At 40.6% G+C, this 288358-nt stretch overlaps 1 protein-coding gene and 2 long non-coding RNA genes across 5 annotated transcripts; 1 reads left to right on the top strand and 2 right to left on the bottom strand.

The window, feature by feature from the left end:
- Nucleotides 1–87742: 87742 nt before the first annotated feature.
- On the bottom strand, nt 87743–262341 carry MSRB3 (methionine sulfoxide reductase B3). Of its 3 annotated transcripts, none has more exons than XM_043562958.1 (7): nt 262161–262341; nt 231631–231757; nt 213746–213854; nt 212037–212114; nt 179483–179511; nt 99104–99201; nt 87743–90973 (listed from the first exon to the last, which is right to left on the bottom strand). In XM_043562958.1, the coding sequence occupies exons 2-7, from the start codon at nt 231704–231706 to the stop codon at nt 90806–90808; spliced, it is 558 nt and encodes a 185-aa protein (XP_043418893.1). In that variant the 5' UTR covers nt 231707–231757; nt 262161–262341; the 3' UTR covers nt 87743–90805. The 3 variants fall into 3 exon arrangements, with proteins under 3 accessions (XP_043418893.1, XP_043418895.1, XP_043418894.1); XM_043562960.1 differs by lacking the exon at nt 262161–262341 and adding an exon at nt 261430–261529; XM_043562959.1 differs by lacking the exon at nt 231631–231757 and having other exon boundaries at nt 262161–262340.
- On the bottom strand, nt 201283–205691 carry LOC122472944. The gene is made up of 2 exons (XR_006294562.1): nt 203412–205691; nt 201283–203179 (listed from the first exon to the last, which is right to left on the bottom strand). It is a non-coding gene; the product is annotated as an uncharacterized LOC122472944 (long non-coding RNA).
- Nucleotides 262342–262393: 52 nt separating the features above from the next.
- Nucleotides 262394–287805, top strand: LOC122472943. Its single transcript, XR_006294561.1, has 7 exons — nt 262394–262897; nt 264911–266456; nt 271134–271398; nt 280990–281134; nt 284514–284976; nt 286785–286905; nt 287751–287805. It is a non-coding gene; the product is annotated as an uncharacterized LOC122472943 (long non-coding RNA).
- The last annotated feature ends 553 nt before the right edge of the window (nt 287806–288358 follow it).

Genomic DNA, 288358 nt, shown 5'->3' with positions numbered 1-288358 from the left:
AACTGACTGAGCCATCCAGGCACGCTGAGAATTTTTGCTTTTTTTTTTTTTCATGAACAATCTTTTCACAAGACCCCCAGAAAGATTCAGGCTTCAGAGCCACTACGTACCGCAGAGAGTGAAGATGAAGCATGAGGCTAAAACACAGTTTGGTTGAAGGTCTATAGAAGGTAGATCTCTGGGTTCCCTCATCCACCTCTGTGCAGCCAGGCATTTATATTTCCACCCTTCCGGTCGTCTTCTCTCTCTTCTTAGAAGACTAGACATTTGTTCTCTGCTGAAGTCCCATGCTCGGGGATGCCAGGCCGAGAGGAGGACCAGGCCAAGGTGCTAAACTGACAACAAGGAGTTAAATGAAGTTAAATCTTGCTTGGTAAGTGTGGAAATGATCTATTTTCAACCCCTGAACTGATACTTTCGGCTATCTCCAGCTATATTCCTGACGCAGGCATATTAGGAAACTCCGCTCTAACTCCAGGCATCTTTGCTGTGGGCTGGGGGAAGGGGGATGGAGTGGGTTGTCTTGATCATTTGCTTCTTCTCTCACAACACACAGGGATGGAGTTCGCATTCTCTTCTTCCAGGAATCTGTCCTCTGCCTGTCCTGCTATTCCATTCCACGCCACCCGGTGAGGCTCCCAAGAGTGTTCCGCACGAGCCTGTGTCCAGTTTAAGACGCAAGCAAAATGGTGTCCGGGTTATATTTAGCTTTGTTTCCACCACAGGTAACCTAGACATCGTAGAGAGACAGCCAAATTATCAAGCACTATAGCTAATAGCTGAAAGAAGCACACTTTTCTTCCTAAAGTTCAGAATTTTATGGGCGAGAAAAGATGGCTTTCTCAGGTTCCAAGTGTCCAGGATCCTGACGCCGCATGCCATCTGCTGGTCTTAATCTGTATAGCTCCCGAGTCACTCCAGAGAGGGAACAAAGGGAACCCTCACCTCCTTCAGAGGCGGAGACTCCAACAGGCCTTCTGCTACACGTTTTAGACATGAACACGTCCAGACCACCACCTTAAGACGAATGAGGAAAATGAGGGCTATCCTATTTGGGCACGTATCTCAAAATTGTCATCATCCGCTTAAAGTTCATTACCACAATGACATTCCTACTTATTTTCCCAGGTGTTGTAGAGTTTGGGGATGGGAATAAAATTTCACTTCTAGAAACACAAGTTAGAGCACCCTGTATTTTACACCAACCCTCCTCTTTGAAACACAGGGCGTCTTTGAAGGAATTGTGTCTCTAGAGTCTATCCCAGGCTGATGTTGTAAGACTGCATCCTACCGAATGATCTTCCTCGGGTTTCAATCTTTGTTTCCTGCCGTGGCTTTTTTCAGTGGCTGCCAGATAGCAGATACATGCAACCCACACCTTCTTAACTAGAAAATATCACTAAAGAATCTTAAATAATGGAGGCCAATTCTACTCTTCTCCCTGCTCCTTGTATTAAATTGCCTTTCTGAGAACAAACTGAGGGTTGATGGGGGGGGGGGGTGGGAGGGAGGGATGAGCATGGGTGTTGTGTGGAAACCAATTTGACAGTAAATTTCATATTTACAAAAATAATGGAAATAAATTGCCTTTGATCAAAATTAAATTATTTGAGCAAAGCAGTGCTGGCCGTCTCAATGGGGTACCTAGAAAGACATGGTAAGGCAGCAACAGGTTTACTTTCAAAGTTTACTGCCAACCTTTTATAAACCCAAACACAAACAAACAAAAGTTTCTTTCACGGGGCACACATTTCTATTTGATCCAATAATCCATCAAAATGAGTGGCAGAAAAATCACAGCTATTCCTGCATATGAAAAAATGTACTTAAGTCTGACCATTGTTGGCAAAATTGTAGCCCCAAAATACACTATCAACGCTGAAAAGAAAAGAAAAGAAAAGAAAATGGTAAAAACAGTGTTTTCATAGAGCCTATGGCCAACCTACATGCAAAAACTTAGAATTCCAGAAACTAAGCCATTAGCCCAGAAGTGGAGAAAATTCCTGAGTCTTGTTCAATCAAGTCACTTTGATGACACGCACTCACTAGCTTGTATAAGTCTAAAATATCCAAGGGATTCTTTCCCTCACATCTTGTACAGTGAATACAAGGAGCCATTAATTGATAAAGTAATTGGCTTGGCATCTGCCCTGGCTGTTCCCTGCAAGAACATGCAGGTCTAGAAAACACCACAAGAAGGCTTGGTAGTTGGGGAAGAGGCGCAGTGGAGGGCAGGCGGTGGCACATGGATGTTTTCCAATCCTGCACAGACCACTGATAGAGCCTTCGATAGGCCATCCTTATTCCACACTCAATGTATGGCGACCATAATGGCCAAAATGCAGATTCTGAATTCTTGGGTCAGTTCTGCTGTTTAGGTCTCCAGGTACAGAGAGACAATAGCAGGTGGGAATAAAGAGGTATTGAGGTCTAGGTTGGATATCCTGAAAGCTGAGTTCCAGACCCAGCGTTGCCAGAAGTTAGCGAAGAGCCTTTCAGAAGCTGATTTACCTTTCCGAGTTGCAATTTTCTCGTCTTCCAACTCCTACTTGTACCCCTCTCTCACTTTCCCCTGCCCGCCCCCTGCACCTTTCCAGGCTGGGGAGAGGATGGGGAGCAGCAGAAAGTTCCGTGAGCTCCCTTCTCAAGGTGCTAGAGTAGTGGGCCCAAGTCCAATGGAGTAATTTTTAAAAACACATGACTGGCCCGTCCCCCTCCCTGAATTTGGGCCAACCCATTACTTGACCCTTCCTTTCTCAGTTTTCCTTCTCCCTCCCTTGGGTTCTTTCCTGTCCTTCTGTGTCTATATCCACAACCTCCTTTCCTGGTACCCAACAAATGCTCCCGATTCTGTTTCACTTTGTTGGCCTAAGATGCAATATTCCCATGGCTATATGTTATGCCTTTTTAAAAATGTTGTGTGGATGGGTAGTTGAACTTACAGCAGAAAGTAGGGAAAAATATAGAAAGGCCCATAATAATGACAATGATAATGATGATGATGATAGCCATGGTTTTTTTTTTTTTATAAATTTTTTTTTTTCAACGTTTATTTATTTTTGGGACAGAAAGAGACAGAGCATGAACGGGGGAGGGGCAGAGAGAGAGGGAGACACAGAATCGGAAGCAGGCTCCAGGCTCTGAGCCATCAGCCCAGAGCCTGACGCGGGGCTCGAACTCCCGGACCGCGAGATCGTGACCTGGCTGAAGTCGGACGCTTAACCGACTGCGCCACCCAGGCGCCCCGATAGCCATGGTTTTATTGAGCACTTGCTCTTTGCCAGGCAATGTGGAAGGCATTTCACATGTATTCATTCATTTAATTCTCCACTAGATAAGTGCTGCTATTATCTCCACATTGCAGGTAAGGAAACTGAGGCACCGAGATGTTAAATGACATAAAAGAGAAAGTTAAAAGTCACCCACAAAATCATGCTGAGAATAACAATAACCACCCTGAAATCCTTATTTCTGCATGAATGGAAGGCCCCTTGCCTCATGCATACATTTATTCTCTAAAAGCAATTTTGAAGCGATTCTGTGCTGCCCTGGGGCCAGCTGTGGATTTAAGGACCTTTCCTGATAACACATTTGAGGCATGACCTTTTTTCATTAAATGCAGAGGGGACTTCTGGCCAGTGGAAGGAAGAAGTAGACTGAAATTCACCGCCATCCTACATCCCTACATCCTTCCTCCCAGATCTGGTCATCCCAAAGACAAAAATCCAAAGAAGAACACAAGATCTTGCCAATAGCCAGCCTTGGAAATGAAGGTATTATAAATAGCAATCAAAAAGCGCCTACTACGTCTGCCCTGAGAGCAGTCACTTCAGCAACTGATAAGCGTCCCAGGAGAACAAGTGTTGTCTTACTCCCATTAGTGATGGCAGAAACTATAACACACACACACACACACACACACACACACACACACACACACTCTGCGTGTCTGAGAACAGGGAAGTGCTCATGATGGAGGAGAATGAGAACCACTGAACAGAATGTGTGTGTGTGGTGTGATGGCAAACATTGTTTAAAAAAGGGGGGGGCGGGGGAGACCCATACGCACTGCAAAAGTACTGGAATTAAAAAAAAATAGAAACATTAGTGATTCTGCCTAAGGAAAGGTTATAGGGGATTTTTCTTTTATCTTCTTTTTGTTTTTTTTTTTCTTTTCTCTTCTCTTTTTTTTTGAGATCCCCAAATTTCTACAAAGAACGGATATTATTTTTAAGCTCAAAATGGAGGTCAATGAGGTCATCTTAAAAAAAAGGCTCTACAAGTCGATTAACAGTTGACTCAGTAGATTATATTCAAGCGAAATTCAGAGTTCGTATTTTGTAAAAGGGAAGAAAACTAGTATTTAGGAGCTAAGCATTTTCTCTTACATTACCTTAGGCAAGCTTTGTAAGGCTTTGTTTTTTTGAAGGTTTGTTCGTTTGTTTTTTAAATTTTTTTCATGTGTATTTATATTTGAGAGAGAGAAACAGAGACAGAGCATGAGAGGGGGAAGGGCAGAGAGAGAGGAAGACACAGAATCTGAAGCAGGCTCCAGGCTCTGAGCTGTCAGCACAGAGTCCGATGTGGGGCTCAAATGAACTCACGACCGTGTGAGATCGTGACCTGAGCCGAAGTTGGACGTTTAACTGACTGAGCCACCCAGGCGCCCCTGGCTTTGTAAGGCTTTGTAAAGTCAGTATTCTGTAGCTGTGGGGACATTAAGTAATGTGCCCAAGGTCACTCCCTGAGAAGGGGCAGAATGTCCAATTCCTACTGACTCCCAAACTCAGATTCTCTTCTCCAGACCAATGGGGTTCCACTATTTTATCTTCGAACACAAGTATAGTAACTATTTTCCTCTATGGTTCTTGGAAGCAGCAATGGAGAGAGAGTAAGGATGGGGAGTGAGGCAGGCGGTACCTCTCAGAACTAGCTGAAGGCTCCCACGTGATCTGGATTTGCTCTGACTCTATCCTCTGTCCCCCCGAAGATGTGGAAGTCTCAGGGGACCCATTGAGTCACGAACATGATTTCCAGGACAAGTGAGAAGGACCATCAGCAAAACACGTCTCCAGAGACATCCTCTGGCTTAAGAATCTCTGTGCCTTTGGCTAAAATGCACTCGGCTGGTGTAAAACTGAATTATCCAATAGATTTCTTTCTCTGAGCGTAAAGATGCCTTAAACTCTATCACTCTTAGCAACAAATAAGTTCGCCAACTTCTCTCCCAAGTGGACAAGAGGGTGACTATGAACTCCAAGGAAGACACATACATGGAAGGCAAGAAGGGCACCGAAAAGCCACGAGGTCTACATGCCCTTCTTCACAGCCCTGCCAATGGCTGGCCTTGATTAGAATATTTAGGTTTCTGTGTTTATATCTTGTCAAAGGAAAGCAGAATATCACATTCTATCAAGTCGCTCGAAAAGAACCACTGATTTACAACTCCGAGGCACTAACAGAGCGTTTGATTTAAAGAAGTGTATCTATGTAACTGAAATAAACACACCACACTCCAGAAAGTCTGTAGAGAGCTTCTCTGGGAGTAAATGGCAAAGAAGAACCACGACTTGTTTATATTCCTTCCCTTGCCTACGGGTTATCAGGGCCTTTTTCATCACCTTGGAGGGAAAACAAATGATCAAAAGATGGGTGACCCCTGTCCCTTCCATATCTCCTTCCTGGTATGTCAAAAGGCTTTCCAGCAAGGCAGGGCAAGCTAATTATTTTCTTCTAATCAATCAGCTATTTTAATGATGTGTGACACTCCTGATCTATCAGTGCCATTAAGATAATGTCTGCTCTGTTGGGTGGCAGCGAGTATACACACAGTTGACTAGCCAGCCTGGACCCTCTACAAATTCAAACTCATATTCATCTGGGTATGTATTCCAGGGTCTCAAGAGGGAAAATCAGACCCGGATTCCCCTGTCTAGGGGGAAAGGACTTGAGGAATTACTGAAATGTAAATCTGCCTCCAAAGGCCTACCACAGAATCTGAAATTTCCACTTATTCCTTTGAGGATTTTTACAAAATTGTTACATGCATGTGTGCACGTACATCGGTACGTAAGTATGTACGTATGTACTTATGTATGTATTTTTGGGTCTTCGAGAGAAGTCACTGTTAAAAAAAAAAAAAATCCCCGAACGTACTGAGGTGTTACCATTTCTTTCCAAAGTACCTCAGAAATCTTTGTCAGAACAGCCGCCTTTCAGAATGCAAAGACACAAAAAGAAAGATCCGGAATACAGTCTTGGTGTCCCAGCTCTACTACTCCGGGGAAGGCGGAAATCAGTGGGAGAGCAGGAGGATCCTCGGGGAAGGAGTGGGAGACACAGTGTGAAGAGAAGGTGGGAAATTCTGACAAGAACAGGGACCTAAGTTAGCACGAACACAAACTCAGTTCTGCTCACCAGGTTGCTAGAAGTCTGCCCTTCAGATCGTCCATATACTAAGCAGAGAGCGAGTCCTCATTCTCACGGGCCTGAGTTCACAAGCACAGGCCAAGCAGAAGTCTACTGGTGGCCACCGGGGAGAGAAAGAGTGGAGAGAGTGAGCGTGGCTGTGCCGCAGGCCTCGGCCTTCCTGACAGCCTCACCCCAGGGCAGGCTGCTCCTCCTCCTCCTCACTTTCTCTTTGGCTTCGGCACTCTAGCAGTCTCAGGAAATCAGATGGGGAACTCGCTGGTCTCCGTCTCGCCAGCTGACAGTGGCCCCGACCAGATGTTTCGCCGGAAGTTTTCACACCCCTCTCCCATTAGGCGGTAATGGCACTGGGGCTGCAGGGGGAGGGGGGGGGTTGCTGGGCTGCTGGGCCACAGCTGGCAAGCAGCTTTTGTTCTGGATGACTTCAGCTTGAAAATCTGCCTTGAGAATGTTCTCCTCTCAAAGGAAGGGAAAACCCTATCAAGGCATGGTCACAGGCTGCTTTCACCTCTGAATGGGGCCGGTGCGGGGGAAGGGTGCCATCCTCCCTGTTCATAGGCAGCTCTTTGTTCGACGGTGGGGGGTGGGGGGAAGGATTTGGGACACCACCATCAACCCTGCCGCTTGGCAGAATTCACCAGGAGTGGCCAGCTTGCCCTGCATCCTGTCTCTCTCTGCGGTGTGTGTAAAAATCTGTAGGCTCCTTGTAAAGGTATACTCCATGTCTCCTGTCCTCGGAGAGCTCCCCATTACAGCATAGGGGTACAGAAATATGAACACAGAATTACAATAAGGTGTCAAAAATGCTAATAGGGATCTATGCGTGTAGTGTGGAGACACAAAAGAGAGATAAGAGAAAGCCTCACAGAAGAAGAAAGAGTGGTATGGGTCTTAAGGCAGAATGAGTAGGAGTTTGGAAATCGGGTGAGGGGGGCAGGCAGTCCAGACAGAAGGAGCTGTGTGTGCAAAGACACGGAGGAAGGGGGAAATTGTGGCCTATACAACTGCCTGTACTTTTCTGTGAGAATGAAGGGGAAAGAAGTTCAAAATTTATTTACTGCTTTCCTCAGGAGGCCTGGAAATGCCTAGCCGGAGGCCCAGGACTCCCACCTGGAGAACCTGTGGCTGCCAGGGCCTGAACAGATCTTACCTCCTCCCTCAGGCAGCCCTCCAGCCCAGGCCCCTTCCTCTTCACAGAGCTAGCGAAAGAAGCATATCGGTTCTAAGACACTACGACTGCCATTGCTTGGGCTGGAGCATTTGGCTACGTTCCCGGCCTCTCGTCCCCTTCACTCCCAACTCCCTGATAAACCACAGCCAGCCAGCCCGGGGTTTTTTGCAGGGTTGGGGAGCGGTGGAGTTGATTCCCCCACAGTCAGGGAGAGTCGGGGGCTACCATGTCCCCTTCGCAGACTGCACGACCCCCATCTTGGGTTGGGGGGCTCCGTCAGCAAATGACTAGGAAACAAATGGAAAAAGATACTCACCTTTATGAGAGCTCAAAGAAATGGTTATTTCACTGCAGAACGTCCTCAGAGCCAAAGGTGGCTGGGTTGGCGGAGACCCTGGGAGACTGAAGCGGTGTGTCTGGAGAGCAATTCCAGAATCTGTAGCTTGAAAAATGCTCATTTGCTTTTGCTCAGTAATTTCCCTCCTGGGAATGGGTCCTAAGGTAACGAGCAGACATGGCGGAAGAAAAGATTTGTGTACGAAGCTGTATCTCATAGCCTGTTACAGCTGGGGAAATGGAAACAGTGTAACAATAGGGCAGTGGTTATGGAATTCAGCGTCCCCTGTAGGAAGATTATGAGGCCTTAAAAAAAGATGCTTAAGGGGCGCCTGGGTGGCGCAGTCGGTTAAGCGTCCGACTTCAGCCAGGTCACGATCTCGCGGTCCGGGAGTTCGAGCCCCGCGTGGGGCTCTGGGCTGACGGCTCGGAGCCTGGAGCCTGTTTCCGATTCTGTGTCTCCCTCTCTCTCTCTGCCCCTCCCCCGTTCATGCTCTGTCTCTCTCTGTCCCAAAAATAAATAAACGTTGAAAAAAAAAAAAATTAAAAAAAAAAAAAAGATGCTTGAAAAAAAAAGCCTTAATGATGTGGGAAAATATGCATAACGTTATATCATGCCCAATTGTCTTAGTGGTAGAAACAACTCCACCGAGGAAAATCGCCAAGAAAGAAATTTAAAAGCCATGTGCCAAAGTGACACCTTGATGGGCTATAAATCTGGTACTTTGGGCTTTTTGTTTTGTTTTTGTTATTTTGTTCTCTCTTTTCTTGCTTCTCTGTGACTTTCTGAATTTTCTCCGTTTTTCTTTCACAGAAAGAAAAAATAATAATAAACCAAAAAAAAATCTATTGGAAAAAAAAATTTATTTACTGCTTTGGCAAATATTTCCTGGACACCATCTTATGTTTCAAGCACTAAGGTATGGTGGGGAAACACAAACGAATGTGAACTTCCTGGAGCTTATGGGTGGACAAAAGAAAATAAATAAGCACACAAATTATAAACCAGGGCAGCTGCTTTGAAGAAGTACAGTAGTCCCCCCTTACCCACGGTTGCACTTTCTGTGCTTTCGGTTACCCGAGGTCAGCTGTGATCTAGAAGCAGACGACCCTCCTTCCGACAGACCGTCATGCCAATAGCAGCCTAATGCTATGTCACAACGCCTACACCATTCACCTCACTTTGTCTCATCACGTAGCCATTTAATCATCTCACATCATCCCAAGAAGAAGCACGAGTACAGAACATTAAGGTATTTTGAAAGAAACCACATTCCCATAACTTTTAGTACAGTGTATTATTATAATTGTTTCATTATTATTGTTGGTCTCTTACTGTGCCTAATTTATAAATTAAATTTTATCATAATTTAATCATTGTCATGTCTGTATAAATATATGTATAAAACATATAAATGTCATGTCTGTATAACATATGTATAAAACATAATTTATCATGTCTGTATAAAGTTCAGTCCTATCCACAGTTTTAGGCATCCAGTGGAGAGCGTGGGAACATATCCCCTACAGATTAGGGGCGACTACTGTAATCAGAGCGTATAATAGAGAAAAAGAAAGCAAGGGAGGGTTTGCCTTGGACAGGATGCTAGGGAGGCCTCTTGGAGGTGAGGGGGGATAATCAGCCAGAGAAGAGCCTTCCCAGCTGCAGAAACAGCCCATGCAAAGGTCCTGAGGCAGACAGAGGTTTGGAAATTTGGGGAATCAGAAAAAGTCACTATGGATGGTGGGTAAGGAGAGAAGAAAAAGGTAGGAGATACCTTTGATGAGTTGTTAAAGGGCTAGATCATGCAGCGTTTTGTAGATGAAAGCAAAGGGTTTGGAGTCTTTTTAAAGCACAAGGAGAAGATACAGCATTGTTCTAAACAGAAGAGAGACATAATCTGAATTTAGCTGAGAAAAAAACTGCTGACTTTTGTGTGACGAATATATTGAAGGAAGTCAAGAATAAAAAGAATAAGAAAAAGAAAAAGAATAAGAATAAGAATAAAAATTCCCCCTAGCCCGCTAAGAGCTTATGGTGACTCAGCCAACAGTGGTAACAATAGATATGGGAGAGGTGCATGGATTTGTGGTATTAGTTTGTCATCTTGGTTCTCTTTCCTGTCTCACAGGACTTTCTCTCTTTTGGGTGTCATAATTTAAGCTCCTCCAAGAACACTACACCATTTACCTTTATCCTTTCACTGTAACAAGCACGTGATAAGTGTCCTTGGTCTAGAAAAGAAGGAGGAGCCACAGAGAGCTGAGGTGGAGACTCCAGCCCAATGACCCCTCATCACAAGAGACTCTTGGAGCTTCCCCGGCCTTCTTTGCCCATCCATCTCCCTGCCCAGCCCTGTCTAGGGTGCCCACCTCAGGCTGAAATTAGAGAACTGTTCCTGGAGAAGAGCAGCTGAAGCCAATCTCCCGCCTCCCAGACACAAAGTACTCATTAAAAGCCATTCCTCCCATAGTCTTTCTTGCTTCCTGGGGTCTGGGTAGAAAACACTCACAGGCATTTCTGCGCATGAGCAGCGTTGGCACATTTCCGGGATGTGTTACATTGTCTCGTCTCCATCCTTGACCTGAGGTCTGGCAGATTACCCATTTACTGCCGCTCCAGATGTCCAGGGACATGTCTGCAGAAGGAGATTCAGATTGCTTTATAATTTATAAGGTGCCTCCCTCTAAAAATCTTTGAGGGAAGCCTCAGTCATTGTCAGGATCCTAATTCAGTCTTCAGAAAGTCTCCACACAACCTCCCCTTTTGAGAAATAGGAAGATTTGTGTCACATTCTCTTGTACGAGGCGTCATCGATTCTTTAAATATGCTTTGCCGTGACTAGAAAATGATTATGTGCGTGTGTGTAATCGCCAATACATAACACATTAGCGTTTATAAATCACGTTCGCATACATCTTCTTTTACTACAACCCCATTTTACAGATGAGATGAGTCTCAGAGAGGTAAGGTTATGTAGGTATTGGCATATAACTTGTAAGTTCCAACAATGGAGACTTGTAAGTTCCAACAATGGAGACTTGTAAGTTCCAACAATGCAGACTGTGTCTGCATTGTTCTCCATTATATCTCTGAAGCCTAACAGAGTGCCTGGCACATAGTAAGTGTTTGATTAGTATTTGAGGAATTAATTAATAAATGAATTAGCGATACCTTCACACAGCTGGAATTAAAATTCTGAATTCTAGGGGCACCTGGGTGGCTCAGTCGGTTAAGCATCTGACCTCGGCTGAGGTCATGGTCTCACAGTTCATGGGTTCGAGCCCCACGTCGGGCTCCGTGCCGACAGCACAGAGCCTGCTTGGGACCCTCTGTCTCCCTCTCTCTCTGCGCCCCCCCTCCCCTTTCAGGCACATGCACTCTTTCTCTCTCTCAAAAATAAACTTTTTTTTTTTTTAATTCTAAATTCTAAGTAACACATGTCAAAGCTGTATCACGTTTTAGTGACTCTACCCATTTGGCTTATCGTGGACTGAATGCGGCCATGCAGAGAGGAATTCCCAGACTAAGGGTTTCCCACCCTGCTTTAGCTCCATGTCCCTTTGCGGTGCTTCCCCCCCCCCCCCCACACACACATCCCAGCCCTGTAAAACGTGCATGTGTTGCCACAGGCCGTTTGCACACCCTTTTGTGGAGCTCACAGTCAAAATCCCTACCCAAGTTCAAGACTGTCTTTGGAGAACCTTTTGCCAAAACGGATGTGTCACGGATAGTAAGTGCCTCTGATAAACTACATGTCCCTGCCTCCTGCTGGGCTTCCAGGAGGAAGCCAGGAAGGAAGGTGACACAGAAGTTCCCCCAAAGTGGTGTTCTTTGTTGCATCCACAGGGAGACAACAAGTCCCCCCACGAGGATTTCCAATTGGCTCGGAAAGCCACGGGATAGCCAAGTTTGGTGAAACGATTCTTTCAGACCCTCCGACTCAAGAAACCCCAGAGCAGCCTGCTGTTTAGCTGACTAGCTTTTCATTGATTTCTGAGGAACGAGAGAAGGTTGATTGTACACTTAAATCCTTGCTGACCCATGGCGAGGAGCTGAAGAGCCCGGCATGCTAGGCTGTTCGTGTAAATACGATCTACGTCGTGACTGATTTATCCTCAGAGAGGTTTGAAACCCAGGCCATCTTTTTGCCCCTTCCCCCCACTACTCTTCTTGGTAAACACAAATAGAGTGGTTTTATAAACACTCTTTTAATAAACCCCAGAAACCGCGCCAAAACTAGCATCCACAATCCCGCTTTCGGGAACCGGCCCCCTTCCCTCAGATCATTATTCCTTGTGAAAATACCACATTCGGTTAAACAGACTTGCTGGTGTGGTCACATAAAATGGTAAGACGCAAAATAAAAAACCTTTTGTGTGCGGGAATGAATGAAGTGAAATAATTCTCCTGCCAGCTCAAGTGCATCTGAATATCTCCGGAGTTCCCTGACCTTCAAAATAAAGATGAATTTGTGAAGATTAGCAGTGACAGCCATGGGAAGCAGAGACAGATAGCAGAGTCCAGCCGAGCTTTTAATGAGGAAAAAAGAATTCAACCATTGAGAAGTCGGGGGGCCCCAAATCCTGTATATAGCAACTGAACATAATGTAAGCTTCCCATATCCTGCCTGTTACCACTGTGCCCTCACTTTAGAGAGGCCAACTTTTTCCAACAGAATGAAAATCGTGGGCTAGCCTTATACAGTATATATACTTTTAAGCTATCGGAGAAAATGTACAAATACGTGTGTAATGTAACAAAAATAGGTACTTGGCAAAATAACGCGTAATGACAACATGCGTTCGTAAGTCCCTGTATGTATAACGTGTTACAGAAACTTTCAATACTGGCGCAAGCTTGAAAGCAAGAAATAATGACAGTCCTTAAGGCTCGTCGTGTGCCAGGCACCGTTCTCAGCATTTCACATGTGTCATCTCGCTTGATTTCCACAACGTCCCCACGAGGATCCAGTTATTATCGCCATTTCGCAGTTGAGGAAACAGAGGCACAGAGAGGGTGGGCAACTTGCCCAAAGTTATACAGTTAGTAAGTGGCAGAGCCGCTTTAATTCCAAGCTGTCGGAATCTAGACTCTGTGCTTTTGATCGTTACTCTAAAACAGAGCTCGAGGTCAAGGTGAAGACGGAATTCTCCATGGGCATGTTGGAGCTGGAGGAGCATCATTTGTGTAGGATGGGTATTAAAAGCACATACCCTATATGTACTGTAAAGCGGAACCCCAAATTCTGCCCCAAACGGGACACTGGGATATTCTGTTTTGATGTAGCCCTGGGAAAATTCTGTCCACAGGTTAGGGCCACAGGATATGGCACCAGAGAGAAGAAAGTCATTTGTGTGCAACAGAAACCCTGAAACCACTCTATTCAGGAGCGGGTTCTGAATTCCCACTGCATAACACAGGGATGAGGCATTAACGTGAAAACCATTCCACAAGTGCACTTTTGACCTTCCCCAAAGAGATGCCTCCAGTGGCAAGGAAGGCTTCCCGAGGATGAGCTCAAAAGCACAAAAGGAAACAAACTCTCATGACAGACAGTGAGCAAATAAATACACAACAATAGCGATACCTGTGCAATCTGAAAGAGATTTTAATTAGTGTTTTCTAAATATTCAAGGCAAAAAGAGAGAAATGGGCAAAAAAGAAATGCTTTGGAGAAATCATGGGAATTTTTTTAAAGAGCAAATATAAATTCTAGCTAGGAAAAATACTGCCATTAAAAAATGTGTACAGGGGTGTCCGGGTGGCTCAGTTGGTTAAGTGCCCGACTTTGGCTCAGGTCATGATCTCACGGTCCGTGAGTTCGAGCCCCGCGTCGGGCTCTGTGCTGACAGCTCAGAGCCTGGAGCCTGTTTCAGATTCTGTGTCTCCCTCTCTCTCTGCCCCTTCCCTGTTCATGCTCTGTCTCTCTCTGTCTCAAAAGTAAATAAATGTTAAAAAAAAAAAAAGTGTACAGCCTTAGCATATGCATCAAACAGCAAAATAGAGCTGAGGAGAAAATTAGTAAATTAGAGATTGTGAGGAGACCATCCAGAGCGCAGTTCAAAGGGAAAAAGAGCTGGGGCACGCAAGAGGGAAGAGGAAAGATACGGAGGTACAGTGAGAGGTCTGACATGGGGTAAAAATGTTTTCAGACATAAAGGCATAAAGAAAATTCTGAATCCTCACATTGAAAAAGAACATGGAATCCAGGGGCACCTGGGTGGCTCAGTTGGTTGAGCGTCTGACTCTTGGTTTCGGCTCAGGTCACGATCTCACAGTCGTGAGATGGAGCCCCACGTTGGGCTCTGCGCTGACAGTGAGGAACCCGCTTGGAATCCTCTCTGCCCCTCCCCCCACTGGCGTGCACTCAACCTCTTTCTCTTTCTCTTAAAATAAATAAATAAGTTTAAAAAAAAAGAACATGGAATCCAAATATCATAATCAAGTACAAATGCATACCTAAATGCATATTGCTGAAACTGCTTTTATATAAAAAAATAAAGAGAGAGGCCACCAGACAGAAAAGACATATTACCTTAAAAGGAACGATAGTCGGGGCGCCTGGGTGGCGCAGTCGGTTAAGCGTCCGATTTCAGCCAGGTCACGATCTCGCAGTCCGGGAGTTCGAGCCCCGCGTCGGGCTCTGGGCTGATGGCTCAGAGCCTGGAGCCTGTTTCCGATTCTGTGTCTCCCTCTCTCTCTGTCCCTCCCCCGTTCATGCTCTGTCTCTCTCTGTCCCAAAAATAAATAAACGTTGAAAAAAAAAATTTAAAAAAAAAAAAAGGAATGATAGTCAAATTAAAATGATGACTGACTTCTCATCATCAGTAATGGATTCCAGAAGACAATTGCATAATCTCTAAGGGCCAATGGTACATAGTTGTCAATTTAGGTTTTCAAGGGACCGCTCTTAAATGATAGCAAAAAAAAAACCTTTTCAGACTTCCAAAAACTAAAGCAGTTTTCTACTCAGATCTTCATGGAAAGAATTACCAAAGGATATACTTCAGTGGGAACAAAATGTAAAGCAGAGGAAAGAGATGCAGGAGAAAGCATGAACAGAGAAATAAGCAAAATACATAAGGAAATGTAAATGAGTATTGACCTGGGACATTCAGTGCTCTGGCCAGCAGTAATAACCAGAAGAGACAGTGACACTGTGGAATTAGGGAGTTCTCGTGTACTTGCCTAATTCAGGAGAAACACAGACACGGATAAAATTCGCACTTTGAAAACTACGTCATAAATATAACAGTATAAAATACACTAATCAAATGGGTGCTATTTACTATTTTCTAGTCTGTTAACCAGTCACTCCTAAATCCCTTGAGGTGCTTTTTAAAAACAGATTTGCAGCCCCCGCCCCCTGCCTTTGATAATTCTGGTTCAATGTATCTAGAGGGAGCCTTTGCTTCTGTATTTTTTAGCTTACACTTCTATTTTTTTTACACTATTTACACTTCTCTTTTTTTTAATTTTTTTTTTTAACGTTTATTTATTTTTGAGACAGAGAGAGACAGAGCATGAATGGGGGAGGGGCAGAGAGAGAGGGAGACACAGAATCGGAAGCAGGCTCCAGGCTCTGAGCCATCAGCCCAGAGCCCGACGCGGGGCTCGAACTCACGGACCGCAAGATCGTGACCTGGCTGAAGTCAGACGCTTAACCGACTGCGCCACCCAGGCGCCCCTTTAATTTTTTTTTTTAACGTTTATTTATTTTTGAGACAGAGCATGAATGGGGGAGGGTCAGAGAGAGAGAGGGAGACACAGAATCTGAAACAGGCTCCAGGCTCCACACTGTCAGCACAGAGCCCGAAGCGGGGCTCGAACTCACGGACGTGAGATCATGACCTGGGCCGAAGTCGGACACTCAACCGACTGAGCCACTCAGGCGCCCCCTTTGTTTTTTTTTGTTTTGTTTTGTTTTGTTTTGTTTTTTTGAGAGAGAGAGAGAGAGAGAGAGTGAGCACATTCGCGCATACGGGGGCGGGTCAGAGAGAGAATGAGACACAGTATTGGAAGCAGGCTCCAGGCTGTGAACTGTCAGTGCACAACCGGACGCGGGGCTCCAACTCACGAACCCGTGAGATCATGACCTGAACCGAAGTCGAAGCCTAAATGACTGAGCCACCCAGGCACCCCTGCTTCTGTATTTTGTAAAAGCTACCCAGATAATCTTGCTGGGCATTAATAGCTATTACTGACTAGCCCAGTAGGCCTTACTCTACAGGTTTTTTCTCCTTGGGTCTCCAAGATGGAGAGACAAAGGGGGGTGGGGGGGGCACAGGTTTTACCCTTTCCAAAGGGTGGAACCCTTTGGAAACTCAATGCACCACAAAAGAAGCCTCTGCACCATAAAAGAATCCCTGTCCTGGGATTATAATGGGAAAAGCCTCTTTAGTCTCTCTGGCATGTAATGTTTTTTCCAGGTGATTGATTTGAGGAGGGAATTTAGTAGATCCTGATAACTGAAAACAAACTATTTTGAAGTGATGATTTAAATTGTGTATTGGCAAGAATTAAATATTTAGGCACAACGACTGTGCGAGTCAGAAAGTGATTTTTGCGATGACATAACAACTGCCAGCATTCTGCATGCAATAGCCCAGAGGTTTAAATGCTTGAAGGGATGAGCAGTGCTGCTTGCGAGAAAGCGCTTTTTAAAACTAGGTAAGAGCTCTCAGCTCCTTCTTTAGCCTGGGTGAAAAGTATAGGTCAATATCTGAGAGTCCCGTGAAAATACAGTGTGACTGTAATAAAAATGGGCTATCACTTACCAGATCCTTGTGTTGAGGTCCCATGATCTATTTTTGAAGAATATTTATCAGTGGAGCCCAGTTCCCCAAACTCAGCAATAGATGCTCTACGTATAAAGAGCCAAAGTCTAGGGAAATGCAAATTTGCCTCTTTTTCTAACACCTGTTCTACTGAATTTACAGGATTAAAAAAAAAAAAAAAAAAAAGATGTGTAGTGTGTTATGTTAAAGCCCTCCGCCTTTTGTTTGAAAACCTTGGGGTATGGGAATAGTTAGAATTTAGGAATCATTGGGGTGCCTGGGTGGCTCAGTTGGTTGAGTATCCAACTCTTGAATTTGGCTCAGGACGTGGTCCCAGGGTCCTGGGATCGAGCCCTGCGTAGGACATGGAGCCTGATTGAGATTCTCTCTATCTCTCCCTCTGCCCCTGTCTGCTGCTCATGCTCTCTTTCTAAATTAAAAAAAAAAAAAAAAAAGAATTTAGGAATTTAAGAATCAGGAGCTCTGCCTATAAAGTTTAGCATACCCAGCATTGAGTAAGAAGAGAATTATCCCTCAGTTCTTCCTATTGACAGCAACCCTTTTAAGAGCAAGATCTGGTCACCCAAGTCACAGTGCAGTGTCTTAGTCCTTTGAGCCAGTTCCCTCTGTTACACCGTAAATTCCTCAAGAGTGCTGGCTCGGTCTTATTCATCAGGGAATCTCCCGGTCTAGCCTTGTGTCTAGCATATAGTGGGTGCACAATGTAATTTTGGTTTTCAGTGAGTGAGAAAATGAATAAATGAAGTCCCTGAGGTCAATGTGCTTAACATCACCTCAGAAGAACACTTCCTCCCCTATCCAATGACACCCTGCCCCATGTAACCTGGGCTAGTTCAACACTTGGCTCACAACTTTCCAATATGGTAGCCACACGTAGCTATTTACATTTAAGTTCATTAAAATTAAATACCATTTCGGTTCCTCAGGCACACCAGCCACAGTTCAAGTCCTCGATAGCCATATACGGCTACTGGCTACTATCTTAGTATAGCCAGAGTATATCCGAGATAATAGAAAGTTCTATTGGACAGGGCTAGTATAGACTCATGCTGGGACTCCTGGAGCTCTATGCTCATCTCTGACTTTACCAGTTATTAACCCCGTGCATGCTATTCCCTCTGCCTAAAGAGCGCTTTCCTCATGGAGTCGTCTAATTAACTCCTTTCCTTTCAGGTTTCAGCTTACATAATATCCCAAGCTAGGTCAAGACATCTCACAGTACCTTGTACAATTCCTTGTCAAGGCTGACGTTTTATACAGTTTTAGGTGATCGCTTGATTAATACCTGTCTCTCATAACAAATTATCAGCTTCTGGAGGACAGGAACACGTCTGATTTTGTTTAGCATCGTACCCTCCGTGACCAGCAAATGAGTGACACTATGTGAGCTTGCAGTATTTGTTGAACAAACCAATGAATGAATGAACTGTCAGTTTCAATGTCTGTACCATAGCCATTGTAAGTGGTTGGTCCTCCAGTAGACTGATGCTCAGCTGAGACACACAGTTAAGGCTGCATCTGTTGTTCGTGGCCATCATTCCTTTGATTGCTAATTGCTGCCGGTGCTGAGCATTTTCAAAACCGCCCCAGTGATTTGCCGGCATAATTAAAACTCTCAAGGTGAATATAGTGAGCGTACCAATGACACATTCACAAAGTAAAAGAAGAACACGACATTTCATGTAGGCATTAAGACAGGCACTGTTAATCTTCATATCTACAGGCCACTCATCAAACTCTCCATCAATCAAATCAAAAACGTGGCACTGAAACCCTGGATAGTTTTCTGAACAGTAATTGTCCTCCAGAAACCTCCCACCTCCAGAGGTTGGCATCCAGCTCAACTATTAGGAGTATATATGGAAAGTTCGAAAATACACATGTCACAGCTTCAAAATTCTAGCTACGTTTCTCCCAATGGCCTCAGGTTTGCAAATGCTGGGCTACCCTGTGCATCATCCCAGTCCTCTTGTTTCCGTGGAAACTTCAGGGAGTGGGGGCAGGGACCGTCCCCTGAAGGGGTTCGGGTCTGCACATACCACAACCATTGAGTCCAGGCGAACCAAAACAGCAACAAAAAAGTCCGCCCACTCGGGCTCCTGTGAGCCTTCATGTCTGAGTTCATGTGGCTCTCACTTAGAAACGGAAGTGGAAAACCAAATAAAGTCAACTCCATGGAGGTCCTGGGGACTTAACACTGAGCAGCCACACAAATACCAGAGCGATGCATCATGACTCATGTTCTTACAATAAATGCCTAAGAAAGTAATAAGGATTTGGCACGTAGTATAAAGCATTGGCAAGACAACCCAAAGTTTTCTGCCTGTCGTAAAGTAGCCTGGGACATTTTCTCTCATTGAGCTATAGGCATTAGCAACGTTATCTGCAGCGGCAAAGGAGTTACTCATAAAGCTTTATTAAGTGATATCAAGACTTCTTTTTTTTAACGTTTGTTTCTGTTGTGGGAAAGGCTTTAGAGAAGGCACTAAGTTGTTTTTCCCCAATGTGTCTATTCCAGCCCAATATTGGAAGATGAAACACATACCTGGAAGATTAGCAATCTCGAAATCACCTTTCCCAAAGTGATTCATTTTGGGAAAGACGTGCTGAAAAGTTAAACAAGTACCCTCTTGACTTAATCCTGTTCACATTTACAGAATAGATTCTGCAAAGGACAGAAACAAGTTGAGGCAAAGATCATTCCTATAGAGCAAGCATTTGGGGAATAACCAAAAGGCAAAAAGAAAAGAAAAAGACCAGATGGTTCTCCAGACCCTCACAGTGTGACGCACAAAGGAGAGGGGCTTTTTCATTTAGAAAAATAAAATAAATAAAACTTGCATCTCTACGGCGGCTCGTCCAGCACGTCCATCCTGGTCCACTTCAGAGTGGACAAGGCTTTTGCTGGCAAGTCAGTTGTGTGATAACCTGTATTGCTCATGAAGGCAGCTGAAATAGATAGGAAAGGTGCAGGGCATTTCTCTGGTACAATCGCCGTTTCTTCCTGGTGGATGGGCTGATGGTGTGGATTCTTGGTTTAAGAAAGAAAAGCTTGGGGCACCTGGGTGGCTTGGTTGGTTGAGCGTCCGACTTCAGCTCGGGTCATGATCTCGCGGTTCATGAGTTCGAGCCCTATGTCGGGCTCTGTGCTGACAGCTCAGAGCCTGGAGCCTGCTTCGGATTCTGTCTTCCTCTCTCTCCGCCCTTCCCCTGCTCACACTCTGCCTCTCTCTCTCTCTCTCTCTCAAGAATAAACAAAGAAAGAAAGAAAGAAAGAAAGAAAGAAAGAAAGAAAAGGTGGAAGAGGCCTTGGGAAGAGCTAGTCTTCTCTGCTCTCCTGCTTCATGTGAGAGGTGCCTAGATAGCATCTCTACTGGTGTTCCAGATCTACGTTGTCAAGCACCGTGAATCTGAGGGGAGATCAAAGGGCAGGGGGACACATTTGCAGGACAACATGGGCCCATGACAGGAGAAGGCCCTCCACCATCTGTCCCCCAGTCTCCCAACTTCCTCATGATCTCTCCTGCCTCTGGGTCTTTGCACACATGGTTCCTTTGGCTTGGGACCCTCTTCACTCCCCACCCTTCACCAACCATGCCTGGCTCACTCCAACTTCTCCTTGTTCGGAGTCATCCCTTCTGCCAAGAAGCCCTCCTCTGGACTTGGCAAGACTAGGTGAGACGCCGTTCCTCGAAGTCCTTCCACCCATCACGGTGACCAACCACTCCAGTCTGCCTGGGCCTGAGGCGCTTCCTGGGATGTGGGACTTTTAGTGCTAAAATCAAGATGGTCCTAGGCAAAGCAGAGCAGTCACCTGACCTCCCGTGCTCCCCGCACTCACTTTCCCCAGATGTAGGGTCTTCCATTGTATCTGCCCATTTACTTGTAGTGCTGGAGACTCTCAGTTCCCTGAGGTCAAGGACGGCGTCATTCGTCTCTGTGATCTCGCTGCACACCTAGCACAGGTCTGGCACATGGCAAACACTCAAGAACCGTAATTGGAATAGGTACTTAGTACTGAATGAATCCATATAAAATCGACATTCTGTTACAGATGGTTCACTCATCCCTGCTTCCTGCAGCCTCCTTAGTCTTTCCTTGAATCCGGTCATAGATCCTGCTATTTGCTATGGTACCTTTCCCACCAGCATCCGAGCGGCTAATATATGCCTAGCAGAGACTCCTGCATACAGATTAGACACCTTGCCTTCCGCTCCCGGCCACCATTTACCTTCAGCTACTGCTATAAAGAGACCAAAGCCCAGGAAACATACTTTCGTTACTGTTGATTTCTTTGGCTGTCATTAACTGAGAGCTTACACGTCAAGCACCACGTGGGGCCCCTACATTCATTTTCGGACTTACAACTCAAAATATCCCTATGAGATACTTCTCCCACCACTTCCCAGATAAAGATCCTGAGCTCCAGAGAAGTTAAAGAACTTGCCCAAAGTCCCACAGTTGGTTATGGGGGACCCAGGTCTAGAAACCACACTGAAGGCGTGGCTCCAAAGCCTATGTTTTCAATCACTACCCTGTACTGCCAGAGGCTTTCCATGGAAGGCTTTACTGTCCAGTTGACAGCACAGTAAACTGAAGCAAGACACACACCGGACTGTTGTGTCCATTGCCCAGTGTGCACCCTGAGCCTGGCCCCCATCTGAGCGAAAGGAAGCAGCATTCAGGCGGGTGTGCTCCTGAATTTCAGGGAAGACTGGCCCAGTGGTTTTATGAGAGAGCCGAATGAATAGCTGGTAAACTGTAAAGACTCTCAAGCTCTTTATGTGATCAGTGAGACACCAGGATCAAGAGAGGGTTGTCCTCTTGTCCAAGGTAACACAGCCAGACAGTGGCAACACCAGCCTGAGACCCTAATCCCCCGACTTCCTGTCCACGTTGGGTCCCCACTTCCTTCCCCCATTCTGTGTCTATTAAAAACACACAAGGCTCTCTCTACCACATTCCTTGGGTTTTAAAACAGCTGCCCCTACTATCGTCCCTCCTCACTCAATCCTACCAGGTTTTTCTTTCTAACATCTGAGGAAGAAGGTGTTATGGTTAACAGCATTTGAATTCCAGTGTCCCTGTAACATGTAATACTTTTGATTCTTTATTATCAAAATGCTTAAGAGCTGCGGAAGACGGAAGGCTTTTCTCTTCCTTCTGATGCAGAGCTAACAGGTTTCCTCCCGTCATTGGCTGGGGGGAGAAGGGACTCACCTAACCCTCTCAGTGCCCACAGGAGGGGCCTCCACGATTATGCTGGAATTGCGCGTGAATGCCAGATTTGTTTTCACGCAGCCTTTGCCGTCCTGAGAAAGGCATGCTCTCCGAAACACCTATGCAGCGACCCAGGACCAGCTGAGTGAGCTAAGGGGGGAAGTGGACCAAGAGTCTGGTTACCCCAGAATCCACAGTAATCGGAAAATTCTGTCCCAACATAAGCACTGCAGACAGCATGGCGCTTTTGAAACCGGTTTGGCAAACTAACCTTGGGGATGCTTCTAGTACTTTTTAAGACTGTGGCTAAAAGAACCAGACACTCTAAACCTTCCCCAGTCACCTCCATTGTGCTCCATACCTGCAACCCAGGAATTTCGCTTGCACTAAAAAGACACCTTCCAGAAGGACCTATGAACTTAAAAACAAACGCTGTTTCATTTGCCATTCATTAGGGGTATATCTGGCTTGATTTACTGCGGCCTTCTGACCCCGAGTCTTTGCAACAGCATTCCTTCACGATTAAGCGGAAATAGGATTCACGCGTGACTTTCAGGCATAAGCGTAGAAGGTACAATACTTCACATTTCTCTGTATCGGGTAACCCAGAGGAAACGCTCGACCCAATTCAGCAATGAAAGCTCGTGAGCCGGACAGGAGTTTGCAAGCTCTCTGACCCAGGTTTCCCGAGCCTTTTCCTAAAGGGATGTGGCCGATGCCGAGCCACATACAATTGCTCGAAGAAATTGCAATCCCTTTTGATGCCGAGGAAGTCAGCTCTTCCTGGTCACTACCCAGGAGTGGGGGGGGGGGGGGGGGGTGGGGGGAGGAGAAAAGAGAGAGAGAAAGAGAAAGAAAAAGAAAGGGGGGGGCGAGACCAGTGCACCAGGGAGAATAAACTGCTACTGTTAGCTCAGTAGGTCAGTGGTCATCAGAAAATGAGAAAAACCCTCAAAAACACTCAGGGCGGAGGGCCAGCAATTGCCCTTTAAAATGACATGGGCAGCCTCTGGGGTGGGGGTGGGGGGGGAAGTGCAGGGGGGGGCACAAGCGTAATTACAGCAATTAAGAGGAAAGACTGCCGGGGCGCCTGGGTGGCTCAGTCGGTTGAGCGTCCAACTTCAGCTCAGGTCACGATCTCGCAGTCCGTGAGTTCGAACCCCGCGTCGGGCTCTGGGCTGATGGCTCAGAGCCTGGAGCCTGCTTCCATTCTGTGTCTCTCCCTCTCTCTGCCCCTCCCCCATTCATGCTCTGTCTCTCTCTGTCTCAAAAATAAATAAAACGTTAAAAAAAATCTTTTTTTAAAAAGAGGAAAGACTGCAGTCCCTTTTTGCTCTTACTGTGTAAACAAACCATTCAGGGACTTGTAAGCCAAAGAGAATTGGTACATCGTTTAATTTTTATCTACTACTGTGGCTCCCCTGGCTTTAACTGGCTTCCAGGAAAATTCCAAGGGCTGGGGCCCTTGTGGTTGTGGTTGTAGTTAATACACAGATTTAGGGGCGCCTGGGTGGCGCAGTCGGTTAAGCGTCTGACTTCAGCCAGGTCACGATCTCGCGGTCCGTGAGTTCGAGCCCCGCGTCAGGCTCTGGGCTGATGGCTTGGAGCCTGGAGCCTGTTTCCGATTCTGTGTCTCCCTCTCTCTCTGCCCCTCCCCCGTTCATGCTCTGTCTCTCTCTGTCCAAAAATAAATAAACGTTGAAAAAATATTAAAAAAAAAAAAAAATACACAGATTTACCTGGAGCCCGGGTGGGGGAGGGAGAGCGGAGCGCTTTCACTGGCTACTCAGTTCCCTACAGACCAGTGAGCCCCCAGGCTACCCCTCCGGACCTCCCGGAGGGAAGTGAGGCCACCTGAGGAAAAGGGATTCAGGATGAGGGCACCCTGGGCTCCAGCTCTTCCTGTGAGGCCCTGAATACCGTGTCCCCCTGGAGCAGCTATGAGTGGATCCGACCTCCACTTCCTGCGGTCCTCTCCCCTTTACTGTCCTCCCACCCCAAAGTGGCACAAGTCCGGGTGGCTAGCCAGCATCCGAACTCTGTTTTGTTTTCCCGTTGAAGCCCAGTGGACATGCAAGAAATACGAAGAGTCGGGGGAGGTAGATTGGGCTGGGAAGTTGCTCAATTCCTGTGGTTCGGGAGGTTACTAGAAAGTCCTCGGATCCAGCCTTCTCGCCCAGGGCTGACATCCCACCATCTGCGAGTGTCTGGCTTCCCTAAGGATTGCTTAGCATTTATTAACGCAACTACATACAGGAATCCCTGGCTACTAACCGTGGAGCTCAGCTACACGGAATTACTGCTGTGAAAAGCAGCTTGATTGGGGCGCCTGGGTGGCGCAGTCGGTTAAGCGTCCGACTTCAGCCAGGTCACGATCTCGCGGTCCGTGAGTTCGAGCCCCGCGTCGGGCTCTGGGCTGACGGCTCGGAGCCTGGAGCCTGTTTCCGATTCTGTGTCTCCCTCTCTCTCTGCCCCTCCCCCGTTCATGCTCTGTCTCTCTGTCCCCCAAAAAATAAATAAACTTTGAAAAAAAAAAATTAAAAAAAAAAAAAAAAAAAAAAAGAAAAGCAGCTTGATTGCAAATCAAGGCCTGAAAATTCTCCAGAGGGTGACTTTCTACCTCTCCCCAAAGAATTTGGTCTAGTCTAGCTGTAAGTCAGACCATCCTAAACATAGCCTCTGACCATAGCGACGAGCCACGCAGCTATTTTCTCACGATGCAATCACAGGCCAACAGACAGAAACTGAATTTTGCTGATAGGGATTCATTTCTTCGCTTTAAGAGTTCCCTTAACATTGCTCTTTGGAACGCAAGTGGGTTTGCTCCCCTATGTTGGTATGCATGCAAAAGGAAGGGATCTTATCTTCAGATGAGGCTCACGGGGGCACTGTTCGTGGGTAGGAGCTGGGAGACCGGAGCCCTCCCACCAGCTCTGGGGCTATTTGTCTGGAGAATCAAGAAGCTTTCTGGTTAGGCTCTCTCACTGTCTTGTAGACCTGAGCTCTCTTGCTGCTCATGCCTTCCAAACTCAGTCTCTGCAGGAAGCCCTCACCCTACCTCACGACCTCACAAGGCCTGCCTGGTCTGAAAGGGGCTAGAGCTACCCACGAAACCTGGAGGAGGCTGCCGACAGCTTCCCGAATTGAGATGGGAGCTAAGTCAGCGCAGCCCCTCCAGAAGGTTCTAGATGCTTCCGAAAGCCTGGGCCCAGGGTGAGGGCCTGGGGCTGAGCCAGCAGCTCAGAGGAAGGAGAAAAACCAGAGGCCCGGCAGAAACTAGGAGTCGCTTGTAGGAAAATTATGTTTCTTCGGTGGTTTTTCCCTCCACACCATTCATGAATGTCCTGGTGGCAATATGGCGGTCAGCTCACTCTGGCCCACCTCCCAGTTATCACCATTCTCCAGTGATGACCCAATGTGGTGGTCGGGGAGAGGGGAAGCCGCAAGGTACAGTTCTGCATGTTCCTGACTGCCCCAGCTAAGCCCCTCCCCATGAGTACCTCATTCTTTCCTCCCTGGCTTTACCTTCAAACTCTTCTGCCACTCAGCCACTCAAGCCCTCTTGGCTCATAACCTTTGTCTCCTTTGCTCTGCATCATTCAAATGAAATATCTTCACATCCTCGGACACTTACTGTCCTTTCTCCGTCCAAGCTGCCCAGAGCCCTGACCTTGGAGAGGTCCTCAGTTTCACCGGGTCTTTGTAAATGGTGCCCATTTACACCACAAGGGGGCCAACAACCGTCACTGGGTTATTGAGAGTTGACAAAATCTAGTGAAGTGTGTGAAATAATGTCTAGAAAAGGGTTAACACAAGTAAACCCTCCATTAGAATCAGCATTAACACATACGCTATGCTGCCTTTCGTTTTGTTTCCTCTGAAGAGAACCCATTTGTGACAGGATGCTGAAACAACGCTGGCTTCAAAAGACCATCCTTTTCCTTAAAAGTTATTTAGCAGATCTGCCTGGATTTCTGTCAGACACTGCTTCCAGGAATTACAGTCTGAGACATTCCCTAAAGCTTCTAGCTGACTGATGGCAGTCGCTTGGCATAAAGGGAAACAAAGAAGGCACAGAGCAGGCAGAGGGGAGCATATTTCTGAAAGTTCCCCACCTAGTGCTAGGAAGAAAAAGAGGTGGAAATAATAGAAGAAAAGCAGTAAAAAAAAAAAAAATGCAGACGAGGCTTGGAAATACATGGGAGGCGGGGGGGGGGGGTGGGCAATGGGACATTGAGTGGACAGCATATTTAAAGGGTTAGCGATCTTAGAAACCACCTACACAGCTGTTCTGTAAGATTGACCCCGAGGGTCCCAGGTGAGTGCTCCTTGCCCCGGCGTGGAAGAGGTGTCGAAGGATTCCGCTTTCCAAACTGCTCTGAGGTCTGGTGCGGAGTTCAGTTGGGTGACCTCTGGAGCACCTGATAAGCTTTTCGCTTTAAGGAGACCTGCACTTCATCAAGCAGAGGAATACTTAATACAAGGCGAAGGGACAAAGCTATTTAGTGTCAGGCTGTTGCCAGATCTTTTCATTTGGAAGCACAGGGTTGAGCCAGGGCCAGAAAGAAAGAATGGTTGTTGGGTTGGGGAGAGTGCCGGGGAGGCGGGGAAGCAGGAGCATAGGTGTGATTCTTAGTCCCACTGCAGGACAGAGGGTCTCTCAGAGTCTCCGTTTCTGACGGCAAAGCTAGAGACAAAAGTCTTCCGCGCTCAGGAAATGCATGACCATTCCAAACGGTTTATGATGATTTTTCTGGGAAAATAGTGTACAGTCAAAATGCCACGAGAGAATCAATGGGAAAATGCATAAGTACACAAGACGCTCCACCTCCCCACCGCCGTATAATGTCGTATCCCATCACGGAGGAGAAAACAGAAAGAATAATGTGTCCCTAGAGGGTTTAACAACATCTCAAGCCTATCTGTCCCATGAACGCAAATGTTTACATTATAGAGCCAGAGTGCCATATTAGGAAATCGCTTTTCTGCAAGGTTCTCTCAACTGGGTAATGGGCAAATGGATCCAAACTGATAAGAGAAGCATTACTTCTGTGGTTCTCCAAAGCGTCCTTATGACCGTCAGACCCCACCTCCTTAATGTGTAAGCAGGACGGGGGTGTCTGAATAATGCTTGCCCTTTATGGGAACATGGCAGGAATGGCCCCTGGGACGCTAACATCTATGGCAGGTCTGGGCATCACAGGCTCCACTGACAAAGTCCCGCGTCCCTGTTCATGGAAGCTCTACTCAGCGTGCAACTCTTCCCAGTGAACATCTCCATGACCAGCAATTACAGAGATAACTCCCTGTCAATTCAGGGACGGTCCCTGCGGCTCCTCCTTTGGGTTTGACTCGGCCTCCACCAAAGAGCAGCTGCATTATCTCTGGCAAGTTACTAGGCTTTGGGTGAGGACAGTGACACCTACCTCGTGGAGCGACTTTAAAGGTTAAATGGGCTAATAAATATCAGGCAGTGGAAACTGACTAATGCTTGTAACAGTGACTCTCTCATCTGTAACAAACACTCCATGAAAGCTCACAATGGTTACTATTGTTTCTCCTGTGAAGGTTAGTATTGTTCTTGCAAGAGTATACCAGCTGGCTTTCCAAAATGTCCAAAAGTGTATGTTAAAAACCTTGGTTTGGGTGAGTCCAGTATCACTGTCAAGTTAGGTGAACGTGGTCTCCGGGTCCCCTTCCTTGGGGCCAAGATCTGTTTTCTATTAACCGTCAGAAACCCTTGACCGGACTCAAACATCTCTCCAAGCCCCGAAAGGCCCAGCACCCTCCTCCCCACCCCTGACAACACGCACGTCACCAACGACGACCGCACACAAACACCACCGTGCTTAATGATGCGGCCCTGGAGGCCGCTGGTTTGTGGCTACGCCGGACCCGCCCAACTTCGGGATACAAGGAATTAGGAAACCGGTCTCTATGAGGCAGCCCACATTACCGTGACCGAAGGCTTCTGCATGTAAGACCATCTCCCACCTTTCTGATCTTGCAAAGACAGAGGGGAGGGACTGGCTTTCAGTCAATCGTGAGCTTACAACCCGGGCTCCTTGCTAGGCGCTCACAGCGGCTTTCTCTGCGGCCTGCCATGTTCTCCTCTGCTAACAGAGAATGCACTACGAGGGTCAGGGCCAATCCTTAGTATTACAAGATCCTTTGCAGTGAGAGCCCTGCTTAATCATTCCAGCCAACTCCCCAGCAATCCTCCCCACAGACGGGCCTTGCTCTTGAGGCTCTGCCCGTGGTGCGTCTTATACCGCTTCCTGGCAAACACTATTCAAAAGCCGCATTCCCTGGTGTACTTTCCTAAACTCCTGGGGGTACAATTAGATACCTGCTTTGCTCCCATAACACTTCTTATTCATCTGTATGTCTGTCCTCCCAATCAGACCCCGTCTTGACACTATTTTGAAAACCCACCATTCCTACTAAGAACATAATAGATGTTGGCCAGGGGTTAATAACTTGTCATTGTTTTGGCTTGTTTTGAAACAGTTGTTTGTAATTCAGAATTCAGATCCTCCTTTATGGGCAGGATTATTATATGTCTAACCCGTCTCTCAGCTTCCGGTCTGTTCTTGCCACCCAGTTGTGTTACTTCCGTGTACAGAAACTATCAGCGGCCACGCATTGTCTGTAGATTAAAGCCTGAACTCCACAGTTTGGTGTTCAGGGCTGCTCATGTCTTGCTTCACGCTTTGTTTCTATCCCCCCCACACGTCATTCGCCACTGGTCACTCTGGTCACTCATGCATCTGTAGCACTCTGGAGTTTTTAACCCGACTGCCCATAATCCCCTTGTCCCCTTCCCAGCCTTCAGAGCAGAGCTGAAACGTCACTTCCTGGGGCGCCTGGGTGGCACAGTCGGTTAAGCGTCCGACTTCAGCCAGGTCACGATCTCGCGGTCCGTGAGTTCGAGCCCCGCGTCAGGCTCTGGGCTGATGGCTCAGAGCCTGGAGCCTGCTTCCGATTCTGTGTCTCCCTCTCTCTCTGCCCCTCCCCCGTTCATGCTCTGTCTCTCTCTGTCCCAAAAATAAATAAACGTTGAAAAAAAAAAATTAAAAAAAAAAAAAAGTCACTTCCTGAAGTCTTCTCTGATCTCCCTCAGCAGCACCAACTGCTTCCTTCTCTGGGCTTTCACACACCTGTTATATGTGGTTTTGTCCGTTGAGAAGCTCCTGGTCTCCGTGAACAGCGCTCACGGGAGCTGTGTGGTGCCCAGCTTATGGGATCATTTGCGCAAGCTCCTGGGAACAGGGAACTTCCTGGGACCTCCAAATGCACCGCACAGGAGGCATCTCTGCTTTCTGTAAGAGAGAGCTTCTCTGCAAACAACATGCAGCCTGTACAGAACGATGCCCTCTCACTTTCAAAGGAGATTATATTTTAGGGACCAGAAGCTAGAAATTGACTCCGCCAAATTAAACTTCTCTTCTCCTGATAATTGTTGCGTTTAAAAGTCTTCAACTCACCCCCGACCACAAATGACATTGTTCTCTTGCACTCCCCACTTTTCCAGGGGATGGGGAGAATTTTTCTGTTACAAAAGAACATGTAATTGATGGTTCATTCACAAGCCAGTGAATGCCATCAGCTCTGGCAAATTTATTGCTACTTTAAGTTCATTCATTCATGCATTCATTCGACCCAGGTTCATCTGGGCAGGGACTGTGCTGGGGGCAGGAGGCAGACAGGCAGACATCTCCTTGCCCTGAAGATGCTCACTGTCCGTGGCTTTCCTTTGGCTGCCGTTAGTCCTTCCACCCCTTCAAGGCAGCTGGCTCACCAGATTCCAGACCTGGGAGAAAAAAGCTTTCACGCTAGTGGAGGGAGACACCTCATCAGGAGAAACTCTGTAGAGCATGGTATCTTTACCCAAGACTGAGCCAATGGTGTGCCTGCAAAAGCAGTACTGAGCTGAGGTCAAAAGCCCAGTATTTTCTTTAAAAAAAAAATTTATGTTTATTTATTTTTGAGAGAGAGAGAGAGAACAGGACAGGGCACAGAGAGAGGAAGACACAGAACTCGAAGCAGGCTCCAGGCTCCAGCACAGATTCCTGACCTGGGGCTCAAACCCACAAACCATGAGATCATGACCTGAGCCAAAGTCGGATGCCCAGCTGACTGAGCCACCCAGGCGCCCCAAAAGCCCAGTATTTTCTAATGGAAAAGAGAATGTATGAGTCAGAGGACCAGGAATGGTAGGGGCAGTCAGGCCAAAATCGTGCACAGTTTCTGGTCCCGGGGAGTCGACCTGGACCAAGAGGACAGCACAGAGCTGACTCCTCTCCAAGAAACACACACACTAGCATCCCACTAGCATCCCAGCCGCTATGGCTGCTGAACAAATCACCCTGAAACTTAGTGGCTTAGAAGTCGTTTTATTATCATCTCCCAAGGCTCTGGCTCAGCTGAAGGGTTCTCCTGTACACTCTCTCATGTGGCTGCAGTTTGATAGCCGCAGGGCTGGAGATGCCTCAAGGCTTGCTCAGGGAAGTCTGAGATCGCTGGACACCGTGGGTGGCAGCTTGGATGGGGTGTGGGTATCAGCTGAGCACCCACACGTGGCTTTCCTGTGTGACCGGGCCCATGCACAGACTGGTGGCTGGGTTCCAAAAAGGAGTACCCCCGGAGAACCAGGTGGAAGCTGTATTAACTTTTATGACTCAGCCTCAGAATCATGTAGACTCACTTGTGCTACATGCTACGGGTTGACCAGATTCAAGAGGAGGGCACATAGCCCAGCTTGATGGAGCATTCGAAGAATTTGTAGATGTTTTTAGACCACCGCAGCTAAGCGGAGGAGCTCAGTAAGCTGTCACGGGGTGACCATGACCTCATTTTTTGTATCAGTGGTAAAATGAGACCAAACACGTTGCTTAGAGCAGGGGCTTCAGACTGTAGTGGATGATGCGCGTCACCGTAAGTCCTCGCGGGCTGGGACAACGGCATGAGCACTGGACTGGGGATCCGAATATGTTTGTTCCAACTCTGCTATCTGCACTTCCTGTTCACTGAACTTGGGCAAGTAATGTAACAGCTAAAAACCTCGATTTCTTCATCTCTGAGGAAAGGATAATAATACTGAATCATTCATGGTTGATGGAGATTTACAAGAAAGCAATGGATGAAGAATACAAAAAGACAGGGGCGCCCGCGTGGCTCAGTCGGTTAAGCGGCCGACTTCGGCTCAGGTCATGATCTCGCGGTCCGTGAGTTCGAGCCCCGTGTCGGGCTCTGGGCTGATGGCTCAGAGCCTGGAGCCTACTTTGGATTCTGTGTCTCCCTCTCTCCCTGCTCCTCCCCCGTTCATGCTCTGTCTCAAAAATAAATAAACGTTAAAAAAAAATTTAAAAAAAAAAAGAAACTAACTCCATGATATATCCTAAATTTTAAATTTTAAATCATTAGTGTGAACAAGAGGACCTTATTTTTTTTTTAACCGGTAAAATTTATTTTAGATTGTAATCAAAATGAAAACGACAAAATTAGAAGACAACCACCGTGCGAGCTCTCCCGAGCCTGGATCGGATGGTCCTTAAGACGCTGTCCACTTCTCTGCCTGATTCTGTGGTCTGTGGGGTGACTCACAAAGCCAGCTCCTGTTCTGAGTTATACGCTATGAGAGAAAAGGGACGTGTCGGCCGTCTCTTTGAATCCTTCAAGGCATTTTGCATATAGGATGTACTCGGTAATTTTTGATCGAGCAGCAGTAAAAATGGACATTGGTAGTGAAAACTATAAACAGGACAATAAATTCACATTTGAATCCCATCTTTCTGCCGAACTAGTGCTTTGCTATTGACGATCTTACTGCTCCCCAGTGAGGATGCCAGTGGCCTTGTGTGTTTTAGGATCGAATTAGCTCAATAGGTTCTCGCTTCTAATTAAACTGACAGTGATAGAAAGTGGTTGAAACAAAACTGATTGGAAGGAGGATTGAACACATAAGATTCTTCTCTTGGCATTCAGGTCCTGCCTTATCTGGGCTGTCTCTTTCTCTTGAACCCCCTCTGAGCCACTTGACCTCACCTTTGCTGTTCCCTCTGTTTGGAACACTGTTCTCTCCACTCTGCCTAGATCTCTCCTTTCTCTCCTGCAGGTCTCTGTTCGAGTGTCTCTTCCTTGGCACCTGTCTGAGCCCTTCCATCTAAGTCAAGCCCACTCTCAAACGGCCTCCTGGCACCTGTATCTTTCCTTTACAGCAACTATTTATATTAGTTTTTGAGTTTGTTCAATTGCTGTATTTTCCAACTTGACCATAATCTTCATGAGGGCATCTAGTTTGTACATGATTGTCTCCCGAATACTAAATATAATACCTGGCACAAAGCAGACAACTTTATAAATAAGCGAACATTTACCGAATACATAAATGGAACAAGCAAACAGATTTTTTTTTTAAGTATTTTGTGGCCGTTCAGCACTGTGTTAGCCACAAGCAACTGGTAAGTTTCTCAGCCTATCGAAAGAAAAAAAAAAAATCTTCCCCTAAAACTAAGATTTCTCTTTTAAAACCACACAGCGCAGCCCCTGCTGCCTGTCAAACATGGCCACATAAGCCAGAGTGACTAAAACCAGATCTACTCCAGGACCCTGTTTCACACCGTTTCCAATAGGATATGAATCAGACAAGATACCATCAACCAAGCATTCAGTCAGGAAACAGGACCTTGGTAAACCTTTCGGGGTGACCCGTCTTCCACTGCCAGGATCCAGCCCGACTGACAGCATCTATTAGAATGCTGGGGAACGAAACCCCCTTAAACCTCACAAAATGGGCTTTGGAGCCAGGCGGCGGCCAGCCACGGGAAGTGTGCTAAGTGTGGAAATTCCCTGCAAGCTTTTCAAGCAGCTCGAAGCCGTGAGCTCAGGAGGGACTTCAAAACTCCGAAGAGAAATTCCACTTTCCTTTTCCTCGGCCCCGGGTCTTTCCATTCCAAACACAGCCTCGCCGGTTGGAGCCACTTCATGAATGTGGGATTGTTAGGGGTGGTGCGGAGAGGAGCCATTATTTTTCTTAGGTTAACACACACACACACACACACACACACAATTTGGCATCCACTTCTCTTTCATTTGCCCTGAAGAAATCAATATCCCAGTCTGGGGTTACCAGCTGTGGTTCATATATATCCTGAGGCATAATTGCTTTATTTTATAGCTGCCGGCATTCTTTTCTGGAGCCCCAAGGCTTCTCTCTGCTCCATGCTCAAAAATGGACTTAACTGTGTAGTCGGTGCCTTCACGAGGCCCTTGTTTGGCACCGTGGTGAGGACTTCCCCTAGGACCCAACCTTCCTTGTCTCCACTCACTTTGCCCTGTGTGCCCGGAAGCCATTTCTAAGGAGGCAGCATGTTATCTGCTTGTTTTACAAACTTAAGGAAATTGAATTTTAATTTGTTACCGACTCCACCACTAAGCTCTGTGTTCGGGGGAAGTTAATTTTCCTCAAAACTTTAGTTTCTTGATCTGTGAAATGGAAACAAATAATTGCATCTGTTCATAGGGTTGTCAGAGGATTAAAAAAACATCCTGCAAATACAGCACTTATCACACAGCCTACTTATAGTGGGGTAGATTAAAGATGGCCACAATTTTTTTTTTTTTTTTGCTATCCCTTCTACTGAGAGGTAGAGTCTAATTCCTCTCTCTTGGGATATGGGTATTAGTGACTTGCTTGATGAATGGAATTCAGTTCAATTGATTTTCTGAGACTCCCAAGTGTAGGTCATAAGAAAACTTCTGGCTTCTGTCTAGTCTCTTGAAAGGCTGATTCTGGGAGATACGGCTGGCATGTAAGAAGTCCAACGGCTCTGAGACCACCATGCTGTGAGGAAGCTCAAGCTAGTCACAAGAAGCATCTGTGTGGACAAAAAAAAAGATACCAAGCCGGCCCTAGCCCTTCCAGCTGTGTCCAGGCACCAGTCGTGTGAGTGAAGAATGTTCATTTCAGATCCAGAAGGATATAACTTGGAGAAGAACCAAGGAACCAGACACTTTCAAAACCAAGTCCCCAGCAGATGGCCCTAGGGAAGGCAAATATTCTCTAGCCATTTGAGCCACCCAGCTGAAGCCCCATCAAATGTGAAGGCGACACAAGGGCCGTGGAAGTTCCCAATTTCCAACTGCCCAAATTCCTGACTTGCCAAATTGTGCTATTTCACACCACTAAGTTTTGGGGTGGTTTCGTATGCAACAACAGAAAATCAGAACACGTAGTGAAACTCTAAAAAATGATGATTATTACTTAATAAAAACACTATCGTCAGCATTTGGAGAAGAATGTCACAATTGCTCCTTAAACTCTGAGTTTTGTAGTCTACAGGACACATTCTTCTTGGGGGCAGGTGGTCCTAGAAGGATCACAAAGCGACAGAAGAGAGGGTGTAGCATGGGGAGGTAAAGGCAGAAGAGAGGGTATACCCTTCCATCTCCCGGTGCCCTGCACCTCACAGGCACTCAACAAATGCTTTCTTCCTGAATGAATGACATCATACATCTTTTTAGAATATCAGTTTTACTCCAGGATTATCTTTCCTATCTCACAGATTTTATAAGGGAATAGAGCACAGCAGTCTTTAAAATTTTAAAGATAAAATATGAGACTTCCCCCCAAAATTATAGCTCAGGTTAGCCATTCAGGTTCTGACGCCACTCCTCTGGCTTTGAATTCCCCCTTCTCTGCCATTAGGTGTAACTAACTGATTTGTTCATTGAATAAATACGTGAGTGTCAGGCACTGTTCTAGGTACAAGAGATAAATAGTGAACAACAACAAAAAAATTACTTGTCTCTTGGAGCTAACATTCTAGTTGGGGGAGACAGTGAACAAAAAGATTACGTGTGTGTTGTTGAATGCTATGGGAGAAAGAGCAAAGTGAGGGGGATCAGAAGTGCTAAGAAGGGGTAAGAGTCACCCTTGTTAAAAGGATGGAGAACAAGGAATGCCTGGGTGGTTCTGTCAGTTAAGCATCGGACTCTTGGTTTTGGCTCAGGTCATGATTCGTGAGATCGAGCCCCACACCAGGCTCGGCACTGGGCATGGAACCTGCTTGGGATTGTCTTTCTCTCCCTTTCTCTCTGCCCCTCCTGCACTCACACTTACTCTCTCTCAAAAAAAGAAACTAAAAACAAACAAAAAAAAAGGATGGAGAAAAAAACGTCACAGAGAAGATGACATTGGAACAGAGACTAGAGATAGTGGAGGAGTAAATCACATGCGTATTTAAGAGGAGACAGTGCCAGGCAGAGGGAACAGCGTGTGTACAGGCTTATTCAAGGAGGGTCAGGGGCGTAATATGCCCAAAGTGAGAAGCATCTCCATGAGAATGCTAAGAGATAAGGTCAGAGAATTGGCTGGCGACCAGGGGCAGACCCTGAGGCACCTCGTGGACAGGATTGCAAAGACTTGGGCTTTTTATTCTGAGAGAAGTGGGGACCCACTAGAGAGATGTGATTTGATATTTCATTTTAAAGAAAAATGGGGTGCCTGGGTGGCTCAGTTGAGTGTTCAACTCTTGATTCTGGCTCAGGTTATGATCCCAGGGTGATGGGATTGAGCCCCAAATCAGGCTCTGCTCTGAGTGTGAGCCCTTTGCCCCTCCACCCTGCTCATGTTCTCTCTATAAAATAAAATAAAATAAAATAAAATAAAATAAAATATAAAATAAAATAAAATATAAAATAAAATAAAATAAAATAAAATAAAATAAAATAAAGGAACTCTTCCGACTGCTGGCTGCAGAATCAACTGGTGGAAAGTGGACAAGAACAGAAGCAAAGAGACCACCTAGGATGGCGACTTGGTACAAAAATTGAAGAATGGAGTTCTGCGCAATAAGAACCCCAACTCTGACTCTGGTGTGGTGAAACCAAAAGGGGATACTCTTTTTGGCCTTTCGACATGGCCTACACCTATCTTGGCCTAGTGTCTAGGTTTCTAGGAGAAGCATCCCAAGAGTGAGTAATCCAAGACGCAAGAAGTAGAAGCTTCCAGTTCTCTCAAATCTGTGCTAGGCGCAGAATTGGTACAATGTCACTTCTGCTATATTCTATTGATCAAACCAATTACAAGTCAGCCCATATTTTAGCAGATGGAAGGCAGAGAAAGGGAAGAAATGACAGCCATCTTTAAAGGCAATCTACTATATGGAGTATCTCTAGCAAGTATCTTCTAGATTCAGTGGAAGCAAAGGGCCTTCCACTATTTAGTGGAAATCAACTGGAATTGATTGCAAGACAATTGAACAGTTATGGAGGGGGGAAAAGTACATAAATAAATAGATTTAAATAAACCTATTTGTAAAAACAACAACTACAACAAAAAACCCGCAACCAACCCATCTCCACACCTCCTCTGTCCACACTAATGTTGCTCCCTTCTCCCCACACATACACCTGGAGGCAGAATGAGGCAGTTCAGAATTCTAGCAAACCAGCTGGTAGGGCTGAGCTGTGGAGTAATGGGCTTATGTCACTGTCTTCTCATTAAACTATTCCCCCAGCTTGGTATGGCCTGGAAAATTACCTGTTACACATAAGTAAAAATTCAGACCCCAAGGACTAAGATTTACCCATCATCAAGGCAATTCAAAAGAATATGCTGTAGGTTTGAAGACAATTTCCAGAGAGACATGCATTCCCAGAATATTTTTAGTAATGGCAAAATCATTGGAATAAGCAGTTGACCTCCTCCCTGGGGGACCATGCTCATTAAGATGTATGCGTTCGGGACTGTTAAAATTCCAACTCATTACCTAATAGTTGCACCTTATGCACTTGGATACCTCTGAAAATGCTTCCAGCCCTTCCATGTCAGTTGTAACAACCAACTGACAGTCTCCTATACCTTCGAGGGGCTTCAATAGAACGTTGCTGTAGCAACGTTTAAAAGGAAAAGGAAAAAAACACAAGGAGGTACTATTGATAATCCTCTCTATCCATTTTCTTTGACTTAATCTAAGATGCATGAGGAATGAATGTTTCCCAGTTTGGGGGTCAGCGCTCAAATCTTCATTCACTCCTTTCTCTCATTAGTTCCTACACGCCACCAGGGAAAAAGGTAATCCAACCTCAAGAACAATTCCAAAGCCCAAGCCAACCGAATCTTGGAGGCAACGTCAACCAACATTCACTGATTACTAACACTTGTCCTTCAGGATCTACCTCAACTATCCCTTGTGGAAGTTTCCTCTAATCCTTTCCTTGGGATAGTCATGTCATTCCAGCCATGTTCCCTTCACCCTTCTGTTAAAGTATTTGAATCTCTCTTCCCCCTATATTTAATTCTTTGTTTTTCCTCTTTCTCTCTTACTAAATTGGAGCAGCTTGATATCAGGGACCACATCGCATCCATCTATAGGTACTCAGTACCTAGCACAGTGCCTGACACTGTGGGGACCACTCAGTCAATGTTTGCTGAATGAATAAATGTGGTGGGTAGTTCTATGATCAATTTGCCAATCAGGTACACGGAGAAACCAACAAGGTCGGTTTAATTACAACCGCAATAAAAGAGGCCTGACCTTAAGGAGGTTGCCCTCAAGAACAAAAAAATAAATAAAATTTGTGGGTGAATAATTATCAATTTACTCAGGTCGGAATAAGGTATATAGAAAACATACTGGCTTATGAAATTTGGGTTCTAGGCCAAGCTCAGGGAATAAGGAGCTTTGATTTGTCCACTTGACTATTTATTGACTGCCTTCTATAAACCATGTATATCCTTCTTCCCTTCACTTAAAGCCTTAATTTATTCCTGAAAATCCTTCCATGAAATGGAAAACTGTTGAATGCAAAAGTATTCATAATAATATTAAATTAAAGGGAAAAAGTATGATGTGCTCCACTTCTGAGATAACTAACAATTTTTCACAGGTATAAAAACACACAATTGGACAACAAAAAGAGGTATTGATAATAAACTTGGAAAGGAAAGAAATGCAATGTAATGTAAGGATTACATTATAGTAGGTGGTGGGAAGGACTCATTCTTTGGATGCTACATTCTGCATCATCATAGTTGCCATTTTTAATTCGGGGGAGCTTATAATTTCCTTATGCTCCAACTGTACTTATAAATAAAGTTTTACATGAAAAAACATTTGAGGGGCACAATTTTAACATGTCTAAACCCAAAAGTGCTTCAAAGTGCCTGGAAATAAGGCATGCTCACAACAGCCTGAAGAGCTGTAGGTGACACCCATCTGTCTCGCTTAAGTATAGCAAATAAAACGCCTTGGTTTATCCAAACACAGCGTACAATTCAAATTAGTTCACATAATATTCCTTAACTAGGAACTGTTGGGTTGAATAAGTTGTGTTTTTCTCTGCCTGAAATTGGAACACTGAAAAGCACTTCTTATGGTGTATTTATTGTATTCTTGGACAAGGAAAAAAGCATTATAATGACAACAACAATAAGCCAGCAGTTGTTGCATAATATTTAGTGCCTCATAACAAATTATCTCAAAATGTAGTGGCTTAAAACTACATATAAACTTTTTAAAATTGGGGTGCCTGGGTGGCTCAGTCAGTTAAGTGTCTGACTTTGGCTCAGGCCATGACCTCACAGTTCGTGGTTTGAGCCCCACGTCGGGCTCTGTGGTGACAGCTCAGAGCCTGGAGCCTGCTTCAGATTCTTTCTCTCTCTCTCTCTCTCTCTCTCTCTCTCTTTCTGCTCCTCCCTTGCTCATGCTCCATCTCTCTCTGTCTCTCAAAAATAAATAAACATTAAAAATATTTTTTTAATATTTTAAAATATATTTGTTATCTCACACAGTTCCTATAGGTCAGGAATTCAGGCGCATTTTAGCTGGATAGTTCTAGCTTGGGGTCCCTTGAGAGGCTGCAGTCAAGATGTTGCTTGGGGCTCCAGTCATCTGAAGGCTTGACTGGGGCTGGAGGATCCATGTACCAGATGTACTCACAAGGCTGCCAACTTAGTGCTGGCTATCAGCAGCTGAGAAACAGGTCTCAGTTTCTTGCCACATGGTCTTCATAGGGTTGCTGAGTGTCCTTACATGACAGCTGGCTTTCCCCAGAATGAGTCATCCATGAAAACAAGGCAGAAGTCGTATCTTTTATGATCGAGTCTCAGAAGTTTATGCTTCACCATTCTTGAAATATCCTATTGTTTAAAGTTTATTTATTTTCACACAGAAAGAGAGAGAGAGCACGAGCAGGGGAGGAGCCAGAGATAGAGGAGAGAGAAAATTCCAGCAGGCTCTATGTGCTGTCAGCACAGAGCCCAACACGGGGCTTCAAGTCACAAACCATGAGATCATGACCTGAGCCAAAACCAAGAGGCGGAAGCTTAACCAAGTGAGCCACCCAGATGCCCCAGAAATATCCCTATTGGTTACATAGGTCATTCCTATTTGTTGCAGGAATGGACTGTGCTTGAGTGTGAATACTAGAAGAAGAGAATCATCATGGACTATTTTGGAGGTTGAAACAACCAACAGGTGGTATGATTTTTCAAGAGCCATGAGATGGAAAGTTTGTTAGCTACACAGGTAGGTTTCTCCGTTTATGGAGCTCATACTCAAGAGGAAAGGAGACAAAAAACAAAGGAACAAATAAGTTGGGGACTTCATTCAGCATTCATTGTTGTGAGGAATATAAAGCCAAGTGAGATGAAGTGAGGCGAGAAAGGGTCTTTTTTTTCTAGTAGACAGTCAGGTAAGGCCTCTCTGAGAAGCTGACGTGTGACTTGAGAGATGGATGAAGAGAAGGGGCTGGATCTGGGAAAGAGTGTCTCAGATAAGAGGAAGAAGAGGAAAGATCCTGAGGCAGAAGCATGTTTGATATATTCGAGGAAAGGATAAAAAGAGCAAGGAAAACAAAGAGGACGTAGTAGAATATGAAGTCAGAGATCCACTTAGGGGCCAGACCATACATAGAGTTCGGAGGACAGAGTAAAGAATTCGAGTTTTATTCAAAGCGTGATGAAAAGCCTTTGGAGGGTATTCAGCAGGTCAATGACATGATCTCATTTACATTTTCTATGAAACACTTTATCAAGGAGATTCTGTAAGAGTCTATTGCAATAATCCTGACAAGACGTTAGTTTACGCTAAGATAATAACGGGGTAACGGGAAGTTGGTAAGTCAGGATATACTCTGGAAGTAAAAGCATTCACTGGATTGGATAAGAACGAAGGGGAGGAATCCATGATAAACCCATGGTTAGCTTGACACATAAAGAGAATCATGCAACCATTTACAAAATGGGGAAGGCAGGTGGATTAACAGGTTTTAAGTGGAAAAAGCAAGAATTCTCTTTGGGCACGTTAACTTGAGGTGTGGATATGTTACCCAAGTGGATAGGGAAGTTGACATTGGACAGATTTGTACGGAGCACGGAGGACATAATATAAATATCTGGGATGTATCTTCTTCGTGTACACAAGTTAAGATAAATTTTGGTTGTGTGATGTCAGAAGAGGAAGAGCCCATGTCTCACTGGGCATATTTTGGATGATTCATGGAGGAAATGGTGGCATTTGGGCTGCCCTTTCAAAGAAAATTTCACCAGTGGGGATAATGGAGGAAAGTTTAAAGAATAGAGGAACAGTCTGAAGGAGGGCAAGAAGACCAGTTAGGGGCGGCTGCAGTGAAGCATCTGAGGGGTGGAAGGGGCAGCGCCGGCCGTGACTGGACAGGGGGAGAAAGGGCATCTTCCACACACTTGGTACAGGTAGTCGAAAACTACCATGCTGGACTAGGAGGAAGAGAGAGGAGTCAAAGGAGAGGGAATCTTTGACCCCCACAAGTGAAGAATAATGCTGAGTCAAGGAGCTGCTTTGGGGTTTTGTCTGTTCATGGGGAAGAAGGGAGAAGAGATGGCTGTAGGAAGATGATGATTCTAAAACGCCAGTGAGATACCCAAATGGAGATGTCCATTTCTGTGCTCTAGAAAGAGGAATGGAAATACAAATTAGGGTTTTTGCTATCTAATGGTATTCCTAAGGATGAGAGGGAAAGACATGGTTAGGACAAGAGAGAGAAGAAAAAGAATGGGGTTGCCCCTGGCTAGTACTCATGGGCAGGGCAGTCCTTCAAATACTCAGATGACAAGTAACATTTAAAGGCTGATGCTTCGGCTCTTCTTCCCAGAGCCTCATCCTCTTAGTGTGGATTAGGTGCCCAATAAATCCGTGAATTCCCCTGAGTGGTGACTATCCCTTATGCGGCTGCAACTGTCCCTCACTGTCCTCTCTTCTTAGCTGTAGCTTCTCCCATTGCCCCTCCTATAGACCCCAGGGTGCCCTTTGCCCTCCTCTGAGGCGCAACTCATGTGGATCGGCTCTGAGTTGTTTCCCTAAGCGTGGGGCAAGGCGACTTGTTGTGGGTGAGGGTGGAAATACTTATTGTATAATCTAAACCCTAGTTCTCTCTTATCTTTCATTGTTTGCTACTTGTCCTACCCTTGTAAAGTGCTGGGCATATGATGGGGGTGAGCTAGGGGTGGGGGGCGGGGGTGGGGAGAGGGTGGGTGGAGCTCCACAAGTCAAGTTGAAAGAGGGAGGCCTAAAGTCATGTTAGGTACACTGTTAATGTCTCACCTCGGAGACATTAAAAAGAGGTACATCCATGAAGGGTATATGTTTGGGTGGGGAGATTTATCCTTAGAAATCCCACACATTTCTGTTGTTTACATAAAAATGAAAAAAAAAAGTGCTTTAGCAGGAAACTGCCCCTCAGTATGTCAAAAAACACCAGGGTAAATAATGCAATTTCATGAAATGTTTTACATTAGGGAGATGATTTGGGCATTAAGCTATTGCAGCCCCTGCCTAGGGTATTGGTGAGCTCCCCAACGGACACAATTTGCTGTAATGTAGTATCTGTCACAGACTGACTTCATTTGTCCCCAGGAAAGTGACTGGATCATCACATCACACCCTCCAAGTTAAAACTGCTCACGTTTCTTGGTTCTGACCCAGGGCCAATGAAGCCTTCCTTTCCAACAATGTCAGCTGTGAGTTTGAGGTATCACTCGGCCTTTTCTCAGGAATTCTCATTTCATGTCTCTCAGGGGCCAAAGCAAGGCTTCATATGAGTTGCTATTTAGGTTCTAGTCCCCAGGCATGTCCTTCTTCTCGCCTCATTTTTCTTCCTTTTGGACTGCAGTGCGATCGATCTACCCTGACTCTGATCGGAAGGGCCTGCTCTATTTTTAGTCCGGCGAAATAATTTATCTTGCTTCCCAATAACATCGGTGCCTTCAAATCCCAAGGCCAAGAGTGTGTCTTTCCCATTTTCTGCCTTTGAAGCTTCTGAGAGCTGTGTTCTTTGGTCAATTCTTCCTCATTCTGCATGACCGAGTGCTCATTGTGGTAAGCCTGGCTTTCTGCTTTTCCTCAGGCCTCACTTTCCCTGCTCTCTCTCCCATGGTCAAAGGTTAATCCCCAGCTCTCTGGGAAAGAAAAATGCCATCTTTCCCCGCTCACCACACCGTTAAGGTTGAGAGCAGAATGGGGCCAGGTCCTATCTCCAAGGAAGGGGAGAAAAAGAGGTCTTATAGTAGTCTGCTTGGGCTACAATACAAAGTACCACAGACTGGGAGGCTTCAGCAACAAAGATTTTATTGTCTCATAATTTGGGGGGCCGGACATCCAAGACCAGGGTGTTGCCAAGGTTAGTTCCTTCTGAGGGCCATGAGGGAAGGATCCGCTCCAGGCCTCTCGCTCTCTGGCTTGTAGCTGAACATCTTCCCTCGGTGCCTGTTCACATGATCTTCTCTCTCTGTGCATCTCTACCTCCGAATTTCCTCTTCTTATAAGGGGACCAGTCATACTGGATGAGGGCCTACCTTAATGGCTTCACTCTAACTTGATTACCCCCACTAAGACCAAATACAGTCACATTCTGAGGTACTTGAGGGTTAGGAATTCAACCTATGAATTTTGGGAGGAGACACAATTCAGCCTAGAGTAGATCCCACTTGATTATGAAAGCTGGACCTAGGGTCAGGCTGAGCCCAGTCGAGTACCAGGAACGCCTCCATAGTACGCATCTCGCGTCCTTGCTGCTGCACCACGGTGGCCTCTCGAACTCACTTGCTCCTACGACAGTTGTCTTCCGACAGGGACGAGTTCATGACATTTGTGCTTCTTTCAGTTTGGCGACACGGAATATGTCTCAAATCTGTGGCGGATAATTACTGCTACTTTACAGCTGTTGTAAAAGGCAGTGAAAGAGAAGGGAGGGGGAAGCCCATCAAATTATGTGATGTTAAATCTCTTGCGGGCTCCTGTTCTTCCTTTTTATTTATCGCTTGGGTCATACTGAAGATAGGACGTGAGAGGGTGGGATATCTTCTGCCAGAATTCCAGTATCCTCCTTTCATGAAGTCTTTCTTGTCCATCTCCACCCCCCACCCCCAACCCTGGTAAAGTGAAACACTTCCTCCTGTGACTGCTTACATTCCTTAATTTGAATATTAACCATATTATTCTGATTGTTTGTGTACATATCTATCAATGCACCCCAACTCGCCAGCCCATCAATGAGAGTATCTAGTCCATTCAGGCTGCTATAACAAAAGTCCACACACCGGATGGCTTATAAACGACAGAAATTTATTTCTTGCAGTTCTAGAGGTTGAGAAGTCCAAGATCACGATGTCAGCAGATTCAGGGTCTGGTAAGGACCCACTTCCTGGTTCACAGGCGGCCATCTTGTGACTGTGTCCTCACATGGCAGAAGGAGCAAGGCCGCTTTCTAAGGTCTCTTTTATAAGCGCATTAATTCCTGTCATGAGGGCTCCACCCTCCACATACCATTGTTACGGAAAACCCGGTCTGGATCACCCCGCAGAAGAACCAAGCGTCACTCAGAGATCTTGGAAGGAAGCAGGTTTATTTTACACCGGTGGGCCCAGAGGAGATCATTCTCCAGAGATCTGAGCCCAGAGCGTCAACAGAGGGGACAATTTATAGTCTGTTACTTCCGCCTCCCTCATTAATAGTAATTTGGCACCTGCGGCAGGGGGGTAGGAAGGAAATCCCGGAAGGGGAGCCTTCTGGCAAGGACTGGAATTCCCTCATCAGTCCTGTCGGTCATCTAATAACAGATTTTTCCCTAACACCATCACATCAGGGGTTAGATTTCAACATAGAAACCGGGGAGGGCGAATGGGGCATAAACAAACATTCAATCTATAACATCTCTGTCTCTTCAGCATCACTCACGGCATACCTAGTCAATGTTTTTATTCAAGGTCGAGTGACTAAGTAAAAGAGCCAGCACGCGTCTGTACATCAGAAAAGTTGCTGATACTATACAACATAGAATAATAGCCTACTTAGTATATGTGTCAGGTCAGGTCCCCCAAAGCTGACACCAAAGCAGGGATTTAGACACATAGCGAATGACTGCTGTTATTTGAGGGGAATTGTCTGTAGGAGAAAATGGGCTGTGGGGTAGGGGATGGTAAGCAGAAAAGGCAGGGAGAGAGCCTTCAGACCCAGTGTGGTTCTGACCCCCGTCGAGGAGATGGGGTAGGAGAGTCTCGGGCACCAGTTCAGTTCCCAGAAACGGATCCACGCTAAACTCCTGGGGGTGTCCTTGAGCGGAAGTTGCCAACAGAGAAGTCCCAGGTCTTCTCGAGAATGAGCACACGTGGGCATCCCTGCCTCTTCTGCATCAACGACTTAGAGCGGCCAGCAGGAAGTGTGGCCTTGGGGCGAGCACGGTGCAAACCTGGATTTAGAGCACAGCGGCTGGGGCCATGTATTGTGCACACACGCTATTTACTTATTTACTTACTTCATTACTTATTTATTTTAGGACCACCTTCCTCCAATTCCTCTGCCCTCCAACTCCTGCCTCTGGTAGCCACAAATCCAATCCCTGTACATAGTTTTTTTTCTTTTGAGTATTTTATAACGTTTTGACATTTAAAAAAAAAACCTTTTCTGGCTGGAGAGGGACTGCTCCTGCAGGGGCTGGCCAGTTCTGGGATAACAAAGACCTCAGCCAGGAGCACGCCTCCGATGTGCAAGCTAACCAATCCAGAGCACGAAGCTCTTTCTCTGGCCTGAACGGCCCAGGAGGCAATAATCCCCTGCCTTAATTATGCCAGGACCAGGTCGGAGGCAATTAGAGCCCACGCTACGGCCCAGAATCCACCGAAATTATTCTTACTAGTCAAAATCCTAAACTGTTTCCTCTGCCCTGCCTTGCTTGCAGAAACCCCAACGAAGGTCATGGTGTAGGCTTTCCTGTCTTCTGTCACTTGACCAGAACCGGGGTCTTCCCCCACCCCCCACCCCCCACCCCCCACCGTGGCCTTGCATGCCCTACGGTAACCCCCTGTCTAGGTCCCGTGAGTACAACACACTGTTTTCTTGTGTCTCCCCTGGGGTCTCTTTTGTGGCGCACCTGACCGATCGTGACCTGCAAGAACATAGACCAGTCCCTCGGTCAAGTACTGTCACTGCAGCAGGAGGTCTGAGCGGCCCCATTGGTGGCAGCCGCAATACAGATCGATAATAATCATCAGCAGGTGTCAGCGTTGCGTTCCACGTGTCCTATGCTTCGTCTCCTTACTGCTATCAACACTCTGCGGTGGCCTCAGCTAACATGAGGAAAGGGAGGCATTAGAATGTATCTCTTCTGCCTTTGGCGAGCTGGCCAGAACCCAGGTGGCACCCATGGGCTGCTCAGCGGTCCCACACCAAGAACAAAGAGGGGCGCTAACCATCTTGCGGCCAGGCCCTGGGGGCGACCATGGCAGCGGCCTTTGCCTCTGCCCACCTCTTGATGCTCAGAGCCCTTCGGTGGCTCAGCTGAGGCCTGAGGTCAGTGTAGACCCTTTTGTGTCCGACCCGAGTTTGTGCTTCCCTGGGCATGTGCCTGTTGGGGTCCGCCGACAGGGAGCGTGCGCGGCTGTCTGAGCGCTGTGTGACAGGAAGACTGCCGGCCCTGGGCCATGTGCTGCTGGCCGCGGAGTGTGGATGCTCTTTGTTAAGCTCCCAGGGTCTGGAAGGAAGCAGCTATGCTCTTGTTTAATTCCATATGAGCAGCTTTTTTATTTTTACAAATAGTCCTCTTGCTGTTAGGGAGTGAGTGAGCGACATAAATCATCATCATGTCTTTGGCAGCCGGGATTTCTCGGGCATGGTCCTCATTAAAGTCTTTAGTTGCAGGGTTCCTGGAGACCTTCCTTTGATACCTAAAAACATCAAACTGAAAAAGCCGTGGTGAGGAGGAGGAGGAGGAGGAGGAGGGGAGGGGGTGGGCGGGGAGGAGAGGAAGGGGCGGAAGCTCGCAAGGATCCCAGAATCACGGTCGGGAAAGGCAAGGCAAAGCTAGACTGGTTATTATTCACAGCTTAAAAAAACAAAAGAAGAAGCAGAAGAAAGAACCGCAGGAGCCGAGCGGCAGAAGCAGTGAGCCTTCCCTGCTGAACGGAATCCAACAAGCCCGTACAAAGAAGTCGGAGCGACGCGGGCGGGAGGGGAAGCTTCTCGGAGGCGATTCACGGAAAGGGAAAGGCTCCCCGAGCCCCTTCCTCCGCAGACCTCAGCCCAGCAGGCTGTGGCAATCAAGGAACTCACCTTTTCCTAGGGCCCCGGTCTCCCTGCTGGGCGGGAATCCAATCCCCGGGCAAAGGTCACTGGGAATACCAAAGTGCTGCTGGCGGCGGCTGTTCATTCACAAAATGAGCTCCTTTGTGATAAAAGGAGCGAGCGCAGCCCCGGGGTTTGTGTGCATTCCAGGCTGGTGGAGGGAGCTGCCAACACGCTCGGTCAGTGGGAACCCAGCAGCACATGCATCTCAGTTTACACGATTGATGTGGCCTCGCAGGGCCTTGTATGTTGAATTCCTATAAATCAAGTCACATTTTAAATGCACTAGGGGAGCTGGCCATTTAAAGGAACCCTGCAGCGAATCTTTTGGAGAAGTGAAAAATCACGGCTGAATTGATCTCTTTTGGCAGGCAGTAACAAATATTTAGGAGCCCTTATCATGTGCCAGGCAAAATGCTAGGTGCCATGGGCGGTGTTTAACATGAGGTGTCGTCCCCCAGCTCGAGGACAAGCCTTTGGGAGGGAGGTTTTTGGCCTTGGCGAAACCAGGACGAGCTGAGTACAGCAGTGGGAAGAGAGACTCCAGCTGGAGCCGCGTCCTGTCATTGCCATAGGACATGTACCAGTTGGTCTCCCTCAGAGTAACCACAGGCAATATTTCTCATTCAGGAAGACAAGCGACGCTCAGTGTCTTTTTCAGGCCCGAAGCAGGAGGCTAAGGGCAGGGGCTCTGGGAAAACACCAGGGCCTTCTGCAACCTGAGTCAGGCTTTCAAATCAATACCCACGGTAGTGGCCATAATCTCTATCTCTGGTTCTCTCCGGAAATCTCAAATGTCCAATTTATTCATTCTAGGCTCTGGCATGTACAGTTTGGTGTTACACAGATTTGCATATCCCTAGAGTCAAATCCTATCCTGAAGACGTCTAAGTGCTAGCCTCTAGCACTTGAGAAACGCATTGTGCTTGAAAACAGATCCTAAAATAATCGAGGCTGTGGGGAAAACAAAACAAAATCAAACATTTGCGTGAATCCAGATTTAGCTGGCGGGCAAGAGCACAGACTCAAGTGTTAGCCCCAGTGGAATCCGGTTCTACCGTGTTGTTACATGACCTTGGGCAAAGTATTTAATCAGCTTTGTGGGTTGGTTTGCTCACCTGTAGAACGGGCATAAATAATAGAATGTACCGCCTAGGCTATTTGTAAGGATTAAATCAAAAGTGATTTTACATCTGAAGGCTTAGAAGAATAACTAGAATATAGTACATACTCAGTAACATTAGTTATTATGATGTTGGAGTTCATTTAAAAAACAAAACCCTACGGGGCGCGCCTGGGTGGCTCAGTCAGTTAAGCGTCCGACTTCGGCTCAGGTCATGATCTCACGGTTCGTGGATTCGAGCCCCGCATCGGGCTCTGTGCTGACAGCTCAGAGCCTGGAGCCTGTTTCGGATTCTGTGTCTCCCTCTCTCTCTGCCCCTCCCCCACTCGTGCTCTGTCTCCCTCTGTCTCAAAAATAAATAAACATTAAAAAAAATTTAAAAAAAGCAAAACCCTAGACATACATTACGTGGTTTAAGAAGTCGGCCGGTCTGGTATTAGCTGGTTGTCACCTGGATTGAAGCATCATAAAGAAGGGACTGTGCATACACTAAAGTCTTACCACCGTTGGAAGCATATTCAGTATCTCCAAGGGGAAACGAACTCTAAGTAAGCCAGGGAATATCTTTGCAGATACTATTCAGAGAAGCAGCTTTGGCATTCAGGATGGAAAACAGATCTTGTAAAGGAATCATTGGGTCCATCCCAGTGATTTGTAGTGAGGACAAATAAAAAACTCAGATGAAGTCAGAGAATCAGCCAGGATATACATCTTCTCGGTTAAAAAAAAAAAAAAAGACAAAAATTTAAGTCTCTGACCTTTCAAACCACCATGCAGGCTTCCCAGTAAGAAAGGGACTTTCTCTGCAGCTAGAATAACACATGATGTGCTTCATCAAACAAAGCAGATGGTTATCACCTTTCTTTTGGGAAGGAGCTGGGCCGGGGGAGGGGAACAATAATATATCTTGTCCAAATAGAGACGCAGATAGGTAACAGGTTTAGTAATAAAGTTCTTGTTTTTAGGGCTTGAAGTGTGTCCCAAAGTTCCAAGGAGATCTTTGAAGGCAATCATGTCCTCATGTGACAAAAACTGTAGAGTACAAGATGTGTGGGGGCCTCGGACGCAGCATGGCCATTTCCGACGCCCGGAGGACATTCGTCCTTGGACCAACCGGGATGACGCCCCCGGACCACCGCACCCAGTGGGAGATCAGAGCACGGGTAAGAATTCCTCTATGAGGTGGACCCTTCCAATAGCGTACCGGCCCTGCTCCTGTCAACCAGCATAGGGGCGGGATCCTTACCTCTCCCTTTGAGGCTCTTCCCTTTGAGGCTCTTCCCTTTGAGGCTCTTGCCCCGAAGATTTAGTGGCAAGAAATCCATGTTGACCAAGCAGTTGCGGATTTACCACAGGCAAAAAGAATTCTTTTTACCTATATCAGTTCTGTAGGCCGCACATGCTTCCCAGATGCCGTCTTCTTCCATGTTCTTTATTAAAATGGAATGTACTGAGATAATGTCTCTTGGAAGCCTCTCAAGCTGAGCACAGATCCTAGGGAATTCCCAGAGACTTTCCCTGGCATCTGGGATAGAGTCCACACTGACGGGAGGAATCTCCTTCCCTAAGTCTTCTCAAACCTGTCTTCCCCAGCTCCGAAGCACAGACTTGCACTTGCTCATAACCAATGACAAGGCCGTCTTTGTCCTGGGGCTCTTCTTCCAGATCCCAGCCCCCACTCCACTAGTCTATGAGACCCACGGTAAAAGCACCCCGGCTGCACGTGACCATGTTTCAAAGTTAAAGCCGCAGCATCCCAGATACCCACTGATGTGAAGAGTAAACGAAAAGCTGTCTCAAGTCAAAATAGGAAAAAAAAAATAATAATAATAAGGCTTGGACAACCTGGTCTCGAGGTGAGATGAAATCAGAATACAGATGACGGCATCCAGAATGGGACAACAAAATGACGGTGCTATTCAAAAGTGTCAATGATAAAACCTCAAAGGCACTTGGAAATGCCGCGGAAAGCAAGCGAGACAGCCACGATCCTCCCCCCCCCCCCCCCCCCCCCCCCCGTGAGGGCTGCCAGGAGGTGACCAGCAGAACAGCTGAGACAGAGAAATGGTAAACTGCGTCGACCTCCCTCCGTCTGCAAGATGATCCAGGTGCAGAAGCTTGAGAAGGGAAAACAGGTGGAGAAAGATGCGCTGTGTCCGGGAGAGAGTTAGGCAGTGCAGTGAGGCTGTGAAATTCTTTGGGTTGATATCCAAAGAATAGAAATCGTAGGCCAAGCCTGATGTCGCTCCTGCCCTTGGTACTAACAGGAAGCAGGAGGGCAAAACTCACCGAGTTTTGATCGAATTTTACATTGAATTCAAAGCTCTACATTCGCAGAGAACCAGACGGAGACTTGCACTTCAGTGCACATGGCAGGTCCCTGGGTTCTTGCCTGCGTTTTCGTCCTGCCCTCAGGGAAGGAGATAAGGCCACTGGCCGGGTGATAGGACTCAGTGCCTCCTTCGAGAAGACAGTGGCCCAGCTGGGAAAAACAAATGACAAGTCTCTCCAATCCTCAGAAGGGGCTTTGGTGCCAAATGGTATGGGCTTCATGCAACGAAGAAATAGACGTGAGGACTCCTGGAAGCGTCTCTGGACTATAAGCTTATGAAAAGTAACGGTGGTGGCATTCTCGTTTTTGTACGCCCCTGCTGAAGCCGGCTTACCGTTGGTGCATCGTGAGGGGGTGTTGAATGAGGTGGCAGGACACTGCGTGCGTCTTCGAGACAGTCTGGGGGAGGTGGGGTCTGTCCTTGCACTGACCAGCCCATGGCCTTAGGCTAGCTCGTTTGGATCCCTGAGCCTCAACTGTCTCATCCGGAAAGTAACAACAACAACGTCCACCACCCAGAGCGGCGAAGAGGCTGGCAGGGGAAGCCTCTCGTGGATCCAGCTGGCTGGCTGCCTGGCGCTCAGAAAACTCAAGGAGAGGCAGCCATCCTCGTCCTTATTTTCATCGTCGTCCTCCCCTTCTAGTTCTCACCCAAGTCTGTGAGCAGTGCATGTCCAGGCTGTGACTGATATTTCTAGTCACCGAGGCAGCCAGGCCAGTCTTCCACCTATCCCTTATGCAATAACTGCAATGATCATCAAGTTCCTCTGTCTCCCCTGCTGAGTTCTAGAAGGAACTCTCTCTCTCCTCCCAGATTGCTAGCGTCTGAAATTTCCATCGCTTCTCCTGTCCTTGTGTGGCCCTCTCCCAAGGCACGCTGTGCCTTGTCTGGGAGCCCTGCCCCTTCAGCCTACACCCACTAGGGGGCAGGACTAGCAGCAAAGGGGAAGGGAAAGAGAGACAGCGCTAGAAAGGGTCATCCCTAACACCAGCCCATGAACATATCCCTGCCTCAGCTTCTCTCCCTCCTCACCCCTTCACTCCCGTCCGCTCCGGTGAGCAAAGGCCCGGGAGACAATCAAGTCTGGGTTTTCCACTTCTGTGAGGAAAGGCCGCCTAAACGGCCCTGCATGCAACCTCAAGCCTTCACGTCTCCAAAACCCCACTATTATTCCTCAGCTAGCTTTTCTCCTTCCTGAGGGGGTCTAAGCGGAAAAGACGAGTCAGTGGGGTTGAGGACGAAGGCTTCTTATGGCTTGTCTGTTTCCTGTCTTTGTTAGAGGTACAAACCCTTATACAACCTCAACAATGAGTACAGTCTGTCTCCTCAGGGAGGGGAGAGTAAAGCGTAAGGCTGGCTTCCGTTTCTCCTCATCTCAGAGTGGAGTGAGGATCCGTGTGAATCAACAGGTAGGGGCAGCATGAAGAGGAGCAGGCCATTCATTCCTTGTGGTCCAGAGGAGAAAGGGGAGCAGAAGACAAGGGCTGAGCAGGGCACTCACGTCCACAGAATTCTCCTCATTCCGTCCTCACCTCCCACTGCCTCTGCTGCCATTGGAGTTCCCACCGTCAGCCCTTAGATTCACCACCCATGACCTCTGAGCTAATAGAGTCCCCATTCTCACCGTCCAGTTTGATGCATCAGGACGGGGAAGGGGGGAGGCTGCCAAGGTTGGGAGGCCTTGGGGGCAAAAAAACATTTGTTCCTGTTGCCTGGGTTGAACTCAAGAACTTATGCACCAGGGAGATGTTGGGAGTCATGGTAATCGAGCTCGATTACCAGGATCCCAAGATACAGGAAACCCAAGCATGCTTGAAACAGCATGTCCTCTTGAAAATAAAGAAAATCCAGAAATCCACGAGAAGCCGTGTTTTCTATTCTATTAAGCATGCGGAAAAGAGGGCCAATCCACAGAGTTTTCGGAAAACAAAAAGGCCAGAGGGAGTAATGCCGCTTTATGAAAGAATCTGGCATGGCCGCCATCATATGTCTAGGGATGCCTCCTTAGTAATAATCAGAAAAGCACAGACTGATATAAAAGAAGAAGAAAGCAAGCTTTATTTGTTAGAGAGAAAACCCGGGAGCAACGTAAGAGTTTATCGATGGGGGCATGATCCAGTGAGCCTTGACATACCCAAACAGCAGGGTATTGTTCAGTCACTACCGTGGAAAAACATCCGATGGCATGGAGAAATGCCCAGAAGGTGTTAATAAAGTATATAAAGCTATATAATTAGTATGATCCCAATTATGTAAATATATGCACACAAAGACAAGACTGGAAAAGAGAAAAATGTTAATAGCGGTTATCTGTAGGGCATGGGTTTGTACTAGCTCTTTTTCACCTTTCTAATTCTTTTGCATTTAAATTTTTTCCTATAAATAGCACATTTATTTTTTGCAGCTACGAATGCATTTTAATTGTAATTAAATGAATAACTTGAAAATAAAAGTTTTTAAAAAGAGAGAGAAAAGCCCTCCCTCTTATGACCAAACAGGGCTTGATTGCTTTCCTCCGTCAACCGCTAACCTGCCAAAAAAACATAGGGGCAAATCATTTAACCCCCTCGATAAAAATAAACAGCATTGTCTTTATGGAACTATTTTGTATCTTAATCACTTTTGAGGTCTGTGTTTGAATTCTGCTGCCATAAGGAAAAGCCAAGATTTTCTACTTAGAGGGAGAGTTAGCACCCAGGTCATTTCTAAATCTTCTTCATCTCAATTCTTTGATGCAAAACCCGAGTGCCAGGCCACTGAGCTAAGCACCGTGGCATCTCTGTCCTCTGTGCGTTACCCCCAGAGAAGACTGAAGAAAGGCAGGCCCTCAGCATAGGAGCTGTGGAGAGGTCCCTGGAGATGTCTACACGGGGTCCCCTGAGGTGCTTAAACTTTTTTTTTGATCAAGGTCCAATGTCAGAATTGCACCTTTGTGAGTCTCAGAAACTCGGAATGGGCCCATCTCCAGAGAGGGCAGGTGAAGACGGAGACAGGCAGAGGTGGGGCAAGGGAGTGAAGTAGACAGGGCGTGGAAGGTTGTGACCATTTTCACATGGCTTTTAATTATCCCTTCTTCCACCTTGCCTTTCATTCGCTCCCCACACCCCCACCACACAACCGCAACCCCACCGTCGTATACGCCACAATTGAAGTGGCTGCAATTTTCACTGTCTTTTCATAAATTACTTAAAAGCCTTTCTGTTGCTACTGGGAAATGCCAGCTTTGGGAGCCTTTCTCTGCAAAAGGGACCCTCCAAATCAAAACGATACTTGGAAACTGAGATAATACAAATGTCACTGTTTACCTGAAGTTCTGTGATTTCCAGGGAAGATGCTAAGAGCACATCTGCAAACCTGGGACATCCCCTTGGGCATCGGGACAGCTTGAGCCAGTGAGCGGCAGGCTCTTCAGGAAGCAGACAATTCCAGAACCCTGAGGGATCACAGCAATGAACAGCAATAGCAGGCACTGCTCATGTTTCTTTTTCCAACCTGAAAGGAACAAAAAAAAATTTTTGTTGAAGTCCTTTCCTCCTGGTTCTGCCCTGGACTTTCTTAGCCTTCCTCACCTATCTCCCCCAGTGTAATTCTAGTAAAATATAAAATCCCAGTTAAATGTGAGTTTCAGCTAAACAACTAGTAATTTTTAGTATCAGCGTACCCGAAATATTGCATGGGACTAAAAAATTATGCATTGTTCATCTGAAATTTAACTGGGTATCCTGTATTTTTACTTGCTAAATCTGGAAACCTGCCCCCCCCCCCCCCCCCCCCCGCAGTCATACCTATTTTGAGAAATCACAAGAAAAAAAGATTAAAGAAGCCAACCATTTGCCTGAGACACAAAAGAAGGAGAAGAAAAAATTATCCCTTTACTGGTCAGGAACGCTTATGACTTGGGATTTTAAACTTGGGACTTCAGGAAGAGGGAAGAATAAGTTCTAAAATGGACACTTCCTGATCATGTTTAAGCTAGCATTAACATTAGTTTGAATTTAAGGAGAAAGAGCTAGAATCATTGTTTGCATTGTTAACCTTAAAGTAGTATTGTGGTCCAGCTGGCACATTTTGGGGCTGCTTTGAATTAACTCCTCCTTTATTAGGAGCAGTTCTTAGGTCTGCTTCCCAGTTCAGAGTTTAGAAAACACCGACTCTTGCTTACCTGCGCTCCTGAAGTCTAACACCTGGGCATATGGATTCTGTCTCAGGCCAACAGCAGCCACCTCAGACCACAGATAGGTTTTCTTGAGAAAGAGAGAAACTTGTTTTGGAGAAATACTTCTGTTGTTTTTAATAACGATGCTTTATCCCCTCCCATATGTAAAGTTATAAGAAATATTTCAGTTACCCGCACCACATACCCTGAGTTTTTGGTAAGACTTCGTCTTGCTAAAAGGACTGAACAACCTCAGCAGGGCCTTCTGCTTCTGGGTAAGACTGCACTTAGGTCATGCCAGCAGAAATAGGTTTTCTTTGAACCTTGCTTAACTCAAAAATTCCAATTGTATTCCAAGTTATTGAAGCCACAGCAAAGTATTTTAGGGGAGCAGGGTAGGTGAATGGATTCAGATCCAGGATTCGCCTAGTGTCTGTGGCATGGTTTTGGTCAATTTAGTTACCCACCGTGTGCTTTGGTTTCCTCAGCAATAAAAGAAGGGTCTGGGGAGGATGAAATGAGCTAATGTACGTCAAGTTCTTAGAACTGTGCCTGGCGCAGAAACGAAATCCACAAGGAATGGTGACAATTAATATTATTATGTTGTACTACTGAGGGGGGTGCAAATAAGAAATAATTACCAGGAAACAACACGGCAATAGTATCAAGAACTTTATTTTATTTTATTTTATTTTATTTTATTTTAACGTTTATTTATTTTTGAGACAGAAAGAGACAGAGCATGAACGGGGGAGGGGCAGAGAGAGAGGGAGACACAGAATCGGAAGCAGGCTCCAGGCTCTGAGCTGTCAGCACGGAGCCTGATGCGGGGCTCGAACTCACGGACCGCGAGATCGTGACCTGAGCTGAAGTGGGACGCTTAACCGACTGAGCCACCCAGGCGCCCCGACAAGAACTTTAAAGTTGTTCTTCCGTTGGACACAATGATTCTGATTTCTAGAAATCCCGTCCTAGGAAGCTAACTGGAGATGTAAACACACACGTAGATACAAAGAGACGCATCACAGGGTGATTTATCATAGTCAGATACCAATAGCTGCTGAGCATCAGGTCCAACACCAGGGAACCTGTTAAATAAACAGAAGTGTATCGATTTGACAGACTATATGCGCTGTCACTAAATATCTCATTTTTAAGGAATTCTTATTAAATGTCACAGGAAATTATTATGATTAACTAGAAAAAGGAAAAGCATAGTAAAACATAGTTTTGTTTTATTGCATAACCTACAGTGACAGCCCCTAGTTATAGCTGAAAGGCAAGGGCTACCGGCCATGTGTTTATCCTTTTAGATGGAGTTAGGCTAATGGCCAGTAGGAGAACCCTCAAAAGTAACATATGTATATTCAGTCTAATGGAGTAGACAGGAGAAGCACAGATGACTACAAACAAGGATCATACTAACATGCTCATGAGTCCAAGAGAGGGAACACATAAAATGTGTAGAGAGATGGCCTGACGTCCGCCAAGTGACTGAGACTCTGGCCCAGCTCACGGAAAACATGGTGGGATCCATTAGTGATATCTGGGGACGTCTAGGCAGTATGCGCAATATACATGTGTCATCCCTGACACGAGGGATGAGCGTGCCCAAGGAATCAAAGAATGGTGAATTTGTCCAAGAAAATTTCAAGGAAGAATCTTAATGAAATGGGCCTAGACTCTTTACCTTGTAAATAGGTAACATGTCACACTTAACCAGGGGTAGCCACAAGTCAAGGATGGACCGGATAAGAAAGAAAAGCCGGGGAGCCAAACACGTTGGACTGGAGATCCAAGTGATCTCCAGTGACTAGATCCGTGTGACTAGAGCAAGATCGCATAATTCACTCCACTTGTTGGAAGGTCATGAAAAGCCAGGGCCCGGGGACATCTTGGTCGGGACCAAGGAGCATGCTGGTACCAGAAGTCAAAACAAGGATTGTCAAGCGTTTATCAAGCATTGGAGGCATTTAATCATCCCAACTCCCTCATATGGTAGGAAGTGTGGTCTTTATTTTGCCAACAAGGAAACTGGGGCTCAAAGATTTTGGGGTCCCACAGCTAGAAAGGGCAGAGCTCTCTTCAACCACAGGTTTGCCAGATGCTAAAGACTGGAGGTGTATCTAAGTCCCCAGCCCTCTTGTCTCTGACCGTGAGGCAGAACCTGCTGCCCCGTGAGTCATGGTGTCTCCTAAGGTTAAAAACCAAGGAAGAAACGAGAGGCCCAAAGATTCCCAGCTTGACTGTTTCTCGAATTTGCTCTCACACCGCGTTCCTCCTCGGGGTTATCTGATTTGTCCGGATCCACTGATAACCAATAATTTTCAAAAGGCCAAACGCTGAGCTAAATAGTTATCTCACTTAATCTTTACCACCTTCCTAGGTGGTAGGTACTATCACTGTGTCCATTTCACAGATGAGGAAAATGAAGCTTACGATAGTCTTCTGTCAAACGCCTAGGGACACAATGATGGTAAAGAACATCCTGTGAGGGTTTTTGTCCTCCAGGGTGTACTGAGAATGTCAGAGAGAGAGAGAGAGAGAGCCCGACATGCCCACAGGTGCTAAACAAGCCCAGGATAGACCTGAGACCTGGCCCAGCTCCGAGCTTTCCTCACTGCGGACTCAGCAGCGGGGTCGACAGAGGCTAAATCCAATTCCGTAAACACAGACTTCTGGTAAGCAAGTGCTCTCACTTTTGCTCAGTGTCGGCTGGAGGCTGCATATGGCTTGAGTACTAAACACTTCTGCAGGGAGGCCAAGTGCAGAAATCCGTGCCTGAGATTTTCTACATTTACAAGAAGACTGACCATGTGGGGCTCTCAGCCAAGGTCAACCTGGAACTGGAAGGCTGAGCCCAGGCTCGGAGGAGCCAGAGCCAAGGTGGAAAGCTCCAGGCGCTGGGAGGGCAGGGACGGAGCGGCTGGAGTAAAAGGCCAAGTGTGGGAATGTTTCTTGAAAAGAACGTGCCGGGGAGGACCCAGCCCTCACACCTCAGGGATTTGGGAGCTGGCCGTCTACAGAGGACAGTCCTGCCAGATGAGTTCAGCCATTCCCACTTCATAAAGTTCTTGGTACAAAACTGAATGGCAAACCCAGCCGTGAATGTAATTTCTGAAAGGAGATGATCGGGAAGGTGGTTCTGCTTTTTCAAAGTTCTATTCTGGCGGTCAGGAGAAGGGCAACGGGGAGAAAAGTTCCTGGACATTTGCCAACACCCCCATCGCGGCCCAGAGCCTCACTATACCCTGGCAGCAGGACGAGGGGGAGCCCTGTCTTCAAAGATCTCTCAAGAGGAGGAGGGGGCTGCAGTCTGGGCCAAAATGAACCCGAGAGTCTGGATCTGGTTGCCAGAAGAGGGTGGAAGAGTGGCAGGGTCAGTAAAGAGGACAGGTCACGCACCGGTGTCCTCACACACTGACCCTGAAATAACACGGCCCCGGATTGCCCTCTGGGTGACGGAACTTCAAGGCGTACATTAGGCAGCTCGAGGAAGAGACACACTGATTACATATCTAATTTGCTGTCACTGTCCCCACGACATCACATATGTCACTGTGGTTTTCCGGATTACTCTCGACTCTGAACACCCGAATCTATTTTCCCTGATGAGTCAGTTTGAATTTTTTTTCTCGGCCCTGGTTTTATTTTCTTCCTTCCCGTCGGCATCCCTTCTCAGATCTTTGCCGGTGTTTTTGGTGTCTCCCAAACTCCCGAACGTACAGGAGCTTTTTCCAGACTGCAGACTCTTCTGGCCTTTCTCTCGCCTTATCGCTCAAAATGATATCAAACCTCACCAAACTGTCTGTCATTGCTGCCTCCGGGTAGATGTGGCCCAGCTTTTCCCCCTTGATGTTTTGCACTGTGTTCAGGGCGAGGGTAAAGTGAAGTCATCACAAGTGCTCTTTTAAGCTTAAGGAATTTGATAAATGAAGTTGTGTGGGGTCCTGGCAGGCAACATGTTTCAGCAGAGTACAGTGACCATCTGGGGACCAGTCTCCTGGTTTATTATAGGCACATATTCCAGTTCAAATTGCTTTGTGAAACTTTTTTTGTGGGTCTCTCTCTTTTTATATTTCAGCTTTATACAATTATTCCCAAATCCTCAAAACTGACAGTGAGGGAGAGTAATTTGAAAGGACTGCTCAACGTAAGTCTTTTGAAGATTTGCATCATAGCTACATTTTTCTAATTTCCTGGCATCTCCTCTGTTCTCCTGGGCTTTTCGAAAACAATTACAAGTGGGCGAATACGTTTAGCAACCGATTCCATCGAGACTTCTGGACCATCTTTTGGACTTTCTGTCTCTGGACATTTTAGATTTTAAAATTCATTTGGCACCCATCCGCGTTTCCAGAACAAGGAAAACAAGTGCATATTCTCAAGGATCTCATGATCTAATGAAGGGCAAGGAAGAGGTCCAGATTCATATGTCGTGTCTGAATATAGAGAATAACGCCTGGAGGAAAGAAGAAAGTTAGTAAATTAAGTACCCTCGTGTTCAGAATCACAGAATTTCTTTCATCCACTTTATCGGCTTGGGAAACAAAGTCATTCATTTGTAAGTTTTCCAGATAGAATGTCCTGTCTTGATCTCTAGAGAGCAACTTTCCTTTCTCCCATCCCTGAGATTCTTTCCCTTCTTGTGACAAATGAAAAAGATGTGAGGGCCCGTTCTGATCCTAACTGCTCCAGTGAAATTTGGTTCCGTCATCAGAGGCGATCTGGGCTCGTGAACTACTGAGGACGTCCACCAGAGTGCTGCCGGGAGCGCTGAGGACGCAAATTGTCACCTCCGGTACGAGAACTGGGGTGTGCTCCTTTGAAATGGAAGTTCTGCCACTACCCCCCAAAAGCTTGGGAGAGGGGACTCGTGTGCTGCTTTTATACACGGAAACCCTTTCCCCTCTGCCGGGGAAAGCCAGACCTGCTCCTTGCTTTGACTAGAATTTCCCTGAATTAACAGGTTAATTTGGGAAGAATTGGCATCTTTCCAGCGTTGAAGAACATCGGACTCTTGGCTTATTCAAGGTTTCTAGTAACATATTATCCTTCTCTTCATGCAGGTCTTGCCCATTTATTGCTACATCTGTTCCTATGTACTTGAGAGTTTTTGTTGCTACTATGAATAGGGTCTTTCTTCCCTTTAAATTTTCTAATTGAGCATCACTACTGATCAGATCTCTTTTTTTTTAATTATTTTTTATTTTTTTTTAAATTTTTTTTAACGTTTATTTATTTTTGAGACAGAGACAGAGCATGAACTGGGGAGGGTCAGAGAGAGAGGGAGACACAGAATCGGAAGCAGGCTCCAGGCTCTGGGCCATCATCAGCCCAGAGCCCGACGCGGGGCTCGAACTCAAGGACCGTGAGATCGTGACCTGAGCTGAAGTCGGATGCTTAACCGACTGAGCCACCCAGGTGCCCAGATCTCTTTTTTTTTAAGTATTTTTTTAAAGTTTTTATTTATTTACTTTGAGATACAGAGAGAACACAAGCGGGGGTAGGGGCAGAGAGGAAGAATCCCAAGCAGGCTCCACACTGTCAGCACAGAGCCTGAAGCAGGGCTTGACCTCATGAACTGTGAGATCATGACCTGAGCCAAAATCAAGTGTTCACGCTTAACCAGCTGAGTCCCCCAGGCACCCCATTGACCAGATCTCTTATATCTGACTACCTTGCTGGACTATGTTAGTTCTAATGGTTTTTCACTCCAATGTCTTGGATTTTCTACATAGATAGTCCTCTCTTTATTTCCAATCTTTGTACATTTTTTTTTTCTTGTTGCATTGGCCAAGGCCTTCAATGCTATGAGCAGTGTTGGCTGGCATCATTGTCTTATTTCTACATTCAGGGGTCTGCTTTAGTATTTCATCAGTAAATACAGTGTCTGTTGCAATTTTAGGGTAGACAGATACTCTTCAGGTAGAGTTAAGAAAAGAGAAAAATTTTTATCCCAAGTTTGCTAAGGTTTCTTACCAGGAAAATGTTGAATTTCATCAGATGCAAAATCTCATGAAGCATAAGATTTCCATAATAATTTTTGATGATTCAGAATAAGCTTATCTTACCACAACTCTTATGCTTTTACAGCCTTTCCAAATTGGTCAATATCATAGCCAAATATCTATAAGCAAATGTCCTTCTCAGGATTTTTAAAAAATCACGGTGGGATCCCATTTTTAGAGCTGTTAGCAGAACACAATGTATAATGTAAGTCATTGTTCTGAAACAAAGTCCGCATTACAGAATACTATTTTAAAGTTTTTTTGTTTTTGTTTTTTTTTTTTTTTTGAGAAAGACAGAGATAGCACAAATAAGGGAGGGGCAGAGAGAAACAGGGGGAGAGAATCCCAAGTAGGCTCCGCGTTGCCAGCTCAGAGCCCAATGCGGGGCTTGAACCCACGGAAGTGTGAGATCGTGATCTGAGCCGAAACCAAGAGTCGGATGCTTAACCGACTGAGCCACCCACGCGCCCACAGAATACTATTTTAAAAATGATCAAAATTGTGAGTACCAAACTCCAAGCTACAGGTGTCATTTCATGCTCTGATGAAGAGAAGAAAACCTCAAATCTAACCCTTATAGATCTAATCAATTTCCTCACTCTAGGTCTTAACAGACTTCCTTCTTTCACGATCTATCTTGTCTCTCAGTCCCAGTCTCAACAAAGGAACAGCAGGAATAAAGATCGTAGTTCTCTACACCTCAGAATCATACTTCACTTAAAACACACAACTGGTAAGAATCCAGACCCAACAGGGATGGAACGCTCCACAGCCTTGCCTTTCGTGTGGAGGAGAGGGAACTAGGCTGTGTTCTAGAATGGGGACCGATATTAGCTGATGTCTGGAAATGTCAACACAATTAACATGAAGTACCAAACTCATGTGACACCAGGGGCCTGGGGGTGGGGCCCCTGAATGTTGCCTCTACCGTGCTGCACACCAGGACCTTGTGGCTGACCTTGTGTGCTTCCCTAAGTCCTTGACTCTGCCCCTTGCAGCATCCCTGTCTCTGTGGATTTATGATGTGTTGCCAGTGTTATTACTTTCCCTGCTCCCACCCCTTCCACCCCAAACATTTTCAGCACTGTAAGTAACACATTTCCACATAAAGGCGCTGAAAAGTCAAGAAGCAGAATTTCTCCGCCAGAGGAGCTGTAGGTAAAGGGCCTCCCCCACCTCATCACCTTCGAAGCTGGCACCCAGGAGGCTCTGTCCACTAGTGAGAAAGACGGAGTAGAGAGAACGGGAGGAGAAGGATGCTCAAGGGAGATTGACCCATCTGGGGTCATTTCCCATCATGGTCAGTGCCAGGCCAGCCCTGGGAGCAGAGAGCTCCTCCCAATTTGTAGGGGCAGCCTGGATTCCCTTAACAAGAACCGAATGCCTCTTCTTCTGGTCCTGTGGGATAGTTGGTACAGTGAAAAGTTTTATTCATATATGCTGTCACCATAGGAACCTGTACGTTGGGGAACCAACCAGTGCTTCTAGTCTGCTATCGCTGTTGTAAGAAGTAAAGCATTGATGGTGACGTGGCTTTTCATGACAAATTTCTCCTGTCTCTTCTGGAACAGAACTGCTATTGTCACTCTTATGTCTCTCTAATTATTTAAATATGGGATCCTTTTGTCCCCTCCCCATGTTAAATACATGCGTGCTGACTGACTGATTATTCCTCCCTGGTCGACAATACAAAGCAAAAGTAGGCCAATAATGACTGCTGAGGACATACTCTTTCTCACCCGTTACGTAATTCCAGCCAGAATCCATCCCAATCCTTGGATACTATGCTGCCCCACCCAGACTACCATGCATTCCCTTCAGGATCAAGACTCTCAACTTCCCAGCTGCCAGGGGTTTGGGCTCCTAGCTGAGTCTCTTCAGCAATTCCCTTCAGCTAACGGGAGCTGCCTCACCCGCGGTTAAATGATGCCTCTTTGAGGCCAGGCTACATCCAATGCCTAGTCTGGCTTCCTTACGTCCATGGGACAAGTCAGAGGGGCCATCCCAGCTTCAGGGGATCCCCTGAGTTCTCTCATGCAAGACACATTGCGGTTCAACTTGTCCCTTGGTCCCATTCTGATTGTCTTCCTCTCTCGGGTATTGCTCCTACCTGAGTATTCACTCCTCAGTATTCTGCCCATAAATATCCACCTCAGAATCTATGTCACAGGGAATTAAGCATAAGCCCCTTCCTCCCCCTGTTGGTTACTTTCTAATTGTTTCTTCATATAAAAAGACATTTCTATCTATATATGGGATGTGTATATGTTGGATGTGTTTGTCGTACAGGGACATATAGTCTGTATTCACGTTTAGTCTGTATTCCGTTCCATCAGGGCCTGCGTCCAAGGACAAAACCCTGCTCTGGAGATGCCTTGGGATCTACTGGCTCACAGAATGGAAAAGTTCAAGAAGTAGTCTGGCTCCAAGAACAGCTTGATCAGGGGTTGAAATGATGTCACCATGACCTATGTTATTCCCTCCCTCAGTCTCTTAGCCCTGTGACTGCCATGTTGGCCTCATGCTGAAAGAGGCTGTATCAGTTAGCTGTTATCGTAATGTGTGGCTGAACCAACAACCACAAAGTATCAGATGGTGTTCAACAAGGAGCATTTCTTTCTCAGACACCTGCTGGTCAGCTGACGTCAACTGGGCTTATTCACCCCCTTGAGGGTCAATGGAGTTAGATTCTGGGTGGCTCTTCTTCACATGGGGGTCCATTTGAACTTGGCTTCTCAACGCAGGCTGGGGATTCATCCTGGGGTTGGGCTGTGGGGGGGTAGCCACTACTCTGGGGGGTTCTTCTTATGGCTGTGGTAAAACCACAAAGCAAGCCCACTGCACAAGCACACTCCATGCCTCTGTTTTTGTTCCATCTGCTAACATCTCATCGGCCAAAGCAAGTCACATGGCCAAGTCCAAACTGAAGGGCTGCCCACCGGCAGGCCAGTCACATGGTCAAACCCGTGTCTTCACAGTGAAGAAGCATATTCCTCTTAGGGAGGTAAGGGGGCTGGGAGGGGGGCGGGGAGGGTAAATGTTTGAATGGATAATCAAACCTAAAACAGAATCCTTCCCCCGTCACAGTCCCAACACAGATACAGTCTCTTCAGTGTCCACTTTTTCTCAACCTCACGTCTCAGGAGAAGCGTGCCTGCCTCAAATCCCAGCAGAAGTCATGGTGTTTCTCACTGGCCCTGGTGCATTCCCACCTGTCCCTGCACCAGTTACTGTGCCAAACGTGGACTAGAGCTAGGAGGTGGGTCACCTGACTCAAGTTGCACGGGTTAAATTCTACACACAGAAACCAGGGCACAGTTCTAAGAATGAGAGTCAAACGATCCTGGGCTGCAGGAAACCTCATCTGTCCGCTGTGGGGACCTCTCCCCCCACCCCCCGCTGTCTCTCCTCCTGTTCTTGCTTTTAGCACTGGGGCTGTTCCTCATTGTCTTGTGCCCATTACACACCCTGCCCCTCTCTCGGGTTCTACACTCGAGAGTCTTGCTTTGGCCTCTGGAGCGCTGCCCTTGGCCTCCCTCGGGCTTGCTTCTCCGAGTGCTCTCCAAATTGCCTTTTCCCGGATCATCAGCCTCAAGACAGCCATTTCTCCATAGGTGCCCATCTTGTTTGCAGGCTCAGAAATCAAAGACCTCCCTGGCATCACCCTCCTCTTCCCTGGGCCGTGTGGACACTCCCCACCCTCCGACCCCAGCCAGGGGCTGCAACCTGCCAGGCCACATACTGGCCACCATGACGGCCAAATTGCTAGACCTTGTGGGGCCTCATTCTGGGGCCTCTCTCGGGTCTGTTCTGAGGAGAGAGATTTATTTCCCTGAAGTTTTAGGGCAGGAAAAGACTGGCTTCCTGGAGGCATGCCAAGAAGGAGGCAATCCACCCAGGAAACAAACAAGACCCTTTTCTCTATAGTCTTTCCTGTTTCCCCATGGCAGACCTTCCCTGCTCCTCCTGAGTGAAAGGAAAGCTGTCAGGATCAAAGCCACGTATTTGTGATGAACGGCTGCTGGCTGGACCCGCCCAGGAAGGACTGTCAGCACTTTAACTCCTTCTTACCCAAGATGTGCTTGCTGGCTGCCTGCATATGGCTTCCGGAGTCGCGTTTCAGTAAATGAAACGTCTTTTTATGAGCAGAGAGCCATGCCAAGTGGAGGGTTCGAAAGAACGTCTAGGGACTCAAAAGACAACAAAATCTGCCTTGGAGGATTTCTTGATCTTTTTGCAATTGCTTCATAATACATGATCTAACATATTTGCCCCAGGAGAATGAAAAGACTAAGAACGTGGGCCCTGGAGGCAGACTGGTTGTATTATTTTCTTTTCTACCTCTCTCTACCTGGGAGAGCTCAAATAAGCTCCTTAGCCTTTCTGCACCTCAGTATCCTCATCTGTATAATGGAGCGAAGAATTATTAAGGACCTCACGGTGTTATTGGAGGGAATAAATAAGATAGTGCATAAGCTGCATTTAACCTAGTGACTGGCACACAGCACGAGCATCATTAACTTTCACTGTGGTCATCATTGTTACCATTTTTATTCTTCCAAAGGAGAGGAGACAGCACCCAGGCTCGCTGAAAGCCAAGTGTCAAAATTTCAAGATGTGCTCCGCATAATCAAAACTCAGCCTCAGAGTCTGTTAAATAAGCACGTGACAGAATCTTTGCCACACCTCCCAAGACAATGAAATGTGATCATTTACAGAGAAAAATGAGTTAGAACCTAAGATTACTGAGCAATCAACTGTATAGGCAGAACTGGGTAGATTATTCCCCAAACAGCTTCTAAGGACCCCGGCTTCAAGATGCAACAGTGAACAACAGGGGTTTGCAAACAAATGAGAGGAACAAAGCTATACATTGCTAGTATCCCTCTGTGCTAAGTGCCCCAAAGTATAAATAAAACATTCTGGAAGGATTTTGCAACTCTGCATTTCTTGACTCCACACTTCCTTATGGACACTTTAAAGTCTGTTGTGGAGCCCATCTTAGGTTACTTCTGACTCATGGCAAAGTTAAGACATTGAGAAAGCACCTGGTGCTTTTGAGATTCTAGAGTGTTCCACTGAATATATAAATAAGAACATGCTAGGGCTTTGGTATTTGGCCCTGACAATTTCTAAGACGTACAAGCTGTTAAATAAATTTTATGAATTTACGTAAATGGGGTTACAGCCATGAGACTTTCTGATACCTGCCACTATCACCCAACCTGGATCTGGAACCGTTGTAAACCATAATATCCCAAGTAGGATGGTCACGATGCCCGAGGAAACCACGGTGAAAAAAAGTGTCACTTGTGGTTTATTTTTGTAAAGCCATATTAAGGAGAAACAGGGCCGTTTCAAGAAAGAAACTATTAAATTTATAGAGTCAAGAGAAATCTTAGTCTTAATTAAAGTCTAGACTGCCTCTCTTGGCAACCATCTCACCCAACACAGAGTAATTTGTAGAAATGTGGGGTCAAGAAGACAGCAAAAAATGAGGAGTAGCTTATCTGGGCATGATGTAGGAAACCCACTTCCTCTCCACTTGCCCAACAAGCCAAGCGGATAGAAAATTAATGAAGGACAAAATACTGAGATAAGACTCTTATCTAAAAATCCAGTAGACATAGCAATGGTAGTGCTTCCAGATTCTTTATTTATCCCTATGGTATTTATATGAGAGGGAGAACTTCCGTCATTACTGGCCTTAAAATGCTGTTAACTGAAATAACATTCTTTGTTGACCGTAAGGAAACCATGGGTCCAACCACGCTTTAAAGCCTCCCAATCCTCTTTTGCACAAATAAGTTTTAAAGTGTTGGAGGATAAAAGGGGTTGATCTATTTAAAGAATTCCAATAGAAAAATCAGATTTGAAAAATGTTCGACACCGTAGGTTTGGGCAAAATAGATATCGATGAAGAGGGAAGGGGTTGTAGAGAAAAGGGAATGACATGGTAATAGGTTACCAAGGGAAGTTTTCTCTTACAAAAATGGAGGAAGAGGGGCAGAAGAGGGGCATTTTTTTTTTCACATTGCCGATTTAAAAGAAGAAAGATGTGATGAAAGGCATTGTGAAGTCTTCCTCATTGCTACGAAAGAAGTCTCTTACAGATAAGAGACCTGTGATTTAGAGAGAGAGAGAGAAACACGAGCATGGGCTTACAACACAAGGAAAATGGAACCATCCTTGGTTTAATGCAGCTGGACAGCCAGTCAAAGCCACAGTGGCAAGAAAGGAGGCCCCTGAGATCAGCCAAAGCTCCTCACAGACTTACATGGTGTGTAAGTGAGAGAAAACTGTGCTCAGAACTGCCTTTAACTTGTGCAGGGCCCAAAGCAAGAGTGTAAATACAGGCACTTCTATGTTATGTATAAAGATTTTAAACTCTTAAGTCAAGCTCACAGACTCCTAAAGAGACATTTTTTCCCTATCTAACAAATGCATTCTATTGGACAAATATTTTTTCATAACAATAAAATTAAATAATAGATGTAAGTATGTGGTTTTTATATGAGTGAAAATCAGTAAAATAGCAAAAGACTAAATTGCTTTATTATTGCTCTGGTCGGGGCATTCTGTTGGTGGTCAGTGATGTCCAGTGACGTCCAGATGAGTAATAAAATAAAAACTACATGATTCATGACTTATATATTCATTCTATAAAATAGTCTTTTCCTTCATTTAAGTTAAATTTATGTTCAACTGACAATTATGATATGAAGGATTAAAATACAAAGAAAATTATATTCAATGTGCATAACATTTGCACATATCTTATTAAAATGTAAACTAGGCTAAAAGTGAAAAATAAAATAATTAAAATTATTTTCATTTAGGAATTCAGAAGTTATTTCCCACCTAAAATATCAAAAATTAGCTCTTAAAATTCAAATTTTATAATTATATACATTTATATAATTATATAATTCACAAATTATAATTAATAAATACAAAGATATTAAATCATACTTACTTAAATAAAGCTAAATATTTATTTAACTTTTTGAAAACCTTCATTAAGTCTTATTCCACATTTTTCTATAAAATCAAACTGTTTCCAGTTCTAGATAATCCAATGTGCATTACCTGTCATTGTAAAGAATCGGTACTTTGTTAAATGCATTTCAAGTCTAGATGTGTGTGTGTGCACAAATTCAATAGTAATATGAGTTGTTTAATGTCACAAAATATTTCTTAGCCACCATGTACAACTCTTGTGAATACACAATAATTCATGAGTACCTCTGGAACATTTTTAGAATACAAAATGAAGCAATTAAATGTACTCTTGGGACTATAACAATGACTTTTTGCTTTTTTTTCTAATTTTTAAAAGTTTATTTTGAGAGAGGAAGGGAGGGAGAGGCGCAGAGAGCGGGGAGAGAGAGAATCCCAAGCAGGCTCTATGCCATTAGCACAGAGCCTGACTTGGGGCCTGAAGTCACGAACCATGAGATCACGACCTAAGCCGAAACCAAGAGTCCATCCCTTAACCGACTGAGCCACCCAGGCGCCCCTACAACAGTGATTTAACAAAAAAAAAAATTTTTTTTTTAACGTTTATTTATTTTTGAGACAGAGAGAGACAGAGCATGAACAGGGGAGGGTCAGAGAGAGAGGGAGACACAGAATGTGAAACAGGCTCCAGGCTCTGAGCAGTCAGCACAGAGCCCGACGTGGGGCTTGAACTCACGGACCGCGAGATCGTGACCTGAGCCGAAGTCGGACGCTTAACCGACTGAGCCACCCAGGCGCCCCTGATTTTTTTTTTTTAATGCAAAATCTGTTGCATGTGCACAGTGAAAGAACAGAAGGATTTGACACGTCCATAAAAAAATGTGCTTTTCTCTAACTGGGGGCTTCTGCTGCCCCAATTCTTCCTGCACTCACAGTGCCTGCCTCAATCTCAGAAGTACAAGGAACCGCAGACTTCATGGCATTTGGGCTATCACCCTTTGTCCACAGCTAAGGGCAAACTAATATGGAGAATCGGTTCTCCAGGTCCTCAACATTGCAAGGCGTGAGAAAGAGCTCAGTTTGGGGTGTTGGGTTGTATAAGCACTCAGGGCCAGATTCCAAGAGGTCAGTGTGCTATTTGTGATATGTGGGGAACGTCTAAAGACCCAAAGCAGGACCATTTCACCTGGGGGTGAGAAAGATGCCGGTTGTGTTTCATCCTCAAGGCAAAACAAAGGAAATTTATGTTAGGTTGTAAAACTGTAATTAATAGTACAAACACACCATGCCCAATTTATTCTTTTGCAGTTATTGAAACTTTGTTCTTGCTTGTCTATTTTTACTTACATATTTATTACAGTGAATAGTTAATAGGCGAAATGTTGGCCACCATCATGGGGCCTTGGGCCCGTCATTGTCTGTCTGTTTTCTCATCTGTAAACAGAAGTGGATGGACTGTATAATATCTGCATTTAACATGCTATAGTTCTCGAGTTCTATTCTTGCTTAAGGAGAAGGAAGCTTTAGTAATGGGGAAAGAACAAAGGCTCTGGAGTCAATAAAACCTGGTTGGCTCTGTGATTTGGGACAAGTTACTTAATCTCTCTGGACCTCAGTCTCTTCACCGGTAACAATTATGCATATAGATAGTTATGTCTATATATGTCTTATGTCTTCATATGGAGATAATTATAGCTGCCTTACAGGAGGACATTCAGGATTAAATGAATTAATGCATATTAAGTTCCCAACAGAGTACCTTCCATACAGAAATGGATATTAGCTAAAGTTAAACTCACATTTGGAAGAGAATGCAAGAGGGAACATGCGTGTGTATACACACATGCATATGTGTGTGCTTGTATGTGTGCATTTATTGAAAAAATTCAAGATGTATAGCGTAGATTCTGGGGTGGGGATGATGGGGGAATGGGTTGGAATTCATGGAACCAGAAAAGAAATTGCTGATTTCTGAACTGGATTTGGTAATTGGAGAAAATGAATTTCTCTGGAATTCATAGGGGGAAACATCTATGTCTGAGAGTAAGCTCTTTATTGAAGTGTAACATACACAGAGAAAAGTTAACAATTCAAAGAATGTTCAGAGCATGCACACTCATGCATCCAGCATGTAATGAGGAAATAGAACACTAGGAGAACCTACACAAGCTCCCCCATGACACCTCCCACCCACCGACTAATCACCGCCACACCCCCTGGCAAAGGGAAACTCTTGTCTGATTTCTAGCTCAAAGAGTCCTTGGCCCATGTTTGAACTTTATATAAGTGGAATATGTAATTTGAACTCTTTGGTGTCTGGCTTCTTTCTCTGATTATTGTGTTTGCGAGGTCCATCCGTGTTTTTGGGTACAGATGTAGTTTGTTCATCCTCAGCGCTGTCTAGTATTTCAGTGGGTGAACATGCCTCGGTTTACTTACTCATTGCACTCTTGCTGCTTGGAACATTCTAGTGTATGTCTTTTGGTGAACATTTATGCTGAAGGTGTACATAAGAGGGCAACGGGTGGGCCATAGGGTATGTACATGTTCAGCTGTTATAGATACTGCCAAGCAGGTTCCCCAAAGGACTATAGTAATTTACACTTCCAACAGCAGCACCCCCACCGGAAAGTCCCAACATCTATTGTAAGATACTTCCCAAAGAAAGGACCGTATAGCTTGGCTTCTTTTGTGGTGTCGGGTTTTGGCGAGAAATTATAAACAACTTCTCTTCTTCCAGAGTTCTACTTTGGTTCACTTTGCAATGTGATGCCACCTTCACTACAAACCTTCCCACACCCTCTGGTGCACGGTCCACTGCTGGGTGTATTCGATGGGGCCCTCTCCAACTTTCCACAAATTGAAGGTCTTTTTCGGTGGCCAGTGCAAGCTGATGGTCCAAATTGACCATGATGATTAAGACATACATATATGCACACAGAGTAGAAATGACCTTGCGCAAAGCGAATAGAAAGATTTGTTGAGCAAAGGCATTTGAAGGACAAATTCACACCAGGTACAATCTACTTCACCAAGGGAGAGTGAATTTTTGGCCCAAAGTCTCCCCATCTCCCCTCGGCTAAAATTTCTGTGTTAATATACAATGCCAGGGGCTTTCCCATTACTGGCACCCCCATTGAGCTCAGGCATGACCCCAAATCTGCTCCCTGTTGCCATGTGGAGAAAGTTGAAACAAACTAGCCATCCCTCCCCCATCTGAGCCATTCTGGCTCCTGGAGCACTGGTGACGCCAAAGCGCAAAGCTGACACTGTCTAATTGTCTTTGAGCAAGAAAGTCTGAATGACCCCATTTGAATCTCTCACTTTCATGTGGCAATGGGAAAAGCAGGCCGTTTGCACATGACGGATAGAGTGCAAGACTTGCTGTAAATGTTGTTTATATTGCCTGGGGCAGATCAAATGACTCGAAGGATTAACATATCAGAATAAAAAAACTCAGATGCATGAGGAAAAGCCAGAAAACCCCACTCTCCTCAACACTGAGTCATTTTTTGACAGATTCAACTTGGCAAAAAAACCCCACAAAACTATGTTGGGCTATAGTCCCTGCTCTGTTATAGGAGACTTTGTATGGAAGCAAAATGTAAAAAAGGCAACTGTTGCATGAAACCATTAGACCCTAGATCCAATGCTCTTTTTCTGTCCACTCTTTCAGGGATCTCCAAGCGAGGGAGGTCTGCAGACAGAGCCTGTGCTGGCCCATAGGTATGGCCTTCTCCTGGCCCATTGCTTTTCTTCTTACAGTCTCAAGGAGGTAGATACCCAGAGCTTGTACTAAGTTGGGATCATAATCAGCAGCACATGCAGTGATGAGCCCAGTACTGAGCCATTTACACATTCTGGCCATTCACACATCTGCAGATTACTGGGAGAATGTGGGGATGGCCCGGGTGGGTCATTTCTGGAAAGCCATCCTTCACACACCATGCTTGTCTGCCATACCCCAGCAGTCAGTCCCAGGCCTGGTATTTATGTTCGCTTTCAAATCCCTGTGTCATATTACAAACAGCACTAAATTCCTACTGCTGCCTTTTTGGGGTGGGGGTTATAGTATTTTTCCAGCACTGTTTATTTTAAATTTCGAGTTATTATTGTTATTTCTTCTTGGTGGTTAAAAGTCCAGTTGGAAAAGTTTTCCACAAGACTGAAAATTCCTGAGAAACCCTGACAATATTCAGCATTCATGATTACCTAGACGGACATATTTTATGAAAATTGCATTGCCTTTGAATGACTTCCTATGAATGAGCTTGAATGTTGGGATTCTGTTGGATTGGATTTCAGAACATATTTAACATATTTCCATCTGGCAACCTTGGGATGTCTCTCAATAACAGTGATTATGAAAGGATTGTTATTTGGTATAAAAACATTTGCTCAGGTTGGACAAGGCTTCCTGAAAAATGTTGTACATCTTTATGGCTGACGTTTTTGTTGTTTTGAAATCGGTGGGTTTTTTCTACCACCAGTTTGAAATATTTCACCATAAAACCCTCCCTATCCCACCTTGAACAAAGCTGGCAATTTTCCCTCAGAATTGTAAGAACTCAAATTAAATCAAATCCATGAAAATACTTTTATTAGTGGGGAGCTCAAGTTTCCCATGTTTGTATAAAAATACTGATGCTTGTATAGTTTCTCATTTCTTAGGCTGGAGACGCAAGGAGCTGAAAGCAGGAGTACTCCTAAAATTTAATTTTTTAATGATGGACTTCATGTTCAAAGGAAGTTAAGATTTTTTTTTCTTTTAAGTCTTCAAAATATCTCTTAAATAATTTGTGATATTCACCGCACTTAGAAATATCCAAATAAAACAACACTAAAGGTCCAATCTTTTGTGCCTAAGGGAGAGAACTGACATGAAAAGGCACAGTCAAGTACAAGGATGATGTAAGAATAACTGGCACACAATCCTGGTGAAAAAGGTGGGAACTTATGGAAGGCATCAATATTTATATGAAATATGAAAATATGAAAGTCTTTACTCATAGGTATGTTTAGAGATAAGAAAACCAAAGACCCAGAAGACCATAATGACAGAAAAGCTCCATGAAGAAAAGATGTTTGCTCTCACTTCTCTCTTGATGGCCCTGTCTCAATGCATCACTTAGACGTGTCCAGTGTTGATCACCATTCAGAAGTTCAAAAATCTCATCAATGAAATCCAAAACATGTCCTCTTACTTGACCAGCTATCCACCTCTCACTGAAAAGGACCTCAAAGTTGAAGAAGGTACTCTTTGGGAATATGAGCTATATGGAGGCTACAATAATTCTTTTAAGCTATGTGAGCAATCAATTTTGAGGGACTTTTAAGTTAAAGCACTATTTTGAACATGGCACTATTTCCTTCTCTTTCTCCTCTCAAAAATTACCCTAGGAGAAAAAGAAGAACAAGAAATGGAAAAACAGATTCCATCTTTGATAAAACTAGAAAACATATGCAAACACAAACTACATTATATAAAAACTGAAAGTAGATGGAGAAAGGTTAAATGACATAGCAGAGTGGAGGAAAGTCAAATCTAAGGATTCTCAGAGGAGACATTGACAAACGTTGTCCTGAAAGAAAAGACACAAGAACTGGAAGCTCTAGGTACTCCAAATGATGGTATTCTTATTCAGAGATGGGAATGGGGCAACAGGGGAATTGGTTAAGAAGCCCAATAGGAGGAGACTTTTGCTTCTAGCAGTGTGGCAGATTTGATACAATAAAAAGTTCCCTCCTGACAAAATGCAATTAGAGCCTGGATAAACTACAACAAGTATGTTAATACATTTTGGGATTACTAAAAAGTAAGAGAAATCTTCAGTTTCCTTCCCTCACCTTCTTCTGAGGAGGAAAAAGAAGAGGTAGCTGAAACTTGAGTACAGAACCACAGTACCAAATAAACTCCGGTAAGTAAATTCCTGAGTTGCTTACCCTGGGGTAGGAAAAGCAAAAGTGTCAATACTTGAGTTGGGGTTGATAGACTAATCAACCCCATGGCCTCATGTGAAGATAAGAGAGATGAACATGAATGGATGGAGACAAATCCACACATGTAAGAAAAATCGTGTATACTAAGCAGGATTTGAAAAAAACGATGCAGTGCAATTGAAGAATTATAAGGAAAAAGGCAATTTAAAAGCACTCATAGAGAGGAGAGAGGCCACCTACAAGAGAATAAGAATTAGGACAGCTAAAAAAGAGAAAACAACATGTTCAAGTACTCTAATATATGAGCTCACCAGTTAAAAGAGATTGTGAGGTTGGATTAAAAAGATTCCACTCTATAATGTTTAAAAGAGACCCACTAAAATATAAGGTTATGGCAAGGCTGAATGTAAAAGGTACATTCAAAAATATATATGCTGAGCCATAAAATCTGGAATTGTTATCTTCTTTTTACGAATCAAAATAGATACTAACCAAAACCATTATTTGGGATAAAGGGGATCATTACATATTGATAATATTTAATTTACCTGGAAGAAATAATTATACTAAACTTGTATCACCAAAAACTAGCCTCAAAATATACAAAATTCAAGAAGATAGAACTACAGACAGATCCTGAAAATCTGCAATTATACTGGGAGATTTCAAACTATTTCTGCCAGTTATTGCAGGTCAGGCAGAAAAAAAAAATTAGTGAAGATAGAGAAGAATTGAATGATGCAATTAATAACTGTCACATAACAGAATTAGTAATTAGAATAGACATCTTTTTCTTAAGTACACAGGATATTTATAAAGATTGGTCACATCATAGGCTATAAAATACACCCCAGCAAATCTTAAAGAATAATTATCATGCAGGCTTTGTTTTCTGACCACAGTGAAATTAAAATAAAAATCAGTAATAAAAATATATATGAGAAATCACACTCCTAAATAATTCATAACTCAAAGAGGCAATCATAAAGGAATTTTTTTTAAATTGAAGTGAATGATAATGAACATGTAGAAACAAAATTTCGTAGGATGCAAAAAAATACTATTTTAATATTAAATTCTTAGAGTAGAAAAGGAGTAAGAAATTAGTAAGTTAAGCATCCAATTTAAGAAGTTAGAAAAAAGAACCCAAATAAAGTAGATGAAAGGGAAAATACAAAATAAGGGCAGGAATGTACTAAATAGGAAGCAAAGATACAATACAGAGGCTCGCCAAAACCAAAACTGGTTGTTCCAAAAACTAAAATAAAATAGACAAATCTTTGGTTATCTTAGTCAAGAAAAAAACATGTCACAATTAAAATGTAATAAAAATGAAAAGGGGCCCATAAATGTAGGCGTGGCAAATATTAAAAACAGTTAGTGACTAGTGTGAACTTGATGTCTATAAATCTTAAAACAAAGTCACAGTAAACACATTCCTAGAAAAATTAAGCCTAATAAAAATGAAATCAAGAAGTAGAAAGTCTGAAGAGTGTTATAACCACTGAAGAAATAAAATCAGTAGTTAAAATAATCCCACAAAGAAAGCATTAGGCCCAAATGTTATTACAGGTGAACTCTACCAACTACCAAAGAACAAATCATTCCAATCTAATGCAAACTCTTCTGGAGAATTGTAAAGAAGGTAACATACCCTAGCTAACTGTATAAAATCTATATACTGTAAGGGGAGAACGAGGTAAGGACAGAATGAATGAAAAGGAAAAACTATGAGGGACTCTAACTCATGAGCCCAGATGGCAAAATCTCACCCAAAAGACTAAGGAACTGATTCTAGAGGTTGAATTTATCTTAGAAACAAAACACTGGTTTAACAGTAGAAAACCTATACACGTAAGTTGCCAAAATAACATTTTAAAACCTTCAAATGGTACTATAATTTTACCAGATGCAGAAAAAGCATTGAATAAAAGCCAACACCAATTCATGATAAAAAAATTGTCACCAAACAGAGGGGAATATCTGTAAGTTGATCATCTCCCAAACCAACAATAGTATTTTCAGAGGTGAAAGTAAGAATCATTTCCCTTAAAATCAGGACCAACACAAAGATTTTTGCTAACACTGTAATGTTCAACTTTGCATTGGGCATTCTTGCCAATATAGTAAAAAAGGGGGGGGGGGAAGTGGTAACCATGGAAGAAAAGATTGATAAATTTACTACCTTAAAATTAAGAATAACTGTTCACCAGAGACAAAGTATAAAAGTCACCATAAAGAAAGTGAAAAGATAAGCAACAAACTAGGAAAATGATTGCCACACATATAAAAGAAAGGATTTTAATATCCCAAATGGCGAAAGAATGCCTGTAAATAATTTTTTGTAAAGATAGCCATAAACAATTGGGGAGAAAATGGCCAAACATCATGGATAAGCATTTTTCACAGCAGAAGGAACACATATGGCAATCACATAGGAAATACTCGCCTAGTGCCCATCACAGTAAGTGGCAAAAGGCCCTCCCGGTGGCATAGCAACTTTTCCAAACTCTAGTGGCAGAGAAAGAGCTCATAATCAAAGGATTAGAATCTCCACTGGATAACATAACAGCAACTCTAGAAAATAGAAGTCAATAGTACAGTGCTTCCAAATTTGAAGGGAAAATGACTTTCACCTTGGAGTTCTAGACTGCCAAAATATTAATAAGGTGTGAGCAGAATAGAGTTATTTTCAAACACACCAAGTCTCAAAAGTTTAACACTGGGCACGCCTTTTCATAGGAAACCAAAGATCTGCCTGAATGAAATGAGGATGTAAATGAAGGGATCCAGTACCAAAGGAACCAGCACAGGAAAAATGTGAGGGGGACCCTCAGAATGATGACCCAGTTAGGATCTAGGGCATCAGGAGTGCAGAAGGTCTAGAGAGCAAGTGATCCAAACTGGAACAGGGAATTTCAGAGGTGTGAGTAGGCACACGTAAGCGCACTAGACTTCATTATGGATATTTCTAAGAAAAAGGTGTAACTAATATACTATCTGATGTGTTTGAGAAAGTGGAGAATTGTTTTAAAGTTATTTTATGAAGCTGTTGGAAGATGTAGAAAGGCTTCAGTAGAGAATCAATGAGATAAATGAATAAATGAACAAGTGAGAACATAAGACAGTGATTAAATCCAAGGAAAATCAGAAGTTGTACAGAAGAAAAATGTGATAATACTATCCTAACTTGGCTCAACGGTAAACAATTATTTTCATTGTTATAATAATGGAGACCCTACATGTGGATGTAACCAAAAATTGTGATAGAACTTTGTTGGATGGATGAGGGGAGAGAAAAGAGGGATGTAAGAGTTAAAATAATAAGCCAATAAATGTCTAAAATTAATGAATTAATAGACGGCAACCTGTAATATCATCTCAGAGCATGAATAAGATGTCCGCAGAGACAGTAAGAAGGATTAAAGTGACCATGCCTAGGGAATATGATAGAAGGGGACGAAGGGGCAAGATCTCTTTTTCGTTATGTCTTTTATTTATTTTTTTTTTAATTTTTTTTTCAACGTTTATTTATTTTTGGGACAGAGAGAGACAGAGCATGAACGGGGGAGGGGCAGAGAGAGAGGGAGACACAGAATCGGAAACAGGCTCCAGGCTCCGAGCCATCAGCCCAGACCCCGACGCGGGGCTCGAACTCATGGACCGCGAGATCGTGACCTGGCTGAAGTCGGACGCTTAACCGACTGCGCCACCCAGGCGCCCCTCGTTATGTCTTTTAGCACCGTTGTGCTTTTTAAATCCGCACATATATTTCTTTAGTTTAACAAATGTTTTGAGAAATATATCAAAAGCTAAGTCACAACAAAGTAATTGAGGTTCAGAGGTATTTAAGGAACTTTCTTAAGATGGTGGCCGGGAAATGGGATGGCCAGGACTTACAGTGTTCCCTGCTGATTTGACTGATTCCATTAATGGCTCTGAATTTTCATATCTTTTGATGTCCATCCCTTTGGTAGGGCTTGCCTACACTCATTCCAGATGTGGTCATGTAACCCGCTTATGCCAGAGGGACAGTAACAAATAAGACAACCAGAGGTGTGAATAGCATTTGCACACCCCCACTTTATCTCCTAATCCCTGGTGAGAACACGCACAGGCCAGCTCGTCGGAGGGATGTGTGGGGATATAGAGGAGAACCCTGTTGTCTCAGCGGTGGCCAGCCCCCAGCCAGCCCTCCAGCTGACTGTGGACCTGTGGCATAGGACATGTGTCACCACTGTATAGGAAAGATGCTGAGTCTTAAACAATGAGAAGGCAAGTGCTAGCCAAACTACTTTTTTACAGGGAAATCAAACACTTTCACTCTCAGTATTTGTAATGTTTTAAATTATAGCATACTAAATAAGTGTTTGTTTTACACTTATTTTTTTCATTGCCCAATACATTTATGATTGGGACTGTCAGAGAGACTGTAAGAGAGCTTTCAGTGTCTCAACCAAAATTTTTAAGGATCCCAGAACAGCTGGAATTTTCCCAGGTGATTATGAAGGCCACTTTGCATCGTTTCAGCTTGCATGGTTATTTTTATGGTCTCACACTATCATGCAAAGAATTACCTGTGTCTAGTGTACAGATTGTCACTGGTGCCCTCACTGGACCCACGGGTCCAGTGGTCACATGTCACACACAGTGTCGGGGGGAACGCGGGAGGTCTTCACCTCCAGTGTCGACTAGAGGCACCTGACGTGCGCCTGCTCAAGATTTATGGATATCTGTAGTTGGGGAAATGAGCCCTCAGAGTACTGACAAGTGAGTAAAAGATGATTTTCACAACTAAAGTGCGGACTGAAGCTAATAAAAATGTAAGTCTAAACAAGCCGCAAGTAAATAACATGGATGCCACTTCTGATTAGAGTGTCAGCCACTCAAGAGGACGAAGCGATGATCAGATCCATCATAGAGTCAACCAAAAATGTGAAGTGATTAGGATGAGTATATGAAATATCAACGTGTCCCCATGCTGTTAACAAACCACCTGCTCCGAGTGTATCTTGTACCTTGTATTATTAGCAACTAATAAGGTGACCATCACAGCGAGCCCAGCACTTAGTTACCAAGTGCTCAGGACATGGAAACCAACTTTACGATTTTTTTTTCAGTGAGGTTTAGCATCGCATAATGCTCAACACACTACTTTATCAACTTTCAATAAGCGTCGTGATTCATGTTTAGTAAACTACGAAAGACCACATACCAATTGTTTTTTCCGCCCTGATGAACGTATCTAAAGTAACATGAAAAGAAGATAGTAACAAACTAAAACGTGTTTACAGAAAGTAAATGTCATTGGAAGACACAGAGAAAGTATGCTGAAGATGTGAAAGAAACTAGTGATAGAACAAATTCCACCGTGTGGAGATTCTCTTCAAAGTCACATTTAAGTATAGATGTTTCTAGGGTCACCTGGGTGGCTCAGTCAGTTGAGCATCCGACTTTGGCTCAGGTCATGATTGTGTGGTTCATGAATTTGAGCCGCGAATGGGGCTTTGCACTGACAGTAAGGGACCTGCTTTGGGTTCTCTGCCTCTCTCTCTCTCTCTGTGCCCCCACCCCATTCATGTGCGCGTGTGTGCACACGCACGCACACACGCGCATTCTCTCTCTCTCAAAGATGAATATTTTTTAAATTATTTTAAACATATACATAAAAAAGTATATGTGTCTATCACGTCTCAGCTTATGGTATTTGCTAGATGAAGAACTACTTGTGTGTATGTGTGCGAGCCCATAAAGGGAAGGTGGAAATAACATGTTCAATAAACGTGTTCCATGGCAAACCACCAATGACATGGCTGCTTTGACTAGAGTATTAGAGAAATAATGGATTCCACAAGAAGGTTACAGAAAGATCTCTGCACATGAAAGTCATCCCCTGCACTATTTTATGCAGGGATAAGCCCTCTCACTAAGGGACTGAAGCCACAAGTGCTACAGCATGTCATCGGTGTGGTTAAATTTATAAAAATAAGACATGGAAATATGGTCAATCTGTATAATACCTTGCAAGGAGATAGCTAATAGCTACGACAATATTTTATACTTACCAGTGACGTCATGAAAATGTTATCAATCTTAAAGATGAGGTTTACTTTTAAGTTCCAAATTTTCCAACAATTTCTGTGAGGACAAGTGTTGGTTAGTAGTATGTAATCTAACTATTATCTAGAAGAAATATATTCAATCCATTCCTTCAAGGTAAGAGTGACATCTCAACAATGAATAAGTGCCTTTTAAAAGAAATTCAGGTCTTGGAGGTAGCATTTTGAAAATGGGTATTTGGAACTGGTACCCTTTTTGTGTGATGTTTATTTTTTTTTTAATGTTTATTTATTTTTGAAGGGGAGGGAGACAGAGTGTGAGTGGGGAGGGACGCAGAGAGAGGGAGACACAGAATCCAAAGTGGGCTTCAGGCTCCGAGCTGTCAGCACGGAGCCCAACACAGGGCTCGAACTCACAAACCGTGAGATCATGATCTGAGCCAAAGTCAGACACTTAACAGACCGAGCCACCCAGGCGCCCCACTTTGTGTGATGTTTATTGCCAAAAAGGTAGGTGTCTTACCTTAAAGAATAGTTTAAAATCGAATGCTTTAAAAAAAAAACACGAGGATTCAGATTTTAAAACCTAAATACGACCCAGTTCAATGGATTTTTCCCATTTGCTAAATATTTTTCTAAATATCTGAATAATTTTCAATAATACTTTATTGACATCTGGGACTATGAAGATCTACTAACCAAGATTTCACAGACACCTTTGTGTACCAGCAGTTGGGGTTTAAAAAATGAGTATCACGATCCATAAGTGAGCCTAGAGTGCACCTTTCCATAGGGATGTCATTGTGGAATGTAGTTTTCAGGGATGTCATTCACTTAAGCAAGTATTTAAAATAAACTGAATTTAGATCCAGACCTGAAACACTGCTTCACCAAACTGTTAAACCTAAAGTTTAGAAAATTAATGATGGATTCCAATCACACCTCTTTCACTAAAAATTTTACTTAAAATCTTAATATTTTAGTAAAAGCAAAAAAAAAAAAGCTTGGGTACCATTAAGCTAACATTTAAATGTGTTTTAAGGGGCGCCTGGGTGGCGCAGTCGGTTAAGCGTCCGACTTCAGCCAGGTCACGATCTCGCGGTCCGTGAGTTCGAGCCCCGCGTCAGGCTCTGGGCTGATGGCTCAGAGCCTGGAGCCTGTTTCCGATTCCGTGTCTCCCTCTCTCTCTGCCCCTCCCCCGTTCATGCTCTGTCTCTCTCTGTCCCCAAAAAAATAAAAATAAAAAACGTTGAAAAAAATAAAATAAAAATAAATGCGTTTTAAATGTATGTTTTATATTTTTATCCCATCTTTTAAAATGACCCATCTTCATGTATAGTTTAGAACATGGACACTAGATCGCTACAGTGATGGATGTACATAAAACAAAAGTTAAGTGTTGATACTAGATGTACATGCGTAAGAATTTTATGTTTCTGGAGCTGCAGGACCAAAAAGTCTCCCCACGTAAGAGCAAGAGCTTTGAAGTCAAATGGCCCTGTCTTTGCCATGGTATTTTCTAGATACATTATCATGGTGAAGTTATTTAACCTGCCTCTGCCCCGGTTCTCTCCTCTGTAAAATAAAGATAACAATATTACCTACTTCTGGGTCACAAACCAAACGCTTACAAGAAACAAGTAGGTTAAAAAAGAGTCACATGGCTTCCAGAGTCTGTATTTTATGTTCCCATTTTGGTAACAACAAGGATACAAAAAGATTTGTCTTTTGTAAGAAACAACAAAGCAGCACAGGTAGGAAGATAATTGGGAGCCCATAGGAAGCAGTGAGGCTTGAAGCAGTCCAGGAATGTCACCACCTCAAGTACGAGGTACCGCTCGGCACAGTCTGATAGCGACCCAGAACCGCCGGCTTCCACCTCTGTCAAAAGAATCTGGAAGTGGATTATTATGTAAGGTCTCCTAATTTTTAAATATTGGCTCATAGGTTTTTTGAAAAGGTGTAGGTGAAGAAAACACACCCTCAGCCTCCAGTCTGTGACTTCTCTCTCACCCAGATCGAATGAGATAATGAATTTTAAGAGTCTAGCCTCGGGGCGCCTGGGTGGCTCAGTCGGTTAAGCAGCCGACTTCGGCTCAGGTCATGATCTCGCGGTCCGTGAGTTCGAGCCCCGCGTCGGGCTCTGTGCTGACAGCTCAGAGCCTGGAGCCTGTTTCAGATTCTGTGTCTCCCTCTCTCTGACCCTCCCCCGTTCGTGCTCTGTCTCTCTCTGTCTCAAAAATAAATAAACGTTAAAAAAATAAAAAATAAAGAGCCTAGCCTCTGAGAGGCCCCTGGGTGGCTCAGTTGGTTGAACGTCCAATTCTTGGTTTCAGATTGGGTCAAGATTCCAGGGTCGTGGGATTGAGCCCTGCATTGGGCTCCATGCTGAGTATGGAGCCTCCTTAAGATTCTCTCTCTCTCTCTCTCTCTCTCTCTCTCTCTCTCCCTCCTTCTGCCCTCTTCCCAACTCATGATCTCTCTCTCTAAAATAAAAACATAAAAAATATAAATATAAATACTGTAGCCTTTAGTACGTGCTGGGGGCAAGTGGGCCGTCGTTGTTACCTATCAGGTGAAGGTTCTAGAAGGATCATGAAGGGGAAAGAGGCTTGGGGACATGGGCATTGCCCGGATGACAGATCTAGGTGGATGTTAGAAGAAATGATGGAGCAAGACAGAGAAAATGGGAGAGGAGTGGAAATGAATATCACCATCTCTTTTGTTTAGGCCTGATTCTAGCTTTGTTCCATCTACTAAGATAATTATTCCAAGCGTCTGTCCTCAAGAGGAACTCCAAATCTACAGCCAAGGCATAGAGAGTGATAATGGAGGTCCGTTTGTGCTAGGGGAAGAAAGGAAATTGGCAATGTACTTTAGGAAAGCAATTCTATGCCTGGATTTAAAGGATGACTCAAGTCTACCACTCAGAAAAGGCAGGAAGGCCATTTTAGGCAGAAAGTATGTGCCCTGAAAATGTGGCAGAAATCTGAATGGCTGGGGGTAGGGTGAGGAAGCAGATGTGAGGCTGGAAGGGGCGGGCTGTAGCTGGATCGTGAAGGGCCTCTCTGTAGGCCCTGCTACCTGGTGCTTGGACCACATCCCAGGGTGGATGCCTCTGAATGATTAGCTTTATGTTTTCAAAAGATCATCCGTGGCCTCTTGGCCTCTGAAAGAAATGGAGAGACCCTGAGAGACAGAAAGCCAGTTGGCAACTACTGGCATCGTCCAGATGAGCTCAGGATGGCCTGCCCTTGAGCAGAGCAAGCAGAGTAGAGGTGGAAACAGATAGGAAAGACTTTGCAGAAGCTGCTTTCTTCTTAGATGTGCTGGACCCAGAGAAAGCAGAAATAATTACTGAGACCTCCTTCCAAGAGCCTCTACCTCCTCAGGGCGCCTGGGTGACTCAGTGGGTTGAGCATCTGACTCTTGATTTGGGCTCAGGTCATGATCTCATGGTTCGTGGGATCGAGCCCTGACGTCGGACTCTGCGCTGGCAATGCAGAGCCTGCTTGGATTCTCTCTCTGTCCCTCTCTCTCTCTGCCCCTCCCCTGCTCACACACTCTCTCTCTCTCTCAAAATAAATAAATTAAAATGTGGAAAAAAAAGGAATCACCCTCTCCTCTTTCCCCTTCTTCTCCTCCCTCTCCTTCCCCTTCCTCCCCTCTGTCTTTCTCTCCCTCGTCCCCCTCCTCCTCTTGGTTCTCTCATATATATATATATATATATATATATACATATATTCTCACAGAGGATAAATGTTTTTAACAAGAGAGAGGAGGTATATGAAAAAGCATTGCATCATGGGACGATTTTGGAAAACCACTACTTTTCAAAGTAACCAGAAGTATATTTGGAAAAAGTCACAGCCCATACAAGTCCCTTAGTAAACTAACTGCCTCCCTCTCTCTTGTGTCTCTGGACTCTTTATTCTCTTCTCTGGGAAACCACCGCGTACTCCCCAAAACACTACGTCTCGTCTCCAAATGAAGTCTCCCCTGACTGTGCCCCTGTCTCTGCTATACCCCCTTCTCCCAGCTGAGAGGAGGTGAACACAGCGCTCACACTTCTGTGTACCCCACACAACGTGCCGGCATAATGTGGAATTAGCTGCGTGTCTGTTTCCCCAACTAACTGCAGGTACTGAGTCTTACTCAGCTTTCGGTTCCCTGTGCCTCTCCCATCAAGGGCTCAATAAATGTGTGTTGAATGGACGAACCCTGTCCAAGGGAGATAAGCAGGACACGGCAAAAGTAGAAAAAGGGGGGCGCCTGGGTGGCGCAGTCGGTTAAGCGTCCAACTTCAGCCAGGTCACGATCTTGCGGTCCGTGAGTTCGAGCCCCGCGTCAGGCTCTGGGCTGCTGGCTCAGAGCCTGGAGCCTGTTTCCGATTCTGTGTCTCCCTCTCTCTCTGCCCCTCCCCCGTTCATGCTCTGTCTCTCTCTGTCCCAAAAAATAAATAAACGTTGAAAAAAAAAAAATTAAAAAAAAAAAAAAGTAGAAAAAGGTTTTGATGTTCTTACTTGGCAAGGTGAACGTTGTGATCGCATCTAGTAGGAAAAAGACTTGGCATTTGTAAAATCTGACATGACCTGTAATACATGTTAGAATTCTGGGACTTGGTACTAAGGAAAAACTCCGGGAGAGATTTGAGGAGATCTTTACGTTTTTTTCCCCCAAAATCTCTTTGCCTTTTCCCTCAGGGCATAAATAGAAGTTTCGGGTGTAGAGAACCAGGAACCCCACTGGCCATGTGTGGGGAAAAGGCCCCTCCTATGTAATTGGATGTAAAAAAAAAAAAAGAAAGAAAATTTCTTTTAGACAGGCACAGGATCTTGGCTGAAGTTCAGCCACATACCTATTCTAAGCTGAATTTGGGTATAACCCTAATAATTACAGTTACTCTTTAGAAAAAGAGCCCAAGAGGTTTACCTGGAGATTTTTTCCAGATGTAAGCAGGTATGTGAGAAGCGCAGTAATGAAGATGTAAACCGGATGAGGCCATTTTGTGCCCCGTGGTCCTCCCTCCAATCGCTCGAATGCTAGGAGATGTTCCCCAGCAATCATAAGGATGATGCAACGCAGCCATCTAACAAACACCAGATGCCTGACTGGCCTTACAAGCTGTGGTGTTAAAGAGAAGGGGGGCACGAAACACCAAATCTGAATGCCTCTGCAGTTATCAATCTGTCATAAATTGTAATCAAACAGAAACAAACCTCTTTATTCCGTCAGTTCCTGGGATAGGTCCCTCATATGCCTTGCAGGCCTCCTCTGGGTGTGGTTGGAGCCCTCGGGAATCTGTCCCCCTTCTTCAGTCTCTGCAGGGTCTCACTGACTGGGTGACCTTGCTCAGGACACCTCATCTCCACCCCCCAGGGCTCTACATCTTTCTAGATGAGGAGCCATTAAGTGGCTCAGCTATGCCAGAAATGGAAGATTTTCATCAAGTGCATCTCTAGGATCGTCTCTATTCTTCCTTTTTTCCATTTGGATTCAAAGGTGGCTTCGTGTGTGTGTGTGTGTGTGTGTGTGTGTGCGCGCGCGCGCACGCGCGCTTGGTAGTCAGAAATCACTAGGAACATCAATGTTAGCCCTTGGGGGGCGGGGAAGAAAACTCTCCATCATTGAAGTGTAAAAAGATCAAGGTGTACGATGACTAATTAGCCCTGTCTGAAATAAAGCATTCACATGGCAGATTATAATTTGGAAGGACAACTTGCAATTAATTTGAAATAAGAAGTGATATAGCCACATTTTTCTACTTGTGTAAAAACCTTCTACGGAGCACGATCCGAACAGCCAGTGTCCTACGTTGGAGGCACTTTAGTGCTGAGGGGGAAGCCTTCGAACAAACTTGGGCTTCGATCTGGCCACGTGCTAGCTGTGTAACGTGCCTCAACTGTTCTGAGCTTTAGCTCCACCATCTGTAAAACGGGCAGAAGACTACCCACCTCCTACTAGAGATAACGGATTGAGTGCCTGACTTCTGGAAATGACTTCATACACAGCGTCATCAAGGTAAAAAGAAATCCCATGGTGAAGCTGAGGGCCTTGGGGATAAAGCTTCCGGAAACCACAGCTTAACTCTTACCAACTATCTCCTGTGCTAAAACAGACACTCTGCCTCACTTTGCTTTCTAGTTATGGCTACAGCTTTCTACACCCTCATCCTGCCAGTACAGTGCTACTAGCTGACCTGCCTGCTGCTTATTCCTGAAAATCTGTCAGGCTCCTGCCCAGCCGGGATGAGAACATGGGAGTGTATTTGCTGAGACTAACGGTGGTGGACACTGCGGGAGTGGGGGGGGGGGGGAGTGCAAAGCTTGAAATAAGAATGAGGCTCCCCGGCACCCGTAATCCCACAAGTTAGTGTGGTTCTGCAGCCAGCCTAACATTTGGAAAAGTCTCACGTGGGCCTGAGGCTCTGATCTGGTTCCCAGATCTCAGGTCATTGTGGCCCTAACCTGTGATGGTTGCGTGATGGCACGGCACGCTCTTGGTCCAGAACCTGCAGTCGTTGTCTGGCTGATCCTTCTCCAGGTTGGTCCGGGATGAGGCTAGCCTCCGGGAGCAAGTGCATGGGAAGAGTTCTTGCTAGAACGTTCTGCTGTGGCATGTGCACCACTTCAAAATGGTGCACTGTCTATCGGTTACGTAGTGTATAATAAACTTTAGTTAGAAGTCAGTACAGGTGCTTGGAAATCTGTCCCCAAGTATTTTGGGGTTTTTTTAATGTTTATTTAGAGAGAGACAGGACAGAGAGCGAGCATGAGCAGGGGAGGGGCAGAGAGCGAGGGAGATGCACACTCTGAAGCATGCTCCAGGCTCTGAGCTGTCAACACAGAGCCCAACGCGGGGCTTGAGCTCAGGAACTGTGAGATCATGACCTGAGCCAAAGTCAGACCCTCAACTAACTGAGCCACCCAGGTGCCCCGGACACATGTTCTTGTTTTTTTTTTTTTTAATGTTTATTTTTGAGAGACAGAGACAGACCAGGAGCAGGGAAGAAGGGTCAGAGAGTGAGACACAGAATCTGAAGCAGGCTCCAGGTTCTGAGCTGTCAGCACAGAGCCCGACGCAGGGCTCGAACTCACGAACCATGAGATCATGACCTGAGCCATAGTTGGGACACTTAACCGACTGAGCCACCCAGGCACCCCTCCCCAAGGGCAAGTTTTAATTCAACCTTTCTTGTATGCCAACATCTCTTAGAATTCATTTCGTGATTAAGTTACGGGTAATGACAGCAGTTTTCTGACAAAAAAAAAAAAGTCACGATTCGAATACACGGCCACCTTGTGAAAAAATCTCTTGATGGTTTTAAATAAAACCCGTGTCGGTGATGATAAAAGGTACAGGGACAAGGAAATGGAGGGGATGGGAAAGGTCATGTGTCAATTTGTGCACTGAGGTCTGTTCTCTAGCTCCTGGAATTGCTGGGCCGAGCCCTGCCACAGACACCCTGCAGTTCTAGAGAAGCGCTGGGCAGCCGGGCTTCAACCCGCAAATGCAAACTGGGGTTCAGGTGTTGGCTGCGGACGAGGACACACTGGGGCTCCAGAACAAGACGAACGAGTGGGCGGCGAAGGACGAGAGCAGCTGACCGCCATGACGCTTTGGGAAAACCATTTGACCTCTCTCTATAGAAAGACAACCAGTGACGATAATACGAGGCGTGTTTGAGTCATCAAGAAATGCTTTTGAAATGAATACTGATTGCCTTTTTCTCACGAAGAGTCCCAGGGCAGTGGTTGTCAAACTTAGAACAAGCACCCTCATCACATGGAGGGCTTTGCTAAGACACAAACTGCGGAGGCTCCGTTCCAGAACTGCTGTTGTGGTGAGTCTGGGGGAAGGCCTGAATATCTGTGTGCGTAGCAAGCTCCCGGGTCATGCCAGCGCTGCAGTCTGGGAAGCACTTTTCGAGAAGCACAGTTCTCAGGTCCGCTCCACGAAACTGCCGGCCTGTGAATTTTAGGGTCCCGGGAACTGGCTGAAAACCAAGGTCTTCACCACCTCACCACCTCTGCAGAATCAACAGATCAACCAAACAAACAAATTTAAAGATTTCCACCACAAATATGACTATACTGAAACGCTTCTGTACAGATGACTTGGAAAGGTGATTTCATCTGTGAGCAGCGGGGAACTCCTAATGGGCTACCCCAGAGACCCATCCTTGACAACGGTGTAAGTTTCCTGGCAAAGTATTTAACAGAAGCCAAGGCATCAGCATGGCATCATTCCTACATTTTTATCCACGGAGTTACCATGATGGAACTCCCCAAAGTCCGTATCTTAAGCACGCGGGCTGCTAAAGATGGCTGAGGTGAAGGTTGGGTAATTCTGCAAATGTATCCCTTTCCTCCAATCTTTCCGACCCCTGCAGGCCTTTCCTGGGGCCTGGGGTATGGACAGTGGCACTCGACCCTGTGATGAGAGCCCCTGCGAGCAGAGGCCACATCAGATAAAAGGCCCTCTCTACAAACTACAGCCGTATCAGCCGGTGGGAGGTCGACAGAGCGGTCTGGCAAACTCCGATGGATGGTCCATGTGTCTGGGCTACAATAAGAGGAGACTTCAGGAGTCAGAGAAGAAAACATTTTTATAAAGAAATTTTATTGCATAATTTCTGTATACAATAAACATAGGAAAAGGGTTTCTTAATGAAAATTTCATAACGTTTTTCAAAAGTTTTGAACCGTTTGGAGAAAAATCATTACAAAGCTATCTAAGACAAAAATACCTGACCTTCGGAACAAACGAGAATCCCTTTCATAATAGTCCGCGTTTGAAGCAGGGCATCTCAATTTCAATGAACATGGAGAGGCTTTTGAGTTGCTGTGGCATTTGCAATAGGTATTTAAATGCATCTAAGAAGTGAAAAGTTTAAACGTGTAGAAATGTTCTCTAATACAAGATAGGCTGCTGCTTTCTTCAGATCCACTCTGCACGACTGGACGGAGGTACTTTTTACACACCAGCAGAAGCCCACGTCTCCTAATGGTAGAGCAAGAGCTGGAGTGCAGAGAGGGAAAGTCCCGTGCATTTCCTATGTTAAATGGCACAACTCTCACCGATCACATACACCTTGCCATATTGACTCAGTTCATTGCACTCCATATCCTGCAAAAATAAATCTAGTGCTCGACAGCTGACATTACTGCTCACTGACGTTTTAGTAATATATTTCTTTAACATAAGACAGAAATACACTGAAATTTTATACCACTTAAACTCAAAAGCAATCTGGAATTAAACCACATGCATATACCCCGCTTTTTTTTTTTTTTTTCTTTTCCAGTGGATGCTGCATTTTTCTTCAAGTTGATGCTGGAAAATGTGGTAGAAGAAAAACCGGCCTTCCTTGAAACAAAGGCAAAGGGTTAGAAAAGAAGGAGTTGTTGAGGGCAATGTTAGGCCCCATAATAAAAATGAAAGGACAATGAGAATTCAGAATCTCTGGGGGGAAGGGAAGAGGCTCCTCATCTTCCTTGTCTACCCAGATATGGTCGCTAGTGTCCAGCAGACCCTGGGGCAGGCTACCACGCACAGCTGGAGTCATGGGAGAGGGGCTGGGTGACCCAAAGGGTGGGTGTGCCCTGGGGCAGGGAAGTCTCAGGAGGCCCCCATCTTTAGCCGACCCCCCATGGGATCCTCCAGTCTCTGGGAAAGGGTGGGGCTCCCTCTGTGAGCTCAGGGCAGGCTGCCAGGATGGTCCGGGAGCTGAGGCTTCAGTGGTCTTGAATCTTACACCTCATTTCCAGAAAAATCCCAGGGCCCGAGGCGAATCAGCCAGGAGCTGGGAAAGGAAGAGCGTGACTTATCTGGAAGAGCGTAGGCTACGTGGAGCTGTGGCCCACGTGACGACACAGTCACCAGAGTATCAGGGCCTCCCCAGGACGTGGTGTAGACACATGGAAGAATGCAGATGTGACCCCACTGCCATTTTGATTTGTCACTTCCCATTTTAACTCCTCGTCATTTCTCATTGTAAAACTGTCAAGGGTCCCTCTTTCTTATTTTTGTCTTGGTGCTTACAAGGAAAGATGTCAGTTTTCATCAGCCTTCAAAGATTTGCAGAAGGAAATTTTTTGGGGGACTGCATTTCAGGGTTCGCGGTCAAGGCTACAAACACAATATACACCAGTCATAAGCTGTACCTTCACACCTGGCTACGGCAATGTCATCTGAAAGCACCACCGTTCATACCTGTGGAAACCTAATTGTGCACAGCGCCCCCCACTCCACCAGGCTAAATGCTACACAGCAACTGAGCAGCGCTTCTCGGAGTGAAACCAGCCATATTGCTACAAAGAAAACTCTCTGGCTCTTGGCCCAACTGTTTCCATACCAATCAGCTAAGTCAACCTTCTCTCCACTTCTTTCCATTTCAAATGCTTGGGCTTCAGCCTTTGAGGCAATTAGAACCAGATCAGTTTAATTTTACAACACTGATCTTGACTGTACAGCAATATAGTGACTTTGCCCTGAGAGTGTCGGTTATCTTATAAATATTTTAAGTCCCAGTTTACACATGAAGAGTAGGCATGGAGAGGCTAAACGGCTGGTCCCGTGTCACACAGCAGAGAAGTGTCAAGGGTGGGACTTGAGCTCCTGGTTCTTCCCGTTTTAACCCCTAGCCTCCTTCCAGAGGTCATGTGAACCTCTATGTGCAAGGCCCCCCCCACCCCCCGCCCCCGTCTTTGTGCTCTGTTACTTGCAGTATCTCATCAGCTTTTCTGCTCAGCTCTGGGTATTTTAACACCCAGGACTTCCTCCTTGGTCCTCCCTGCTCCCTTCCTTCCGCTGCCCTGATGAAGTGTATTGTCCCCAGTATTTTCTTTTACACAGTGGAATTCACCAAAATGCCTTTCCAGCTGCAGCTGGCATTAGGTGCGGAGGCACGGACTTCTAAAAGGCAATGGCAGGTGTTCCTCTTTGTGGACTTTGGACAAAATGGGGCTCAGCATTTTACAGTTGTCTTACATTCCAATGTTTTCAATGGAAAATAAAATAAAATAAAGGCCTAACCGTGAGGTAATGTTTACTCTCTGCCACAACACTCGGCGCACCCCCCCGGATCTGGCAACAATTTAACATAAGGAAAGACTTTAGACCTTCACACCCCTTTAGTGAGAATAAACGACCTTAGCTCAAACTTTCCACAGAGCTGAGAAGTCTCACAAGGCACCAGTCCGCCCTTATCTCAGGTGGGCCTGCACAAATGCCACAGGGCCATGCGTCTAGAGGTCTGGGTGCCCAGGCCCCGCTGCTGCGCCCTCTCTGCTGCACAGGGGATCTTGATCTTCACGTTAGAAGGCCAAGCGCCTTCCACCTCGTAAGCAAGGGTGGGGGGAGGGAATCTCAAAAGAAGCTATGTGCTCAAAGAAAATAATGCCAAATGGTACTCAAGTGGCTTGTGAAGACGTTTCCCACAGCTATCTCCGTTCGCTGAAGTTATAAACAGTTCTGGATCTAGTCAATAGCAAAATACATCGATGGCCAGGGCCTCTGTTTAAGCAAAAGAAGAAAAATATCGATAGCACAAAACTGCCCTTCTATTTTTTGAAAAAATATATCTAAGACAATTCTGAGTATTTTTTTTTTTTTTTTAACAAGCTGTGCATTAAGTACACTTGTTTCCATCGCTCCCCACTCCCCTACAGCTCCGCGTTGTCTGCCTGGGCCGGGCTGCCCGCCCCACGGCCTCCCTCGGCGCCGCGGCCGCTATCTGCAGGCGTGAACGACAAGGAAGCCGAATTTATGCAGTATCTTTTGCCGGTTGGACGAGGTCCGTCATCAAAAATGTGCCCAAGGTGAGCACCACACTGAAAGAGAAGAGCAAAACATTAAGGGAGAGCGCGCACAAAGCGGGCTTTGAGAGGAACTCACGTTGAGCAGTTTAAATGGATGACCAGCCTGTAGAGAAACGATGGAAACCATCATGGATGATTTCTAATCCGCCTGTCAATAGCTGCAAAGATGGTTTCTGGCAGGCTTTGCACCACATGCTGAGAATAAAAAACACCAGAACTGTGCATATCAGAAATCATTTCGGAGCCACTGTATTTTTTGATCTATGAAGTCTCTCAGCCAGCTGAAAAAGGACGGCAGTAATTTTATGAATTGAGTTGACCCTTGATCTCCCCTTGTAAGAAACATGGCAGAAGAAAATCCCCACCCCCCCAACTGGCATTACTTTTGGCTTTGGATGGGTGGGTTTCAGATATGCAGAAGTCCACTGTAAAAGATACTGTTTAACTGGCCATGACGGAGGTGATGTTTGCTTTCATGGGCAGTAAAACTTAACATCAGACAGGCACTGGATGTTCTTGGAACCCAGCAAAGCAATGGCAAGGCGCAACAGATTTATGTCATGGTCACCAGGACTGCAAGTATGGCAAATAGAAATGTCGCTAGCCCACACAATCGTTTCTTTCTGGCTTCCAGTAGGTGGAGTGCCGCTGGCTTCTTTACCCACGTGAACTCTCTTAGGTGGAGAAGGAATAAGCTCAAATCCATGCTACAGACTATCCAAAAAACCTGGGAAGGAGAAGAGGCCCAGAATCCAGATGGAAGAAGGAGGGACGACTGGCTATCACAGTGTTTAACAGAAATCCAGCCCAGAGATAGCTTCTCCAGGAAGGCTGGCTCGGTGAATAGAGCCCTGCGCTAACCACTCCGATGCTGGGTACGGCTCCAGGTGACAACAGTGTTATGTCATACTTACCTATCCCACACCCTTTCTCAGCAGGGACAGGAGCGAGGGATATGGAGACGTCAGTGCATCATATTCAAACAGGCTATGAAAACGCATCATCCATCATGTAACTAGGAAACTAAAACCCGGGGCAGACGACTTCCATTCATTCATTTAACAAATATTTATGGAGCACCTACTACCTGCCAGGTGCTGTCTCAGACACTGGAGATATGGGCAACAGTCCCTGGCCTCACGGAGCTTACTTTTTCTAGCGGGAGAGACAGGTAATAGGCCAAGAAATAAGCCAACTGTCAAGTGTGGTAGGTGGAAATAAATGCTAAGGAGAGGGGGAAAAAAGAGGCAGTGATATGAAGTGTTCAGGGTTGGGGGCTGATGTTGCAGGCACGACGAGGTGGGGCTGCTTTCCTGGGGTAGTCTGGAATACTCTGGAATAAGAAGCCAAAGGAAGTGAAGCAGTGGGTGTCTCGAGGAGCATTTCAAGCAGATGGCAGAGTCAAGATTTAGGGAAGAACGGGAGAGAAAAGGCCCATAAGGTGATCTATTAATTCCTCTCACTGTGCTTGTTTGGTGTGCACAATACTTATCAATTGTAGGGAGAGAAAGTAGGAATTGACACGGGAGTTGGGCTAATGGACCAAATGGAGATGATGAGAGAGAAGTGAAGGATGGTGCTCGTTACAATGGAAAGAACTAGAATCTCAGTTTCTCTAGTCAAAGTGCTACACTCAAATCTCAGGGGTTCTCTAGTTATTAATAAATAGCACAAATAGCAACTTTGACTATATGGCACTTCCATGTTAAAAGTGCATTCTTATTTTACTGCCAACATACTGTGTCAGCTTATTAAAGAACTAAAAATGAACCCTGAACTGATTTGATCTATTGCCTGGAAAATATGAAACAGGCCTAAGAAACAAATCTTGCACTATTTTACCACATTCTAGGCAGGTTTAGGTAATATCAAGGCTGACAGCTCAGATTGCTTTTCCTTTCTATAAACAATTGAGGCCAAACTTTCAGGCACCGGCAGCTAAGATGCACCAGTAAAAATCCATATGCTCACCCAACGGACGCAGGAAAACACCTATTTCGGCCTGCCAAAACAGTCAGTGTGCAGGCCAAGAGGAACCAGTGCTCTTGGTGACCAATATGTGTGCACAATTATTGATCTCACACGCAGCTCTGGCACTTTGATCACTTGGCATCTGAGAGGCGGACTTTTCACATAAAAGCCTCCAATAGGTTTTCTGGTTTTGTTTCTCAATGAGAGAATACAGCTCTCTGGCAAAATAAATGATATTACCTTTATTAATCCTCTCTTGGGCATATTTAGAAAATGGTTCTGTTCACCTTACTCTAAAAATAAAGCACCGTAAGGATGGACTCGAAGCTCTGCAGGAGTGTTTCTACGGTCTTCACTTCCCAAATCGTCTTGAAAAACTCCAAATTAGAGTAACTGAATCTACTGAAATGAACTGGCCGTTGGTCTGTAGTTTCCTTTGCTAAATCTGGAACCGGTGTTTTGGTTACACAGAAAGAGAAACACAGATTCTAGATGTCCTTAATCCAAAATGAAGAGGGAGGGGGGTGAGGAAGAGAACTTACAGGTTAGAAAAGAAAAAGGCAACAAAAATCGTTTGCGGATAACTCTATGGGTTGGGGAGGGGGTAGGGAAATCCTCAGAAAAGGTGGGAGTCCCCTAAACACCACAGTGATAGCTTCATCATGCTTGCCACAAGGTGTTCTGGAAGATTCACACCGGGCTCAGAAAACTGAGGGAGGAGCGGCATTTGCAAACATGGCCAGGCGGTCGTTTATACCTGCGCCACGACGTACCTGCCCGCTCGGATGCCTGCAAGGCTGCAGCGCCATTTGTCTGCAGGAAGCCTAACCACACAGCGCCATTTCTGCTTTCTCCCAGGTACACCCAGTCTCCCATAGAAGGGTATGAGCCGGTTTCTTTTAAAAGTGCCTGAGGCCCGAAGTTCCTCCCTGAGGGGAGCGCACATGGAGCCCATTCTTTCCAGCTTCTACCCCTGGCCGAAGGCTGGAATGATGAATGGAAGTTGTCAGTGATGCATTGTTTCTTTAGCCGCCTTCGAGCTCTGCCTCCCCATCCCCAGCCAACTGGCAATGTGTTGGGATCTCAGCACACCTGGTTGTAACTGAAACAAACCCAATGAAGAAATCTGTGAAACCTGCTGTTAATGATTTATTTCAGGGTAAAATCTTTAGTGTGCATTTTGAAAGTTGTTTTAAAATGGTTATGCATTTATTTTATAGGTAAAATACAAACTACAACTGAATAGTCTAGCTCGCGTTCTGAAAAACACAGGAGATAACTGTTCAAAAGAAAAATTTCAAATTCCCAAAGGAATCCTTTATCACCTAAGCCTCCCACTCAGAAAAGCTGGCAACTAAAGAACCTGGGGAGAGCCAAGGCAAAGGGGACCCCACCACACACACACACACACACACACACACACACACACAAAGGGAACATCAAATTTAACATAATTCCTTAAAATCTGATCGCAACTCCCAATCGTGTGCATAAGAAACACAAATAGTGCATTCAACACAGTTTACATATTTGCGCACCGATGTATTTCCAACTGTCCTAGAGGGTTTTCTCCTAGCTATTCCTAGGATGTTTGGGGCTTTATTATTGTCATTTTCTCTTAAGTGTTTGATCTACAAGATGAAGCAGTTTCAAAGCAGGGCTTTTACACTTGGGCACATGGGGCAGGATGAGAAGGAGAAAAGAGTTTAGAAGAAAAGCAATTTACTTTGCCAGTAGTATCCTGTTTTCTCCCACCGTTATTGAAGACACTTGTGTGTAAGTAGGGCTCTTTTCCTCTGTGCTTGTGATATTAATCTTTTGCCAAGGAAATGATTGTGAAGTCACCAGTTTAGCATTATGATTTTACTGAAAGATCAAGAAAAAGAGAGATGGGCTGTGAGTCTGAAACCCTATTGTAACACATGGGTATCTTTAATCATCAGCAATATAGGAGTTGTCATCTGCAAAAGATTAATAAGGCTTGGGGTTTTACCAAAAACTGTTTAACTTTCGAAAAATACTCTGTATTGGTGGATATTTACCTTTCTGTGGCTTTGGCTGCCTTAGAACAAATTAAGGATGATCGAAAACAAACTTAAGGGACTCTACCATAGATTCCAGCAGTAATAGCAGCAGTCATAAATGGAGTCCAACGTAGGTAAACTCCAGGAATCTGAAGGCTTCCTTAAAGATGATTACGAAAAGTTCGGTGATTTACTGGTCTCCCATTTGCTGCACATGTAGAATTTGGGTCTAAAGAAGGGAGAATTCCCCAAGTGTCACCAGGAGGGACTTACTCCTCTGCACTACAGCTTAAAGCATGCAACTCTTACCTCTTTGCACTGAATGTAAACTCCTGACAAAGCACTGCTTAACAGGCTGGGGGTGGAGGACTAGGGAGAAACTGTCAAACAATTATTCATAGTAGTCAGTGAAACTGGGATAGACACAACATATTTTATCACTAGCTGAAAAATGTAAATTCAGTAACACTTTTAAGAATTCTTTAAAACTGAAAATTTTCTGAAAATTGCCACAGCAAGGAAGAAGAGACACATGCCCACTAAAACGTGCAGATTTAAGACAAAGACCCTCTTTGAAAGAGACAACCAGAATATAATTCAGTAGGTAGAACAGTAAGAGAAAACAAATATGGTTGCAACAAAAATCAGAATGTAACCAGGCAACCTATTTCCTCCACAAGCAGGAATCCTAACTAACAGAAGGCACTGAAGAATCTCTACCACCTTTGCTTGTTTTCTGCTCTGTTAACTTAAAGATCAGGCAGTGTGCTAGGTTTCTTACGGAGCGATTCTTTTAGAAGGGCCTGACTGCAAGGTTTCTCTGAAAAGTGATGACAGTACTGAATCAATCTTAACTTTCCCAGTAAAATCTTACTAAGATATTATTACCAAAGAGGTCACGGGACACACGGAAAAACTATAGCGTGGTATAAAAAGTTATGGCTCCCAGCATGTTTACAATTCCTACCCATATATGTAAGGCCTGATTCACTGCATAGCAAGATCCATATCACAATTTTAAAAAAACAAAAGAAAGAAGAAGAATCCTAAGTACTAAGGTTAGAATTAGGGGCCAATAAACCAAAAAAAAAAAAAAAGCCATATTGCCAAGCAAGCAGGTTAAGCATACTGGTTTTTGCCCATGGAATCTCAGTCCATTTGTATAACATGGCAGTAAGACCGTCTTCTTGTGAACCACATCAGTGAATTCAGTTCAGAGTAAGGACCAGCCACGTGAACTCAAAATGTAACAAGAATTTTAGAAAGAGGAGAAGCAAATCAGATAGGTTTCCTACAACACTTCCCCCAACAATGATGGGAAGAGTGTGAGTAGGGGGAAAGGCTATGTAAACTGAAAGAACAGAAAGTTTAAGAAAAGATAATCTGACAATGAAAACTAGCGGTAAGAATGAGAAACTAGGAAGTAAAATACAAGTGGTTACTCTGGTACGGACACCATGAAATCAGTTACTTTTTTCCAAGCCAAGATAAAAAGGATGAAGGAGAAAATGGAAAAGAAAAATACTAAGTAAAAAGGTAGAACAAAAAGAAAATAAATGTGTGAATGAAACACACATTAAAAGAAAGAAAGACACCCAGCACACTTGAATTCAGTGAGCTATTACTGCACTCGTGAGGCAGACATCTCCCACTCTGCCCACATAGAGAAGAATCAGGCAAAAATATCATTCTTTAGTGCTGGAAGCCGATTATTTTCTCCATGAAACTTACTTCCCAAAGCATGTAGTTTCACACATGGCTTAACAGAACAAATTTCCCTCCCTCTTCCCTTCAAGTCTAAGACTTTAAGAAAGAATCAAACATTTTCCAAATATGAGAAGTAAAAGCAGTGAGTAAAGAAGCCGAAAGGAAGAGCTAGCTCCGTGTCAGTTCCTCACCCGCTAGGAAAGGACCCAAAGGTACAGTGACAGTCACCGACGCCTTTGACCGAAGGGCTGGGAGCTGGGCCTGGAGGGGCTTAATATTTTTTATTAATGTTGACTGATTTGGGCGGTTTGTAGGTTTCATCTGTCTTTGGTCACTGTAGAACAGATTCATAATGTTTTTTTCTTGACCAGTACTAATATTATCTCTGTGGTTGGCACGGAGAAAGGAGGAAGTTTTTCTAACTGTGAATTTTAAGAATTAGTCACAGAGACATTAGAGAATAGGGCATAAGGAAAGTTATTATCTTATGCCTCACTTCTTCTGTGTCTTTTTTTACTTGGTTTTCATAGGACTCAATGTTTGAAAGTGGGTTCTGAGGAAAAAGGAGAGTAGCAGTCCCATAACAGCCTTTAAGGTAGCTTAAAACAACAACAACAACAACAACAACAACAACAACAACAACAACAACTGTGAGTCTTACAGGAGGTTTATTAAGTGCTACATATACCTAAGTTATACATTACTATATACCATCCTATCCAGTGCCTTTTTTGTCGAATATTTCGGAATCCTGGAGAAATAATCATAATTAGTTTTTGTGGCCGTTATAAACACACCAATTAAAATTCAATTGAATTCAAAACTGAGTTGAATTAAACTAACTGCTGGAGATCACAGAATTTTTTTTTTTTTAATGTGACTCTTTCTGTCTGGCCTATCTACCTGTATACCTCTCTCCCTGCCTGCCTGTCTAAGCACCATAGAGCCCTGGAGCTAGATGCCCAGATCTGAGTCTCAGTTCTGCCACTTAAATCTATGTAGATTTACACCAGCATAACTGCCCTCTTTGTGCCTCAGTTTTCTCAACTTCAAACGTAAGAAAGAATAAGAGTATCTACTTCACAAGGTTATTGTGAGCATTAACCAGGGCAGCTTTTAAAAACGCCGACAGGCAGGCCTCACACAAGCCAACTAAACTAGAATCTCTGGGGGTAAGACCCAGGATCAGAAAGTTCCACTATCTCCCTCAGAGACTTATATCTTAGAAATAAGAGTGAGCTGAAAATATGACTTAGATAAAATATGAAGTCTGCTTTTCAAGGGAGAGAGTGGTCTTCATAGAAGACAGTAAACTTGCCAGCTTTATTTTTTTAAAAAAAAGAAAGTACAAATTCATCAGAGGGTTAGGTTCTAACCAGTCTCCCTCCCTGCTCGGTAGTAAATATGCCACCTACTCCCTAAAACCCTTGTGCTTGATGAAGGGGGTTAAAGGGCAGGTAGAAGAATGTCGAGGGAGGCCCACGTGGCAATCGCTTTGCTATTTCAGCTGCCTGATGGTGCCCCCTTTACCTCTGATATGCACAACAGACATCCCCCAACAAAATACTAGGTAGTACCAATGAATTTCAGTGCCACAGTACTCAGACTTTACATTTCACTTATTTAAAGCAGACTAGAACAGTACTTTCTACTCTAGAGAAGAATGGTCAGTTTCTTCTATTCTGTGTACAGACGGTCCTGGCTATGTCTCTGGGTTTAAATACAAAATACTCTATGAGTTCAAGTCCCTTGATTGTGAGAGATTAACTATTTTTGCCTCCTCAACACATGCTCGTTTTCTCCCTTAGAGCCAGTCTTAATCTGCATAGAGAAGAGTGATAGGAACTAATTAGAACACCCTTGGGAAATGAAGAGAGGTCTATCTACTAAGAGAAGTAGAGAAGGCATGACCTTATCACGTATCCTCGCTCTGGCTTCTTACAGCCTACCACGGAACTTCCTCTTCCCACTGCCATTCCCCAACCTCCCACCTCTCACCCACACAGGGAAAGCTGTTTCTGGGGTCTTTACTGACCACGTTTGGATCATTACCGTTAGAGGTATTACAACTGAACGGGTGCACAGAACTGCAGGGAGAGGGCTATTACCTAACATCAGATTATATAAAGCCACATAGTGAAATCTTCATAATAGCCCATTTCCCACTGCACTGAGTCAACTGAAGACGATTTTCCCTAACAGTGTTTTGGGGTTTTTTTTAAATAGGGTTGAAGCCAATGACTGGCATTTAACTGGACTTGCTAAACACCTGAAGACCGAGATATCATTAAGACATTGTAGAGACTTCATTGCGCTCCTCTGTCGGTGTTGTGATCGGTCACTTGGCCTCAGTTGCTACATTTAGCACAACCAGGGGTCCTGAAAGTGTTTTCAGTGCAGAGTGGACAGCATACTGGCTTTTCAGGTGGGGTTAACTGACCTGAGAGCAGCTTGTTTCCACCCTGTGCATCCCGTAGGAAAAGTCATCCGTGAACGTGATTGCGTCAGAACTGATCACATCATGGAAGGAAGGCCAACCTGGGGCAGAGCAGCACGAGAGCAAAACAGAGAGGAGAGATACACAGCCTTGGGTTAGAATACAGTTTTAAAGAATTACTGTGCAAAAAAAGACAACCTTTAGTATATGAATCATGCTGAACTTTTTCAACCTGAAAAAAAAAAAAAGTCAAAAGCTGAAGGATAACGTATTTCATAAGAGTGGAACTATTTTTTAAGAATAACCTTTTCCTCACATTCAGATTACAGTTGCATTGGGATTTTATGTTTCAAGACGCATTCTTAGCCCATCCAGTAGTTTTTCAGAGCATTCCTGAATTTATAAAGCTGTCTCTTGCCACTTTGTCTTGTCTCTCTTCTTCAGAGTCACTGGGCACTCATGATGGGTCTTACGGCGTGACATTTTCCAAAACACAATCCAATTGTTCTGGCTGTTAACTTTTGGACTATTCCATGCCTTTTTAGGAAGCATGCTTTTTTAGTAGTTAGTTTGTATGGTTAAAATATTTACAAAATGGTATTCCACAGTTTCCATCTTTATCTAATTTCTTGGGACAGGGGTATCTGGAAATCACAGCTTCTACCTATTTTATGGGCAAGAGGCTTGCTCACTTCCTAGAAAAAAGTCAGAGAGCAGTGTTCTTCCGGCATCTCTAGGGTGCATCTTCTCTCAAATAGCATCTCGTTCCAATTTTCATTTATTCTCATGATTTTTAAAATATGCACACTGCTTTAAGAAACTCAGTGATAAGGGCCTTCAGATTGTACAAATGTTTATGAGTGTACAGTCAGGATTTTTACGTTCAGTACCTATAGGCCTGTTTTTACATATTTCCAGAAAATTTGTCTGGAGTTACTGAGCTGAAGCCCAAAGTGATGGAAGAGGTGCGATGTTGCTGAACTGCTGGCACATTTTTTTTTTCTCTTTCAGAAGCCAAATTTATTCCTGCAGAAAGGAGGAGGCGCTTTAAAAACACGGTGCTTTGTGTTAATACACCAACTGAACGAAAACAGAATGCAGACTTCAACAATATGATTTCCAGTTTCAAACAAAACAAATTAGCTCAGGCCAAGTTTTTATAAGAAGCTCCCCCCAAGCTCCCCATCCCCCACCATGCAACAGTACAGCTTTCACGGTTGGTGCTGGGTTTAACAGCACCAACACTTTCCAATTCCGTGATCTGAGTTCAAGATTGCTGCAACTCACCAGAAAAACCTTTACTCTGCACGCCTCAGAAAGCCATTATGCCAAGACACATCAGTCAGGACAACTTTTTCTTCCTGTTCTCTAAATTCTAAAGAGAATCTCAACTCACTCCAGGCTATGGGTTTTGGTTTATAATGACTACTGGACACCTTTTAAGTCTTCTTCTTGTTCAATGGCAGAGGTGCCAATAGCTAGCAACGAGAGGTTTAAAGGCGGTGTTTGAAGACATTGGGAAATAACTTAGCTGTGAAAAGAAAGAAGGGAACATTCTACGTTTTTTAACCTCCCAGGCTACATACCACTCATTCGACCGCAGTTTTATGGCAACTAATATCGTGGAGGGACATACTTGATTCAGTGGGAAACAGATAAAGAGTTAGCAATGTTGTTGTCGCGAATTTACCATAAAGCTACCCCCAACACACATGCATTTTCCTATTTCTAGGATTCAAAGTAGGCCTGGAGAAATGTACATAAAATATATACACTTCCCCCTCCCAAGTTACCTCTTCAGTTTTTAAAATGTTTATTCAATTTTGAGACACAGAGAGAGAGAGAGAGAGAGAGAGAGAGCACACCAGTGGGGCAGGGGCAGAGAGAGGAGGAGACAGAGGATCTGAAGAGGGCTCTGTGCTGACAGCAGAGAGTCCGATGTGGGGTTCGAACTCACAAACTGTGAGATCATGACCTGAGCCGAAGTTGGACGCTTAACTGACTGAGCTATCCAGGTGCCCCGCCTCTTCATCTTATATACACTTATCTTCTTCTACTGATCATACTGGATTTTTGACGTATTTGTTTTCATGCTTTCCTCTCTGACTAGGTGGTGAACACTTAGAAGGCAGAGTCTGTACAAATAAGAAAATGGGGTGAATATTTATGGTACATTACAGAGTCCCACAGGAGAGAGAAAATATAGTCACGTTCCTTTTTTACAGGCTAGATTAAGAAATAAGAATGCTGTTTTTTCAGTGGAGTACACAACTTGGCTCAAACATCATAATTAAGCCTCTCTTTACAGGTAGAGGGAGCTTATTATTTATTTAGGATGGTAAATCCATGAAGATCATCTAGGTCACTGGCTTAAACAGAAGTTTTTGTGGGGAGAGGCGGGAGAGGGAGCAGAAGGACACGGGACTTGCCGATAGTGGCAGGGGCCAAAGCTAGAATCTGTGTATTCTGACTCTGGTCCAGGGTTCTCTTCTCATGTTCCACTTTCTTCATCCACAAAAGGCCAAGACATCATTCACTTCAATACTCCAACAGGAAGGAGGCTGCAGGTTTTAAGACTGGATGGTAGTTACGTTGTGCCACTCAGGAGCTTCTAGGTTGAAGTGGATAATGAATGCACCCTACACAACACCGATTCTGTCACTAACAACCAAACTGTTCCAAGAGTAAGTCCAAGAATAATGACATAAATGTGTAACCTAGTTTGGGACATGGGTAACTTTTTATTCATTTATCTAAAACAACTGCAAATACTTAGAAGCTCACTTTATGTAATAATATTGAGAAAGCTGTCGATCCTATTTGGGGTTTCTTAATTCTAATTCTTTCCTAACAACTGTGAATCATTGCCTATTAAAATTTCGGAGAGGGAAAGGAACTGCTTTTGAATGAATGAGCTATTAAACCACACAGCTATACATTTTGTCTCCATGAATTAAATATTTATAGAATTTTCCAGAAAACCGTATTCAAGATTAGACAAGGATGAGGTATAGTGACACAGAGTAGAGGCTCTCAAAAGATTTCAGTGTTTCTGGGAAAATTGTTGACACCTGAATAGTGTACTAATTATTTCTCATGGCATTGTTTAAACATCAGAAGAGACATTAAAAAAACCAAACCAAAAAATTTTTTTTCAAAACTCCCCAAAATTCAGTGTCTCTTTGCGCTGGAGAAGAAATGCAGTTTTCAAGATGGAACGTTTGATACGTCATTCAAATCTTCATTAGTGGAGACTGACAAGGGCAACTATGTTGAAGACTATAAATAACCCAGTGTGGCGGAACACATTTCAAAAGAGAATCATGGCCAAGTTCATTAAGGTCAACACAGGAGAACACTGAATTCTTTCGCTAGGTCTCCCAGAAAAAGCGGAGCTCTACACAAGGAGAATCCATCAGAAAAGTAAGTCCTTATTGACAATCAAACTAAGAAGGACCTTTACCCAAGAATAAATTGTCTCACGGCAGAGAAGCCACAGAGATGACAGCACTTTGAAAGCGGAATTCCCTCATCATGTGAAAGTATTTAAAGGAGGAACTCTTCACTGCTGCAAAAATCCTCAAAGGAAACCCTGCCCCCACTCCTAATAATAAGGAAAGTGCTTCAAAGGGTGATAGGCAAGACTGAAGCAATCTGGGTCTTGTTGAGAAAATTATCTTGAGCAAAAGGGGGAGGGGGGTGTGTTTATGTCAGTTTTGACATTAAAGAAAGATCATCCATTCTCCTTTCTCTAGGATTTCCCTTTTGGTCTTCTCATCTAACAAAACATTATTTGTTTTGGATGCATTCCATGCACTTTTTACAAGAACAGTCATTTGAAAACCTGTATAAACAGTTGGTTCGCCCCACCCCCAACACATCCCTTTGTTTCTATTTGATGAGGTTGGATTCGGGTGTATTGTCATTTTATTTCTAAAAGTATACACTGTACTTTTTAGATATTAGCCTGTTATCACCAGGAACGTCCTCTATTCAATAAATAGATTCTCCCCTCAAAGACTTCTCGCCTCCAGACAGCATACAGATACAAGTACCACAACTAAATCAGCCAAGGCGGTCTGTAGGCAGTCCTGCTTCAGTGTGACCCAGCCAGCAGGCCACATTAATCTGCAGACATAACTTCACAGTACTGGCATAATAGGAAGCAAATCCAGGATATGTTCATTTACATCTCAAATAGAAGAGCAAGGGATTCAGTTTAATGGAAGATCCTTGGGGCTTGCTACCATCTACATTAGTATGGATTTTTTTTTTTTAAGACTGCAGTAAAAAGAAGTTTTCCTTCGGACTCAGAATGTGGCTCACCGAAGCTGCTCAGAGTCTACTTGAACCCATCCCTGAATAGTGACATAGCTTTCCACAGTGGTGTTCTACTGACGAGCTGTAAGCGTTTTGTTCTAACTGCCTCCTGAGAAAAGCTTTCTCATCGCTCCATGCCAACCTTTTCCTCCTCCCTTTCAAAAATCTTTGAAACGAGTTGTCAAAACCAGCAACACACTATGAACGAGTTGAAGCCAACCCCATCTGTACCACGTCTAGAAAATGGGGTCCTCCTACCTCTACTCTTAATTTAACAAGGATTGCTATACAGCTGCCGTGTTCCCCGTATCTTCCCCCAATCCTCAAATAAAAATGAGAAACCTCAGTAAGTTAGCTGCATGACCCAGCAACAGAACACAACAGAAACTACCCATGACCAAGAATTCATTACACTGAAATGTAATTCCAAATATTTTATTATCTTCAAGTGCAAAATCAGCTTGGACACAATAAATCTCAGCTGGGCTTAGATGATGTTTTAATAATGATAAGTATTTGAGGGGCGCCTGGGTGGCTCAGTCGGTTAAGCGGCCGACTTCGGCTCAGGTCATGATCTCGCGGTCCGTGAGTTTGAGCCCCGCGTCGGGCTCTGTGCTGACAGCTCAGAGCCTGGAGCCTGTTTCGGATTCTGTGTCTCCCTCTCTCTCTGCCCCTCCCCCGTTCATGCTCTGTCTCTCTCTGTCTTAAAAATAAATAAACGTTAAAAAAATTTTTTTAAAAATGCCTCTTTAAAAAAAATGATAAATATTTGAGCATGGTTTTGGTGAGACACAGCGGACACTTACAGATCTGTATTTTTCTGTATGTACCGATTCCCACAGCTCTATAATTCTAGGACCATATTTCAGAATTTGTAGCTTTTAGTATCTCTGAAGCCAGAATCTGTTAACCTCACTGACCACGACTTCCCTAATTAGCTACCTCAAGCCAAATGATACAACTCTCTACGCAGACGCCCTGCTATCGAGAATCGTTTGAAGTTTAGAGTTCTGATTCTTGCCCAGCTATTCACTTCATTTGACACGTCAAACGTTAACTTCTATCTCATCTTTAAATATTGGTTCTCTATTCCCCCTCAAAGACCGAAAAGTTTAAGTAGTAGTCGACCAAATATATGTATGTAGTAGAATATCAAATAGTGCAAGGTGACTCGTAGTGAAATATTCCCTTTCAATTCGCCCCACCCCTGCGAACAACCATGTTTAACAGGTGTTAGGTTTAATTCTAAAAAATAAGCTTATGCTGCTACCTTAATGCCTTCATTTTCAATCCGTGCTGTCCAATACAGAAGCTACCAGCCACATGTTGCAACTTAAATTTAAATCAATTAAGATTAAATAAAATTTCAGTTCTCCAGTCATGCTAGCCATATTTCAAGTGTTCAACAGTGACATGTCGTTAACATGGCTACTACACTGGACAACACAGGTACAGACGTAGAACATTTCCAACCTCATTTCCACAGATATAGAAATTCCCACCATTGGACAGGGCTATTTTGACATTAAAAATTGATTCCCTCCTGTCAATGATGAAGATAGAGTATTCATACTTCCACCAATCTCCCCTCCCTTCCCCCTTGCAATTTTTGATAGGTGTATTATTTTTAATTCTTTTAAAACTTTGCTTAATGTCTTCCTCTTGAACTAGAATGTAAGTTCAATAAGAGCAGAGAATTTGTCAGTTTTGTCCACCCACGTATTGCCAATCACCTAAAACGGCGCCTGTGACATAAAAGGTGTTCCAAAACTATCTGACAGATGAACAAATGAACGCGTGACTATCCTACAGCTTAGTATCGTTTGACTCTTCACTCTCTAAGATGGCCTTAGCCCCCTGACCCTCCTACCTTTTCCTCCCCATTCCAATGCTCAGCCATAATGAAGTCTTCTATGCTTTTCTATAGATTGGTTCTGAGAGTTGAAAACTAGTAAACAGTGTTAGTATTATTATGGCTATATACGTGGTGCTTACTGCACAACTAAAGAGTGCTGGGATTAGATCCCCTTCTCCAACGATCCAACTGGCATAACCCCAGGCTGCCTAAAGTCAGACAGATTTCCCTTCTTTTATACTGCATCACTACTAAAAGGCATGTCACGTTTTCTTTTCTTTTTCGTTTGGACCATGACTTTCCTACACAATTGTACAAATTTGCTCTATAATTCAATATTTTAACTTTCAAATTTTAATTAGAAATATTCCAACCATGCAACCATATGCAAAAATATTTAGGATATATAGGCATCCATGTTTAACAGATTATTAACTACCCAAATTTAACAGACAATATTTTTTCTGTATTTGCTTCAGCTTTTTCTCTTTTTCTAACAAACTAAAATGTTACAGTTACAGCCAGATCTGCCTCCAGCCTTCTCCTCTACCCTTACACTTGCTGGTGCCCCAGAGTTAATTGTTTACGTACCATTCCCACACTTCCTTTGATTCATTTTCTACATATGTCTATATTCATAAACAATATACAATGTTTTAAATTTTTAAAAAGCCACATGAATGGCACTGCATCATAGGTATCTTTTGGCCACATATTTTTTTCACATTATTCCTGGTCTCTAGTTTTGGTTTTCTGGTCTTTTTTTTTTTTAAACAACATCATCTTCTTATTTTATAAGTGAAAGATTTCAAATACCTCTGTGAATATGAATCAGAGAATTGTTGTAATTTTGGTGTTTCTATTATTCTCTAAAATATCTCTGCTTCCTCTGGGGGCATTTGTTCTCTTTTTCTTGGTTTTTGCCTTTCTTGCTGTTGGTTTTCTTCGTTCGACCGTTTCTATTTAAGAATGGAGGTCTGGGTCAGTTGTCCCATGCAGTGGACATACTCTTCTTCTGCTATCAGGTACAGTACAGGTTTGTTTCCTGACTAGCTCTTAGCCCTGAACAGAAAAGCTGATGGGGAGCTCTGGGGACACTGTTGTCTCTTGCTGAGGGACAAGGGTATGTCCCAGAGTTCCCTGAATACCTATCTGGGGAATGGCTCACTCTGGAGCGCAACACCTCACGAGCAGTCCCAACTCTCCCAGACAGGCTGTTTAATATCTTTAGAGAGCGGTCTTCCAGGTTTGTTTGTTTGTTTTCCCCCCTGTGGGTAACTGATGATCTGCCATTCCAACTATGAAAGTGAGAAAGCTGTAAAACTGGTCTAGCTGTTCTTTAGACTTTCAGGTAAACAACTTGTCGTCAGCCCCCCATTTTGCTCTTGACAATTTGTTCTTGACTCTGAGCCTCTCCGTAATTCTGCTGGGCACCTGGGCCGTAAGTCCTGTACGTATTTTGGGCTGCTGCTTTCTTTAATCAGTCATGCCCAATAATGCATTGCCAGCCATTTTTTTCTTGGAAAAAATTGGTTAAAATTTTTGTCTGCTCAACACCCCACCCCTACTCCGATTCTCTTTGCAGTGGGGTTCTTCTTCTTTTATGCCTCCTCCTCCTCTTTCTTCGTCTTTTCCTTAGGCTCACTCTATAGGGTTCTCCTGGGAGAGAGGGTAACGAACATGTATGCTCAGTCTATCATCTTGAACAAGAAGCCGAGATTTCTTTTTAATAAACTGCAGATTTTGGTCTCTTGATCTAATATTTTATGGGGAGAAGCAACAGATTTCAGGCATCATAATTTTTCTACTAACCACCATTATATTATTTTTTGCCTTACTGATAAAACCCAAAATCAATGTAAGGTTTAGCAGCTTTAACTGGCTCAGACTTGACGCTGGCTACAAAGTGATTCTGGACTCCTTGCATGAGAGGATGACGTCTGCAATGCCCTCTGAGTTAGAACTGCAGCAGGCCAGGACCGTCTCGTCCTGGAGCTGGTTCGGTGGAAAAAACTTTATAGAACACTATTCAACTCTACACTTGGTCGTTCCTTATGGTGTGAGGATGTATTCTATTTCCGCCCTCTTGCCACTGCAAATATAAAGACAAGTATCCCCCTATGTGCTGATGACATGATTTTATCACTGCAAACAAGCAGTGAGTCTCAAGAGGCAAACTATTCTAGTCAAGAAAATGGTTCAGCAGCAATTAGGACAAAAAGAAAACCGGCGGTTTTGGCAAACATTCCCCCATGCTTCATTCAGCTTTATTAAGCAGTACCTCAAATAAAAATAATACTTAAAACACTTCTCTTGAAAAACAGGAAGTTTAGAATACAAAAAATAGCATAGATCTACAGATTCTAAAAATTCATGAAGAGGGGCGCCTGGGTGGCGCAGTCGGTTAAGCGTCCGACTTCAGCCAGGTCACGATCTCGCGGTCCGTGAGTTCGAGCCCCGCGTCAGGCTCTGGGCTGATGGCTCAGAGCCTGGAGCCTGTTTCCGATTCTGTGTCTCCCTCTCTCTGCCCCTCCCCCGTTCATGCTCTGTCTCTCTCTGTCCCAAAAATAAATAAACGTTGAAAAAAAATTTTTTTTTAAAAATTCACGAGGATACAAAATGCTCAAATGCATTTTCAAGCATTCATTTTATTTTGGTTATTGATTGCCTTGCTTTTTCATCTTGTCAAGTAACCCTGTTATGTAGTTCTAAGTGGCAGTGGCATTTTGAATGTCAGGAACATGTTAAATGGCATGATGCCTGGGTCACCTGAAACAGTCTAGTAACATAAGCAGACTAATACTTTAGGAAGATGGTTCTGGAAGCAGACTGAGGGTGGGGGTAAGAAGGCGAAAACAGGTACATCAAATGCAAGACTGTGGGGGAACAGAAGCGATGAAGCTCTTAAATGAAAGCATTTGCGATGGGACTGGAGAGCAGGTGAGAAATTATGGAGAGATTAAGAGACCACAATTCACTGATTTGGGTGGTACCTGCTGGGGAGTGAAGGAGAAGAGTAGGGTCGAATTACTACTAGGTTTCCTGCTTGTATGACTAGCTGGATCATGCTAGTCATACATGTTCCAGGGAAAACAAGAAAATCAGTTTAGTGTGGAACTATCTAGGAGGCTTAGGGAGATGTGGGCTCAGAAGTGAGACCCTGGCTAAAGATACAGATGTGAAAGTCATCAGAGCACAGAAGACAGTAAGGTTATGGATGAGGATATGCAGGAGGCAATAAGGGAGAGCGAGACAGGTATGTGAAAGGTGAACTGAGGAATAAGAGTCAGTGAAGGAAAATGAAAGAGAGCATTTCAAGAAACAGGAGGAGGACAAGGGAACCAGGACAGAGTCAGATAAGGGAAAACTGTTTCAAGTTGGAGGACAGTCGCCAATGACATAATCTACTGAAAGGACAAGTCGAATAAGATCAGGGAGGAGACTGCTGAATTCAACAATTAGGAAGTCTGGTGGACTTTAGGCAGAGCCAGTTCAACGCACTGACAGAAGCCCAACTCTGTTGGGCTGAAAATCTTATGTGAAGTGGGGCACCTAAACAAAGCTGCTCTTTACAGAGCCTGGCAGGGAAGGAAGGTATGGGAGGTGAACGACTAGCAGGAGAGCATAATGATATACACGTTAACATACTTGGATACTGGGGCTCGATTCCCACCTTTCTGTGTTTTCTAAGGTGTTTAAAATTTCACACTATTTTCTAATGGGATTTTCACAATAAAATGAGTAATACGCTAAAAATCTTAAGCATGACTCAAATGCTCTTTAGGATATTGAACAGAAGCCATATATGAAGAAAGACTAAAATAAAATTCCACCTCCGGGATCTTTTTTATCTTTAGTTTATTTTTAAGTGGTTTGTTGCTGCTGTTCCTAGTATCTTTCAATCTACCAAACTGGGAGTGATGAGTGTAGTTTTTAAATGGCTATGATAATCTGTTTTGCCTTTGGGCACACAGTAGGTACTCAACAAATATGATTAAACACAGGAATCCAGAACTTTAACGCTAGGTCAAGTTCTCCTGCCAAACATGTTCACAGCACCCAATATTTTCAAAGCATGTATCACGGTTTGTAATTACTTATTTAAATAAATATGGGTAACCTTTGATTAATGCCTGCTTCTTTCCCCAAGCTCCGTGAGACCATGATTGCTGTTTTTTGTTTACTTATTTGTTTGCTACTATATCTTCAACACTTCACTCATAAAAATGTTTGCTCAATGAATTAATAAAGAATGTATCATATTTCATTACTTAACAACAAAACTGGACTTTATTAAAAGATCATCACTTAGTTTATAGATACACCTATCTCTAGGCCAATCAAAGAAATTTTTTTAAAAAGGCAAAGAATTTCTACTACTTGGCTTTAGGCAATTTTTTACAAATATCAAATTTAACATCTTGTTTATTTTCCTACCAAAAATACTGTCTTTCTTCAAACTGATTATCAGTAACTTCTTCTGTAGAAACCACATAGTCTTATCAATCATAATCATGTTGGGCATTTGAATCTCTTGAAGGACAAGATGACCAAAGACTGTCAAGAACACTGAGGTGTCCTTTGGGCAGTGTGAACATCTGGTATCTATTCTCTCTGGAGATTAATAATGTAGCTGTACTGCAGCAGGCTTGACTAATTCCTTTGAGCCCCGCACAGCATTTTGAAATAGTTCCAAACACACAAGATCTCTAATTGGTACGGATTTCATCTGCAGTTTTCTTGCAATCTCAAAATGTCTCAGAAACTCCTAAGCAGGAATTGACAGGGGCAAGCTTCTCTGTTTCCCTTTGAGGAGGCAGCTATTAATAATTTTTTTTCAGGTTCAATAAAATTACTGAACTCAAACCATTTCAACCAAAAAGCTGAGGAAGGGGACTTTATTTTCCCTGGCCTGAACAACTGTCTCTTGCTACTTTAAATCATAGTTAATGTTTTAAAAAGTGTATCTTACACATAAGGCAGTTGTAGACTTTTAGCATCAAAGGATCTGAGCAACATCACATGTAACGACCTGGCCTTTGGCTATAATTTCTAAGTGCCATTAAAAAATGTCTCTCAAACTGGTTTTAAATTTAGTGTTGACCTAGTAACCTTGATCTAAAAACATTCAACTTTAGATGATTATTTTATTTTGCTTCCAAAAGCTCTTCAGTCCAGTGAGGCATCCATTAGGAAGCTTCACAGAGAGTTGAGTTTGCTCAGAATTTATTGGCTACATCGAACAGGAAGATGGTGATTTGGGTTGCTCGCTGAGTGAAGATTATTTACTGTGCTTCACTGACCTTAAGAATGCCAGGAGGGATATAGGACGGGGAAATTCAAAGAAATAACAGATTCTATTCTCAGCGACATGCAACCCAGACTAAAAGTGAAATAATGTTCCATTCAACTGCAGTCCTGAATTAGGTCTATTCACTACATAGCATCATTTGGGACTGTAAAACTATTACTTACATTCTTTAGTTGAGTACCTATCAAGATTTTCAAATAATTTCTTTCTTACATACATGTGCCTGATAAAAAAAATGTTAGATTAACTCTTCTGAGAGACTTGCCTTGAAATTCTTTTACTTATCTAATTTTCCTCCTGATATTTTTCTCTAACTGAAACCTCTCTAAATTTTGGAATAGACTTTAGATTGTTATTCTATGATATACTTCTAAGTACTACAATCTGAATAAAATACTTCCTTGTTTTCATAAATGTATGATCCTTCACTGGTCTACGTCACCTTTTTATGATGCATCAAAACTTAGTTCACCTACTACAATTTAAATTTCTGACAACCCATCCTGAAAAAAATATTTTGAAACAGAACAGATTACTAAGGAAAGCTTTTAAACACATATATTTTAGAACAAAATAATTGTTTATACAACAAAAGATGTTTTGCCCTTGTAGCAGACACATGGCCAAGTTTAAGAAATTAAACACTGTATATTCTCTAGCATGTTAAAATTTTTAAATAAATTACATCAAAAAGGCACGAAGCAAACTACATCAAACCAAGGCATACTCTGATAACTACATGTTCTTTTTAAAGTCCTTTAGGGAAAACTTGCCGACACTCAATCCTCATTATTCTGCTCTTCTTTTTCATACATTTAATCACATTCTAATACACTATAACTTACTGTTTACATTTCCTGTTGTTGTTTATTGTCTGTATTCTCCCAACCAGAATGAAAGCTTCAAGGGGGCAGAGAATTCTTTTGTTCCTGATGCATTTGAAGCTCCCAGAAGGATGCCTAGTTACTCTGGAAATCTGGGATTTAAAACTAATCCTTGGTTTTGTCTTAAAAGACACAGTCACAAAAGTCTTTGTTACAGAATTACTTATAGAATCTCTAGGTCACTTACTAATATTTAATGATGATTTTGGCACCTGGCTGACAGTTTTCTCTCTACCGAAAATTCCTACCTACATTCTAACCCACTTAATACCCCTTATAGCAACAGCTCTTTGAGCCCCTCAGAGAGGTGAAACTAAACTATTCTATGTAGCCAAGGTCCTGTACCAAGCAAGACCCATGGGTACAAGTGGTCTTTGTAATTTGAAAGTCTCAATGGCTTTGCTTCTGACCACAGGCAAGCTTAATGCATTAAAAATTAGATGTGATCACGTGAAGAAAGTTGAACTTCAGATGGATGAAATTGGTTAAAGTGGTATCGTACTGCATAGATATTTTAATTTGGCCCTGGACAACCATAACAAAAAACAAATGAGAAAAATTCCATAAAGGTCTAAGCACATCCATAGTATGTTCCATGGCCTATAGGTTGACATATTATTCTGTCAGTTGTGCAATAATACTCAAGTCTTGCTCCTCTAAACCACTTGTTGTTTAAAAAAAAAATTTTAACATTTACTTATTTTTGAGAGAGACAGAGAGCGAGCGAGCATGAGCTGGGGAGGGGCAGAGAGAGAGAGAGAGGGAGACACAGAATCTGAAGCAGGCTCCAGGCTCTGAGCTGTCAGCACAGAACAGGACGTGGGGTTCGAACCCACGAACCGTGAGGTCGTGACCTGAACCAAGTCCGATGCTCAACCCACTGAGCCACCCAGGCACCCCTCGACTACTGGTAAATGAAGCGAGGTGCAGGTACAAGATTTAGCTACTTAGTACTGAGTAGGCACTAAATAAATGTTAGCTGAAAAAGTGAACCAAATTGAGGCTGAAGAAAATATTAACAGAAGCTATGAAAATGGTATCACGCTACATCAACGTCTGTATTGCAGACATTTGTGACAAAGATCACCTCTCAAGCATTTATTGTTCTTTCATCACTACAGACCAGAGTATAGCACTCAATGGGTTACTATCTCTTGATAATACGTCATGGACACCTATGCAATTTCTTTGGTCTTTTCTAGTTTGAATAGCATAAGATTGCGGAAGGCATGGTCAGCATCCATAAACAGAAAGCACCCTGGCACTGTTGCAGCAGCAAATAGTCTCCTTTTATTGAGATACTTGGCCTCCTTTCAGTATAACAAAATTTTTTTAAAGTCTCAATCATGTATTATTAAAATCATGGTCTTAAAAGCGAGATGAAAATTAAATTATATTCCCCATATTAGAAAACTCCCTTCAGAAAAATCCCTTAAGGGGAATTTTGCCAAAATCTAGCGCTATACAAAAGACTTTTAAAAAGCATGTACTTTGACTTAAGGTGTAAATCAAGAGCCAACGTAATAGCTGTTTGCTCTTTAACAGTTTTTCTTTCTGTGCATGTTTGTTTGTAATGTGTCTCCCATACAAATAATTTAAAAAAAAATTTTTTTTTCAACGTTTATTTATTTTTGGGACAGAGAGAGACAGAGCATGAACAGGGGAGGGGCAGAGAGAGAGGGAGACACAGAATCGGAAACAGGCTCCAGGCTCCGAGCCGTCAGCCCAGAGCCCAACGCGGGGCTCGAACTCACGGACCGCGAGATCGTGACCTGGCTGAAGTCGGACGCTTAACCGACTGCGCCACCCAGGCGCCCCGATTTTTACCTCTCACTTGCTCTGAACTTTATGTTCAGTTCCAGGTATTGCCCTGAGTGTCTGGCTTACAAGATATCTTAATGCCATTAGTCTTTCAATGCCTCGCTGCTTAGCTCCCATTGCTTTTGAAAAATGTCACACACACATTTTATTAACCATACATAAATGCATAAATGGGAATATATCATATGTACTTTAAGTGCAACTGTTTCTCCATATTTTCTTTGCTCCTTTCCGCATCCTTCAGGAAAGCTTATGGTAACAACTTAATAAGGGTTCTACCACATTTTTTTCCATGTTCTATTAGCCTCACAAAATCATAGGTATCCACACACACATAAATGTAAATGTTCTAGTAGCTGCATAATATTCCACTGTGCAACCATCCCCCAAATGACAGGAATGACCTTGTGTCCAATTATTTTCCTCTGTGAAACATACAACCTTGCATATATGCTCCTATCTCTGGTAGAGTTTTTCTTCCTATGGCATAGATTCTTAGGAATAGGATTGCTATGTCAAAAGATAAATGCATTTTTATGTTTAGTAAATGTTTCTAGATGGCTTTCCAAAACAAATATAGTTAAATACCTTTTTCTCCATACCCTCCATCAAAAATAGGTGTTGCAGCTTTTTATTTAAAGTTTATTTATTTATTTTTGAGAGAGAGAGACAGAGGGAGAGGGAGCAGAGGAGGGGCAGAGGGATGGAGAGAGAGAATCCCAAGTAGGCTCCATGCTGTCAGCAGCAGAGTTCCACATGGGGCTTCAACCCACAAACCATGAGATCATGACCTAAGCCAAGATCAAGAGTTGGGCGCTCAACCAACTGGACCACCCAGGCCCTGCAGGTGTTGCAGCTTTGAAAACTTCCAGGAAATTATTGCCAGTGGCTCATTTAAGCAAAATTTATATTTCAGTGACTATCTGTAAGATAGCTAACTTTTATTGGGGGGGGAGGGTCGGAGGGAGAGAGGGACAGAGCGAGAGAGAGAGAAAGAGACAGAGAGAGAGAGAGAGAGAGAGAGAGAGAGAGAGAGAATCCCTAGTAGGCTCAATGCTCACCTCAAAGCACGATACAGGGCTCCCTCCCATGACTCTGGGATCATGACCTGAGCCCAAATCAAGAGTCGGATGCTCAACCGACTGAGCCACCCAGATGCCCCAAGGTAGCCAAGTTTTAATGCTTGTTGGCTATTTGCTTTTCTGAGACTTACATCTTCATATTCTTTGCCCTTTTTCCTACTGGGTTATTTATTGTTGTTATTTTTCTTTGCAATTGAATTGGTAACCGTTCTTTGTATATTGCAGATGTTAATTAGTGGCCTCTGCATTACAGCTACCCTTTTATATCTGTTGTTTCTGTACTGACTTTATGATTTTTTTTAGTCAAGTATGTCTATCCCTTTCTTTTGTGCTTTCTGGTCTCCTAGCTCAGTAATTAAGAGCTCCCTGCCTCTGGACTATACACATGGTATCTTATATTTTGTGCAGGATTTTTGTTTTGTTTTGCATTTAGATCTCAATTCATCTGCAATTTCTTTCTGTATATGAAATAATATTTCAATTTTATCTCCTTCCAAATGCAAGAGCAACGGGATCATCAACAATATTTAAACTGTCCATCCTTGACTGAATTGAAATACTATGTTTAACTGATATTTATTTACATATTCTCTAGTTTACTCCACTAATCTATTTATCTATTGCTATACAAATATAATTTTATTATTATGGCTTCACAACATGTTCTTATATTAGGAAAAGCAAGTATCTACTTACTGGTTTTCTTTTTCATAAACATTTCTGTTTGTTTTCGCTTTGTTTTGTTTTCCTTAAATGGGTTCATTGTAAGTTAATCGGGGTTCTTTTTTGATCTTTAAAAAAATCATCTTTAATTCGCTTTTTCTTTCCACAATTGTTTAATGTTTTCTATTTCATTAACTTCAGCTTTTATCTTTATTCCATCTTCCTAGAGTTTTTATTGTTTCTTTTATAAAGTTCCTTTATTTTTCATCTTTTTTTTCCCTTTAATAACAAAGGTATGCAAGGCTATAAATTTTCCTCTAAATATAATGTTCAGTGTCTCCCACAGAGTTAGATATTTACTGCTAATTTCATTGGATTATTATAAAAATATGGCCTCTGCTTTCTAAAATTTATTAAATTTAATAATACTTATTACTATTTTCTTTGTGACCAAGTAAATGATCTATTTTTTAATGTTCCATGAAAATATAGGATTATGTTTTTTATTTGAGGGATTTTTTTTAATTTGAAAGATACTTTATATATCTACTAAATCAAGTTTATTGATTATATTATTTGCTTATTCAACCTCCTTAGCTTTGACTACTCATATGTCTCAATCTGAAAGAGACATAGTGAAGTTATCCATGATAACTCTGTATTTTTTTTAATTTTTTTTTAACGTTTTTATTTATTTTTGAGACAGGGAGAGACAGAGCATGAACAGGGGAGGATCAGAGAGAGGGAGACACAGAATCCAAAATAGGCTCCAGGCTCTGAGCCGTCAGCACAGAGCCGGACGCGGGGCTCGAACTCACGGACCGCGAGATCATGACCTGAGCCGAAGTCGGCCGCCCAACCGACTGAGCCACCCAGGCGCCCCGATAACTCTGTATTTTAAAATTAAGTTTTCTTTAAAGATTTTGATTCATATGTTTAGTTGTTATGTTACTTTACACCTACAAGTTTATGATTGCTCTATACTCTTCATGAATAATGCCCTTTTATGATCACAAATTTGCCATTTTATCCTTTTGTGTTTTTAGCTTAAAGTCTACTTTGTCTGATGGTAATACGGCCATTTCTCCTTTTCTTTTTGTTTACTTTGGTCTGACGTCTTTTTGACAATGCCTGTATTTTCAAGCTTCCTTTATACTTTGTTTTTGTAAGTGGCAAATGCTAGATTTTAACTCAGTCTCTGACCACTTCTGTCTTTTATTGGGGGAATTCAATCCGCTGATATTTAACAACTGACATACCTATCTTCCCCTCATCTTGCTTTGTATTTATGATTCATTTTTTGCTGTATTTTTCCCCTTGTTTCTGCTGTTTGGATCAAATTCACATTCATTCCATCCCCCCCCCACCCCATTATGCCATTTTTCCTTCTTCTGTGCTCACAAACACTGAATTATCTACAATACACTACATCAAGACACAGTTTCCTCCACAAAGACCCATTGTTTTCCAAATCAAGACCCTATATCCTCCTTCTCTTGCTCCCCCTTTCTCCCACCCATGTGAAATAAAGCCTGTAGAAAACTTTTATTCTCCTCCTTTCCCCATCTATACATACGATATATCCTGCCATCTTCCAGCTTCCAGGGTTGCAAATGAGAAATCTAACACTAACCTGATACTTCTATTGTGAATTTGGAAGCCTATACAATTTCCTCTTTATCCTTGAAATGCAGGGGTAGCATCACCAGGCTAGGCTTTAGGTACCTCTGCTTTCTAGTTAATCCTACATAGAATGTGGCTCTAAAATTAAGAACACTATTAACTTACAAAACAAGGACCACATAATATTTATGTGGTTCCCTGTTGGTCACGTAGGTGACACAATGTGTTTTCCTTTCTGCCCTCTTTAACAATGTCAGTGATGGTCACACATGTGTCCTCATGGTCACACAATGGCTGCAGCAATTCCAGACACCAAAGGCAGACAGGACAACATCCAGTGAAAATGGAAGCATTTCAACTAGTGTGTCTTTTTTTATTAGTGAGGAGAACTTTTACCAGAAACCTCCAATTAGATGTTCTTTGAGATGCAACCGACCAAGAATGGGGCATCTGTCCAAGCTGAAACCAATCACTGACAAGGGGAGTGGAATTTTATGATTAGCTTAGGTCAAGTACTATTCACCTGAGAAGGGAGTTACTCTGCCCTGAATAAAAAAGGATGACTATACATGCGTAGATTAGGCAACCAGTGTCATCACAGTTGGTTTCTTTGTTTTGGTTTAGCTACAAGTTCTCTTTCATCAGATATGTGACTATTTGTTTTGAGTGATCCTGAGGGCTGAATTCCCTTAGATATATTATTTTTCTTTGTTGGCTCACTTGGGCTCAGGACTCATTATTAATGTAATCCAAAAGCTGGTAGTCCTGAAGACTTTGGAAACACTGACACGGGTGAGCTGCCAGATCTTGATGAGGGTATGAATAAGAGAAAGTCTCCCTGTTTCCTAGTGTCCTGTAAGGGACAGAGAGTCAGCTCAGATATTTAGCTTCTTCTTAGCCTCTTGGGAGCAAGAAAGCCAGTTACATTTATGAGTGGCTATGTTCATCTTTATTCCTAGAGTCCACGAATCTCAAACACTTGCAATGATCTGCCACATTCAAGATCTCACCGTCATGCTTTATGACATTGCTTTCTGGTCCCTCAGTCCATAAGGCCAAAAGCTTTACCCAAGTTGTCCCTGCCAAGATGCCCATCACTATTCAGCTCATGAGATGCAGAGAGACTAGAATGGAGAGTATAGAGTAGTGAGTCATATGCAGGACCATCTTCAATGAATGTGATCGTTATTATTTGTCAGATGCTATGCTAACTGGTTTACATTTTTTGTCTTATATATACCTCACAGCAACCCTATTTATTCCCATTTTACAGGTAGAGAGACTGAGGTTTAGAGATTGTCATGCATCTTGACAAGGTCACTTTCCTATGCGCTATTAAGTGGTGAAGTGAGCATGTGAACCAAGATTATCTCCAAGCTTTTACTCTTAGACACTACACCAAACTGTCCCCATGGCAGCCCCAGAGAGCTGTCAGGTAAGGACAGTTTATGACAGAATACAACTAGTGATGACAAGAAATAAAATAGAGAAGAAGCTACAAACATTTCCTGGAAGCCAAAAAGTCCATGTTCTACCAGATGATTAATGATTTTTGTAAATTTTCTTTTCAATAAGTATTATTATATGAATGAAATCTTGACCTGCATGTCCCATGCTGAATACACTAAGAAAAATTCTTTGGAAATGCTGAAATGATGATGTAATGCCCAAAGCAGGGTGCTTACACTTTTTTGTTCCATGGACTTTTTGGAAATCTAGTGAAGCCTATGGACTCCACAGGATAATGTTTTTAAATGAATGAGAGGAAATACATGGCATTACAAAGAAAAAACACAGGGGCACCCGGGTGGCTCAGTTGGTTGAGCATCCAACTTCGGCTCAGGTCATGATCTCACAGTTCATGAGTTCAGCCCCTTATGAGGCTCTGTGCTGACAGCTCAGAGCCTGGAGCCTACTTCGGATTCTGTACCTTCCTCTCTTTCTGTCCCTCGCCCACTCACACTCTGTCTTTCTCTCTCTCGAAACTAAATAAAAAACATTTTTAAAAAAGGAAAAAAAAAAAAAAACCCAACCAGCAATGTAATCAAATGCTGAAAAAAATAAAAACCCACAAATCTGTGACACAGTAATGAATGCACTTTTTTAATAAAAAGCTCTAATAGTGGCTCTAAAATTGCTATAATTTAGAAGTAGTTATGAGTATAAATGTTATTTTGAGATATCTGTGACAACTATAATATGATATGAAAATATCTATGATTTCTATTGGTGATAAAGTCACAAATACTACTGCAGGTTGTTTTCTATATTCATAATTGAAAGAAATTGTGGTTAGTTAAAACAAATTTGGATTTTTTTCCTCATCCAACTTCATGGACCCTCCAAATTCAATCCAACGACCCTAAGTTAAGAACTCCTGATCCAAAGCCTATGCCTAAAAAGTTCACTGACACTATTTTGAAACTTTTCAATCCTCCCTGGTTTTCTTATCATGACTTTTCCTAGAATAGAATCATTTTTTACCACCCACCTTTTCTAAGTAGAATGTATTAAGTGGAAAACATGGAATTTAAAGTTTAATTTACACACACACACACACACACACACACACACACACACAACTAGGTTCAAATCCCAGCTCTGAAATTTGCTGTCTGTGAAATCTCTGACAAGTAATACAACCTCACTGAACCTCAGTTTCTTCTTCTATAATTTGAAATTTAAAACATCTACTTCCTGAGATTACTGGAGACTATTGAAAAATGGATGAAATATCTGGACCCTTTCCAGAAAAATATTAATCCAAATACATATACTAAAACTTCAGGAGTTCACAAACCGGGGGTTACTACCCCTTGCCTTATCTTTTACTGTGAACTTGATGAATTCCTTTCTTATCAGAAAGGAAGGTCAAGACCTCTACCTTCCAGAGAAGGAGGAAGGTTGCCTAGAAGTCCATCAACACTGTGCTAGAAACTTTCACAAAATGTTACCAAAATGTTTCAAAGTGCTTAACAGGAAACATGATACGCTGAGCCTGGGTCATCAGTGTAGTGTAACACTATAATAGTGTGAATAAGCAGGTGTACAAATTTTAAGAAACCTGATGTGCCGTTCTTTATTCAAAATCAATACTGTTCAAGCTATAACTATGATGATTATTACCAAATCTGAATTTAACACCCAGCGAGATATGTGAAAAATTGGAAAAGATTCAGAAGACAATCACAAATACAATAAAAGGGTTATTAAAAGAAATAGCCTATACAAATGGTTAAATAAACCAGTAATTAAAATTATGTAGTCTGGCAATAAGAAAGGTAAAGAGTAAACTCAAAATAGTCTTGAAATACATAAAAACATTTTTAAATGTAGACTTGGTCTTGGCCAAAAGATAGAGAAACAACAAAATTTTAAACAGGAAAGTGCAACGGGTCTTGAGGAGGGCACCTTTTGGGATGAGCACTGGGTGTTGTATGGAAACCAATTGGACAATAAATTTCATATATTGAAAAAAAAATTTAAAAAAATAAACAGGAAAGTGCAAAAAGTCAGAAAGAGTTCTTTATCTCATCTTACAAAAAAAAAAAAAGAGTGGATTCAAAGTAAGAATCAGACTGGCCTTGCATATATTTTGCTGATAATGGCATCAGCATTGTTTAGTTACCAATATTCAAGACTCATCTGTTATACTCCCATATCCACTTATTCATAAACTACTGTGATTACTACTACCTCTAATTTCTATCCCTTGTCCATTCCTCAGCTACCATCAAAATTGGGGGCCTCACTATTTTTATCTGATAACATCTAACTTGCCTCCCAGACATCAGGCTCTTCCAGCCCAAATCACCCCCCCCCCCAGTTCTACCATTTGTTATCTATATAAAACTTCTAGCAAGATAATTAGAATCTGACTACCTCATCTGTTACTTCACAAGGTTGTTATAGGGGCCAAATGATATATAAGAGTGCTTTAAAAATATTTAATCACCACACAAATGTAAGGAATTTATATCATAGAAGCCTACAGACAGGAAAAAAAAAACTTAGGGGGAAAAAACCTTCCGTAGCCCCGTATTTGCTATCTCCTTTATGGAAAGAAGATGGGAGTATGCAGAAGAGTACCTTCATGGTTGCATCAATATACTCAAGTTCACTACCCGTTCTTTTTTTCATGTGCTTTCATTTGACTGGAATTTTGCCATCTCCAAATCTCAACCATTCATTAATAATATCTTGCAGGGGCACCTGGGTGGCTCAGTCTGTTAAATGCCTGACTCTCGATTTTAGTTCAGGTCATGATCTCACAGTCGTGGGATCCAGCCCAAGTCAGGCTCTATGCTTACAATGGGGCCTGCTTGGTATCCTTTCTCTCCCTTTCTCTGCCCCTCCCCTGCTCACTCTCTCTCCTTCTCAAAAGGATAAATGAACATTTTAATAATAATACCTTGTAAAAGTCCCATATGTTCCCCAAAGCTTTTCATAACTTTTCCCCACTACTTCTGATTGTCAATGACACCTACCAACTCTGTTATACAACCTAAAGCTTACTCAATGATACTTTAAATTACTGTTTGTTATTTTATTATGTTAAGCTTATCTTCCCAACTAGATATTAAACTCTCTGCATACTGGGTGCTCTAAAGGATATACTAGAACAGACTCAGAGGAGCGGATAAAAAGATCACAGTAGGAATGCCAATTCCAAAGAAGCAGGACTGAAGTATAGGGATAGAGCCAAGAGCTTGAAGTCAGATGTTGACATGAATGGGTAGATCCAACTCACAGGTGTAGGTACAAAGTAGACAATAAAAATCCATTTTCAGAAAGAAAGAAAGAAAAGAAAAGAAAAGAAGGAGGGAAGGAAGGAAGGAAGGAAGGAAGGAAAGGGGAGGGCAGGGGAGGGGAGGGGAGGGGAGGGAAGGGAAGAGAAGGGAAGGGAGAAAGAGTGAGTAGAACCCACACAGGCTGTAAATAAGTAGCCTTTAAACCAAGGAAGATTCTACATAAAACGGCTGCAAATATAATTTGAGCATACTTAGAAAAGTGAGCACCTCAAAGGCAAAGATTCTCCATTACTGAAGACTTTCAAAAGGATATGCCCATCCTTTTTAAGAATCTGGGGAAATGATCAAGTTTCTCCCAGCAGATACGGTAACCCAGAAAGCCTGTGATGCTGTCTCTGGCTGGGCACCAGGGCAATACAAGTGGAGTGGGTCATTTATCGTGGGGCTACAGTATGTGGATCTGAGAGAATATCAGAGAGAAGCAAAAGCAAAAGCCAAGAAGCACACTCTGGGAAAGGAAGCAGCATAGATGCAGACTTGAAGATTTCCCTTAGCAGAAACCAAATGAAGTAAGTTTTTGAAAAAGCCAAGAATATTTTTTTCAGTCCTGAAAAGTAGGAAAATTATCAATATCAAACAACAACCTTTGAGAAGTGTTATCAGTGGAGCAAAAGGGTGATGAAATTCAGAAACCCCCAAGCAGCCCTGTGACAGTACCCAGGTGTGTGGGCCACAGTGTGAGGGGTGGAAGCAGACCTTCAAGTCTCCTTCTGCACATGACGCCTGAAGAAAAGATGGCCATGAGGGGAACTACTGAAATTGGACATCCAACATCTCTGGTAAGGGTAGGTGGGACTTGGAGAATGATTTGGAGGAGGATAATTGTCCTCACTGACAAACAGGGCTGGAGAGAGAATGAATAAGAGGGAATCACTCTCCCCAAACATAAAAAACAGTGGACCACATTAAATGTATAATTGAAGGCCTTTGGGGTCTTTGTGTCAGAGTGCCCCAAGGGCCCACTCTGAAGTGGGAGCACAGTTTAACCTGGAAGGTGTCCCCAGAGTCAGCAAGTGCCGAATGTAGGGGCTTCTAGATGCAGAAGACCAAACAAACCAGTCACACAGTTAGAAGGGACCTCCCCCTGCTCCTCCCCCAGTGCTCCTAAACCATTAATGAGTTAATAGTCCTTGCTCCTCCTGCTGAGACTACAGACAAAGCCCCAGTAAACAGGGAGGAGCCTGAAGGACAAAACACCTACCACTATTTTTGGACAAAAAAATTTAGAATTGCCTTTCTTAAATGGGTAGGCTAAAAAAGAAAAGAAAACTTTTAACAGTGGGAGAAGTCTAAGTATCCAAACGGCAAATAATGTTTGGGGTTTTTTTCCTGGAAGTTTTATCCCACAAAACAGAGAAAGAAATTAAAACACAAACGGTTCATAACTCTCAAGGAAATTAAAGAGAATACGAACACCATGAAATATTTTAAAAGCAGATAAGTGGACAACAGAATGAAATGAAAAGTCATTAGCAGAGTCGAGGAAAAAGTCCCTATTATTTCAGAAATAGGAAATGCATTAGAAATATCAAAGAGCAGAACTGACACAGAAAAAAAAAATGAATCCCTGGCAAGAAAACATAGCTCGAGAAAAGTGAATATGGAAGAAAACAGACAAATGGAAGTAATCATGCAAGTATATGTAGGATATAATTGGAGAGCAAACAACAAACCAGGGAGACCCTGAAACAGAAAGCAAAATGAATAAAAGACATTTTCCCAGTTAAAACAGAAGGAATGTTTCCTAAAATGAATAACTAAATCTACAGATCGTAAGGCTTAAAACAGTTAAACACTTAAAACAGAAGGAACGTTTCCTAAAATGAATAACTAAATCTACAGATCGTAAGGTTTCAAGGCGTTTCAGGAAAAACTAACACAGACCCTCAAAACAGAATTATTTACACACTCAAGATATAAACTCCTATGAGCCTCTAGGCGGAAAAATCAGTCGCCCACAAGAAAAAAGAGTTGTGTAATTGTAGTTCTGTTTGCTTATTTCATTCAAGGGCCATTCAAAAAGTTCTATTTTTAAAAAGTTGTTGGAATTTTTGCTTCCCCATTATTATTAATTTCTACTTTCCTATATTTTACTCAGATTATGATTTGTACCATGGTTTGGAATAATCAGTGGTTTATACGCTAAGGCTTTCATATTTTCTTAACTCTTTGTCTATCTGCAAATAGGTTGGTTGTATCCTCAAGTTACCCTCACTAAATTGACGTATTTACTTCAGCAATGTTGTGGATTATGTAGTCAGAGCCCCATGTTCTCTTTTTCCCAATATGGTATGTCAGACACCGAGAGACATTGAAGTCTCTCATGACATTTGTGTTTCAATTTCTTCTATCTCTACAAGTTTTTACATGTGTACTTTGAAGCTGTGTTATTGGCATTTAAAATTTCTTTTTTTTTTTTTTTTAACATTTATTTACTTTTGAGACAGAGAGAGACAGAGCATGAACGGGGAAGGGGCAGAGAGAGAGGGAGACACAGAATCGGAAGCAGGCTCCAGGCTCTGAGCCATCAGCCCAGAGCCCGAGGTGGGGCTCGAACTCACAGACTGTGAGATCGTGACCTGAGCTGAAGTCGGATGCTTAACCAACTGAGTCATCCAGGCGCCCCTGGCATATACAGTTTCAAGATCAATATATCTTCACTGGGGATTGTAGCCTTAGCCAATTTTTTAAAAAACCTCTTTTAGAAATGTTTGGGGGTTTTTGCCTTTAATTTCATTTTGATAGTAAAATGTGACTCCTCTTTTCATTTAGTTTGCCATTCTTGTATTTTTAAAAGTGTTGTTAATGTTTATTTACTTTTGAGAGAGAGAGAGAGAGTATAAGTGAGGGAGGAGCAGAGAGAGAGAGAGAGAGAGAGAGAGAGAGAGAGAGAGAGAGACAGAATCTGAAGCAGGCCCCAGGCTCTGAGCTGTCAGCACAGAGCCCAACGCGGGCTCAAACACGTTGAAGAGAGATCATGACCTGAGCTGAAGTCAGACACTTAACTGCTTAACTGACTGAGCCACTCTGGCGCCCCTCCATCCTTCTATTTTTAACTTAACTTCTCTGTGTCATTTTGCTTTGAGTATCCCTTTTAGATAGAGTATGCCTTTTACAAAGTTGAATTCTTTAAGCTAATCTTGAGGACTTCTGTCTCCTAAAAGGAAAGCGTATCCCATTTACATTTATATAAAAGCTTTCCCCTAAAGTAGGTGTTTCCTTTGACTTTTTCTCTAGCGGATCAGTAGATTATCTAGTATTTTTAGTTTTAGATGGATTAAACCTTCCATTTTTCAAATGCTTTTTTATTTGCCTGTATTAATTACATGCAATGAAAGTGCACCCGTTGAAAGTCTTATGTGTAAGATGAAGAAATCAGCACAAATTTACCTACCTTGCACCTTTATTTCCTAATTCTAACTTGTTTGGTTGGCATAAACTGGGACTTTTGGCCCAAGTTGCTATTGGTGAAATTATCCATTTTTTACTTGGTATAACTGTCCTTTCAAAAATCATTTTGACTTTGCATTTTGTGGTGATACCATCTTTGAAACAGTGATTTTAAACTTAATCCTATGTTTATTGTTTCATGCTCACAAATAGTCCTTATATACTATACTTTCCCCATAATCAAGTTCTCTATTTTGGTTCATTTCTCAGCAGCTTGGAATACTTCACTAAGTATTAACTAGGTGAACAATATGCTTCCCAAATCATCATGCATTGAGAAGATCTTCCTGCTTCTTTCATAGAGAATGGCAGTTGACCGGCTATAGAATTTGAGTCCCAGTCTTCTCACAGCTCTAAAGCCAAATGGTTTCATTGTCTTTTTTAAAAAGAAAAATGTTTATTATTTTTGTGAGGCGGGGGAGGGGGGGGGTTGGGGTGTGTGTGTGTGTGTGTGTGTGTGTGTGTGTGAGTCGGGGAAGTGCAGAGAGAGGGGGGGAACAGAGGACCTGAAGCAGGCTCTGCACTGACAGCAGCAAGCCTGATGCAGGGCTTCAACTGACAAAATGTGAGATCATGACCTGAGCCAAAGTCAGACACTCAACTGACTCAGTCACCCAGGCAGCCCATCTGTCTCTCTTTTTTTTTTTTAACATTTATTTATTTTTGACAAATAGAGAGAGGCAGAGCATGAGCAGGGGAGGGAGGGAGGGAGAGAGAGAGAGAGACAGAGAGAGAGAGAGAATCCAAAGCAGGCTCCAGGTCCTGAGCTGTCAGCACAGAGCCCGATGTGGGGCTCGAACTCACCAACTGGGAGCCCATGACCCGAGCTGAAGGTGGATGTGCAAACCGACTGAGCCACCCAGGGGTCCCCATCTGTCTTTTGATGGACAAGGCTGAGATGATGTCTGGGACAGAACTGACTGTTGTTCCTTCAGAGACTTCCTTTCTCTGTTTAGATGCTTAGAGTATATTTTCGTGAGTACTCCTTTTTGTTTTACCTGAATGCTGGATGTCTAGAGGCTGGTATTGTTTCACCAATTCCAGCAGGAACACAGTAAATGTGGTCTTTGAAACATGCAGTTCCTATCTTTCTTAATATACCTCTTAACCATTCTTTGCTTTGCTGTTTTGTCTTTTCCACTCTCTTTCCTGAGGAAAATCATTTGCTCTGTTGCCTCACTGTTTTCTGTCATCTATGTCTGTCATCTTAGGACCGCAACTCTTCAATTATTTTTTCTTTTTCCTCAGCGTTGCAAAATAGTTTGTCAGGTGGCTCTCCAGATTACTATGCAGATATTTAAGAGATTCAATTTGCTTCTTCACTGCTTCTAATGAAGTTTTCAATTCAGCTACAGCGCGGTTAGTTTCCTTGCAGGATTTTCTTCGTTCTACCAGCTGGGTTACATCTCGGTCTGTGATGACATTTCATCTTTCATCTCTTTTATAAAGATTTTTTTTTTTATCTCTCACTGAGCGCGCAAATATTTTTTCAATAAAAATATTCTTTAACATGTATGCTTTTCCCCAGGGTTTTGTTATTTTCATTTGCTCACACGGCCAAATATGTTGCAGTTCCACGCGTATTCATTTTCTGCTTCCCGCACCAAACGAGAGAAGTGCACTTTGGCCTGCTATCGGCCCCAAACCATCACGAACATATATTCCTCTTCAACCCTTTCAGTGTCCACCTAAGTGCTGCTACGAGTCTCCTCTTACACGGAGAGCTGAAGACCTCATTCATCTTTGTATTACCAGGTCAGTGAGCCAGTACATTGAGGAAACAGGAGGGGGCAGGTGTTACAGGTTGTCCGTCTTGTGGACATCTATCTTTCTATACTTTTCACTGACTTTGGCCAATCTCTTATGCCAGGGACCATTTTTCCCACATGGAATTTACTCTATGGCCTGTCCTCCTACCCAAGTATATGAAGGGACTGCGACTGGTGGCCATCTGAATGCTGGTTACTGCCTGGTCCAGCAAGGATAGGTTCTAATTCTTACCTATATCGTATAATGACAGTTGCCTTTAGACCTAACGCATTCAACTGCTTTTGAACTTAATTGCTCCATAGTAGTGAAGGATTTCCAAAATGGAAGGTTCCCCACCTGTCGTGAGCACTACCCTGGCCTTTAAGTTCTCACAACTCTCCAGTTCAGAAGTATTATTTAGGTTCGCACGGGATCGCCTCTAACTTACAACCATACCACTTTCTCATAAGGGAGAATGACAAATCTTCCCCTAGTATCATCCATTAATCACATCCTAATCTACCTTATCTGGCAGGAATTCTCAAAGTTTAGGAAGTCCTTTCACATTACTTTGGTTACTTTAATTAGGATTTGGGAAGGTAGGGAAGGAACACATATCTTTTCATCTTGCCGGTTGTAGCTCAGTCTAACTTCCTCATCTTTAATCTCTAATTACGATGGTTTGAAAAAACTCTCAGAGAGTACTTTTAAAAATAAAAACTATTCAATAATAGTGAAGATAAATAACATTAGATAATATATATTTATATACGGTGATATTGTGATTTATAAGCAATACATATTTTGTCTTCACTCCTGTTCCTGACACGATCCCGCCGGAAACAATGCAAGCCTAAGTGGTCTCTCCCTGGGACATACATTTATTCTTTTTTTTTTAATTTATTGATTTATTTTGAGAAAGAGAGAGAGCACAAGCAGGGGAGGGGCAGAGAAAGAGGGAGAGAGAATCCCAAGCAGGCTCTGGGCTTACGTGGGGCATGGGGCTCCATCTCAAGAACTGAACCCTGAAATCATGATGCTTAACCGACTGAGCCACCCAGGAGTCCCTGACCTACATTATTCTTAACTATTAAATGAGATCTTAGTAATATGTCAGTACCTTTTGACTTTTATGATTGTTTTGCTGTAAGGGATCCAGGTTTGAAGATTAGGTGGTAGACTGGTAATTCTACTTGTCATAAGAAATATATGCAGTGTTTGGTCTTTGCCCCCTCTTGGCAAAGACTCCTAAAAATCTTGGAATTTCTTAAGTGATTACAGTGACAAACGTGTCTTTTGTTATTCATAACAAGCCCCTGTCAACCACACTTGAGTCTATGTTAATGAGATGACTTTTGGAAAGCCCCTAGGTGACATAAGGATGGGGGCTGGTTGCCACAAGAACCAACCTTGTGATTAGACAGTTGAAACTCCCAAAATTCCTGGGAGGGGAAGGCTCTGGAGATTGGGTTAAGTCTTCCAGGTTGATCAACATGAGGAAGTGCTGGGAGAGTCACGCTCCCAGAGAGGTCATAGAAGCTTTGCACGGCTTCCCACATAAATGCCCTGCGCATCTCTTCCACCTGGCTGTTCTTGAGTTACATTCCTTTACGACAAAATGGGCATCTAGTAAGAAAACTTCTTCCTGAGTGCTGTGAGCCGCTCTAGCAAATTAATTGAACCTGAGGAGGAGGTTAGAGGAACCTTCAACTTATAGCCATAGGTCCATCAAAAGCACAGGTAACAACAACTTGGCCTTGTAATTGGCATCTGAAGGGGAGGTGGGGGGTGGGGGAGTCTTGTGGGGCTGACCCCTTAACCAACATGCGGGATGTGATATTAACTCCAGGTAGACAATGTTAGAATTGAGTCAAATAGTAAGATACCCAGGGGGTGCAGAATTGCTTCATACGTGGAAAACCCACATGTCTGGTATCAGAAGTGAAGTGGTATCGGGGAGCATTAAGAACAGAGTAGACAGACACACAGGCATATGTTTTTTCTTGTTTTTCATATATATGTATATATAGTAGTAAAATATGAATATAAAATTTACCATTTTAATCATTTGTAGGTATACAGTTCAGTGGCATTAAGTACATTCATACTGCCGGGCAACCATCACCACTAACCATCTCCCAGAATTTTTGTATCTTCCCAAACTGAAACTTTGTACCCCATTAAACAGTACCTCCCCCCCCCCCCCGGCAAACCCCCCTCCGCCCCGGTCCCTAGTAACCGCCGTTCTACTTTCTGTCTCCAGGACTCTAGGTCTTTATGAATTTAACTACTCTAGGTACCTCATATAAACGGAATCGTATAATATTTGTCCTTTTGTGCCTGGCTTATTTCACTTAGCATAATGTTTTCAAGACTCATCAGTGTTGTGGCATGTATCAGGATTTCGCCTGTTTTTAAGGCTGAATAACACTCCATTTTAGGTATATTGCTTAGTCTGTTTACCCACTCATCTTTCAGTGGGTGTTTCAGCCGTTTCTACCTTTTGGCTACTGTGAATAATGCTGCTGTGAACACTGGTGTACAAATATACCTGTTCAAGTCCCTTTCAATTCGTTTGAGTTCATACCTAAACGTGGAGTTGCTATGAATTGCTGTACAGTTTTCCATTACCAGCTGCACCATTTTACATTCTTACTAGTAGTTGCCGATTTCTCCACATCCTTTCCAACACTCCTTATTTTGTTTTTTGTTTCTTTAAAAAAACTTTTTTTTCAACGTTTTTATTTTATTTTTGGGACAGAGAGAGACAGAGCATGAACGGAGGAGGGGCAGAGAGAGAGGGAGACACAGAAGTGGAAACAGGCTCCAGGCTCCGAGCCATCAGCCCAGAGCCTGACGTGGGGCTCGAACTCTCGGACCGCGAGATCGTGACCTGGCTGAAGTCGGACGCTTAACCGACTGCGCCACCCAGGCGCCCCGAGCATCTGACTCTTGATTTCAGCTCAGGTCATGGTCCCAGGGTCATAGGATCAAACCCCCCATCAGACTCCATGCTGAGCACTAAGCATGGAGCCTGCTTGAGATTCTCTCTCTCTCTCTCTCTCTCTCTCTCTCTCTCTCTCTCTCCCTCTGCCCCTCTCCCCCAGGGCGCTCTATCTCTAAAATAAAAAGAAGCTTTTTTTTTTTTCAATGTTTATTCATTTTTGGGACAGAGAGAGACAGAGCATGAACGGAGGAGGGGCAGAGAGAGAGGGAGACACAGAATCGGAAACAGGCTCCAGGCTCCGAGCCATCAACCCAGAGCCTGACGCGGGGCTCGAACTCACAGACCGCGAGATCGTGACCTGGCTGAAGTCGGATGCTTAACCGACTGCGCCACCCAGGTGCCCCTGTTTTTTGTTTCTTAATAGTAGCCATTCTAATGAGTTCAGAACATATTTTTAGTGGGTCATTTCCATATTCACACATCTCCTCATCTCAAATTTATATAAGAAAGGGTGTGGGGAACAATAGATGTCTGGATAAAGGCCTTCTGACTGTATCGAAATACTCACACTGGCAATCAAGCGTGTGGCCCTAGCATCATTAGCAACATGCTTACAGCCACTAAGGCAACAGACTCCAACCACTGTGTCACTGGCTAACACAGAGCTGCTTCTGTTAGGAAAAACGACTGTTAAGGAAGGACCGCATCAGCGGATGAGGGAAGAGGCTGGGGAGAGGTTACAATGCCAGACATCTTTTCTCCTTCTCCACCTGCTAAGTAGGTGAGCCAGTGCATTTACCTAAGTCAGGATCAGAAGAGCTGGAGGAGCACACAGACGAAGAAGGGAATTAACTGCTTTCAGTATCAGCTTATGCTAACGTATATATCTCCAAACCCCATGTCAGCTCTCTTGTTTTACTGTGGAACCATCAAGCTTTAAAAAAAAAAAAAAAAAAAAAAAATATATATATATATATATATATATATATATATATATATTTTATTTTGGAATCCATTCCTCTTTCTTTACCACAAAACAGTCCTGTGCCAGAATCTGGTTCTTTTCTCATGGGTCTAACATTTCAGCTTGTTATAAACAGCATATGGATATAGATTATGCAATGATAATGTGTGCTACATTCCAAGGACTTATATCTTCTGTATGTATATATAAATAGCAAGTAATTATTGCACTGATTTTTTTCTCTACTCTAAAAATAAATCATATACTAATCAACCAAGTAAAACACTAACCTGGTACATATATGCTTTTATGCTTTATAAATAGAATCCCTTCTTTTACTGACTTCAAATTTTTGAAAAAGCCTTGTGCTGAAAAATGAGAAAGTAGCCATGAAAGAAGTATTATACAAGTACCTAGCTTTTTGGATAAAACTCTAGATTTGTCCTTAAAGGCACCAAACATATTGAAGTCTAGTAAAAGATTTCCTAGTAATCAACTTCTGAATAATTTGTTAGTGTCAATGTTCTACTAGCCTTACATTTTTCGTTTGTCCCATGATAGATGAATCTTGCCAAACAGCATATCCAGACTTAGACGTCAGTTGTCTCTGTGCATGCTCAGCTGCCATTTATTATCAGAACACTGCTCGGCATTATCTTTTAAAACACACAGAGACGTGCACACGCAGATGACGCTGCTCACGTTAGCAAAGTGTGTGTTCGCAATAATCACCAAGAATTTCTGAAACTCAAATGTCAAAAAGTATCATCTTTACTTCCCTGGACCCTTCAGATGAGAACACACAGGGTTCTGCCTCACTATAACCTGACTTTCACCTTCTTCAAAAAGAGCTTATAAAAGAAGGAAGGAAGGAAGGAAGGAAGGAAGGAAGGAAGGAAGGAAGGAAGGAAGAAAGAAAAAGAAAGAAAGAAAGAAAGAAAGAAAGAAAGAAAGAAAGAAAGAAAGAAAAGAGAAAAGAAAAAAAGAAAAAGAATACGCAAAGGCATGTCTCATCAATTACTAAATGGTCCAATATATTTGTAACTCTATCTCCTTTTCCTTTACACCAAGCGAGTGATGAAAACCTGATGGGACAGGCGAGCAACCCAACAACATCAAGTCACCGGGATGTATTCACAGAAACAGACAAAAGCAGGCCCAAGTGGGCACATAAAGATTAATGCTGGGAACTGCAGGAGCAGCAAGTAAAAACATCTCCATCACGAGAGGAAGAGGTTAAAAAGTTTAAGAAAATGTCTGAATACAGTTACTAAGACTAAGGCAGTGAAAGGGATTAATTTTTCAATTTTCTTGAAAAGTAGGAGTCAATCTGTGACCCGGCTCCCCAGGTATTACACACAGACCTCAAGAGCACAGTCATTTAGAGAGTAACTGCTTCAAGGAGTCCAGCTAAAACTACAAAGACACGAAATTCCAGGCAGACACAGGAAATTCTCTGGGGAATAAAAGAATTTTATGACTCATAAGATTAAAATCTCCTCAATACTCACTAAAGTAATCTAATGAAGTATTGTCACCAGGAAAGGAGTTTGATAAATTTATGTGTTGTACAGGAAAATTTAAAGCAAAACAGGAAATTGGACCAACGTGAACCTATATTCATTCGTAATTTTTCCCTTTCAGGGTAAAACTAACCTCAAGGAAGGACACCAGAATTTTTTTATATGGTGTGACATTCTATAGGATGCCATACTTTTCACTACTGGGGTTTTAAGCAACATTTCGTATCCATATTAAAATAAAAAAAGATCGAGTTGGCCCGGGATTCAAACGTGGGTCATTTTGAAGGCTCTTAGACTTCAAAGTTAATACAATTTGAAAGAAGTTATAAGAGTTGAAGGTAGAGGCATGGGCCAGATGCCAATGTAAAGAGAAGGAAGGAGGTCACATTTTTCCTGGGGAGACCAACAACAACACAAACTGGAGATGGTATTGTTTCTTGACTTCAAACAATGCTGAGGCATGGTAGGAAATCAACATCAAGAAGGCTATCCTTACTTCACAACATGTTCCATTTTTTTTTTTCGAATTTAATCCTAATTCAAAATTTTGTCTGTTCTGTACGGAATTCCCTTCTGGTAACAGGTTGTAAAAACAAAGCAAGCAACAAGAGCCTCTGTCTAATCTTTCCCCAGAACAAACACGGAGTAACGTACGATATGTAACTATGAGTTGGATTGCAAATTACTTTTCTTTAATTTAGTCCAGTGTTTAGTTTCACCTCTGAGATATCAGTCTTCATCCTTCTATTTCGGTTTGATTCTATAGTCCACTTAAAACAGTAAATGTTTACATTGAAAGGACAAGAGAATGTGTGATGTATTTTAACTGTCAGTGTGTTGTGAACAGCAGCAGCTGGAAGAAGAATGTGTAGTCCACTTCCCTGTTATTTTGAAGCCTTTTAGATTCTTCAATCAGCAGTTACATCCTTCAGTGCTCATATATATATATATATATATCCAATTACCATCTTGGAAAAAAAGGTAGTTAAATTTCTAGAGTTCACTTGTGGTCTTTGCACTGGGTTCTGCACTAACTTTCTGCTGGTGTAGGGAGTGAACTCATCACTGGACTTGGGAGCTTTTCTTTCATTTTTTAGGTCACTGCTTCAGATGGAGACGAAGGCCAGGGGCAAAAGAAAGGAGCTCCGTCCTGGCTATTACCTAGAGAGCTCCACGAAGTGTACTTAGTCTAGTTCCTCTGCCATCGTCATTCACATCATCCTGAATTCATTATGATATGGCTCCTGTCAAAGGCCTGCTTAGAAGACCAAACACTGAAAACAAGTTGATTCCCTTAATGTTTCCAAATCTGGTGCAATTCCACCGAGAAAACTGGAGAAATGTATGACCCTCTTGCTCTTATTGCTGTGCTATGAGGTTCAGTGGGGACACAGCTGGGGAGAAGCAGAGCCTCGCGCCGTGCTGGAGGATGAGGACAACCGACACATGCATAGTTAGATGACACATTCAACTCAAGAATACCTGAAGTAGACAAGAGCCTCCATGGTCAGCCTCCTACCTATCGCCCTAAACACATCTCGAACCACACTCTCCCTTTGCACTCCACCCACACTAGTGTTCTCTCTGTTCCTCTAACATGTTAAGTTCTTTGCCATCTCAGGGTCCGTTGCATTTGCTCTCTCCTCTGCTTTCAACACTGCCCCAAACTCTCTGTTAGGATGGTCATACTTCAAATTTTTTTTTTCAACGTTTATTTATTTTTGGGACAGAGAGAGACAGAGCACGAACGGGGGAGGGGCAGAGAGAGAGGGAGACACAGAATCGGAAACAGGCTCCAGGCTCCGAGCCATCAGCCCAGAGCCCGACGCGGGGCTCGAACTCACGGACCGCGAGATCGTGACCTGGCTGAAGTCGGACGCTTAACCGACTGCGCCACCCAGGCGCCCCATGGATGGTCATACTTCAGACCTTAGCTCAGATACCGCCTTCTCAGTGAGACTGTCCCCCAAACCCTCTTTCTAAATTAGTGCTTCCCTCTACTACCACGACCACCCTCCCCTACTATCTGATCCTTTCTATTTCCTCTTCACCTCATCATGTTTGCTTACTTATTTAGTGCCACACACACACATTAGAATATAAATAAATTCCTTAAGAGCAGGAGCCCTGCCTGTTTACCACTGTTTCTACTGTTCCCTTACAAGGCAGTAAATATTTAGTGAGTGGATGTGACACTCTACTAGAGGCTGAGGCTAAAACAAAATGAAAAGATACAGACTTGCTCTCAAAACCTTATAAAGAGAATGGAGACTGGCAAGTTACCACAGTGTAATTGTTTGGCAGGGGGCGCATAAGTCTAGTAGAAAGAGCCTCCATATATCTTAACAGAAAAAAAAAAAAAAGTCTATTCCAAGGGTGTGGACTGTGTGTGCAAAGGCACAGAAAGAGCTATAACAGCACAATTCTGTTTGGGGAGGTGGGGGGGGGGGAGTTAGTTTAGATCTTATAAACTATAAATGCTAGGGGTGGAGGTGGGGAGAGGAAGAATTAAACAGAGAACAGGATCTAGGTCATGACAGCCTCTCCTTGCCGTACAAAGGGGGAGGGATTTCATCCTATAGCCAGTGGGAAGCCATTGAAAAGCTCTGGGCAGAGGAGTACCATGATCAGATTTACATTGTAGAAAAATAACTGATAACAGATTTAGGTGATACAGAAGATCAATTATAGGTAGGTAGCAGAGGGACAGCCAACAGCTGCACAATATATAGACAGGTATCAGAGAGGAAAAGGGACTCGATACAGGAAGAGCTCGCCCAAATTTTGCTGAACACTCATCTCGCCTCTGGATAGTTTTATTAGGCCATACGCTGCGGCATTCGTCCATGGTGCCGTCCTGACAGGCAGGTCTAGATACCAGTGTCTATTCTAAGAAGTGTTATCTACAGGGGCTGAATTGGTCACTGGATAGGGAGCTTTTTTGCCAATGCTTCGGTATTTAGCGGTCCCAGACATTCTCCCCCCTGAATACAGGCAGGACTTGGAAGGACACTGCTGCCAATAAGTAGGGAATTCTGTTTCATGGGTGTAGGGACATTTCTCATCCTTCAGACCCAAATTCTCTAGCTCCAGTGCCAGTAGAAATAATGTGACCTACACAATGTATTCAGGCAACCTGTGTATGCAAGGCTGAAATGTAGTGGCAAGAGGCTTGTTAGTCCTACCAGGTCAAGCACAGGAAAACCAGTGGGGGGGGGGGGGGCGGGGTATGGCTATCGCTTCAAGCACTTGAGCTTGCAAAAACATAATTAACGCTTACGACCATCAGGCACCTGTCACAGAACTTCTGGGATGACCAAGCACTCTGGAGGTGAAATGAGATCGTGATGTCATCTGCAACTCGCAGGAGAGCCCTATGGATCCATGACCCATTAGCGGTCATCTTCCACACTCACGGCCTTTCTCAACCAGAGTGCCCAGAGAATTAAGCTTGAAAGTCCTGATGTAAGACCTAACCTAAGGCATCCAGTGGATGTAACTAACTTTTCTCCTGAGCATCTAGAATAATACTTGGTATGTATCATCCTTGGGAAAACTGAGACAACCGATACTCAAATCATCTTCTGTGGCCTATGGTTCAGGTGAGAAATCCAGGGTAAAAAAACCAACAGGGGTTTTGCTCTGTTCTCTCATGCCTCAAGACTTGCACTTAGTCTCATTCCAGTGCTTGAGACTATTCTCACCCCACCACACCCCCCGCCTGTCCAGCTGTCTCCTACTCATCCTCCAGGTTTCAGCTTAAAGCCAGAGGCCTTCCTTGACCACTTATACCAAGTGAGTTTGCCCGGGACATGAAGGGTCCAGGCCGTGAAACCCCTTATATGCCATGGGAGAGAAATTTCATCCTGTAGCCAATGGGAAGCCCTTGAAAAACTCTGGACAAAGGGGTGACATGATCAGATTTGCCAGTTCCAAAACCTCATGCCTCTTCTGTCTAATCTTATTTTAAAAACTCATTCAAGCTATAAGATGAATAAGGTCTGAGTATCTAATATATAACATGTTTGTATCAACACAGTTGTTAATACTTATTTTATAATTGAATTTGCTAAAACAGCAGAAATAAATATTCTCACCAAAAAAAAAAAAAAAGGTAAATATGTGAGGTGAGTGAATATGCTAATTAACTCAATACGGGAAATATTTTCACAATGTATATACATATGTCAAATCACAACAATGTATACTTTAAATATTTTAGCATTTTGTCAATCATACCACAATAAAGCTGAAAAACATCTGCAAAAAAAAAAAATGCTCCAAAAAAATTCACTCAATTAAGGCAGGGCCTGAATCTATGCTGCATCATATATACTCAGTATCCAACCCATTAGAACAAGTGTTGAAATAGTGTTTCAATGAAGAAAGAGAGAGAGAGACAGAGAGAGAGAAAGAGAGAAAAGGAGGGAGGGAGGGAAAGAACGAACCATCTAATATTTGAACAACCGTGCCTTGATTGGATACGAAAGAAAGCATTTTAGCAGTTTAAAGACGCATTGTTAATAAATGGAAAACTATCAAGGACTACTTACCAAAAATAGCACTGAATACCTCACAAGGAGTGGGGAAAGAAAATTAGTATTATCCAGGGCTACCATGATCAATCCAATAAGATAGAGCAAGCTACAATTCTAATATGTTGTTTCATGAAAAGGCACATCCATTGGAAACATCATTTTCAGGCCTAACTATTAAGCCTGTCCGTTAATTATGATGATCTTGGCTATTTGGAAACCTCTGAACATGGCACACAATTTCAAAGCTCACAACGGGCACAATGAAAGGCAAAATAATCACTTATCCCTCTACTGGGGCTTTGAGACAGGAATATACATAACATACTTCAGGGAAAAGATAAAATTAAATAATTTTATTGAGTTGAATGAAAATATGACTATAGTAATGGAATCAGTAAATAGCCCTGAATACTTGACTAGGTTCCTGCACATGAAACCTTGGGTAATCCATGTGCTGCCTTTCTGAGCTTGTATTATTTGTAAACTAAGAGCATTAGACCACATGATCCTTAATGTTTGTTTTTTAAGTGGTAACATTCTGTTCTTATAAAACCAAGTCATGACAAATCACATCCTTCATTTTATATATGTGTGTGTATAACATATTTTTAGTATACTAAATATAAATATATAAACATACATTATAAATAATCTAGTTTATAAAGGTTTCATCAATAAATTACAGAGTACCAATACAACAATGATTCTTTCTTCCCTTCCATAAATAAGCACTTTTGTTTTTGCCTTTCTAAAAGGCATGTGTGATTGAATATCTTTAAACTAAAAGCAGCTTATAAAGGGAAGTTTGTGAGAATTTAAGCATCTTCCATTCTCATGATCAAGTAGATACGATGATCGTTACAAATTTTTCAAAGGTGAAAGAGTACAAAGTTTGCATTTGTTTGTACACGCAGGGTTTTAAGGAGACTTGAATATAATGGGTAGCGTATGTACAAAGGTTGCACCAGTGACCATAGAGAGAACGCACTTTATTTAAACGCAGAGTATACAGATACACAAAACTGATATAAAAAGAAACAACACAATGAAGATATCCCTATGGAAAGCTCACATTCCTATTCCTCCTAGCATTTGGGAGAGAAAAATGTCACAATCAAAAAAGAACTAAAGTCTCCATGGCATATTCAGAGGTAGAAACAAGCTTTTGTTCACTTGGTACATCTTTTACCTATACAACTGCCATTATTATGGAAGTAGGAAAAAACAGACTTAATGAAGTATGCTGTATCTGAAAACAGTACTCTATTTTTGCTGAGCTTTATTTATTTGAAAAGTACACTTAATTGAAAACCTACATAATGAGTACCCAACAAATACTCAAGTTGTTGAAACAAAATAAGAATGAGATTGCCTATCAAATATGCTACCTAATAAAAGGGAGGGTACATGCCCAGGACATGACCACTGGCAGCAGTTCTGATAAGCAGGACCCAAATGCTACACTGTAAAACGGTCTTCAGCAAACTTGTCAGAAGCCAGATAGAGCAACAAATATAACTCATACACTCATTCATTCCACACCATTCTCTTTATCTCTGTTCAGCTAATCTGTTAAAAAGAACACAAATAGTAACAGCCAGAAATAATTGAATGTTACTAAATTATGACAGGTATTATGCTAAGCCTTTTAAGTCACTGAATCCTTTCAACAAGCCTCTCAAGTTAGCACTATTGTTTTGTATCAGTTTTAGCAGTTAAGAGAAATTCAGCCATTTCCCAAGATTGTACACAGTGAACAAGTGGCTAAACTGGGATATGAATCCAGAGTGCATGCTCTTAACCATCTCCCTAATGAATTCCCAACAACTGTTCTGGTACTAACCAGAAAACAGCATAAATAAACCTATTAAAATATCAACTGGGTAAATTATTTGTAACACAGATGATGACATCCTTCATATACAAAGAGAATTTACAAAGCAACAAAATATATATAAATATACCAATAGAAAAATACATAAATTACATAATCTGGCAATACATAAAAGGAAAAATGTTCAATAATTATATTTAAAAATTTAAACTCATTAATAAGGAATGTAAATTAAAACATTAATGAGATATTAGGTTTCAAATATGACATACATTCTCAGGTACTAAATAGGATGAAAATATTCAGTATTGAAGAAATAGGGCAGGGAAATAGAAACACCCACAAATCCACGTGGAAATTACATAAGCACAACTTTTCTAGAAAGCAATTTGGCAATTACAGCAAAAGCCTTTAAAATGTTCATATTAAGACCAGGAAACACTCAGAAAGTATACCATTCCTACTCCGGGATGTTCTAAACATTGTTCTTTAAAAAAAAAAAAAGAAAAAGAAAGCTCAAGGTAAGGGATGACTTACTATCTAATAAATAGTTATGATAAACAAAACTTATAAAAGTTATTTCAATGTTAAATCCACATAATTGTTGATAATATGGTTTGAAGTATAATGTAACATATAAAAGGGATTTTATAAATGGATGAGGAATTTTATAAGAAAAAAATTACTAATAATTTGAAACACAAATTCCCAAAATTCCCAATTATTTCAATGAATCTGTAAAGGTACCAGTGAGAAAAAAAGCAAATATATATATATATTTATATATATATATATATATATAACACACATATATTATACACACACACACACATATATATATATATATATATATATATATATTTCCATTAGCAGTCACTTCCTATTTCCCCTCAGAGAGTCCAGCCCTAAGAAACCACTATTTTATTTCTGTCTCTATAGATTTTTCTCTTCTGGACATTTCATATCAATGGAATCATGTAATATGTCCTCTTTTATTACTGACTTTCTTATATAAGATAATGTTTCCAAGGTTCATCAGATTGTAGCATGCTTCAGTATTTCATTTGTTTTTCTGGCTAAGTAATATTCCATTAAATAAATATATCATGTTTTATTTATCTACTTATTAGTTGATGGACATTTGGATTGTTTCCATCTTTGGGCTATCATGAACAATGCTACTATGAATATTTGTGTACAAATTTTTATGTGAACATATGTTTTCAGTTCTCTTAGTTTTATCCTAGGAGTGATAAAGCCAGCAGGGTCATATGCTTGCTCTATATTGAATGTTTGAAGAACTGCCAAACTATTTTCCAAAGAGGCTGTACCATTTTACATTCCCTCCAGCAATGCATGAGGGTTTCGATTTTTCTACATCCTTGCCAACATTTGTTATTGTCTTTTTTATTATAACCATCCTATTCGGTGGAAAGTGGTTTCTTATTGTGGTTTCACTTGCATTTTCCAAATGGCTAATGTTTTGCATTTTTTCAAAAATGCATATTGCCCATTTGTGTATCTTTTTTGAAGAAATGTCTATTCAGATCCTTTGCCCATATTTTTTCTCCTGGTCAATAAATGAGGTTTATTTTTCTAAACTCATGAAAATCAGACTAAATTTTTATAATTCTTGAAGTTTTGTCTAAATCGAAATTATTTTTAAAGCAGAATTATATGCAAGTGAAGAGCTAAGAGAAATTCCCATTGAAATACATTTTCTGTATCATCCTTTTTTTAAAATAATGATTTACTAAACCAGTACGTTCAGTAACACCATAAATGAGTACTAACAAGAAATTTCTGAGCTATCACTATTAACACCAGTAGACACAAATCTATTTCTGACAAATAAAATTGTATTTATTCAAAGTGTAAGTGTGATGATTTGACATACATATACTTTGTGAAATGACCACAGCAGGTTAATTAACACATCCATCACCTTGCAGTTATCTTGTCTGTGTGTGTGTGTGTGTGTGTGTGTGTGTGTGTGTGTGTGTTAAAAGCACTTAAGGTCTACTCTCTTAGGAAATTTCAAATACAAACACAGTATTATTACCTGTGTAATAGTCACCATATTGTACATAGATCCCCAGAGCTTACTCATCTTTAACTGAAGGCTAATACCTTTTGATCAGCATCTCCCCATCTCCCCCACCTCCTAGCCCTTGATAACCATCATTCTACTTTCTATGAGTTCAACTTTTATTTTTAGATTCCACATCTAAGTGAAATCACACAGTATTTTTCCTCCCTCTGGCTAATTTCATTTAGGATAATGTTCAACCATGATGAACACGGTTCATCCATGTTGTTAGTAATAGCAGAATTTCCTTCTTCCTCATGGATAAACAATAATAATTATATATATATATATACATATATATATGTATATGTATACACACACACACACACACACACACACACACACACACCACAATCCTCTTTATCCATGTATCCATCAACAAACACTTAGGTTGCTTCCATATTCTGGACTATTATGAATAGTCCTCCAATGAACATGGGAGTGTGGATAGCTCATCTCCTTTGGATATACACCCAGAAGTGGGATTGCTGGATCATATGGTAGTTCTGTTTTTAATTTTTTGAGGAACCTCCATGGTGTTTTCCATAGTAGCTGCACCATCTTACATTCCCACCAATAGTGCACTAGCATTCCATTTTCTCCACATACTCATCAACACTTGCCTCTTGTTTTTTTAATCACAGCCATTCTAATGGAGTTAGAATGAGTTACTATCTCATTGTGGTTTTGATTTTTATTTCCCTGATGATTAGTGATGTTGAGCATCTTTTCACGTACCTTTGGCCATCAGTAGGTCTTCTTTAGAAAAATATCTATCAGGTTCTTTGTCCATTTTTAAATTCAATTGTTTGTTATTTGGCTATTGAGTTATAGGAGTTCCTTATATATTTTGGATATTGACCCCTGATCAGACATAATGTTTGCAAATATTTTTCCCCCATTCTGTAGGTTGCCTTTAGTTTTTGCTGATTGTTTCTTTTGCTGTGCAGAAGATTTCTAGTTTAATGTAGTTCTATCAGTTTATTTTTGCTTTTGTTACATGCCACTGTGGTGTCCTATCCAAAACTGCCAAGACCCATGTCAAGAAGCTTATTTTCTATTTCTTCTTCTAGTCATTTTACAGTGTCAGGCCTTACATTTTTATAGTTTCAGGTTTTACATTTAAGACTTAGATCTCGTTCAAGTTAATTTTTTGCGAGTGGTGTAAGATAGACGCCCAGGATCATCATTTTGCATGTGAATATCTAGTTTTCCTAGCACCATCTATTGAAATGATTATCCCTTCCCTATTGTGCATTCTTGACATCCTTGTCAAATATTAGTTGACTGTATAATGTGTGAGTTTATACCTGGGCTCTTCTGTTCCATTTGTCTATATGCCTGTTTTTATGCCAGTACCACATTTATTTGATTACTATAGCTCTGTAATATATTTTGAGATCAAGAAGTGAGATACCTCAGCTTTATTCTTCTTTCTAGGGATTTCTGCACCTATTTGGATTTTTTGTGGTTCCACATGAATTCGGGGAATGTTTTTTCTATTTCTGTGAAAAATGGCATTGGAATTTTCATAGGTATTGCATTGAATCAGATCACTTTGGGTAGTAGGGACATTTTAACATTACATTCTTCTGATCCGTGAGCATAGGATATCTTTCCATATACTTGTATCTTCTTCAACTTCTTTTAGCAGTGTCTTAGAGTTTTCAGTGTACAGATCTTTCACCTCCTGGTTAAATTTATTCCTAAGTATTTTATTATTTTTGATGCAATTGTAAGTGGAATTATTTCATTTATTTTCCATATAGTTAGTTCATTGCTAGTATATAGAAAAGCAACTGATTGTTGAATATTGATTTTGTATCCTGCAACTTTACTGAATTTATTAGTTCTAATATTTTTTTAGTGGAGTCTTTAGGGTTTTCTATATATAAGATGATGTTGTCTGTGAACAGATATCATTTTATTTCTTCCTTTCTTATTTGGATGACTTTATTTCTTTTGCTTGCCTAATTGTTTTGAAAATTAATTCCAACATTATGCTGAATAAGACTGGTGAGATTGGGCACCCTTGTCTAATTCCTCATCTTAGTGGGAAAGCTTTCAATCTTTCGCCATTCTGTATGATGTTAACTGTAAGTTTGTAATGTGTGACCATCCTTATGTTGAGGTACATTCACTCAATTTATTGAGAGTTTTTATCATGAAAGGATGTTGCATTTTGTCAAAGGCATTGCTGCATCTATTGGGACGATCATATAATTTCTACCCTTCATTCTATTACTGTGTATGTCATATTTATTGATTTGCCAATGTTGAAACATCCTTGCATGCCAGGAACAAGTGTAAATTGATTATGGTATGTGATCCTCTTAATGTCCTTTTGAATTTAGTTTACTAGTATTTTGTTGAGAATTTTTGTCTCTGTACTCATCAAGGATATTGGCCTGTAGTTTCCTTTTTGTAGTGCCCTTATCTGGCTTTGGTAACAGGGTAATGCTGGCCTTGTAAAGTGAGTTTGAGAGCATTCTCTCCTCTTTAATTTTCTGGAAGAGTTTGAGAAGAATAGGCATTAACTCTTTTAAATATTTGGCAAAATTCATCAGTGAAACCATCCATCTGGTTTGGGCTTTTTTGTCAGAAGGTTTGCCTGTTTTGCCTGTTTGCTTGCTGTCTCTTTTTATTTAGTATTTGTAATAATTGCTGTTTTGTTCTAGTGGTATTTTTGTACTACTTAAGTACCCTACTTACTATCTTTTAAAAATTTTTTAATTTCAATGTAGTTAACCCAGTGTTAATTTCAGGTGTACAATATAGTGACTCAAAATTCCATAAATGACTCAGTGCTCATCAAGATAAGTGTATTCTTAATTCCCTTCACCCATTTCACCCATCTCTGCCCCCCACTCTGCCTTTGGTAACCATCTGTTTGTTCTCTATAGTTATGTTGAGAGATTTTTTATTAGTTTCACTGTCTTGTATTGGTCTATTCAACTTTTCTATTTCTTCATGATTCAGTATAGTAGGCTGTAAATTTCTGGGAATTTGTCCATTTCTTCTAGTTTATCTAATTTCTAGCAAGTAATTATTTGTACTAATCTCTTACTATCTTTTGTATTTCTGTGCTGATTGTAATGTCTCATTTTTCATTTCTGATTTTATTTATTTGAATCTTCTCTCCTTTTTAAATTTGTCTAGCTAAACATTTATCAATTTTGTTTATATTTTCAAAACCAGCTCTTCGTTTTGTTAACTGATTTTTTCTACTGTTTTTCTGAGAAATCCGCTTTAAATATAAAAACACAGATGCATTAAAAATAAAGGAAGAGAGAAAGATATACCATAACAACACTAATCAAAAGAAATCTGGAATAACTATATTCATTTCAGACAAGACAGACTTCAGAGCAAACAAAATTAACAGGGATAAAGATGGGATATCATTATATAATGATAAAGGGGTTGATTCTTCAAAAAGACACAGCAATCTTTAATGGTTAATGCTTTTAAGAACATTGAGACAAAATACATGAGGGAAAAAACTGATAGAACTTCCAAGAGAAAAATAGACAAATCCACTATTATAGCTGGAAACTTCAATACCCCTCCATCAGTAATTGATAAGTTCAGCAGGCAGAAAATCAGTAAGGACATAGTTCAACTAAATAGTACCATCAATCAGCTGGATCTAGTTAACAATTACAAAATCATTTGTCCAGCAACAGCAGAATACATGTTCTCAAGCTCACATGGAACATTCACCAAGATCTGGGCCACAGAGTATACCTTAACAAATTAAAAAAAATAAGTAAATCACACAAAGTACACGTTTAGACCACAATGGAACTAAATTAGAAACCATACCAGAAAGAGAGCTAGAAACCCCAAATACCTGGAGATTAAACAACACACTATTAAATAACACATGGGTCAAAGAAGAAGTGTCAAGAGAAATTTTAAAATATTTCTAATTAAATGAGAGTGAAAGTCCAAGTTTTCAAAATTTGTGAGATACAGCAAAAGCAGTAGAGGGAAATTTATAGCATTAAATGCATACAGAAAAGAAGAAGAAACTAAAATCAATAATCTAAGCTTCCACTTTGGAAAATTAAGATTGTATTAGAAAAGGAAGAGAAAATTAAATCCAGTACAAGGAAAAAAAGGGAGAGAGAGATAGAGAGACAGACAGACAGAGAGAGAAATAATAAAAATTAGAACAGAAGCCAATGAAATTGATGATATGAAATAAACAAACAAACAAAAAAACCAATAAAACCGATGGCTGATTCTTTGAAAATGCCAATATGATTCATATACCTCTAGTCAGGTTAACTAAGAACACAGAATAACAAATTTCTAATATTGGAAATAAAAGAGAAACCATCACTGCTAATCTCATGGACATTAATAGGATAATAGAGGAATATTATGAACAATTCTGTACTCACAAATTCGATAACCTAGCTGAAACAGACCACTTCCTTGAAAGACAAAATCTACCAAAATCCACACAAGGAGAAATAGATAATCCAAATAGGCCTATATCTATTTAAAAAGTTGAATCAATAATTAATAACTTTCCAAAACAGAAAGGGTTCACAGGTACATTCTACCAAATATTTAAGGAAGAAATGAGACCTCAAATCTCTTCCAGAAATACAAATGATTTTGTATATTGATCTGGAACCCTGCAACTTTAATGAATTTTTTATTCGTTTATTTTTTACGTTTACTGGATTCCTTAGGATTTTCGATATACAAGATCATACCATTTGCAAACACAGATGGTTTTACATACTCCTTTCCAATTTGGATACCTGCCTGCCCTCCCTCCCTCTTTCTTTTCTCCTTTTTCTTTCTTTCTTTCTTTCTTTCTTTCTTTCTTTCTTTCTTTCTTTCTTTCTTTCTTTCTTTTCTTCCTTCCTTCCTTCCTTCCTTCCTTCCTTCCTTCCTTCCTTTTGTCTAACTGCCCTGGCTAAAACTGCAAGTACAATGTGAAATACAAGAGGTGAGAGTGAACATCCTTGTCGTGTAGGAAAGCATTCAACCTTTTGACCATTAAGTATGTTGTTAGCTTTGTTTTTTTCATAAAGGCCATTTATCAGGTTGAAAGTTTCCTGCTATTCCTAGAGTGTAGGAATGCTGAGTGTATTCATCATGAAAAATTGTTGGACTTTTGTCAAATGGCTTCTCTGTGTCTATTGAGACGATTATGTGGTTTTTGTCCTTTATTCTATTAATGTAGTATTTTATATTAACTGCTTCTTAAATGTTAAACCAACTTTGCATTCCTGAGATAAATCCAACTTGATTATATTTCATATATTGCTGTATTTAGTTTAGTAGGGTTTTGTGGAAAATTTTGTGTATGTATTTATAAAAGAAACTGTTCTGTAGTTTTCTTTTCTTGACTATTTTTGCTATCAGGGTAATACTGGCCTTGTAGAATGAGATGGGAAGTGTTCCTTCCTTTTCTATTTTTTGGAAGAGTTTGTGAAGAACTGATACTGATTTTTCTTTAAATATTTCACAGAATTTACAGTGAACCCATCTTGGCCTAGACTTACCTTTGTGGGTAGTTTTCTGAGTGATAATTTAATCCCTTTACTTGTTTATTCAGATTCTTCTTCTTTTATTTATTTCTATGCATTTATTTTTATTTATTTTTATTCTTGTTTATTCATATATTTCTTCTTGAGTCAGTGTCAATGGTTTGTCTTTCTAGGAATTTGTCCACTTCATCTCAGCTACCTAATTTATTGGCATTTGCTGGAATATTTTAAAATAAATATGTTAATTTTATCTTTTATTACTTAAATAAAGCATATATTTTTATTTAAAATTGTCCATCATACAGAGATATTTAATACATAAACATATTTAAGCATATATAAGCATTCAATCTATATATATGTATATATGCATATATTTTATATAAATGGCATCACATTCCACATATACTTCTGTAAATTAAAAACCTTTCCACAAGCCTACATAATCATACTTAATCAGAGGATGGCATAATTTACTTATTTACTTATAAATACTTTGTATTAAAATGTATTTTAAAATAATAAAAATATATTATAGATAAATATTTAGTGGCAGGCAAAGTGTTCATAATACCTCTCTGTTCAGTGGGAAAAAAACGAGGTTACAAAGCAGCATAATCATGATATGCTCATTTTTATTTAAAAAAATTAAAGGAAGACACTGGAATTATACATATCTATACACATCAACAATAAGATTGATGAGCATTGATGGGAGGGGGGGAATGAGGGGGGATTGGGTTAAATGTGTGACAGGTATTCTGGAGGGCAGTTTTCAGGATAAGCGCTGGGTGTTATATATAAGCGATAAATCACTGGGTTCTACTCCTGAAGCCAAGACTATACTGTATGTTAACTAACTTGAATACAAAAAAAACAAAAAAACAATAAGATTGAGTAATAGTACTACTAGAGATTTTTACTCTCTTTGTGATTTCCACATTTTATAATATCTGTATATATTTGTATTTATGTATGTATGTTTTTTCTTTATGAGCAAGTGTATACACACATACATAGGAGACAAGAATAGCAAACAAACAATAAAATAAGATGGTAGGTACTTTAAAAGGTGTATCCCTAATAAAAAAAGGGAGAGGTTTAAATTCTTCAATTTAAAAATATTCTCAGATTTTAAAAAAGCAAAAATTCAGTTGTAAGATGCACACATAAGGTAATATGACAAAAGAAATTTAAATATAAAGACATAGCAAAGATATACAAGGCAAACACAACATAAGGAAAGCCGGGATGATACTGTTACTCAGACCAAAAAAAATCCATTCTAAAAATGTTAACTAGGATAAAAAGGAACATTTTAATAAGAAATGATTCTCAAAAACAGAACTCATGAACTTTTATGTACTATAAAGCAGTAAACTATATAAAACAAAAACTATTAGAAATACACAGGGGCACCTGGGTGATTCAGTCAGTTAGGCTTCCGACTTCGGCTCAGGTCATGATCTCACAGTTTGTGAGTTTGGGCCCTGTGTCAGGCTCTGTGCTGACAGCGTGGATCCTGGAGCCTGCTTCGGATTCTGTGTCTCCCTCTCTCTCTGCCCCTTCCCTGCTCGCATTGTTTCTCTCTCTCTCTCTCTCTCTCTCTCTCTCTCAAAAGTAAATAAACATTAAAAAATTTTTAAAAAGAAATACATAAAAACTTGGTAACCCTCAAATATTGTGTAAGCTATTAATGTGCATCTTTCGAAACAAAAAATAAAATATGGAAGAAGAAAATGATATAAATAATATAACTGATGAGGCTTACTGAACAAAAAAAAAACCCGTTTCTGTGCATTTACAAACTACAATTCATTCCAGAGCAAGAGGGAGTTTACAATGGCAGGACATGAGTACACCGAGGGAGAATCTGGGGAAAGCGGTACTGAAGAATTTGAAGTGTTGGCCAAATTTACAGGCCCTCAGCAGTTTGGCTGAAATTCTGGGGCAACATTCTGGGCCTTAAGACAATGAGTCTGACTTGAGAGGGTGACAATTCTTGATAGGTTCCTGACAACAAGGATTGAGAGACAGGGACCAAAGAAGAAGACATGAATTAGGGACCAAAAAGCACCTCTTAGGAATCAGAGGATCAGTTGTCCGAATTGATGCAAAGTCAGAAAGAGACTATTGTGGCCCACAAATGTGACCTGAAGCTGAATTATAATATATGGAATTTGAACTAATTAAATTAATTCATTCCTCATTCATTGATTAATTCTTTTATTCAAGCAAATATTCACTGAGTTCCTATTAAATGTCAAGCACTATGCTGGATGCAGCGGTACAATGGTGAATAAAATAGACACTCACTGGAACTTCTGAAAGACGATAGAGTAGGAGGATCTCAAGCTCACCTTGCCCTATGGATACACCTAGATAACACCCACATCAGTGTAACTGACCACGAGAACAACCCAAAGACTGGCAGAACAGACTTTCCACAGTTAACCATAGAGAGCAGGCCACACTGGAAATGGTAGGACAGGTGGAGACCCAGTTGGAAATCAAACGCCTGGCCAGTCTAACCACAAATGGGAGGGACACTACAAGCACAGAGAAGGAAGAGGAGCAGAGCCCCAACCAGGGACCCCAGACATAGGGCACCTGCACTGGGAAATGAGTCTTCACAATATTTGGCTTTGAAAATCAGTTTTCAGTGAAGTTTTGAAAACTTCATGAGTTTTACAACCAGTGAGGCTTAACTCTGGGTACTTTAAAAATCCCAGGCTTCAGCTCTGGGAGAGCCGGGGGGTGAAGGAAAAGGAGTCCTAAGCCTTAAAGGGCCAGCATAATAAACCATCCCATTGAGATATATCACAGAAACAGCAGTTTGAAAACCACAGATTTATTTATTAATCTCCGGATGTGTGCTGGAGGGGCAGGGATCTTCAGGAGACTTCTCCAAGAACAAGAAAGCTGGCAGGCGCCATTTATTACTCCTACTACCCAAGCTGGATAGCCAGACACTTGTGGGAACCAGCATGAGCACCCACCACCTTGCCTGCTAACACCACACACCCCACCTACATTGTCCTCCTGCAGATCCACCCCCATCCAGTCCACCCCACTCAGGAGGAGTCCCTCGCTACCATGTCACATCCTGCAAGCGGCCCTGGCAGGGACCAGCGCCACTCCAAAGTGACTCCTGCCCTGGGGAGAGGGGAAAATAACCACACATACCGGTACCCTTGCAGCCCCAGCAGCTGAACTTTATTAGCAGTGTGGAGAGTGCCCTGCCAGTTAGTGTGTCTGAAGCCCCAGCAGGCATCTGGCCTGACTGCTGCCCCTGCCCACCAACAAAAGTCTCTCAGGGGACAAGGCAGGCAGAGTACCCTGCAGGTCGGTACTACAGCAGCTTCAACGGACAGACTGAGGACAGACTTCAGGTTTGCCTGTAGGCCTCTCCCACCAATGAAAACCTCTCAGGAGACAAGACAGGGGGAACTTTCTGTAGTTCAGTGCGACCGCAGCCCTGGAAAATGAACTGAGGGCAGGCATCTGGTCTGACTCCTGACACTACCCACATCTACCAGCCCATGACAGCCCCAGACTGGCCCGTAACAGCACAGGGACAAAATCCTCCCCACAACAGGCAAAATGGACCAGCAGACGACTGGACTGAAGGCAAATGAATCTCAACCACAATAGTAGGACACATACAATACACATAGGTGACACTCCTGAAATGCCTGGTTCCAAAGAACAAAGGGAATTGTGCTGCAGAGCACTAGAAATCTCCTCTTCATAAGGCCATTACTTTCCATCAGGTAACACAGTCAACTTTCCAAATACATAAAACAAACACAGAGAGTTAGACAAAATGAGGAGACAGAGGAATATGCCCCAAATGAAAGAACAAGACAACACCACAGCAAAAGAGCTAAATATGAAATGGAAATAAGCAATATGCCTGATAAATCATTCAACGTAATGGTTTAAGATACTTAGTGTCCTTGAGAAAAGAGTGGAGGATCTCAGTGAGACCTTCAACAAAGAGATAGAAAATATTAAAAAGAACCAACCAGAGATGAATACTCAATAACTTAAATTCCAAGTACATTAGAGGAAATAATAGCAGATTAGAGGAGGCAGAGTATGGATCAGTGACCTTGGAGACAGGGCAATGGAAGCAACCAAGCTGAAGAGCAAAATGCAAAAAGAAGAATGAAAAATAGGAATAGGTTAAGGGAACTCAGTGAAATCACCAACTACAATAACATCCATATTATAGGGATCCCAAAAGGAGAAGAGAAAAGAAACGGGGCAGAAAATTTACTTGAAGAAATAGTAACTGAAAGCTTCCCTAATCTGAGGAAGGAAACAGACATTCAGATCTAGGAGACACAGAGAGCCCTCAACAAATCAACCCAAAAAGGCACACACCAAGACACACAATATTTAAAGTAGGAGAAAGTAGTGATAAAGAAGAGAATTTTAAAGGCAGCAAGAGAGAAGAAAACCCAGCAAGAAATCAAAACCCCATAAGGTTATCAGCTGATTTTTCAGCAGAAACTTTGCACGCCAAAGAGAGTGGCATGATATACTCCAAGTGTGGGAAGGAAAAAACCTCCAACTAAGAATACTCCACCCAGCAAGGCTAATCATTCAGAATAGAAGGAGAGAGAAAGAGTTTCCCAGACAAACAAAAGTTAAAGGAGTTCAGCATCACTAAACCAGCCTTATAAGAAATGTTACAGGGAATTCTTTGAGTGGAAGGAAAAGGTCATAATCAGGAGTAAGAAAATTATTAAAGGAAAAAATTTCACAGGTAAACATAAACATAATAAAAGTAGTAGATTTCACAAGTAAATACAAACATGATAAAGGTAGTAGATTAATCTACTATTGAACCAGTGCAGAGGTTAAAGCACAAAAACAGTAAAATCAACTGTATCTATAAAAATCAGTCTAGGAATTCATAAAATAAAATAAAATGTAAAGAATGTCATCATATACATAACATGTTGGAGAGAGAGGGGAATAAACATTTGGTGCTTGTAGAATGGGTTCAAACTTAAGGAACCACCAACCTAATATAGACTGCTATATGCATAAGATGTTATATATGAACCTAATGGTAACTACAAATCAAAAACCTGTAATAGATATGCAAAAAATAAGTAAGTAAGTAAGTAAATAAATAAATAAATAAGTAAGTAAATAAGGAATCCAAGCATATCACTGAAGAAAGCCATCAAACCACAATGGAAGAGAGCAAGAGAAGACAGGAACAAAGATTTACAGAAACAACTATAAAACAAGTAACAAAATGGCAATAAGTACATATCTATCAGTAATTACTTCGAATGTAAATGTACTAAATTCTCCAATCAAAAGACACAGTGTAACCAAATGGGTAAAAAAGCAAGACCCCTCTGTACACAGCCTAGGAGAGACCAGCTTCAGACCTAAAGACATATGAAAGTGAAAGGATGGAAAAACACTGACCATGCAAATGAAAGTGAAAAAAAAAAGCTAGGGTAGCAATACTTATGTTGGACAAAACCGACTTTAAAACAAAGACTGTAACAAGACGCAAAGAAGGACTTGACATAATGATAAAGGGAACATGTTGGGTGCATAAATATTTGTAATTGTTATCAAGAGGATAACTTGACATAACAATTGTAAATATATATGCACCCAACATGAAAGCACCTAAGTACATAAAGCAATTATTAACAGACATAAAGAAAGAAATTGACAGTAATACAATAATAGTAGGGGACTTCAACATCCCGCTTACATCAGTGAATAGATCATCTAGGCAGAAAGTCAACAAGGAAACAGTGGCTTTATATGAAACATTAAACCAGATGGACCTAACGTATATTCAACATTTCATCCCCAAACAGTGGAATACACACATTCTTTCAAGTGCACGTGGAACATTATCCAGAACAGATCACATGTTAGGCCACAAAACAAATCTCAATAAATTCAAAAAGACCTAAATCATATCATGCATCTTTTCTGACCACAACGGTATGAAACTACAAATTAAAAAAAAAAAAAAAACAAACAAACAGGGGCGCCTGGGTGGCGCAGTCGGCTAAGCGTCCGACTTCACCCAGGTCACGATCTCACGGTCCGTGAGTTCGAGCCCCGCGTCAGGCTCTGGGCTGATGGCTCGGAGCCTGGAGCCCGTTTCTGATTCTGTGTCTCCCTCTCTCTCTGCCCCTCCCCTGTTCATGCTCTGTCTCTTTCTGTCCCAAAAATAAATAAACGTTGAAAAAAAAATAATAAAATAAAAAAAAAACAAAAAACAACTTCTGGAGAGAACACAAATGTGATGAATATATGAAGGCTGAATAACATGTTACTAAACAATGAATGAGTCACTTTGACCCATTTCTTGGAGACATGAAAATAAAAACACTTCCCTTGTGAAGGGAATCGTTCAAAAATCTTTGGATACAGCAAAATCTATTCTAAGAGGAAGATTATGGTCTAATTCCAGAAGCAAGACAAATCTCAAATAAACAACTTAACCTTACACCTAAAGGAGCTAGAAAAAGAAGAACAAGGCCCAAAAGCAGAAGGAAGGTAATGATAAAGATTAGAACAGAAATAAGACTAAAAAATAATAGAACGGGTTAATGAAACCAGTGGCTAGCTCTTTTAAAAGATTAACAAAATTGATAAACCTTTAGCCAGACTCATAAAAGAAGAGAAAAAAAAAAGAGAACCAAAGGTTTATCAATTTTGTTGATAAAATCAGAAATGAAGGGAAACAACAACTGACACACACAAATACAAAGGATTATAAGAGAATATTATGAAAAATTACATGTCAAATTGGACAACCTAGAAGAAATGGATAAATTCCTAGAAACACATAACCTTCCAAAACAGAATCAGGAAAAAATTGAAAATTTGAACAAACTGATTACTAGCAATGAAATTGAATTAGTAATACAAAACTACCAACAAACAAAAATCCAACACCAGATGGCTTCACAAGGGAATTCTACCAAACATTTAAAGATGAGTTAATACATACTCTTCTCAAACTATTCCAAAAAATAAAAGGTGAAGGAAAGCTTCTAAATTCATTCTACAAAGCCAGCATTACCCTGAAACCAAAACTAGGTAAAGACACCACAAAAAAAAGATAGGCCAATATCTCTAATGAACATAGATGCAAAAATCCTCCACGTATTAGCAAATCAAATCCAACAATACATTGAAAAAAAGTCATTCACCACACACAAAAACAAACAAAAACAAAACAAAAAAACAATCACCACAATTAAGTGGGATTTATTTCAGGAGTGCAAGGGTGGTTCAATATTCACAAATCAATCAACATGATACATCATATTAACAAGGGAAAGCATTCAAACCACATGATCATTTCAACAGATGCAGAAAAAGCATTTGACAAAGCACAACATCCATTCGTGATAAAAACTCTCAAAAAAGTAGGTTTAGAGGCAACATACATCAACATAATAAAGGCCATACATGAAAAATCCACAGCTAACATCATCCTTAATGGGGGAAAAACTAAGAGTTTTCCCCTGAAGTCAGGAACAAGACAAGGATGTCCACACTCACCACTTTTATTAAACATAGTACTGGAAGTCCTAGCCATAGCAGAGAGCAAAAAGAAATAACAGGCATCCAAAGTGGTAAGGAAGAAGTAAAATTTTCACTATTTGCAGATGACATGATACTATATACAGGAATTCTTAAAGATGCCACCAAAAAACTACTAGAACTGATCAATGAATTTGGTAAAGTCACAGGATATAAAATTAACATACAGAAATCTGTTGCATTTCTATCTACTAATAATGAAGTAGCAGAAAAAGAAGTTAAGAAAGCGCTCCCATTTACAACTGCACCAAAAAGAATAAAATACCTAGAAATAAACGTAACCAAGGAGGTAAAAGATCTGTACCCTAAACACTATATAACACTGATGAAAGAAACTGAAGATGACCCAAACAAATGGAAAGATACTCCATGCTCACTGATTGGAAAAACCAATATTGGGACACCTGGCTGGCTCAGTCAGTAACGCATGCAACACTTGATCTCAGGGTCATGATTTCAAGCCCCACATTGAGCATAGAGCTTACTTTAAAAAAAAAAACAAAAAAACCCACAAATATTGTTAAAATATCTATATTATCTAAAATAATCTACAGATTTAATGCAATCCCTATCAAAATATCAATAGCATTTTTTCGCGAACTAGAACAAATAATCCCTAAAATTTGTATGGAACCACAAAAGACCCTGAATAGCCAAAGCAATCTAGACAAAGAACAAAGCTGGAGGTATCACAATCCCAGATTTCAAGATAGAGTATAAAGCTTGTAGTAATGAAAATAGTATGGTGCTAGCACAAAAACAGTCACATTGATCAATGGAATAGAGTCCAGAAATAAACTCACATTTTTATGGCCAATTAATCTATGACAAAGGAGGCAAAAAGATCCAATGGGAAAAAGATCTCTTCAACAAATGGTGTTGGGAAAACTGGACAGCTTCATGTGAAAGAATGAAGCTAGACCAACATCTTAAACCATACACAAAAATAAACTCAAAATGGATTAAAGACCTAAAGCTAAGACCTGAAACCATAATATTCCTAGAAGAAAACATAAGGAGTAATTTCTTTGACACAGGCCATAGAAACAGTTTTCTAGATATGTCTTTCTGACAGAGGAAACAACAGCAAAATTAAACCATTGGAACTATACCAAAATAAAAAGCATTTTCACAGCGAAAGAAACCATCAACCAAACAAAAAGGCAACCTACCGAATAAGAAAAGACATCTACAAATGACATATCTGATAATGGGTTAATATCCAAAATATATTAAAAAAACTCAGCACACACACACACACACACACACACACACACACACAGACACACACACACTAATCCAATTAAAATTGGGCAGTGGACCTGAATAGACATTTTCCCAACAGACATATGAAAAGATGCTCAACATCACTTAATCATCAGTGAAATGCAAATTAAAACCACAATGAGCTATCACTTTACACTTTACATCAGAATGGCTAAAATTGGGGTGTCCGCGTGGCTCAGTCAGTTAAGCCTCTGACTTTGGCTCAGGTCATGATCTCAAGGTTTGTGAGTTCGAGCCACAAGTCGGACTCTGTGCCGACAGCTCAGAGCCTGGAGTCTGCTTCAGATTCTGTACCTCCTTCTCTCTCTGCCCCTCCCCTACTCGTGCTCTGTCTCTGTCTCTCAAAAATAAATAAATGTAAAAAAATTGAAAAAAAAAGAATGGCTAAAATCAAAAACACAACAAATAAGTGTTGGTGATGATGTGGGGAAAAAGGAACCCTTGTGCACTGGTGGTGGGAATGCAAACTGGTGCAGCCACTGTGGGTATGGAGGTTCCTCAAAAAATTAAAAATAGAACTACCATGCAACCCAGTAATTCCACTACTGGGTATTTAACCAAAGAAAATGAAAACTCTAATTTGAAAAGATATATGCAGCCCTCTGTTCACTGCAGAATTATTTACAATAGCCAAATTCTGGAAGCAGCCCAAATGTCCATCAGTGGATAGATGGATAAAGAAGATGTGGTATATATACACAATGGAATACTACTTAGCCATAAGCAAGAATGAGATCTTGTCATTTGCAACAACATGGATGGACCAAGAGGGCATAACGCTAAGTGAAATAAGTCCGAGAAAGACAAATGCCATATGATTTCACTCCTATGTCGAATTTAAGGAACAAAATAAAACAAAAGCAAAAAAAAAAAAAAAAGAGAGAGAGAGAGAGAGAGACCATCAGAAAAACAGTCTGTTAAATGTAGAGAACAAACTGGTGGCTATCAGAGGGCAGGTGGGTGGGTGGGGGATGGGGCAAACAGGTGAAGGAGATTAAGAGTACAATTATACTAAGAAATATATAGAAGTGTTGAATCACTATACTGTACACCTGAAACTAATATAACATTGTATGTTAACTATATTTGAATAAAAAATAATTGTTCTTTAAAAAAAATAGACACCCACTATTTCTACCCCATGTAATTGACTCCTGACGCTAACCAGCAGTTCTCCACTCTAATTTCACATTAGAATCATATGGGAAGCTTTTACAATACCAGTGCCTGGGCCCCAATTGCAGAGATTTTGAGTTAATTGGTCTAACATGGGCCTAGGCACCTATATATTTTTTTCAGGTTTTTTTTTTTTTTTTGAGAGGGAGAGAGATAGCACAAGTGGGGAGGGGCAGAGAAATGGAGAGAGAATCCCAAGCAGGCTCCACACTGCCAGTGCAGAGCACGACGTGGGGCTCAAACCCACGAACCGTGATATCGTGACCTGAGCCAAAATCAAGAGTTGGACACTTCACCTACTGAGCCACCCAGGCACTCCAGTCACCTATATTTTTTTAAAAGTTCCTCAGATAACTCATATGCATGGCTACGATTGAGAAAAACTGCTCTAAATGAAATTGTACCTGATAACCAGATCTAGGGTTGGGCTTACAGTGAGTGTAAATAACTCCAGGTGTGGGTAGCTGGACTACTGTCGCTAGAAAATCAGGCAGGCTCTTTAGAGCTTCATCACTCAAGAAACTCCACTTTTGAAGTCTTCAATTATCCTCTTCTCCCCTCCATATGTAGATTCCTGGGATATTCTTCCATTTTCTTTTAGCACCTGGCTCAAATTTTCTCTCTAATCCAACTTTTCATGATCTTGTATAACGTCCAAAACACACTGAGAATTCTTCCAGCAGCCGCCTTCATGTTCCTCAATGTCCGCAACTCCAAAAACATTCCTTTTCATTCCTCCATTGTGACTGACCAGCTCGGGCCATCTTGTAGCTAATCACCTTTAAAAACTGCTCAAAACTCCTACACCAGCTTACAGCTGAGGGACTCCTTTTTAACTTACCATAAAATAGGGGAATGGGAATTTTATTCTTGGCATCCCAACCTGAAATTCTGGATGAATTTTTCACTGAGACTATTATGCATCCTCATGTACATTATAGGCTAAATATGTTTGGTAAACTGGCCTTGAAATCTAATTTTTCTATAGTGAAGAATGAATTCTCCTTTCAAAACAACCAAAGTACAAACGAACTTCTAACAAACAACCTACTCATCTCTTTGAGAATGATCTGCATATTATATTCTGTTCTGTGCCCGATATGACAGCATCATGTGTATGAATATGAGTTATGAGCAAAGGACAGAGACTGAGGATGCACACAATTAGTTTTAGCCTATATATGTAATGTCACAAATTAAAAGTCTCCAGCTAAAAGCATATATCCTGGACATTTCTATGTAAGCAACAGCTGCTCCTGGCCTCTGAAGAGGAATATACTACTGTCACTCATCACTTTTACTCATTTTCTGGAGAAGGAGACAAACCATCCCTATTTTCAACTAAATAATGTGTGGTTGTCAGTCTTAACATTCAGTGGAATTACGGGACAACCTACCCAACACTGATGAGCACCCACCAACTATTAGCTTAAGATGATGTGGTTTGTTTCCAGTTGGTTCTCTTTCCTCCCCTTTACTGCTTCCACACATCTTCCATTGGTGAGTTCCTCTTCTCCCTTCTCTAACATTCTGTACTGGTCAATATGTTCCTATCATTGTTCACTTGATGGGAAAATCATGTTCCCCCTCCTTTCCATAATGTACTCCAATATTTCATGAAAGCAAATTAAGAAATAACTGGAACACCCTGAAAGCTTATAGACATATAAACACCTGTTTACAAAAATCTCTGTTCTTTGGCCAGAGACAGAGAAGGAGCAGGGGTGAGGGGTGTTAAGGGTTAATATATGTGTTATATTTTTTAACCTTTCATTTTCTCTGGTTACAAATTCAATCGGTGTTCTTATAAATTAAACTAGAATTTTACAGGAAAGTGTAAGGAAGATAATAAAATCATCTGTAATATTACCATTCTGAAGCAACTACCATTATCATTTTGGTATATTTACTTTTGGACTTTTCTCTATGTAGAGAGTGTAGTAACTTGCCTCCATTATTGGACATTTAGGCTGTATCTCTCTCTCTCTCTTTTTTCTTTTGCTACTATAAATAATACTTCATTAATGTTCTTTCACATTAATCTTTGAATATTTTCTTTATAATGTTCCCTAAGGTAGAATTATTGGATTAAATTGTTTTTCTGGAAGATTGCATCAATTTATACCTCCACTAGTGATATTCAAGAGTAAACATCTCCATACTCTTGAAGCTCTAATTTTTTTAGTAAACATTTTTGTGGCTGATATAACTTATATTTATATGATTAATAATGAAGTTAAATTTTTGCAAATGCTTATGGGCCTTTAATAATTCTTTTTGTTTTTTTAATTTGAGTGAGAGAAAGAGAGAGAGAGAGAGAGAGAGAGAGAGACAGAGAGAGAGAGAGAGGAACAGAGAGTGTGGGAGAGGGGCAGAGAGAGAGGGCTCCAGGCTCCACCCTGTCAGCACAGAGTCCCACACAGCGCTCAATCTCACAAACCCTGAGATCATGACCTGAGCTGAAATCAAGAGCTGGATGCTTAACCAACTGAGCCACCCAGGCACCCCCTGGCCTTTAATAATTCTACTCTCCTCTGAAGAGGAGAAAGTAGGAACCGTAGTGTACTGAGAACCTTGATTCCAGTGGAAAGATCCAACTGGTAAAGGAGTAAAGATTTCAATGTAAAGAAGAGAACAATGTTGAAGGAGTTATGTTTTGTTTGATTTTTTTTAAATGGGATGATTTGAGCTCACCTCCAGGTTGAGGGGAAGAAGTAAGCAGTATCAAAGAGCTTCAGAATTCAAGAATTAGAGTAAATAAGTGACGGAGTAACATTCTATAAGAGTAGAATTGATGGGATCACTGGAAGAAAGAGCCTATCTTTTTCATCCTCCAATCTCTTCACAAAATGTTTCCTTTATTTCCTGGCTTCAGTCATGTAGGAAAGGAGGTAAGTGTGGGTAGAGATGCTTGCTTGCAGTCACAGGAGGGAAGAGCTGGAAGAACTCAAGCTTCATAGCCTTAGATTTCTCTGTGAAATAGGAGGCAGACTGTTGCTGAGACAGAAAAGGGCAGTAGAAAGGGGATTTGAGAAAAGTGGGGAAGACTTAGAAGGACTGCAGAGTAGTGGCAAGAGGTGATCTGAAATTAAAGACCATAAATCTCTAGAGGCCACTAACCCATAATTATACTCTTCTCTTTTCTTTAGCAGAGCTATATAGACTGGGCGAAGGAGCTACAACTGAAAACAGATGGTTGGGGGATTTTCTGGGGAATTCAACATAAGGAAAACAAATCTAGAACCCAGAGGATACTGGCAAAAATGGCAAAATGATCACCAAAGAGTACAGGATGGATGGGGAAGAAAGTAAAACACTGAGAGGCATAATAGACGGGGAAGAAAAGGAAGGGGCCAAGACATGGAGGTTGGAGAAACCAGTTGTGGGCTGGGCTGGCCACAGGGTCACTAAAATCACCCACGAGGAGGACAAGAATTCGAGTGGAAGACTAAAATCCTCAGTAAATGAAAGGCATTACCAGGAGCTAACAGATCACAGCAATGATGAAAGGCAGTAAGTGGCTGAATAAGATGGCAATCTCAAAAGGGCAGTTCTTACCTGAGCAAAGAAAGCTAAGACTCTGAAGAAGGTAATGAAGAGTCATTACTGACACTGTGTCTAGGTATGAGGAAAAAGTGCAGTTGCATGGACAGACCTTGGGAGAGAGACAAATCTCAAAGCCAGGAAATGAAGTAAACATTTTGTGAAGAGATTGGAGGATGGGGGGGAAGAAAACCCCACAACTTACAATGGAATGAGAGCTGCCTAGTAAGAAAGAATCGTAACTAATAAGTTACAGAGGGAATCCAGGGGGAAGAGAGAGGAGCATCGTAGGGTGGTTAAGCACAATTAGAGGGGGCGATTTCTGCAAAGCACACTTTGCTGAAAATTTAATCTAATACCTATCAATTTTCCCATAACAAGAAAAACATTCAAAAAGATATGCCTCAGATGGGTCATTAACATTACTATTTACTAGGAGGAAGAAATCAACCCTTACCAGCACATGAATTAATACCCAGGGTAGACAAATAGAAGGCTGTATGATTGGTGCCAGTGCTCTCTTATATTTCTGTTCACAATATTCAAACAAAAAGGCTTTTCTTTTATAAAAAGTACGTGTATAAAAGATTGCTCAATTAAGTTGAATTATGCAGGCAGATTTAGATCCATTAATCATTAATTTCTTAATCTGATTCCAAAGGCCATTTGCGATAACGCTGAAACATGGGGCCACCTCATAACATGGTGTAACGTGGGCAATACTAACAACTTGGTGGAATAGGCAAGCGGGAGCTAAACTCTAGCTCACACTTTCCTCACTTCCAGGCCTGTGTGTTTGCTTTGACTCGGAAAAGTCATTCAGCTGCATTGTGGGGGAAAGGTAGAAGGAGGGGAATTTTTCTAATTCATTGCCCCAAGGACAGCACCATTTTCTAATGGACACAAAGGCATGGCATAAAATAGTAGAGGCCCTTCCAAATAATTCAGATGTACTGTCAAAGTCTTCAGGCATTTTTTTTCTTTTTAAATAGGCCTCATGCCCAGCACAGGACGCAATGTGGGGCCTGAACTCATAACCCTGAGATCAAGACCTGAGCTGAGATCAAGAATCAGATGCTGGGGCGCCTGGGTGGCTCAGTCGGTTAAGCTTCCGACTTCGGCTCAGGTCATGATCTCACAGTCGGTGAGTTCGAGCCCTGCGTTGGGCTCTGTGCTGACAGCTCAGAGCCTGGAGCCTGTTTCAGATTCTGTGTCTCCCTCTCTTTCTGCCCCTCCCCTGTTCATGCTCTGTCTCTCTCTGTCTCAGAAATAAATAAACGTTAAAAAAAAAAAAAAAGAATCAGATGCTTAGCCAACTGAGCCATCCAGGTGCCTCTTAAGGCATTTTTTAAAATAATAACTTGTTAACTTATTAAATAATGTTTTCTGAGTTAATTTGACCAGAGTAAATGTTAAAATTTCCCCAAAGATATGAAAAAATCATATTATTGGTTCACGTAGTCTGAGTCACTAAAATTAATAATTCCATTTACAGTTCAGTCACATTCAAAAATATTCCCATCATATTTTTATAATATCGCATGTGAAGAAAGTTTTCTCAACAAAATCTCAAAGTAAGAATCATAAAAAAGACTGACATGATACTAATAAATTTTTTTAAATTTCTGTAAAGAAAAAAAGTCTTAAACATCAATTGGGAAAAATATTTGACACATTATGACTTTTTATCAGCAGCAGCATCACTGATGTGTTTTTCTAGGCACTTGAACTATATATTATTTTATTTAGTTCTCACAATATTAAGGTAGGTATAATAAGTGTTCTTGTTCTACAAATGAAAGCTCAGAGAGATTACACGATTGCCCCAAAACACACAGCGCTTAAGAGATAAAGCCAAGATCCAAATGACAGTCTGTCTCATGTAAGCTCTGCTCTTACTCCTAGCCTCAAAAAATAATAATAACAGGGGCATAAGGCTGGCTCTGTCAGTGGAGCATGTGACTGACTCTTGATCTTGGGGTTGTGAGTTTGAGCCCCATGTTGGGTGTAGAGATCACTTAAAATCTTTAAAATAATAATAATAATAATAACAATAATAAATATTAACAAAGGAAGTATAAATGATCAGTAACACAGAAGAAAAATGTTCAATATCTCTGGCTATTAAAAATGCAAATTAAAACAACGAGAAACTACTTTTCACCTATCAGACTGGTAAAGAAAATAAGAGAATAATAATACTCAGAGTAGGTCAGTGTCCAGGAAAAAAAATACTATATACAACTGAGGAGAGTATAAATAGGTGCAATTTTTCTGGAAGGCGATTTCACACACACACACAAAACCCTCAAAAGTCTTCAAAATGTGCAGCAGTCTTTACTTCCATTCATTTTATTTTTATTTATTCACATTGCCAAATTTTTCCTTTATTTCCCTTTGTTCACTGCCCTCCATTTTCAAACTATATTCTTTATTGCATCAAACTAACGATCGCTGAATGCTTTTAAAATGAGATAACTCCTGTTTCCGATTCTGTGTCTCCCTCTCTCTCTGCCCCTCCCCCGTTCATGCTCTGTCTCTCTCTGTCCCAAAAATAAATAAACGTTGAAAAACAAAATTTTTTTAAATAAAATGAGATACTGATGTTGTATTGTAATCCTGTCATCCATTAGCTCTACAATAGCCTTACGTAAATAAATCCAAAAGTTGAAATAATGAAATAAGACTGAGAAATATCAGAAAATATAGTCTATATTAAAAGTACATATATCTGGGGGCACCTGGTGGCCCAGTCGGTTAAGCAGCCTACTTCAGCTTAGGTCATGATCTTATGGTTCGTGAGTTCAAGCCCTGCATCTGGCTCTGTGCTGACAGCTCAGATCCTGGAGTCTGCTTTGGATTCTGTGACTCTCCCTGCCCTTCCCCTGCTCACTCTCGGTTTCTCAAAAAATAAAAGTTAAAAAAAAAAAGTATATATATCTGCATAACAGATAATTCTATGCCTTTACTTACAACAAAACTGACATGAAAGATCTTTGTCACATTAATCTTTGTGAACTAGAAAAACAAAGCGAAATCCTCTCATGCCTTGAACTGCTCCAACATGTAGTTAATTTAGCTAAGTATCTGAAAATGGATAATGACATTGAAAAAGTGGTGCCACTTATACCCCGATTTGATCAAAGATAGTAATATATCTTTAAATTTTGCCTTCCACCTATTTAATTCTAAAGTACGCTTAAAGCAAAACTCAAGAATTATAAGCCATCACATGAAAAATTTCAACTATAACATGAAAAAAAAACCCCATCTCAGCACATTTAACCAAGTATTGTATTTACCATGCTCCTCCTCAATACTGGATATTTGTTGCATAGAAAGGATGCTTATCAAGTATTTGTCGAAGTGTATATTTTTAACTGAATGATACCTAACAAATTCCCTTTTTTACCTCTAAAAGGAAATTCTTAGCAAATGAGTTATAAACTAAAATCATACCTAAAAAAGTTTAGCATGTAAAAGAGAAAAAAAAAAGTCCACCATTAACGAAAGCACACCCAAAGATCTTAGAATCACACAAGTTCTATTTACCAACTGCCATGCCTGAAGAATAAATTTACAATGGTGCATCTTCTGCCTTGAATCCTTTTTGACATTCAAAGTGTGAATAAATGATCTATATATAAAGTAACTCAAATAGTTTGCTGTCTTGAACCAATTCTGAAAGAAAACCTAAAAAAGTACTATAGCAAAATGAAAAATAGATCTAAGATCAGGACACAAGAAACAATGATGAGTAGATAAAGATGTAAAATTGCATAATTACATCGAGGTAGTAATTAATAATGCAGCTTTAACACAACGGCTTCTTGAGATATGATTTTTAAGGAAGTAGATAGAGGCATAATGAGAAGTGTCCTAAAAATTCCAGATTGAAGTCAGCCCATGGGCGTAGGCATCAGAAACAAATTAAAAGTACTAAAGTTCTTATACTAGGAGAAGCAGAAAGAAGTTATACATTTTAATTAATTCCCAACATTAACAGAAAAATACCAGGTCAAATATGTTCCTTAAAATTAAATTGTAGACGTAAATAGAAATAGTAGGTTTAATTATAACCAGAAGCTTTCTTTTTTAAATGATAAAAATTTACTCAATCTAACCAAAGGAAAAACAGGAAAGAAAAGGAGAGAAAGGACAAGCATAATACAGAGAAAACAAGATGGCAGGAACAATACCAAAGATGCTAGTTTTCATAATAAATGTAAGCAAATGTAAGCAATAAAAGATTAATTCATTTGGCATGAGCTTAGTAAACATTTATTCAGTCATCACTTGTGACTTAGTGCTGGAATTAAACAGAGCTCTGTCTCTAGAGAGTTCACAATATAAAAGTTAAATAAAGTTATTTTATTCCATTTTGTGAGGTTTCAAAATTGGAAATAATTAAAATAACGTATTCCTTTTCCTAAATTCATATACATGGCATTTCTAGAAAACTGTTCTGTAAGATATCTAAGGATTAGCATAGGTTTCTGGCAGAAATCAATGCAAGTCTTCATAAAAATGGTCTGCCAGTGATGATGGAAATTCCGAAGCAATGCAACTGCATGTGCGGCCGGGGGGGGGGGGGGGGGGGGGCGCGGGGGGGGAGGTGCCGCGAACAGGAGGGTGATTCCCTCAAGTAGATACACTCAGAAAAAATTATCCAATTTTTAAAGGGGCTTAATACCAGCTGATATAATTTGCAACATATTTTTGCTTTGGTCTTAGCCATCGTCCTCCTCCCACCGAACAAAACTCCTATCACTGTGCTTTCAAAGACAGATTGTGTTTGTTTAAGATGAATGGTATCTTTAGACAAAACAGACTTTCTTCCTTTTGCCATTTCATGTAGTATTTACACATAACCTCAGTGAAGGAGAAAAATGAGGGATTAAAAAGACTTCCTCTAGGTAAATATGACAGAGACTGAATATACATCATTATCTCTGGATAAAAAAAGACAGAACAACTAGAATCAATGGGCAAAACTCCAACATTAATAGTTGTACTTGTCACCACGTATATACATAGAAAACATTTATAGTTAAATTTACTAAAATGGCCTATTTCCAAATGATGAAGATCTGCCTAGTTGTAAAGATAAATTTTAAAAATTATGTACTGACTGAACTGCCTAATAGAAAACAATAATCTTAGCTCTCTTATGCTGAACCTAATAAATATTAACACTTCAATGAATGTATTTAAGAACAGCACACAAGCTATATTTCAGTTAAAATTTGTTTTTAATTTATGCTGTTTTGGCTAAAAAGCAGGCACAATCTGATGAGGTAAAACACAACTTCAAGTGGCTTATAAACGATATATTTTGCCTGTAATATTTTACTAGTTATAAATTTTAAGAGTAGAAACTTAAAGATATCGGTCATTAAAAACAGAATGTGAAAATATTTTAATCTTTTTCAGTCATTAATCACGTCATTTTTACCACATTGCCCTGCTAAGTTATTTCACACAGATTAAAACATTTCCTAAACCACAGCTCTCCCATTTCTGTTCATCCTATATAAAATCAACTTATTGACTCTTAGTGAGAAATGCAGATAACAAGAGAAGCGTTCGTCTTTCTATTACATAGACCAATGACTTGTGTGGTGATATATCATATCTAGCAAAATTCATATGAATTGGGAAAAAAGCTTTTTGAAAAATTATGCCAAAAGAGAAAGATTATTAAATCTAGCAGCAAGGAGAATAAAGTAGAAAAGTAAGTTCTTACCAATCATTTTATAAAAGTAAGACATGGTATCTCCTAGATTTCTAATAAAAAAATTTGAAGTACTTTCAAAGAATATAAAAGGTTGCTTTCTTATGAACTGGTTACAAGATAGAGATGACAATCGAATTGCTTTTTAAACTGGGGAATTTCTAAAATGCAATTTAAAAAATAATTGCTGAAACATGATACACTTCAAATTTCTACAAAATGAATCAGAGTATTTTGAAAAACCGTAAAAGATCTTTTTTAAAAAAAACTGGTTACAAAATAGAGATCAGAATTAACTACACATAAGAATTTAATTAAGCCGTCTTTAAACATTCCCCTCAAATCTAAAGAGTCACGTTTATTAAGTAATAAAGTTGGTTACAATTGAGCTGCATATCTTCACATTTAAAATAATCTTACTAACAATGCATCTTTGTTCATTTATATAATGTTCCATTTTAGGAAAAAATATTGTCACCTGTACTACCAAGAAGTTTACAAATACTAAAATAATGTAACAATAACCAGCTGTTGAATCAAGAGTTAAAAAATCAGCTGCATAATTAAACTGACACTGGGATCTGTGATAATTTTTTCTTTAGGTATGTGTTAGGCACACAAGCACAAAATAATCAAAAGCCCCCTCTGACCTTGTTAACTGCAAAATAAATAGCAGCAGAGAGGCGACTGTCTTTCATGCTAATCCCAATCATGTGTGAATACCCTAACAGTAGTAAATTTCTATGCTGAGAGTTATCTCTGTTAGAAACTAAATTATTCTACAATAATTTACAAATAGTTTGCCCAAGGCAAAGCTTTACCTTAGTGCGCAATCAACAAACATTTGTGGAACTGAACACGGTTTCATTAAACTTCCAAATTGATAAAATGGCAACATTTTGACATTAATATTTCCCTTTTTATTTATTGCTCATTCATAAAATTTTGTATCATTTTAGCAAAACATCATAATGTTTTGTCCATATCTGACATGGCTATATTTGCCAGTTTACAAAAATGCATTCTAGTTTTACACAGAAAAACTTTTGGAAAAAAATTATATTTTGTCATAAATGAATCTAACATAATTTTTAATCTAGATTTTGGGGGGATATTTTTTATTTTTCACATGTGAACATATATACTGGCAACTACAGGCAATTTTAAGCGCTAGTTATGCAGTATTCTTCAACGATCCCCCCCAAAAATCTAAAATACGATAGGCTACAAAAATAAATGTATTGGTGCACTGCTTAGAATTTTAAACCAACAAATTTCCAAATAAATAAATCAGCAAAAGCCACATATCTAGGCATTATTTTAAGGAATACTGATAATTAAAAAGTAGGTCATGATAAAAAGTATAAGTATGACTTAAAAGGCAAATTATGTACAAGATTAATATAAAGCAAACCACAAAATACAATAAATTTAAATAAATTCCTATAAGGATAGCTCTAAGGCATTACATTTGAGTTTCAATGCTACTTTCATTCATACGGTAAAAGTAGAGTTTATTGACTATTAGCATACAGCAACACAAAGGAAAAACTGAATTAATTTCAATACAGCATAGAAATACATTTAAATCTAAAATGTTAGAATAATATCCCAAACTCTGGGGAGCCTGAGGCTTACCATTTTTGATAGGAAAAATACTGATAGGCTATACAATTTCAGTCTTCACATTACTGTTTTGTGCTGCTATGCTCTGCCATAACATATCTCCATTGTTATTGCATTTTATTGTCCTTCACATCTCTCACCTTCTACATGATGGCCTTCTATCCATGATGTAAATGATTTGGATGACAAGGTAATTTATAGACACACTCTTTGAAGAAAAATGCAATTTAGTAAGTATTCTATATTATTTTGGAAATGGCAAAAATACATCTTTGCAAAACTCAACATCATCCCATTTATCAATCATTCACTCATCGCTTATTCAGTGAACATTACCACATGTTATTGTGTGAAAATATGATGTCGACTAAATATGCCTTTAATATATATCAATATGTCCTGAATTTCAACAAAAACAAAAAAAGTACAACTAGAATAGAAGATTACTAATTCCAACATCGAATATCACGTAAGGCATCTGGCCACTTAAGTTCTTAATTAAGAAACAGTACTGGAATCTCCAAAACATATATATTGAAAATCACTAAAAGACCCATGATAACCAAGCAAAAATTTACTTTAATTTTTATCTTTGATTATCTTTGATTTATCTTTGATTCTTATCCAGGGAATTAATGAAAAATCAAAAGAACCTCTTGTAAAATGTTCTTTCCTATAGCTTAGCTCTAGAATACAAAAGATAGAACCAAAAACTTACTGAGACATAAAAAAAAGAACTAAAATGTCACTGCATTTTAAACTATTTTTATCAGAACATTTTGACATAATAAGCAAATAATTGATAGTTTGCTTACTGCATTTGTACTTGTTCTCTAAACAAAATATTTTCATACTGCAGCAAAATGTTAAAAATCTTACGCCTGCAACCAAGTAATGTGTTCAAAACAAAATTTCTACCCTTTGTAGTTAAATGGATCTTATTTCTGCCCAGGAATGAGCAAGATATGTCAATTAACATGAATGGACAAATAACCCATGTGCTATCTCTCCAGAAGGTAACAACGACTACCAATTCATTCCACTTGATGGATATCTACCGATCTAAGGTAAGCATTTCACTTCCTATAGCAACTACAGTCAACTATATTAATTGAATTATCTTAATTTTGAACTGTATTAAAAATAAGGTGCTGTCCAAAACAAAATTATTATCAATTCTCTAGAGACTGTTAATTCTTCATCAATCATTTCTTTACAACAAATCCTGTATGAGTATCTTTTTCCACAGGTGATTTAATGTTGTGGGGACAATCTGCTTTTAGAAACTAAAACTCAACATCACCTTTAAAACCTGTTTCTCAACAGATTCCTGCATGAACTTTTTGGGGGAGAAAATTTCTACAACCATGTGTGACTGTATGGACAACTATGTCATGTGTATGAGTAAGAAGGCATATCAGTAAAAATTCATAAATATTTTTTCATCACGCCAACCCATATTCTAGGGGTTTTACTGCATAATGGTTAAGACTGCGGGTTCTGTGATTAGGCTACTTAGGATCAAATCGCAGTTCTGTCATGTACTAGCTATGTAACTTTGGGCAAAATACCCAAGCTCTCTGTGCCTTACTCTACTCAATTTATAAAATGGGAGTAATAGTGCATGATTTGTACAAATTCAATGAATTAGTAAACATAAAGCACTTGGTACAGTGCCTGTCACATAGTAAGCATAAAATCAGTGTTAGCGATTGTTACTATTATCTGTAGAGCAAAGTCCAAATTCTTTAACCTGTGGTCTCTAACAGACGCCCAACTGTACCATTACTTCCCAACAAAAGTCCTCTACTTACTGTTTCTCAAATACTTTTTGCACTTTGCCTCTGTGCCTGACTTTAAGTGGCTCTCTATTTAAAAACCATCTCTAAGGGCGCCTGGGTGGCGCAGTCGATTAAGCGTCCGACTTCAGCCAGGTCACGATCTCGCGGTCCGTGAGTTCGAGCCCCGCATCAGGCTCTGGGCTGATGGCTCGGAGCCTGGAGCCTGTTTCCGATTCTGTGTCTCCCTCTCTCTCTGCCCCTCCCCCGTTCATGCTCTGTCTCTCTCGTCCCGAAAATAAAATAAAAAATGTTGAAAAAAAAATTTTTTTAAACCATCTCTTTTATCTCTATCCAAATTTGACCTCTGAAGATCTAAATTGTACCTCCAACAAGGAACCCGCCTAATCAGTCACTGTAGCCTACAGTAATTTCCCTTCTAAATTCCAGTAGGACTCCATTACTGGAAACTGCACCTACAGATATTTTTGTGTATATGTGTATGCATGTATCTCATCTCTTCAATTACATGACAAGCTCCATGAGGGCAGAAACTGTGTCACACTCCTATATCCTCCACCACGTCTTAGAGTAAGTGTTGTACATGCACAATGCATTACACTGACTGATCATGAAGCGTCAAAGTAAAAATGTCTACATACTGCCTCAGTGCATTAACAACAGTATTCTGGGCCTGAGAATTTCAGAAACAGAGATAGCTCAGTAAACCTAACTGCATGAAGGGTAGTCTGACTTAGACCAAAATATGCATCCCAACTTAATACTACACAGCAGTTAACTGCTGGTACTTACAAATAACATAATTAAATCTCAAAAACATTATATAGAGTAAAAGATACCATGCACAAGAGAGTACACACTCCATGATTTTCTTGTATGTGAAGTTCAAGAACAGACTAATCTCATCAATGGTGATTAAAGTCAGAACAATGGTTGCCTCTGAGAAGTGGGAGTTGACTGAAGGAAAATATGAGGGAACATTCTAGGTAATAGAAATGTTCTATATCTTGATCTATATATTGACCTTGTTCTGCATCTTAATTTTAGTATGCTGACGTGGTATGTTAAACCATTAAAATTTTAATACGTGCTTCAATAGCTAAGAAAAATTTAAACTATAAATTTTAAGTTCTAAAGTTTCCACTCATGGTCTCCTGCTCCAAGAACTTGGAAACAAAGTCTCAGGTAATGGACTTGTAGTATGTTTTCCAAGCCCAAAGGCAAAGCTGTCTTTCATAAGGATGGATGGGTAGATGGATGGATGAAGGTGAAGTCAATGAATGTTAAGTTATATCAAGCCTCACCGGCCAGGACAACCCCTATTTTGAGACAGATAATTCATGTTAACTTAAACTCACCAAAGCTAAATATTTCAATCTGTTTATTTCCCTTTTTTTCTTATTTTGTGCTCAACAGAGCAACTTTTTGGTTATGATCTGACTCCCCATGTAGGTGCCTGCCTTTAGGGTGCTAATATGCTATGGTAAGGAAATTTCAGTTCCAATATGTACTGATTTAGTTCGGTCAATTGATAAAGTGAGTTCTTACTGTGATTTTTGTGAGTCACATAGCCTCACTAAGAGAAAAAAGACGCTGATCATGCATGTAAGTATTCTGAGGCATGGGAAAATTGTATTTATCATCATACACAAATACACTGGCATTCTAGCTTAATCCATTAGTATTGTGGGTTTGTCAATATGAGTCCATCCCTAAAAGATACTAAAACATCTAAGTTTCTGGGCCTGGAAGTTTAAGACTAGATACCAGAACACAGAAAATTCACCAAGGCAATTAATGTTATCTTTTGAGGCCTCTTGGGAAACTGCCAGCAACCTTTCAATGGCCTACTAAAAGCCACATTGAAACCATATATAAATCTGTATTACACTTTATATTTTCAAGGCATGTTTATAACCATATTATGTTTAATTTGAGAAAAATACATTTTATAATGTATAACAGTTGCTAAATCGGGGCACCTGGGTGGCTCAACTGGTTAAGCATCCAACTCTTGATTTCAACTCAGGTCATGATCTCACATTTCATGAGCTGGAGTCCTGCATTGGGCTCTGTACTGACAGCATGGAGCCTGCTGGGGATTCTCTCTCTCCCTCTCTCTCTCTGCCCCTCCCCTGCTCACACACACACATGCATGCTCTCTCTCTCAAAATAAATAAACTTAAAAAACAAACAAACAAAAAAATAACTAACCCATGATCTAATAAAAAGGACACAGTCCTTGCAAGTTGGAGATCTGAAGTCCAATCCCAGATTGGCCATTCACTGGCCATGTGGCCTTAAACAAGTCATTTAACCTTTCTGTATTTCAACTCCTTCACTGGTAAAAAAAAAAATATCCCTGTGTATCTTGCTAACTTTTGAGTCTCAAACTTGGTATGATTTATCAAAGTACAGTTTAAATTTTTTTTTCAATGTTTTTATTTATTTTTGGGACAGAGAGAGACAGAGCATGAACGGGGGAGGGGCAGAGAGAGAGGGAGACACAGAATCGGAAACAGGCTCCAGGCTCCGAGCCATCAGCCCAGAGCCTGACGCGGGGCTCGAACTCACGGACCGCGAGATCATGACCTGGCTGAAGTCGGACGCTTAACCGACTGCGCCACCCAGGCGCCCCTCAAAGTACTGTTTAAATGACAAAGCATTATACAAATATTTTCATTATCATATACTATTAATACTACCTCCAAAGTTAGGTTACTGTAATGTGATTATAAAGAAGGAAGTGGATTCAATTTAGAAATATAATATTTCCAACTCTATAAACATTTTACCAAAGAATTGATCCAAGTACAGGATGTGCTAATGTAGTAGATTCCATTATAGGCTCCTATTCTTTTCCCCTTCCCATCCCTACACCTTTTACTACGTGACTCAGCAGTTCTTCCCACCAGAAGGAAGAGAGAATACTTACATCTGCATGATGAGTGAGGAGGAAGGGCAGAATTCTTTCCCCTTCCTTCGCTTTCAGCTTGGACATGTGACTTGCTTGGCCAATGGGATGTTGGCAGATCTGATGCAAACGCTTGAAATGTGCTTGCATAGTGAAGTCTGCCCTCTTCTCTTTTATCATCAATGACAATACCCGTGGCGCAGACCTGGACCCAACCTGTGACCAACCTATGTCAGCCAACTCCCAACCAATCCACAGACATATGAGCAAGAATATATTATTGTTGTTTTAAGTCACTGCTTTTTAAAGTGACTTCCTAAAGTCACAATAATGTGTGATTGTGACAATTGACAAGTGATAGGCTTGGTGATTATACAGAACACAGTATACTATATTTCTATGATCCCTCATTTAAAGGATCATCTTTGGGTTAGACAATATAGTCCCTAGCCATTAATTTTATCATTTATCCAACAATAATCAATGAGCACCAACTATCTGCCAGGAAGTATTCTAGGCACTGGGCTAATCAGGGTTTGTAACTTTAGCTGCCATAATAAACAATGGCAAAATCTAAGTGGCTTATTACAATAAAAGTTTATTTCCTTCTGCATAAAGGCCAATGAAGATGCTCTGAGGTGAAGGGCTCTCCTGAGTGAATCTCTTCCAAGCATGACTCAGGGATACAGACTCCTTCCATACTGTGATGCCATCATGTTCAACATGTACCTCTGACATAACTTCAGAAGAGAGAGGTGGAGTATACTGGATACTTAATCCCCTAACCCAGAAATGACACATACTCCACCGGAGAATTAGTCACATGCCCCCACACTGGTGGAGAGGGATGGGAAATTGCCATCTCTCACTGAGTAGCCACTTCCCCGTGACTCTGAAAGGGGAGAGTAAATCTTTGGTAGTTAGTTAAGCATTTCTATCACAAATGAAGAACAGAACTCCCAACCTCATGGAATTTTTGTTTATGAACTAATTATTCATACCAGATACCAAGGCTATAAAGGTGAATAAGACACGGTTCTTTCTTCAAAACACTCACAGACTTAGAGAGAAAGAAAAGATTCACACAAATAAGTATAGCAGAGCATAAATGCTGTAATAAATCCAAGTATAAGATCCAGTGTTTGCCCACAGGAAGGAATGATTAACTGCTGGGGAGGTGTAAAAGATGGCTAGATTTAATTGCGGGGGCAATGTTTGGGCTGAACCTTAAAACCTAAAGGCTTGGAGCCACTTTCCTTACAAAGCTATGGGATGACATTGAGGGCCAAAAGGAAGGGGAAAGCATCAGTGTTTACAGGTAGCATAACAACTTCTTGCTTCACATGTGAATTTGGGATAGCATAAGTTTCCTTTTTGGAGGAGCCTTCATTTCTTTGGGCACTGCTTTGGAATAACGTTCTCTATAGGAAGGCAAGTACAATACATGACCCAAGCAAGGTGGCTAATGCCGGAAAACACATAGTACCTGAAGCTGAAAACATAGGGATGGTGATATCTAAAGAGGTAGAGTTCAGGTTAAAATATATTTTTTTTCAGGTTAAAATATATATATATATATATTTTTTTTTTTTTTTTGACAGAGTATCTCTCTTCTCAAAGTCCTTGTCAGATAGAAGAGAAACCAAATAAATAATGATATAAATCATGACTCAGACTGATCTAATAAATACACATGAAATCCTTTGTATTTCAGAGAATACAGTTTTTGTATCACCCACAGAAGAGTTATAAAAATTAAATATATATTAGGCCAAAACTACAACTTTAATAAGTACCGGATAATAGACTTACTAAAAAATAGTAAGGCTACATTCTCTGACCACCAAGCAATGAAACTGAAAATTCCAAACAAAAGTAGAAAATAGTACATATGGAAAGGTAAAACACTTTCCTAAATAATCATTGTGTCCAAAAGAAAGTCAAAACTGCAACTATTTACAATACAATATAAAAAATATCTGGGACCCGGCTAAAGCTTTAATGAAGGAAATTTGTAGCTTTAAATGCTCTAGTTCTAAATTAGAAGAAAAGAAAAAAATTAAGTATGTAACATAATGGTATTCATGAAATCCAAGAAAGCCAACAGAAAATTATTAGACCTAAGGAGAGTCTTCATTTAGATCTATCTGATGCAAAACCTCTGCACTTAGCTGCTATGCCTTGCTGCTTCCTGGTGTGTAAATCACTTTATAAAAGGAGATGAAAGGCTAGGTGCCCTCTACTTGCTTCTACACAATCCAGTGAGACCGTTCTAAAGAAGATGGCCTGATTTTTCAGGCCAACCCTGATTAGGATGCAGTAAAAGAACACATCAAAAGTTCAATAAAAGTGAAGAAGAGAACAGTATTCCCAAACATTTGTCATTGTTCTCTTGTAAACTGATCTCTTTTAATGACAATCAAATGTGAAAAGTCACTCCTTATTAAAAGCTATAGAAAAATTACACACTAACCAGTCGTATTATTAGGCTGGTTTCTTACAAGTCAAAGTAGAAACCAAAGTGATACCGTTTGAATAAATTAAAGAAAGATAAATATGTCAAAACCTAAAATAGATTAGCTTATCTTTAAACATCAAGAGTTCTTTAATTCACCATCTGGATCTAAATTTAACCTTGTTAGCCCTTTTTAGCTAAATATGCAGAGAAATCCATGTGAATCTGTAAAACGGCCCAACTAGCTGTAAGATTCTGGAAAATGAATTGTATCCACCCTGTTCACAGCCATAACCTCAGCATCTGGGTATGGCATACAGCATGCGTGATAAATGTAGACTGAACGAATGAACAGATGAATAGACAATATTTTTCCTATTTCTATTAATGAACGATGCCCAACGATAGAGATTTACATTGTATTTCCTTGCTCTTCGTTTGTCACAAGCCATTCAAAAATAAGAAACTGAAAATGACAACATTGATTTGAAGCAACTGAAAAGTATTACCAATATACTGTCACACAGATAAGATCTGAAAATGTTTCCTTTATTAATATTTCTTAAGAAAGCCTCACTATGTTAGGGCAGACTGTCTCGTTTGTCGCAAGCTTTCAACACCCTAAGTTCTACACCATTCAGATTCCTCATTTCCCTTCAACCTAGTGACCACCATTAGCAGCCCACTGTATTTTTCACTGCCCTTATGTTTTTGCCTCAAGCTTTAACTGATTATATTCTTTGATTTCCTTACCCTGGCGTAGAGTCCTTTTAACTACAGATCTTAAAAGCGACACTAGCTGCTTTTTGTTCCTTGGGTTTTTTTTCCCCCCTTCAGGATAATTATATTCCGTTGTGCCTTTTATTATCGTGTCTTTTAGGATCTCCTAACCTTGTACACTCTTGGGCTTTATTTAATAGTGAGCTCCCTCCTCTACTCTCCACACTAAACCATGCTCATTAGGTTTCTTAATCCTCCATAATTTGCTTTCATGAAACCTTATACCTTTGAGTTGCTGTGTTCTGCGAGCCCATATCTTTAGTATAGCTATTCCAAGCAGCCCAGAATCAACAAGCACCAAACATAAGCTTATTCACTTTCTCAGCCAACATGACTCTACAGAAAAGAAAAAAAAAAAAATCTTTGTTTTGAATGTTTATGGACCATGAAACCATCATTTTAACTTGGTATTTCATTTTCTCATTCAAACATGGCCTGAGAAGGTTAACACCACAGATTTAGACTCCGGGCAGTCCTTGACGTATAGTTATTAACTTACAGGCTTCAGGTTCTTCTTGGTCAGAAAACTATCCTATTTTAACAGAACAGAAATAACAATATCCTGATGTTAACATAGTGACTAGTAAATTCCAACTATATGTTTGCCTTATATTCAGGATTCAGGAGAAGAGAAAAACATCTTTTTTGAGTTATTCTCCAAGAGCTCTGCTTTTCCAAATGTTTTTTTTTTTTTAAAGACATGTGCATGTTCCTGAAATCTGACTATACACTCAACGCTGCTCTTTCCAGCAGTTCATCCTCTGCTTTCTCTTCAGATCTACTCATCACTCACACCTTTGCTAATGGGTATGTACAGGAGGGCAAAGACAGCATATATTCGGTTTTTAACTTCTTTCGGTGAAATTAAAAAAAAAAAAACAACAATTTAGTAGAGAACTGAAAGAGTTAACGAAGTTTCCAAAGGTGCCTTGCTTATTCAAGCAAAGTTTACACTTCAGCCCTGTGCATGTTAACTTGTGATCCTCCCCATCCAGATGACAGAAAGCAAAGCCAGTAATTTCTTTATTTAATTGGTTTGCATCCACACACTGACCTCCAGGGCTCTGTTTACATAGCCTATCATGCAATATGCTCCACAGTTCCCTGCCTCTTTCCAAAGCATGTTTCTCCTGAGATTTGATATATAGCTTTCATGTTTAATCACTGCATTAGACTCAATGCTCTGCTTCCTCCACATCAACTAACTTCCCTTCTTGGGAGGTGGGGAGAAGAGCACGGCTTCTTGCTACTCCTGAACATAAAAGGAAGTCTGTTTCACTCTATTAATAAAATCACCAGCTACACACGAATGCAGGCAAGCAACAGCAGTGCATCAACTAGGAAACAGCATTGAAATGGAAACCCTAAAACCGCGTGAGAAAGAAGGTGGCCTGATTGCTCTCCATCGGCAAAGCCAAAAGCTTGACGTGACTGAGTTATAAACCAACAGAAACAAACTTTAATCAGTATATAACTCAGTACATAGAGGACACAGCTAGAGGGCAGCTAAAGTGTTAATCAAATTAATCTCCAGGACAGAACATTCCTGGGGTTCTCAGATCAGAATTAATTCAGTGCCGCTACCTTCTGGTTAAAGGTTTTCTTAACCTTCACCACAAATAGAACTTTTGAGGACCCTTTAACTGATGTGGACATGGTAATGCCACAACCAACCCTTTCCAGAAGAATCTGTATGTGACCCACATTTCTGAGACAGACAAAAAAAACTCAAAAAAATAGTTGATCTCTTTCAGTAAATCAAGACAATCCATAACCTTCAGGCTTCAAAAATGACATGAAATGGACGTATTTTACTTTAAAATATGTCAAGCAAAGAAAGGAAAGTGAAATAAATATGGCAAATTATTAACAATAGTAAAATCCAGATGATGGATTATGTGGATGTCCACTATACCACACTCTCTAATTTTATAGAGAGTTGAAATTTTTCATTATAAAATTTTTTGAAACTTTAAAAAACACAAGTTTGTTTGCAGATGCTTTTATAGAAAAAAAAATTGATATAATTTTGATGAGAAAAAATTTAAATCTCTCTCTAGGCTGATCATTCAACAACCGACATTTTTCCCCACGTGATGACAGTGAAAACCTCCCTTCCTTCCTCATGAATCTCACTCCACAGTCAGAAACTTGGTTACACACACTACAAATGTGCATAAGCCCTGCATGAATTGGGTTCCTCACTTGGGAGGGGAGCTATAGGTACATACATATACATGTCACATTTTACTTTGAAATCCTTTCCTTTATGGCTAGTCACTGACCATACTGTTTATTTTTTAAGTGTTTTTGTTTTGTTTTGTTTTGCCTTGGTAAGATTGGCATCCTCCTTCATTTACAAAGCTTACTCTGTCAGGAACACTCTTACAGCTGTATACAACATTAAGCAGAGCAAGTTCACTTTCTGTATTTGATGAACAATAGAGAATCTGAACCTATTAAAGTCATACATTTAATTGTTCCAATATGCTATCTTATTTCTGACCAAAATTTGCATGATAGAGCGTGCCAAAGAATACAGGTCCAGCTTCCTCTGCCATGATTCCCTCATTCGATACTAAGCTAAAAGAGCTTATAAGAAAACATAATTACCTGTTTCTTAATTTGAAACCATCTGAATTCTTTCCATAACATATCTAAATTCTAAATTAAAAGAATAAATAAACTTTTCATCAGTATTCCCCATAAGATTTTTCAGGGTACAGAACTTTGTACTTTTCAAAGACATGCAGATGTGGTCCGTGATAAACCTGCTTAAAAAAATTAGGACTTAGAAAAAATAAGGATCATGAACAAAATCTTTGGTCACTAGAGTGGAAGATGTATGCCTGTACAGATGTTATAACTATCACTACAGGAGTTTAGCGGCATATTTTAATTTGGATTTCAAAATTCAACGTAAATTTTCTGACTTTGACAATAGCTGCCTAATATTTCAATTTTGTACACTATTTCCAGGTTTTACCTTCAAAATGAACCTGGTGGACTTTTTCATTTTTGAGAACTATGTTCCAGATACTATACCCTAAAATCAGTTTCTGATTGATGTTTAGGGAATTAAATCGGATCATAACAAAGTAGGCCCTTAATATGACACTTGGTGACTTACTGGCAAATGATAAAAAGACATCCCACTTCTATGTAAAAATTCATTCTCTATCAAGTCTATTCATTTATTTTTTATCATACTTAAATATTTTACTGTTTAAAAAACGACAAAGACTTTTCACCTTATTTTGAGTCACCTCCTATGAATCAATAAAAAAGTCAAGTCACTGATATAAGGCCACCATGACTTCAGTCTCCATGTAGTCAATATTGTAAACGAGAAATGTTGGTTTTATGCTATTAATGTCAGATGTGATTCAGAAGCCCAAGAACACACAGAATGGAAAGATTTCTGGTGAAATTGTTAGCTCAAATGTACCAACTTCATATTAAAGAGGCTTACCAAATTGGAGGCATTCATAAAGGAATACAATAAAAGAAAGATGAAGCTTTTAACGAAAAAGCATTTTGGCTCCTTAACACCACTACCAAAAAGAATATATAGTCCTTAGTTCCCTTGGGAGCATAATAAACAAAAAAATGTTTTTAAGTTAAAACACAATGGAACTCAAACCAGAGTCAGAATGTTACTTTTAAATTCAATAAATTCTATGTTTCTCTGAAAATTATTTTCTCCTCGAAAAATAAAAAATAATCAACGTTTATTTATCTATTAACAGTTCACTAAAGGGCATAAGGCCTTTGTACTGAATAAGAGGAAATTTTTGTGCTTTAATTATAAACACCATTAGAAATTCTGGAGCACATAAATCTCAGAAAATGACACAAAGCCTCAGTCAAACCTAAGGATTATATGGCTACATTCATGCTTAATGAAAAGAAAACATCTAATGAGGCTGATATGCCAGTTTGTGAGAATGTGAATTTTGTCTTGATAGATACAAAAATAATGGCTTAAGGTGACCTTAGTTTTGCATTATCCACTCCCACAACAAAACAAATTTTTTAAAAAACTAATAAATCATAAAGAAATTTCCATTTCTACTGGCTAAAACTCCTTACAGTTTGCTGGATTAAATGTATTTATTATCCACATTTGACGACAAGTCCCTTTCACATAATCTTCAAATTATTCAGGATGCTTTGCCTACTGAGAGAATAATATTGTATTTTGAGCGGCAAGAATGTACAACCCCCACTTCTGCTCTTAAAGTGGAACTCTGCAGATAGAGAGCATTTAATGCTTATGGCAGAACTATCGAGAATCCCAAAGTGAACATCTCAAGTTCTGATTCCAGGCAGCCAATCGCCCTGCTTTGAGGTGGGGTTCATATTTTGAAAAGAGGCTGCCTCGTCTGTTTAAAATCAAAATGGCTCTTGATCTGATGAGTTGCTCCTCAGAGAATAATGTAAATAAAATATACTCAGAATAACATCACTAATGTAAACATACCTGAGCCGGAGTCAAATTTGCTTTCTGACCTGCAAAGAGAAAGAAATGTTTTACAATACAAAAATTGCATATTAAGGAACAACTGGTACTTTATGGGAGGGGATGTAGTGGTTACAGATTTCAGTTCAATGGCCAACAAGGAAAACAGCTTTTTAAAATGTAAATACATATCTCTTTTAACTATTTTAAACGTATGCATTATCCTACATCCCCTGAACATGCACATATCTGCAGAGATAGCAAGCATGAAAAAGATACTAACTTTTTAACTTGTTTTGAGAGAAGGAGCATAAATTGCGTTAAAAAAAAAAAAGAGGTAGATTAACTTGTTTCCGTAATATAATAAAGCAATAAAAAACTCAAATTTAAATTTATCCTCTTTACTTATTATTAAAGATTTCCAATTATTCAACACCAGGTAATTTTTCACTAAGTTGTTCGCTGAGTAAATGAACCTGGTAACCCCATACATTTAACAAGAGGGAGAAAAAAAATCTGAGCCCTTGTGGGAACATTATGTTTCAGATATAGGCTAATACTGGTTGTAAATTCAGAAGCCTTTGAAGCTCTCAGTTCGGCTGTGGGAAAACTTCTGTTGGGTAATTACTCTCAAGATGCTGCTGATGTGCTGTCAGGCAGAATTAACCCTATGACTAGGCCTATCTACACAAGCTACTATAAGACAGCATTGTCTATATCTAGCTCTCAAACCAATTAGTGGGCATGCTCCAGTCGGATTTATATCACACGTTAACAATCAATAGTATATATGTTCACAGCTGCCACAGCAAGATACAAGAACCCACCAGCAGGAGTCCTGTTAAGGGATGTTACATTGACAGAGAAGACTTTTTTTTTTTTTTTCCTGGGGAAATGTAGTTAACTAAGTGGGAAAGGAGATTTCTTTGAAATTATGCCAGGGTACCAAAGCACTTTTGGAAGCCGGTGGCTTTCTTTACCTAAATTAGTTTCAAGAGAAGTCATCAAAGGGGAGAGGGGGAGAGGATAAGCAAGAGGCAGCTTTCTTTGTCATAAAAACCCATTTTCTCAAGTATTCCTAAATGAGGTTTCACCTGATACTTAGAGTCAATAATGGTAAAAACAAAAAAGTGTTGTCACGGCCACGGTTGCCGACAACCAGCAGCGCGATGCAGGCCAAGCTCTCCCAAGCCCTAGCCTGACCGCACTCCTCATCCCACTCCTTCACTTAGACGGCCCCGACTGCTCTTCCAGGTGCAAACACTTTTGCTTTTTGTCCTCTCTTCTCTTCTGGAAAGGCTTGCCTCGCGCCCTCTTCTTTGTTCCCAGCATCCCTGAGCACAGCTCGAAATGGCGTTGGCCCCACATCCTGCTGGTTTCCTTGCCTATCTTCCCCACTACACCTTCCTCATCTCTGCAGCCACAGCGGTTGCACGACACCTGCTGCTTGTACCCAACAACTGTCGGTGGAGGGGAACTTCCACCAACAAACACACATCCTTCTCACCTGGATAGGAGGTGTTCTTCCTTCTGTCTGGGTTTTTCTCCACTTATGTGCTAAAATGCATTCTCTCATCTGCCCTGGAACCAGGCTGGATGAATGACTCCTCTCTGCTGCATCTTTCTTTTTTTTTTTTTTTTTTTAAGTTTATCAGTTTATTTTGAGAGAAACACAGAGAGAGCAACAGCAAGGGAGGGGCAGAGAGAGGGGAAGAGAGAGAATCCCAAGCAGGCTCTGTTCTGTCAGCGCAGAGCCGGACGCAGGGCTCCAACTCACGAACCGTGAGATCGTGACCTGAGCCGAGATCCAGAGTCTGGCGCTTAAAACCGACTGAGCCACCCAGGCGCCCCTCTCGTGTCTTCAATATCCAGGTTTCCCGCAGGTTTCTCCTCCCTTCTGAAGAGGAGTGCTCAGGAATTAAATAAATATCCTCCTTCAAGTAGGTGCCCTATACTTGTTATCTGCTTTCCTCCTATGCTCACAATCGAGCCTATGGGAAAGGGTAAACTATACCGTATGGTGTATGTTTTCTTCTCCTGACCTCCCAGCACATTCGCTGTTTGAGCCACCACGATCTGTCCTGGCTAAGGTTTATCAGTGGCTTCCCGTTGCTAAACCAAAAGCCCTCTTACCATCCCTACTTTACTAAACCTCTCTCCGACTAACAAGCAATACTACCTGAATGTAGCACTGGGACCTCAAATGACCTATGTACTAAGCTCAATTCAATGTATTTTCCTTCAAATATAATTCTCTGCTATATTCCCTATCACTGAAATTGGGCATCATGATATTGTCCTAGTTTTCTTCTGCACCCCCTGTATCAAATTTGTCACTAAGACCTGTTGATTTCACTACCTCCCCCTTCTCTCTGTTCTTACTCTTACCACCTTTGGGCTTATCTTTGACTCAGAATCTCATGCCCAGAAATCCCACCCACCCATCCAATCCGTCACCCCATCAGCTGCCAGATGTCTCCAAAACACGAATCTGATCACATTACCACCACCTCAAAAACTAGAGCAGGCCTCTCCAAACTTGGGTCACAAATTGACCCATTAGTGGATTATAAAATTAATTTAATACAACTAGTATTTTTTTTTTAAACCTGAACTGGAATAGAAAAGAAGACAAATGCACTCCACATATTGAGAGTCTGGGCAATTTTGCACAACTTTTGGGTATGTGTACGTGCATTTGTGTCTGCGCGTGATGGCACACGTGGGTGCTATGCAGCACTAGCCTTACGAGTGAGCTAAAGGCTCTGCTCTGGTCTTCCTCTGGCTGTGCCCTCCTCCCCACCAGGCAAGGAGTCCCCTCTTGTATCCGAAGCTCCAAGTACCAGGGTCTGTGGCATTCTTCACCCAAAGGGCCCTGCCTGAGCCAGCTTCCTCACCCTAGATGGGCCCTTTCTTCAAGTCAGGTTGTTCTACTAGTGTATGTACCTCAAGCCCGAGGGGTGGCCAAAAGCTGCTGCTTGAAGGAGGGAGCTTGGACCCAAGGGCAGAAGGAAGGGGACACAAAGAGGACGGGGCAAAATGTTATTTCTGCTCAGAGAATTCTTAATTCAAACCCTTCCGTGAGAGTGGAGGATTGGAGCACCTAGGGGCCAGAGGTTGCCCCTTGGACCAGACCGGCAAGGTCTACACAGCCTTGGAACTCAGGCGCAGGGCCGGTGGAGATGGGGAAGGGGCGATGACAGGACAGAGGCTGGCAGAAACGAAAGAGCTCCTCCCCCCAGAAAAGAAGAAAACAAAGGAGGTGTTCTCTTATGGATTCCACAGCCTTTGGAAGAGAAGGCTGAGGGAGACGTCCCCTCCTCTTCTCCCACTCTTGGCCCACTTGCCATTGTCTCTGCATTTCCCCAGGATGAATAATGAATAATAGTCTTTTGGTGGAAGTCTAAATTAACTTTATTTGCACTGTTCTCAGTTATTTGGTATCAATGGTTTTACACACAGTTTTCACTGCTTTTGTCAAGATAGATTGGTATATCCTTTTCTAACAGTTTATTGCCTTGATTTATAACTTCTTAAATGACTAGCTCTCTTGTATCCCCATTTGTCCTCTTGCCCAGGTCCTGCAAGTGGTAGGACCAGGCCTGGTAATAAATCGTCATGTAAAAAGGTACTCACTCCAGGCTCCTCCACCCCATCTCTAATCCACACCGTATCCTTCACTCTCACCAAATAAAGAACCGTTACCACATTATGAGCCTGCATCCAGTACTCTCAGGCTAGAATGCCCTCCCCCCAGCTCATCACTGACAAACTCTTACTCAACTATGAAGACTCCCCTCCATCCCATCAGCACCCTGCCTGCCCCCCTTGCCTCCCAGACACTAACCTCAGCAAGATGCAGACTGGGTTTCATCCATCTGCATATTCCCAACACTTACTGAAGCATGTGACATTTAAGAGTTTTTAAAATTTTACAGTAGGGGGCGCCTGGGTGGCTCAGTCAGTTCAGCGTCCGACTCTTGGTTTTGGCTTGGGTCATGATCTCACGGTTTGTGCGTTCAAGCCCTGCGTCAGGCTCTGTGCCATGGCAGGAGCAGGCATGGCACGGAGTCTGCTTACGACTCTCTCTCTCCACCCCCACCTCCCCCCCCAGTTCTCCCCTGCTTGCACTCTCTCTTTTTCTCTCTCTCTCTCAAAATAAATAAGTAAACTTTAAAGAAATTAATTAATAGGAATTAATTACATGAATTAATACATGAACAAATGAATCTGTAAACTAAAAGAAAGCTAAAAATAAGGTACAGTGGCCCAAACCTCTATAAAATGCATCTTTTGAGACATGAAAAATCATATCAAAAAACTTTTATCCCTCAGACCATCTTATCTTCTCCAGAGATAGCTGGCCAATACGTAAAATATACCCATAAAGTGCAGAGAAAACATCTTCACAAACTAATTAATGATGTTGGGTATCAGTTTAAAAACAAGAGTATTTTTAGAATTCTCAAACATAGTACTGAACCTTCAAAAAACACACAACTACTCTATTAATAATTAAGACATAATAATAGAGTTAATACTATCAGTTTGAGGGTTAAGGAAAATTGGTCCTATAGTATAAGTTAAATCAGATTTCTCAGATTTTCTATACACACATGGAATCAATACACACGTACACATTCAAGACACAAAGTATGTACTGTGGACTATGATCATCTCTCCTTCTAAATCCTCTTTAAGGAAGTAAGCAAAATATAGATTGCAACAAACAAATGGCAAATGTGGGGGAAAAAAGGATTCACACATAATACAGATTACACAAGAAAAGCAAAGAAAGGATGTTCATTCATTCATTCCAAACCATGTATGATGTGCTTTTTTTCAGTAATTCACTAAGCTTATACGGCAGGGATATGAAAATGCAAAAAGTAAGGTTATACGGGATATAAGATGCGTACGTAGAATTGTCTCCACAGACACCCATTTTACCCCTTGATTACACACTCGCATCTAAGCTTAAAGCCACTCAACCAGCCACTTTGGCAACTGCCAAAAGACGGTGAGTACCGCCCAGACTGCTACCGTCTTTCAGCATCCGTTCTCCACTTCTTAATTTTATTTTTAATTTTTTTTTAAGTTTTATTTATTTTTGAGACAGGGAGAGACAGAGCATGAACGGGGGAGGGTCAGAGAGAGAGGGAGACACAGAATCTGAAACAGGCTCCAGGCTCTGAGCCGTCAGCACAGAGCCCGACGCGGGGCTCGAACCCACGGACCGCGAGATCATGACCTGAGCCGAAGTCGGCCGCTTAACCGACTGAGCCCACCCAGGCGCCCCACTTCTTAATTTTAGAAATAGACTAAGTTTTAGATGGGTACACGGGCTTCCTAGGTAAAACAATTTTCCCACACTATATCCCACCTCTCTTGTAGCTGGTTGTGACCCTGTGACTAAGTTCTTGCCAAAAGGATGCAGGCAGAACTGATGTGTCGAGCACCTGATTATGCCCCTCAATAGAACTGCATCCCTCTCTTCTTCCCCCTGGCTGGAATGTCGATGTGATTCCAGGGACTGAAGCAGCCATTCTTAGATCATGAGACAGAAGCTGACACCAGAGCATCTGGCCTTCACCACTCCTTGTACTGAAAGTACACACACACACTAGTAGCCCGTATCAACCCTGTTAACATGTTTAAGCCACTATTACTTTAGAGCACTTGTAACAATATTACCACAGTAGAAGAGGCTTACACTAAAACTCCCAAATTTTTAAGCCTGAATAGCTCTCATGAATTTGTAGTTGCTAGGAGAATTTCAGTATCATTACTATGTTTTAAATAATTAAAACATATGATCTATGCATTCTTTCGATAACAGAACTATAGATTTTCAGAAGAGGGCAGTTTGAGTCTTTGGTTTCAGTTCTATAGTCCTGAACAAATTTATAAAACTACTAATCTCTATTTACAGGAAATTAACCCAGTGTCCATGAAAGTTCTGGGTATTGAAGTCAAAAGCTTTTACCTTATTATTTTTCAAAACTTTATTTTCTCTTATGAGGAATGCACAAAGTCTCAGAAAAACTGCTTTTTGCTTAATGTTCCATGCTATTAATTTTTTTTTTTTTAAATGAGACCACGTAAGTATGAGCTACATGAAGTCAATGCAGGCAGTATGCCAAAAGGTTTCAGGTAACATGTAGAAAAATGAGGGTGATGTTCTTATTGGTTTTCTTTTTCAGTTTATTTGTTTATTTATTTTGAGAGAGACAGAAGGCACGAGCAGGGGTGAAGCAGAGAGAGAGAGAGAGAGACGTGGAGCTGGACACAGGGCCTGAACTGACAAACCATGGGATCATGACCGGAGCCCAAATCAAAAGTTAAATGCCTAACCAACTGAGCCACACAGGGGCCCCTGTTCTTATTGCTTTTAATTGATGTCAGTATAAGATTCTAGCTGCAGAAAATTTTTAGAAGGAAGAAGAAGGTGTAACAGACTGATTTTTGTCTATAAGGTCATTATATATGTCAACTCCATACCCAGGATTTTCTAAGACAATCCAGGTCAAATAACCTATACTGTTCTCCCCTTAAATTTTTTTTAAGTTTATTTATTTATTTTGAGAGAGAGACAAAGCACACAAGTGAGTGGGGGAGGGGAAGAGAGAGGGAGAGAGAATCCTAAGCAACATAGGGCTTGATCTCACAAACCATGAGATCAGGACCTGAGCCAAAATAAAGAGTCAGATGCTTCACTGACTGAGCCACCCAGGCGCCCCTGTTGTCCCCTTAAAGCACAGAACATTTTCAGAAATTCTAACACTTCAGGATCCTACTTATAAGCCTAAGAATTTCTTCTTACTCTAAAAGTAATTCAGGGGCGCCTGGGTGGCTCAGTCGGTTGAGCGTCCGACTTCGGCTCAGGTCATGATCTCGCGGTCCGTGAGTTCGAGCCCCGCGTCGGGCTCTGGGCTGACAGCTCAGAGCCTGGAGCCTGCTTCATATTCTGGGTCTCCCTCTCTCTCTCTCTCTCTCTCTCTCTCTCTCTCTCTCTCTCTGCCCTCTCCAGCTCGTGCTGTCTCTCTCTGTCTCTCAAAAATAAATAAACACTAAAAAAAAAAAAATTAAAAGTAATTCAGAGGCCTTCATGAAACCAGTAGCAGTAATAATAGCGGTGAATATCTGTGCCCCTTCTTTCAGCTACAGAAACATAATATGCTTCCTCTGCTTGGAACGTCCCCTCCTTCCCCCCCCCACCCCCATTCTAGTATCCCTTAACCCCTATGCCTACTGAACGTCTAAAACTCACTCCACATGTTAGCTTAATTATCAATTCTTTGAAGAAGAGTGGCCAGACTACATTAAGTTCCTTTAGTTTATACTTGCACAGCACCAACTGCTCCTTCTTTGCACTCATCAGAGTTGTCATTCTACATTCATCGGGGTGGTTATTTGACCATATTAAAAGAGTTCAATAAGCGTGGCAGACACTATTCGTTACCCGTCTAACGGCCAGTCTTCCTTTTCCCTGAAAAGGGAATTTTGATTTTTGAAGAGTGCTAAAGATGTGTCCACCCCAGGAATAAATCATAATTAGGCTCTGCCAACTCTGGCAATCCTACTCTCCTTTGTCAGTGGCTGGTTCCGGGACAGGCACGTGACCCGGTTCTCAGCAGTGAGAGGCATAGGGAGGACAGCTGGGACACTTCTTGGAAAGGTTTTTCCCCATGAGAAGGACAGGAGGGATTTAGGGAGAAGGCCCTTTTCCTACTCTCTCTCTCTGTTTCCTGCCTTTGAAGTTACTGTGTAAGGATATGACACCTAGAATAAGATTGTTATAACAATCTTGTAACCACGAGAGGAAGGCCAAGAGAATCACAGAAATGCCAACACAGAACTTTGATATCATTCCAGTTCCAGAACAGCCTTTCTCTTCTAGAGTCCTTGTTGAGTTAGTCAAGTCTGTCATTGTTAGGCCACTTTTACTTGGGTATTTCTATTACTTTTAACCCAACATATTCTCATATTGTTGCCAAAGCAGTACTAGGTTACGATCTATCTACTTTTGTGTTCAATACACAGAAAGGAAAAGAATAGATTTAAGCATTTAAAGCCACGTTAGCTACCACAACTAAAAACTGAGAAAAATGTACAAATAAAAGGTGTCCATTAACTGCACACTTATTTTTTTTTTTTAACTGACAGATATGGGGATACCTGGGTGGCTCGGTCGGTTAAGCGTACAACTCTTGGTTTCGGCTCAGGATGTGATCTCACAGCTTCGTGGGTTCATGCCCCACATCGGGCTCTATGCTGACAGTGCAGACCCTGTTTGGGATTCTCTCTCTCTCCTCTCTCCCTGCCCCTCCCCAACTCATACTATCTCTGTCTCTCTCAAAATAAATAAATAAACTTAAAAAAAAATAACTGAAGAAACTGGAAATATTTAAGAGGGAAGGAAGACTAATGCAAAATAATATAAATGATTTGTTTACACAACATAGAGAAGAAATCTTATTTGTCCTTAAAAGACAAATGAAACATTCTCTAACTAAAATAGTTACACAATGTACTCGACAACATATTGCAGGACGAATCAAGAGACCCACGAATCTAGTTCAGAAAGTAGAACAAGTCATTTAACTTGTGAGCCCCATTTTCCTCATTAGTAAAATGAGGCATCTGAAAGAAATCAGTGTTGTTCCACACAAACTATTCCATGGAGAGGTAGCTGTCTGAAGTTTTCTGTAGTTCCCAAGAATAAAGAAAAGGAGACGGGGAAAGGAGAGCACAGAGGAAAAGTGAGTGTGAGGTGACAAAAATTTGCATCTATAGACCTCAAGCCTGTGGACAAGGAAGACTGAAAAAACAGATAATTCTTAAGGCCATTTTTGGCTCCCAAGTTCCACAATTGCTCCCCAGACCATACTGGTAACTGCCTTCTTCAAATTCCAGGATCATTTCCGGTCTGTATCATTTACAGCACTTTAATCGTATGTTTCCCTGAAAATAATTCAATTGTTTCTTCTGTATATTTATATCTCTAGGGAGAATAAAGCTCTCAAACTAAAGACACCCTTAGCTACTGAAAATAAATTCAAAACGCTAAAGAAAAACAGTGGTAAAGAGAACAGAATACACCTTCTTCGTATTATGAACTGAACTGTCCTCCCCAAATTCTTACGTTGAAGTTCTAACCCCTGGTGCTGTGACTGTATTTGAAAATAGGGATTTTGAAGAGGTAATTAAGTTAAAATGAAGTCATTCAAGTGGACCCTAATCCAATATGACTGGTGTCCTCATGAGAAAGGGAATCAGAGGGAAGACAGCCACCCACAAGCTAAGAGGGGAAGCCTCAGGAGAAAGCACCACTGCTGACACCTTGATCGGGGACTTGCAGCCTGCAGAGCCACGAGACAATACACGCCTGTTGCTTACACCGGCTGCGGTACTTTGTTATGGCGGCCCTAGCGGACCACCGCCCTCCGTTTCTTCTTCAGCCGGATGTTCAGCAACCTCAAACCTCCAGCACAGCCCAAAACCCAGAAGTTAGTCGGAAATAACAGTGTCCACCGCTCTTATACACTTTAACCCATTTTAGGTACGATGTCATTTTGATCTCTCTATTCTCCCCTCACTATTTTTAACCGCTTTCGGCCAAAGTGCTTTACCTGCATTTTGAGCACGGGGCAGCTGCTCCTGCAAATTACCAGAGGCCACCAGTAGGCAGACATAAGACCCTGATCAATGGGCTCTTTGTCTCGCCATATCGCGGCGGGAGAATATTTCCAATGGTTTTGCCTGGTTCTTTAACACTGGTGTTGTGTACAGATTTGGCACGTGCTCTCTGGGGGATGAGGCAGACTTGGGAGGTGGTGAAATTTATTGCCCGACATCAGTTTTACACATCATATTTGTGTTCTTATTTTCCCTGGAGATTTTCATTTCTACTCTAGGTTATAATCAGAAGTGGAACAACAGAAGTTGTGGCTAGCAGGTTAGTGCTAGACACAATAATTGGCAGATCCTAACATTTTAGAGAGAGACAACAAAAGAAACTCAAACAAGGGCAATCCAAACTTGATGAGTGTAGAGGCAAAGACTTTACACACCTCAGCGGCTGTCAATGGGAGATGAAAAGACAAAAGAATATCATCCTCCACATTTTCCAGAACTCTGTAAGAATTCTTTAAAGGGATAAGCAGAGCCGTATGTACCTCATTAGGGCCTCACTGGTGTAATAACTAATACTAATAATGATGGCTACAAGTCATGAAACCTTTTAAGTATGCTATGTCGTAAGATACGGAAGTACATTCCTTAGGGGCTCTTGGGTGGCTCAGTTGGTTAAGTGTCCTTCTTTGGCTCAGGTCATGATCTTGCGGTTCGTGGGTTTGAGCCCCGCTTCGGGCTGTGTGCTGACAGCTCAGAGCCTGGAGCCTGCTTTGGATTCTGTGTCTCCCTCTTTCTCTGCCCCTCCCCTGCTCACACTCTCTCTCTCTTTCTCTCTCAAAAATAAACATTAAAAAAATAATAAAAAAGAAGTATATTACTTAGACAGCATTTTCTTTTTAAAATCATTAGTTAATACCTCTAAGGTTAAAATAGATGTTTTAGTTGTCTAAAGAATATGTTTACAAAGCCCTTCATTTCCTAGATATTGCTATACACAAACAGAAGAAGCAACACAAAATTAGGAATAGAAAAGCACAAATTAAGAATAAAGAGACCATGGCAAAAAGATCTAACTGCCAGTCTTAAGGGTACTTCTGTTTCTACAAAGCACTAAAAAAGTCATTTAGATCTTAAAAAATCAGTTGTGTTTCCATTTGCAGAGTAAAGATAATAGTATCTGCTACTCTATACAGTTCTTTTTTAGAACAAAATGAGTAATGGCTGAAGCACAGGAAAATGCTATAGGGATAAGTTTTCCTTGAGAATTTTAGGATTCAACAGTTCAATAATTAAACTGAATATAGGAACTAATTTTCATGACATTCATTATTCCACTTAAAAATTTTGCATTTCTAGTTGAAGCCATTAAAACTCAGCCTAAGGCAAACTTTCAAGGGCAAAATGGGTGAGAAAGTCATCGATTCCTTTCCCCATTCATCCATTACACATATGAATTGAGCACTGACTACATACAGGTACTGCTTTAGGCCTTGGGATACAGCAGAGACTAAGTCAGACAAGGTTCCTGCTCTCAAGGAGCTCACACTCTGGTGAAGAGAGTCAGATGGCAAACAACCACATAAATAAGATTATTTCATATAGAGGCTGAAATAGAATGCCTTCCATCATAAACTCTAGAGGGTACTGGGATAGAAAGTTCCTGAGGTGGGGGTGGGGGGAGTGGGGAGGCGACCTGTTTTAAATAAACTGTCAGAGAGATGCTGTAGGAGGATATGGCATCTCAGTTGCCACCAAAGAATGAGAAAGAGCCCACATCCAATGTGGGTGCAAAACAGAATTTTGGTACAGATTCCCAAGGAAAGGGCAAATGCAAGAACCCAAGATTAGCATGGAGAAAAAAGAATAGGAGCAGGAGGGGGGCAGAAAGGAGGAAGGAGAGAAGAAGAAGGGGCAAATAAAGGCCAATGTATCTGGAAAGAAGTGAGTGAAAGAGAGAATGGCAATAGATGGAAATCAGAAAAGTAAACAAGGGCCAGATCTCAACTTTAAAAGCCACTGCCAGAAGTTGTGGTTTTTAAGCATAAATCATCAGAGTTTTTAAAGAACGAATTATAGTCTAATCACAATTATGTAAATTTTCACTCTATTATGTGAGAAATGTACCACAATGGAACAACAACCGAAACAGGCCACCTGGCACCTGATCTTGGTGGTGGTGGTGTTCTTTTAAGTAGGCTTCACGCCCAGTGTGAAGCCCAACATGGGGCTTGAATGCACAAGCCCAAGATCAGAACCTGAAGTGAGGTCAAGAGCTGGATGCGTTAACTGACTAAGCCACCCAGGCACCCCGAGATCTTGGTTTTTAATACCATTCTCTAATAAAAGGAGCCAAAGCTCCTTGGAGAAATGACTGATTCTAGAACTGGGGTAGGAAATACACGAGATAAACCTGGATTATCAAGTAGTGCTATAAAGCAAAGAAGGGCTCAAAAATAAACAAATAAAAACCCTACATTGATGGAGATATGTCAAACAGACACAGGAGCCAAAGCTGGAACAATATGAACGATAAAATAAAGTAGTATTGAATTATAAGCCAAAGTATAAACTAAATATCCATGTGTCCACATTGATATAAATAAATGATTAATCAAATAAATGAGAGAAAAGGCACGCATTTCTCTTGGCAGAAGAATTCCAGATAATTTATGTAGCTACTCTGCCCTCAAGATGAGGAACATAACTCTCCACTCCTTAAGTGTGGGCTGTGCATAGTGACTTCCTTCCAAACAGTACAGAAAGTGGAAAACAGAGTAACTTTACAGTGGGGAAACCTAACCAATACTGCCTCAGCCATGTGACCAAGTCAATATTAAATGTGATATCATGTTGATAGTATGTACCATTGATATGATGTGATTGAAATGGCACTTTATCTCTGTGATCTTCCTCGCCAAAACCCATAACCACAGTCTAATCATGAGAAAAACATCAGACAACTTCCAATAGAGGGGCATCCTACAAAATACCTGACCGATATTCCTCAAAACTTTCAAAGTTATCAAAAATAAGGAAAGACTGAGAAACTGTCACAGTCAAGAGAAATCTGAGGAGACGTGACGAGTAAATGTAAGGTGGTTCCCTGGATAAGATTCTGGAAGAGAAAAAGGACATTAGGTATAACCTAAGGAAATCTGAATAAAGTATGGATTCTAGTTAATAAACATGTATCAATATTAGTTTATAACTTATAACAAATATACTATACAAATGTAAGATATTAATAATAGGAGAAACTGCATAAGAGAGTATATGGGATCTCTCTGTACAATCTCTTCAATTTTCCTGCAAATCCAAAACTGTTCAAAAAAATAAAATATATTAAGAAAGCCACAGCAGAAAAACCATCACAGAAGTTCAGGTAACAGATGATAAAGATAATGGTAAAGCAGTGAATACGGTGAGGACTCAGAATCCAAATGTGTTTTGAAAGCGCACAGTGCAAAATGTGTTGGTAGATTAGGGAGGGTGAAGGAAAGAAGAATTAAGGATGACTCTTGGAATTTTTGTTCAAGTAACTAGGTAAATAATGAAGAGTACCTTTATTTAGTATATGGGGGGGCGGCAAGAGAATAGGCTGCTTCTGAATCATTTGCCACTTCTATTTGTTGCTAATTCCTGATTTACTCTTGTGACTTGGTAGGGTCGATAAAGTTTCAAGCTGTATGGTCCCTCACAGGATCTCAGATTACTATATATGTAATATATATATTTATATTTTTTTAACCAAAGACACAAAAAGTCTACTTTCTAATAGAAAAGTATATAACTGCCTTGAAAAGAGATGATATAAGAGGTTTCTTTTTTTTTTAATTTTTTTTTCAACGTTTATTTATTTTTGGGACAGAGAGAGACAGAGCATGAACGGGGGAGGGGCAGAGAGAGAGGGACACACAGAATCGGAAACAGGCTCCAGGCTCTGAGCCATCAGCCCAGAGCCTGACGCAGGGCTCGAACTCCCGGACCGCGAGATCATGACCTGGCTGAAGTCGGACGCTTAACCGACTGCGCCACCCAGGCGCCCCAAGATGTTTCTTGACCTAACTTTGAAATAAAAATCAGTACTAAACCATTATGTTACCCAAATAAATGAATCTGGAAGATATAGGATTTTCTGAATTATGTCAAGCTTTTACAAAACACAGATCAAAGAGTTTGGAAATCTATACTTTTCAGTTCTCCAGATGATCCTAAGAACCACTGACCTGGATGGCATTCCTTTAAAGCAAAGAAAATTTCTATTTAAAGTAACAAGTCATCCCACTTTTCTTCTTTATATATATATATATATATATATATATTTGTTTATATATAAACAAATTTTAATTGGTTTATATTAGTAATTTCCAAAGTAACTTTTTGCCCAATAAGGAAGTAAAAAATTTCCCAGGGCTTTTGTATGAATTCCATATTCAGAAATTGTTAACACACCCCTGTTATAAAGTTATCTTTGTGGGAAATAATGAACTAAGCACCAAACTAGTGAAAAATCTGTCAGAAAAGACTCTGTTCCCAGGCAAAATAACAACAACAACAACAACAACAACAACAACAATAACAACAACACCACATTTGCTACTTTCTTGGTGAACTTACTAAAAATATTTTCTTTTACAGCTATTGTCCCTGCCCACACAAATGAAATGATAAATCCTTAGATTCCATGAATTACTCAGACTGGGCTGGCAAATTAGCTAAAAAGATTATCACTAAGGTGATGTGTCTTGTGTAGTCAGTAAATTTACGCTCCATTACACTCCCAAGTAAAAATAATATGAAAGACAAACATTCAATATCAAAAAGCCTTCCCTCAAAGCTGGAGACCATGAAAAGAAGTTCACCAGAAGATGTGAACTTTCACGAAGTCATAGTCAAAAGCATTTATGGAGTGCTCACTATGTGCAAAGCACTTGATTTGAAGGAAGAAGTCTTGTTTAAAGTAGCCATAATTCAGCCCATAAAGCCCTTTATAGTTTAAGATCAACAATTTGAACCTCAGTCAGAAGCAAATGGGTAGCTGGTTCATACTGGAGGATGCAGGTGTAATTTGGTCAGTGCCACTCAGTTTCTTAAATTGAATGGACCTTTGCAGTTTGTGTAAATTCCACTTCTGGGTGGTCTTCCAGAGCAATCTCAAAGAGGGCACACCACAGAGGTACTGGAGTTAATTTATGCTTATGCAGACTATGAGTCATGCAACGGCCATTAACACTATATACTTAAGTGAGTACATAGAAGTAAAACGTGCAAATCTCCAGCAGCAAAAAGCCAACTTCCCTCAGGGCAGAAAAACTTCAAGTAGGATGAGCACTGAAAAATCTGTCAAGGCGCTAATGAACAAGTGTAGCTTGTTCCAAGCACGTTGCAAGATAATAAGAGAGAAAATATAAATGGCAGAAGAATTCGTGGGTTACATCCAGCTAATTCACGATTATGAAATACAGTAATGACGTAAGGTAACAAATACAGTTATCTGCTTTGACTTTGACTCTCCTTTCCTTTGTCTACTCACTGGTGGTGGTGTAAGGCAGTAAAGTGTTCAAATAGCGGAAGCGACAGCGACACGAACGAGAGTCACCACGTGTTGAACTCCTGCTCTACGGCAAGCATACTTTAACATACACAGGCAAAAAAAATCTAGACAACCCAAAAAATTGAATATTAAACACTTATCTCAGAGATGGGACAATCACTAATCTAAAAGAGTTCCTTTTGGGGTACCTGGGTGGCTCAGTTGGTTAAGCGTCCAACTTCAGCTCAGGTCATGAACTCGCAGTTCACGGGGTCGATCGAGCTCCGAGTCGGGTTCTGTGCTGACAACTCGGAGCCTGGAGCCGGGAGCCTGCTTTGGATTCTGTGTCTCCCTCTCTCTCTGTTCCTCCCTCACTCGTACTCCGTGTCTCCTTCTCTCTCTCTCTCAAAAATAAATAAAAATTTTAAAAAAATAAAAAAGAATTCCTTTTACCTATTTCCTAAAAGGAGAAAAATTAATCTTCTGTTTTAAAGTTTACTCTATCTGGTCTTTAAATCTCTTTCCCTCATTTCTAATACTTTAAATATATCCTTCTTTATGCCTTTCTTCAGTGTATCAAAAAACAGAAGATAAAATTTTCCCTTGAGTTTGCTTTCCCTCCAGTTACAAGGGGTTAGCCTTATCATTCCTACCTTAACTATAATGATGTGACTATGATGACTATGTTTCCTGGGATCATCCCAATTTCAAATATTTTACATTATCTCCACTTTGGTTTGTGGTTTGAAACCATGAGATTGCATCCAAAAGTCTTCACAATCTTTGCTCTCACTACTACTTCTAAAGAAATTGTTCTCTCACAATTGCCAAGCCCAATGACTGGTTCTTAGTCTTCTGAGTCTTAGCATTTCATAGCCTAGGTTCATGCCTTCTGTGATTTCTATATACTTTGCTCTACATACTAAACTTAAATATCTTCTTTGTCTACTGTGGCATTTCTCAATGTGTCTCAGTGGTAATATCAGCTGCACAGTATATCCCTAGGTTAAGATTCTGAGGTCAGAATCTTTTTTGAATCATTTTTTGAATCATTTTTGAAAATGCTACATAGAACAATCCACTTCCGGAGCTCTACAGTGAACATGAGTGAATTGTGCACTCCTTGATTTTTATGATGAAGTAACCATGCAATTCATTGTAACTCTGTTTCCCAGAGAGCAGTCCTGTGTATTTAGAGTACACAGAACCCTCTTTATTTTTCATGGAACACATATCAACATGTCACAGAGCTAGTCTTTTGCAGGAGTAGTATTCTGATCAAACAAATATTCACTAGAAACATGCTGTGGGGAATATTGATGCACCTGAAATTTTAGGTTACAACCTGAAATCTATCAGACTTCCAAAGCTGAATTAATCATCTTTTTCCCCAAGCCACATTTAAAACAGCAAATTAATCTTTAGTAACAGCTTTTTCTCAACAGACGGTTGAGAAATCTTTGCAGCTCTTACTGTCTGTAGTGTTTGTTGTCTGTAGTGCTGTTCCCTCCTTCTCATGGCTATCGACATCACCCTAAGGCAAATCCTTAAGTCTCATCTAGATTCACGGCAACCAAGCATAAGAATTAGAGGAAAGCTTTAAAAAACAAACAGACTCCGGGCTCCACCACAATCTTGCTAAAAATCAGAATTTGGAGGGGGGACAGGCTTGGAATTTGTGGTTCTAATGGGCAGCTAGATTTACAAACTGCAGACCACAAAGGCTCCATGCCTTCTCTCCTCCCCTTGAGCTGAGCATTTTCGGTTCCCTTCCATCATCTGTTCAAGTGACACAGTTTTGAGATTCCTAACCATCAGTCACTCTTCCCTGCACGTGGTCCATTCGGCCTATGAGCCTTTTAAGGCGAGGGTCTTACACTGAACCACAGAGCACAGCACTCCAGAAATAGGCTGGCCAACTTGTGAGAGAAGTAGGGCTATCGATGATCTATTGTCTCCTGGGTTTATGCTGGACAAGCAAAATCAGTCTCCTCCTTATCCCACCCCTGCAGCAAATCACTACTCACTGTCATCAACACCAGTCTGCAATAACCACTAGGCAGTGATCGCCAAGCAGACAAACTTGCCAGAAGCTTAAAGCATTACTTACTAACTGACCTTCTGGTCTCTGTTCTAAATACGTGGCATGCTTCCTGTTCTCTAATGAACTTTCATTGTGAAAGCTGCAATGTATGCCAGTCCTTAAAATGCTTTGGTATCAATGCTGCACATGTGTAGTGTTTTTTTACACTTACAAAACATTTCAACACTGTTTACTTAATCCTCTCAAAAGTTTTCATGACACAGGTATTATCTTCATCTTGCAAATGAGGAAATTAAGGCTCATAGAGGTTAAGTCGCTTATTTAAGGTCGCACACATTAAATGGGGAAAATTGTGACTTTAACCTCACATGTCTTACACCTTAATCATAGCTTGCTCCACTTTAAAATGCAAGCATAGTCACTCGGCTATCATTAGAAAATTAGCACCAATTAACACCAGAGCGTGACCGCTACCAGATGGTGAATTACTCAGCAAAAAGAAGAATCAGCCAGAATACAAGGAGGCATTACAACACAACATAGGAGCGAAGGAGTGCTGCCTCTAGGAAGAGCCAGACCTGAATTTGTGTCCTAGTTGCACCTCTTACTGCCAGTGTTCCCTTGAATAAACCGCACACCTTTTGTGAGCTTTGATTTTCTGTTCCCGTTAAGAAGAACAAAGGAGACAATTTTCTTCTTTAGAGTGCTTAGCATAATGCCTGGTACAGAGCAAGCTCTCAATCAATGGTTGCTTTTTTTTTTTTTTTTTTTAGTCCCAATTCAAACATGACAGTTTATGAAAGTAAGTCTGAAATACCTCTTCTAAAATTGGTGTCCCATCCTTCCTTCATCAGTTACCTCCAGGTGTCTGGAAACAAGAGCAGGTGAGGACTAGAGGCAGATGGAAGACAGTCGTGAGAAGGGAGAAAACCTGAAATAATGTTTGAAGTGTAGGCCAAGAGAAGGTTTGCAGATAGGTTTTAGCAAAGTTTAAGATCCCAGTGGTCACCTTTCCTGGAATCGTATCATTATTACCAGTCATTTAGGGATAGAAGAGAAGGCAGTGGGTAACGTATCTACTTGGGTTATGAGTAAATTATTAAATGGACAAGATGAATTTGGGCTCTAGAAAATAAATTTGGGATTACATTCTATTTCATTCTTTCCAATTATCACTGGGGAAAGATAAATTTGAGGATAGAAGAATGACATTTCTAAGGTAAGTTTTTAAAATAAATTGTTCAGGGGTGCCTGAGTGGCTCAGTTGGTTAAATGTCTGATGATCTTGTGGTTCATGAATTTGAGCCCCGCATCGGGCTGTCTGCTGTCAGCACAGAGCCCACTTTGAGTCCTCTGTACCCCCATCTCACTGCCACTCCCCTGCTTGTACTGTCTCTCTCTCTCTCTCTCTCAAAAATAAACTGTAAATAAATAAATAAATAAATAGTTCAATGTTTGTGACACACAAAGACAAAATATTTAATATTTTTTTCTTATCACCCCCTAAAATACATGTTCATCTTTAAAACAAATAAAAAGGTCAGATAAAAAAAATTACCCATAATCTAATGACCTGGAAATAACTACTATTGACATTTGGTACATAACCTTATTCTAAGCTGTTTTATGTTCATGTATTTATAGATATTTGTATTTTATAAGTATGGAGTCACATGTAATTATTACTTTGTAAACTTTTAAATTTGTTTTAAATTTCTTTCCAGGTCATTAAGCATTCTTTTGCAATATTATTTGAAATGTCACATACGGTTTCACTAGGGAGTTCATTTAGCTAGATATTCAAATTAATTTTTGCTCTCATAAAGAGTGATTAAACACATTCTTGTAGCCTTATTTTAATGCATTAACATGATGTTTAGCATAAATTGCTAGCAGCGTATTTGCTAGATTAATGGCATTCAGAATTCTAAGACTTCTGACATAAATCATTAAGTTATTGTCCAGAAACTTACTACCAACCCACACTCCACCTAGCAGTAAAGTGCTAGTTTCCCAGACCTTGACTGACACTGAATTTGATGATATTACAAGTAAAAACTATCTCTCCTTTTACTTCATTTTTTACTGTTTTTCTTTTTTTCTTAGAGAGAGAAAGAGACAGCGTGAGCAGGGGAGGGGGGCAGAGGGGGAAAGAGAGAGAGACAGACAGAGAGAGAGAGAGAATCTTAGGCAGGCTCCATGGAGCCTCACGCGGGGCTCAATCCCACAACCCTGGGATAATGACTTGAGCCAAAATCAAGAGTTGGACACTCAAAACGACTGAGCCACTCAGGCACCCCTTCATTTTTTTTTTATTCTAAGAGGTGGAAGATTTTTCATCTTCTACTCATCTCCCAATGCTTGTCTTTCTCAATTGATTTGAATATTAATCTTCCGTTTCTCACATGAGTCGCATATATTCCTCCCAGGTGGCTTGTTTGCCAGTTTTTTTAAAGTGTTTTTGAGCTATAGAAATGTAAAATATTTAGGTAATCCAAACATATATTTTTTTTTTATTTCTGCCTTGGGAATCTTGTTTAGAAAGGCTTACCTCACCCCAATGTTATACAAATTTACCTTTATATTTTCCCCTAGGACTTGTATGTTCTTATTGTTAATATTTTAAATTTTTATTTAACCTAGAATTTTATTGGGGTGTAAGATATTGAGGGTAGGATCTAAATTTATTTTTTAAATATTTAGCTGGTTACCCCAATACCACTTGTGGTACTTCATTGATTTGATTGGGTACTTTTTTTTTTTTTAATTTTTTTTTTCAACGTTTATTTATTTTTGGGACAGAGAGAGACAGAGCATGAATGGGGGAGGGGCAGAGAGAGAGGGAGACACAGAATCGGAAACAGGCTCCAGGCTCTGAGCCATCAGCCCAGAGCCCGACGCGGGGCTCGAACTCCCGGACCGCGAGATCGTGACCTGGCTGAAGTCGGACGCTTAACCGACTGCGCCACCCAGGCGCCCCTGATTGGGTACTTTTTATATTTAGCATGTTCACATCTCTGAAACCTAGATGTGTCTATGATCAGTAAGTAGCATTTCACAATTTATATGGCAGGTTTTTTTCCTTGGTGTTGAATAATAATTGAATAATAATTCCTTCAATCAATGGCTTCTTAGATTTGATGAAACACAATATTTAATCATATCCCTATTTCACTAAGAGGTTTTTTTTAATTAAGGAATGTACTTTAAATTTTTATAAAACCTCTTCTGGGCACAATTACAATGATCATAGTTTTTCCTAAGATGTTCCAGTATTGAACTATCCATACATTCCTGAAGTAAATCTTACCTTGCCATGGCGTATTACTCATTCAACACACGGCTACATTTCTTTTACTAGTATCTTATTTAAAATCCTTACATCTAGGTCCCTCCTCCCCCAAGGTGGCTCAGTCAGTTGAGCATCTGACTCTTGATTTCAGCTCAGGTCATGATCCCAGGGTCATGGGATTGAGCCTCACATTGGGCTCCACACTGAGCGTGTAGCCTGCTTAAGATTCTCTCTCCCCCTCAGCCCCTCTCCCCTGCTCACACACACTCTCTCTCTAAAAAAATAAAATAAAATTAGTAAATAAAATAAAATCCTTATACCTATTTTTATAATTCTATTTGGTTTATATATTTTCCTTGGAATATCTTTGTCAGGTCTTGGTTTTTGAGGCATTTTACATTGGTCAAAGAAGTTGGTAAGCTTTCATCTATTTTCTGCGATTGACACAGTTCATAATTGCATAGGAGTAATGTTTTTTCCTTTTTCTGTAAAAGACTAAGCTGGTTTGAGATAATTCTCAATTTTTTCTATGGTTACTGGTCAACTAAAGTATTATAACTCTCCTATAGTGAAATTTTGTATCTTACCTAATTAAAAAAAATTATGCTGAGATTTTTAATTAGAATAGGAATACATAGCATATTACATTAATTTTTTTTTTCCATGTCTTTGGTTTTATCCAATTTTCATTCCTAGTGTTTGGGACCTATGTTCTTTTCTTTCTCCCTCTCTTTCTTGATTGGGCCTGAAAGAAATGGTCAACTTTATTGGTCTTTTCGAAGATCAACCCCTTGGCTTTATTTAATAGGTCTAATTGTTTTTATTTTTCAAGTTAATTTATCTGAGTGCTTTTAAGACCTTCTCCTTGCCTTTGATTTTCATCAGATCTGCTGTGATGTACCCAGATGTGGTTTTTCTGTTTTGTTTTTTGTATTCACCCTGTTTCAGATTTATAGCACTTTTTAAATCTTGAGGTGTTTTTTTTTTTTCCTCCATTTGGGAAAATTCTTGGCTATTATCTCTTCAAATATTGCTTCTTTCCCATTACCTGTTTCTTCCCTTTCTATGGCTATAATATGTTATTCCTGAAACTGTAATTCTTGTATTAGCTTCTCAGTAACTTTTCATTTTTTTTAGCTCCCTTAGCTTCAGTCTGAATATTTTCTACTTACCTGTTTTTCTGTTCACTAATCCCGCTTCTTTTTTCTCTTGTATTTATATTTCATGTATGGCATTTCTCAGCCCTAAAACTACTTTATACTTTAAAATAGATTCTAGTTCTCCAGTGAAATTCATTTTGTCATCTATTTTTTAAAAAATATGTTCATCAGAGTTATTTTAAAGTCTGCGTCTGATGACTTAAATATCTGGATATCTGGGCCATCTGTAGACCTGTTTCTTTTGTTAGTTTATTTCCCTTAGTCCTTCACTTTGGTATACCTGGTAATTTTTGATGAATGCCAGACATTGTGTATGAAACACTGGATGCTGGATAATGTCACCTTCTTTTATAGATGGTTCATCCTATCTTCTGATAGGTAGCTACAGTGGGGAGGGGAAAGGGAAGATTACCTTAATCTAATCATGGACTTGAGGCTGGGCTGAAGGTTTTGATATATTTGGTTTTCCCTTGCTTTGCACCCATAATTTGGTGTGCTGAAGCTTGAGAGAGCATATTGCTAAAATTCTAGGAATGTAAGAGTCAGTTGCTAAGTATAGGCATTATTAAAAATAAGTTATATAAATTAACAATGAAATAAATTATATTAAAAGCAAAAGTAATACTCCCAAACTCACCATTTCTAATTTTTTTTTTTTTACTAAGTTTAACTGTTATCTGTGTTCTTTACATCTGTTGTAGGTGTATACAGAAAAATTATATAATGTATGGTGTTACTACGCATCTCTTCCCAACTCCACATTCAGTGAGGTCACATTTGTAGCTTGAAATATGGCCCATGGTAGAAGTATTTGCACACCGAAATCAGCAAACACTACAAATCAGAGCTTGACTTACTGTTCTTTTGGTTATTAAGATCAGTTGTTCTCAAATGGAGGTGATTTTGCACAGCCCCCCCGCCCCTGCCCCGCGGGTATTTGATATTATCTGGAGAAATTTTTCTTTGTCAGCTTGTGGGGATGGGGTGGGAGGGCTGGGGAATGAGACTAGTGCTACTGGCATCTAGTGAGTACAGGTCAGGGATGCTGCTACACATCCTACAATGTATAAGGCAGCCCCCTGCAACCAAGAATTATCCAGTCCAAATGTCAATAGTGCCGAGGTTGAAACACCCAGGTCTGCTGGTATCTCTCCTTCTGAATGTCTGGCAATTCCCTGGAAGGAAAGGTGGGCACTTTACCCTAGTTTATTTTATTGTTTTTGTTATTTTTCTAGCATTTTGAGTTGACTATTTAGTTCAGTTATTTTTAATCTTTCTTATATTTAATAATAAAAAATGTTTGACTATGAACTTCTCTTTTGATACAGCTTTGGGTAGCTGACTCTTATTTTTTTTGTCACTTTTTGCTCTTTTAATGTTTCCTTATATAAGGTTCCAGCCATAGACATTTCCATCTCTTCCTTAGTTGGGACAAATACGCCTTTGCAGTTGCAAGCAATGCTATTGTTGAAATAAGCATCCAAAGAAAGTTCTATGAGTGATCTACAGAAAACACTTTAGAAAGTGTGGTAGGAGATAACAATTAGGGGAGTCTATCACCAAGTATCTATTTATACTTCCCCTATTCCAGTATCAACTTGAATCATTTAATTCTACAATTATTCTCGACTTAACTGGAATTAAACCATTTATCTCACAAATAGTTGAGTACCAAGGATAAGCAAAGTCCTATGCCCCTGCACTGGGTGGAGATGTGGATTACAAAAATCCTAAATCATGACCTACTCTCTCAAAAGTTTATAGATTTGTTAAGGAGAGACTTTCAGCTAACTAATGTATTTAAACTCTCAGCTACTCATGTAAGTCACATTATTTGGGGAATTTAGAATCTATAGTAAATTTGTTTTTAATTATTCAGCAGGAACTAAAACTATTTTGGGTATGGATCACTAGGTCCAACGATATTATAAAACGTGGTAATGTTGGAATCAAAAGCAAACTATACTGACTTAATTTTGAGAACTTTAGATTTGCCTGCTGTTTATACTTTACCATGCAAATTTGCTTAAAGCTGCACAGTTTTTTTACAAACCTTACTTTTAAATTTTTTTTTTCAACGTTTATTTATTTTTGGGACAGAGAGAGACAGAGCATGAACGGGGGAGAGGCAGAGAGAGAGGGAGACACAGAATCGGAAACAGGCTCCAGGCTCTGAGCCATCAGCCCAGAGCCTGAAGCGGGGCTCGAACTCACGGACCGCGAGATCGTGACCTGGCTGAAGTCAGACACTTAACCGACTGCGCCACCCAGGCGCCCCTACAAACCTTACTTTTTATACTTGTATCTTTATATCTTTTACAGCATGCTTATGTAATTATTACATTTGCTACAGCAGTGCCGTGAGTTAGAAAGGGTTGATATTATTTTCACCATTTTAAGATGAGAAAAATGAGATGAACACTTAAGTAGCCTGCGTATGGTTATACAGCAAGTCCACACGGGAACCTCCACCACCTTCCACCTGGTACTCTGGATGGCTTCTGCACTTGTGTTTGATAATGTGATGGGTTACTTATCCACATAGAAGACACACTGAGGACATGAATCTGAATGAAAATTTATGCAGTCTCCTTGAATCAGTGACCACGTTTTGAAAGAATTATTCATTCACAGGAAGAGGCAGCTTTGTGGATGGCCTTGGAATCACTCGCTAAAACTTGCACATTATTTTTCAGAAGATGCCCTTCCATAGTTTCAAAGTCTGTGAACTGTCATAATAATTACTCATTAATATTATGGTTCATATTCATGCAAACAAGATAATTTACATGAATCATAGTTAAAACTTTGCCTACTGTTTTTCCCAGTTTAATCTAACTATCCATTCTAATTCATTAAGAAGAATCTAAGCTATTTCTGTCCATATTTGGAAAATGAATGAAAGAACTGGGATTGTGATTTAAGTAATAAAGGGCAAGATTGCTCTGCCCCCACTTTTCTTCTTGCAAAACACAGATACACACACACGCACCCAAACTCACTTCCAGCTATCCAGGGATTTTATGTGTAGGCATTGCTCCAAATCCTTTTTGTGTCAGGAAATGCAGTCATAATTACCTTTGCATATTGTTAAACTCTGAATCATGACTTGCTATAGTTTTCTGGTTTCTCAAATGGAGTTGTTCTTTGTTCTATGTATGCTTTTATGCTACTTATGCTTTTCTTTCTTGTCTTGTCTTTCTTTCTTCCCCCACCCCCACCCCCAGCGGTTTAATGAGTCAGGCATTAGCAATGTTTTTTTGCTCCCTATCTTTGCCAGTAGCTCCAGGAAGTACATTTCTTTCAATCTAGCTGTGGTCTTGCCCTAAGCTTTCAGATGAAATGTAGATAGAAAAGTTAACTCCCTCTGTTAGATACTTGTCCTGTAAATCACTGTATGTGGGGACAAGACAGGAAGGGTCAATGGGATGAGAGAAGTCAATTTTACATTCTCTTCAAAATAATATATGAGTTATGTAGATATAACTCCAGTTTAAGCCACTATTCAGAAAGCTAGTTCATTTCAGAGCGGTTTCATTGTACTGGAAAGTTTACTTGGATTAAGGATTTAGAATGAGGTGAAGGGCAATTCGAATCTTCTAAATTCAAGTTAAATGCACTTTGTTAAAGGTTAGAAAACATTTGCTGGAATCATGAGCAATTTCTAGCTAGAGTTCATAAAAAGAAAGCTAGAAGTTAAGTTCCTATTACTCTTCCTGGTAGGATTCCATAGTGACCGGAATGGTTTATGAATAAATACTATACGGATAGCATTTTAAAGGGTTGAGAGAATAGGATTTGAATAGACAGTAAGAATGGAAAATGCCCCTCCCTTTTACATCTCCTCCACTCACAACCACCACACACACATGTGCCCATATGCACACAGGCACACCCGCGGACACAATATTGTAGCAGAAGGGGAGAAGTTTATGTGGAAAATCTCCTTTAATGCTAAGTGGAATAGCATCCGTGGAATAGCATAGCTGAGTAAATTGTGTGTGGCACCGAACTGGAATTTCTTCAGTGAAAGGGCTTATGTTCTTAAAGAGTTGAAAAACTGCTTAAATTTTCTAGTAGCCTAGAATAAAATTGCACAGGAGGCTCATGTGAAATGTAGCATGTGTGAATACTTTGGCAGCAGAGTTCCGTTTGAAATGTAGCAACACAGCTGAAGCAGTGACTCATCACACTAATATCTACTGTTAACAGACAGACCCCCTCTCAGAAAGCCTGTACTTTCTCACATTGTAAGGAGCTTCTTAGGCTGTTGTGATAGTAGGATATGTTCCCGAAACTTTGTCAGGCCACTTGACTTTAACATTTGTTGAATATCGGCCATACGACTTTTCCTGTATTCAGTTCTTTCACCTGTTCGGTTTTATTTTGCCCCTTTTCATAGGTGATAAGGCTGAGGTCACACATCTGGGCTAATATTCAGTTGGTGCCACCAGTTGCTTTTAGCCCTTGCCTGTTCTGAATTTTTGATGAAGGGGCACCTGGGTGGCTCAAGCAGTTAAGCGACTGATTTCGGCTCAGGTCGTGATCTCACAGTTTATGAGTTCAAGCCCCTCATCTGGTCTATGCTGACAGCTCAGAGCCTGGAGCCTGCTTCAGATTCTGTCTCTCTCTCTCTCTTTCTGCCCCTCCCCTGCTCTCTCTCACCCTCTCTCAAAAATAAATAAACATTAAAAAAATTTTCGAGATAGAAGGAAAAGACATTTAAGATAGCTCATGTCAGGGAGCCCGGGTGGCTCAGTTGGTTAAGCATAGACTCTTCACTTCGGTTCAGGTCATGATGTCACGGTTTCATAAAATCCTCTCTCTCCCTCTGCCCTTCCCCGCCTCCCCCTCCGTGCCCCACTCCACCTCTGCTAGTGCTCTCTCTCAAAATAAATAAATAACATTAAAAAAAAAAAAAAAGATAGCTCATGTCAGTTGGCCTCAGCTTCTCAGAAATGTATAGAGAGAATTCAAAAAAAGTGGTGAAAATCTGGAATACAGTTACTTGAGAAAATGTAATGGGCGCAGTCAATGTGAAAATAAAATGACCTTCAAGTTTCAATAACTAGAATCCTGCCCATGAACCCTGCTGCTGTTCTACCTCACAGATGCTGAATGGCCTGATGGCTTCCTGGACATTACTACATCTTCCTGTCGGGATTCCAAGGGACTTCCCTAAAAACAACCAGTGTAAAGCTGAGTCCTTACTGATGGCCTGCCATGATGGGTCTATCTACCTTTGGTTCAGCCCTCCCTGGACTGGAATGGTCTTCAACTGTCAACTCAACTACTACAACGAAGAGCAGATTTTTCAAGGAACTGAGGTGGGCACGTGGGTGGGCGCACGCACATGTGTGTGTGTTCCATTCATTCCATTCATTTCTATTCAGGAAAATAACGAGACTAGAGTGACCAAAATAAATTATTAAAACTTTATCTTCCTTTAATTCTTTTCCTTTCTTCTTGCCTAAAAGTTTGAGTGTTACTATTCTAAATCTATTTGTATACTGGTATGTGATCTTCTCAAAGCATTTATCCTCTCTCAGTTTCTTCAACTGTAAAATGTGCTGTTGTGATGAAGATTAAAAAGCTGAATTTACATAAAGCACTTATAACCATGCCTGTCATATTAAGTGCTATGTAATGTTAGTTCTTGTATTATTATTATTATTATTATTATTATTATTCATGACCCTGTATAAAATGAGCTGTTTACTCAGTGAGAGGCCTGATAAGTTAATGCATACAGAATAAAAACTATCCTATATGTTTCTTCCAAGTCTTAAACAAAATTATTAGGAGTTGATTATACATGGATAATGCTGGGGTTTATTAGCTACCAAGGAAAAAAGTTTCCACTGAGGCTGTCATACCTTTATTGCCTTCTCTTTTCACCCCCAGAAATCTATCTTCTACCCTGTTGTAGCTTACTTCCCATTTTCATCACGCTACTGACTTATCTGAAATTTCTCCATAACCCATCTAACAAAGTTTAGACATGAATCTGACCAACAAACAAATACTTAGTGATTATTATATGCTAAGGGCTAGAGATAGAAATATGAGTAAGGCCTGGCCTTGCTGTGGGAGTTCCCTTACTAGTGGGCAGACAGGCATATAGACAGGTAACTGCAAAACAACACGGGAAGTACATGGATGGAGGCGGACACAAGGTGTCATGGGAGCAGAGATAAAGGACACCAAAGTTCACCCTGGAAGGCTGAGTCTGGGCTTCCTACAGGAAGAGATCCCAGGGCTTAAAGGGTTTTAGTAGGAATTTAAATGTCCTCTCTGGTATCTCAGGGCCTTCTTAATTGGTCCCTTCTAACCCTCCAGCCAAATCTCCCACTTCTCCCAACATAACTCACCTCCCCACTCCTACTGGACCAGTCTCCTAACTGTTTCCTTGCAAAATCCACTTTTGATCCTATCTCCAATTCTTCTTCTCCATGGCATTCTCTATCAGGCATCCTCCACCTGGAAAAAACGAAACCCTTCTCTGCCTGGTAAAGTGTGGTCTCATCAACTCTGCGACAACTGGTCCAACTTTGATGCAGTCACATACCCCTCCTATTACACATGAACGCATTTCTAACAGACACATCCAGATAGACAGTGGCATTATTTTTCCGTATTTTATCATTGTTCATTCTGTTTTTCCTATCGCTCCAACACAACTGTAAGTACCTTAAGGAAAAAATAGTTCATAAATTTATTTTATTTGTTCCACAACACCTGGCAAAGTGTCAGCCAAAGCAAATATAAGTGGTCAAAAATACATTCTGAATTACATTATTTCACCAATGCCTTCTCTGGTTTATCTGATGTGCAATAAATTCATTTTGTGAAATTTTAGAAGTTCAAATAACCAGAGGGGAGAACATTCTTACTCCTGTCGGCTAATTTACTAACTGAAACCCAGGAATACTACATGAGAAATAAACTAGGTTGGTAGAGTTTGTGTATGTGAAGAAAATGTGAACCATGGAATAAATTACACATTTGGTTTATACGTAGTCCGTGAATAAGGTTCTTGTACTTGGTAAGCAGTAAGAAAGCAGTATATTGTTGAAAGGGAGCATACTCAGGGTAGAGCACAAGTTTGAAAATGAAAGGAGAATAATTGAATGGCCTTTTTTGTAAGGAAATATTATGTATACAGATATTAGTCAAATGAAAGAAGAGAATTATACGCATGTGAATGCGCATGCGCATACACTATGAATACTGATAACAGAAATGGCAACTGGGAAAACAATCTTTTCACATTGCTAATGATTGGGCATTTTCAAATTCAGCACTTCTTTCTTTATTTTACCTTATTTTTTATCTGTTTCCCTCGCACTATTATTTCTCATGTTGTTACTTTATTTGGTCTCTTCTGCCCCATCTTCTTCCCTTACTCCCTGCTCCCTAACAATCAAACAAAAACCCCATACACTTTCTCACTCACACCCCCCTTTGGTTCCTTGCACCTTGTGTCCAAAGTATGAAACCAACTATCTCAACAAGTTGTCTGTTAGTGACGCCATTAATTCACTAAACTAGTGAGTGGCCTTCAAACTTACTCATGAAACTCAATAAAAGAAGTTTGGGAAAACACATATATTGGGATATATATGTGTGTGTGTGTGTATAATCTGGGAAAATATGTATTTGTATATATACATTCTGTGCTTTTTATCAATGTATTGCCTCTCTGTCCTCTAGCCTTCCCTACTCTGCTAAAAGGGAGCTGTGACCTTTAAACATTTTTTTCTTTGTCAGCTAACATGATATGAAACTTTGTCAGCAGAGGACACAGGACAGAGACCGCGGAAGAGCAAGGTGTGTTCGGCTCCTAGTTTCAGGATGTTTGCTCAGCAGGCTCCTGCAGAGCGTGTGGCTTCTCTAGCATCTGGCTTTTGCAGGGCACGTCGCTTCTCTTCTTCTGGGCCCTTGCTGTGTAGGTAGCTTCTCCAAAGCCAGGCTGCTGCAGAGTGAATGGATCCTGCCGCAGCCGGCCCCTGACAGACAGCTCTCCCAGCACCCGGCCTCTGCCCCACACACCACTCTTCTGGTGACAGGCTCCTACAGCACAAGCAGCCTCTCTGGTGCCAGGTGCTGACTTCAGGGCCAGGAATCAGCAGCACCTGGCAGCCAGCAGCTTCCTGTGGCGCCCCCCCCCCCCCCCCCCGCCCCAACCCAGGTACTTTTGCAGTGGAGTATCTACAGTGAGATACCTCCCTATACACAGCTTTCCCCAGCACTTCAGAGGGCAGATTTCCAGAAAGTCGCACAGTCATGGCACTGCAGTGATTTCTCTGCTATTTTAGGTACAGCCATGTCCTCTCCAATAAGACCCAGATCTCAGCCCCTGGGAGAGGAAAGTGGGGAGCGGGGCACACGGGGAGCTTTTCCCTGGGCTCTATCTCAGCCCTAGTGGTCATGATTCCTTCTTCTATTTGTGAGTTCTGTATTCTCTAGAATTTCTATTTACTCCCTGCCAGCCAATCCCCCATTACCCCAATCCTCTGTTAGAGGGAGTAATTCTTTAAATTATACTTTTCCTGTTCAAATTACTGTGTGGTTTACTGACATATACTCCCTTATATATTTTAAAGTAACCGCTAACATTTCTTATCAAAATTTCAATAATTGAAAAAATAAGTGACTTTTCTGGTGTCTGTAAATAGATTACATGCTTAAAATACATTTTTGTCAAAACCTTAAAAAGCTACATATTTAGATCATCTAGGAAGTGAAAAAGTCCACCATATAACCTCATTGGCAAAGGTAGTCCTCTCTGTTGTATCAATCAATCAAATCAAACTATCAAAAAAAAGAGTTTCATTTTTAAAATTTAAAGAAATATGTGGATACGTATTCTCAGGGCAACCATCTCACTTAAGGAGACAGGTAGAAAATGAATAGACAGACACCAGATAACAGATGGAGAGAAAGATAAGCAGATAGCAGTCTTACCAAAAATGTCATTTTGCTTGATGCCTTAGAGATGCTATCCCAGGACAATAAATCATAGTAAGATTTGGGATGGGTGAAAGGTATGATATCTTCTGTAAAGCGGGAGAAGGGGATTATGATAGAGGAGATAGGAAGAAAGAGGCAGCTGACCACAGACTCTCTCACGCACATGAGTTTCAGGGACGCATACATACAGAGGCTGAGGACCAGAAAATTGATTCCCTCAAAACTGTGCCCTGTGGCCCCTGGAAAGTGTCGGTGGACACCTTGCTGTCTCCAGTATGAAGACGGCAGCACTAGACCAATGAATGAATGCGTTCTATAATAAAGGCTAAAGCATTCCCCCCCCTCTTAAATTGACAAGATAAGAGGAAGCATACAATTTAAAAATAGGGTGAGGGAGAAATAGAATAAAAATATTAACCCATATTCCTTAGAAACTTAGAAAAATTAAAGGTTTCCCTACAAGAATGCTAAAAGAAATAGACATAATGTCACATCAAATGTGAAACTCCTTGAATCTCACCAGTACCTATGTTTAAATAAAGGTTTTCAGTATTTGTGACTCAAAATCTCACATGGGTTAAATCCTTCATTTATAGTGGTTCTGTTTCTTATTTAAAACAGTAAGCTCTCCTTAGATCCACTACTCTACCGAATCACATGATACGGAAAGAGATGGGGAATCTTAAACAAAAGGCAAAGGGGATGTGGCCAATTTTTACCATTTGGGATATTAACAAGTTTAACATGGCTCAGCAACTATCTTAAGTGTTATATCAACTATTATGACACAAGCTAAAGGTGTTGAAATATAAAGATGTGTGTTTTCTGAGAGGAAATGGGTGACAATTTGAAGGGCTGGTTTTTTTTAACATGAAGAATAAATACATAAGAATTCAGAACAGATTCTCAACCAACACTAATGTGCAATAAGGTTTATGCAAGTTAAGAAAGGTTTGAAACTTTTTAAAAAAAATTTCAAGGAAACTACTGTTTCCTGTTATTTCTGGAAAATCTGTAAATGCAAGTGCTTTAAAAGGGAAACATTTATGGAGAGATATTAAGTGTGTTTTACATGCTACACGTATCAGATTCTTGTTTGTTCAATTCCCCTAAGAAATTTGTAATTTTGCTTTAAATAAATGACATTTACCCTCAATTAAGCTTTCTGTCTTTTCATTCCCCTAAATCAGCATCCCGGTGAGAAGTACAGGGCTTCTAGGATTTTCTACACCTAGATAAATAAATTTTGGTGAAGATTTTCCTTTCTTGAGTAAGATCCATAATCTCCAGAATACACTGTCTGAATTAACGATTTGGGCGAAAAAGCCTATGCACTGCTTGTTTCATAGGAAACTACAGGGAATCTTTAAAATAAAGATTGTGGATCAGTGCAAAAACTGTCAAAATCACATTACATGATCTGTTTACATATGTACAACTATCTGTTGGAAGTCCCATGTTACTTTTGATACAGGTACTGCACTTCCTCGCAGAAGTATGAGTAATCAACTAGGTGGCTATCACTCAACCTGAAGGATGCACACGAAGAACTTTCACCACGGCCCAATCAATAAATTCAGGGCCATCACTTGATAACGGAAAAGTCAACAACTATATAAATGTTTCTATGCCCACCAAAATCTCTTTCATAGCCCTTGTAAGCACCATGGTTAATTGTGATGAACAAGTTAACACTGTGAATTTTAAAGGTCCAAACAGGGCAAAGTCAGCCAGCCTAGCAAGCTGGTAATTTATTATGAAAGTCAGTAATTACTCTTGTGGGGAGAAAACAGAAATAGTAGAAATAAGAGAATTTAGTAGTATGAAGATGCTTTTTTTTTTTTAGCAGTACTATAAAGATTTTAATGTGAATGAGCAATAACTAGCTTGTTACCATCTGTGAACTGTCCATATCCATAGGTTTTTAACATACTTACTTGAACAATGGAGTTCCACAAACGACACATTTATATATTCCAGGATCTTTGTGATGTGTATATTCTCCTTCGAAGGCACTGATAAACAAATACACAGGGCATTAAAACAATTAAACAAAGTTCGCATTATTTCTTATAGAATGTATTTGCTTAAAATAGATTTCTCTAATAAATCTTTCAAGGGCTTTTTGTCCTAAAATGAGAACAGACCAAACATATGGAAATCTGAACATTACTAATATACTTCAAATCTATATAATAAAATGTGCATATAACTACTCCAAACTAGTGCAAGTTAAATAAAAAAAAAAAAAAAACTCAAGCCATCTAGTTATGTAATGCTTAGAAAAAAATTTTTGCTATTAAAAAAAAAACAGCTTGTAGTTCAGATTCGCAGAACAAAACATTACTACACAAGATTTCTGCCTACTCTACAGTGTCCAAGAGTGTATACCCCAAAATGCAGAAGGGTCCAAGACTTCAAGTAGAAGGAGACTTATTTTTTGGTTTGAAAAGGAATATTGCAGCTTTAAGGGAATATTTTTCTAAGTTAACAATCTTAAAGGCTAGGAGGTCATTCCACTAATGCAAATCAGCTGTGCTAGCCCAACAAAAAGTCTATGTGCTCTGCAGCTTGTTTTTATTATCCTTTCACCCTCTTTATGAGGTCCAATTTTTTTATAAACAGAATTTTTAAGAATGACCTAATCTCTAGTTGTTTGTGTGCATTCAATCATTTTGCTCGTCATGTACACAACAGGACGGGCAGAGGTCCTCCTGGGCTGAGACTGAAGCCCACCGTCGGCTCGTTGTGTGGTGAGGGTAGACTCTGTCAGAGATTCAACATTTGGCAAACTCAGTAAACAGTATATACTGTGACAGGAAGAGAGTGTTGCCTATTAACAAGGACCCCATGTGTGGTAAAGAGCTCTTTCAGTTCATGAATGAAAACAAGAAGTTACATCATTAATAAATTTGGATCAGAGGTAAGTCACGGCCTTATGCCAGCCTCCATGGTATAAATTAAACAACAAAATGGTTGGACCTTGGCAAGTTACCTTTGAGCTGGAATCAGCTGAGAGAGACTTTATTCACTAAAAACGTCTTGGAAGTGAACAGACTCTTTTTTCAGGACTTAGGGCGAATTTCCAAGGACCAAAGCCATGTGAGGGCAGTTATTGAAAATTTTTGACATTCCAACCACAAATGAGCCAATAAATACTTTCTCCACATGTGCTTCAAAAAGAAATTGGAGTGGGGTAGAAAGGAACTAAATTATGCTACCTTCTTTTTGCAGCCAAAACGTCTATACTTACAATGGCCACCTTCAAAATTTCAGCGTCCTGGCACAGCGCCATGTCCCTCGTGGTTTTGCTTACTGTGATGTCTTCCCCAAAAATGTACCTAACTCGCTATTACTTCCACACATTTTGTAGTAAACTAAAAACAGGCCCTTAATAAAAGCCTTGTGACTTTACATAAGATAGAGTGTTCATTGAATGGGGGAAAGAATTAATAAAACTTAGTCTTCACCTAAACAGTACCATTTTCAACCTTTTCAAGGATACCAATTTGTAGATGTTAGCAAAGAGGTGTAGCATTCTTTAAATTAAATGGCAAGGAACAGGATTCAAAGCGGGGGGTGGGGGGGGTGGGGGCGGGGTGAAGAAAACTAGCTCTTAATGACCTTTTCTCGCAGCTCATCTTACCTTTCGGTCCCTTTCTCCTGAGTGACATGGTACTGCAGGGGTGTCAGCCGCTTCCTTAGTTCCTGCTGGGAAAAGACCACCTTACAGTTCTTTTTATCCCTACATGACCCTGGAAAAAGAGAGGACATGGGAGAAGGAGGCTTTTTAGCTTGGATCCCGAATGCTTGCTTTGGCTGGCCGCCACAGCCCAGCTTTAGCAGTCACTGGTCAACCACCAGACCAGCCCCTCAAGCACCAAACTTACTTCAACGCAGCTGACTATTTCTCTCCGTTTACAGAGAATCCTTCTCAAGGTTCAGGTGATTCCATGGGAGCACTGACAAGGTGCTAGAGCCAAGGATACCAGCATGTGATGGTAATGACTCACTGAACATTCACAAAGATGGCAGTACATCCTTTACGTCTCCTGAAACCATGACCTTCTGTTTTCAAATAAATTCCAAAAGCATAACTCCATTTATAAGCATTTACACTGTATATATATAAGATGATGGGCATATTAGGTTAAATAATAACTCCCCATTCAAAAACTTTGCAACTCAGTAGAATAGCTGGAAACTGTCATTTAATTTCCATTCTGGGTGATTTAAATACCATCCTATTTTTTTTTTTTAACCCTGAAGATGCATTTTTTCCCGTGACTAGGAATTGCTGTTCTCTGTGATTGTCAGATACTGCACTAGGTTCTGTGGAGCCCTTAAAAATGAATGTCTTTTAAAGATTGTATCTTACCAGGTTAAGCAGGCAGCAAGAAAATTTTAATAGACTCCAGAAGGCATTGACACTAATGTAGATTCAATAAGTTCCAAAGAAAAGGTGAGAAAAATAGGGAGGGGGGAAAGACAAAGAGAAGAAGAAAAGTGAATGTGATTTTACTTACAGACCTACATCTTCTGTTTGCAAAGTGTATCTAGGAAGACTTCACTGAGTATATTTGAATGGTGAAATGACTTTAATGTGATTTTAATAACAATGGCATCTTTTATTTCAACCTATACAGACTGCAGTAAAATGTTCAGACAACACCTGTTTATACGTAGTATTTTATTTTACCTACACAAATGAATTGGAAAAGAAATATAACTCTGAGACAGGGCAACCCTTACGCACTGCAGTCAAATTGCTTTTTTTTTTCCTTTTGTCATCCATCACAGTGGGAAAAAGGCTTGCAGTTGGCCCCATGTGCAAAAATCTCTTATCACGTTTCGAAGTTACTGAAAGAAAGCTTGCTTCGTTCCCTGAATACTAAACTCAACTTCTGTGAAATAAAAAAGAATTCTGATTTAGAATAGAAACGTTTTCTACTTCTTTTACTTGTCAGTCCCCCAATGTCATAGTATGTGAGATCACTGAAATTAAACCAGGACAAAACTGACTAACCAGTTACCCTGATTGTGGGATTGAAGAAGCATATCAGCTTCCAGGATCAGGGCCACCAAGACAGAGTGGTTGATTCTCTATGAGAAAATACAGAGGCGGGAAGAGAGCTAAGCAGAGCCAAAGAGAAAGTCGCACCTTGGAGCAGGCCTGTGGGTTGTCAAACAGCGCCTCTCCTGACCTTCCACAGAGCACGCTGGCCCTGCTCTGGCCTGGAAAGATCCACAGGAACAGCTGGCATATCACTAATGGTGTGCTGGTCTCTCATCTCAGTGGAACCCATATTATACTAGGCTTTATCCAAACACCTACTCCTTACACTTGTAATATTTCCAAGGGGTAGATGAGAAGTGTTTGTCCTGTCAGAACAAGCCTCTCCAGAGCCTGAGTGCTGAGCTGCTCTTTGTTACGTATCGGTTGACTGGGATAGCTGAGTTTCTGCTCCGTTCACTCTAGACTTCTTAAAAATTATTATTATTTTTTTTTTGGTATTTCTTTATCAGTTGGAAGGGTCGTACCTTTGTGGATTTTGTTAGACTAACTGCATGTCTAACGTGACAAAATCTACTGCTTAAACGTATTCCGTCCAGTGGCATGGTAATTAAAATCTATACAACTAGAATTAAACAATGCTGTCCAAAATGTTTTTGTTAATATATGTTCATTCATACAAAAAGACCAATTGTGTTCCCAAAGTTGAGAGAACTAAGCTACCCATCTGTATGTCATTTAGTACAAGAGAAGCAAACTGCAGGTTTAAATTACATGGTATTGGATTGCAATTTCCTAACATTGGATGCTTTTCTGCTTTTTTACCTTGAGTCATTTACTAAGGAGTGTTCATAAAAAGTAGCTTAAAGCACAGATGCTTGCAAATCGTTTAGGCAAAGATGTTTCTCTCTTTTTCATTCTGCCTCTCTCAAAAAATCTCCCTTTTCTGAAGAAAGAATAAAATTGTTGGTCAGTATTGACGAACCATGTCAAGCATTTGTACAGAGAGAAAAGGTAAAATTGAAAACATCTGATTGAAGTAAATAATACAAACATAAAAGCTTTAGTCGTGAATGAAGGGTATTGAGGAGACCTTATTTCATAGATTAGAAATTACTTTTGATCTAAACATTCTTAAAAACAGATTGTTTTCCACTATGAACCATCTCATTAACTGTGCTACAGAGACCTCGTTTTAATGGCAAGCTCTGAAAGGGTGCTGCTGTACTCTTTTGTCAGACCCCATCTGATTTGGGAGGGGGATAAAGATTTCATTCCAGCTTTCTTTGTTTGTCTTTCAAGAACCACTAAAGCAGCATTCACACAAATTTTGTAGGAATGTGCCCTATGTCATAGCCTACAAATTATTTGGTTTTGGTGCACTTAAAGGTCATCTTCCAAATTAGCAAAATTTTCCTATATCCTGGCTTTTCAACCTTAAATATAAATATTGTTTCCTAACTGTAAGTGAGGTGTTTTGTTTTGTTTTTTTTTTTCTTTAAGAAATGCTAGTGCTTATTTAAAGTTGTCAAACTTTGTACGTTTTCATTCTTTGGTCATACCACGTTCTCAAAATAATTAGGCTTTTAAAGTGTACCTAATAGCAAAAAGAAGGATATGTAGACTAGAACAGCTATTGTGATTTTATATTAAACAACCCGGTGAGCAGTTAGTCAGATTTTAATCAATTTCTTGCCACATAGTTTAATAATACACTTCCTGGACAATTGAAAGCTCTACCATTACATTAGCTCTTCCAGCATCATAACTGAAAACTGACATGTATAAACACAGAAAGGCTTCTCTTTTGTCTCTGATTTCCCTTCTCCCTCTCAGACTCACTTCCCTGAAGTCATATGGTGCCACTGTTAATTTTGAAGAAATTATTTCATTTTGAAATTCTACAATAATTCATTGGATGGTTTCCCTTTACTATCTTCACTTAGGAACTGTAATTTTCTTATTACACAGGGTAATTTAACATTAGTATTATATGACATCTGTTCAATGACCTCTAAATTGGCTTAGAAGTATGTTACGGAAAGATTTTTCCTTTATTTAAATGTTTAATAGAGTACTTTGAAGGCACAAGTGAGGCTGTGTGTATATATATAACTGCAACACAAAGTATATTTGAGAGGGTGACACTGCCACTTTGGTATCTAATCACCACACGATTCCCTACAGAGCAACTTTGGTATAGATAAAGATCCATCTTGAACGCCCTTCAAGGGTATTTATTTACTGAAAGACGCCCAAATTTTCTTTTATATTAACGCTTGTTCCATTGAGGCTTGCTGCCTCAGAGCCAGTATTATCTTGAAGCTCCAATGGAAAGCTCTTGCTCTAAGTAGAAACAGACTTTCAGCAGAACTCATGTTCTGGCTCTGCCTGCTTCCCACTCATGTGACCTTAGGCAAGTCGGTCTCTTAGCCATGTACTGACACCCTCACAGGCCTGCTGTAAGGATCACGGCAATTATCGCTTAGCAAACACTGTCCGAGTAAATGTAATATCACATTATCGTTCTGAATACAGTAAATTCTGAAGTCAAAAATGTATTCTGAAAGGTAGCCAGGTCAAGTATTTCAGCGTGCTGCAGTATCTTATTCGTAATTATTTTTCTATAATAATTCCCTTAGAACAGTATTTTTCCCACAAATTGTCTTTAAGAATGATTAAAATAAGAATTAAAAGAAAACTAAAATTTGAGTATTTACTATGTGCCAGGCACATTTCTAAGCATTTTTACATAACCACATTTAATCTTCTCAATAATTCTAAAATATAGATATCATGCTCATTCTGCAGATACGAAAACTGAGGCTCAGAGAGGTTGTAACATAACTTAATAGGGATAAACAGTAAATAAAATTATCGACTCAAACCAGGGCTCCCTGACTGCAAAGCCCATAGTCATTATTCTGTGAGGAAAAATTATGCTACAACGTTCTTCTTTATTCTTAAATTATGCAATAACTTTTAGCTCCAAAACTACCACTAACAAGATAATAAAGGAGAAAAGTAATAACTGCCTCAGTACATCCAGAAAAATACCTTTGTCAGCTAGCCAATGTCTGTTTTCCCTGTGTTCATTCCTTCAACATAGGGTCAGTGACAAGGTTCAAATGGGATTCTCACAAAGTCTATAAAACGTTGAAAGGCTTTTTAACTTCCTGTTAAGAAGTAAATCAGATCTGTTACCTAAGTCTTAGAACACTTTTAAGTCATAAATCTTACGTTCAGTGTGAAAAATCAAAACAAAACAAGACCCAAAGATTCCATAACTTTAATTTTGGTTCTAGGGTCAGAAAAAAAAAAAAAGAAACTATTAAATATTTCCCCAAGATAATAAATAAATAAAAGATGACAAGAGCATCTTGTTTTGCTTTGACCTTACCGGGTTTAAACAGTAAAATTCATGTTAAAATAGCTTGCTACTATATTTCAAAGTGGTATACTCTGATTTTCATTACAACGTTCAATTTTCTGTTGGTTATGAGTCTGTCATATCGGAAAGCTGAAAACTATCCGGATATGATAGTGTTAGAAATTTCTAAATTAAGTGGGCATTTATAAAAGCCAAATCTGGCCCATTTTTAGAAGAGAATGCAAAATGTATTCCATGAACCACTTTTTCATATTTGTTTGTCTGTTTTGCATTCCAATAACCAATAAAGGAAATGTCAAGCACAGGGAAGAAACGCTTCCATGCTAGCAGAAGCATACCCAGTTCTGGTTTTTCTCTCCAAGTGGACCTACACAAGAAGAACATTCCCAGGATTAACATGCAGTCATGACACTTTTGCTACAACTGTGGCTTCCATGAAACTAGGGGGCAGAGCTTACTTACAGGGACACTGATCCAGCGTTTTTTTTCTTACTGTTTTTTCAAAGTCATCAAAAGTGACGACTGTTAACACAGTGCCAGGTACTGTGCTAAGTAAAATATAGTCAATCATTCCTTCAGTAACTATTAAGCACCTACTATACGCTGGCATTATTCTAAATACTTAGGATATACCAGTGAACAAAATAAAGATCCTGTTCTCATGGAGCTCCCACGAAAGCAGCAGGGGTAGGGGAAGATAAAGAAAAACACAATGAAAACAAGTGAGTAAACTGGATAGCCTCTTAGAAGGTGGTTAAGTACACAGGAAGGAAAAAAGCTAAACTGAGCACAGCAAAGACTGGGAATGCTAGAAGTTAAGGGCTATAACCTTATGTATAGTGGTCAAAGTTGGCCTCACTGAGAAGATGATATTTGAGCAAAGTTCTGAAGGAAGGCAGGAAGTTGGTTGCACAGACATCAGAGGGAAAGGCAGTCTGAATACATGCAGGACAGGCCAATGCAAAAGATGGATATGCTAAAGTAATGCTCTAGCGGTAGAGACAACATACATGGTAAAACCTGAATGTGAATGGAGCAGAAACCAACAATTTAAACATGCGAAGTAAATGTTTTTAAAACCAGGAGATTTACAATTAACGTATCAGGCCAGGCGTTGTCTGGCATCACTTCTTACTCCCAAGAGAAAAATGTTAGTGAATGTCCTTTTTAGCAAAGTACTATCCTCAAAATAGCTCTCAGAGAGTATCTGTCTGGCTGAACTTTGAACCCAGCATCGGACTGCAGCCTCTGCTAATTTGCTCTGTGTAATTAATGTCATCCCTTTCAGACTACAGATTGTCATTCCAACCTGGAGTCATGTGTAAGAGGATACTCAGATGTTTTTCAGTGATAAATTTTTGATGGACCCGGAGAGCAAAATCCTATGGCCAAACAATGATGCTTTTACCCTCCTGGAACACCCCAGTCACTCTCCCCTTCAGAGTATTCTTGTAGGTGATGTCAGGGAATATCCATAACTAAAAAGAGTATAAAATTTGTACCTCAACTTGGTTTCCATCTTTAAAAAAGATACTTAGTTTCTACGCTTAGGTTCAGTTTAATTTTATCTATCCTCCAAGTCCTAAATATAATACAGAGAAAATAAAATTCCAGGTCTTAGGAGTCAGAAAGCAAGACAATAGTTTCTTCTTAAGTTAAAGATTTTTTTTTCTTTTCTGTATGTGAGAAAAATCATGTCTTTGTCATAGACGTTATCGCATTTCATGCCTTCTCACTGCTTTTCTATTCACATAAGACAGTTCTACACATCAGTTTCAGTTATATTCTACTGATGCATGCGCAGAGTTCTAATTAACATCAATGGACATTATAAGCATGCCAAAGCAATATGCCATTTTAAACTTCTTGAATTAAACAAGACCATATGTTTTAGTGGAGCATAGTTGAATGATAAAATTAGTCTTCTGGTTTCCATACTAAAGGTTTGAATAGATAAACTGAGAATATACTTTCAAGCAAGTTTTCCTTCCAAGTCTACCTACCCTAATAAATTAATCCCTACTCTGATAACTCCATTCCTCTGGATACCCTTAGTACCAGTGCATTTACTCTGCGAGGTGCTGTTTACATAGCATTTTACAATTATTCTCAAATGCCTTCAGGCATTTCTGCTTTATTTTCCCAGACTATAAATTCTTTGACAATATGTTGAGCCTCATATTAATTCATACTTTCTACAACCACTTACTAAACATCTACAGTGAATCAAGAACTAAGATGCTGGAAAGTCAAAACATGAACAAGTCGAGGAGAGCACCCATTCCAGCACGAAAGATAAGAAAAGCAATCAACACAATGTATAGTCATATGGTGAAAAGTATGTGCAAACTTCTGTGCATGGAGAATTGACAAAGAAGACATCAATACTCTTAAACTTTGCCCATCTAGATTGGCTAGGTCCAGTTGTAATGAGATATGAAAAGCTCATAATTTGTAGAAACAGTATCTAAGGATCAGAGGGCCAGGGAAGATTCAAATAGGACAGAGACCCTCCATCTACACAAGCTGAGATGGAGGGTGATCAAATGTGCCCATGTCAAGATGGTAACTACCCTGCCCTGACGAAAGGAATGTAGACGGTCTTTCTTGTAAGTGGTATCGGCCAACTTACCAAAGTAAAAACAGCCAGGATAAAGTTGTAGATTTAGATTTGGAAGAGGAGAAATTGGGGAGCTAAGAAATAAGGCAGTTTTAATATTAAGGGGAACGTGTGCAAGCATTTTCTCACTGGAAGTCAACGGGAGTAAGTTTATTTCCCACAGCTTCCAAAGTCTATTAATATGGTTAAAACTCTAGCCTCTAATAGTAAGTTCTCCTATGTGGAGATGTGTGACTTTCTTGACAGGAGACATGGAGAGTTTTACCATTACGTGCATTCTGATGAAACATTCACCTGAATGACTCCATAAGAGAGAAACCACATTTTGCATTTCTTTTACTTGTGTGTTACAAATTTTTAATTGTTGAATTCAGGCGTGGTAATAATTGTATCAACATTCTTTAAGTACTAAAAGAATTAAACAGTACTTTATCAATTCTTCAGAATGTAATGCAAATATCAACAGCAATGATTTTTATATTAATGTGGACCAAAAGCCTAGAGTTTAGGAAAGTATTTAAAACATGTCTTGATCCAAAAGCATTTTCTTGCTTGCAAAGCATATGAGTAGAAAGAGAATTTTTAAAGGAACTGCCATCATCAAGTGACAAGAGTGGAAGAGAAAGTCACTTAACTTCAAGTCTATCTGATTGCATGTGAAATGTCTGACAAAGTTGGAGTTCCCTGTTTTTAATTCTTTTTTTTTTTTTTTCTAGTATGGGTCTTCACTAGAACATCATAGCCCATACAGGGAAAGAAAAAAAAATTAAAAACAGACAGGCTCATTTCCATTCTGCATTTCACATGCAATCAAAAAAGACTTGCAAAAAATAGCTCACTCCCCCATTCTCCCTCACCCCCTTGGGAGCACAGACTGCAGGGAAGATGAGGGGTAACCATGCACAAGAAGGAAGGATAGGATCCCTCGCTTAGATGATCATGCAGAATTGTGTTTAAATGTAACATTAAGAATACTTCATTAGAAAGAAAATAAAATGTATATTGTCTAAGAGCTCAGCTTTGTAAATTTCCAAAATTACATTACTGCTCAAATCAAATTTAAAATCTAAATTAATTCTAAAACAATGGGCAGAAAACAAGTCTACAATTGCCACTCAACGGTCAGCTGAATTTGAGTCCATATGTTCCAGAAAAAAATGTGAAAGTGTCTGGAGAAAAAAGTCAAAAAATCTCACATTTTTCTCTGTCACCCGGACAAGTAAAGGAAAGCCACAAGGCTTCTTCTGAACTATACAATCTCCTTGAAAGACAGTGGACATATATATGTTGGTTATCTTTGTACTCCTAGCACCTAGCAACGTGCCTGGGAAAGAGTAAGTACTAAGTAAGTATGTGTTGTATTTAAAGATTTATACAACTCTCCATTTTAATTAATTATGTTTAAATTTTCTTCCTAAAAGATGTGTTCTAACTGATGCCTTTGGCTATGTTTCTTGGAAGTTAGTTTAAAAACTACAACAGGGGCGCCTGGGTGGCTCAGTCGGTTAAGCGTCTGACTCTCGATCTCGCCTCAGGTCATGATCTCGCAGTTCGTGAGATACAGCCCGACGTCAGGCTCTGCGCTGACAGCACAGAGCCTGCTTAGGATTCTCTCTCTCCCTCTCTCTGCCCCTCCCTTGCTCGCTCGCTCTGTCTCTGTCTCTGTCTCTCTCTCTCAAAAATAAGTAAACTTTAAAAAAAAAAACTGCAATAAATAGGGGTACCTGGCTGGTTCAGTCAGTGCAGCATGTGACTCTTGATCTCTGGGTTATAGATTCAAGCCCCACATTGAGTGGAGAAATTACTAAGAAAGAAAGAAAGAAAGAAAGAAAGAAAGAAAGAAAGAAAGAAAGAAAAGAAAAGAAAAAAAGAAAAAAAAACCCTACAATAATATTTAAAATCAGTGAAAAAAAAATGACAGATTAAAATATTTTTGCCTTTATTACTACTCTGAATCCTTTATTACCTCTCTTGAGTTCTACATTTGAATCTATTATTATGGCTAATACTCCATTAAATCTCTGGGTTTAAGACTATGAGATTACCTAATCCAGCATTCCCCAAAATGTAATCTGTAAAACACTGGCTCTAAAAAAAAACGCTAACAGGTTGTTCTTGTGGGGAGCAGGGGGGGATTGGCAAGAATAAGTTTCCACAGTCCAACCAGACTGGAAAAATCAACATTACGTGGGCTTTTTAATGAAGATCTCAGAGATTTTCTTAATGCTGATGTGCATTATTAAGTATGTGGTATTCTGACACACCATTATTTTATGCTCCACTAGAAAAGTTAAAAAGTTGCCAATGACACAACATTTTCTCACACAATGGTTTAAACTGCATCCTGATTATCGAGATGATAAAATGTGAGAATAGAATTGATACAATATGGTAGTATGCAGTTTCTCAATTTGACAATGAGATCAGTTTACATGGCTTTAGTAGAACCAGTGTTCCTCCGGTTACAATTCGGAAAGTGATAAACTCCTAGTCCAAAGTTCTCATGAGGAGACCAAGGCCTAACAAAGTTACTGGACGTGGTCACACACCTGGTTAATGAGAGCCAGGCTCTCTGGTCTGCAGTGTTCCTGCTTTAATTTAGTCATTCATTACATTTCTTTCTTGAACTCATGCTTTGTTGTGCTTTAACATGCCCATTTTTTACTCACCCATGTGCTCACAGTCCATTCCCACCCCCATGCCGCCATCCCCCCACCCCCACCACTTCCTGCTAATTACATCTACACATTCCTTCAATATCCTTCAGAAGAACTGTCATTGCTTCAGATCCTATTCCAAGAAGCCAGTCTGCCATTCTGTGCAGAAAGAGAGAGGCACGGCGCTTCTCACTTCTTTTACTCCCTCCCACCAGAGCAAAACAAAGGAGGAAATATTTATATAGAATCATAAAACCATCAACTATATAACTTCTTTCATCCTATAGATAACAAAACTGGGACTTAAATGGCCATCTTCCTCACCAGAATGTACATTCCTTAAAAACAGAGATCACATTACTTACAATGTGCCATTATTTTGATACATAAGCTGATACTACTTATTTACACCCATTCGTTCATTCCACAAATATTTATTGAACACTTATTATGTGACAGACACAATTCTACTTGCTGAGATGCAGTTGTGAACTAAAGAGACAAAAAATTTCTGCCTTTCCAGGGATCACTTGGCAGGAACCAAGGATTTCCTACATTAGAAATAGACTTTGGCCGATCACCTTTCCCAGACTTTTTTGACATCCCACCCCCCTCCTTTTTTAATTTTTCCAGCTTATCCCCCTTACAGCCAGGGATTAAAGTCACACAGAATAAATTCTGGGAAATGTGAAATAATGTTAACACCTGAGGGTTATATCTAATTGTGAAAGGTTTGACAAGAAAGTTCTATCATGCTTAGTTTACAGATGAAGAAAAGAATAAAGGACACAAAACAGATTCATGGGGCCAGAAAGCAAACTGGTGGTAGAAATAACCTAGTAAGTACAGACTAAGCTTCTAATCTGTTTCTTCAAATACTCTAATGATTTAAATTAACACCCCATTCTGTTTGTAATTATGTGGCTAAATATAATAAATGTATCTATTGTTGAAGGAAATGCTTATCCTAACAGTTGAGTAAATTTAAATTCTATAAATGTATAGGTCTTACAAATCACTTAAATAACTGGTATCTTCATCATTTCATGGTATATTTTTTATAACATGCATTTTTAAGTGACTAACACAAGTGCAAACATACTAAATGTAAAAAAGAAAAGAGAAAAATATTAGGGAGTTGAAAATAAACAAATGGAAATTTTCATCTTTTAAATAAATGCTTGATTTTAAATGCAAAGGCACAAAAAGTAATTAGAAATAATTTGCCATTGCATCTCAGTGAAATCTTTTTATTTCAAAGCACTTTAAATTAAACTGTATCTGGCAAAAACAGTCATGGAAATTTAATTCCTAATTAAAATGTTTAGGATGAAGCTATAAACTGGAAGAGACCGACGACGACAGTCCATCAAGTATGTAACCTCAATATTAGAGAGTCTCCGGGAACTGCCATGCAGTCCTCATTCCTTCATTAAACATATGTTTAATGACAGCAAAAGGTGGCTCAGGCTTATCTGAATAAATCCTTCTATGATCTGATAGGTAACATTACTGTGAACATGTTTAGATGGACAAACACCTAATAACTTCACTTATAAGATTCCCCCAAAGTCCATATTGTCTAGATAATCTAACCCTGTAGAATTATCATTTGTTTTCAGAACGCATATGTTTTATATTCTTTCCAGTCATTGTTAATTAGCTGACCAGTGAATTTCTCAAACTAAAATTTGTTCTTTTGTTCGTCCCCATTTTCATCTCTGTTGCTACTAGATGTTGCTACATATTTGGTAATTACTAATGTACATATGAAGAATTTATCCCATATTTACCAACAAATTAACAAAATCCACATTTAACAAACCATATGCCCAACACCTTATTCATACAGATGTATTGTTCTATAATTTAGCCTTGTGCGCAAATAACTTTTAAAACTCATGTGGGAATTGGATGTCATACAGCAAGTTTTCAACATTAACATTAAAACTTTATTATGTCATAGAGCTACTAAAACATTTTTTTAGAAAAAAAAATAGCTGCATCAGAGCACTCATTAGTCAACATTTTAAATATAATTTTTCTTAGTTTCCAAAAATATTTTAATTCATGTAAAAAACTATTCATGCATAACAATCAACATGTTAAACTAATAACATTTTCAAGATTATATAAAAATTTGAAACACGGCAAAACAAAACGTGAAATTTTCTTTCATTCTTGGGTGGTCTGCTGAAGAAAATTTAGTTGCATATAATACTATAAATTACTGTTAAATCACTATTTGGATTTAAGATAAGTTAATTTATGAAAACTTGTTTCAGTTTATAGAAAGTCCACACATGAAAGACAATTTCGATGAGATGTCCAAGCATAAGGGACTTGGATCCTAATGAAAATGGAAAAAGGTTTTGCACTCTACAAATATTGTTTGAACATTATATAAGCAGAAAAATTTGTGGTTTGTAAATCCACATGTTCTTAACGTAATATTCTTGACATACTTTTGTTTAAGTTTTCACAATGCACCTATGTGCTAATGAGAGCAGTACACGTTCATGCTGTGAAAGAATGTAAACCTAGCGCCATCTACTGGAAAAGTAGGTACCATTCAATCAATTAATTGCGAATTATTTTGTGAATTGTGTGAGTTGAAATTTGTATGTCTATTTTTTAAACACTATGTTCTCTAAAAAGAAATCTCCCTCAAAGCATTTTAATGTAATCAAAGAAGTTAGGTAAGATGAACATGTAAGACAATGGTGAAACTGAAGAATGGAGGGCATTCACCCAAATACGTGGCCGAGAATTCCACTGGTGATATGAATAAAGAAATCAGGAATACTGTGTTCTAATCAGAGTTTTTTATGTTGGTTTCACGTGTATCTTTTAGAACACAGGTTCTGAACCTGTGGTCAAAGAGCCCTTCCCTTACGAGTTTCAGAATATCTAACAAAAACCTTTGAATTACATACAAAATTGTGTGTAGGTGCACATAAGTACTTTCTGGGAGAGAAGAGTCATAACTTTTATCAAAGAATCATGAAGATAGTTCATCTTTTCTTAACCATAAAAGGTTAAAAAATAAAACTGGAATAGAAGGCCAGCCTATGCAGTAGATGAACAGCACACTGATGATTTCAATTATTTTTTTTCAAGGTAAGTAAATATAATATTAGATGCCATTAATGAACTATTGCCAGCTCAAACTTGGACAGTAATTATTCTTACTTGTGGATGGTGATTTGGTGCCTATCTGTTGTAGTTCCTCTTTACAAATGGAAATTTTAAAGCACAGCAAACAACATTAATTTGCTCCAGAGAAAAGTGATCAAAAGAGCCGGAATTCCTAATTCTCATAATAAGCATAGTATGTACTTATTCCCTTCCTCAAAATTTTATCTACCACCAAAACCCCAACTGTTTGAGAGAAAAAAAAATAAAAACAAGTCTGGATAATATATATTGAATCTGTGTTACCCCTTTTTTGCTCTCTGTTAAGCTACAATGTGTTTTATATCTCAGGTATCAACTGCATTGGATAAAATGCAATAAAGTGAGAAAAGAGAAAGGAAATTGTTTTCCATAATACATTCAAAAGCCAACCAAACTATAAACTTTACTTTTAATCTTCCCATGCAAAAGAGGCTCAAGTAAATTTGTATTCTCTGTTTTAGCTATCACTTCACCTACATGTAAACTTTCCAAATGTTTATCCATTCACTTAACAAATATTTATTAAGTGCCAGGCATTGTGCTAAGCTCTAGAGAGTTCTAGTTATACAGATGATATTCTATGGCTTGCAAACACCATTTGCAAAATATCTCTAAGGCTTGTAATTTCTACATTAGAATATTATGATATGGTATCTTTACGAGCTGCCCAAGAGCCATGTGGCTCTTCAATCCATGGTGACTGTAAAATACACCAATGAAGTCAAGTAACAACCACATATTATGTGTATGATGTTAAAGAAAAGTATGATTTATCACCGTAATTAGTACTATTTAGACAAATACTTTCACTTGGCTGGAAGCTACCATGCTATCTAGTCTAAGCTACAATTAGACTTAATTTTTATCAAGCACTGAAACTATGTATAAAACTGTGCTCCCTAATCCCTCCTCAGATAATGCTTCAGTCTTGATTTAGTGGTAAGGAATTCTAATGTTCAAATGTGGAAAAGATTTCTGTTCTCCCGCCACAACGTGGCAGATTTTTCTATAAATTCCTAGCCATTAATTAGTTTCCAGATTTGATTAAGCCAAAGCCAAAAATAAAAACAAGTAACAGTTAATAAAATCACAGAATCTCAGAACTGAATAGATGATCTAATTTGAATTCTTCATTTTAAAGATAAAGAGACTGAGATCTGAAGAGGTTTACAGTCATGTTCAAGGTCACACAAGTTAACGACAGGGCTGTGGTTAGAGTTTTCTGACTCCTATCCCAGTGCTCTGTTAATACAAAATGAAACTGTTATGGGAAATCAAGACAAAATTCTGAGAGAGAAAGAAATTACCTTTAATTACAAACATGAATGAACCATAACTCAGATGCACTTAATGAGCCCTAAATTAAAATTATGCTTTATTTAAAAATAAGAAGTAAAAGAAGTCAAAGCTGAAAAATGATAGATCACTCTTCTGGGATGTGGCCTTCCTACAGGTCAATCCAGTTATAATCAATTTTAAGAGCCTGTTCCAATTATTTTTTAGTTCTGGAATTATTTTGTATTGAATAATACCTGAAATTAGTAGGGTACTGGCTAAGGAAGCAGAAATCTTTTTGATTTACAGAGAATTTTGTTGTAATAGGTTTTGGCCAGGGAACAGTAAATTAAAGCAAGACTCCAGACTTTCACCTTAATTTCCCATATCTCCAGTATTGGCCTCTTCCCTCCGTACTTACACAAAGTAATAAGGACCAGAATGCCCACTTCAACTTCTCTTTTCAAAATATAAATAGTTGGTTTTATTGCTATTGAACTTTATTTCTTCAACATTTCTATATTTCTAACAGTAGAATTCTGTTAGAGAAGTGGATGGTAACAATTTTACTAATATTCAAGTCATAAAATATGTAAATGCTGGAAGACTGACTTTCATTAACACTGTAAAAAGTAAGTGGTGCTTGAATGGCTAAGGAATTATGGAATACTATTCTAGCCAATTCATCTAGCGAATTAAAATGGATTTGCAGGCCAGAAAAGCAAGAGACTGAGTTTCCATCAGTCCTGGGTAGTTAGAATAAAAGAAACATGTACACAGGACTTGAATTCCGGTTCAGCAGGATGCATTAAGTAAAACAAAGCTATAAAAACAGGTTGAGATGGTTATTTCTCAAACATTAAGTGCATTTGTGGTTCGTATTAAAGTGAAAATAGTTAAATGAAAGATAGGACATATTTAAATGTTCTTAAAAGTCTATTATACTAGGAAAATTCATGATAGATCGATAGATAATAGATAAGATAGATAGATAGATAGATAGATAGATAGATAGATAGACAGACACAGAGACCTACAGTGAACTTAGTTAACATTTATATATTGTGCTTACTGAATTCCAGCCATTGTCCTATGCACTTTTCACATCCTCATCTACTTCATCCCCTACAGCAACCTAATACTATTATTAACTCTCATATTACAAATGAGAAAGACCTGGTACACAGCCAGTTAAGCGGCACGGCCAGCCTTCAAACTCAGACTCCAGAATCTGTGTGTTTAAGCCCTGTGCAGTAATGGTTACCGCTCAAGAATTATCAGTTTTGTCGAATTTATTGTTGAATCATTTTGATACCAAAATTTAAAGACACTTATATCTCAATTAAACAATTCCATCACGAAATCCTTTAATTCCATGATTCTAATATCTCAAGGAATATATTATTAATTATTTATTAATTAATGAGGTGTTTCTGTAAATACTCAGCCTCCTCTGTGTATAGAAAACTCATGTTACAAGAACAATATTGGTGCTTTTCACACTTTGGGGTGTTATTCAGTGGGAAACCTGGTTATATATAAACTAAATAACTCTCATATATAATGCATAGTTAGGAAAAAGTTCCACATGGCACAGGGACTGCGTTAATTGCTGTTCTCCCTCAAGCTCATATACAATTCAGCAGGTAAACCTTGTCAGTTCTACAACCTGAATCTCTCTCCAGTCCCTCCCCCCTTCTTTCCAAACCTGAGGCTCTCAGCACTTTCTGAGTCCCCTCCAGCCTCAAACTCAAACTCCCCCAGTGTTTTCTGTGGTGGCGATGCAGGGGCATGGCTGGCTCGGGGAGGAAAAAGTACTGACAGAGTGATTGGGGCCCTCAATGCATGAAGCTTCATTAGCCTCTCAAGTCACCACAAATAGACATAAAATCTATTTAACAACAACAACAAAAACAACAGCCGTTTACTACTCAAATACAGCTTCAAAACAAAGGTCTTAGCCACCCTTCAAATCAGGTTGCCATCCCAGCCTTCTCAGAAACATCTGGAACCAGCATGGACTTTCCATCATACTAAATCCATAATCCTTATAAAATGCAAACTGAGTCATGTTATTTCACCTTCTTCCCCTTCTCCAGGATTTAAATTCTTTAACACATCACCTAAGACATTTCATGATCTGGCTACCTTCCTTCCTCGCCTCGCGCTTGCGCTCCCCCACCCGAGCTGGCCATATTAAATAACCTGCCTCTCACTGGACATACCTTGCTCCTTCGGGCCTTCGTGTCTTGCCCACGCTAGTCCCTACCAGAGAGCTGTCCTTCCCACTCATTGGCCACCTGGCTAACTGATGCTTATAGATTGAGATTTAGCTTAGAAACTATATCCTCCACGAAGCCCTCCTTTAAGCTTCAGAGACCTTCCCTCCTTTCCAAATGTTTCCCCCCCCCCACCAAAGAACGAGGACCACCCTTCTCTGAATTCCCCTAACGTCATTCAGCCCTATCACCACACAGTTCAACGGTCTTCACACAGCACCATTTCCACCCTGTGCTCATTAGAGAAATCAGCTTGATCTTCTGTATCATTATATCCTCACTGCCCCACACAATGCCCGGCACTCACAGTTAATATTCAGTGAATGTTTAATGAGCTGGAATTAAATTCTCTAGACAATATAGCAATAGAGATATGTATATTAATAGAAAATAGAAATAATGTTGATAATAATGTTCACACAAAATATCTGACCATTCTGACTTTCATAATAAAAGTAAAATATTAAGTTCATGCTATAGGCACATAAGGCAATTTTGGACTTTCATGCCTCACTTGTGTAACAAGCTGAAAATCACATTTTTTAAAAGTATAGTGAGTGGTTCTAAATTAAGAACCAGTTGACACGTGCATGCTATATATGTTCTGTTTATTTGGTCATTGTTAAGTACAACATCATTTCTTTTTGACTATAATAAATAAGTAACTGTATTATACTACGGTTGTTCATTTTCATTTTTCCGTTCCCAAAGTAATGGCCACATGTGAAATGAAAACCATTTTCATTATCCTTTAACAAGAGATGAATATCCTATTTGGGTGATTTGGGGCAGTTTCTTATGAAGACTGCCAGCCTCTCATGAACATTATGATTTTCAGATGTGTAGTGTGCATTAAAGAACAAGAAGATATCATGAAATATTAGTGACAATTATAGACTGAACAAGGAAACTGGACAATGTTTCCAAGGGTTATAAGGATTGTGGAAATGAGTGTTACTCCAAGTAGAGTGGTGATTTATAACCAATTTCCGTCTTCAAATTAGGGCCCAAGTGAAAGAAAACGGAATTTAGCAAAACGTTCTGGTGTATCATTTCCTGCAGCAGAAACACCCACCCAGACCAGTGCCCTCACTAGGTACAGGACAAGAATCAGCAACCTGAGGGAAGCCCACAGGCTCGCAGGGCTACTGGCTGGCTCTTTGTCACCAAATGCAGCAGGTTGAATGCAGACATCACTGTGATATCTTCACCAACAAAACGAGAGGCAAAGAACAGGGGCAAGAGCTGAGTAGGAGAAAAAAAGAAAACAAAAACAAATTAAAACATCACAAATGTTAATTAACCACATTCATTGCACAATTGATGGTTACGGTTTTATCTGGAACTGAACACATGCACACAGTGGTAATAAATTTCAAATGCCTATTTTTCAAATGGTGAGCTTACTTGCAACCCAGGCTTATTTACATCTTATGAAAAAAACATACAAGATGTAAAAGTGTAATCTGTGAACACACTTTGCAAGAGGTCAGAAAAGAGACCAAGTTTAAAACAGTTGAAAAGAATCAGCATTTACTGAGTCCATACCATGTGAGAGGAACCGTCTGGGGCCTAATACACACACTGTATCATTTAATTCTTACAATAAACCTAGGAGGTAGGTTTTATCCCCCAGTACATATGTGAGGAAATCGAGGCTCAAAGGTCCAAGGGCACATAGCAAATAGCCAGTGGAAAAGGTACTAGAAAACCCTGTTTTATCTCACTGCAAAGCCACGCTCTTTCCTTTACATCATGTTGCCTCCTTCCAGCAATTATTTGTAAATCTCCCTCCCTGAAGAAGACTATAAAATATTGCAAGATGAAGAGAATCCTTTTGTTACAGTTTCTTTCTTAATCTTTTTTTTTTTAAATAGAGAGCCAAATACCCTACAGACAACCAGGAGACTTCACTTTAGAACGTGTTAAGTTTGAACAAAGCATAGCAAATAGGAATTTCCATCGGACCTTATCATTTATAATTTCTAGGCCAATTCTGTGAGTAATATTCACAACCTAGCCTTAAAAAGGCTAAAACTATTTTATAAAGTTCTGGAAATGAATCTATGTGGAAGAATCTCAAAACTGTGTAAGTGTTAAACTTTAGAGAAAAGTTCAGCTGGTATTTTCCTTCAAGTTTTGTACGATCTTGCCACTGATAAACTTCAAACGAAGCCTGGAAAATACTAGATTAATACTAACTTCTAATATTTTATTTTAAGTTGGCATCACAAGTGACCTTAACCACTAAATGTCCAAAAATGGACATAAAATGAAAGTCTTATTCATTTCCTGGCCCTCATCACCCCAGAATAAAAGTCTGTTCCTGGTCTCTTCTGACATCCTTGAAGAACAAACACATAATAAACAGTAATGTATTTTACCAAATCACTCTGGAGTATATCTGACAGAAATCTGCTTGTATTAACATACCTGAACTCTGACTTCTTCAAACTAAACTCGCTACAAACCTAAAACATTTTTGTGTTATGAACTGGAGACAAAAGGGAGGAAGAGGGAAGGTAAGTATCACAATGCACAGCCGAAAAGAACCATTAAACATAAATAAACATGTCATTTTCACGAGTGACTGCAGAACAGGGAAAAGAGCATTCCTTTGGAGCAGACTACTGACTAATAAAAGATCAAAGGTCTATACCTCACAACGCTATAAATAAAAACGTATTTTTTTTTCCATGTGACCTTCTCCGAGAGGAATAAAGTGTGCACGATGAATGTAATTACTTAGCGAAGCTGCTGCCTCATTGTGCTCCCACAGCTGACCATAAAACGTCTTCCTATCCTGTTTCATCAACTGCGGTACCAGGCGGCCTGCGCGCCTACCGATGGCCTCGGCCATCTGGCTTGTGTCAAAGCCAGCACACAGGAAGAAAGGGAGTGATGTCACTCTGCAGGTCAGGCAAAGAACAAAGATGCATTCTACAATTAAAAGCTGGGGGCCTGGAATACCGGGGGGCCCTCCAGCGTGATATGACTGTGTGATTTAACGTCCAGACTGGTGCATTTCTTTCTACCCAAAGAGCCAGGGCTCCATCTAGTGGCAAATTAGTTTTGCCCAGTTTTCTTTAAAAGCAAACCCCTGAAGTGTTACATTCGCACCAAGAAAGTACAACAACTAAAATGATCAACTTTTAGAGCAGTCTAGTATTTTTGCACTGAAGAATGCAAAAAGCATATTCATCACAATGCTCTCCGTTTTAAAATCCTATGAAGCACACATCTCATAGGTGAGGATTTGATAGAACCCTTATATTTTTAAAGCTCTAACCCTAATTATAGCAGAAAAACCAGCTAATTTTGCAAACTGCATGTAAAGTGACATTACTTACACACTACTCTGAAAACATGTAGCTAAGATATAAGGTGAAAAACAGTTCTAAAGAACGGACACGTGCATCCAGATGCCTTGGTGAAATCCAACTCAATCTTCTACATCAACAGAACACAAGAATCACAGTCAATATGGCTCTAACGTGATGCCAAGAGCAACTCTAGGACAGAAAAAGAACTATCTTCAGGCTGAACTGATTTATGTTTTAATTAATGTTTTCCACTTACATTTGCAGTAAATGGAATTAAATATTTTGACAAAGTGATCTAAAATACAGAACACATTTGCACAAAAGATGGGCTAGCACAGCGGATGCGTGAGCTATGGGGTCAGATGACCTGGGTTTGAACCTGACCCTGCTCCTAACTAGCTGTGTTATCTGGGACAAATTGCTCACCCCCTCGGTGCCTCAGTTTCAACTCTAAAATAAATGAACTGATAAAAAGCACTTGGAACAACTTCTGGCACAGAGTATATGCTTGGCAAATGTTAGCTGTTATTATTATTGTTGTTTACATGCACAAATATTCACTGTATTTTAAAATTACATGAATTAGCTATTTCTAACAGCCCATTTACACCCAATCCTACTTAGATATAGCAGGCCATTCTCCAAAGACAGAATCTTTTTTAGGCCAGAAAAACTTACTACTCTTTGATGCATTTCCACAGTAAATTATTACCCTAACAAAAATGGTAGGATCAAGATATCCTAAGGCTAACCGTTGATGAAACCCTTGGCGTGTGGCAGGCACTGCTCTAAGCACTTCAATTTACTGGCTCTTTTAACCCTCGTGGCCTTAAGAGATACATACGATCATTTTCCCATTGTTAGATGTAGAGGCATAGAGAGGTTAAGTAATTTGGCTAAAATCCTACATCCACTAAGGACTAGGGCACTTAAGTAATTGGACTGAAATGATTTAATAGATTTGAACACAGGCCATCTAGTTCCAGGGCCAGTGCTCTTAACCACACAATACAATTGACAATGAAAGCCTGAGGCTGTACCAACCCACTCTAAATACTTGATTCCATGTTTCCCTACTAGATAATGTGACTGACAATAAACATTCAATAAGGATTCAATTAATTCAAGAACATTATTTGAAGATTCTCTCCCTTGACACTGAGTGAAACAAGTAAGGACTTACGGAAGAAAAAAAGTCCAAGACGTTCTCAGATTTCTAGATTTGCTCTTTCTGTCCACCAGGTGCAACTTCCCTTTCTCTTTCACTTTAATTATTTTTTCTCCAAACCCCTTGGATACACCTTCAGGATATCTCCTAAAGATGTCTAGAATTGACTCCCCTTGAATCTACCAAAGCTTCAATATGTTGATAATATAGTACTTTTGAGGGCCAAGAAACTCAATAGCTACACCTCCCCACACGCCCGGGAAAAAAAACAAGTTTCCCTTTGGCAGCTTTCTTCCCTTTACACTCCCTGAGCTGCCTGGGTGAGGGCCCTAGCCAGAAACAACCCTGGTCCAAAAAGAGGCAAAAGAAGCACATGCATCTGAGGAGTGACAATCTTTGGGGAAAGAATTGACATTAAACACCCTGAAGAAATTAGCACTGAGCAAAAATCTAATTCTCCAAGTTTATTCTCAACTTCCTCACTTTGGTATTGCCTCTGATTCAAATAATTGCCTAGCAGAATAACATTTATAAGTAATCAACATGTTGTGTTTTTAATGCCAGACACACGCCCTATGCATCTTTCTAATTTCCCAGAATATCTAGCACATCATTTTGAAAATATCTGGTGTTTAAAAACACTGGTTGAACAACATCTAACGCAGTATCACACCATGCATTAAGAATAGAATCAGATTACATGATAGTCCATAACTTTCTGATTAAAACTTTTTGTTGATTCCCCAATGCGTATTTCAGGGTTTCCCAAACCATGTTCTGAGAAACAGGAGATACCCTTCCAAACAAGTCTGTAGTCAAATAGTTGTGGAAATGCTATCCAATATAAAGAATCCAAGAGGTTTCACAGTAAATACCTGCTTAACTGTCTCAACTGGTGCCTCTCAAATCGTTTTGACCATACAAAACCCTTTCTTTCCTATCACCACCCCACAAAACACATTCTGGTAAATCTTTTGGGTGAAGTCCAAATTTGTAAACAAAGCATCTGAAGTTCCACATCTATCTGTCACCTAACTCTTGAGACTTTTCTTTTACCATACCTCTGCATCCCACCCTGCCCCATGCTCCTGCCACACCGGGATACTCATAATTTCCCCCAAGTAAGTTCACTGTTTCCCACTTTTACCTTCACGTCCTTCTTCATTCCATATCCTTACTCTCCTTGTCACCATTCCTAACCTCTCCCATCTGGCCTCCGCTGAGGGGCCAATACGCTATCACATCCCCTAAAACAATTTTCAGGGCACTAATTGCTTATGTCTCTGTCTCCCTCTTCTGGATTATAGAGTTCCTAAGCATAGTGATGGTATCTTTCTTATCTTGGTATCCCAGTATCCGGCACCCGATAGCCACTCATGTACTGAGTGACAGAATGACTCCATGAATGACTGACTCCATGGATCATCATTTCCCACCTTGCTATTTATCTCTGCTGTCTCAACTGCTAATAGTGCTTAAAGGTGAGAATTTGAATTAAAACCACAAAGAGGTGAGAAGTTGAAAACACAATCTGACTTGAGAGCCAAAGATAATTCGAATGCCCTACTTTGGTCAAAAATTTTTACTTCTTCCCGATCTTTTTTTCCCCCCAGAACTCTGCCATCCAAAAATTTGACTAAAATTAGTTTTTTTGGTTTTTTGGTTTGGGTTTATTTTTGTTTCCTTTTACTTTTTTCCTTGCAGTTGAACAATAAACTGCCAAAGAGAGATGGTATAAACGGAATCCAGAGAACTCACGAAGTTGATAATTAGCCCCAGAATAAATGAGCTGATTGTCCTAGTGGATTTAAAATGTCAAACCTAAAGGTCAAATCTCTTTCCAATAAATACCAAAAGAATGTCTACATCAGTGGTTTTCCACAGGCTGGTAAAATATCCCCCGAAAACTGCTGGGGTCAACAAAGAGCAGACAAATTTGAATTTTGTCAAATAAAAATAAAATAAAAACAAAAGCCCAAACCCTAATCTCACCACCACGACTAGAAAAAGAAATATTCTGAATAGAATATAGTTAGTTTTGTGGGAAAATTTTTTCATTGTTGCTGCCTTTGTTCCATTATGAAAAGAAGAAACATCATGGGCCACCAGTTGAGAACCACTAATCTAAATGTCTACCATAAAGTTCTATAAAAATATTGTTGTTCTTATTAGCACAGTGCCTAGCACAGTTTATGTTCAGCTAATGTTTGTTGAATGAAGTGTTCAATTACGTCATTTACTTCTTGCAGTCAATAGGCCATTAGCTAGAACTGGACATCCCTTTTGTTAAGCAAAGATCTGTTTGCACTTGTTACAAGAAACAGCCAGAACCCTGGCTATTCAGAATCCTAAATCAATCTTCCAAACCATTTAGGGATAACACTTTGAAGACAAGGAATTTTTTTTAATTTATTTAATTATTTATTACCATTATTTTTAAATCCAAGTTAGTTAACATATAGTGTAATAATGGTTTCAGGAGTAGGATTTAGTGATTGATCACTTACATATAATACCCAGTGCTCATCCCAACAAGTGCCCTCCTTTTTTTTTTTTAATGTTTGTTTATTCTTGACAGAGAGAGACAGAGAGAGAGAGAGAAAGAGAGAGAGAGAATGAGTGGGGGAGGGGCAGAGAGAGAGAGTGGAAGAGAGGATCTGAAGCAGGCTCTGTGCTGACTGGCAGAGAGCCCGATGCAGGGCTCACATTTATGAACCGGGAGACCATGACCTGAGCTGAAGCTAGACGCTTAACTGACTGAGCCACCCAGGCACCCCCCAACAAGTGCCCTCCTTAGTACCCATCACCCATTTAATCCATCCCCTCACCCAACACCCCTCCAGCAGCCTTCAGTTTGTTCTCTAAGAGTCTCTTATGGTTTGCCTCCCTGTTTTTATCTTATTTTTCCTTCCCTTCCCCTATGTTCATCTGTGAAATAAGTCAGTCAGAGAAAGACAAATATCATGACTTCACTCATATGTGGAATTTAAAAAACAAATATGATAAGGAATTTTAAAAAGTTACTCAGTTCATCTATATACATTCCTGGGGAAAACAATGTGCTAAGAGCTGATGAATATGCAAAGATGTAAGATATAGTCTGTGCTACCAACAAATACACTAACCTAGATGGAAACATAAGACATGCACTAAATGCCTTCCTTAGTAGAGGTGGAAATAAAGTACATGGAATTATAGACAAACGAATATTGCTTCTAACTTCGAAGGAGGGAGTGGCAGAGAACCAGGGGTGTTGAGAACCAAAGAAAAGCTACATAAAGAGCTTTTTTTTTTTTCCCCCTTAAATATCTCTGGGGTTAGTAATTTTTTAATTTTTGATCTCAGGATCTCTTTACACTCCTAAAAACTATCAAGGACTCAGGACGTCTTTTGTTTATATGGTCATACCTATCAATACTTAGCATATTGAAAATTAAAATGAGTAATTTCAAAAATATTTGTGTATTCAATTAAAAAAATAAATATTTTAAATGACATTTTTAGTGAAAAATAACTGCATTATCCAAAACATGAGTTTTTTATTTTTGCAAATCTTTTCTATCTGGCTTAACAAAAAAAAAAAAAACTGGATTTTCATGTGTCCTGTGTTCAATCTGTTGTGATATGTTGTTTTGGCTAAACTATGCATATATGAATATCTTGCCTCACTCAGGTAAGTTCTTGGAAAGGGAGGAATATTTTAATAACTTTTTCAGAGAACTATAGGTATTCTTTGATATTATACCAAAACTCAACGAAATGATCATCTGAAACTATTATCAATAAACTTTTCATACAATTACATTAAACTCAATGGTCTATCTTGCATTTTGAATGGATCGTCTAACTTTGCCTGATTTTGTAACATCATGCAATGTTCATTTGGGTTATGCAGATCTTTCCTAAGTTGACACATTTCATTGTCAATATCAAAAATTATATTCATTAATATCACTGCTGATTTCATCAGAAAAGTCTTTAAACACTGAGAAGCTGTCAAACAAGCTCATGGTGGCAGGCACAAGTTTTCCAAACTTTTATTTTTTACCTTGAAATCTCGAATTTATCATTACCAACAATGCTGTCGGCTGTTTTCCTTAAAGTGGCAGCAGCACTTCATTCACTAAGAAAATGCATGCCAAACCCAAGTCGAAATAAGCAATTTGTCTGTTGGTCATTCTGTCAAGCAAAATGGCGTTCCAAACAATTGCACAAGTGCTTTGCCCGGAGACAACCATTGTTCTTTGGTGTGCAGAAACACTTTATAAAATGTACTTCCCATTACTTCACACAGAATATTACAAAGATATGTAATCAAGGCCAAGATTTAATAAAATTAATATAAATTTTACTACCTCATCAAGGACCTTCTTATGTGAAAATGGCTTTTTCCTCGCACGGGTATGTTAATAAAGCATAAAATGATTACTAATAAAGTTTGTTGCCACAAAACCTTGATTCATACTAAGATACCAGCAGTGTTATCCGCTTTGGCTTTTCCAACATCAGTGCAAATGTCAGCACAATGAAAACAGGAAATAATATCTTGGTACTAGTAGGAAAATAGTTTTCACTTCATGAATCCCTTGAAAGGGTCTAAGAGACTCTAAGGGTCCTCAGCCCACACTTCAAGAACTGCTAGTCTGGCATATTGCTTGGCACATAGCCAGCACAATGAATCTTCAATAAATATTTGTGGAATAAATGAACAATGAACAGAGAAATACATGTATAATTTATCCCATGATGTTTAAGAAACAACAAGTGGTTAGAAAATAATATCAGTAGTCCATTTAGACTTCTCACTACTTCTAGAGGTAACTAGTACATTTCCTATTTCATATAGTCTGTGGACAAATGCGAAATGTTAAACTGTTTTATCAAAATGAAGAGGGTAGTCATGACAGGTTTCTGAAAGTAACAATCAGAATGTTACAACCCAGTTTTCTCAGCACCAATCTTTGAAATTCACAAAATCATGTGTACTGATAAAGGAGAAGAAAACAAATTCGGAATTAGTGTTATAGCTACAAAAGGGGAATTAACTTGTTGATAAATTCACTCAACATTTCTGAACCTATATCATACACATGGTACTATTAATCCATGTAATGCCTACCAATAAAAACCTGCAAGTAGAATAACCAAAGAATTAGACCTTTTGGAAATGCTTGACAATAACAGAAATGTATCATTACATAGGTTTAGAACTAGAAAAAAATCTTAGAGAACACCTAACACATCAGTTTTTGAACATGAACTCACCACCCACCACGGGTAAAATATGAGTTATGAAGTGCTTCACAAGTAATTTGTTAAAAATTTACTTACTTAAAAGTTTAATGTGAGACAGAGCAGGAGTGGGGGAAGGAGCAGAGACAGAGGGAGACACAGAATCCAAAGCAGGCTCCAGGATCTGAGCTGTCAGCAGAGAGCCGGACATGGGGCTCAAACTCATGAACCATGAGATCATGACCGGAGTTGAAGTCAGAGGCTTAACCCGACTGAGCCACCCAGGCACCTCAAAATTAACTTTAATGTCAAAGTTTGAGAATGAGATTTTTAAGAAAAGTAGGATGTATTTAGAGTTATCTCTTTAACAACGTCACCCTCATTTTACTAGTTTTCTGACATGTTTTCTTGAGTGGGAGAGAGAAGAGTGGAGTTAGAACTCGAACCAGGAATGTGCGGCCTAGACCATCTGTTCCTCGAGTCTATAATCACAATCTGCCGTATGACTGTGTGACTATGCTGCTCACAAAGTATCAGCCATCATGTGTATCTCAGTGGGAAAAGAAAATGGGAGAAACAATGAACTGATCCAAATCTCTTATTCTGTAAACAGCAAAACAGAGATAAAGAGACTTATCAAAGGTCAGACGGCCAGCTGGAGACACCGTTAAGCTAAAATCCCTCTTGTCTACATTCTGCAGCATCTACATTTTATTATTCAGTTCACATAAAAAGTAAGAAAAGGACATAAAGAAGTGTACCTAATATTGGCAATGCAAAGGTTACACTGTGTCCATGAGGGTACATCAATGGTATAATTAAAACAGAAATATGGACAAAAGCCCACCTTCTGATGTCAATTATAACTTTACTGAACGCTATTTTTTTCAGGATTCCTGTTTTGAAAAGCATCTAGTCAAATACAGGGATTTATTCATTCTCACAGTAACATTTTATGACTTCTATCTCCAATATAAAACATAAATCTTTTTATTCTAAAATGTACACTGATTTCATAGCTCATAGCATCTACATTATATATGTTCCATCTAAAAAGTATTTCTTAATATTTAAAAAGTGCCAATGAGAAAGCAAAACCCGCATCAATCATTTTTGATTACTACAAAAAATGCCTTCAGAATTTTTCAGTATGACTGTTTCATTTTGTTGTGTTTACATAGTACAGTTTCCTTTTGCTTTTCTGTTACTAGAGTTCAAATTCAAACTTTCTCACTGACGAGTTAGGTTTCATTTGGCAAGTTTCGTTCTGAGCTTTGAGAATCTTATCTGTAAACACGGAATTTATAAAAGCTTCCTTGCAAGACTGCTACTAGAGGAGCACCTGGCACAGAGACACCTCTCAATTAAGACTACTAGTCCAGGGGCGCCTGGGTGGCACAGTCGGTTAAGCGTCCGACTTCAGCCAGGTCACGATCTCGCGGTCCGGGAGTTCGAGCCCCGCGTCAGGCTCTGGGCTGATGGCTCAGAGCCTGGAGCCTGTTTCCGATTCTGTGTCTCCCTCTCTCTCTGCCCCTCCCCCATTCATGCTCTGTCTCTCTCTGTCCTGTCCCAAAAATAAATAAACGTTGAAAAAAAAAAAAAAAGACTACTAGTCCTTCCTTAAGTAACATTCTCTATTGATTATTCGTTAATACCACCCCCCCCCCATGGAATTTGCAGAACTGAATGTCAATGCCTCTTCGTGACATCTTATACAGTTGATTTTCCTTATTGAAACGTTCTTCACTTGTTCTTCCTGTTTTTAATTTTTCTAAGTTTATTAATTTTGAGAGAGAATGTGAAGGCAGGAGCAAACAGAGAGAGAGAGAGAGAGAGAGATTGAGAGTCCCAGGCAGGCTCTGCACTGTCAGTGCAGAGCCCAATGCAGGGCTCAACCTCACCAACCATGAGATCATGGCCTGAGCTGAAGTCAGATGCTTAACCCAGGCGACCCTTCGCTTGACTTTTCTATGACACTACACAGTATCATTTTCTTCTTCCCTTTCCAGAAATCACTTCTCTATCTCTTGTTGTATTTCCTTCTGATTTCCAAACTGTGGTTATGTTTCAAAGCTACCTGTTCAGTGCCCTGTGTATTTCTATTTAATCTCTTTCTTGCACATCTCACCTACTCTTACGACTTCAACCATGTGAAGATGTAGCTCCAAAACTGAATCAAGCTCTAATGCTGCATCTCTAATATCTCTTAGATAATAGCACCAGCTTGCATCTGTGCACTGTGTTCTAATTTACAAGACAATTTCATATAAATGGTGATATAGTCTTATATAGCTTACAAGAAAGAATCTTTAGTCACACTTTATAATATCATTCAAATATTTTGCACCCATACATCTTACTTGATATTACTATTAATGATAATCATTTCTGAGCACCTGCACTAGGTCATTTTGTATGTAGGTATGTATCATTTAATCCTCTTATCAACCCTCAGGCAGGCATTCCTATATGTTGTAGTCATTGGTGCTATTTGCTGAGCATTTCTGACTCTCCATTTTCCAGGCAAATTAAGAATGCACTTCCTGACCCCCTGTGATCGAGTGAGACCATGTCATTAGTTCTGGGCAATAAGTTGTGAACATAAATGAGAATGTATGTCACCTCTGAGACACAGCACTTAACTGTTGCTCTGAGACTCTCCAGAACTTTCTTTCCCTCTCCAAAAGTGACCAGTAATTTCTATTAATTAGATAGTGGCTGCTCCATTAACGATGATCCTAGAGTCCCCCCACTGACAATGAATGTGCAATACAAGCACGAAATAAACCTTCAGTGTTTTAAGCCACTGGGATTTGAGGATTATACATTCCAGCAGAATCTCTGGTTCAGAGAATAATTTGCTTGAGGTCATAAGGCCAGTAAATGATGCAGCCAGAATTTGAACTGTGGTCTCTATTAATCTCTTCTACCACATGAAAAATTCTTCAAGGGCAGTGACTCTTGTGCTCCAGATTATGTCCTTGTTTGGGAAAATAACTGGGTCTGGAATGATTAGAAGTCCAATACGAAAGACAACGAGACCGCCTTGAAAAGCCCAGAATCTCCCTCATTAGTCAGCCCTTCTATTCCTAAATACCCCAAAGAGAGTCTTACCTTGGTCAGAAAACACAGCTCTTCTCTCATACTCAGATATTAAAGGAGAGACCTACTTCACCTTGGATCACCTGGAGATAACAAACCAGTCTCAGTCGTTCAAGACAAAAGTTTTCACCCAGCTGCAAAACTGAGTAGTTCCTGGTCACAATAAAATTCCTGAATACAATGAACCTAATTCCTGAAGTGACTGAAAGAAAGCTCCCTGAGCACTAACCATATTCCTTTGGTGCTGCTTCTCTTATGGAATAAACAAGTCAGTGCCTAGATGCAGACCTTAGAAATACAGTGCCCTGATTTTAATCAATGTATCAAAAAAGAAAAAGAAAAAACAATCCATTTGCCATGACTTATATCCTTTCCAGTGGCCCAGAGATCATGACCCTGAACCTAAGAAGAAGGAACTATGGCAACAGCTCATTTTTTTTACCTGAAAGTAAATAAGTATGGAAGTAACAATAGGAGCTTTTAGAGACCAGCTACACACAGAGATTTGGCTGCAGTTTCAGAAGAGAAGGCAAACATTAGTAACATCACGTTTTAAAACAAAAAGAACATTTATATTGTGGACAAAATGTACAGAAGGCCAGAAAGAAAGGTAGAGGAAGGGGTAAGAATATCAGGACTTCATAAAGTAACACCAAGAGATACTAACTAGACCAGAAAATGCTAATTGACTCTTAGAATCCACTCTTCCTTCTTTGTGTTAGTAATAGAACCCTCTGCAATTTTTTAAAAAAATCTTTTTTAACGTTTATTTATTTTTGGGACAGAGAGAGACAGAGCATGAACGGGGGAGGGGCAGAGAGAGAGGGAGACACAGAATCGGAAGCAGGCTCCAGGCTCTGAGCCGTCAGCCCAGAGCCCGACGCGGGGCTCGAACTCACAAACCGAGAGATCGTGACCTGAGCTGAAGTCGGACGCTTAACCGACTGAGCCACCCAGGCGCCCCAGAACCCTCTGCAATTTTAGCTGAACATACTGCTACCTTTCTCAGCCTCCCTTGCTGAGACCATGATATTAAGTTTTGGCTGATGGAAAATAATTCGAAAGATCGCATCACCTCCTTTACAAAGTCACTTACTTCAGCCGTCCTCTTCTTTGGGAAATGGCAACGACTGTAGCAGCATGCCTGGACCGTGCCATGGAAGCTACTTGAATGGGAAGGCAAGCCACCTGTGGGCTATTACCTACCCTGGGCTACTGTGGGAGAAAAAAGAAACTTTTGCTCACGTAAGTCACTCTCCTTGGAATCTTTGTCACAACTGCTTGGCATGTAGCCTACCAACGGCTGATGAACAAATATTTATTGTTACAAAAGTGAATAGTAAGGGAATTTCAAAGTCAACAGCGGTAGACAGATTGGAGAAGAGAGAGCAGATAGATCCTTCTTTTTCATGACTGGATATCACACAAAACAGATGAATCAAGAAGCAGTGCTATAACTATATTGACTAAAATTAGGGAACTACAAGAACGATTTAAAAACATTACTCCAGAAGAATGACACAGAGATGGAGACGGGGGTGGAGTTGGAGATGGTTCCCATGTACCAAGAACCATGCGCAGGTTTTTCATAAAAATAAAGCTTATACGTGCAAAAAAGATGGAATGCCTTAACGGACCATTTCACCTAAAGAAAGAGTTGCTAATGTAGGCTGACTAAATCCTAAGCCTGGGACTATAAACTACAGTATCTACATCTATCACTAAAAGAGTATTTTTAATGAGTTGAATATAAGCCCTAAACATATGTGTCCTTAAATCATGTCTCAAATATTTTAAGTTAGAACTCTGCCACCATTCCAGGAAAACAGAAAGTTTTAGCACCGGAAACTGCAAATAAATATTTGCTCTTGTACCAGAATTTTAGCATTCCTCCCCTCCAAGTTTATGTTCTGCTGCAGAACGTAAGAAAATTATACAATGAAATTCTCATGATGGTATGTGTTGTGGCTTGAATCTGATAGCGCAGATAAAGGAGAAGTTTTATGAAAATGGACTCCTATCACACTGAAAGATAAAGCTTCACGGCCTCTATCAACTACCCTTTGATCCCAAGTTGGACTTAGGAGAGAGGAGAAGACATGAATGAAATCATAGAGCGAAAGATACATAATATTTTACAAAATGTCTTTCTACTTTGTCCCACAGTAGTTTTCTTTACTAATTTTAGGTGGTCAAATCATGTTTTTAAAAGAATTTGGGGGGCGCCTGGGTGGCTTGGTCGGTTAAGCGTCCGACTTCGGGACTTCGGCTCAGGTCATGATCTCACGGTCCATGAGTTCGAGCCCCGCGTCGGGCTCTGTGCTGACCGCTCAGAGCCTGCAGCCTGTTTCAGATTCTGTGTCTCCCTCTGTCTCTGCCCCTCCCCTGTTCATGCTCTGTCTCTCTCTGTCCCAAAAATAAATAAACGTTGAAAAAAAAATTAAAAAAAAAAAAAGAATTTGGGTTTTCCATATGCATCTCAAACTATTCATTTGTTTGTTTCTTTACCAACTTATTATTGGTAAACTCAATTTGTTTCTTTCTGTACTAATTTGTTATTCTTTCTGTATTCCTGATCCTGTTAAAAACTACTTCCATCCACCCAGTCACTAAACTCCAAATCTGAGAGTCATCCTCATTTTTTTTTTCATTTTAACCATTCATATCTAATTGACACTAAGTGCTGTCAAATTTATTTCCAAGATACTGCTCAAATACATCCTTTTCTTCTCATCTTTCATCTAGAATGCAGTAATGGCCCCTTATGGTCTTCCTGCCTCTAACCTGAGTCCCCTCACATCTACCCTCCCTACTGCTGCAAAAGTGCTGTGTACTAGTTCTGACCATGTCAATAGCCCCGCTTCAAGTGCTTCCAAGCTCACTAGCACCTACAAGGGAAAATTCAGCCAATCTGGCCAGGCATTCAAGACCTATCAGCTTCACTTCTTTTCCTGCCTGTATAACTTCTGCCCTCAACACTCCCTGGTACATGATAGGCTCCATGAACTCTCTTGTCCTTTACTTTGACTCTAGTACCTTACACAGTGCCTAACCCCTAGTAGGCATTCAACAAGTATTTTTTGGTAAATAAATACTCTGTTCTGATGGTGGCCAACTATTTATCCTACCCTCGCCACACCACCCACAGACTCATAAAAGGAATGAACTCTTCATTTTTAGCCTTCAAGACCAGTTTAGACATCATTTCCTCCAGGAAACCTTCCCTTATGGTGGTTCCACACACTCCTCTCCCTATCCCTTCCATTAGAAAGGAATCAACTCTTCTTCATAGTAGTTCTTACTTCAGTGCCTCTATTATTATAACTACTTCTGCACGTTAGAGTTTCAGGTTTATATATATGCCTCTCCTACAACCTCCTTGAGAATAGTCAGTGGTATTTGCCACTGTAAAATAAAGGCTCAATAAATGTTTTCATGGAACCAAACTCAAATGTCACTTCCTCTGTCTTCCCTCATCTCTGTGCATAACATCCCAGTTCCCGTAAGACTAGAGTCCTATGCTGTATCTAGTCAATGTGGCATACAGGAAAGAGGCAGAGCTGGGTTCAAATTCTGACTCCATCACTTAGCCCACGTGATAAATCTTGAGCAAATTAGTTACTTTCTCTGATCCTCAGTTTCCTTACTTACAATATGTAGATCATAACACTTACTTCATTAGGTTTTGGAAGGATTAAATGAGATGATATTTTTGAAAGCAATTAGCAGACTGCTCAATGAATTTTGCTCCCCTTACTGAAAAGAAAAAAAGGAAGAGCTATCGTGTAGAGACAGAAATAGAACATGAAAGAGTGTGTATGTATGTGTGATGTGTGTGCATGTGCATATATGTGCATATATGGCAGCGTTTAATTAGCTTAGTTTTGGACCAGGTTAAGAATGAGGTGCTTGTCTAACAGGCAACTAAGATTAATTTGAGATTAGTTTTTCTATTACAGCAATATGTTTCAGTGACTGCCAAAAAAAAAATCATATCTTTGACAAAAAAATTTCAAGTTTTGCAATCGACTGTTTCAGTCGTTCACACACAGTGATCTAACTTTATGCATGAGTGAGAGCAATGTACTAATAAAACAGAAATCTGACAAAGTAAACTTTTGGTCAACTCTAATTTCAACATTTCAGTAAGAGTTAGAAAATACTGTTGCAATGCACCTAAAAACTGTCAATGTCACTCACAAAGATAAAACTGTTCTAGAACTTATCATGAATTTTGCATCACGACTCAGAATTAGAGGTACTGAATTTCCAGTACTAACCTTGTGACTGATACTAATTTGTCACTTGAATGCCAGTAAATTCTATTATTCTTAGGCTCTTCTTCCAAACAGATGCTAGCAACTTTTTATATTTCATAATCACACTATTATTTACATTCGGGTTATTCTATAAGCATTTCAAAGCCTCCTAATTGTGCTTTATTGGATTCCTCTTATCAATTAAATGTTGTTTTGCAAATAAAGGGCTTACCTGTTATATAACACTCAGTAATTCCTTCAGATAACAAGAGAGCTCAGGAAACATGCATGCATATATTCTGCATGCAGGGGAAAAAAAGGCCTCAAGGATGAACTCTAGCCAAATGATACAATGATCATAATATCCTTAAGAATGGTAAAACTGAGGTAGAAAATGTATGATGGTAATCACTAAAGGCAGTAGATGTTATATAATTAAGTGAAATATGTTCTCTCCTTAAAAGAGAGAACATATAAAAATAACACTTCTACAATAACCATGTGGATCTATAGCCCCACTTTCGTTAACAAAAGCAGAGCAGAGCAGAGAAGAGACAAATGCTATTTATTGTATTCTGGTTTTTTTTTTTCAAATTTGGTATTTAAATTAGTTTAGGCTCAATGATGTTTCTAAACACTTTTTCAAGGTCATAGAAGTTAAAATATGTCAACCTTTCAAATCCCTATGAAATACAAAAGCAAATAAAACACAGAAACCATATGGCAAAATACTGAAAACTAAGAGGAAAAGATCATAAAAAGAGTATAAAACAACAGGACAAGGAATGCCATCACAGATGTCCATGATAACATAAAATATAAAGGATTTAAATGCACCTACTAAAAAAATGATTCTCATATAGAGTTACAAAACAAAGAAATGACAGGGAGGGAATTTTTAAAAAGCAGAGATAAAGAGAGCCTGCACACTTGCATACACGTGCACACCACACACACAAAGGCGGCAATACAAGTAAGTATCTTTTAAAGAGAACAGAGAGGAAGATGTGCATCCGCACTGGAAAGTGAAATAGGATAGACCCACTCTGAAATACTTCTGCTAAACAAAGTGCAGAGCAAACGTACTGGAGAAAAAGCCAATCCCAACTCCTCTCATGTGCAAACATTGTTCCTGCAAGTTAGTGAAAGAGAATCCAGCAGATTCCTGCCAGGATTGTAAATAGGCGCCAGGGCCAGAAAGCAGGTAGGTCACAAGTATAAAGAGCTTAATAACTGGCACAGAGTATATGTAGAGCCAACAGTTAACTCTGGCAAGCACTTCTGGCATGGAGGCCACACTAAGCAGGGGTTCTGAGGTAATGCGCATGCCTAGCATACCACAGATTTGGGAAGCACTGCCATGGCTGACTTCTGAAAAAGACAGGCAAATGTAGGGCACTAGGGGCGCTGCCCTGGAAATTCTGGGCGCTTCGATAAGAGAAAAGACACCGAACTCTAAGGCACCACTTCTTGTTCCAGTCACCTCCAGTTCTGATGCTCCTTCCCCTCTCTCTACACTGTGGCCACTGGAGTCAGAAAATTAAAACTACAGTAAACCTAAACTGTTGTCTTCTTCTCTTTATCACCCTGAAAGATTAGGAAAAGCACACATCAAACTCAGCTACAAGGCCTCTCACTTCCCAAACTGGACAAGCCCACACTGCATTCACCCTTTACTCTATTTAACAAACAGATGCTGGGGACAAAGTGAGAAACAATATGCCATGATCCCCGCCTCTGTGAAGCTAACATATTGTGAGAAAGACACTATTAGCAAGTGCAGTAAGGATCACAGAGAAACAAAGGGGGCATAAATACACTTTATCACAGAGGGAAGTAGTCTAGTTGTCGGGGGAGGGAGGGGAGGACAGGGGATGGGGAGGGCATAAGAAAGCCTTCCTGAAGGTAGTAACATTTAAACTAAGAATAAAAGATAAAACTGTGTTGCCCATATTAAGAATGAAGAAACAAGTGTCCCAGCGGCAGATAAGAATGACTGTAGTCTGTTGGCGGTTATGAAAGAAGAGCATGTCTGGATGGTGTAGGTGAGAAGTACAGGGGGGAGACGATAAGGCTCACAAAGTAGGCAGAAACAAATCCTGGAAGCCATTATAAGAATATGGAACTTCAGGGGCGCCTGGGTGGTTCAGTCAGTTAAGCATCTGACTCTTGGTTTCGGCTCACATTATGATCTCATGGTTTGTCAGATCAAGACGCATGTCTTGATGAGCACAGAGCCTACCTGGGATTCTCTTTCTCCCTCTCTCTGCGGGTCTCTCTCTCTCTCTCTCTCATTCATTTTTTTTAACATATTAAAGGGGCTTAAGACACAGCCAGCCAAGCAGAGATAATACAGAAGCAAGTGATATACAGGACTGTGGCTTGGGAAATAGATCTGGTTTATCGCTAGATTTAGGAGGAGTTAACTTTATACAAGTGGAACTAAAGCAATGGAGTAAATTAGATTGCCTCAGAAAAGGTGTAAAATGAGAAGAGAAAATGTCAGAGCCCTGAGGAACTTCAACATTTATAGGTGAGCTGGAGGACAAAGAGTTAGCAAAGAAGACCAAGAACAAGCCCTGGCCAAAGAAGGAAGGGGTCAAGGAAAGTGTTGTTCCAGAAAAACAACGATAATGATGGTTAGGACAATGATAAGGATGTTGCTAGCTAACATTTACTGTGAATGAACTCTGTGGAAAGCACTGCACTAAGTAATCAACATTTATTATCTAATTCAACGATTATAACCATCTATGTGGTAGGAACAATATACTATCACCATTCTACAAGGGAGGAAAACTAAGGCACAGATACTTTAATTAATTTGCCTAGGATCACATATATAACAATAACAGTGCTACAAATCAGTAGAAAAGACTATTTCTAGAAGTAAACAGTCAATGTATCAAACGCCCTGAAGTCAGGAAGACAGGTACCCAAATTGAGTCCATTAGGTTTAGTGATATGGACGTGATTAATGGCTCCAATCAAAGAAATCTCAGTGGAATAGCATGGAAGGTTCCTCTCATTTTCTTAGATCCTATAGCCAATCCATCGGCAATCCATGAGTTTTGCCACCAGTACCATTATCAAGTACACTAGACTTTAATGGTTTACCTGCTTCCATTTGATCCCTACAATCCATTCTCCACACAGCTGCCAGACTGATTATTTTAAAATGCAAATCAGATCTTGTCACTGCCTGCTTAAAACCCACTAATGGCTTCCATCACACAGAATAATATCTAAGCTCCTCATTATGGTCCAAAAGCCCCATATGATCTCACCATCCTCTTTGCCCTCAACTATAACCATCTTCCCTCCTGCTCCTACCACAGAATGGTCTTCTCACTCCTTCTACAACAGCCTATGCTGGTTCCAAACTGAGAATGAAAGCAACTAGTCTCTCTAGCTCATGCTGCATCCCCAGAGATTAGAGAAGTTAGTTCCTGATACATAACACAGATTTAATATATATTTTTGGATGGATAGGAGATAGACAGCAAGAACATAGACAACTTGTAAAACAACTTGGTCACAGAGGATGATGGCAAGTGGAGTAGGCTTTTTGTTTGGTTATATGAGAGAAATATGAGCATGTTTAAATAAAGGATATTAGGAGATTATCCAAGACCTTGGCAAAACCTGAAGACCTCATAAACTCACAATGTAAGAGAAAAAAAATCAGTTAGGAAATTAATCAATTTAGGAAAAAATTAAAGTTATACAAGAAAGTTACAGTACAAAGGGATTTCACTCTCTATGCTGCAGTTTTTTGTTCTGCAATTTGAGGGGTTGAGGAAAATCAGTAATTTCCAACCACTACCAAGGACTTCTCTTTACTTAATTATTTTCCTTCATGATCGCCCATGGTTACTTCACACTGAAAGGAGGTTCTGATTAGCAATTACATATGTCTGATTAATGAAATAACTACACTTAACAAATGCAACTTAGTTGGCAAGTCCAAGGCTCAGGAAGATTAACTGATTCATTTAAGGTCACAGAAATATTTTTTAAAAGAGGATGCCGTTGTCTAAAAATGAAGAAAATGGTCCAAATTAGTGCAGGAAATCAATGGAACCAATTCCAAGCCACATACTAAAGGAAATGACTGAAAGATTTTAGAAGAATAATGAAGAAGGTATATTTTTTAATTAGGGGAAAAAGCAATAATAAATCCCAGAGAATTCTTTAAAACTTACATTAAAAAGTCATGGTCAAACCATGAAGGAAATTAAACTATAGCATGACATTAAAAACTGGTGTTGTGCAGGAGAACCAGCTTGAAGCTCACACTAGGGTCATTCTTTTTTGGAAGTCACAAAAATGCTTTAATACCTTAAAAAGTTAAATGGGAAAAAATATAACTAAAAAAAAAAAAAAAAGACTACATAGGAGTCACAATAGTATAATGAGTAGGAACATAAACTCTGCAGCCAGACTGCCACGATTCGAATCATAGTCATGCAAATTATTGAGTTCCTCGCTCCTACGGGCCTCATCTCAAATATGAGCTCTCATGGTAACATGCTACCTCCTTGATAAAGTTGCCATGGACAGTAAATAAGTTAATATATGTAAAGGGCAAACACTTAGACCAGTGTCTGGAACAAATAGTAAATACACTAGTAACATCTATATGCGAGTATTTGCCGTTATCATTATCACTATCATTATTATCATTATTTGGGATATATGGATGGTGAAGCATAGAAGCAGTGGGAGAAAATACAACTATTTGACTTCACAGGAAAATAGAAGCACCCTACCAGATAAGTGTGAAAGGAGCAGAAATAAATAAAAAATAGAAAAACATATGGATAACAAAAGAAATGTTCATCTTTAAAAATGAGTTACAGACACCAATATGGATAACACGAATATAATGTGATGGGGGGAAAAAGCAAGTCACAGAAGTTACACAGCAGATGACACCATTGACAGGCCTCCAAACATGCAAAAGTAAATAATAAAATATGTAGATTTAGATACATCTATGGTATAACTATAAAAAAAAAGAAGCAAGAGTGTATTAGTTATCATTTGTGTGAAGTGATCATCATGGAATGCAGGACTGTGGGTACTCTGAGCAGAGAGGGAAGCTGTGAATGAAGGTCACACAGGCAGCCTTTACCATTCCACTTTTGAAGCGGAGTGGGGACACCCAGATTTTTAAAAATTACTCTGTATGTCTTACATAGAGATGTGATATATTCTTTGTGCATGTGAAATATTTTATAATAAAAAAGGGCAAACGTTTACTAATACGTTTTAAAGGCAAGAGAAGTTTGTTGTTGTTGTTGTTGTTTTTAACCTAACTAGTAAAGTTGTTTTTCTTCCTTAAAGCTCAATGGAGATTTTCTTCTTTAATGATAAGAGCAAATTAACTAGTTTAAGAATTAAATATATTTCAGGGCGCCCGGGTGGCTCAGTCACTTCAGCGTCTGACTTTGGGCTCAGGTAATGATCTCACGGTTCCTGAGTTTGAGCCCCGGGTCGGACTCTGTGCTGATGGCTGGGAGCCTGAAGTCTGCTTTGGATTCTGTGTCTCCCTCTCTCTCATCCCCTCCCCCACTCGTGCTCTGTCTCTCTCTCTCTCTCCCTCTCTCTCTCTCTCTCTCTTTCAAATGAATGTTAAAAAAATTTTTTTTCATTAAAAAAAGAATTAAATATATTTCTAAAATGGTCAAAAGCAAATTCTACTAGCAGTGTACCCTAATTAAAAGAAGACTGTTCTTATCTGAGATATAGCACCAAGCCTAAATAAGCAATTCTTAGCTATACATTTAGGACAACCAATATAATTCCTAGTGCTTACTGCCATTACTTCAAATGGGATAGCTAATACGATGCTTCTAATTCACTGTAACCTATCCTCTAAATAAATACTGAATCTTTAAAAGGGTTATATAACTTTGCTTATGGCTCAAATTACTGAGCACATTAGGCTACAAAGTTCAAACAGAAGATCTTAGTCACAGAATAATATTTATACTTAGTTCCACAAAACAGACAACTTGAACCAAACCTAACAAGAAAAGACATAATTACATATAATTAATTATGTCATTTCCATTAAAAATTATGAAAGATACTTGCAGACTTTTAGACAACCCATACACTCACTACAGAATCCATACACTACAGAATCTTATATATTAGGTATCACTCAGTCCAACCAATTCATTTTGCAGATGTGAAGACTGAGGCACATGCCTTAGACAAGAAAAGGACTTAGACAAGAAAAGGACTTAGACAAGAAAAGGACTTACATGCCTTAGACAAGAAAAGGACTAGGAAAACCCAGTCTTCCAATTTGTTATCCAATGTTCTTCTTATCACACTACACTGATTCCTTTGCAACATGAACATATGCACAAGGATGCAAATATATTAATGAGTCTGCAGTTTTTCAACTGGCTCTGCAAGTTGGTAAACATCCCCACCTCAACTCTGCTCATCCTGGCTCTCTACAGTGACCTAACTAGAGGGCATATAGATAGGAAAGATGGTAGTGTCTGCACTTTTTCATTCTCAGTTACTGTGAGGCCAGGGCTCCCAGGGACCTTCGGTCCCTCAATTGCTGTCCTATCTAATCTTCTGGACTGTGTACAGGGAGATATGGCTCTGCCTTTCTTTCCTTATACACACTAATCTAAAATAACATATCCACCTGTAATAGTCACTGTAGATCTCTCCCAACCCCAACCACGCCCAGATTCTCTAACAATCAAACTCGATATAAATTAAGAGAAATTAAATAAATAAATAAACAGCAAATAAATAAATAAATAAAAGTCACGGCTCTCTGATTTACACAAAAGCTGTCCTGATATTTTTTAAAGACTCTAACATGCAGCATAGGCTTATCTTCAGTGTTGTCTTAAATTTAACATATGTACTGAGGGAGTGGTTGGTTTTGTTTGCAGGTTTTTTCCACTTTAAACAAAATAAACTGACCTAAAAAACCATAAAGATTCATCATGTAATTTACTGTAATAGAAGACAGTTATGCCATAACAGAGACTGCTGTAGGGATGTATTTGTATGCAAATCACCTATTAAATTTCATCCTAAAAACAGGAGGACAGCCCTAAGAATGATGCTCATATACCTAAAAATATAATTAGAAAACGTATTCATATACTAATCCCTGAGACTGCTTCACAGCCCAGTCTTAGCATAAAGTACATTGTCTGGCATAAAATAGTCAACTGCTGTTGCAGGAGCATGTTGAGAAGGGTTCTTGTCATTCCAAAATTTCAACCATGGTCAGCTTCTCCGCCCCATTCTAAAGTGAGGTGACAATGAGTCACTGAAAGCTGAGTCCAGAACCTCTCTGAGAGTATCCACAAAGCAAGAAATCAAGCTGTCCATAGACTCTATATACCATAATTCCTACACATGTGTACTTTCGAAACATGAGAATGCTTTTTTTTTATATTAAAAAAAACTCATTTAAAACCTCACTAGTGGCTTTTTGCTAGTAGGCATTTTCTCAGTCAAAAGCCACAAAAACACAAAATACTACCATATGAGATGGTTCCTTTTTTTAAATCAAAGTAGAAATTATTCTTAATACTCTAGACTGAACATAAATACGTCATTTTAGACAAATGTAATGAACAGTGTACTATTTTTAGAAACAGAATCAGCTTATACCGTTGGTCAGGAAGCCAGGCCCTGAGAACACATGTCCTATACCAACATTATTACTCTATTTCACTTGCAGTCATCTTCATATCTTACAAACCTCTACAGTGTGTGCAACTGAAGTCCTCTCAATGAAGTAAATCCCTCCTGCTTTCCTTCAGAAAGTCAGATATCAAGAAATTGTCTCGTGGTTTCCAAGTCAGCACTCAGCTGGGTAACCCATTCTTACAAATGCCAGGCAACAATGCCACTCCAGGCTACCATGGCGAAATGTCAGAGATCGGGGTATGGTGGCCCAGGTGGCCAACTCAAGTGTTCAAGAATCGTGCAGGTGACATTTGAAAAGGTAAGAAAACATGGCATTCTGTAAGAAAGAGGTAGGAATGTGATTTATTGTACTTTTTTTATTTTATTATCGTTTAGGAAATTGTCAACAATTATTTTATGGATAAGAACTTGACCATGGCAATAAAAAGTGCCCACAGAGAACAACAACCCAAAAAAAGCCAAAGAGTACTTCATCTGGTGGCAATCACATTGGCTTCACGTTCTTGGGGAAGGTAAAGGGAGGAATGAGGAGGAGACAGTGTAAAATGTGGGTTCAAGGCCAAATGAACCACTTGTGGGAAGCTTAGAGTACAGACAAATCAGGGCTTGGTGATGAGGAAGACATTTAAGGAGTTAGTTCCTTATCTTACCATAAGCCACTGGAGAGGTTAAAAAGGCAAGAAGGAGCAACAATTTTGCAGTTCAGGAAGGTCTTTCTGGGTGTAGTATCCTTTGTTCAAGGCTTCCCATGTACTATTTGTGGAGTGCGTAAATGTGATGTCCCCTAAATAAGGAAAGTTCATGGACAAAATGCCACATATTAACTGGGCATCTTTCAAAGCCAGATGAAACTGCATCTTCTTGATGATGCTTTTCCTGTCCCCTCCCTCTTATTCCAGTCAACAAAAATGTTTTGTTTTCTTCTCCCCTTTATTTTTAATCTTCCTTACTCATGATTTTTTTTAAACTGTACTGCTTCATTCTTTTTTTTTTTAAGTTTATTTTAGAGAGAAAGCGAGAAGCAGCAGGGGAGGGGCAGAGACAGAGGGAGAACGAGAGAATCCCAAACAGGCTCCCCACCACCAGCGCAGAGTGGGATGCGGGGCTCAAGCACATGAACCATGAAATCCATGACCTGAGCCAAAACCAAGAGTCAGATGCTTAACAGAACTGAGCCACCCAGGTGTCGCATACGTTGATCTCCAGACCCGAACCTTCCATTTCTGATTCAGCTACTTGTCTCCACATTAATATTCTACCAGCACCTCAAATGCAATAGATCTAAAATAAAACTCATTTTTTATCCTCACCCACAAACCTCCTGAGTTCACATTCTTGCAATCACCCAGGCCTAACGTCTTTCCATCATCTTTTATTCATCCCTCTCTTTCACCATCTCCAATTAATTGTTTATTTCTGTCCAATCTATATCAGCAACACTTCTCCAATCCCACAGTCACTAACCTAGCTCTTCAGTCTCTAAGAAAAACTCAGGGCACCTGGATGGCTCAGTCAGTTGAGCATCCAACTTCAGCTCAGAACATGATTTCACAATTCGTCAGTTTGAGCCCCACATAGGGATCACTGCTGTCAGCACAGAGCCTGCTTCAGATCCTATATCTCCCTCTCTCTCTGCCCCTCCCCTGCTTGTGCACTCTCAAAAGTAAACATTAAAAAATATATATCTTATAACCCTTCTTTATTAGTCCAATGGTTTCTTTCCTGACTCAGTTCATCCTTTGGATTATTAGATGATATATCTTATACTCCAACTTTGATTATAATATTTTGAGGACACAAAAGACTTCTATCTCATAGCTTACTAACCCAGTCCAAATTTTCTGGCCTAGGATTAAAAGCCCTCCACATAGGGGCGCCTGGGTGGCTCAGTCAGTTAAGTGTCCGACTTCGGCTCAGGTCATGATCTCACAGTTTGTGAGTTTGAGCCCCGCGTCAGGCTCTGCATCAGGCTCTGTGCTGACAGCTCAGAGCCTGGAGCCTGCTTTGGATTCTGTGTCTTGCTCTCTCTCTGCCCCTCCCCTGCTCATGCTCTGTCTCTCTGTCTCAAAAATAAATAAAACATTTTTAAAAAAATTTTTTAATAAAAATAAAATAAAATTTTAAAAAAGTCCTCCGCATTCTAGGCCACACCTAATCTTCAATCTTTTATCTTCACACTATTTCCCTTCAAATAGTCTCCAATGATTTTCTACACCCACCCTCTCTATCTGACCTGGTAAATATTGGGTGCTCAACACAAGTTGATTCCTTCCACATCAATTTGCTATATTCTCTTTCCCCATCTATCTCGGTTTGCAGGAAAACACTCTATCATTCTATATATGTGATTATCACACAGGAAATTACAATGTTCATGGAAAAGCCTACAATATCTAAGAAACAGCAAGGACTGAGAAAGAAGAGCAGTGGCTGAACTCCAATGTCTGAAGAAGGCAGTGACAAGCAGGATGCCATACAAGCTTCAGAACATTTGAAAAAGCTGGGATCATTATACCTGGGATGATGGATGCTAACAGCCCATCCGAATTCTTCTACATGATCCATTTGTCTAATAGAACTTATAGTCTAGTGAAGAAGATGAATACATATGGATTTGATAATGCAAGACGGTAAAATCATGCTCCAATCGGGGTACAAAATGTCTTGAAAACACAAGGAAATGACAATTCTAAGAGGTGAAGAAAGCTTCACAAAAGACCATGAGATGGAGCCTTAAGGACAGGTTCCAAGAGAAAAATATTCCAGACAGCAGAAGCAGTCTAAAAGAAAGTAGCGATGGAAAATGCTAGACATGTGAGAAACAGGAAAATAACTAAGGAACTCCCTCAACTATTACTATTTTGAAAGTCTCTAATTATTACTTAAATAGTTTCAATGAATTCACCCTGAAGAGCTATTTGAGCTCAGCATTCTAATGCAGTGAATTCCTAAAAATATGCAGACGATTGTAGGATGGATCAGTTGTCATTAAAAAGGATTTTCAAGTCAGGTGGATCCTGAGCTGCGTTGTAACTCCTGAATGTAGTGCTAACCCCCCCTCCCCCCACCCCATTTACTCCCCAAAGGCTCCTCTTCAGCATTCCTGCCTCAGTATGAATGAACTGCTCTAACATCCTAGGATCCCAGTGAAGGTGGCTTTTCCACACACAGTGCAATCAAGAGAAAATTATACCTTTTAAGGACTAATAACCCCGTAATACAAAATGTAAAAATGCAAAATCAAACCACGTAAATGTCTGCAGTCTCTACTACAAAGAATTCTAGAATTAAAAGAGACCTTAGGGGAAATCTGTGTCAACAATGTGACCCACACTATGTCTATTGCGTTCTTTCTCTCGGGAATTTAGGATCAAGTCTCAACGTATCAGTCTTTCCTTGTGCTTGGAACCAAGGGACACGTAAATACTCAGGGGCTGCTGAACAGTCACATTCAACCATGAACACAGGAAAGCGGGAAAAAAAATGGTCAGCAAAGAAAGAACAGTGAAGCAAAGAAAGGCAAACAGTAGAGAGCAGGAAAGTTCCAGGTTTTCCAGTCCCTGGTCCCTAATAAGGTCTGTCTGCATTTGGCTCCCGTCAAATTTCTTTCTTTCGTTTTCTTAAAACTAGTTCATGTTCGTTTCTGTTACTTGCAACAGAAGCTTAAATGAGGCAATAACCAAATCCTCTATAAAGTCAATTGGTTGATTTATTACTGACCTACCTTTCCTATAATTTCTTTTCTCTTTATTTGCATTTCCTTAAAAGCCATAAACATGACTTTGGTATGCTATAGAGAAAATATGTGAACAAGGATCAGGAATCACGCTGAGCATTTTAAAAGAAAATCTCACTGTGCCCACGAAGGAGAAAATATAGAAATACTCAAAGTAAAGCCTTGAGCAATTTGTACAGCAATCACAGATGCTAACTAACAAGTAGTAAATGAAATAGCTATCTGATTGCCCTCCTATCCAAACTCAATTTAATTCTGAGTAAACCAGATGGGTAGGTCCAAGTATGATCAATAGGGCATTTTGTAGGAATGTAGGGCATTTCATTTGGAATGCCTCCAAAGAACTAGTCACAGGCCTCCAACTACAGAAAAGTTTGGGTGCCCTACAGTGGTATCCCTAACCCAAACACAAATTCCAAAACTGAATACCAGACCATCTTAGGGCCTGGGCTTAGCTGTCCCCAAAGAGCAGTGAGACATTTACGCCATGACATAACCAGCACCTTCTGCTATTAGAGAGGGAAAGATAAAGTAACAGAAGCTTACTATCATGGAACTCTGTCAAGGTGTGTGCAACTGTGTGCATATGCCAGATATCAAGATGTTCCAGACGCAGATTCAGGCTCCCAAACCTGGATCCATACCAATCATTTCTGACTACAGGTAGACCAGTTTAACATGCATAGCAAGTAAGAGTTGACAATCAGAAGTTTGAATCAATGTAGTCTGGGTAACTGCAGCATTTTATAAACAAAAACAATATTCCAGGATCCTGGAGTTAGAAGGGACACGGAGACTATGTCCAACTTCATCACTTCACAGAGAAGAGAGCTAAACATCTGAACCGAATCCCCAGCTATAATAAGTAACACAGCTGAGATAAAATCAAAGAATTGCAACCAGATAACAGAACCAAAAAGCATTATTTCCTAAAGTTCCTCTTTAATGGTTGAAATTTCATTTGTAACTTAAAAGAGATAAACGTATTCGAATAGGGAAAACCTATGAAACTATTGTTGGGATCTTCTTTGCATATTCTTGTTACTTGGGTTTAGCAAAACAGTAAAGATTTCTGACCTAATGGGTTAACACTTTAGCTAAGATATTAGAACAAGCACCTTTAAAAGCCAAAAAACCGTGAGTTGATTCAAAATCTAAATTATGTTGTATGTTTGCAACCTTGGCAGACAGGCAGTTTAGGCACTGTGACAAAATTCTCCATGGCAGAGAGCTACTTATTTTAATATAAAAAAATTCCAGACGTTCACATAGGGCCCTAATAAAAGTCACCAGAAATTAGACTTATATGTCAGCAGGGACCAAAATTAAAAGAATGAATGTTTAAATGGTCCAAATATAAATTTGGTGTTCAAAATTGCTGGAAAGGGGCCACAGTACGGTGGATTTGGGTCTTCAAGGGCTGCTTTACCACAAGTATTAGGTAAGTCAACATATCACTGAAGGAAAAAGAAAAAAAAACCCATATTCCCTGGCAGTACAATCCACTCTTTATCGTGCAGCACAGTATTTTCTAGAAGACCACTAATAAAAAGTGCTGTTAGAACCTGTTGTATTTCCCAAGAAGTACTATTAAAGGTACTCGTAAAATACGAATTCATAAAAGATCTTTAAAAAAAAAAAAAAAACAGTACTAATCAGTACTGTTTTCAATCATGCAATTGATATCATTGCTTAAATTAGTATTTATAAACTGCACATTTAATAAAATTAAACATTTAAAAAGCTCCCATTAATCTAAATTGGCAATTTTATAAGTTACCTGAATCCTGAAGATTTTTGTTATAGACGAGACCAACTTTTAAAATCTATTTTGCCACCAGTGTTACAAATGGAAATATGAAGAAACAGACCAGAGGGTTCTGAACATAATGTATGCTTAATAGAGTCAGCTTTCAACTAATTTATAAGTCCTAATTGTAAGCCACATCTAATGTTGACAGTTTAGTCTACTGGTGGCAAAATCAAAAGCAAACTAAAATTTTCTAATCTCAACTGAGGACCTAAAATTTTTGTTCTATCATTCCAGAAAAAAAATTAAGAACTGAGAAGCTCTGATGATTAGTAAGTTACTCATCACAAATAGCAACGTTCGTGCAATTTCACATTTACCTAAACCTACATTTGTAATCTCAGATCATTACTTTTCATAAACAACCTTACGTAAAAGAAAAAGCCCTCACTAATATTTGAAGAAAACGATCTTCAAAAATTATCGTGTTAAAACCTCAGAATTACGACAATTATAGTCCTAAACCAAGGAATGCAGGAATGGTACCTTCCGTTCACTTTCGTTCACTTTAAAACAGTCCACTGTAAAACTTACAAAACAGACTCGGATGCTTTTTTCCCCTTAAAAACAACAAGACTGGTACCTGGCATACTCGGGGTTTTGTTCGGTTTTGGCCTATTAGATACCAGCGGGGCCCGCGGGAGTCTGAGCCTGAGCCTGAGCCTGAGCCCGAGGCGCGGGCGACGCGGCGGGCGGGAGGGGGGGGGGGGCGGCAGTGCGCCCCCGGTGTCCCCTCCTCGCCTCCCGCCGCTCCCGGCGCTTCCTCCCGGCGCGTCGGCGCGTCGGCGCCCCACGCCCCTCCTGGACGCCCGGCGGGAGACACGGGCCTGACCGGCGCATTCCCACGCGCCCCGGCCCGTTATCCGAGCGGGCACTTCGGCGGGGCGGTCCTGCGCCGAGCAGGGGCTCCGGGAGGCCCCCTGCGCGGCGCCCCTCCCCTGCCCCCTGCGGGCTGCCCCGCCAAGCCCCTCCCCGGGGGCCCGCGCCGGGCGAGCGCTTCCCTCGGGCTCAGGTTCGCGCCGGGGACGAGATAAGGTGTCAGCGAGGCGGCCAGACGCCTCCCGTAGGCGGGGGCGAAGCCAGCTTGACCTCCTTCCATCCACCCCCCCCCCAACCCCCCCCCCACACACACCGCCCGCGCGGGGCGCTCCTCTTCCTCGCCCCTCCTGAGCTCAGGAAAGGGGGCGTCCCCGCAGGAGTCTGAAGGGGGCGCAGCCCGGCGCTCCGAGGGGATCAGGGGTCGGGGTCACACCTCAACTCGGCAGGGCTGGGGTGGGAAGGGGGAGGTGAGGCGGCGAAGGAGCCCGAACTTACCTGACTGCGCGGCTCCCCGCGCCGCAGTCGCGACCAGCCAGAGGCAGAGGCAGAGCGAGAGGGGGCGCGGGAGGGTCCGCCGTGGGCGCATGGAAGGGCCGGGGAGCCGCCGCCGCCGCCGCCGCCGCCGCCGTCCGAGCCTCGCTCCCTCCCTCCCTCCCTCCCAGGCTCCGGGCGACGGACGGGGCGGCGGGAGGCATGACGGGAAATTCCTGGGCACGGGCAGCCGAGTCCAAATATGAGCATGGGAGACGAGCGAGGGAGGACCGCGGAGCGCGCCCGCCGCGGACGGGGCCCGCTGCCCGGCCTCTCCCTCCTCCTCCGAATCCTCCTCTTTCACCGCCGCCGCGAGGCCGCCGGCCGCCGAGCGCGAGCGGGAGGTGGAATCTGTCTGCCAGGGCGCATCCCTCTCCAGGGTTGAGGCCCAAGAGCGGAGCCGAGCACCCCACCCAGGTCCCACCTGAGACCCCTGAAGGGGCAGAAAAGAGAGAAACCACCACGAGGAGACCGCACAGCGAGCCAGGGACCCGCCGGAGGACGTTTAAGGGGTTTGAGGAGACTGTTGCGTTGCCCCTAATCAGTTGAGAGCTTTGGGTAACGAGGGGATGAAAAGATCTGGCAAATACTTCTCTAAGTGTGGGAGGGTGAGGCTGGAGCGGCACTGTGCATTCAGGTGAGCCATCCAGCACGCAACAAACAGGCGTTGTAATTCTTAAAACCACCCACCCGCATTCCAGGTGAGCGGTCCCTGGACACCAGGTGTGTGTGTTCCGCGGGGTGGGGGTGGGAGGGGGGGTGGAGGTTCTTAGACAAAATTACAAAGCGACTCTTCCCAAACTAGTATTTGAATACTATATATGGACTTTAGGCAAGCTACTGTGACATCAGTTTTCCTAATAGCTAAATGCTGATGTTGAGACCAGTCGGCCTTTCCTCCACCAACCTCTCTCCAGCCCTTAAACTGGTTCTGTATTTGCTGTAGCTCCTCTAAAAGGCAGTGTTGAAATGTATTCCAAAGGTGCTACTTCTGATGACCGAAATGTCAGTCCCAGATGTTTAATTACAGGCCCAAGCCAGTAAGTAGTTCCCTGACTTTTCTTTGGCACTGATAACTCCTTCAGTAATCAAGTCCAAATGACCCTTAGCTTTTTAAGACAACATAATTATGTCTTGATTACTATAATTTATTATTTTTTTTATTCACACTAACGGGACAGGCCCTGGAGATGCAGGATGTTACATGATTACTTATGCGCATCCTAAGATGCTACAGAAATGATTTATTGATGCAGAATTCTTACGGGGTAAATGTCAAACAGATTTAGAGTGGATTATTCTAATATGAACTGAAGGATGGTAATTTGTACATCACACTGCTTGTTTTAAAATGCTTTGTTTGCAAATCAGAAACTTCGAAACAAATTTAATTCCGGCAAAGAATTAAGGCCCACATGTCAAAAGCCAGTCCATTTGCAAGGGGCTCCCCTTAAATCATCTGATACTGACAAGCACAACCTCCCACGAATTACTCCTGGCAAATGGGCGGATTTCAGCCTTCATGTACTAGCAGTGATAATGGGACTAAGGGCAGATGACCTAAGTAAGCTAGGGGTAAATAAACTGCAAGACAGTAAATGAGGGATTTAAAAGACACATGGTATTATCATTCAGTTTAGCTCCCCAGAAGCTGGGCAGTGGGAAGAGGATATTCAGGAAGACTGTCGAGTATTCCCTCCCTTTCCTCTTCTTTGTATCTTTAACTGTGTATTACATAAGCATCTGTTTCTCTTACTTCCCTTACAACACCTAACATAGTTCTTTGTCCAGAGTCCAAGGAGTTGTTTAAAAAGAAAAGGAAATGAGCACAGTAATTTGTGGACTGACTGACTTACAGGAGCGCTGAGCTGAGTGTAAGGAAAAAGTTGCTTAAAAGGACTGTAATAATTAAGCCAAATGTAAAATAGTTTAGTTGGCCTTATATACAAACACCTAAACTCGTAAAGAATGCATTGTCATACAACCTAGTTCATATTAGTGTGAGTGGAGAGTGAAGTAATTGTGTCGATTCTGCCGACTTGACAGAAAAGCAGCAGCTGTTGTAAAGGCTTCGAGAAGTCTGTTGAAGAGAGGAGAAAGAGCTAAGGTTACTTGAATGCATGACAAGTGCCGGGAGCTCTGCTGGTGTTTTACACATGGTACTTTATGTAATCCCTACAAACATCTCTGAGCCTATTGTTTTTCATCCCTATTTTACAGCTAAGGAGACTGAGGCATAGATGATAAATTACGCTACTAGGAAGGGGTGAAGTAGTCTGGGGGGATCAAGCCTCATTCCAAAGTCATATCTAGTCTTTTGACTGTGCTCATCTGTCCTATTCTCCCTACATTTAAAAGAAAAAAAAAAGGCACTCAAAAACTATATTCATCGGGCTCTTGCGGTTTGAAGTAACGTGTGCCCTCAAGTTGCCTCGAGTCACAGGGGTAAAGGATACATGTGGAAATAAGACCTGAGGCTTAACCGGCTTGTCAGGTCGTCCTTTGTGGGCCTGGGACGTGGGGGCCTGTGCCTTTGATAGGCGTCAGGAACCAGAAAAGTACTACCACATTCTGACCACATTCCTATGAGCTTTGTACCTGGACGACTGAGACTTAAATCACGTGTTTCACCACGTTTTCTCTAATGTCTTTTTTATTATGATCTTAATACCAACCGCGGCAACATACTACCTTAAGCATTGTTTGCTTTTCAGACAAAGGACCCACAAGAAGAGGTGACTGCTTCCCCTGCTCCCATCCCTCCCCCTGCCCAGCGATGTGCTGGTAAATAAATGTTGAACAACCAGATCTGGAGGCGGGAGATCTCAGCTGTAACAAAACCCAGTTTATGTGGTGCCAGTGTTCCCACCGACCCACGGCAGAGCTGGGAAGAGATGCGCGCACCAGCTCTCGGGCCTGTAAGGGCCAGCCCCGGCACACCTCTGCGTCAGCTCTTTGTCAGATGCCTTCAGAATGCGGCCATAATTCAAGGTGCACAAACAACCCCAGCTCTTTCCATCCTGTTCCCACTTGCTGCCAGTTCTCTGTCTACTATCAAATGTCCCCGAGGAGAGACTCTGTCACCATTGTCCTTTTAGGGGAAAGCTCTCCTTGGAGGCTATCTCGAAGCCACTGAGCAGCCCATAGGCTGGCTACCTCTGAGCCAGGTGTCCTCTCCTACTCCATCTGTGGCTAGGATGGACGGCTCACATGCTAGACAACGTGGTCACCCATGCTGAAGAAACAGACTGCGTTGCTACCTGCTTAGGGGGTTGTGGTTGGGGTGGCCTCTTTCGAAAGGAGGCTGTAAGCACGACAGGCTTTCAAGCGGTGGTCTCTCTGACGTACTGTTCTCAGCTCTTCAGTGAGATCCTCTCGGCCGCTACACAGAGCTTTGGGACACCTTCTCCACCACGTACCCCAAGGAACATCTTGGGTAGGTGCCAACAACTGGAAACAGGAGAATGGACAGGTTAGGACTGGATAGGATTCAAAAGCCCCTCATTTAGGGGGAGAAACCCTATTAAGTTCAGTGAACATTTATCAAGTGCCGTTGTTTCAAACCAATAGTGATGATTGGAGAGTAAGGAAATCATCTCATAGGAGGATGTCATAGACGATCCAGGAGAAGGGTTTCCAGACTACACTCAATCCAAACTCCACAGATTCTGCTTTCCTAATCTGGGAGGTAGAACGGCGTGACTCAGCTCTGCCGAGAACACTTCTATATCGGTAGAAGCGTGCCCCTTGCCTCAATGTGCTGGGGTGGGAGTGGGGTCGAGGAGAACTATTCTCAACAACGTGAGGGACACAGAGTCAATGCTGACTGGCTCACGGAGACACTTGAAATCTTCTTTTACACAGTGGAAGCCATCCCTTTTGTTAATTCTGGAGATAGTTGATGTATTCCCATGATGGATGCGCTACCTGATTCTCCCAGCTTTGGGTATGTGGCTGCGCTACAACAAACAATAACTATTTTGACAAGATTTTCAATATTGTAGACCATTAAATAATCCTCTCTAGATCAGCAAAGCTGCTTGACTGTTAGCAAGATCGTATCACATAAAGTGATATATGCTACATCAACCATATGCACATACAGAAGAAAAGAGAGCAAAGGGGAAGGAGCCAGAATGAACAGTTGAAACTGCACAGGAAAATTCTGATGGGAGACTTGATTCTACTTTCATTCAGTCTCTTAGTGCTTCTTCTGTCGAGAGCATCTAACCCCACAGCGTGTGCATCCAGTGTTTACAGGTATTTTTCGAACCACGCACAACTTGCCCCTAACTGCAAACTACCTCCTTCATATGTTCAGCCAAAGCAGTTGCAATCTGATCCAGTAGTAGAGGAAATCCCGGCTGTGCTGGGCTTTCTGGGAAATGGCATGTTGCTCTCCAAAATGGTCTCCTTACAGGATTTTCTGCAGTAGTTTAACCTCTGCCTAAATTTCACTCTGCGAGCTGCCATTAGAACTTAATCTCATAATCAGATACAGCTCCACTCAGTAGTCAGGGACTTGAGCTTCGGGATCAGATAGATCTAAATTCATGCATGGCCTCCACCATTAAAGCCCATGGGACAGTAGGCAAGCTACTTAACTTTGCCTAAGCTTTGACATTCTTTTTTCTTTCTGTAGAATGAAAAAATAAAGATACCACCATGCATGACACTTAGCACAATCCCATGCTACCTATGTACCTATGTCCTTAATAAATATCAATATAATACTAATATTATTAACCTTTATCATCACCTACAACTTTCAATCACCAGAGTCACTCTTTGCCTTTAAGCTTTATCTGACATGATTTCCTGTGTCTGAAATGACTCATAGTTTCTCTGCACAGCCTAGAGTCCTACATTTGTATTCATAATCACCTCTTAAGGAAGTCAGTTCAGATTTAATAATACATTCAATGTGTGTTTTCTTCCAATACTTTTTATATTTACATCCACGTTTGCTAATAGTAAATATGTTATCAAATATGTTTTTCAGTCTTTACTTCCTCAAAGTAATCATATTAGAAGGCTGCACACACTGATGAATGATTATTCAAACTGTTTTGTGAAAACCACTTTTAGATTTGCATCAGAATACATGATGAAATTTTTAAAATATCTCCAACACAGGAAAATCATCTTCACATTCATTTATTCAAATATTTACTTATGCTTACTGTGAGCTGGGTAGAAAATAAGATAAGCTGGCAAAGTATTTAGTATGTTTTTTTAATGTTCAAAAAAAAATTTTTTTTTGGTTTAGTTTTGAGAGACGGAGGGAGAGAGAGAATGAGCGGGGGAGGGGCAGAGAGAGAGACACATACAGAATCAGAAGCAGGCTCCAGGCTCTGAGCTGTCAGCACAGAGCCTGACTCAGGGCTTGAGCTCATGGACCAAGAGATCATGACCTGAGCCGAAGTCAGACAGACGCTCAATCGACTGAACCACCCAGGCACCCCTAAAATATTTAGTATGTTAAAGTGGTAACTGCAAATAAGAGAAATAAGGCAGGGAAGGTTGCTAAAAGTGTTGGGGAAGTAACATTGAAGACGTACAAGAAAGAAGTAAGTCATGCTGGTGTGTGAGAGAGGAGGCACAGCAAGCAAAAAGTCCACACCCAAAGCACCCTGCCCTGTAGGAGGACCATCCAGGAGGCTGGCATGGGGAGAAGAGGGTGAAAGGGGACTGTGGTGAGAGCATCAAAGGTTGTGGCCCCAGAGGCAATCAGGTAAGGTCTTATGGACCATTTATAAGGACTTTGGCTTCTTCCTGGTGAGATGGGAAGCTCTGATAGGCTTTACACACCGGAGTGACATAGTCTGATTTACACTTTAACAGAGAACTTTGGCTCTTCTGTCAAGGCGTGCAGAGACAAAAGGGGAGACCAGGTGAGAGATAATGGTGATTTGGGTAGGGAAGCAGTGGACGTAGCAAAAAGGGATCAAACTGAAGATGTATTTGAAATGTGGGGCCCACAAGATTTGCTAATATACCAAATGTAAGGTTTGAAAGAAAGAAAAGAATGTCTCTAAACTTTTTTTTCTGTTTTTCCCCCCTGAGCATTACAGAATTGACATTTCATAAGATACATGTTAAGTGTGAAATGGCTTTTAGACACACAAGATAATGTTCATCTGGGTGATTAAATATGAAAGTTATATGTATAGAGGGTGGCTGGGCTGCAGATATAGAAATGATATTCAAGCCATGAGAAGTCCATAGATTTTCTTTTTAAACTGTTGGTGACTATGTAAATTGGTGTGGCCATTTGTAGAAAACAGTATGGAGAGTCCTCAAAAAATTAAAAATAGAGCTACCCTACGACCCAGGAATTGCTCTACTGGGTATTTACTCAAAAAGCACAGAAACATTAATTCAAAGGGTTACGTGCACTCTTATGTTTATTATACAATAATACACATTATACATTATACAATAGCTATAAAAGCAGCCCAAATGTCCATTGATTGATAAACAGAAAAGAAGTGGCATATTTCAGCCATAAAAAAAAAAAAGAATAAAATCTTGCCATTTGCAACAACACGGATAGAGCTAGAGAGTATAATGCTGAGTAAAATAAGTCAGAGAAAGACAAATACCATATGATTTCACTGGAATTTAAGAATCAAATGAGCAAGGGGGGAGACAAATCATAGACTCTTAACTACAGATGGTTATCAGAGTGGGGGGCGGTGGGAGTGGGATGGGGGAAAATGAGCTGGAGATAAAGAGTGCACTTATAATGATGAAAAAAATAAGTAAAATTATTTTTTTTTAAAAGGTGAGGCTAAAGAGATAGGAAAAGTATGGAGGACTGGGAGGCAAATGAAGTTTTATTTTTATTTTTTTGAGAACACATTTGTGGAAAAAGACAAAATTTAGAACCAAGCAGGATCGATGAATAACCAAATTTATTCCCTTTTTATGCTTTTAAGTGAGTAAACATAAAATATTAATGATTTTGTGACTTATAAATGAGCTCTGAAACACCCTGATAATCTCTAAATATTTGAGGAATAGTAGCAATGGAACACAGGTATATTCCACCATTGTGACCACATTAAAAAGCCATCCCTATAGGTCAAATGGCCAAACATCCAATCGTTGTGATATGTAACTGACAGCTAAATGACAAGGTCCACCAGACAGAAGGGAATGAGAACATCTCTTCAGGGTTGGGAGAGAAACCTCTCTGAGGGTTAAATATATACAAAGCTTATGGGGCACCTGGGTGGCTCAGTCGGTTAAGCATCCAACTTCAGGTCATGATCTCTCGGTTCCTGGGTTCGAGCCCCACATTGGGCTCTGTGCTGCTGACAGCTCAGAGCCTGGGATCTGCTTTGGATTCTGTGTCTCCCTCTCTATCTGCTCCTCCCCCACTTGTTTTCTGTCTTTCTCTCTCTCAAAAATAAACATTAAAAAAAATTTTTTTAATATTGTTTAATATATTGTATCAAAGTTGATTTTATATTTTTCAACACTGGTGGTCCATAAAAGTAGACAGAGAAATCAACTTCAGTTGGCAGATTGCTATTCAAACTCTGGCTATGCCATGTAATTGTTTTACAATTCACATCTCTGGGATTTAGTGACCTTGTCTTTGAAATGAAAGTAATAATGCCTGACCGGCTGCCTATCCTGCAAGATGTTGGCAGGAGTTGAATGATATGAGGGGGCTTTCAACCTACTGATGTCTAAAGGAAAAGTCATCATTGAGGCAAGGTGCATGTTTCTAAACTCACCCACTTTTGTTTCTTTGTATGAGCCACAGTTCTTCACATAGCTCAAAGATACCTCTTTGAGATTCTGTTAAAAGAGAAAGGTTCACCAAGGAAATGCATAACAGACACACACAAAATCTAGTCTAAAATTGCACAGTGAAAATCGCTTTGGAAAGCAACGGAAGCATCATACTTTCTTGTGTGGAAGAGAAACATAATGAGAACCGCAGTTTTAAAAAATTTAGTGTGTAGCAGGCTATGAGGGGAAATCAGAAGAGTAGCGCTGGGAAGGCCACCCAGGCAGGTGCAGATACCCAGATTGGAGGTAGAGTCCCTAGTCTAAGATATTAGCAATAAGACTAGAGATAAACAAGGTGTTATGGTAGGAAAAGAGTTGCCAGAAAAAAATGCAGGATACCCAGATAAGTCTGAATTCTAAATGAACACCAGATAATTTTTAGTATATCCTAAGTATTTCACGGAGCATTATTTATAGTTTATCTGAAACTCCGTTTAATTGGGAAGCCTATATTTTTCATCCTCATATTTTTCCGAGGCAGATTCTGAAATAAAATGTGTGCAATGCGACCACTGTGAAAGGGAGAGAAAGTCATCAAGAGCTAGTCCAGCTCTTTCGTGGCTCCTGAAGAGATCCATAAAGATGTCAAATAGTTCTTTACAGACCTATTGATTTACCAGCCAGGGCATGAACTTTACTAATATTGTGGCTTTATTCTATTCTCGATATTTGGGTTTTATACCATCCAGTACAATCTATATGAACGTGTGTGTGCATGCCTGCTTAACGTGTGGGTTAATCAGCAAAGAAACCACCAGCTCACAGCTGCCTGGAGAGAATTACTGAATAAGAAACATGAATCGGAGGACCCGCAGTCAGTTTGTCTATCATCCTCCACCTACATGTATGCATATACATGTACACACATATGCTCAGACAAGGACGTCCCTTTCAGTGGAGGAATAGGGGGAGTTGAAAGATTCAGAGAAGGAAGGCTTTTTGAGGTGGTAATATAGAACTGAAAGCAAGGCAGGCAGGAGCATTCGGGAGGGTGACTTTCTCTGTCTAAAAGGTCCCAACCCTTGAGATCTTATCCCCTGGGAGATGCAAGTGAAAACCCAAAATAGTGCTGCAGAGCTTTAACCTGTATCTCTCCTACATAATGATGCTGTCTGAAATCTCCTTCACCAGGTGCTAGTGTCTCACCCATGGAGGCTGAAAGGTCAAAACGACAAGGAGAAAGCAGCCTGGTTTCAACCCACTCCTTTTGTAAACAGAGGGGCAGACGAGGATTCGGAACTGATGATCACTCGTACCCAAGAACAGCCCATGGTAAAACCAGAAGGCCCACAGTGCATACGGCTGGGGAGCATTCTGGAGAAGACAGGTGGAGGAAATACTAAGGTCAGCCTTGATGATCGACCCGTGGCTTAGCGAAGGCTGCCTCGGAGCAGAAGTGAGTATTGCGAACTTTGGGATAATGGAGCTGTGGAGTAATAGAATATTGAAAAGGAAAGTCTTCTTTTGCGACTTCCCATAGTGTAATAAGTGCTTCATAAATAAATACTGTTGACTGACCCTTCAGATGGGGTTAGGTGGATAGGGGATTGTTGAAAGGGGAAGGAGAGAGGTGGTTAAGGGAGGTTTATGCATGTCTAACTCTCATGGGAAAAACCAATGGAAACTATCAAACAGAACTATCATCAACTTAGCTTTCCACAGTGGCATAAAAGGAAAAAAAAAGGGAAAAAGAAGTTCTTTCTAAATACCATTATATTCTGGTCCCAGTGGTAACAGATAATTATAACTAGAACTACAAGTAAAATTGGCTTGATTAACGAAAATATGTAATTCTTTGGCACCTAAAGCTCTGAAAACTCAAGATACTTAGTGAAAAGAAACCCCAAAAGACATTTACTATAGTGTTCGAAGTAAAAGCAAAGCATTAAAACAATAAAAACATGTTCCAAATGAATCAAATGATGCTCAGCTAATTTCATGTTACTTCACATCAATAAAGAAAAATACAACAAGAAATCTACACCTGCAGTGAGCCTATGTTATAAATATGAATGAAATAGCTCTGAACTATTTCCAACTTTGCCTCTCAAATTCCTTCGGTCTGACGGTAGAACATATTATTTCCTGTTCCCATACTCCGTGGGAAGTGGCACACCCACTTCAATCTTCGTCATTTGTTTCCTGTATCAGCATTCATGGGAAGAATTGTTTTGGTGCTGTCTACCCTAGGTTGCTCACTCAGGTCCAGAAGCCATCTGGCAATGATTCTCAAACTTTTGTGAGAATTACCTGGAGAGCCTGTCACTATCCTGGGCTCTTTCCCAGATACAGTGATTCAGCAGGTTTGGTGAAGGATACAGGAATCTGCATTTCTAATAGTACCCTAGATGATTCTAAGACAGGTGGTCCACATGTTCTTTGAGAAATTCTGGTTTAACCGGAGTAATTTTCATTTCTACCTTCCAACCGAGGAGGGTAAGTTTCAACCTCTCCTTTCTATAATGCCCATAACAGAGGTAGACAGGATTATAGGAAAATACATGAGGGCACATACAACACAGCTTTCATGACCTTTACAAAACATATATGCCCATTCATAATCCAAATAATCAGGAAATTCAAAGAATTTTCATTTTACCCCGTACTGAGGTTCATTATGAAATGAGACACTGTGGGGCGCCTGGGTGGCTCAGTCGGTTAAGCGTCTGACTTCAGCTCACGGCACCATCTCATGGTTTGTGAGTTCGAGCCCCACGGCGGGCTCTGTGCTGACAGCCCAGAGACTGGAGCCTGCTTCAGATTCTGTGTCTCCCTCTCTCTCTGCCCCTCCCCTGCTCGTGCTCTGTCTCTGTTTCTCAAAAATAAACGCTAAAAAAAAATAAAGTCTGAGACCCTTGTATTAAGAAAAAAAAAAGGAGGCACTGAAAGATTCTGAGCTGCTTCCTGAGCCATCAATGATTAAATTAAGCTCCCCAGAGTTGTAGTGCTGTGAATATTTTATTGTATTCTTTGAAAAGTGGTTATTTTTAAATCAGAATATAACTCTTAGGTAACTAAGATAACTAAATTCATCAAGACATATCTTTAAAAATTACTCCAGGTAAGTAGGAATTTTCTGTACCCATCTCTCTATTACTAGAATATGATATACCAAATTATAAGTACATATTTTTTCTGAACATAATGAAAATAGCATACTTCTCTAAACATTTCAGCTACATGAGGCAATATTTATTCTACCGATCTCCAAATATGATAAGGTTGTCTTATAACTAAATAGTATTTGAAGTACATTCAGCTGCCCTTGAGGAAAACCAGGAAAAGCAATTTTGATTTTTCCATGTTATTAAAGCATAGTGGAAAATGAAAATGGTAATTTTGTATATAATTAGACTGAGGTTTTTTTTTTTGTTACTTTTTATTTAAAAAAAATTTGGGGGGCGCCTGGGTGGCTCAGTCGGTTAAGCGTCCGACTTCGGCTCAGGTCATGATCTCGTGGTCTGGGAGTTCGAGCCCCGCGTCGGGCTCTGTGCTGACAGCTCAGAGCTTGAAGCCTGCTTTGGATTCCATGTCTACCTTTCTCTCTCTCTGCCCTTCCCCTGCTCATGCTCTCTCTCTCTCTGTCAAAAATAAATAAACATTAAAGAATAAAAATTAAAAAAAAATAAAAATAAAAAATAAATTTTTGGGGGGGGGGGGGCGCCTGGGTGGCTCAGTCGGTTAAGCGGCCGACTTGGGCTCAGGTCATGATCTCGCAGTCCATGAGTTCGAGCCCCGCATCTGGCTCTGTGCTGACAGCTCAGAGCCTGGAGCCTGTTTCAGATTCTGTGTCTCCCTCTTTCTCTGACCCTCCCCTGTTCATGCTCTCTCTCTGTCTCAAAAGTAAATACATGTTAAAAAATAATAATAATAATAAAAATAAAAAAAATTTTTTTAACATGTATTCATTTTTGAGAGTGAGAGAGACAGAGCATGAGTGGGGGAGGGGCAGAGAGAGAGGGAGACACAGAATCCCAAGCAGGCTCCAGGCTCTGAGCTGTCATCACAGGGCCCGACGCAGGGCTCAAACCCACGGACCGTGAGATCATGGCCTGAAGTCAGAGGCTGAAGTCAGAGGCTTAACCTACTGAGCCAGCCAGGCGCCCCTAGACTGAGTTTTATTGAGATATGACATACAATACTTTTTGAAACTGAGGTTTTATTTAAATGTGAAACCATGTAAAATTTACAATGACGAATAACAGAAGGGGTGGACACACAACACTCGTGGCCAGCTCTTCCAATGTGAGAAGACGATTCAGCCCACAATACTGCCCACAGAAACAATGTCTCCTGCTCACTGTCTGCTTTTCACTCTTCTCTGTTGCTCCTGGTACCTTCCAGGGAGGTACACCATACAACAGAGCCTCATTATTACCGGACGTGTATTGCATAAAATTAATTTCTAAGACTTCTATAGTTAAAAGATTAGACCAGCCTTTATGTCTGGAGTCACAGTAAGGAACATTCTAATAACACAGGACTGATTGTGGACAATCATTTTCAAGATTTACTGGCTTCCATTGGTGAAACACAACATCCCAGTCAGGCGCTGACACCACTCTAATGACCGACACTACCCTAGTTCCAGTGATAATTCTTGAACACTATATCATAGCTGAGATCTGAACCTCAATGTTATTCATATTGAGAAAAATAAATTCACACTTAGACTTTCTACCTTTTTGAAGCAGAAACACTTGAGTATAAAAAGGAAGAATTTGGGGACAAAATAGTTAGAAAAAAATAACAATAAAATGCATTTCAGAGAGATGAGAAGACTAAAAAGGTATACCATTTCAAAGTAAAATAAAATGGGAGAATACATTAGTTTCAAAAGAACAAAAACAGTTAATAGTGCAGAACAACAAAAGCTTGTTTCAGAAATGGAAGGAACCACTGAGTGGTTCAGTTAAGTGACCGACTTTGGCTCGGGTCATGGTCTCGAGGTTCGTGAGTTTCAGCCCCACATTGGGCTCTCTGCTGTCAGCATGGAACCTGCTTTGGATCCTCTGTCTCCCTCTCCCTGCCCCTTTCCTGCTCTCTCCCTCACGCAAAAATAAGCATTTTAAAACATATATATTTTTAATAAATTAAAAAAAAAAAGAGTCATTTAGAAATGAAGGAAGAGGGGTACCTGGGTGGCTCAGTCGGTTAAGCGTCCAACTTCAGCTCAGGTCATGACCTCACAGCTTGTGAGTTCGAGCCCGCGTCGGGCTCTGTGATGACAGCTCGGAGCCTGGAGCCTGCTTCGGATTCTGTCTCCCTCTCTCTCTCTGCCCCTCCTCCACCTGCACTCTGTCTCTGCCTCTCAAAAATAAATAAACATTAAAAAAAAAAAATGAAGGAAGAAGTCAAAACAGGTTTCCAAACTGCACCCAATAGGGACACACTAGAGAACTTACAATTAACGTTTATTTTAGGGTTTTGGTACATAATTTTTATCAGATTTAGGAAGTTCCCTTCTGGTTTGTTAAAAGTTACTTTTTTACAAAAAGATATATGGATGTAGAATTTTATTAGATGGTTTACTGCATCTATATGAGACGATCATATTTATTTCATGTATTCTGTTAATGTGACAAATTATATGGATTTTTCTAATGTCAGACCAGCCCCACATTCCTCCTGGATAGATCCAACTTGGTCATGGTGTATACTTACTTGTGTGTTGCAGAATTTGGTTTGCTGGCCATTTTGGTTTGGGGATTTTTGCATCTTTGTTCAGTGAAATCGGCCTAGAAATTTTCCCTTTCTGTTTTCTGCATCAAGGCTATGCTCATCATGAGTATCCCCTCCCGCACCCCCGACCTTTTTCTATTTGCTGGAATAGAGAATATGTAATTTAAAAAGGGAAGCACTGAAGAGATGATAAATTTTGAAAGGTCTCTCTTACGCATAATCACTGTTTGAATGACTACGTTGAAGAAGAGCAAAGGGACATTAAAAATAAATCACATTTTCAAGTAGTTGCTCTCATAGACCTTGATTTAGAATCCCAACAGGGATATTACATGATGGGCCTTTGACATTGTTTCGTTTCATTCTCTCCATTACACAATTATCATTGTTGTAACAATGAGGAAACTGAGTCTTACGACCACTTAAATAACTTGCTTAGGGTCATACAACTGAAGGGTCAAAGCTGAAATTGGAGCATGGGTCTCACTCCAGAGCCTGTGCTCTTGAGCACCCCTCCTTTTTTCTTTTCTTTTTGATCCCTCAATGCAGGGATCCAGTGTTTTGGAAGACTTTTCACACACCTGCTGACAGTAATAACCCACAGGTCTGCAGCCAAAATAAACACAGCTCTTTTCCAAAGTGCTGAAATTACAGAAAGTCTAAAATGCCTGAGCTTTGTTGCCAAAGGTTGGTAACGATTCAAAATATGCTAATAGGGGAGATCAAATTAAGAAAATAGACTATAAGCAATTATGGGAATCCTAATTAAGGTAAACATTTTAAATATATGCAATAAATGTTCATGGAGAAGTTTTGTAAAATACGTATGTAATCGAACACATTGGGCTTCACTGCTAAATTTTGGAGTATCTCCCTCCAATTGCATATATTTAGTATATGCCTTTCACGCTAGACACAGTTTTTCATTTCTAACAATTCTGATATAGAAACTCATTTTAGAAGCAAAGGTGTCTAAAAAAAAAAATTACTGACAAAGTTACAAAAGAAAAGATTGCTATCTGCATGGAAGTCCAGTTTCGGCCAGAGGACCGATGTTTGCTTACCTGGGGGAACTACCAATTGTGAGCATGACATTTTCTCTCTGCTTGAAGTTTTTTGGATCATGGTGGTGGTAGGAATTAGAACCATGCTCTGAATGGGGACTAACCGGTTTCTTTGCTGTCCCTTTCCAGAGACAAGTCTACTTCTCATTTATTCTGACTCCGCCTACCTTTATGCCAGGGTCTTCTATCAGATTTCATATCTTGGGTGTTATTTTTATTGTTTTCTTTCTTAGTGCCAGAGAAAATGATGCCTCTTCCAAATAATAGTATCTTAGATGAAATATAGTATATTTGAAATAACGTACATCAATTTAAGCAGCCTACAGACAATATTTTCCATACCGTATGTATTCTCCAAAGACATTATTTTAGTGATTACCCAGGATTCCATATTATAATCCATAATCCATTGTTCTCATTTTTGTAGAATTCAATTGCTTCTCATTTTTCACAGTATAAGGCTGTGATGAATATCATTTCATGTATCTTCATGTCATTTCTGATCATTTCTTCAGACCAAACTCCTAAATTAAAGCATAAGGTCTAAGGTATGAAGATTAAGACATTTTTTAATGTATTGCCAAATTGACCTATAAAAATCCTCATCACTTTACATAACTACCAGCATTTATATAAGGGACCTATTTCCCCTAAACTTAAATAATATCTGTCAAATTTCTTATGTAATAAAAAACTTTCTCAATTGTTCATTAATTCGTATTTATTTCTGTGGCTGGATGTTTCACATTAGTTGCTCATTTACAGCTCCTCATTTGTGGATCATCTCCAAATGTCATTTGGCTATTTTTCTATCAGGATGTTAGTCTTTTATGTTAGAATGATTTTTATTTGTAGAATGCTATTGCACTGTTGGTGGGAATGCAAACTGGTGCAGCCACTCTGGAAAACAGTGTGGAGGTTCCTCAAAAAATTAAAAATAGACCTACCCTATGACCTGCAATAGCACTGCTAGGAATTTACCCAAGGGATACAGGAGTACTGATGCACAGGGGCACTTGTACCCCAATGTTTATAGCAGCACTTTCAACAATAGCCAAATTATGGAAAGAGCCTAAATATCCATCAACTGATGAATGGATAAAGAAATTGTGGTTTATAGACACAATGGAGTACTACGTGGCAATGAGAAAGAATGAAATATGGCCCTTTGTAGCAACGTGGATGGAACTGGAGAGTGTGATGCTAAGTGAAATAAGCCATACCGAGAAAGACAGATACCATGTTTTCACTCTTATGTGGATCCTGAGAAACTTAACAGAAGTCTATGGGGGAGGGGAAGAAAAAAAAAAAAAAGAGGTTAGAGAGGGAGAGAGCCAAAGTATAAGAGACTCTTAAAAACTGAGAATAAACTGAGGGCTGATGGGGGGTGGGAGGGAGGGGAGGGTGGGTGATGGGTATTGAGGAGGGCACCTGTTGGGATGAGCACTGGGTGTGGTATGGAAACCAATTTGACAATACATTTCATATTTTAAAAAAACATTTAAAAAAAAGAATTGTTACTGCAAATCATATATGCTGCTGTCTTCCCATTTGCTTGTTTTTAAATTTCTTAGAATTTTTAGATGTACTGATCATTTTTGTTTCAATATAACCATATGTAGCATTTTTCTTTCCGATTTCTTTCTTTGTTTCTGTGCTAAACCCTACATCAAATGTTTTCCTCTAAATTTTCTTTTATGACTATTGCTCAACTCTTCATTCCTCCTGGAAATTATCTAGGTATGTGTAAAGGACCAGAAACAAGTAAAAACTGCACAAGGCTCTTACTAATGTAAATTGATGATATGATCTAATGTGAAAATAGAACGAGGGTGAATTCAGATTCAGGAAAAAGTCTAATCTGCCCCCTCAATCCATTTTCTGCTACAATCTATTTTCTTCCCTAAACCAGATGACTCTGTTTGCATAATGATACTATTCATGTTCCCATTGTTTACAGCTAATTGCTTATAACAGTGCTCCCCAGAATTTTTTTTTTTTTTTTTTTACTTCATGGCATAGAAAGAAAAGGAAAAGCATTGTACAGTGCACAGTTAAATGGGAGAGGCTACATAACAGCTGCCAGAGTTAAGGAGGCCTTGAGCTCCACCACTCGAATGGCACGTTAGCACATCTGTAACCTGTGGCATAACACTTGAGAAGGTTTGTTACGGAAGGGCTCGGCTACTTAGGTTCCTCTGATAAGATTTCCTTCTCTGCTGATATGTTGCTAGGCTTCTGTAAAATAGATGCTGGTAGTGAAGTAGAGAAGCCCAACTATGACTGTCAAATAAAAAAGAAAGCCCTGGGGCGCCTGGGTGGCTCAGTCGGTTAAGCGTCCGACTTTAACTCAGGTCACGATCTCGCGGTCCGTGAGTTCGAGCCCTGCGTCGGGCTCTGGGCTGACGGCTCATAGCCTGGAGCCTGTTTCAGATTCTGTGTCTCCCTCTCTCTGACCCTCCCCCGTTCATGCTCTGTCTCTGTCTCAAAAATAAATAAATGTTAAAAAATAAAATAAAAATAAATAAAAAAGAAAGCCCTGAACAAAATAAGCATCGGGAAACTATCCTCCTGCCCTTTTGTTCTGGACTTTGCCATGGCAAGGAGAGGATACTATACGTGAAGAAGATAACACAATACTTTTTGTGTTATTGGGGCATATGAAACTTGCAGGACTCAAAGACCCTGGCATTAGTTACATTAAGGTTCTTAGTCTCTTAATTTTATTGAAGGATCTACTTTTCCTGATTTTTAAAGTCACCTTAAAAAAACTTTTTAATGAAAAAAAAAGTCACATTTATCATACAATGCTTTTTAAAAAAATATATAATTTATTGTCAAATTGGCTAACAGTGTGTAAAGTGTGCTCTTGGTTGTCGGAATTCCCATGGTTCATCACTTACATACAACACCCAGTGCTCATCCCAACAAGTGCCCCCCTCAATGCCCATCACCCATTTCCCCTCTCTCACTCCTCCATCGACCCTCAGTTTGTTCTCTGTAGTTAAGAGTCTCTTATGGTTAACCCCCTTCCCTCTCCGTTTGTAACTATTTTTTTCCCCTTCCCTTCCCCCCATGGTCTTCTGTTAAGTTCCTCAAGTTCCACATATGAGTGAAAACATTATCATACACTGAATTCTTATATACCAAAGTGTCCTCATAACTCAAGTATTCATTGACCATGCAATCTGTTATTGATGTTGAGTCATAACATAAAATACTCTTTCTTAAAAGTAAGGGCCTCTTTTCATATCTTTCTCTGCTTTACAGTATCATCTATGTTAATGCCTGTGTTTGCCAGTGTCTTCCAGACTGTCATTCAAAAATACAATGCAAGTGCAATGAAAATTCATTACAAAGTGAGCTAGCAAATCTCACAAAATATGTCAGATCTCATGAAGTTGATAAAGATGATGGAGAACTGTTCAAATCATGAGCAGAGCTAAGAATGTGTCAGTGCAGCTTGCAATCAAAGGGCAGAAGCCAAGGCCAAAAGGGCAACGACACAAGAAGTGTATAAAGGGATGGTCTGATTAGAAAGAAACCCTTACAAAAATGAAGTCTAGGATATTTTTGAAAAACGATTCAATTAAGGAGGAGAAATCAAACATGAAATGAAAATTAGCATTTCATGTTTCAAATAATTTTGTCAAGAAAAATGCCAAAAGTTATTTCTAAAAGTTAAAATATTTAGAAGTTAACTTCATTCTATAGAAAATAAGTTTATTTTTATATTTTTAGCAAAATATTTCAAGTTAGTTTTAGTAAAACTAGTTCTTATAAAAATTTGATCCTTGATTTAAGTGGATTTAATGTAAGTGACCTTCTGGTACCAGTTATACTCGATAATTATCTGTTTCAAGGTATTAATTGTCTACTCCTATATTTGTGTTACAGTGTTAACACAGATTTAATTTGCTTTCATATCTGATAGGGCCAGTCTCTGCTTTTCAATCATATTTTAACTTTAAAAACTTACTCTTTTTTGTTTATCCTTTTAGCTGATATCATAGAAATTCATTTAAAAGCCCTAGAAATTAATTTAAATCTATTGGAATCTTTATTGGAATTCATTAAACCTCTTTACTAATTTAGTTAGAATTAGATAGTGTATTTGCTATTTTCAGCATTTCTATCAAGGAAGAATGATACATATCTCCATTTATTTGTTTTCCTTGATCCCTTTTAGGAAAGTTTTCCTCACATAGGTCTTATATATTTCTTGTTGAATTTATTCACAGGTGATATCAGTTTACCTATCTATTAAATCACCATCGAAAAAAGAATATCTCTATTGAACCAAGGCACCAATCACAAGAGTGAGATTACTTTTCTTTAAAGAACACAAGTGATTTTCAAGGACAGGGGCAATAAGGAAGGGATAAGGTAAGAACTTATTTCCAGCAATAGAATGGAACAAGACAGACTGAATAAACCTCTCATTATAAAATATCTTTTAGAGGCACCTGGGTGGCTCAGTTGGTTAAGCGTCTAACTTTGGCTAGGTCATGATCTCGCAGTTCTTGAGTTCCAACCCCACGATGGGCTCTATGCTGACTGCTCGGAGCCTGGAGCCTGGCTTGGATTCTGTGTCTCCCTGTCTCTCTCTGCCCCTCCCCTGCTCGCACTCTGCGGGTCTCTCTCAAAAATAAATAAACACTAAATAAATAAATTAAATTAAATTAAATTAAATAAATAAACATTAAAAAAAAACATCTTTTATACTGGATTAAACATGAAAAACATCCCTTTAAGTCAATTACTGATCTGGCAATAGTGTAAGGGAAATTCTTCGAGGCCCATAGCAAAACAAAAGCAGAAAATCAAAGATTTGATCAAGTATGGGAGGCAGTTATGGCCCAAAGAATATCTGTTGATGTCTGGTCACCTAGTTTTTAACAGCAGGATATACATTCTTCGCAAGTTCACACAGAACATTCCTCAGGATAGACCAAATGCTAGGTCATAAAATAAGCTTTAAAAAGTTTAAAGGGACTGAAATCAAACAGAATATGTTACCCAATCACATGGAATGAGATTAGAATCAGTAACCGAAAGAAATACGAGGAATTCACAAATATGTGTAAGTGAAATAAGCTTCTAAATAACCAATGGGTCCAAAAAGAAACCAAAAGGAAATTAGAATACTTTGAGATGAATCAAAATGCACACCCAATATACCAAAACTTATGAGATGCAGCTAACACAGTACTTAAAATTGACAGCTGTAAATGCCCATGCTAAAAAAAAAAGAAAGAAAAGATTTCAAATCAATAACCAAAACTACACTGGAAAAAGAAGAGCAAAATAAACCCAAAGCAAGCAGAAGGAAAGAAATAAAAGACTAGGTGGAAAGACATGGAGAATAGAAAAATAATAGACAACATCAACAAAACCAAAAGTTGATTCTTTGAAAATATCAACACGTCAAACTTGTAGCTAGACTGACCAAGAAAAAAGGAGAAAAGACTCAAATGATTAAAATCAGTAAAGAGGGGGCATTACTACTAACATTACAGAAATAAAGATTATAAGGGAATGCTATGAACAACTCTATATACACCAAGAAATTGAATAGATGAAATGTAAAAATTCCTAGGACATAAGCCACTAAAACTAACCTAAGAAGAAAGAGAAATTTTTAATAGACCTATATTAAGTGAAAACATTGACTTAGTAATCAAAAAACTACCTATGAGGGCCAGGCCTAATGACATCAATGGTGAATTCTACCAAACATTTAAAATATGAAATCTTTCCACTTGCCATGACATGGATGGAGCTAGAGAGTATTATTCTAAGCATAATGCTAAGTGAAATAAGTTAGAGAAAGGCAAATCCCATATGATTTCATTCATATGGGGAACTTAAGAAACAAAACAAATGAGCAAATGGGGGGACCAGGCATAAACCATTTCCTCATCAGAATTTCTCAAATGTCACAGTAAAAAAGAAAGAAAGTTATTTCAAGAATATGTAAGCGAAAAATCTTAATCAGGAAATGCAAATTAACCTCACAAAGGGCTCCTTTATACCCAGGATTGTCAACCTTGAATGTGCCATCAGGATCACCTGAAGGATTTGTGAAAACACAGATTACTAGGCCCCAACTCCAAAGTTTCCGATTCAACAAATCTAGGTGGGGCCCAATAATTTGCTTGGAATAACAAGTTCCCATTCAATGCTGCTAACTTGAGAAATACACCTTTTGAGCATTACTGACCTAGAGAAACTTGAATGTCTGCAGCAGGAAATATGTTCAAGCATGAATGTTCACAGCTACCTTAATTATAATAGTAAAAAACTGAAAACAATCTCAGAGATACTTGAATAAATTGTGGCATATTTCACAACAGAATACTACACAGCCACAACAATTAATGAGAGCTACGTGCATCTGTACAGATGAATCTCAATGACGATGTTGAACAAAAAGTCAGTGAAGTAAGTATGCATCTGATTCTATTCAGAGAGGTCAAAAGCAGTAACAAACAACATAGTATTTAGAGATTCATACATATGTGGCAAAATTATAATGAAAAATAAAGAATTATTAACACACAATTCAGAATAATGGTTATCTGGGTGTCAGAAAGGAAAGAGAAGCATCAGGCAAAGGCAGAGATGTGCTTCCAAGTTAATATTCTAGATCTTAAAATGATGCTATGCTTCAAAATATAAATAAAGTATAAACTTTCAATAGATTCTTACAGGTGTAAATTATTTCATAAGTAAAAAAGGAGGCAATGACCAGCAACGTCCCACAATGCTAAGAGTTCAAGAAAGATGAAGCTATAGAAACAACTCTTGAATTTGGCAAAAGGAAGTTTTTTGGTGCTCTGGAGGAGCAGTTTCAGAGGAATGATGAGGACTGAGAAGCCAAAATAGAGCAGACTACAAGAAACTACACCACAAGCAACTGCCGAAAACAGTAAGAGGAGTGCAAATCAAGTATTTCAGAAATGTACCTAGAAGGAATAACTTCTAGCTAGAAATAATCAGAAACGCTTCCTGGAGGAGACATTTGTATCACATTTTACAGGATGGGCAAGGTTTGGGTCTATGGAAACCGGAAATGAGGATGTCTCAAGCAAAACAAACGATATAACAGTACCAGTAAAAGTGGAATCAAGCGACAGTTACTGTGCCCAGGAAAGACAGCAGTGCAATTTAGCTGGAGCCTACTGGCAGTCAAAGTGGGATTTAGCTAGAAAGGAACAGGCCGGTCTAGACCTGCACTGTAACCATGGTCGACACTGGCTACACATGGCTACTGAGGATTTAAAATACGGCTACTAGAGCTGAAGAACTGAAGTTTTCATCTGAATTAACGTAAACTTAAAAAGGGATACCTGATTCAGTTATAGGAAAACGTTTTACGGAAGTTTGGAAGAACCTGCCTATGTGAATCTACTTTTTCCAACTGTAAAGGTTACAAAATCTAAATATAGATCAAGTGTCTTCAGTGAAAATGTAGTATCTGAATTGAGATGGGCTGTTAATAAGGTGACCAACTGTGTAAGTTTTAGCACTGTAAGTCCTACAACACAGGGTCATGCTAGCTGTAAGTGTAATATATATAGTAAAACCTCGGATTGTGACTAACTTGTTCTGCAAGTGTTCTGCAAGACGAGCAAACATTTCTAATAAATTTTAACTTGATAAGGGAGCAAGGTCTTGCAATACGAGTAGTCCATTACTCCAAATATCACATGATCACTACTGAGCCAGTGGTTCTTCTTTCTCTCTGTCTCTCTCACTGCAGGATTGTGGGTGATAGTCTCCGATGCTCAGATGCTTGGTCTCAGGCCACGGTGACCACCAATGAACTGATGGATCTGCATCTCGAGCAACAGCAAGATATTATGGAGGAGGTCTTGTCTGCAGAGGAGAAAAAGGCGGAGGAAACTCTCACCTCAAATGAGATCAGGGAGATGTGTAAAATGTGGGAAACAGTGCAATTCTGTAGAAAAGCACCACCTGAATAAGGCTGTAGTAATGAGAGCAATGAACGTTTAACGACAATGTAGTATCACATTTCCACGAAATCCTCAAAAGGAGGCAAAAGCAAGTGTCACTCAATAGGTTCCTTGTTAAAGCTGTACCAAAAGAAAAAGATTCCATTGAGCCAAAAGACAGCAGTGATTCCGTTAGTGATAGTGAAAGTCGTCCTACACAATAACTCCCCTCTCTTGTCTCCCTCACACCAGCCATGAAGGTTTTCAAAGGTAAGTGCAGGTTATTTTTTTTTTATTTTATATTTTATTATTTTCTATTATATTACAGTATTGTAATCATTTTTATGTGAATATTTTTAGGTTGTGGAACTAATCATCTGAGTTTCCTTTTTTTTTTTTTAATGTCTATTTATTTTTTTAAGACAGAGAGAGATAGAGTACGAGCAGGGAAGGGAAGAGAGAGAGGGAGGCACAGAATCTGAAGCAGGCTCCGGGCTCCGAGCTGTCAGCACAGAGCCCGATGAGGGGTTCAAACCCATGAACTGTGAGATCATGACCTGAGCTGAAGTCGGATGCTTAACCTACCAACTGAACTACCCAGGTGCCCCTCCATTTTTTCTTATGGGGAAATTTGCTTTGATATACAAGTGCTTTGGCTTACAAGTGTATTTTCGGAACGAATTATGCTCACAAACTAAGATTTTACTGTATTCTAGGTTTTAAAGCATATAAAGTAGCTCAATACAATTTTTGATTACATGTTGAGATGATAATATACTGAGTATATATGGTTAAATAAAATCTATTAAAGTTAACTTTACCTGTCTTTACCTATTTTTTCCTTTTTTTAACTTGGCCATCAGAAAAATTTTAAATTACACATGGTTAACATTATATCTCTATTGGACAAGCACTGGTCTAAATAAAGGCAGGTCTTGAATACCAACTTGAACTTGGCTATTATTCAGTTCAAAATAAAAAGCTACTAAGATCTCAAAATGTCCACATTAGTAGCCTTTGTGTGGGGAGCTGTAAAAGGAAGTTTTGCAGCACTCGGAAATACAAAAATAAGACTGCCTCTTAAAAGTTAAAATTTTAGGGGCGCCTGGGTGGCTCAGTCGGTTGAGTGTCCGACTTCAGTCGGGTCATGATCTCACAGTTCGTGCGTCGGGGTCTGTGCTGACAGCTCAGAGCCTGGAGCCTGCTTCAGATTCTGTGTATCCTTCTCTCTCTCTCTCAAAAATAAATAAACATTAAAAAAAAAAGTTAAAAATTTTAGGGGAGCTCAGTTAGTTGAACATTTGACTATTGGTTTTGGCTCAGGTCATCTCACAGTTTTTCAGTTCAAACCTTGTGCTGACAGTATGGAATCTGTGTGGGAGTCTCTCTCTGCCCCTTTTCCCACTCCCTCAAAATAAATAACTCTAAAAAGAAGTTAAGGGGCCCCTGGGCAGCTCAGTCAGTTGAGCGTCGACTTCGGCTCAGGTCGTGATCTCACGGTTGGTGAGTTCGAGCCCCGCGTCGGGCTCTGTGCTGACAGCTCAGAGCCTGGAGCCCCCTTCGGATTCTGTGTCTCCCTCTTTCTCTGCCCCTCCCCAGCTCACACTCTGTCTCTGTCTCTCTCAAAAATAAATGGTAAAAAAAAATTTTTTTTTAAAGAAGTTAAAATTTTGGGGGCACCTGGGTGGCTCAGTCTATTAAGTGTTAACGACTCTTGATTTTGACTCAGGTCATCTCACAGCCGTGAGAATGAGTCCTACTATCAGGCTCCACTCTGGGCATGGAGCCTGCTTAAGACTCTCTCTCCCTCTCCCTTTGCCCCAATCCCACTCACATTCTCATTCTTTCAAAAAAATACATACGTACATAAAAATTTTTTAAGTTAAAATTTTAAATTAATTCAACAGATCAAGGCACAAATGAAGTTGCAAAAAACACGGTTCCAGACCTGCAAGACCTGACTTGTTAATACATAGCTTCAAGTAAATTTCTAGCCTTGGGTTGGCAAACCACTCACTTATGAACAGTTCTATTTAAAAGCCAACTTTTGTAATTGTTCTTTCTTTTGACAATCATAGGTTTCTAGATCTACTCAACATCTCATTTTTCTATGATCCAGGAAAATTTCTAATCAGTTATCAGAGAATCATAGAGAACGCCAGAACGTTATGTCAAGTAACAATTATGTATTTTAGAAAGGTAAGATTCTCAGACAATCCCCTCTTGCCCTTCCTCTAACAATGTCCTACATTTGAGAAGTCAGAGGATTATTTTGATTAGCTGCTACAGTTCTGAGACATCTTATCTAGCACCCTTGATTGGCCTCTTGTTCCCCACTCTGGTAACCCATAATTTAGGGAATGTCACCACCATCTAACCAGTTGCCCAAGTCAGATATGTGATAGTCATACTAAATTTCCACTTTCACCCCAAAGACCTTGTTACATTCCACCGTCTTAATTTGTTTCAAATCTTCCTTAATACTTCACCCCCTCCCAACCACATCATTAAATATGGCAGAATTGGCATTGAACTAAATTTCTATGGATTCTCTCTCTCATTCTCTGGGTCATCTAATTTACTTTCATGGTTTTAATTCCCAAATTGTATCTCTAGCTCAGATCTTTCTCAAAATACAACGGAATTAGAAATCCAGTCACCTGCTAGGAATATCCACCTGAATATTCCATAGGCATCCCAATCTCAAAATGTCCAAAAATTCAATTACCATCTTTTCCATCCAGTTTGTTACTTATCATCTGTTCTCTAAATGTTGTAATTGTTAGAATCCCCACACTAGAAAACTGAACATCAGTTTCTCTCCCAATATTGAATCAAGTCCTTCCCATTTCTTATTCGTTAAATCCTTTCTCCATTTTTCATCATAACAAATCCTTACCTGAATTCCCTTTAACCAACATCCAAACTTCATAATGTGACCTACAAGGTCTTCCATGGTCTTATCATGGTCTACTTTTATATTCAGTTTATACATGCAGTAGGTTTATCTTATCAATCTTTTTTCATGTGCTTTCTATGCCTAGATAACCTTTTCAATTTAAGGAGCATGTGCAGGCTTCCAATGTCCACCCACTCATAGAAAAAAAGGGGAGTCTAAGTACATGGGTTCTATTGGTTTTAAAATCTAAGAATCAACAAAATGAATCTATCCTGCTGCCCCTAGTAGAGGTTCTCGGGTGTAATCAGGATGTATTTCTGTTTATGAAGTTCCTCCAAGGAGGCTTAGAGGCAGTAGTAGCTAGTGCTGCTTACTGGACCAAGAGGATGAGCATCCTGGATATTCAGATTCTTTAAACCACAACTTTTGGTTTCTAATTATTTTCAGTTCTTAAGTACCTGTTCCTCAGCATCCTTTCCAAAAGAGTGGCTGCCCAAATTCTGCTTGATTTAGCATCCTCTGTTGAGTCATCTGGAAGAAGTGACTTGCCGAGATAAGTCTAGGGAAAAAGGGCGAAGAAGCCATGTACATGACCTATAATAATGTGACGTTACTAGGAGCAGTGAGAACCGTAATGTCAATCGTATTAAAGGAAATATTCTGGGCATGTGATATTAAAAAACATTGTTCACTTAGACAACTTGCCATCCAAACAGTGAATACCATACAAGGAAAATATAAAGAAGTCGAATA

The sequence above is a fragment of the Prionailurus bengalensis genome, chromosome B4 (assembly GCF_016509475.1).
Source record: "Prionailurus bengalensis isolate Pbe53 chromosome B4, Fcat_Pben_1.1_paternal_pri, whole genome shotgun sequence".
Taxonomy (NCBI): Eukaryota; Metazoa; Chordata; class Mammalia; order Carnivora; family Felidae; genus Prionailurus; species Prionailurus bengalensis.
The sequence above is the reverse complement of the archived record's forward strand: the minus strand, read 5'-3'. Positions and strand labels throughout refer to the sequence as shown.

Bases quoted from the DNA above. Each gene is read 5' to 3' on its own strand.
- MSRB3 (XM_043562959.1), bottom strand. From the start codon at position 262,251: ATGCGCCCACGGCGGACCCTCCCGCGCCCCCTCTCGCTCTGCCTCTGC. The intron at 179,512-212,036 runs GTAAGTATGTTA...TTCTCTTTGCAG, and splicing joins TGTGGAACTCCATTGTTCAA to GTCAGAAAGCAAATTTGACT. The intron at 99,202-179,482 runs GTATGTTTACAT...GCTCTGCCCCAG, and splicing joins CAAATTTGACTCCGGCTCAG to GTTGGCCTTCCTTCCATGAT.